Source organism: Hemicordylus capensis, chromosome 2 (assembly GCF_027244095.1).
Source record: "Hemicordylus capensis ecotype Gifberg chromosome 2, rHemCap1.1.pri, whole genome shotgun sequence".
In the NCBI taxonomy this organism is placed as follows: Eukaryota; Metazoa; Chordata; class Lepidosauria; order Squamata; family Cordylidae; genus Hemicordylus; species Hemicordylus capensis.
Window position 1 is genome coordinate 190,400,648 of NC_069658.1, and position 248,163 is coordinate 190,648,810.

At 44.4% G+C, this 248,163-nt stretch overlaps 5 protein-coding genes and 1 pseudogene across 21 annotated transcripts; 2 read left to right on the plus strand and 4 right to left on the minus strand.

The window, feature by feature from the left end:
- Positions 1 to 5,596: 5,596 nt before the first annotated feature.
- SLC27A1 (solute carrier family 27 member 1) lies at positions 5,597 to 82,538 on the minus strand. Of its 10 annotated transcripts, none has more exons than XR_008316854.1 (15): positions 82,227 to 82,529; positions 50,976 to 51,124; positions 46,431 to 46,598; positions 37,332 to 37,726; positions 35,598 to 35,759; positions 35,126 to 35,195; positions 32,910 to 33,001; positions 32,657 to 32,766; positions 29,584 to 29,793; positions 23,643 to 23,769; positions 18,533 to 18,670; positions 16,665 to 16,829; positions 13,370 to 13,516; positions 7,282 to 7,532; positions 5,597 to 5,914 (listed from the first exon to the last, which is right to left on the minus strand). XR_008316854.1 is itself a non-coding variant. In XM_053299272.1 (15 exons), exons 4-15 carry the CDS (start codon positions 46,595 to 46,597, stop codon positions 7,375 to 7,377), a joined length of 1,941 nt encoding a protein of 646 aa, XP_053155247.1. In that variant the 5' UTR covers position 46,598; positions 51,009 to 51,124; positions 51,772 to 51,925; positions 52,012 to 52,119; the 3' UTR covers positions 5,597 to 7,374. The 10 variants fall into 10 exon arrangements, 9 of the variants coding, with proteins under 9 accessions (XP_053155247.1, XP_053155245.1, XP_053155246.1 ...); XM_053299272.1 differs by lacking the exon at positions 82,227 to 82,529 and adding exons at positions 51,772 to 51,925; positions 52,012 to 52,119 and having other exon boundaries at positions 5,597 to 7,532; positions 51,009 to 51,124; XM_053299270.1 differs by lacking the exon at positions 82,227 to 82,529 and adding exons at positions 51,772 to 51,925; positions 52,012 to 52,119 and having other exon boundaries at positions 5,597 to 7,532.
- Positions 59,638 to 64,781, minus strand: LOC128343751 (uncharacterized; annotated as a pseudogene).
- On the minus strand, positions 63,500 to 75,306 carry LOC128346231 (uncharacterized). The gene has a single exon (XM_053299265.1). It carries the CDS (start codon positions 72,050 to 72,052, stop codon positions 67,295 to 67,297), a length of 4,758 nt encoding a protein of 1,585 aa, XP_053155240.1. The 5' UTR covers positions 72,053 to 75,306; the 3' UTR covers positions 63,500 to 67,294.
- Positions 82,507 to 105,804, plus strand: NXNL1 (nucleoredoxin like 1). Of its 5 annotated transcripts, none has more exons than XM_053299283.1 (5): positions 82,507 to 82,650; positions 84,990 to 85,206; positions 96,909 to 97,185; positions 102,289 to 102,684; positions 104,996 to 105,804. In XM_053299283.1, exons 4-5 carry the CDS (start codon positions 102,359 to 102,361, stop codon positions 105,288 to 105,290), a joined length of 621 nt encoding a protein of 206 aa, XP_053155258.1. In that variant the 5' UTR covers positions 82,507 to 82,650; positions 84,990 to 85,206; positions 96,909 to 97,185; positions 102,289 to 102,358; the 3' UTR covers positions 105,291 to 105,804. The 5 variants fall into 5 exon arrangements, with proteins under 5 accessions (XP_053155258.1, XP_053155256.1, XP_053155257.1 ...); XM_053299281.1 differs by having other exon boundaries at positions 82,507 to 82,646; XM_053299282.1 differs by lacking the exon at positions 96,909 to 97,185 and having other exon boundaries at positions 82,507 to 82,646.
- A 4,166-nt stretch (positions 105,805 to 109,970) lies between these two features.
- Positions 109,971 to 234,324, plus strand: GMIP (GEM interacting protein). The gene is made up of 22 exons (XM_053293184.1): positions 109,971 to 110,220; positions 147,688 to 147,825; positions 179,287 to 179,380; positions 183,324 to 183,399; positions 185,219 to 185,282; positions 186,812 to 186,937; positions 187,159 to 187,223; positions 188,592 to 188,702; positions 191,303 to 191,383; positions 192,374 to 192,550; positions 195,230 to 195,367; positions 200,958 to 201,148; positions 207,610 to 207,704; positions 212,708 to 212,791; positions 214,744 to 214,836; positions 216,128 to 216,288; positions 218,275 to 218,463; positions 220,468 to 220,605; positions 221,288 to 221,484; positions 222,106 to 222,394; positions 228,405 to 228,507; positions 230,457 to 234,324. The coding sequence occupies exons 1-22, from the start codon at positions 109,971 to 109,973 to the stop codon at positions 230,876 to 230,878; spliced, it is 3,282 nt and encodes a 1,093-aa protein (XP_053149159.1). The 3' UTR covers positions 230,879 to 234,324.
- Positions 116,812 to 162,598, minus strand: LOC128344668 (phospholipase A and acyltransferase 3-like). Of its 4 annotated transcripts, none has more exons than XM_053295322.1 (5): positions 162,542 to 162,598; positions 125,448 to 125,598; positions 124,651 to 124,750; positions 120,146 to 120,364; positions 116,812 to 117,038 (listed from the first exon to the last, which is right to left on the minus strand). In XM_053295322.1, the coding sequence occupies exons 2-5, from the start codon at positions 125,463 to 125,465 to the stop codon at positions 116,845 to 116,847; spliced, it is 531 nt and encodes a 176-aa protein (XP_053151297.1). In that variant the 5' UTR covers positions 125,466 to 125,598; positions 162,542 to 162,598; the 3' UTR covers positions 116,812 to 116,844. The 4 variants fall into 4 exon arrangements, with proteins under 4 accessions (XP_053151297.1, XP_053151299.1, XP_053151298.1 ...); XM_053295324.1 differs by lacking the exon at positions 162,542 to 162,598 and adding an exon at positions 125,954 to 125,986; XM_053295325.1 differs by having other exon boundaries at positions 116,836 to 117,038; positions 120,096 to 120,364.
- Positions 234,325 to 248,163: the final 13,839 nt, after the last annotated feature.

A 248,163-nucleotide genomic window follows, 5' to 3' on the forward strand; every position in this document is an offset into this window, starting at 1 on the left:
AAGTTTCGTTAGAAAGAGGGACGGTGTAGTGATGGTTTCGCCTGCCTCCACATCTGATGTTTTCCTGCAGAACCTGGATTGCCGTTCTTCGATATTTTAGGCAGGAATGAAAATGTGAGGCGAGCTTTAGGCAGAAAACGAAAAGGAGCTTAATTTGACCAGACCATACTGAGCATGCTCCAATGCTTCAGCGGGTTCGTTGAGGAGTAGGAAAGAACACCGGAGCAAAAGAACCAAGAGTTACCGAAGGGGAGGAAATATATCCGCGGTGCTACCGGAAGTAAGTGAAGTGGGGTCAGGTGCTGTAGTTACTGGCGGAAAAGGGCCTTGAACAGAGATAAAAGGGGAAAAATCCATGAGGAACTTCAGGGTTTATTTTAGAAGCTTCCCCCGCTTTCCCGATAAGGAATTGAGTGCTCTTAGAAATGAATGGAAAAATCCATGATTCAGAGTGCTTGAGCACCAGCTTGTGTCTCTCCCCGCCCCCTCTCCTATTCTCTCAGGTTCATGCTTAATATATTTTATTTTGTGTGGGGGATTTTTTAATTTTTTTAAAAAATGCTGTGGGACGTGTGTTTGTTTTGTTAATGTCGTGTCAATGCGAATTCCAGTGGCGGTAGTTGACTATCTTCATACAGCAGAGGACTGTGCCCGAGAGTAGCCAACAGCCCTACAACATGTTAATAGTGCAGGCTAGAGATGAAGCCGAGGATGGTTTGGATTCCTAACCAAAAATCCGCTGTGCATTTGTCAGCATATTTAAATTGCCCCCTCAGAGTTTGACACCCAACCAGCTCAAATCCCGGGCTCAACTCTATACAGACGTTTCGTGCTCCATTGACTTGAATACAGACACGTCGCTTTGTGACCGTTTAGTTTTTAAACAAAAAGTATCTCGCACAAAAACAAGAGTTAGAAAGAGAATAAACTCCGGCCATTACCGCAGCCCGTTGTTTCTGGGGGGATATGCTGCTGTCCTATCATCAGAGCTGCGCTAAAGTTTTGAATTTCTCCATTATTTTCTATAGGCAGCTCTCCCTTTTGCTCCAAGGAGGGGGGGGGGAATCAAATGAAACTGGAACTTCGAGTCGCTAAGTTATTTATAGCTCTGTGCAATAGACACAGACCAGAACGAAATTAAAGGTCTTTTTAAAAATAAGTTGTTCTGGTAAGAACAAATCTGCCTACTTTCCTTTCATTACACTCTTAACTGGGGGGAAATAAGAGTATATTTGCATTGCTTCTGCAAATTCACGTCCAGCTGAGTTGTCTAGAGTTGTGAGGGGGCTAGTTCATGCCCTCTCTGCCTTGAATTTGAAACCATCTGTCACTTGCTGTGATGTGTTTAACAACTTTTTTGCAAATAAAATATCTGGTATTTGCTCTGAACTAGACTCCACAGTAACTGCAGAGTCTATCATAGAGGTGCCCAGCAACTCCTCCTGTAGGATTGAACAGGATCATTTTCAGTTTACTTATGATGTGAACAAACTGCTTCAGACTGTATGCCCTACCACCTGCTTTCTTGACCCTTGCCCAACTTGGCTTATTTCACCTGATAATCATATTATCAGAGAGGATCTGGTAAATATCATAAATGCTTCTCTGAGGGAGGGCAGTATGCCTCCTTGTCTTAGGGAGGCTATTATTAGACCGTATTTGAAGAAACCTGCTTTGGATCCCTCAGAGTTGGCTAATTACAGGTCTGTCTCTATCTTCTTTGCTTGGGCAAAGTGATTGAGCGAGTGGTTGCTTCTCAGCTACAGGCAGTTGTGGATGACACAGATTATTTAGATCCTTTCCAGACTGGCTTTCGGGTGGGCTATGGGGTTGAGACTGCCTTGGCTGGCCGGATGCATGATTTCCAATTGGCGATCGACAGAGGGAGTATGACTCTGCTGATTCTTTTGGATCTCTCTGAGGCTTTCAGTGCTATTGACCATGGTATCCTGCTGGGTCACTTGAAGGAGGTGGGATTGGTTGGTACTGTTTTACAGTGGTTCCACTCCTTCCTCTCTGGCAGATTCCAGATGGTGTCACTTGGAAACTATTGCTCTGAAAAGCGAGAGCTGAAGTATGGGGTTCCACAAGGCTTCATACTGTCTCCAGTGCTCTTTAACATCTACATGAAACCACTGGGAGAGATTGTCAGGAAGTTTGGTCTGGGACGTTATAAATATGCTGATGACACCCAGATCTATTTTTCCATACCAACTTCATCAGGAAATAGCATGACCCCCCTAAGTGCCTGCCTGGAGGTGATATTGGGCTGGATAAGGGATAACAGACTGAAGTTGAATCCAAACAAGGCGGAGGTACTGTCTGTAGGGCAATCTGAGAGAGGGTTTAGAACTGCCTGTTCTGGATGGGGTTACACTCCCCCTAAGAGATCAGGTTCGTAGTCTGGGAGTACTCCTGGATTCCAAACTCTCCCTGGTTTCTCAGGTTGAGGCTGTGGCCAGGAGTGCTTTTTATCAGCTTTGGCCAATACACCAGATACATCCATTCTTGGAGACTAGGGACCTTAGAACGGTGGTACATATGCTGGTAACCTCTAGGCTTGACTACTGTAATGCACTCTGCATGGGGCTGCATTTATATGTAGTTCAGAAACGACGATTGGTTCAGAATATAGCAGCCAGACTGGTCTCTGGGTTTACCCAAAGGGACCATATAACACCAGTTCTAAAAGAACTGCACTGGCTGCTGATAGGTTTCCGAACAAAATACAAAGTGCTAGTTATCATCTATAAGACCCTTAATGGCTTAGGTCCAGCATATTTAAGAGAGTGCCTTATGTCATGAACCCTGTCGTGTATTAAGATCATCTGAAGAGATCTGACTACGGATGCCACAAACTTGTTTGGTAGCAACTCAGGACCAAGCGTTTTCTGTGGCTGCCCCAGGGCTTTGGAACACAGTCCCTGTTGGAGTAAGAGCACCTCCTTCACAGTTTGCTTTTAGGAGGACCCTGAAGACGTGCCTGTTTTCCCAGACCTTCAACTGAGATCGATTTTTAAATTTTAATGTTAATGTGTTTATATTTTTTATCTATGAATTTTAAATGTGATATTTTATGTTTTAATTCTGTATACCACCTAGAGATGTGTCCATGATTGGAGAGAAGGTGGGATAGATAGGAAATAAAAACAAGATGCTAGTAAAAGCTTTCACCTGCTACAGCTGTATGTTTCAGTTTGCTGTTGTTTCAAAGGAACAACTCTGCTCACAGGAGCAGTTTTTTTTGTTTGTTTTTAAGCAAGTAGCCTGATTTACCATTAAGGAAATATTACTAGAGTCCTGCTGAGACTCCCAAGTGTGGGTACTATTGGTTGATTGAAATGCAACTGAAGCTTAAATACTGTGTGTATCTGTGAGGACTTTTTTTAGCCTACTTTCCTTAAGCAAAGTGAACTTATGAGATCACCTGGCGTTCTGTATTTGTGTGTCCCCCCCCTCCAATTAACTTCGCAGTGCCTGGACCAATATCAACAACCAAATTTGGTAGTTGTAGGGACACCTCAATGGGATACAGGTAAAACTCGGAAAATTAGAATATCGTGCAAAAGTCCATTAACTTCAGTAATGCAAATTAAAAGGTGAAACTGATATGAGACAGACGCATTACATGCAAAGCGAGATAAGTCAAGCCTTAATTTGTTATAATTGTGATGATCATGGCGTACAGCTCATGAGAACCCCAAATCCACAATCCCAGAAAATTAGAATATTACATGGAACCAAGAAGACAAGGATTGTAGAATAGAACAATATCGGACCTCTGAAAAGTATAAGCATGCATATGTATTCAGTACTTGGTTTGGGCCCCTTTTGCAGCAATTACTGCCTCAATGCAGCGTGGCATGGATGCTATCAGCCTGTGGCACTGATGAGGTGTTATGGAAGACCAGGATGCTTCATTAGTGGCCTCCAGCTCTTCTGCATTGTTTGGTCTCATGTCTCTCATCCTTCTCTTGGCAATGCCCCATAGATTCTCTATGGGGTCAGGTCAGGCGAGTTTGCTGGCCAATCAAGCACAGTACACTGTATACTTTTCAGAGGTCCGATATTGTTCTATTCTACAATCCTTGTCTTCTTGGTTCCATATAATATTCTAATTTTCTGGGATTGTGGATTTGGGGTTTTCATGAGCTGTACGCCATGATCATCACAATTATAACAAATTAAGGCTTGACTTATCTAGCTTTGCATGTAATGCGTCTGTCTCATATCAGTTTCACCTTTTAATTTGCATTACTGAAGTTAATGGACTTTTGCACGATATTCTAATTTTCCGAGTTTCACCTGTAAATGCCAGACTAAAATGTTGTTAACCTAGATCCTATGTGGTTTGGCCAACTCTTAAATTGGCTATTATACTCCTGATTATTTGCTGCTATTTGGTTCATTTGGCATTTTTACTTCACTGTATTACTATTAAGAAATTTAAGGTGGCCAATAGCAGCAAAAACTTACGGAATGGAGAGACAGATCACACTTATTTTAGTAAATCAATACTCAAAGAGAACTTCTGTGTTTTAACTTGTAATGTTTTTCTGTAATTCTGAGGATGCACAATGCCTCCACACAGCAATTGCATGGAAAGGTGTTACAGAATGGTTTCTTATCTTGCACTAGCCCAATGGGCTTTGAATCATAGGAGGCTGCCATATACAGAGTCAAATCATTGCTCTATCTAGCTCAGTAGTATCTTCACAGACTGGCAGCAGCTTCTCCAAGATTGCAGACAGGAATCTCTCTCAGCCCTATCTTGGAGAAGCTAGGGAGGGAACTTGAAACCTTCTGCTCTTCCCAGAGCAGCTCCATCCCCTGAGGGGAATATCTTACAGTGCTCACACTCCTAGTCTCCCATTCATATGCAACCAGGGTGGGCTCTGCTTAGCTAAGGGGACAAGTCATGCTTGCTACCACAAGACCAGCTCTCCTCTCTATTCCAGGAACAAGCTTTTACATGGAAAAGCTGTTGTGTTATTTGCTAGTTGTGTATCTCAAATGAATTACATGGGGGGGGGGGGTGTTATTTGCATTGAACTAAGCATTTGTATTTAAGAAGCATAAGCAGGGGGGTTACAAAATAATGCACACCGGGCTCTGTGAATGCATTTGTTGCCACAACAAAAAGTGCAAGAAAGCTTCCAGAATGAGAGGCATCTTGGAGCCAAGGTGTTGGTCTTAGAGGACATCCATTGTATGGGTTCTATTTCTAGAGCAAGATAATAAGATAATACCTGTTTAAAAGGAGGTAAAATGGCAACACATGCAGGTAACCCTAGTTATGCACACACACACTGACCTTTGCCACAGAGAACTGCTGCCAAGGTCTGTGCGGCTTACTGGGTAGGGATTAAATGACAGACTAGAAAAGCTGATCCCATCATGCGTAGTCTGCACCCACAAAGACCTTTTTGCTTGGCTGGTTCCATCTATCAGTTCAATAAAGCCCGACAGAACTGAACTGAAGGCTGACTAAGATTGAAGACTGGCCTCTGCACTTGGCTGAAATGACATGCAGTGGAATACAACAAAAAGGTACTGAGGAAGAAGCTGAAGAGAAAAAGCAGGAAAGAGACTCAGATGTTCTTTTATGAGATTTTTATTCTGAAATTTTCCCCCAAAACAAAGTCAGATTTTGACAGTAGTAACCCCACCTTAAAATGTAACTTTGTTTCAAACAACCAAGTTAGTAAGTGCATGATTTCATTTAAACCATGAATGAGCTTTAGTACATTAAAAAAATCTTATGAACTACTTTTCCCCCAACACAACTGGGCTCAGTTAGCTGTAGATGCCTCTGTTTTATCCAATGATTAATTACACAGCTACATTTATTACAAATGTTAACTTCTGCTTTGCCTGGTTCTGATGAGAAGTGATTAAAAGGCACGTTCTGGATCTAAGGAGAGAAGAGGGAAACACATTCCACTGGTTTCTGAAGCGTTGCTTAACAATAGCCCAGCTAGTACTGTGTGTGCTCAATACAATGCAACATTGTTCTGCAGACATCTTTGTAAAGTGGCTTTATGGTTAAGTTTCATCTCTGTCAAAAAGAAAAAGGTTCCTTAAAACTCAAATTCTCCCCCACCTACAAGAGCCTCAGGGTAAATATAGAAGAACATTCTAGTAGGTTTCAGTAAAAGACTGTATTCTGTAAAAGGTTCACTAGGATATCCTAGAAGTACCTACCTACACCAACAGTGATATATAGTTCTTCCATACAAACACATTCATAAGAATTACAGAATCTTTGAACAAGTGTTCACTATCCCTTTTGCCTTTAAAACAAACAAACAAAAAAAAACCCTTAGTGCCCACTCTAGAAGTTACACTGATGAAAAGCAGTACAGTTAGAAATGCCTACAGCCTTTGAGTTGCCACTTGTTTCCTATGGAGAGTAGGGTCAATCAACAAGACCAAACAAACGTCGCCAAACTGTGCTCCAGTGTTAGGGAAAATTTTCCCAAAATTTTGGATTGGCATAGAACAATTACTTCAAGTAATTGATCACAGCTCTGGTCCAGATCTGTCACTTATGCTGTTTCTTTAGGTAGATGTATTAAAACACACTGATGACTTTCTTCATACAGACACAAAAGTATAAAAGCAGATACAGTATTAACAAACCTCTTAAATGTGTGGAAGCTTTCAACATCGCAGTACTCTTCATCAAAAAGCAGAGGCATTTTCTTTGTGTTTTCTCCCTAATTTGTTTGTGCTTTACTAACAACTTTCTTATAATCCAACATAATTACTTCAAAATTATTTATGTGTTTTAAAGACCAAAGTCTCTGTAAATAAAATATTACATATGGACAGTCCTTTAAAGCCCTATGTAAACAGAGGGGCAGATCTCAGAGTGATCACAACTGAAGAACTATAGTATGTGAATTAGGAACGTGGAAACGCCAGAACAATTGGAGGCTTTATCCACAGCAATTATGCTACTGCTTCAAGGTCATGAAGCTTGGCTGAGATACACAGCAGAATCCAACTTGATCAGTAATACTGAAGGCTCAGTCTCACCCATCATGTCAAGGGCTTTAAAGGTAATAATGCAGACCATAAAAACCTTTTCACACATGAATTCCCCCAAAACAAAGGGTTACAAAGAAGAGGAGAAGGGGACATTCTAAACACTGAACAGTAGGAAAAGGTCATTCCTTGCCCAGGAAATGGTTAATGTGCTTTTTAAATATGGAGGACAACCTCACCCCCCACACCTTAGTAAGTTTTGTCCCTGTTGCAGCTGTCATGAATACAAACCTTGCTTCACTTGTTTCGGCAAGTCTGTTTCTCTATCCAAGCAAGGCCCTCCAGGATATAAAACTTGTTGGCATTGGGGCTTTGCTGATGAAATCACAGAGACACTTTTCCAGCTTGGATCCTCTCATACACACACTCATCCAGCTGTAGGTACTTGCCAAGTTTTACATCCAAAAAATGCAATCGATCAGATGTCTGGTGTGGGTCGTAGCCTTCCCTTTGCAAACGGGTCTTCTGGATTTTGAAAGTGCCTATTGGAGGTGGAAGGAAAGAGGCTGTGAAAACTAAAGTTGAGCATCAGTCAACACACGTTATGCTCAGAACCAGAATCCACAAAAAGCTCCCAGCTGGGCCTTTAAAACTTAGTTTAAGTTTTGAAACTGAACGGAGTTGTGAAATTTTAAAATCCAGATTCATTTTTATTCTACCTAAACCAATTAGCATCAAGTGGCTAATTAGCCACCAGAATCAGCTGCAGGAACTTTGGCTCTTTGTTGCCATTGGAATGCTGGGGGAACTAAAAAAAGGGTTCTTAACCAGCCATCCTAACACATATAGCTGGGAACCTGTTTGATCTAAGATTGTAAATAAACAACTAACTAACAGCTGGGAATAACATATGTTATGCCTGGTCTATGCATGAAGCAGAATGAAGTGCTGGAATGGACTATACAACTTCAGACTACAGGTGGGGAAAAGCCAACTATTTAAAAATGTTCTCCTGTCTTAAAGATGCCCTGCAAAGAGAAAGCCAGAACTGCAGGCCAAGGGCTGGGTGATATCTGCAAACAGAAAACGAGTACATTAGGGATGTGCCCAAACCATGGTTCAAAGCGCAGTTTGAGTACTTTCAGGAAAATTAGGAAGGGAACTTTAAGAAAAAGGGAGAGCCAATGCTTACCTGCTCTCTGCTGTCCCTTCCAGTATGCTGAGGGGACAGCGCATCACCCCAAAAGCCCCATGTGTCAGCAGCACACACATGGCATCTGCGCATGCGTGGGCACAATTTGCATGGTGTTACAACAGCTCTCCTTTTACTTAAAGTTCCCTTATATGAACAAGTTCTTATAAATGTAATGGTTTCAGATATCAAAATGTAAACTTATGACTTACAACAGTGTTGATGGTTTGTGATGCTTTATTTGTTTATTTATTGGTCACATTCATATACTGCCCTATATAAAATCTCAGGGCAGTTTACAAATCCAAACCACCACCACTGCTAAGAATCCTTCTCTGACTTTTTTTTTTTTTTTTTTTTTTTTTTTTAGGGTTAGGAGACTTGCTTGGTTATTTGTTTTTAGACCTGCCTCCCAGTTGAGGATTTCCCCAAGTCTTTCACTGAACAGAAAATGGGTTTTCCTTTTAGAGCACAGAACCTCCTCTGTTGCTCATTAAAACTCTCTCTTCTTCCTTTTCTTGCAGAAATCACTTCATTGTTCAGTTGTATTTTCTGCCCTCAAGACTCGCCCTCTGAGTTCCTTCCTAACTGACAACTAACTGCCTTCCCTCTCGGTCACAGCCAGTAGACTGGCATTCTCTTCCCCCAATATTCCAAACAGGGTCTCCCAGACAACACAGGGACTGCTGTACTTAAAAGCCCTGGTTGCACACCTTACACTCTGTTAACTCTTTAGTGACCACACTGTACTTATCATACACTAAAACTTTCACATAGCTCTAATACAGTACAGTTTAAAATACATATACACAACTGTTAAACACACACTACTGGAAAAAATGCAGACCACAGGGGGGAGCATTCAGAAATGGTTCCTCCCCAAACACCTGTTATCTAAAGTGGTACAGTCTATTTAGCATGTGCTGCAGAGTAAGTGGTAGCAGAATATACACAGTTTTCAACTATGGGTGAGGGGAACCAAACTGGCAGTTGCCTAAGAGTAAAATAAATTTACCTTATACATTTAAAACCTTCTATTATATACCTTATAAATATAATATAGACTTTCTAAACTAAAAAGGTTACTACATCCAAACATGACCACCACCATCACCACCTTTAGACTGCATAGCTGGCACTCTTCACAATTCTTCAAAATTCAGTAAGAAACAACAAGGTTTTGGTGAGCAATTGCAAAATGTTCATTTCTGAATACTGGAAAAATTCAGCTATCAATGAATGGAGCAGAAAGGTTTTGTATGCCATGATTATGATCAAAATTACTGCAATCTCCCAAGTGCAGGCTGGCAGAGAGAATACAATGAATTTGTCCAGGACCCAATGGGAGAAATTCACTAGCTGACATCCTAAGGCAACATGCCAAGAAGGCATATACATTCTGTGGAGACCTTTCTTAGCTCTGCAGCACAGAGTGTGCTGGATGGGGAGTGGGTTTTTTAAAAATATATAGGATTAAAGTTTTAAAAAATTAATCTTGAAGTCAACAGTTCTCTGGCCACATCTCAACCGGATATGAAGTACTGAAGCTGTGAATAGGGGTGTGCATGAACCAGTCAATGTGGAACTGATTTGCATTGATGAACTGGGCTGGTTCAGCAGCTTGATCGCAGACTGAACTGAGGCCCATTTGGTCTGTGATCGAACTGAACCAAGCCAAGTTTGACATCAAGTGGCAGCGGCGGGAAAGCAGTGAGAAAGGAAGTCTTAGGTTCTTACTGGCTTGACGTGACTGCCGGCACCGTGGCTTACCATTCCCCTCCCGCAAGTGCAGCCCAATTGCTGGTCTCTGTGACTCTGTAAGTGGGCTGCCCATTCCACAGCAGCAGCAGCACAGTTCCGGGCTCCGGGAAGGCTGGAATTGCGCTACTGCTGCACAGGCAGCCTGCTTACAGAGCGATCCAGACTGGCGATTGGGTTGCATTGGGCGGGTGCCAAGCCACAGCGCCGGCAGTCACATCAGGCCAGTAAGAACCTCAGACTTCCTTTCTCGCTGCTCCCCTTCGGTAGATCCCCCCACCCCTTTACTTGTAAAGGGGAATTCCCCTTCAGAAGTATTGCCTCTCGAACTACTGAACAAGCTTGGTCAAATGTACCAGACCATCTTGTCGGTTCAACACGATGCGGTTCGAATTCAAACCGCGATTTTGGGTTTGTGCACATCCCTAGCTGTGAAATCAACATCTAGGACAAGGCTCAGTTCTCAATGGATAGAGGCACAAAAGTCACCAGAGACCAGTGTTCACACTAACAGGGATTCCCAGATGTTGTTTACTACAACTCCCAGCATCTCCAACTGCAATAGCCTCTTCTAGGGGATTATGGGTGTTGTGGTCACCAACGTCTGGTAATCCTTGTTAGAGGGAACCCTGCCATAGACAGGGAGCAGATATAGCCTCTACCCCAGTGATGTCTACACAAACATCCCCTTTCTCCAGTTGAAGTGAATGGCAACCCATTCTCATCTATGAAGAAAGTTACAGTGCTGCACTTAGCAACATTGTTGCAGTAGGAGCTGACCCATACCGCCAACACTATGTTAGTACTAACTAGCAGCAATGTGTCAGAGCACACAGGCTCATACTGCACTCTCTCGAGCAGCCTTTGAAACATACAAGCCCTCCACGCTTGCCATTACAAAAGACATTTTGCCTAGGCCCACTCCCCTTTCTCTCACTATGGGGAGATCTTATGGGAGTTTTGGGTAAAGGTTAAAAATTAACCACTTGCCCATTTCTTGTGTGGGTTTGGTGAAAGGTAGCACTCATGCCCTACCACACAACCCACTCTGATGTCCCTAGGAGCTACCCTTGAGGAACAATAGGGTGTTTCAAGTTTCCCCAATGTTCTCTATGGCCAGAACAAGCTGCACTCAAAGTGTATGAACACAAGTTTTGCATTGCATTTTGCAACCCTACGTTGAAACACACTGGAGAAGCGCACAGTAAAAGGGAACCTGTCCCTCGCAACACCGAATATACATGATACTCTTCCACCTCCCCATCACACAGCACTGACCATGTGCTGAGAAGGGAGAGTATCCAGACCTATAGTCTGTTAGGCAGGGGCTCTGGGCCAATTTCCTCCTCATCTACAGGCATTAACTCTAAAGCAGGCCAGTACAGTTTGTGGCTCATAAGCAATCCATCAGCTATTGGGGCCTGCCAGCTACTTGACAACTGCTCTGTATTTGTAGTCCCAGGTGGGCAGCAAAAACAGGAGTGTTGCAAAGTCCTTGATGAGTTGCTACATATAGCTAGAATGCTATATTTAGCTTGGTGGGTCAGCTCCATTGTGTTTATTTTTTAGATTGTTGGCCTTTCTAGGACAAGGAACCATTTTATTACTTTTCCTATGTAAACTGCTTTGAGAACCTTTTTGTTGGAACATGGCACACACATATTACTACTAGTGACACGATGAGGGAAATTACTCCAAGTATTATTGAGCAATAATTTGTCCTTTTACCTTCCTAACTTGCTCTTTTAATTCAGAATAGTGGACTATGACCAGAGTTCATATCCCCATTCAGCCATGAAGCTCACTGGGTGACTCTGGGCCAGCCACTTAGCTCTCAGCCTAACCTACCTCACAGGGTTGTTGTGAGGATAAACATAACCATGTACTCTGGTGTACTTCCTTGGAGGAAGAGCGGGACATAAATGTAAACAAACAAACAGAACATTAAGGAACAAGAAGAAATTGAGAATGAACACTGCTCCATTCGTGCCTCAGTGTATTTCTAATTGCAGCAACTGAACAAGAGTTTGAGTTACTTTACGGTTTAATTTCTATTTTAATTTGTTTTATGTTGCTGAAAACCACCCAGAGACTGAAGTTTGGGGCAGTGTACAAATATAATAAGTTAATAATAAACCAAGAAGCAAAGAGATTTCAAGCCAATTGGAAGCCCGTGCTAGAAACCAATCAATAAGGTTAAAACAGGCCTCCAGAGTGGCAATTGAAATGTCTTGAATCGAAATGGGGTTGTTTTGTTCTGAGCTCGAAACAGGCCATTTATTAAAGGGTGTTTTGTTTCGAGCTCAAGAAATTCGAAACAGCCCATTTCAGTGTTGGAACATTTTGTACATCTCTAGTTTAGACAAAAGTGGTGGGCAAGAGCAAGTATATGTGTGGATTTTGGTGTCTATTAATTTTAATTAATTAGGTCAGTCTTAAGGTTTCAAAACAAAAAAATGCAACAAACCTTCCAGGCTGTTCTGGCAATCACAGCTGGATTCTCTTGGAGCATAAAGCAGTCACGTGCACCCAGCTACCAGTTGCTATTTTGCAATGAAAGATCAAGTAGCTCCTATTTCACTGCATTTAATTAAAGCTACCATCTGATACATTTAATTCTCCAACATGCAGTCTGCATCACACACTGCTTGGTCTTGTTCCTCTCTTTGAGATTTGGCTATAACTCATTTTGCTATGAAAGTCAAGGCTTCTCACTTTTTCAAGCAGAAGAAAGATATTTCCGAGTCTCTGCTCACCATGAAAAGGCTCTTAATTCCAACATGAGTGAGTGTAAGCAAGAATGCCAACATGGTGAAGCAAACAGGCAGTTTCTTTGTCGACAGGGACAATGGATTCTTTAGCAACAAACTTGAGCAACAGCCTACTTGGAATTCTGTGCCTTTTGAAGAAACCCATCCTATTTCTCGCTAGCCAAAAGGAGAACAGAGAAATCTGTAGAGCTAGTTCAGCAGCCTTATGAGCAGCAGGCATGGATGTGGAGAGAGAGAGAGGAGGTGGGGGTAGGGTGTAAATTCTCACAGCAAATCTCCGCTTCTTAGGATCTAGCAGCTACTTTTATTCTACTTGATGGGTAGGTGGTCAATCAAAAAAGGCGACTCAACCCACAAGACTGAGTCTTAAATCACTGAAAGCAATGGTGGGTGGCAGTACCAAGACTGAATGTCCATAATGGGATGCCTGTCACCAGAATATTCATACAGAAGTCAACCTGCTTCCAGAATTTCTAGAGGCAGGAACTCCCACATTCCCTCACTTTAACTTCATCCCACTCAGGGATAAAGCAAGAGTAAGGTAACTCTGGGGTATTAACTAGGATAGAATACTGAAGTTAACAAGTAGCTACTGGCACTTTTGACACATTTCTACGCTGTGCAGCAAAAGAGGATCTTGCTGGATATATGCTATTACCTGTAGTGTCAACCTGAGGCAAGAACCGGAGGAAGATGGGTCGTGCGTAAGGGGGTAACACTTTCTGCATCTCCAGGTACAGCACATTAGGGTTCAACTTGGCTTGTGGGTCAGCAATTGCTGCCATTCCAGCCTTGCCCTCCACTCCTGAAATTCAAAAACGAACACATAAGAGACCAGGAAAGCAACATGTTCCTATAAGCCAATTGTCTCATCCCAAATAGTGTAATTATCTTATCTACACTCTCAGCTGCCAGCCAGACCAGGTTGCAACATGTCCTTCCCAACAACAACTTCAAAGCAAGACAACCACCAGCCTGGCCCAACCCACAGAACAAGCAGCAGCAGGGTGCTTCCCTACTTCCTTGCCAGAAAGAATTCTGCTCCAGCAATCAGTTGTCTGATGCGAGAGAGGTGGTCACTTTCATCCTCTGGTTGGTACCAGGGACCAAAGACTGCTGGGTAGCTGCACCCCCTCCCTTGCACCAAGAATGTCAACAAGGGAGGACTGGTTCTGACCCCAGCTGGATATAAAGGCCTGCTAACCCATCACTGCTTCATCCTCGCATTTTCAAACTGATCTCCCACCTCTTCCTCTGTCCTCCACTCCCCTTCCTGGTGTCTTCTGATCTTTTAGTTTAGAAGCCTACAGATAGGACCTGTGCCTCATTTACATTTATACACATACAAGTGCCCTTCAGCAGCATTGTGTATTTAATTTTAATTGCTGCAAGCCATTTTGCAGATCATTTTTGGCTGAGAAGCAGGATAAATATATAATAGATGGATTGATAAATAAAACCCAGGGATCACACAGCAGTTGGCTGGGCACCTGCCTAGAATATGCTTTCTAGTCAAAAGACACTTGCTGTCCTCTTGCTCTCTTAACTCTTCACTCTGAGCATCTAGGTCAACCACTCACAGAAACTATTCAGCGATTCAGCATAAAGAATGCTTGTGTTCTGCTCCAACAATCCAATCCAGAAGCTCAGGTTGTGCCACTGAGAGCAACCAAGAGCAGTCCTTTGGCAGAGGGAAGAGACCCAGCTTGTATGAACTACAAACAAGGTTACACACATTCTACATCTGTATAGGATTGTCAAGTACAGAATTTGGCATCCTGGCTCCAGAATTCAGCATCCTGAAAATCTTCATTTTTCTTAAAAGATTTCTTAGGGATGCTGAGAAAAAGCTAGACAACTTATGGACATTATGAGGCATAGCAAAGAGAAAGTCAATGCCAGGCACAGCTCCTAGTTCCTCCTCCAAATCTCCTTTTAGGTCCTACCACTCTCCTCTTCCCTTTGTAAGAAGTTCCCTCTTTCTAGTCTCTCAGTCAATTGTATCTCAGGTGTAGGATGAAGTAGGTTTAAAAATCTTACACATATATTATATAAAAAAATCTCTTAGATGTACCCGTTGCTAATCCCATGTGTGGCAGCTCTCACAAGAGTTCATGAGCGAGGGGAGGAGGAGAGGAATGCTGGAAAGCGGTGGCGGCTGGCTGGCCAACCAAGAGAAAGCAGCAGCAGCACTGGCTGAAAAGATGGGGTGGGGACACGAACGAATGAACTGTCTGAAGAGATGGGGGGAGAACAGCTGAAGGGATGGAAATGAAATGAAGACAAGGCAGGGAGCCGGATCAGTTGCGGCGGGGACAGGGAGAACTAGGGGCACAGATGCTCTGCACCGGGTCAGCTAGTTTGCTTTAATTTTCAAAACGCTAACAATGCATTTCTGTATTTGTTCTCTTGGCGTTCTTGCAACATGGGAGTCTCTACAGGGTTCTATATGAAGTTACTTTCCACTAGTGTTTTCTGGACACTGGACAATCAGACACTTCTCTGCCCCCTTTTTTGGCGCATAACTTATGTATTCTCATTTTAAACAAGAACCACCAACATGCACAAACAGGAGTAAAGTGTGTTAAAATTACACATGAGCAGGCCAGCTATTTGAGAACACTGCATCTCTGGCTGCCAGTTTATCTGTTTCCTGTTGGTGTCTTTTCTCCTCTCATTCCAATTTGTCTGCAACAGCCACTTTCCATCAATCCCTCAGTATATCCCATAGAACCAGCTCAGGAAGCAGAAGCATCCCTTATTTTAATGGACAAGAAACCCATGCCCAGAGAAGCTGCAGCCTTACACTCTACAACACTTTTATATGCGGCTACAATTAGAACACCCCAGTTGCTGGAAGAGGTAATGAAAAGGAGCCACAGCATGGGCTCTTCCCACCTGGCCCAGGACTTCTGACTTTACCTTCATGGTGCAGAAAGGAGCCCCAGTGCAGCAGCAGCAAATGTTAAGTGGAAGCTCTCAGTCAAGCTGCCCCTTCTAAAGTCAGGAAGTCCTTTTGCAGCCCTTGGGGTGGTTTTTGTGAGGACTTCTGATACGTTTGCTGCTGCATTGTGGCTCCTCCCCGTGCCATTAATTACATCCTCTTACAGTCGACCCTGTGCTGGCCTGGTGATAAAAAGCACAGCACCTCTTTTTCAAACAGAGGAAGATGTTCTTTGTTATTCTTCATTCCTTTCTGTTAAAGAAAATTCAACATGTGTTGCCCTTTACTGCCTGTTTTATCTCTATCCTGGTAGACCTCTCTGCTTCCAGCTCCAGAAATTTGAACTGATGAAAGCTGGACCAACCAGTACAGAGGATAGAATGTAAACAAAAGGACAGCCCTTTAAAAACAAATCTTTGGAATATATCTACCTCATCAATACAACCAAGTAACGTCAACATTACTACAATATAGAAGACAGGGTGGTTTTCCTACTATGCAGCTTAATTTCTCAGGGCCTATCAATGAGTTGTCTATATTGAGTTTGAAAATCATTGGACTTGCAGTAACATTTCTGGAATCTTGAAGTTTTCTGCATTTTCTTATGAATCTATGAAGCTGCCATATACCAAGTCAGATCATTGGTCCATCTAGTCTAGTAAGGCCTACTCATACCAACAGAAGTTCTCCAAGCTTTCAGGCAGTGGTCTTTTCCTCATTAATTAGTGCTTATACAGGATGTTCTGATGTCACTTTTCTGTGATGCTATATTAAATACATACTGATGGTCTGTTTTTAATGGGTTGGTCTTCTGTTTTATATATACTGGTAGGTATGTCTCTGCTGGAAACAGCACATATAGATGCGGTACATTCTTCCCTCTCATTAATTTCTTTGCTGAACCACAATTCCAGAAGGGACAGTGGATTTTTAAATACCATGGGAAACTAGACACACATAGTTGCCTATCTAACTAGCCTTCATATTCGAGAAGCATGGTTCGAATTACCTGGAACCTCCACTCCATAAACTGCAACATCAGTCTTACTGAGGAGGTGGCTCAGGATCCCCTCGACCTCTGTGGATGAGACATTCTCCCCGCGCCACCGGAATGTGTCCCCACTCCGGTCCTTGAAGTACATGTAGCCAAGCTCATCCATCACCAACACATCTCCTGCAAGGAAAGGTCAAGCTGGCCTCAGTAGTCAACTGAACTTTTCATTCATATCAAAACCAGTTACAGTTTACTCTCTTTCAGTCAGAGTCTCTTTCTCCCAGCTTCTTCCTTGACAGTTACCTTCCAACTGCAGACACATCTATAGAACTCCTCCTATCAGTCTGAGTACCCGGCAACAGTTGCCATGCTTACCTTACTAAACCTTCAGACCAAGCATCATATAAAAACATAATTTTAAACAAAACATTTTGTTACAGGGAAGTCAATTCTTCACAAGTTCCATAAACACAACCACACAGATGAAGCAATATAACCGATGACTACATTTCCCCCATTTAGTTCTGTTTTATTGATACTATGCCTACTATGGTTTTATTGATTTAACATTATATTTTAATTTATGTTTTAATATTTAGACATTTGTTTGCTTGCTTATTTTGCTCTCAAGCCACCTTCTAGATGGAAAGATGAGGTAAAAATGTTCTATATTTAAACAAAGAACCAACATCTGATATGGCACATCCGCAACTGGAGGTGCTGCTTCTCAAGAAGTTCACGAGAGCAGTGTCCACATTTTCCAACTACTGCATCTGCACGAGTCACCAGCTGAAAATGGCACTTCTAACTGTGGAAATGCTGGGAAAGTCATCACCACCTCCACACAGCTGCATTCATGTGCCTGCTCCCATGGAAGATTTTTCCAAGATCTAAACCTGCCTTTAGTGGCTGAGAAACCTCAGTCAGAGTCTTATATGCAAGCAAGGTTATTCCTCCAGGCCAGGGTGGGAAGTAGGTAGATCAGCATCTACTAGTAGATCTCTAGGTGACTTGCAGTAATTAACAAGGGTTTCTGACTCCCAGTAGCTGAACAATAAGTTGTAAATTTTATTTTAAAAAGAAGAGTCGGCCATGGCTGGCTTTGGGCTGAGCATTTCCCTCTCAGCCTAAGGCCGCCTCACCTGTAATGTAGCAGTACAGGGAAACCTCATTATCTGCAGATCCAATATCCATGGTTTCACGTATTCATAGTCAGGTAATTGACACCCAACCTTGTCATATGTGGGAAACAGATGGTAAATTTTCGCTTATCTGCAGTTTGGAGGTCATTTCCGGCTGCCATTTTGTAAAAGGGAGCCATTTTGTGGCTCATTTAGTTTTTAAAAACACTTTTCTTTCCATAAAAAATTGTGGAATAATAGACAAATTTGGACTTCTGGGTGGTATTGCTCGATAGCTGGAGGACCAGAGCACAGTAGGGCACTTTGCCTCGCTTCCCCACCCCCACCGTTTTTACCGTGGTTTCCCAGCCTCCAGGAACTTAACCACGCCCCCATCCCCACTGACCCAATGCACCGTTATCCATAGTAATCTGTGGAAACAGAACCGTGCGGATAACAGGGTTCACCTGTATTAAATAGCTTTGAGCTGCAATGCTGGCCAGTTTTACAGCTGCACGTTAAAATCCCCGACAAAAATTGCATATTCAGCTTATTCCAGTCTATAACTTATGGGGTACACAAGTTGTTGCCCCCACCACCATTTTACGTACTCTCCCCATGCCATTATTTTGCATCTGTGCACAGCTGGACCTCAGGATTCTGAGAGTAGAATACAGAATAGATAGCTTAAGAGCTTATACTAGAGTACAAAATGGTAATGTCTAAACCCACCACAGCACAAAATATTTGCCTGAGAAGTACCTGAAAGGTAGGCCTGGTCTCCTTTCTGGAAGACATTGTAGGCAATCTTCTTGTTGGTAGCGTTTTCATTGACATATCCATCAAACCGACGCAATGGATCTTCCTGGTTTATTCGGCCCACAAGAAGCCCTGGTTCTCCTGATTAAAAAAGAAAGAAAAGCAGAGTAGACCAAGAATTTCTAAAAGAAAAAAAAAATGCTCATCCTATAGTCATTATTGGGGTGTGTGTGTGTTGCATTTCAACTGCTCATCAAGTCAGCCATAATATCCCCCCAAAAGGTCAAGTAACCATTCTTGTCACCTACAACTGTATACGGACTACAACTCCATCACATTTCATTTCAGGTTTTACCCTCATGTAATTTCATGCAGAAGGTTCCAAGTTCCCTCTCTGGCATCTTCAAGATAGGGCTGGGAAAGATTCCTGCCTGCAACCTTGGAGAAGCCGCTGCCAGTCTGTAAAGACAATACTGAGCTAGACAGACCAATGGTCTGACTCAGTATATGGCAGCTTCCTATGTTCCTAACACATTCGTCAAAAAAAGTTTGTATGTGCAGCATTAAACACAACATTAAAAACAAAAAAGGAAGAGGGGGCACAAGCAAGGATAACAACCGGCTCACTTGGATGTGTACATCAATTTTTTATACTAGCGAGGGTTGGCAGAGCAAGAAAAGGCATAAAGAGACAATTGGGTCTTCATATGCAGCAATCACATATGGCTAAGCTTTCTTATCTTCAGATATTGGTCTATACACACAGAATCGTATTATTAAATCAGTGAAGGAAAATCTAGGACAGCTTTTAAACTGGTAACACCACCATCTAGAGATGTACATATCAGGCAGTATAAAATATGATAAATAAATAAAACAAACAACTCCCATAAAGTGTGTTTTTTAAATTCACATTCTGCTGAGGCAAGCTGGTAGCACTTTGGAAGTAGAGAAAAACACCAAGGCCCAAATCATGCAAAATGCAATTCCTGCTACAGAAGAGTGGGCACGCTCCCTCCTTCCACAAAGTGGGAGGGGGATGTAATTGGTTTTTTTAATTGTATTTTGTATCCCCTCCCCCTTTTTGGGGCTTTTATAATTAAATGTGTGTTTTTATCTCATGTTTTAATGTTGGGGTTGTAAGCCGCCCAGAGGAAAATTTGTTATGGGGCAGCTAACAAATGAAGTTGTTTATTATTATTATTATCTCTTGTTTACACAGTCAGGCAGGTGTTATTGACTGGTTTGTTTTATCCAGACATCGAGTCCTTCCCAAGGACCTGGGATGGCTGAATTTTATTGTCAATTGTTATAGATATCGTCACAGAATATAGGCTGTTCCCAGTAAAGCTGCTTTTTGTAATTGGCTGGTGGTGATTTCTGTGGCCCCTATGGTGTTGAGGTGCTCTTCAAGGTCTTTTGGAACTGCACCCAGGGCACCAATTACCACTGGGATTATTTTGGTCTTTTTCTGCCACAGCCTTTCCATTTCAATTTGTAGATTTTGTATTTTGTGATTTTTTCTATTTCTTTTTCTTCTATTCTGCTATCCCCTGGTATTGCTATGTCGATTATTTTGACTTGTTTTTCTTTCTTCTCGACTACAGTTATATCTGGTGTATTGTGTGGCAGATGTTTGTCTGTTTGTAGTCGGAAGTCCCATAATATTTTTACATCTTCATTTTCTTCAACTTTTTCAATTTTATGGTCCCACCAATTTTTGGCTACAGGTAGCTTGTATTTTTTGCAGATGTCCCAGTGTATCATCCCTGCTACTTTGTCATGCCTTTGTTTGTAGTCAGTTTGTGAGATCTTTTTACAACAGCTGATTAGGTGGTCCACTGTTTCATCTGCTTCTTTACAAAGGCGGCACTTGCTATTTGTGGTTGATTTTTCGACTTTTGCTCTTATTGCATTTGTTCTTAGTGCCTGTTCTTGTGCAGCCAGTATTAAACCCTCAGTTTCTTTCTTCAAGTTGCCATTCTTAAGCCATTGCCAGGTCTTGGTGATGTCTGATTTTCCACTTATATTGTGCAAATATTGACCGTGCAGTGGCTTATTACTCCATTTTTCTGCTCGGTTCTTGACTTGTTCTTTCTTGTAGGCCTGCTTTGTTTCATTGGTGTTGAATAGTTTCGCGTTATTGACCATTTGAAGTGCATATACTTCACTGTCCTTGATATATTCTTCAAGGCCTTTTTTCTCCTCCTCTACTGTTTGATGGACTTGCAGCATTCCTCTTCCACCTGAGCTGCGAGGGAGGTATAGCCTAACGACATCACTGCGGGGGTGCAGAGCATGATTGATGGTCATGATTTTCCTGGTCTTACGATCCAGCGTCTCTAGCTCTGCCTGGGCCCAGTCTATTATTCCTGCAGTGTATCTGATAACAGCTATAGCCCAGGTGTTTATGGCTTGTATGGTGTTCCCCCCATTGAGTTTGGACTTGAGGATTTTTCTAACTCTCCTGATGTATTCACTTCCAATTTTTCTTTTAACTTCAGTGTGTGCGATGTTATCAGCCTGGAGAATGCCCAAGTATTTGTAATGTTCTTTCTCTTCCAGGTTCTTGATCTTGCTTCCATTGGGTAGTTCTATTCCTTCTGTTTTTCTTATTTTTCCTCTGTTCATTATTAATGCAGCACACTTGTCTAGTCCAAACTCCACTGCTATATCGCTACTGAATATACGGACAGTGTTTAGCAGTGATTCAATTTCTGACTGGGACTTTCCATACAACTTCAGATCGTCCATGTACAGCAGATGGTTGATTTGACTTGATGTTTTAGATGTTTGGTATCCGAGGCCTGTTTTGTTTAGTATTTGTGAAAGTGGGATAATGGCGATTACAAACAACAGAGGGGATAGTGTGTCCCCTTGGAAAATGCCTCTTCTAATGCTAACCTGTCCAAGTGTCTCACCATTGATTGTTAACTGTGTACTCCGCATGCTCATTGCTTTTTTTTATAAATATCTGAATGTTTTTGCGGACACCAGTTGTTTCTAAACATTTTAGTATCCATGTGTGAGGCAATGAATCGAAGGCTTTCTTGTAGTCAATCCATGCAACACAGATTGGTTTTTCTTCTCTTGCAATTTTCTAAAATCATTTTGTCAATCAGCAGCTGGTCTTTTGTGCCTCTGGTGTTCGGGAAATTTCCTTTCTGTTCAACTGGAAGCTGTTTGTTAGTTAATAAGTGTTGCATCACTTCATCTGGTATTATTCCAGTTAATAATTTGAACATGGTTGGCAGACAGGTGATCGGTCTATAATTACTTGGAACTGCACCTTTTTCTGGGTCTTTCATGATGAGATGAGTTTTCCCAGTTGTTAGCCATTGTTCAATATCACCTCCTTGCAAAATGTGATTGAACTGTTTTGATAGTTGTTTATGACTGTTTTGATAGTTGTTTATGAAGGCTTGTTAGGTGTTTAAGCCAAAAGCCATGCAGTTCATCGTCTCCTGGCGCAGTCCAATTTTTAATTTTCTTTGCTCTTTCACTTATTAATTCTTGTGTTGTTATTAGTTCTTGCATTTGTTGGTTACATTTTTTGACCTCTTTCATCCAGCCTGTTTTTTATTATAATCTATTGGATTGTCCCATAATTTCCCCCAGAATTGCACTGTTTCTTCTTTCTTTGGTGTTTCTAGGTTTCTCGCAGTTTTTCCTTCTATGCTTTGGTAGAAACGCCTCTGATTCGACTGGGAGATTCTGCCTGTGTTGTGTAGTTCTGGCTTCATATCTGCTAATCTTCTTTGACACTGCTGTTATTTGCTGCTTTATTATTTCCAGGACTTCTCTAATTTTCCTTGAATCTAGGTGGTATTTTTGGATCAGATACTGTTTGGTGTTTTCATTCTTCAGCTTCTTGTCTTTCATATCTTTCAATTTACTAGCATCTGATCTAAGCCTGGAGATTTTATTTTCTAATCTAATCTTCCATTTAGGTGATGTACTACTTTCTTTTTTTTACAGGTCCATTGATCTTATATCCGAGCTCTTGTGTTGTTATTGTTGCTGCACTGTACATTAGTTTGCTTGTTTCTTGCAAATTCTTGATTGTTATTTCTGCAAGTGCAGCATTGACATCTTTTAATACCTGAGCAAGTTGTTTTTTGGCGACTGTTTTTAGAGCTGGAAGTCGAACCCTGGTGGTTGTTTGGTTCATGTGCTCAGTTTTTTGCTTTAGTTCTTGTTGCTTTTCTGTTAAACGGCATTTGGGTTTTTGAGGTGAAGGCAAAGGGGAGGTTGCCTGGTTTTGATTTTGAAACAGTTCAGCAACAGTGGCATCCTCGATTTCCAACACCTCCTCCACCTGCGCCTGAGCAACTGCTTTAGTTGGTGGTAATTCGTCTTCCATGTCTTGAGCCTGTGTTGCTCTTTGCAGTTCTTCCAGCTCAACTCCTGTGAATACTTTATTTCTTATTATGAATCTTCTCTGGTCTGCTAGCCTTTGTTCTGTTATTTCTGTATCTGGATGCTTCTCTTTCCAAATTTGGTACATTCTTTTAAAATAACCTCTTCTAGTTGGACTAGACTTGTAATAGCAGATCATTATTTCCTTGTTGGCATTTTTCATATATTTTTTTCAGTTAAGCAACGTTTCTTCCAGTAACTTTGCTGTCTTCAGCCCTGGTTGCTCAACTGAAGATCCTGAGTCCTGTTGTCCACTTGCCACCAGATGTCCAGGGACTCCAGCACCTGGCACGGTCCTTGTTGACCTGGGCGACGACCGATCCGGTATAGATTTATTAAAGTTACATCTCATCATATTGTTGACGGGAGAGGCACTCTTTGTCTGGCTCCTCTGGTGAGACCTGTCCAGTATGGTTGGACCTCTGGCATAGCTCTCACCTTCCTCAGAGCACGCAAGCCCCACAACCACGCCAAGGTAGTGCCTCACTGGGGGATGATGATGATGATGATTAATGTAATATACATCTGAGCCCCTCCTCAGCAATGCTTCACATGGATCACCTCCCAATAAGCATATGGGCCCATGTCATCCAAAGATAAGCAGTCTGAGTTTCAGGACAGAATCCAAATTTTAAGTGCAATCTGTCCTCCATATCATTACCGTTAAGCACACAGCATTCCTTGCAATATTTACCTGGGCGGCAGGAAATACAAAGCCCGTTTGAACCCCGTATCAACTCCATAGTATCCTCATTTACTTTCACCAGACGGATAGGATACACGTTGGGCAAAATCCGACTGTTGAAGCCACAGGCGCCAACCTGCCAAGAGATGGAGCAAAGCTTAAACAGGAATCAAGGGGCTATTACCAATCATTTAGCACTGAATGACATTCAATTCATTCATTGAATGACATGTAATTCAGCATTAGAGACATTTCTGTGTGTTTTTTTAACATGAATTCTATGAAACAGATCTTCCTTTTTCCAAACGCAAGATTAACAATTGTGCTTAAAGAGAAAAAAACAAACATCACCACAACCTAAACAGTGAAACACGACAAAACACTTTTTGCATTAAAATATTAGCAAAGCAATTATGGCTGCAGATTGCGAAAGAAAAGGGTAGGAGAATTATAGAAACTGCTACAAGTTACAAATGTACAGATTTTTATTTAGAAAGCCCATGCTCAATTTGGGGAAGAGTTTCAAAGTAAGCTTCCTAGATGTGTCCCTAATGCTGTTATCAGACGGGAGGTGGGACTTGGCTCGATGGAAGTGGAGTATTGGAAGTGCATTTTTGCATTCTGGTTAAAACTGGTCTTTCTTCAACCTGGACTTGCCCATCTGGTATTAACCGACCCTTTTGATTCCACTTGGAAACGCCTTGTCAAAACAAAATCCCAATTCTACGGGTTCTCACTTGACGCCCTTATCAGTTTGAGGCATGAGACTGCGGGGAAAGTTATCAAGCAACCTATTTCCAACACTGATTTAGTCTGAAGTTGCTAAAATTTCCAAAAGGCTCGTACTTAGGAAATCAGATTTTCAGCAGTAAACCAGCTACTTATTTAATTAACATCACTCTTCCTAAGTTTAGGCAGGCCTTGTCTTTAGCGCGTTTAAATGTGCTACCCTCAGCGATACTTTTTGGGAGGTTTAGAGGAGTTCCATATACATCTCGCCTTTACCCTTGTGGACTGAGTGTTATTGAATCTATTGAGCATGTTATTCTACACTGTGCACTTTACATGGATGACAGTTTAAATCTTATTGCTCCTCTGCTTGAGAGGTTTCCAGGACATTCAGATGAATTTTATTTAGGCTTTTTATTAGCAAATTTTCATTATAAGTACACAATTGTAGTGGCCGAGTTTTGTCACATTTTATGTAAACTGTGACTGGCTATTGTGTAATGTAATGTTTTTGGTCAATGACTGGAAAAAAACAAACAAACCCACAAGTAAGATTTAAAGAGAACCAGGTTACCATTGTATTTGTATTCAAAGCTGGGTTTCTAGTTGGCCTAACTTGTCAAGTTAGGGCGTGCACAACCATATATCCCAAACCTTCTCCATCCACTGATTTGCTAGTGAGCTGTTTTCCATAACTAGCCATACAGATTTTGACAGCTGTTCAAGAGTATTGCAGCAATAATCTATAGAAGTAATCAGGGTCATTTTTCACACAAAAAATGTCAACACTAGGGGTGTACACAGACCGTTTGCCGTGGTTCAGTCCAAATTTGGGCCTGGTTGGTTCAATGAACCAGCTCAAACTGGTTCGAAGTAGTTTGCAATCAAACTGGCGCTCGGTTAGCAGCACACCAGTTCACAATCAAACCAGTTCTGCACATCCCTAGTCCACGCAAGGACACAGGATCAACAACAGGTCTTACGAGCAATATCTGCTGACCAGTCAGGCACTAGGTTCCAAAGCTATTGTGGTGTTTCCAGTTACTAAGTTCTGGTCATAGACCATAATAAAGATTGGTTTGACTTCACTAGGTTCCAAAGCTGCTGAACAGAAGAACATTCCCAAACATTTTAATCAGCCTTGTAATTTACCCACCTTCAAAACTTTTTACTGTTCTGCTTTGAAGACTAATAAAAAGCACTACTTAAGCCCCTGCTGTTCCCAAAGTGTGATGGAAAAACCTTTGCCACTCACCCTTACAAAATGGCAGACCACCCAATGGTGACCAGGCAAGGGCTTAAAGATAGGACTGTTCGTAATGCATATCTTAAACCATGAAGACAGGCTACCATGGGAGAGAATTAGCTCTCCAAAAGCACTCTATAGATAATAAAAACTGATAATTATAAGAAGATGTTTGCAAAATTTCAACATCACCCTCCTGACATGGGTGAAGTTCTTCGTCGACAGTCCAAAGATGTAATAGGAGATTTTCAGGGGTTGTATTTGCTGCAAACGTTTGCTAAATTAGATCAGTTTCTTCTAAATGGAACCATGAGTGATTATCCAGCCAGATATTCTCACTGGGTTGGCACCAAGCCATAACTGATTGATTATACTCACAGAATACAATTTCCTTCTTGCAAAAAAGTTTAATAGTTAGTTGTCCCTATAGTGACCACTTTCAAGGTACTTTATATTTTCATAAATTATTTTTGGATTTTAGCCCCATTTTTAATTTGGGTGATGAGCTATGTCCTGCTCATATTAAGTGGTAGTCTCAACAGGAAGAATTGGTTGTCGAAGTATTGTAATCAGAATCAGCCTCTCAGATTTATTCTGCAATTGTTGATGGTGTGTTAGATAATTCCATTCTAGAAAAGTTTACCAAACTTACTCAGTTGCTTCTACCAGGGTTAACCACATCTGAACCCTCTAAATCTAGGGGTAGTTTTTTTCTTCCCAGCCTTGGTTTGATTCCCATTGCCGAGAGACAAAGAGAGAGTTGGTTAGATACTCTAAACAGCATAAAGAAGATCCATCATTATACTCTACTTAGGATTTACAGTATTAGCACTGAAAAAGCAGTATATGCAGTTGCTACAAAATAAAAAAAGAGCAACTGTTAGAGCTTCCCAGAACCATTTGACAGCAGTGTCCCAATCAAAGAACTTAGCCTTATTTTTGGCATCTTATAGCCCCGCACTCAAGTGTTCTCCTTGCTTCCTCCCTCTATCCCAGGGGGCATATGGAAGCATCATTTCAGGTCTTTATATGCACAGGATAAGTTGCCCAATATTGATCTGGAGCTTGATGCTGGTCTGCTCCCTTGGTGGGCATCTGTAATGTGCACAGAAATTGAGTCCTTGGTCAAACAGTTCAAACCTGGCAAAGCTCCAGGCAATTATTATATTACAGCAGAAGTTATACGCAGTAAGTTGGAGTGGTGGATTCCAGCTTTAGCCTCCCTTTTCAACTTCATAGATCATACCACATTGGTCCCAAGGGACTGGGGATTAGCTATAGTAATCCCTATATAGTAATCCATATATTTTAAAAAGGCAAAAAGGAATATGCCTGCCAACTAGTGCCCCATCAGTCCCTTGAGTATAATCAGCAAGTATGCTAAACAGCTAAATGAAAATTTTTTCAATTCTCTTGAGCCTAAATATATTTTGACAGAAGAACAGGCCAGCTCAGAAGACAGAAGATTAGGCCCTTATTTTGCAATATCTGGTTGAAAAGTATACGGCTAATTCTGATTCTGCATTGTATGCTGCCTTTGACTTTAGGTTTGCGTTCGATCTAATTTCTAGGGCTAAGTTGTGGTGCATGCTACTTTTATTGTACACATGTTATGAAAATTCTTGTCTGAAAGTTTGTTGCAGCTTGCAAGACCATTTTACTAAAGAAATTCCGACATGAAGGGGCTTTGGGCAAGGTTGCATATTCGCGCCATTATTATTCATTTTTACAGAAATCCTTTGGTATCTCATTTGGATAATCTTGCCCATCCTCCCCCGAAGCTGGCAGATAAACACATTGCAATATTACTTTATGAAGATGATGTGGGCCTACTGTCCCAAACCCCGGTTGGCTTTAAACAAGCATTACACTCTCTTGCTTCATATTGCAATGAAGAAGACTTAGTGATTAGTTACACTAAGAATAAGATTCTTACCTTTGCTAAGTTCCCAAAAGTTCTTTCTTGGCAGTTGAATGGCCAGGAAATTGAACAAGTCAAGATCTTTAAATATTTAGGTACTAGTATTTTTAAGCCCGTTAAATAACGGGCGCTAGTAGGGACGGGACGGACCCGCTGTCGCCGCCTCTGGCCTTCGTGCGAGCCAGCCGGACCCACCGCCGCTGCCTCTGGCCTCCTGGCCGGGTGGAGAGTTCCGCCACCGCCGCCAAGAGTGCCGCCTGCCGCCGCCGCCTCTGGCCTCCCGGCCGGGCGGAGAATTCCGCCACCACCCAGAATGCCACCCGCCGCCGCCGTTTTTCCCCTCTGCTCTCCTCGGAGCCAGGCCCGACCCGCCACTGCCGCCTCTGCCCTCCCCGCGGCCGGCCTGGACCCGCCGCTGCCGCATCTGGCCTCTCAGCGGCTGGGCCGACCAACCGGCCAACATGGCCGCCTGGTGCCGACGGTCGTGTCTCCCTCGGCATGTTCTGGGCATGCGCTGCGCGCATGCCCAGAACAGCCAAGGGAGACATGGACGCACACCAAGCACTTTATTATATAGGATAGTTTTCCAAGCCTCTGGCAGATGGAATGCCCATTTGGATTAACATTACACAAAATGCCCAGAAATCAGCTTCAGCTATTCAATCATGTTACCACTCTGGAGAAATAGCAAAAAAGCTATTTCTAGTTAAAGCTCAAGCACAACTTTTATATGGCGCACAACTTTGGCTGAATAATTCTGCTTTATTGGAGGCTGTGCAATCTAAATTCCTAAGAAACATCTTTCAAGTAGCATGATGTGTACCAAATGTGGTCCTCTGCCAGGAAGCCAGTTTAACTAAGGTGGAGACTGGGTTATGGTTTAGCATCCTTGTTTAATGGCCAAGGATGTCTTTCTTTCCAGTAGGATTAGTCCCATTGACATTAGTTGACTATTTTGGCACACGGTGGAAAAGATTTCTTCAACAGAATCTTTATTACCTTGGTTTTTCCCAGGAAGCTCTTTTGATGTGGGGTTTTGAGCAAGCCACGTTAGCTCTTATACAACGGGTGACGGACATGAAAGTGCAATTAGATCAATCTAACCTTTCAAGAGATTTTTTTTTTGAGCAGTCAATCATCTATCTTCAGGCCAGCAGGATACTCAAATCAAGTTACAGTGCCTAGATTTAGGGCTTTCACTTTAACATGTTTTAATGTGTTGCACACAGCCATACTGGAAGGGAAATATAAGGAAATTCCATATGCCTGGCTTTTGTTCTTGTGGCATGGGCGCTATTGAATCAACAACTCATGTTCTTTTATATTGTCCTTTTTATAAGAACTCCTTTGTTTAGTTAACTTTCCAGGAAATTCAGATTTATTTTATCTCCAATTTTTATGGTCCAATCAGAATGACCTTAATCTCCTTTAATGATGCAAATTTTTGTTTTATTGTTTGTAGAATTCGCCAAGAGTTGACTACTTTGTACTAATTTTTTTTAACAGCGTTAATTATTGTTTTATTGTGTTTTCAGGTCACTAACTGTAATAAGAATCTATCTGATAATTATACACCAGTTAAGATCAGTATCAAAAGTATGAGGCTAATAAACTGACTGGTAGGCAGAGCAAAGCAGTCAATATGGTCCTTTCTGACTTCATACTACAGAATCCTGCCATATTTAGTAGTAACTCACACTGAAGCAATTTTCACACTAGTCCAAGAAGTGATTTCTGCTATTTCTTCAGTGACTCAGGCCATTTCACTCCACTCTCAATGCATGGTGGATTGGGTGGCATGTTCATCGTAACTTAGTATTACTTTTGGCATTCAGCCCAGTACTAAAACAGGGCACAGTTTCTTGCGGCAGATGGTTAGAATGACCACACACACACACGGGAGGGAGGGAAGGGGGGGGGACTTACTACCAGGCCACACATTTAAGAATTAAATACACAAATTTGTCCAATGAACAAATTGAGCAAGATGCATTTCAGAGTTTGCTTCCTGCTAACCTCCCCACATAAGTTGCCACTGTAGCCCCTTCACTGACCTTTCCATCCAGATTAGCAATGCTACAGTTGCACTCTGTAGCCCCATAAAATTCCCCTATCTGTTTAATTCGGAAGCGCTGAGTGAAGTCTTCCCATATGGTTGGCCTCAAACCGTTTCCTATGGCCAGCCGCACCTGGTGCTGCGTTTCTGCCTCCCGCACTGGTTGGTTCAGGAGATATCTGCAGATCTCTCCAATGTACTGTATAATCTAAGAAAGGGAGGAAAGGGAAAACAGGTTTGAGACAATAACCTGGTAAAACCTTTAGAGAATGGGGTTGAGTTGCAGCAGTTCCAGAATACTTGGAAGACATGGGGGATTTTCTGGTTTGCTTTTGTTCTTGGAGGAAAGAGTACAAATTATTAATATCAAAAATATTTTTACTGCTTTAAAAAAAATGTTATACAGGTCAATTAGCTCATAAAATGCTGCTTGGTATCATTATCTGCATTTGATTCAGACAATAATGGCTTTTTTCCTGTAGGGCCGCAATGTTTAGTCACTCAGTCAAAAAAATCTGCTACCCAAGGGTACCGGATTAGTGAGAAGATTTTCAGAAAATTGTACAGGTGAACACTGTTATTCATTGGGGTTTGGTTATTGCCTATAGCCGCAAATACGGAAGCCGTGAATAATGAAACCTTACTTCTATGGGAATCCAGGGGTTATGTTCCTACGCACACAAGATGGGCAACAAGTAGAGAGGAGGCAGAAATAAGAAAAGGAAAAAAAAGAAGTACTGTACCTTGCTATCCAGATCTCCAGCAATGCCCCCATCCAAACCCTCAATTCCTCTGATTTTTTGCAGAAAAATCACAGGACTCCCCCCCCTCCCCTTTTCCTTTTTTTTAAAAGAGCCACTAAATGGCTCTGCACTGTAAAATGATGGCTGGAAATGGCATTGTAAGTCATTTCCAGGCACTCAAAAATAACGTATTGGCAAATTTTATGTATTTATCAAAATTTGTATTCCGCCCCAAACTTCTGTCTTTGGGTGGCTCACAACAATATAAAAAGCTAAAACACAAAATTAAAAACCTTACAGCAGTTTAAAACCACAATTAGATTTAAAAGCGTGGGTGAAAATCTAGGTCTTTAAGGATTTGATAAAAGTTATTTGAGATGGGGAGGCTCATCTTGACAGGGAGTGCATGCCATAGTCTGGGGACAACAACAGAGAAGGCCTGCCCAGTGTAGCCCCCAGACACAGTGGTGGCAGGTCCAGACGGACCTCTCTAGATGAACTCAATGGGTGATGGGGCTCATGACGAAGATGTTCTCTTCTTATACCACTGATAAAGAAATCGGGTCTCTAAGACCCATCTGCAGTTATGCGAAACCACAGTTGTTGAAACCATGGGTAACAAGGGCTACCTGTATAACGTATTTACAAAGCCATAGGTGGTTGCTGCCATCTTAGAAGAGGCATTTCCACCTTTTCTCACCCAGGGAGTGTCTTTTTTAAAATGGTGCCCCCTGTGACACATGCATGCACAACAAAAATCTTCTTTTCTTCAGAACAATTATATTATTCATACAAAAGAGTACACAGATTTAATCAATTACAACTCATGTGACTGACTAAAATTTCTTCAAATGGAATGTCATCCGTAGTTTTGGGGGTTCTTGGGATACAGAAAAGATAAGGTGCTCTAAACAGGAAGCATTTACACAGCAGTTCATGCTTTCCACAATGGTGTTTTTCTCACTAAAAGGTTTGGAGTTAATATGAATAATCTCTTATGTATTTTTCCATCAGGGGTCTTTCAAATAAGGAATCCTTTTTCATGTGGACATTTTTCAAACAAATCTGAAACCACATGAAATCCACAATAGTACAATCACATGAGAAGACTGTAATTAAGGCATTTTGGAGTCATCTTATTTACAGCTCAATCCTATGCATGTTTACTTCAAAATCCCACTTTGTTTAATGGGTCTTATTTTCAAGTAAAGGTGCACAGGATTCAGCCACAGAGAAGTGAAGGCCAGCATGAACAAGTACTAAGAGTAGAGGTTAACCCGAGGACGTAGTTCTTGAAGCAAGGCTCCAAGTACAGTAAGGGAGAGAACTGAAACCAGTACTTTTCTCGACAAGTGTCACGTAAGACACTGACAAGCAGCAAGAGTGTAAAAGGTCCAATTTACTTTATCACTCCTTAAGCCTGTGTATGTTACCCAGAATAGCCCTGTCTGGAATGGGAAGGCAGAAAGCCAAGGGATTTCCTACTGAACCTTCCTTTGCAATAAAGAACTGTCCCTAGAAGGGCTCTGAACTAACTTATGCTATCGCAGCATGGGAGAGGCAAGCATGTCTGTATTTATCTGAACTCAGTGTCACACCTAAAACACAGAAGTAAAGGAACATGACAGACTCAGCTCATTTCTATTCAAGGGCAGCTATGCTGTAAGGCTGCCTTAGGAGGCAGATTCAGGGATTCCCGTAAGAGTGGCAGATAGACCTGGTCCATGTGTCAGGAGGGCACCATCTGATTCTTTCACCTAAGGCATCAACGTGCCAATTCTGGGTTAACTTTAAAGAACAATTACTTCAGTGTGTGCAGACACTACAGAAGTGAGGTTCCAATTACTGATACTTGATGATTCCTGCTTATCCTCAGTGTGGGCTTTTTGGCTAGAAAAACCAAGTGCAGCTAACTTGCTCCCCGCAAAAAAGTAAATGGAAGCTGCAATGTTTGCAAAGCAAGTTTACGCATCTGCTCAGGAGAATAAAGTTCCTGGCAGCCAAACATCTGCACAATTTAATGCTTCAGTGCTGTTTGCCCGTACAGCTTTTGGATCTTCTAAATCCAGCTCAAACACCAATTGGCAAGAAGCTAGTACAAAAGTTGCCTTTGGTACTCAGTAAAGTGTTGGTAACATTTCACACACAAACCTCCCCCAGGTAACTTTTGCTTTCATTTTTGTCACATTCCCCAGCCACCCATTAAACAATTGTCTTGATCCTTTTGGCCTCTAGCTGTCTTGCCAAGCAGGCCCGCCCCACAAATGCATTTGCTCCCACCTCCTACAAACTGTGGCGCCTACAAGCAGAGTTCGGGGTACCCCTTACTGTGCACTTGTATTTCACACAGTCATCCCAGAAGCGACTGGCAGAGAATTTCTTCCTAATCACTACAGTCAGACCATGGATCACACACTGGCCAGCGCCCATGATGTTTCCTATGAGAGAGAAAGAAAAGAGGTTGTCAGCATAGGAGGCTTCATGTGGCCCTGGAGGAAAGCATTGTCTTTTACAACATAATGCCACTGGCAATACCAGAGCAGCCTCCATCCTGAAATAAGCACCAACAACTCCTGCCTACCTGCTGAATGGTATAATGGTAGGCAGTTGTAGATTATGTCATGAGGTGTCATTCTGTAAGCATAATAACCAAAAGCTGCTATTCGGTAATATCTGCAAGGAAACAAGAAATGGATATGAATGTAGGTTATGCAGTTCCTCTAGTTGAAGGCTATGATTTGGTAAAAGCATTTCTGAAAGATGAACAAGGGCCACTGGATGGAGACCTAAAAACTGGATGGAGACCTAATTAGCCAAGGGAGCCACTATTCCATAAATGCCACGATAGGAAGTGGGGGAAGTTTCTGCACAAGCCTCCCATTGCGTGTTTACAATGTACAGTGGACCCAACATCATCAGAGGCTCAACAAACACAAAGGGACCAGGAGGAAGCAGATTCCAAGCTACCCAATGTAAATGTTCAAGCTTGTCTAGAGGCTTTGCTACACACAACAAGCCTCTTACAGCATCTGCCCCTTTTGACTTTCTTTTAACTCTGTCCATGTAAGTAGGCAAGGTAATAGGCTGCTCGTTTCCTCATAGGAAGGTGAAAACACAGTGCCATAGTTCTTTGAGATGAGAGAATATCTCCAAGATGAATAGGGGCTAAATTAGGAGGATAGTATATCCACCACTCTCCAGATCAAAGAGGAAGTCAGGCCAGAGGAAAGCAAGCAACTATCCACAAACAAAGAAGGGCCCTAGTCTGTGTGTCCCTCTAGTAACAGAGGACAGAGCGTCCTGTGAAGGGCAAAGGCCGAAACACACCTGGGATTTGAGTTATATAACACTATACTATACAAGATTAGAGTTTTAATTATCTAATAGTTTTCACTGTCTTACATAAAACATCTTCATACTACATAGTTGTTAGAAGGTATTTTGAAAGGGCAATAAGCAGGAAGAAATGTCAATATTTTTAAAACTTGCATGGTAAATTATTTCGTACATCATTCAATGAGAGAGAACATTTCAAAAGAGGATTCCCCCCCGCCAACCCAGTTTTTCCATTCCTTCACATCTCTAGTTGCTTTACACTATTCCTATCATATCTTAGTAATTCAGTCAGTTTATTTATTACAATCTTTGATTACAAACAGAATTACAAATTAACAAAACAATTGGCAACCCTCCTAGAAATATATCCAAATCAACATAGATTAACCTAATAAACATATATAATTATAAGACAAATCAAGCACACTGATTTAAAAATATCTATAAAAACTATAAACCAGAGTCTAACAGGGTGACCTAACACACCCTAATTGAATCTTAATCGCTACAGTGCAAACCTGATACAAGATGTTAACATGGTGATCACAAAGAAGGTAAGTAACACAGAACACATCTGTATTATTGGGAGCCAGCACAGTGTAGTGGTTAGAGTGCTGGACTAGGACCAGGGCGACCCAAGTTCAAATCCCCATTCAGTCATGATACTTGCTGGGTGACTCTGGGCCTGCCACTTCTCTCTCAGCCTAACCTACTTCACAGGGTTGTTGTGAGGAGAAACTTAACTATTTACACTCTATTAACTTAACTATTTACAAACTATTACACTTTAGGGCTCCTTGAAGGAATAGCAGAATATATAAATGTAAAAAAAATAAATCTGTTAATAAGGGGAATAATAAGTATAACATGCAAACCTTGGTAAAAGGAGCAGTATAAAATTGCATGACCAATTGATTCAGCATCCCCATTCCCACAAGGATGCTCCAAATATGATTTTTTCCCTGGAATTTACCCTCTAACACTGCCCAAGTCAACACATCCAGCTGTGTTAGTGCCCTTCTATATGTTGGTAGTATCAAATCATACAAATACTGTAATTGGCTGATTTATAAACAATCCTAGCATCTCCAATCCTTGCATATCTAGGTTCCAAACTTAAGTATTTTTGATGTTCCGTATCAAATACATGCTGCTTGATTATTGATTTAGCGATTAAATATTCCAGTGATAAACCATGTGTCTTAGCTTCTCAACAATAAAGTTAGTCCATCACTAAGTATTCATCACTAAGGATCAAGGGGGTGAGACCTACTGGAAAGAAGAAACCTCCTCCCGGAACTCAATTTTAAAGATGAGCTTTCCCCCGCCAGTCCAGTTAGTGCTTCTGTTCTGTAGCACTTTACTAATACTTGTGTACATGGTAAACATCTGCATAGATGAAATGCACAATACTGAATATTAGTAAGTGAAGACCAAGTGCCAAGGATGGGTGTGTCTCACCTACTGTGTACCACAATGGCAGCCTTTGGCATTCCAGTTGTGCCAGACGTATAGATGTAGAACAGTCGATCTAGGGAGGGAAACAGAAGTTAGGCATGAGTTAGAGACAAAGCTTCTGTTTGTGCCTTCTACCCAATTTGGCAATCTACCCAGCTCACAGGCAGCTGCTCTGAAATAATAGAACAGGCCAATAAGCAAAGAGGCCACCATGCCAACAAGCCCCACAGCCCAGGCTGGCAAAGGGAGCATTGCTCTTTGAACCAAATCCATTGCCCAGAGGGCACAACTTTCATACTGTATTTACTTATTCCTGGCACTAGGCCTGGTGCCTCGCTGAGACATGTGGCAACACAAGTAATGCACAATTTGTGCATGCAATGAGGAAGGAAATAGAATTGCTGACATCCTACTAGACCCTTCAGGGAAATCTGTGATCTATTGAGGAAAGGCATGTGTTTGTAAGGAAACATACCATCTAATCCCTTGGTTGTAACCTGAGCTGGAGGAGATTTTGATGCGATGGCTAGAAGAGGGTCCAGGTGTTTGGTATCTGAAGGAACAGACTCAGGGATGAAGTCTCCAGAACAGAACTTGACCATATTTTTCCCCAGCATGCCATTCACTTCAGATATTGCTAAAACACATAAGTTCAATTCAAATTTATTTGCCTAAAATATTGGTCATTATAAACAGAACAAAGCAGAATAGATGCACAACAACCATCTTTGTGGTTGATAAAATATTGTATATTCGAGGGAGAAGAAAACAGAACTACAGTTATAACAAGGCATTGATCAGATGATCTTCAATACAGAAGAGTGCATCAGATCATTTATGTTTTTGTTCCATTTTGAATGCTCAAAATCAGTGCCCATTATAAGAAGCTCAGAAATACAGTTTTTATCATGAGCACAGATAATGAACTTGCATTTTTCAAATCATTTGAAGAAAATGCCCCAAAGTTTCTTTTGTGTTTTCTAATTATTTCAGAATAACTTATCAAGAAAGGAGTGCACAACCTCTGTTAAAAAGAAATATTTCCCCAAGAACTGCTTCCTCCCAGATTAACCTACCCAGTAATTAATACCTACTTTGGAGGCCCTTCACTAGATCCCAACCTCACTGAAGTGAAGCAAGTGAGGACTTGTGAGAGGGCCCTTCTCTATCACGGCCCCCTCCCTGACTATGGAATGCTCTCCTCAGGAAAGCTTGCCTAGTGTCGTTTATTATCTTTTCAGCATCACTTAAATACTTTATCTGCCCATGCATTTTAGATCCATTCTACCCGGATTTTATTTGGTTTATTCTGCCATAATCCTTATCCTGTTTTTATTATTTTGTTATTTTGACTGTTTTTATTGTGTTCTGTAAGCTGCCCTGCCCTTAAAGTTTTTTAATATAAAGGGCAAGATATACATTCAAGAAATGATAAATAAGTGCAATACCATGCCCTGCAGCTAAACTACACATGCATGACTCACCCCCATTCATGACGTTTTGTTATGAATCTTTGTAACTCACCTTTTGTGTTAAAGGCCTTTCAAGGTGGCTAACAATACATGGTACTGCAAGTGCAGGACTGAAATTAAATATCCATGGAGGGTTGTTGCCTGGGAACATCTTAAGAACACATTTATGTGTAGTACACTATCGCTTAAATCCCCAAGCCACATAAATTCCCCTCTTGAACACAATCCACATGGATGAATGAGCAACAGAGAAGTATTCTGGCTTCTAGCACTGTGGTTATTATTATTATTACTATTACAGTACATTTATATCCCGCTCTTCCTCCAAGGAGCCCAGAGCGGTGTACTACATACTTTCTCTTTTACAACAACCCTGTGAAGTAGGTTAGACTGAAAGAGAAGTGACTGGCCCAGAGTCACCCAGTTAGTTTCATGGATGAATGGGGATTTGGTCTCCCCGGTCCTAGTCCAGCACTCTAACCACTACACCACGCCGGCTCTCTTATGTCAGCACTGCCTTGAGAAGAGGTATTTCATGACAGGCCACTTGATTCAAGATAGGGCAAATGTCGCTAAGAGACAGTTTTAGCCCAGTTCCATTATAGATCTCCTGTTGGGCACCTAAGGAAGCAAGCTGTTTTGGGGTATTTCCCCCAGGGAAATTACTTGTCCTCACAAAACTGCATTAACAGAAACAGTGCTTAAGGCATAACCACCCAAATCCATAGACATCCTACCTGCTGACAGCTCTCCACCAAAGATGATGGCTTTTGCCCCAGAAGTTTTCACACAGTAAGTCAGAGAATCAAGGCGCAGGTTGAAGTTAATGAGGGCTGCCTCAATGCCAACTTTGGCCATCCCTAGCCAGAAGCCCACAAACTCAGGACGACTCTCCATAAAGATTGCAATGACGTCACCCAGGCGAAAACCCTGCTGATAGAAGAAGTTGGCCACAGCATTGGAATATTCATCCAAACGCCGAAACGTCCATTTGTCATCAGTGGCTTCATAGATCAAGGCCACTTTATCTGGATGTTGACGGACCACATTCTGGAATATCTTGGGGACATTGCTTTTGGCTTTCCGGTGACGGTGCAATTCATATTTGACCTGTATAAGTACCGACAGCCCCCTGCAAGAAGGAAAGGATGGTCTCAGTTACTAAATCCCAAGATGCAATGCTCCTGACTCCAAGAAGAAAGGCTGCAATGTAATCCAACACCAGGATGACTGTCTCATCCAATCTCCAGCCTTCAAGAGGTAGAGACTTCACTACATGAACTGCTTATACTATAGCAGAACCTGAAAAAAAAAAAAGGACTGTGTATACCTCATGCTAAGATCAAACATTAAAATCTTGCATTAAGGCTATCTAAATTCTACACCAAGAAAAGCTGTCTGTATAGGTAGTATATTTGCATATTTCTCTCTTATTTTAAATAAGCCCCCAACCACACTGAAGATCTTGTTCAGCCACTCTGTTGGCTTCTGAGATTTCAGCAAGCATTGCCCACCCACACACTTTTAGGAAGCCCTTCACAGCCAGCTAGAAACTTTATTTAAATTTAAAAAGCAGCATTAGCAGCAAAGATTCTCAGGAAGGTGCATTTCACACCCGGGGCACATTCTGAGCTTGTTTCAAGCTCCTGCAAGATTGCAGCATAAACTCAGCAGGCTTTCTAGCCTGATATTTTGTGTTCTGACAACTGTTGGAAGCAGCAGCAAGTGAAGCTATTGGGAACTCGTGGCATGATTCCCCTTATTATAACTATTCCCAACTTCTGAAGCGATCAGGTTAAACAGGTGAACTGCTTAACCATGAAGTTACAGTTCCCAGCATCCTAACTTACAGGCACTGATGGCTCAGTCTTCTACAGCTAGGACCCAGTTTTCTATTTACCTTTTGTGAAAGCAGAGCATTTAGCTATTTAAACCAGAGATGGCCCTAACCAAAGATAAGGAGCCTCTATGACCTCGAACAGGCATATTAAATATTAATGATTTATTTCACAAATGCCAATAAGTAGCAGCTTTACATTTTCACTGGGTCACCATGAATCTTTTTTTATTAATAACTTTTCAGACAGGATGAACAATTTTAACAAACATACCTTAAGATAAATAAATTTTAGTAACTAATTACTACATGTTTAGCATAATACATTCACTTAAATTATTTGTTGGGAAGTTTTTGAGACCTAAAATAAAAATGTCTCCATAACATAGTGAGTTTGGCCACCTTGACGATTGTGAATGGGTCCATAGGCTTTTTGTCTAAACATGTCTCCCAACAGGGACCAGGGACTTAAACAAAAGAATATATTCCTTGATAACTACAAATCCCCCCTCCAAACTTGGTATGGAACAACCATCAGAATTTGGAAATATGATACCCTCTAGCTAGCAGCTAGCACATGGCTGGGGGGCAGGGGGAGCCAGTGCACAGTATTGGATTTAAGAGATACTACTACTGCTACAAATATTTATATACTGCTCTCCAACCAAAGTTCTCAAAGCAGTTTACATAGAAATACATAAATAAGATGGCCCCCTGTCCCCAAAGGGCTCACAGTCTAAAAAGAAATGTAAGGCGGACACCAGCAACTGCCACTGGAAATACAGGGAAAGAGCTAAGAGTTTTAGCTGAAAATGGAATGCAACCTTGAACCTGGCTGCAACAGTTGCTCTTTGGGGACAACCTGTACTATCTGCTAATAGGAATCCATTTGCCTCCACTACACTCTACTTGTTTATTTGTAAACAAAGCAAATATTAGAGGGACAGCGTAAGTCTCCCGTGCTCTCTCATCTAAAGGAAACTAAATCCTAAGCACGGGCCCCGGAACATCTCACCTTTTGGGGGAGCAGGGAATGCATAACAAAACATATGGACAGACAAGAATGAGCACCCAGATCTCTCTTTCTCTGTAGCTCTGAGCAGAACCAAAAATAAAACAGAGCAATTCATATCTCCAGATGACACGGCAGGGACCATCTAGTTCTTCACTCCCCTCTATCAACAATTCAGAGCCAATGGTATACAGCACCAAAAAAGGCAAGTTGTGAACCCAAATTCTGCATTGAGGATCATGCAATTATGCAAACTGGCTTAATTTGCCTAAAGTTCTATTTGCATACACTATTCTGAACCCAACGTTTTTAATTGATACAGTCTGAATTTTCCCCAACCAGCACTATGGTGGCAGAACACAAAAAATGTGTGTAATAAAGGAGCAAAAGTGTGTGTGGGAAAGCAAACATGACTAGAAACTCAAAGAGAAACGAGAAGGCACAAGACGCCAACCCCCAACACTGGGCCTGCAGATTTTCAGAAGCCACTCTACAGCCATAAAGTAATTTTTAAAATAAAATTGCAGCTCTTGCAAATCAAAAAGGCTTCCCCAGATCCCCTGTAAGTGCAGGTCGGAGTCAAGACAATCTGACTCCAGCTGCCCACTGGAAACAGCTGCCCACATCAGCTTCCTGCCCACAAGCAGCCAGTCATGTGCACCTGCCTTGCACAGAATCAAACACTGCATATACTACTACAAACTTCCATTAGCGTAAGCAAGATGGGAAAAAACAAAATAAAAGAATATACCAAATACTGTTGGCCTTGATCTCCCAGCTCCATTTCCTCCTCTTCTGATCAAGCCCATTTAGCAACATCCCCTCCCCGCTGTGGTCATTTTCCTACTTGTTTAAGAAACAGATGCAAAATAATATGCATTAAAGAAAAGAATTTATAAAATGCCCTTCACTCCCAGCTATGTAAGAGGAGGGGTCATCGCTTAGTGGAAAGGACACATACTTTGCATTCTGAAGGTCCCATGTTCAATCCCTTGGGAAGCAGGTGATGAGAAATATCTCAGACCAAGACCTTGAGAGAGTGGCTGAGCTGGCTGGACTAACCGTCTGTCTTGGTCTAATAAGCAGCTTCATTTATTCAAAAGGTATGGGAACATATCCAAGTCAGCCAGTGCCAGCTGTTCCAATGTAAAGCGAGAGAGCAGGGCTTCCTTTTCAGGGGACATGGCAGGGCTCTGTGCAGGCCTAAGTCCCAACACCTCTTAAGTCAAAGTACTACACCCAGAGGCGCTCTTATCCCTTGACTTCAGGGCCAAAGTCCAGGGCCTCCACACCCTCTTTAGTCTTATCCTGGGTGGTGTGGGTGCCGTGCTGCCGGTCCACCGGGTGCTTTAGAGACAGAGGAGGGAGTGGGGAAAGAAATATGAGGGATGGCAATATGTTAAGTTGCACGTTGAAATGCTTCTGCTGATGCAGATTTGCATCAATATACCCGTTTCATATTCTTACCTTCTTGTGAGTTCAGTTGCTGTTTGTGCCCTCAAGAACCCACGTGTTAAATATACTGCATGTATCACAGAGTGCGTGCGTGCGTGCATGCATGTGTAGGGCAATGGTGCTTAGCTTGCGGGGGCAGGGGGGATCCAAAGACTTTAGGTCCAGGCTCCAAAATTACCAAGGTGCACCTCTGACTACACCCACCTGCCTTGACTACGTTCTGAAAACAGAGGGAACATAGGAAGCTGCCTTATACCAAATCAAACCATCTAGTTCAGTATTGTCAGCACTGACTGGCAGCAGCTCTGCAAGGTTCCAGGCAGGAGTCTTTTCCAGTCCTATCTGGGAGATGCCAAGGACTGAACCAGGGACCTTCTGCATGCAAAGCAGATGCTCTGCCACTGAGCTATGGTCCTGGGCAAAGGCTTCTTTCTAAATTTAGAGAGCTTATTGAAGAACGCCTGTACTAAACCTAAACCTTATATCAGTAATCCATACCTACTCATTTTCATCACTGCAAATAATCACAAACTATCATTTCATGGCTTGTGTCAGTGTTCCCTGCAACAAGGATTCCCAGATGTTGTTGACAACAACTCCTATCATCCACAGTTGCAATGGCCTTTGGCTGGGGATGATGGAAGTTGTAGTTAACAATAACTGGGAATCCCTGTTACAGGGAGCACTGCTTGTGGGGCCGTACAAAAAGCTGTGGCTGCATGTAACTGCTTGGCTATGGTCTTGAAGACAACATGCAGCAATTTGAGGAGGTCGCCGTGTGCCTGAAGGTCATCACACAGATTATTTTACCTTTTTAAAACTCAAGCACACCAAGAGATTTTATATATCTATAGTCAAAGCAGTTCCCAACATGTCACTGAAAACATGACATATAAGTGCCCAAACTAAAAAAGAGTTAGAGCGAAACTGCCTGAAGATTGACAGTCCTCCTTACTAGCATTCAAATACTTTGAGGCAGAACAAGAGAAGGGTGTGGGCAGAAGCAGAGTGTCACAGAAAGATGTGCAATTATCATGTGACATACTACAGAAAACTTATTTTGAGCACATTCTGACAAATGTGGAAGGTGAGTCAGAAGGGGGACAAAGGGAAAGTAAAGGAAAGAGGCAGCACTCAACAATCCAGATGCTTTATTTTCTGTCTCAACTGCATTCAGAAGCAAGAAAAATTAACCCATTCATGGAGGAGTTCATGCCTTAGTTCTTCAGCATCTCTAAAGCCAATTCAGAACTAAAGGCCAGTTCTCACAATCAATTTAATATCAGTTCGACAAGAATCAGAGATTCTCGCCCATGGAGTGTGTAATGTGAACCCAGAATTTTCTGGCAACATGCCAACTCAACATGGACAAGCCATCTTCAGATCCTAGATTGCATACCTAAGATTCATGTTGGGCTGATGCGCTACCAAGCAAAGATTAAAAAAAAATAAAAATCCTGGGTTTACACAACACACTCTGTGGGAATGCACACATGGCAATAATCTCCAATTCTCGACTGACTGATATTGAATTAACTTATACAAGCAACACAATACGCATGATGGATCTGCTACTATGTTCCTCTCCAGACCTTCTTTAGTGTGCAAAAATAAGTTTCAAGTTTATTTTTGTGTAGTAAAGAAGGTCTGGAGAGGAATATGACTGATATTGTATTAGACTGATTGTGAGAACAACCCAAAATAAAACTGCAAATACTTCAGTCAGTTTCATGGCTAATATTAGGAACTAGCTGGGCCGGGCACAGAGCACCTGCACCTCTAGTTTGCCTCATCTGTTTTCCCTCCCCCCCCCGTGCCTGTCGGCGCTTATTTTCACTGGACAGTTGGCTGGCCGGCCTGCCACCCTCCCACTAGCTGCCTCAGACGGCCACTTCCTCCCACCCTGCCGTCCAGCCCAGCACCTCCCGCCAGTGGCTGCCTTTTCTCGCCAGCCAGCCACTTCCTCCGGCCTGCCACCACACTTCCTTGCTGTGGCCAGCCAGCCCGCTGCCTCCTCCGGCCCACCCCTGCGCTTCCTCCCAGTGGCCAGCCGGCCTGCCCATCACCGTTTCCTCCCCTGTCGCTATCCGAGCTTGCCTGGTGCCAATTCCCTCATATTTTTGGTACTAGGTCAAGACCTTCTCTGCCCAGGCCTTTTTAGTCTATTCTAAGTGTTGTCGGCACCAGGCACCAATATACTCCTGCTGCTCTGTTCATCTTTATTGTATCAATTTTGTTTTATTGCTTTACAGTCTTTTGTTAGTCACTCAGAAAGCCCTCAGACTGAAGAGAGGGATAAGCAAGGTCCCAATAAATAAGTAGAGAAGACTTGGCTAGGAGCATTACGGTTTCAAGAAAGAGGGCACATCAATACCAGACACATTGGCCCTTCAGCACAGAGTTGAATCTCAGGCACATACACTTAAGAGCAAAAAATTAAGGTTCAGTTGCATGGACTCCCAAGTAAATGTGCACAAGATTGCAAACAAACAGCACAATGTATGCTTGCCCAAAAATAAGTCTCACTGCGCTTTTTCACAGGTAAGGGTGCATAGGACTGAAGCCTAAGTAGGATTCACTGATTTATCTGTTTAACATCTGACTCTTCAGTCTATACCAGACAAAATGTATTCCAGCAACTCTACTGAGATCTACAATTTAAGATAAAAGCAGAGATATTGATCTCTCTGCTATTTAAAAGTATAAGTTAAAATTTAATTAAAACAGTTAAACACAATTGAAACTTTTTAAACATAATAATAATAAAATGCCTGAGAAAACAAGGTGTGTCTTGTTTTTTCTTTAAAGGCAGTCAGATGGACAAGCTCATATATTGACAGAGAGCGTGTTCCAAAGCCCTGGAACAGAGGCCGTGGAGAAGGCCCGGTCCTGTATCACCACCAGAGCAGGGGGCAACTGTAACCAGACCAAAGAGTAAATTTCTGTTTCCCTCCAAAACATCGTTGCACAAAAGGAAGGCTGGTGCAGCAAGCTCCTGTCTGGGTAAAATTGTTACATTTGTAATTGACAACCAGCAAGCACCCAGAGAAGATCTATTAGGAAACCTTCACACCCTATTGGTTAAATGTACAGTCCTCCTGACCTTGGAGTGCAAGAACAGAAACTCTCCGGGGTCTGTTTCCGATGCTGGAATTATGAAGAAAAGCTGTGTGAGTAAGCCTCTAGGCTAGGAGTACAGAACTGGGAGTTAGCTGTTAACAGTGTTATTTTTCATGCTTGTACTTTTCCTCTCAACAATTAACCCCCTGACTATCCCTTCTTTTTCAATAAAAATATTCTAATTATTAACTTGTAGAGACCTGCTGGTGACTGAGCAACCTAAGGAGTTATCGCTCTCCCATAGGTCAGGCACGTTATTCTCTGGGCCCCCAAAAGGTGGGAAAGTCTAGATGAGCTTGATTCCCAAGGTGACACAAGTTGTCCTAATTGTGTCCTGGAAAGGGGGAAGATTCAAGGAAGTGGTAGCAGCAGCATCCCAAGTTGGAAGAGGCAAATGAGAAAATAAGGTGAGGTGGCTTTAAGGAGCTGGGGTTTGCACCCACCCCGCACCCCCGTTTCTCCACAGAGATCAATGACCATTTAAAAAACCACACATCCCTCCTGGCTGTGGGTGTCCAAGGCTTCTGCCTTGGGGACTGGGGGAAGGGAGACCGGTTTAGTAATAAGCTGTTGGCATTTTGCCAAGTGAAGCTGGCCTGTCACAGTGACCCTACCCTAGGCTCTGCCAGGAAAGGAACAGAGGAGCCTTTTCAAGCATTAGCTGCACTTTCCACAGTCTTAAGGGGAGCTTTATTCTCCACTCTTATTTCTCACTTGCCACGCAATTAGGAGGAAGTGGAGATTCAGAGGGCAGTGACAGCCACTGTAAGAAGTGAAGCAGTCTTTGTGTGCACAGCGGCCCTAAATCCTTGGGCGTCAAAGGAACCTCAAGGATATATGAACCTGTAGAAAACAGATGCCAATATCAGTTGCAGAGCAGGACACACATAAAAGCCTTAGGTCCACAACACACATTTCCGATTTCCAACAAGGACAGCTAATCTGTGCAGAAAAGTGTGTCAAACACAAACATAGATCATCTACACACAGATTTCGTGTTACTTCCTACGTTTAAGGGATTGCCATGTAGGAAATGTGAAGCTACTCTTAAATCAGGCCTTAATGTTCTTTGGAAGTAGGAGCCAATAGACACTTGACAAAATTACCAGATTTAGTGATGGGCATTGTGAAGGGGAGAGTAAATGGGCTTCTCTTCATCTTCTTTGCATGGGGCTGCTTGGGACAAAGATTTTATTAAGTAGGTAACTCTGAATATCTTTGTCTAGTGTCATGGCTCCCTGGCACCTGGGATTTATCCAGCCACATCTTATGGAGTCTTTTTTCCTTTCTCATGTTCTCATTTGTATTCTGCAGCATACATGGTTGTAGGGTGGGTTTTTTCTTTCTTTTTATCGTCACAAAAATCCAACGAGGAAAGTTAGGCCAGGAGCTAATGACTGCCTGAAAAGTCTCCTAAAGTTTCATGACTAAACAAGAATTTGAACTTGGGTCTCCCCAGTGCTACCTGTAGTTGCAAGAGTTTTTTAATTCCTTTACAACATCTTTGTTTTTTCAAGGAAAAGCATTTGGAGGATGCTGGAATTTTTGGAGGCATGGGGGCTGCTTAACACTTCCCCTACAATTTAATCCATAAAAAAGAAAAATGTCTTGGGAGAAGAGTGATTTCGAGCAAACAGCCAAGTTGGCAGGGAAATGGTTAAAATGTGCCACCTTCTGCTCTAAAGATTTCAGCTTCCTATGGTATTATTAATTAATTTTAAAAGCCCATCAGGGAAAAGAAACCATGGAAATATACATAAAATGAAGTATGGTTCTGACACTCCCCACTATGCCACTCTGACTCTTAACTACCAAATTGTACCTACTGGAATATGTCAAAAGGGAAATGGGGTGTTAGGACACTTGGATTCTAGCCACATATTTCAAAAAGACAACCATGAGTCTTTTGGAGGGGCCATCTCTTAAGAGGTGTAGGAACATTACAGTACTCTAGTTTCAAAAGCAGTCTGGCAAACTCGTCACAGCCTGTTTGTTACATTCCACAATAACAGCATTTCCTTTAGCGAGGATGAGCCATCCAACTCAGCCGTGTCCCTGAATAAACTGAGCTCCTGAAGCCCTCATTCACATACCACAGTGTACACAAGACTTAATAAACAGAAAAAGATTTGGCACATTATATCTTGACCTCTTCTGAACTTAACAGCAACAAAGCTAAATTTACTACAAGCTTTCACTCCAAACTCCTTACAATTGACAAACTCTGGGATAGGAGAAGGGGGAGAAAGAGTGCAGTTATCTGTATTCTTGGACAGGGCAGAATTGACATCCCCAGCCCCATTTCAGTCCTAAAAACTGAGGAAGGTAGAGCGCTTTTATTTGTGGCAATAGCTTTTTGCTTATGGAAACGACAAACCAGTACATGACAACATGAAAGGAGGTTGTACTCACAGGAGATCTCTCAAGGCTGTCTTAAAGATGATCCGGAGAAACCTCCAGCCACCACTGCCAATGTAAACGCCCAGAGCAGCTGCAACACTCCATGACCAGGGCACTCCAAAAAACCGCATCAGGCCAAAAGAGCCCAGCGAAGCCGTGCAAACTCCAAGCATGTGCATTCTGGAGAAAGAAAGAGGCTTCAGCATGATGACTTAACTTGCAGAATGCTACAAAGGTCATCACAAAGGTCTTACAAATACAGAAGGTGAAGAGAGCACAAGATTACTGTAAGGGATGACAATGAGGCAGCAGAAATTTGCACCAATGCAGAGACAAATGCAGAAAGGCTTTCTGGGTGTTTTCCAGACTATGATATTTGCAATGGTTAATACGTTGCAAACTATGACGGAATAGTGTAACTGTTTCAAAACGAGAATAAAGGGTTTTTTTAATGCTTAGTTGTAAGCTGGTGGCCATTCATATTTTCCAATCCCTGAAATGTATTTTCCAGGCAAGACTGTCCATATCCTCCATGAAACACATTTATCTGCCCCTCCTCCTGCTCCACTTGGGCCAACAGACGAGTGGAGTGTGTGTGACATTATTTTTAAAAGAGATTTTATAAACGGGGGAGCAAAAGGAAGTCCTGTGGTGAGCCTGGAAGGGGGAAGAGAGGAACTGGCGCACCTGGGTGGGCATTCTCTTTCATGGCAGTGGTGGCAGCCAGCAGCCCCTCAGCTCTCCCCCTCCCGCCGAAGCCAAGATGGGCACGCGGGCAGCCTCACCGAGCACAGCAAGCTCCTCACTGCTCGCTAGCTGCCACTCCCCACCAGAGCCGAGGCGGGCATGCAGGCAGCCTCACTGAGGAGAGAAGGCTGCTTGCTGCTCGCTGGCCGCCGCCCACCCCCCAAGCTGAGGCGGGTGCGTGGGCAGCCTCGCCGAGCAGGCTGCTCACCACTTGCTGGCCGCCGCCACTCCCCCCTCCCCAAAGCCAAGGCGGGCATGTAGGCAGCCTCACTGTGCCAAGCAGGCCCTTCACCTCTCACTGGCCACCACTGCTCCCCTCTGCACACATGGCGGTGGCCATGCCAGCTGCTGTGCCGCTGGGAGCCGGGGCAGGCGAGCAGAGCAGGCTGCTCACCACTCGCTGCCCCCCCCCCCATGGCACGGCCAGTGGGAGGTTGGAGCCGAGCGATTGGTGAGGCAGGCTACTCGCCACTTGCTCCGCCACCATGGGGCCCCAACAAACGTGGGCCCACAATGATCACACCGGTTGCCTTGCCCTAAGGATGGGCCTGCCCCTGGCAGAGCCTCACTAGGGCCAGGGAGCCTTGCGGCTTTCTCCTCTCCGCCATTGCCCTTGCTGCTTCCCTCCTGCTGGGCCTTCTCCTGAAGAGTGAGGAATGATGGCGGAGGTGGTGTGCCTCCAAAGAAATAAACAAATAAATAGATGGAGAGGAGGGAAGAGGCAGAGGGGAGGCGAGTGCTCCTCCAGTGAGCGCTGTGGGATTGCACAGAAGTAAATGAATCATGATTCAGTTCAATGGGCTTCCTTTTAAGCAAGTGACTGTTCTCTCTCCATGCCCTTTGCCTTGTAGTATTTATTATTTATTTATGTTACTTATTTGTATACTGCCCAAAATGCAAGTCTCTGGGCAGTTTACAACAAAACAATAAAAACAAAAAATAAAAACATTAAAACATTGCAACAATTTAAAACTTAAAACAACGTTAAAACTATTAAAAACCAAACAATTAAAACAGTATCTAATTAAAAGCTTGGGTGAACAAATATGTCTTGACTGCCTTTTTTAAAGTTGTAAGAGACGGGGAAGCTCTTAAGTGGGATTGCACAGAAGTAAATGATTTAATTCAATGGGCTTCCTCTTTAGTAAGAAGTGCATGAGAAAGGGTTGGATTCAGAAATCTGCTCAGCTGCACTAGTATGAGTCTCTGGCCAAAGTAGCAAATTAAGAGGGGAATGCACAAAAGAACCCTGGTGGAAAAATAATAAAACCCCTCCGATCTCCTCCCTCTCCCTCCCCTTCTGTGTTGAGAAGCTCCAGTTATATTGGAAGCAATCGGAGGAGGAGAGAGGTGTGGGAGGGCCCAAGATTTCTCCCTGCCCGTTTCTCTCCCCCAGGCAAGGGGACGGAGGAAGTGTGTGTGTGGGGCGGGGGGGGGGACTGTCCACACTGCAAAATGCTACAATGAATAAAATGTGGGGCAAGGCTCCCTACAACGGAAAAATACAGCTACTTTCCTGCAGTGCATTTACAACTTTGTAGGGCAAACAACGTTGTAGGGCAAAAATGCATCATTAAAATTCGAATCAAGGCATGGGAAATGTGAACACACCTTGCTTACAATGCAGCAACACCAATGAGGTAACACGGGCAATATGGAGAGGCACTTAAGAGGATATGGTCTGAGTACGTTCCAGTGCGTAATCTGGAAAACACCCAGGAGAAGCGACACCTCAGTAATGCACTCTGAATGTAGCTACCAATGAAGATCTTCTAAAAGCTTCAGTTGATCAAGTAGAAGCTTTACCTGAAAGGTGAGAGCCACTGCAGGTGCACTACACCTGTGCCTTTCAGGCACAATTCAAGGTGCCTAGAAACCCTGAAGCCTCCCATGGCAAATTCCAAGATCAACCAAGAGCTCCCACTTGACAATATCACTGAAACACCCAAGTATCTAAGCCTTCCCCCAGCTAAGGCTAGGCCAGCTAAGGTGAGGATCTTAGCAGATATATTTTACATATCTTTAGTCTGTGTGACACATAGACAAATTTTTTTAACTCTTTAACCCATCCTGAGCATTCAAGTTTATATGGGTAGCAAATGTACATAATAAACGAGGAACTGGAAAGAGGAGAAGGAATTTGGTTCATGAATAAGACCAACTTCTTCCAGAAACAGAGAACATGGTAAAAGGCTCAAAGACAGGAGGGAAAAAGGGGGAAATCAGTGAAATCTTTACATTGAAAGCAATGTGTCCCTAACCCACTCAGAAGGCAGGTTTGCTTTTTGTTTTAATCTTGCTGACAACACAAAGGCCACATTCCCACATACATTTTCAACTGCTTTCCTACTTTAGATTTCACCACATACCTTCAAGCTAGTGCAGAGGAAGGCACTCCCCATCTGCCTACCCTAAAATACTGCCCTCTAACTCGACTCTGATGCTATCCCATCAAGACATTGGTGACTGTCAAGTCTGCATAGTTGGTGACTATTTCTGCCTTACCCACTCACCCAGTCTACAACCATATCCTTCACTATAGCAGCCAGTGAAACTGATCATCTATCATATTTTTATACTACCTGATATGTGTATAATGTCAGGTGAAACCCTTATCAAGTGAAACCCTCATCCTGAAGGGGAGATGGCAATGGTAAACCTCTCCTGTATTCTATGAAAAAAACCACATAGCTCCGTGGTCACCAGGAGTCGACACCGACTCGACGGCACAACCTTCCCTTCCTTTTCCTTTATATTCTATTTTGAAGGGGAAAACACACCCCAAGAAATGACAAAGTTGGGCCTTGTCAGTTTTGTCAGAGACGGGAGAGGGGCTTGGAAGAAGAGAAACGATAAAAAGGAAGTCATTGAGCAACCAGTGTTCTCTCTAATTTTTTTCATCTGAGAGCAGAATGAATTTTATTATGGGTGGCAGTCTCAAGGCAGTATGTGCGCACATGCATTCAGAATGGGGCCTTCCTGTTTCAACCTGAGTGGGAATCTACAATTAACTGAGTGGAAATCAAAAAACTTGTGAGTGTGCGCACATGCGCATGCCTTAGAGGAAACACTGCAAGCAACAGATGCGCAGCCATTTGAGTGAGTGAGAGAGAACACACAATTGGGGAAGGAAGCACACCTGTTAATAGTGACTAAAAAGATGGTTCATTACAAGAAGAAGAGGTTAAAATATGCTTAAAGCATTTTCCAAACAACCTTGGAACAGTACAATTCTGTTGGGGGCAAGGGGACATGAAGGATTACAAACACATTTCAGAGAGAATACATATGTTCATAAGAGACACAAAAAATGCAGGAAGATTGTAAATGCTCCTACCCACAAGACAATCATGTGACCTTTAATCTGGTATAAGTACATTTAAAGTAGCATTTGTGTGTTTCACACATGTGCACCGCCAGTGGAAGAAAGGCTCAAAAGTATTTGGCCCATGTGAACACTGTCCAAGATTTGTAAACAGAATGTAGCTGAAGGCTAAACTTCAGCCCAAAGGGGATCAATTTAAATAAAGGTATTTATATCAAGAAAACAAACTATTTTTTAGTTAACTTCATTTGTACTCCAGGTATTTTCTAGCGTACATACTAATTTCTTGATAGTTATGCTATTCAGTAGCAAATCAACATGCTATATTTAGGCTTTACATAATTGAACATAGCAAATTATTTTAGAAAATTATACATTGCTTATTTCATTGATAATTTACTATCTGCTCATTATTTAAGCTGCATTAGTGTGGTAAGAGAGTTAATTACACACACAAAACATGCTGAGCCAGATGCAGAGCTTACACAGTTTAGTAGGACATAAAAGTATAAGATCACCAAGGTGGACAGAGTGGATTATCTTGGGAAGATACAGGGTGGCATCTCCTAGAGCTAGGGGCTGGATTCCAATGCCTGTGATGACATCTGTCAGTCCTTGGTCCTCAGGATCAAGCCTATAACAAATATAGTATATCATCTCTCATGAAATATTTAAACTCTTAAATATATATTTATTCATATTTTCAGGAGTACAGTGAAACCATATCCTAAACAAACAACAGGATTCTTATACTGTGCAAGTGAACCAAAATTAGAGAAAATTTTATACAATTCATAGCTGTTGTATCTCCACCCCTAGAGAATTTGTGATCTCAAAAAAGATAGTTTTCCCCATTGCTCCCTACTTTACACAGAACAGCTCAATATGTTTTACACTGGACCACATGCTGGATGGGGTCAGGGATTCAATTGTAAGCGACTGTAGTTGCATGACTTGCTTTCACATGTTTTAATTAAACACATATATTCTTTACCAGGCTTTTTTCTAAGAGAAACTTATGACAACTTATGAAAAATTCAACACAACTGGTTTTAATAGCAAGAAATGCTATTTTGTCTTTTTACACACAGGCGAACGCACACACACACACCAATCATTATCAATCCTGCTTCAGCCTCAATATGGAACTCCCTAGCAAAGAGGGTAAACAGCTTTTAGAGAGCTGATTAACATATGAAGCCACCTTCTCTTTGAAAAAGCGGGACATTGGTAGCTAGATAACCAGCCCACTGCCACCATGAGGAATTTTTTAGCACTCACGCTGAACCCTCAAGAGAATCAGGGTAGCTGTATGTCTTGTTTCTGCTAGTCCATCCTACATTCAACACATGGGAACCAACTGACAGCAAGATGCCACACAGGATTTCCAACCACCCAGGATGTATGTTTAAAATAATGGTAACACTTCAAAACACTGCAAAGAACAAAGTACAAAGACATCTTCAGTAAGCTACTTACGAGCATCAAGACCACCTCCCCTGCCACATAACTGAACTTTACCTGTCACTTTCCTTCTCTACTTGCATATAGAATCCCCACTGCCCAAGCAGAACAGTGCTCCCATTGCCTTCACAACCTTCAACACAAGAACTCCAGTATAACTTTATATTTCTACTACAAACATCAATACATATACACAAGTATTTTCCTAATCAAAATTCCAAAATAAAACAAACCCCCCTTCTGTCACATGTGGTCCTTGAATGAATGCCTCATATCCCCAATAAGTTTCTTGGTGGGCTCTGAGAGCTTCCGTGATACATTTCTCCAAACGCCCATCTTCCAAGCTCAGGCAAGTGGCTATTCAGCAGAGGGACTCCTCAGGAGTGACTCTTTATGGAATATAAAACAGCCTGCCAAGCACATTTACTTGCCATTTTTGGCAGGCTAACAAAGACCTTTCCGTTTGGAAGGACTTTGTTTACTGTCAGTGCTATTTCTGACTCTACCTTGGCTGTTCCACTGCTGTTGCTGGTTTTAAAATTATTTGGCTGGTTTTTAATACTGTATTATAAGCCAATTCAAGAGACCTTGTTGGACTAGTAAAACAGAATATACGGCTATAAACAACTTAAATTTCATGGGCCATTTAGGAGGAGGGTGAGCTACATGACAAGAGTTACTGTAGATATATTTTGCTTAGTGGGTCTTCATAAGAGGGATGTTATGAAGCACCCCCAGCACAGTATCTCCAGTGACTTCTGCTGGTGTCTGCCTTATGTTTCTTTTTAGACTGTGAGCCCTTTGGGGACAGGGAGCCATCTTATTTATTTATTTATTATTTCTCTGTGTAAATCACCCTGAGCCATTTTTGGAAGGGTGGTATAGAAATTGAATTAATAATAATAATAATAATGTTATTTATTTACATTTCTAGCCCACCCTATACCAAAGGTCTCAGAGCGGGTTACAATAAAACCAATATAAAACATAATTAAATTCATCATCATAAAATCAAAAATACAGTAAAAAAAATACAGTGCCTGAGGGGAAGAACCACTACATCTCTAGTCAAAGGCCAAGGTAAAGAGGTGCGTCTTCACCATTCTCCTGAATGTACACAGAGTCGGAGCTTGGCGCACCTCAGAGGGGAAGGCATTCCACAACCTAGGGGCCACCACAGAGAAAGCCCTCTCATGTGTCCCTACCCCTTTAACTGCTGACAATGGCGGCACTACCAAGAGGGCCTCTCTTATAGACCTTAACGGATAGGCAGGTCTATATGGAAAAGGGCATCCCTTCAGGTATTTGGGGCCCAGGTTGTTCAGGGCTTTATAAGTCAATGTTACACCTTAAGTCAGGCCCAGTGGCAAATTGGCAATCAGTGCAGTTCCTTTAAGACCGGCATAATGTGCATCCAGCCAGAGTACCCATCAGCAGTCTTGCTGCTACATTCTGCACTAGTTGCAGCCTCCAAACCATCTTCAGGTGCAGCCCCACATAGAGCACATTGCAATAGTCCAGTCTGGAGGTTTCCAGAGCATGGATCACTGTGGCCAGGCTATCCGTCCAGAGAGGGCTGTAACTGGCAGACAATCCTGAATTGAAGATAGGTACTCCTGGTCACCCCTGTTGTCTGGGCCTCCAGCAACAGCGACGAATCCAGGAGTATCCCTAAGCTGTGCACCTATTCCTTCCAGGGTACTACCAACCCCCTAAAGAACAGGGTATCTTCCCACTTCATGGACTCGAGAGCCCCTGATAGTAGTGTGCATGGTCCGATTCGGCACACTATTACAGACCTCCGGACCGGTTCGGCAGTCCGGCGGTCCGGAGATTCAGATGGGCGGGGGCATGTCGCTTTAAGCGGGGTGGTGGTAGTACTTTCCCCCCCTCCGCCGCTATTCCCCCTCTGGCACTGGTCATTGTAAACATCTTCTTGGGGCGGCAGAGTTCCTCCCTGCCGCCCCTGCCCCCATCGTTATTCGTTAAGGCTTAAAAGAGACTAGCGCTAGCGGCGCGCATGCGCCCTGCGCGGCGCGCACGCTTGTCTTTGATGCTAGCACGCAGGGCGCATACATCACGTATGCAGCGCACGTTTGCCAGCATCAGAGATGAGCGCGCGCACCGCGCAGGGCGCATGCACGCCGCTAGCGCTCATCTCTTTTAAGCCTTAACTAACAAGGACAGGGGCAGGGGCGGCAGGGAGGAACTCTGCCGCCCCAAGAAGATGTTTATAACGACCAGCAGCAGAGGGAGAAGAGCTGAGGGGGGGGGAGTACTACCCCCCCCACTTAAAGCGACAGTCCCCCCCATGCCAGACCGGGGGGTACTCCGGACCATCCACACCCCTAGCCCCTGATACACAACACCTCCAACTTATCTGGAATCAGCTTCAATTTATTGGTCCACATGTTAAAGTTAGTGCTTCAGGGCTATGGTCATAAGGCAGGCCTGTTCAACTTTGCGCCCCCAGCTGCTTTTGGACTACAATTCCCATCATCCCCAGCCACAGTAGCCAATAGCCAAGGATTATGGCTACTGTTGTTAGCCGCCCCGAGCAGTAGTGTACTGTAGGGATCAGGTATAATTTTTTTAAATAAATAAATGGGCATTGTAGGCCAACATCTGCAGGAGGGTCAACTTTGATCAGCCCTGTCATAAGGATGTAAGAACAGCCCTGCTGGATCAGGCCCAAGGCCTATTTAGGTCTCTCTGGTCTTGTGGTAGCAAGCATGACTTGTCCCATTAGCTAAGCAGTGTCCACCCTGGTTGCATATGAATAGGAACATAGGAAGCTGCCATATACCAAGTCAGACCATTCAAATGCAACCAGGGGGGACCCTCAGACTTAGCTAATGGGACAAGTCATGCTTGTTGTCACAAGACCAGCTCTCCTTTCCATTCACCATGTAAAATGGGAGACTATATGTGTGAGCACTGCAAGATAGTCCCCTTAAGGGATGGAATTGTTCGTGGAAGAGCAGAAGGTTCCAGGTTCCCTCTCTGGCTTCTCCAAGATAGGGCTGAGAGAGATTCCTGCCTGCAACCTTGGAGAAGCCGCTGCCAGTCTGTGCAGACCATACTGAGCTAGATGGACCAATGGTCTGACTCAGTATATGGCAGCTCCCCATGTTCCTATCCTGTTTCACACAGTGGCCCACCAGGTGCATCTGGGAAGCCCACAGGCAAGAGGTGAGTACATATGCTACCCTGCAACTGGTATTTAGAGGCATCTTGCCTCTGAGGCTGGAGGTGGCCTATAGCCCTCAGACTAGAAGCCACTGATAGACCAGTCCTCCATGAGTTTATCCAAATACTTCTTAAAGCCAACCACATCTTGTGGCAGAGAATTCACATAGGTTAATTATGTATTGTATGAAGAAGTACTTCTGCTTGTCAGTCCTAAATTTCTTGGCAATCAGTTTCATAGGATCACCCCTGGTTCTAGTGTTCTGTGAAAAATTTCTCTCTATCCCTGATGCATAATTTTATAGACCTTTATCACGTGTCCCCTCAGTCATATTTTGTCTAAACTAAAAGTCCCAGGTGTTATAACCTTGCCTTGTAAGGAAGGTGCTCTAGGCCCCTGATCAACTTGGTTGCCCTCCTCTGCACCTTCTCCAGTTCTATAATGTCTTTTTTGAGGTATGGCATCCAGAACTGTACACAGTACTCCAAATGTGGCCACACCATAGATTTGTATAAGGGCATCATGATATTACCAGTTTTATTTTCAACCCCCTTCCTAATGATTTCAAGCATGGAATTGCCCTTTTTCATAGCTGCCACACACTGAATCAACACTTTCAATGAGCTGCCCACCACAACCCAAAGATCTCTCTCCTGGTCAGTCACCGACAGCTCAGACCCCATCACTGTATATACGAAACTGGGTGGAGGATTTTTGCCTCAATATACATCACTTTACACCTGCTTACACTAGAGATGTGCACGAAACTGGTGGGGAAGCGGCTTGAGGGTGGAGGGTGGATACCTTTAAGGGTGGGGGAGGGTGGTCTTACCCCTCCCACCATGTTTCCCCCGCAGGCGCTGCACTTTAAAAGGGTCCGGCAGGGCAGCAGTGTAGCTCCCTGCTGCCCCGTCGGACCAGAAGCGGTAACTTCCAGTCTGATGAGGCAACAGGGTGGCATAGAGGTACACAGCCGCCCTGCTGGACCTTTTAAAGTGCAGCGCAGGCACCCTCCCCCACCCTTAAAAAGGTATCCCCTCCGCCTTTGAACCAGCCGAACCACTGGTCTTTCGAACCTGTTCGGAGGCCTGTAAAAGGGCCTCCGATCAGGTTCGTGCACATCCCTGGCTTACATTGAACCACATCTGCCATTTTGTTGCCCACCCACCTAGTTTATGAGGAGCTCCAAAAGGATCTCTCCAATCTATTTTGGATTTCACTACCCTAAATAGTTTGGTGTCATCTGCAAATTTGATCACCTCGCTGCTTACCCCTACTTCTAGATCATTTCAGAATAAATTAAAAAGCATTGGTCCCAGTAAAGACCCCTGGGGGACCCCACTTCTTACTCCCCTCCATTTCGACCTGTCCATTTATACCTACCCTCCGTTTTCTATCCTTCAACCAGTTACCAATCCACATATGAACCTCTTATCCCATGACTACTTAGTTTTCTCAAAAGCCTTCGATGAGGAACTTTGTCAAAAACCTTTTGGAAGTCCAAGTATACTATGTCAACTGGATCACCTTTATCCACATGCCTGTTGACACTCTCAAAGAACTCCAGAAGGTTAGTGAGGCAAGATTTACATTTGCAGAAGCCATGCTGGTTCTCCTTTAGCAGGGCCTGTTCTTCTATATGGAGAGAACAATTTTGTCTTTGAGAATGCTTTCCATCAATTTGCCCAGCACAGACAATCTAACCAGCCTGTAATTTCTTGGACTGCTCCCCGCCGCCCACCCCCCGCCAGATCCCTTTTTGAAAATTGGAGTTGCATTGGCTACTTTCCAGTCCTCTGGCACAGAGCCTGATTATAGGGTAAGTTACATATTTTTTTGAGTTCTTTAAGGACTCTTGGGTGGATGCCACCTGGCCCAGGCGATTTGTTAATTATTTTATTCTTCTAGACAGTTTAGCACATCATCTCTCACCATCTCTATCTGACTAAGTTCTTTAGCCTCTGTCCCTGAGAAGCTCAGTTCAGGCACAGGTATATGCTCAGTATCCTCTGCCATGAAGACAGATACAAAGAACTTGTTTAGCTTCTCTGCAATCTCCATATCCTCCTTAATAATCCCTTTCATTCCCTCATCATCTAAATGGACCAACCACCTTCCTGGCAGTTTTTGTTATTCCCCTTGATGCTTTTAGCTAAATGTTCCTCAAACTCTTTTTTTCGCTTCTATTGTCTCCTTGCATTTCTTTTGCCAGAGTTTGTGTTCCTCTCAGTTCTCTTCATTTGGGCAGACCTTCCAATTTCTGAAGGAAGCCTTCTTCCCCTTTATAACTTCCTTGACTTTACTTGTTAGCCATGCCAGCATCCTTCTGGACTTGGTGATACCTTTCCTCATTTTTGGAATACATTCTAACTGGGCTTCTATTATTGTGGGTTTAAATAAACTCCATGCATTCCGGAGTGAAGTGACTCTTGATATTCCTTTTCAGTTTTATTTTCACCAAACTCCTCATTTTAGAGGTGTTTCCTCTTCTGAAGTTCAAAGTTTCTGTGCTAGACTTTCATGGAGATCCTCTCCTTGCATATCTTCTGAATTTGATCACTATGGTCACTGTTCCCTAAATGTTCCACGAAACCAACATCTCTCACAAGGTCCTGTGCACAACTCAGGATTAAGTCCAAGGTCGCCTTCTCATTGACTGGTTCTATGACTAACTGTTCTAGGACACAGTCATTCCACACATCTAGAATGCATCTTTGTCATTACTTGAATGTGAATTTACCCAGTCTACGTATGGGTAATTGAAGTCTCTCATTATTACAGTGCACGAGCTCTCGCTCTCTCTCGAACACCTGTCTGGTTTGCTTCTCCAACTCCAGGTCACTCTCAGCATTTTGATCCAAAGGGCAATAGCACATCCCTAGCAACACATTTCCTTTCAGTCCTTATATTGTCACCCATAATGATTCTGTGGAGGACTCTAGTCCTCCTAGGTTTTCTAGCTTGTTAGATTCTATCCCTTCTTTAATATACAGTGCTACTCTACCCCCAATCCATCCATCCCTGTCCTTTCCATAGAGTTTATATCCAGGAGTAAGAGTATCCCATTGTTCTACCATGATTCCGTTATGCCCACTATATGTATGTTTTCATTAGCAACCAAGCACACCAGCTTGCCCATCTTGGCTCAGAGGCTTCTGGCATTGGCATATTAGCACCTATACACTGAATCTCATCTCATCAATAGCAGACTATTGGGATAAGACCTTTCGAGAAGACCTTCTGCTGAAATATGTTTGCAGTGTTCTTTTACAAACCTCTGGCCAACGCAGTTCTCAGCACATGTTCTTGAATGTGCTCTCCAGGATGTTTGACATGCATTCACCCAAAAATAAATGCCCAAGGGTACATATTATTGCAAAGATACTTCTACCACCACCACAAAAAAGTTCATAAGTTGTTTTCTTTTTCTTTTTGGAAAAAGAAAAAAGGAACCAAAGTTGTTTTAGCACTGATATTTAAGTTTCATCTTTATTCATTTTACTTACTGTAAATTCAGGAAAAGAACATCCATTTTCAAGCTCGAGCCTAGCATATTCTGTAATAACCAGAGGTGTGTGTTATTTTAAATAGAACACTCATATTTTTGGGATAGTAGTATATGCTACTACCAAGGCAATGAAGGCCTTGGAAAGGATATTTAGATGCCGTGATGTGTCTACACCTACAGAGATTAGAATTGTTCGGACAATGTTTTTCCCCCCATGACACTATGGATGCGAAAGCTGGACTTTGAAGAAGCAAGATAAAAAAAGCATTGACGCTTTTGAACTTTGATGCTGGAGAAGACTTTTGAGGATACCATGGACAGCGGAAAACAAACAAATCAATCCAGACTCTTCACTCGAGGCACAAATGACCAGGCTCAAACTATCATACTTCAGACACATTATGCGAAGACCCAGCTCCCTTGAGACATCCATAATGCTGGGGGAAGTTGAAGGAAAGAGACGAGGACAACCAGCAGCAAGGAGGATGGACTCAGTTATGACAGCAATGAATGCACCACTGAGAGACCTTAAAGGCCAAGTTGAAGACAGACCATTCTGGAGAGAATCTATCTATGTGGTCGCTAAGAGTCGACACCGACTTGACAGCACTTAATCAATCAATCAATATATGCTGTCCTACTTATCAGCATATAATATCCCCAAAATCTCAGCTTCCATTTTATTATATTAAAATGATGTTTCTAGGCCTCACAGCTGGGGTGGGCTGAAATACTCAAAATGTTTTCACATATCAGTAAAGCCCTTAAAACCAGAGGGGCAGACTTCCAGTCAGGGTGGATTTGATTTAAATCAAACTGATTTAAATCACGATTTAAATCACTAGCAGGGTGGATAAAAATAAAAAAAATCCGATTTAAATCAAAAAAATCCGATTTAAATCAAAAAAATCTGATTTTTTTTATTTAAATAGGATTTTTGATTTAAATCGGATTTTTTTTATTTTTATCCACCCTGCTAGTGATTTAAATCAGCTTGATTTAAATCAAATCCACCCTGCAGTGGTCAGAAAACCAGGCTATTATGTCCTACATAGATACCTGTGACTTCTCACATAGCCACCATCTACTGCACCCCAAACTACTGATCATCAAATCTAAATTCCCCTCCATCTCTGGCACCCCAATCCTTTCCAAAAACTACCAAATCATTTAAAAACCTTGATGCTGGAAGCACAAGTTAATCACACATGCTTATTAGATTTATGTAATTCACTAGTAATTTTAAGCCCGTTAAAATAACGGGCGCTAGTACCTGTTGTTGTTGTTCACTTTATTCCTTTCCTCTCTTGTTTGCCCTCTTTTCCTTTTATTTTGTTCTATTTTTGTCTTTCCTTTGTCTTCCTTTTCTCTCTCTCTTCCTCTGTTTTCTTTTCTTCCTGTCTGCTTTCTCCCTCTCCTTCTCTTCCTTCCTTTCTTCCACCTCTTCTAATTCCCATCTTTCTGTTTTCTTGGTCTTATTGTTTTCTCCTACTCTCGCTCCCTGTATTTTGACCCATACTTTTGTATCTGTTTTTCTTTCTCCCATTCCACCCTCTTGTTTTCTACCCTTCCGTCTCCTGCACTCTCTTGTTTCCTTTCCCCTCTCCCTTGGCCCTCTGTCTCTGTTTTCCCCCTCTCCCCTCTGTCCCGCTTTCTTTTGCCCTTCCTTCTCCCTTATTTAGTTTTTTCTTACTTATGAGGCAACTTTTAGAGCATAGTTCTTGTTTATATATATATTTTTATTTTTTATACTCAGTATTGAACTTAACTTACTCATCTGAATCATGTTTTGGTTTCCCCCCCAACCCTCATAGTATTTCTTTATGCACCACAGTCTTTGTGAAAATTCTTTCTGAGTTTGGTAATAGTCTTCCTTGTTCTGGGCCTTCTAGCACCTTGACCATGACGTTTGTAAAACTTCTGACTCTTGATAATGCCACATATAACTGTCCGTGGCTGAATACTGTCTTGGGCAAATAGATCCAAACCTTTTCTTGGGTCTGACCCTGTGACTTACTTATTGTCATTGGAAAAGCCAATTTTATCGGGAACTGTCGCCTTCTCAAGGGAAATGGTAAGTCAGTACAGGATGGTGCCTAATCAATTTGGGGGATGAAGTCCATGTCTCCCTGTGTCGATCCTGTAATCACTTGAGCAATGATGAATTTTCCCCCCCAGGTTTTTTATGATGAGGCGGGTGCCATTGCATAATTCTTTCTTGGTGTCTAGATTTCTCAGGAGCATAATTATTGCACCTACTTTCAGGGTGAGTTAAAGCTTAGGCATTCCTGTTGGTGTTTGGTCATTGAGGAATTCAATAGGGTAGTTTTTTTAATCCTCCTTAGTGGAATCATCTATTGTGTCTGCGCTGAGATATGTGACTTCTTCTCCGTCCAAAATGTTGAACACCTGTTCATTTATGGTGTCAACATTGGCGTTCTTAGGTCAAAGGATGGATCTGTTTGCTATTCTGGGAACATTGTCAACAGGAATGTAGTCTTCGGAAATATCGATATCCCCTGTGCATATTATTCTGGCTGGGATTTCAATGATGTCCTCTGGAAGTCCTTCAATGCGTGGTGTTTCTCCATTGCCAACTTTGATTAGCCACTTGCTGAATTCCGCGTCGATGGATCGGATATTGTTTTGTAGCTTGAGGATTTTGAATGTGGGCCATAGCGTAATATATTTTATGCAGGCTTCAACGATATGTGTCTGGCTACCATGTGGCACCACTGGAAGTGTTTGCTGGAAATTTCCTGCCAGCAAAAATATTTTTCCTCCCATGGGTTTGTTGTTTTCCATAATCTAATTAGTTTGTCCACTACTGTGAGTGCTAGAGTGGGTGCCATTGTTGAATCGTCCCAAATGATTATCTTTGCTTTTTTTATATTTTTAGCATCTGCAGAATTGAGGCGCATGTTTGATATGAAGTTCTCAAGTATAGGTGCTGGTAGTTTGAACTGGGAGTGGTATGTTCTGCCTCCCTGTAGTAGATTGGATGCTATTTCTGTGGAGGCCACAGGGAGTGCGACTTCATCTTGGCCATGCACTGTACTGAGTAAGGTCTTGTATAAGTAAGTTTTTCCACTGCCTCCTGGCCCATCCAATAAAAAATAGCGGTGGCAAAGCTGATCATTCTGGCTTGCTGTTAATATTTGCTCCATGGCTGTTTTTTGCTCGTCGTTGAAGCTTCTTGCCATTTCTTCAGTTGTGTGTTTTTCATAGGCCTGGTTGTAGGCATCTGTAAGCTGGTCTGTATTTTGCATGGTTCATGTCAATCCAAAGTCTTTTTTTTTTTTTCCCATGGAGTGTCAGAATGTTGTATATTTCTTGAAGGGCGAGGTCACGGCATCTTGTGCAATATTCATTGTGTCATATATGTTTATGGACATAATCCTCAATGAGGTATTGTTCATATTTTTGAAACAGTTCATGCATGTTTTGCAGGGATGCGAATACGCAGATATAGGCAAGCAGTTCTCTGAGTTGTTTGGGCATGCTGTATTGGACAGCATCTTCTAGTGTACTCTACCACACTTGCTCATCATTAATGAGCCCTCTTGTTTTGGCAGCTTATTGGAAAGTGGGGTAGGCATTACCATTTACGCTCCTGAGAATTTCGAAGGATGTAGCACCTGGTACATGCAGCAGTAGGAGGCGTTGGCAGTAGCGCTCTGGATCCGATGGCAAATTTACAGAATACATTCGCCCGATCACTTTGTCTGCACCACGTTGTCGTAATTTCCAAGTGCAGTTTGCAGAGTGAAAGACATAATGAAAAGGAATGTCTGAGTATAATATGTTTCTTGCTTTCTCTTCTTGTTGATTTAATTTGAACCAAGCTGTCAAATGAGTTTCGCGAGTTGAAGCTCTATCGGCTGCAGCGCCAATGTCATCTAGGTTGAAAATTACTGCCTGTTCGTTTGGGAGATGATCTGCTAGCCTGTGGACTGCATGGGATTGGTAATGCATTTTAAATCCATTCAGACGCCATGCTGCTTCTGGTGCGCTGACATACCTTGAATCCATGAAGGTTTTTATTTCATCGTGGTTCAAAGTGTCTTGTTTCTGGATCACTACTTTTGCGCAATCGTGGCCCTTGTATACATATTAGAATAGGGTTTTTACGCTCTTAACTGAAGCGCAGACTTCAATGTTGATGTGATAGTTGTATTTCAGGGCTAGTTATGGATTATACGGTACAACCCAGCTGTTATCAATTGTCCTGTTATTTTCCATTGTGCTTTGGCCAGTGTTTCGTCTTCTGTATTTGGGGTAGCCGTTTCTAATTGCAGTAGTTTGTTGCTGGTATTCTTTTGGGAAGTCCTTTGTGCATTTCTCATTTGACATACAGGGTGAATTCCGATTGTGTGTTCTGCATGGTCCATGGATCATATGCTTTGTTATGATTGCATATAGTCGAGGAGTTTTCTCCACGTTCGGGATTTCTGTGGGTACTATTTTGTCTATGGACGCTTCGGTTTTTGGTTTATAGTTTTCTCTTAGGATGAGCAGTATGTGTGCGTGTGGTAAACCTCTCTTTTGGAATTCTATGACATACACAATGGCTTTGGGTGGCCCAAAAATATGCTTTTTGCAGATGTCATCAATTAGTGATCTTAGTTTTAGGTGGAAGACTCTAGCCAATAAATCAGGTCGTGCAGCAGCAGTTTGGCCATGTTGCAGGTTATCCACAATTTTTTTCCACTTGGGGTTGCATGTAATGGTAATAAAGAGATGTGGTTTTCCATACTTTCTGACAATTGCCATTGCGTCCTGATAGTTTTGGAGCATGTTTCTGAGGCGACCTGCAAATGAGGATGGCAAAGTAAATGTCTTTCCAGGAATTAGGCCTGTTGCATTGGCTTTTTCATTTTAGTGGTCCATTAATCCTGAGTATTTCTCCACTCTCAATTTGGGCTGATTTTTCCAGACAAAAGTGAGCCTGTTGGCTTCTGTTGTGACATATTCATCTACTATGTATTGTTGTGTTAGACGTCCAGCATTTTGGAAGGTGTTAATGTTGTCTCTGATGGAAACCCACAGTACTGCATATGGCTGACTCTTACTCTTGGTGCTCATGGCTGTTTTGCTAAAGCTTTATAGGCTTGTGGTCTGAGTTGTAAAGTTATGTCTATTCCCCAGCTTTGTTCTCCATAGGGGAATAGCAATGGGTACAGCAGTGGCTCGAGATTAGGATCTAGGACACTAATTCTTTCTGTTATTTTATGGTATGTTTTGCCTGCACTTGGTTTGCAGTGTATTAGTAGATCTCTTTCCAGTGGAGGTTCTCCATCCTTATTTTGGAAAATAAACGCTACCTCATTATGCTTTGGTGCATTATAACGTCTTGGGTCATTTTCATGATCTTGGACTATAGTCAAGGTAACTTCCTTAATAGCATCGTTGGCTTCCTCTTGACACTCTCTTTCTACCTGGTGTAGCATTTTGCAGGCTTCAGCAAATGAATTGTTTTCTGCCATAAGTGTACTTAGTTCTTGCATAAGGTGAGGTTTTATTTTTGTGTTGGATTGATTTTTCATTCTTTTTTATGTGGCCTCAGTGGGATTTAAGATGAACAATCAATGTTCAATCTCACATAGAGCATATTTGAAGTTTTTTAAATAATTTTGGTATTGTTTTCTTTTTTTATTGAATTTATGTATACACCACATTTCTTGTGAATATTATTTTTGAGTTTGCTAATAGTTTGCCTTGGTCTGGGTCTTCTAGTACCTTGTCCACAACGTTTGCAAAACTCCTGACTCTTGATAATGCCACATATAACTGTGTGTGGCTGAATACTGTCTCTTGCAAATTAATCTCTATTTTTTCTCGGGTTTGGCCCTGAGATTTATTTAATGTCATGGCATAGGCTAATTTAATTGGTAATTGTCGCCTTTGCAAGGTAAAGGGTACATCAGTGCAGGATGGTGCCAAATCAATACGGGGGATGAAGACCATGTCTCCCTCTGCTGATCCTGTTATCACTTGAGCAATGATGAGGGGGTTTTTCAGGTTCTTTACGATGTGGCGGGTACCATTGTATAATCCTTTCTTGGTGTTGAGATTTCTAAGGAGCATATTTATTGCTTGCAGTTTCATGGTGAGATAATGCTTAGGCATGCCTGTTGGTGTTAGCTCATTGAGGAACTTGATTGGATAGTTTTTTGTATCCTTTTCACTGGAGTCATCAATTGTGTCTGCGCTGAGCTATGTAACTTCTTCTCCTTCCAAAATGTTGAGTACCTGTTCATTTCTGGCATCAACATCGGAGTTCTTTGGGCGAAGGATAGATCTATTTGCTATTTCGGGCACATTGGCAACAGGAATGTTATCTCCAAAAATGTATTTGACAATATCCCCTGTGCATATAATTTTGGATGGGTTCTCAATGACGTTTTCTGGAAGACCATCAATGCGCGGTGTCTCACCATTGCCAGATTTGAGTAGCCAGTCGCTGTTTTCTTTGTTGATTGATTGGACAGTGATTTGAAGGTTGAGCACTTGGAATGTGGGCCTAGGCCTATTTTACTTTATGCAGGGTTCTTCCATTCATGTGTGTTTACCGTGTGGCACCACCAGAAGTGTTTACTGGAAATCTCCACCAATCAGGAAAATTTTTCTTCCACAGGTTTGTTGTTATCCATTATTTCTTTCATTAGTTGGTTGAATTTTGAAAGCGCTAATGTGGGGGCCATTGTAGACTCGTTTCAAATGAGTTTTTTTGTTTCTCTCTAATTATCTGCATCTGCAGAATTGAGGCGCATATTTGATATGGAGTTCTCAAGTCTAGGCACTGGTAATTTGAATTTGGAGTGGTATGTTCTGCCTCCCTTTAGTAGATTGGCTGCTATTTCTGTGGAGGCTACAGGGAGTGTGATTTGACCTTGTCCACGAACTGTGCTGAGTAGGGTCATGCGTCTCATGAGATTATTAAAGGATTCTGCACCTGGAACATAGCAATAGCAATAGCAATAGCACTTACATTTATATACCGCTTTATAGCCGGAGCTCTCTAAGCGGTTTACAATGATTTAGCATATTGCCCCCAACATTCTGGGTACTCATTTTACCGACCTCGGAAGGATGGAAGGCTGAGTCAACCTTGAGCCCCTGGTCAGGATCGAACTTGTAACCTTCTGGTTACAGGGCGGCAGTTTTACCACTGCACCACCAGGGGCTCATTGGTGGAGCAATAGGAGGTGTAGACAGTAGTGCTCTGGGTCCAATGGCAAATTTACAGAATACATTAGTCCGATCACTTTGTCTGAACCACGTTGTCATAATTTCCAAGTGCAATTTGCAGAGACAAAGTCATAGTGAACATTAGGTTTACCATACTTTCTCACAATCACCATTGTGGCTTGATAGTTGTACAGCATGTTTCTGGGGCTACCTGCAAATGAGGATGGCAAAATATAGATATTTTCCGGAATTAAGCCTGCTCCATTGGCTTCATCATGTAATTGGACCATTAATCCTGAGTATTTTTCTGTTCGCCATTTTAGCTGATTTTGGCGGACGTAATTGAGTGTGTTGGCCTTGGTTTTGACATATCCGTCTACTATATATTGCTGTGTAAGGTGTCCAGCATTTTAGAAGGCGTTATAGTTGTCTCTGATGGAAAGGCGGTAGCCATAATATTACATTTGGCTTACCCTCACTCTTGGTGCTTGGGACTGTTTTGTTAAGTCTAATAAGGCTTGTGGTTTGAGTTGTAAAGGTATGTAAATTCCCCAGCTTTGTGCCCCATAGGGAAATAGCAAGGGGTTCACCATTTGCTCTAGATTCGGATCAAGGACACTAACTCTCTGTATTCTTCTCTGGTCTGGATCGCCTGCACTTGGTTTGCAGTGTATTAGAAGATCTCTTTCAAGTGGTGGTTGTTTGTCATTTTTTAGAAAAATAAATGCAGCCACATTCTGTTTTGGTGCATGATACCACCTTGAGGCATTTTTGTGATCTTGGATTATTGTCATGGACAGTTCCTTAATAGCATTGTCTGTTCTGGCGGCATCTTCTCGATACTCTTTTTAAACCTGGTGCAACATTATGCAGGCTTCTGCAAATGGATTGTTCTCGGCCATAAGTGTGCTTAGTGTTTGTATAAGTTGAGGTTTTATTTTTGTGTTGGCTGAATTTTGCTTTATTCCCTTTCCTGCACTCTATTATTTCCTTTCCCCTCTCCCTGGTTCCTCTGTCTCTCCTTTTATTCTCTTCTCGTTGTCCCACTTTCTTTTGTTCTTCCATCTTTCTTATTTATTTTTTACATCGTTATCAGGTGTTTTCTGTTTAAATAATATGCTTGTTTGGTGTTCTTTTCAAACTCAGTTTCTTTGTTTTGTTTTCCGTCTCTCAACCCTCATAGTATTTCTTCATATCTTTCCCCATTTTTTTGTGTTTGTCTCCCCCTCTGTTTTACTCTTTGTCTCTTTCTCTGTGTCGTTGTTTTTGTCTCCTTTTTTATTCCGCTCTCCCCTCTCCCTTGTCCCTGTGTCTCTGCTTTTGTTCCCTTTTTGTGGTTGTTGTTGTTGTTTGTCCTTCTCTTTTATTATTTTCGTAATCAATTATGTGGCTATTTGTTGATTAAATATTATGTTTTGTTTATTATTTTCTTGGTTTCCCCCCCTCCCCCCTTACAGTATTTCTTTATATACCACATTTTTGGTGAATATTTGTTCTGAGCCTGCTATTAGTCTTCCTTGTTCTGGGCCTTCCAGTACCCTGACCACAACGTCGTTAAAACTTCTCACTCTGGATAATGCTACATATAATTGTCCATGGCTGAATACTGGGTCAGGCAAATAGATTCCGACCTTTTCCAGGGTTTGTCCTTGTGATTTGTTGATTGTCATAGCGAAAGCCAATTTGACTGGGTATTGTCGTCTTCTTAAAGTGAATGGCAAGTCAGTGCAAGATGGTGCTAAATCAATTCTTGGAATGAAGACCATGTCTCCCTGTGCTGATCCTGTAATTACTTGTGCTATGATGATATTCTTTTCAAGGTTTTCCACAATGAGGCGGGTGCCATTGCATAATCCTTTTTTTGTGTTTAGGTTTCTAAGAAGCATTATTATTGCGCCTACTTTCAGGGTGAGTGTATGTTTGGGCATTCCCATTGGTGTTTGGTCATTTAGGAATTCTGTTGGGTAGTTTTTGGAATCTTCTTCGGTGATGTCATCTATTGAGTCTGAACTGAGATAAATGATTTCTTGGCCCTCCAAAATGTTGAGCACCTGGTCATTGATGGTGTCAGCATCACTGTTTTTTGGGCAAAGGATGGATCTGTTTGCTATTTTTCGGACGTTTTGCACTTGAATATTGTCTCCAAAAATCTCTCTCACGATATTCTCTCTGCATATTATGCTTTCTGGGATCTCAATGATATCTTCTGGTAATCCCTCAATGCGTGGTGTCTCTCCATTGCCCACCTTGATTAGCCACTCGCTGAAATCTGGGTCATTGGATCTTATATTGTTTTTGAGTTTGAGGATTGTGAATGTGGGCCACAGAGTATTGAATTTTATGCAGGCCTCAACGATATGTGTTTGACTTCCGTGTGGCACCACTGGTAGTGTTTGTCGGAAATCTCCTCCCAGTAGAAATACTTTACCTCCCATGGGCTTGTTGTTCTCCATGATTTCTTTCATTAGTTTGTCTACAGTTGTTAGTGCTTGATTGGGTGCCATCGTTGACTCATCCCAAATGATTATTTTTGCTTTTTTTAGATTTTTAGCATCTTGAGAATTGAGGCGCATGTTAGACACAGAGTTTTCAAGTATGGGTACTGGCAATTTGAATTGTGAGTGATATGTTCTGCCTCCTTGTAGAAGGTTAGCTGCTATGCCTGTGGAGGCTACAGGGAGTGCGATTTCACCTTGGCCACGCACTGTGCTGAGTATGGTTTTATATAAGTATGTTTTTCCACTGCCTCCTGGCCCATCCAAGAAAAAGCAGCGGTGGTCTAGCTCATCATTTTGGCTTGCTGCTAAAATTTGTTCTATGGCTGATTTTTGGTCATCATTGAAGGTTCTGGACATCTCTTCTGCTGTTTGTCTTTCATAGGCTTGGTTGTATGTATCTGTCAGGTGCTTTGTATTCTGTATGGTGTATGTCAAGCCGTAGTCTGTGCATTTCTTTCCATGGAGTGTTAAAATATTGGCAATTTCTTGGAGGGCGAGGTCACGGCATACTGTGCACTCGGTATTGTGTTGTAAATGTTTATGGACGTAATCCTCAATGAGGTATTGTTCATATTTTGTAAATAGTTCCTGCATGTTTTGGAGGGATGCAAAGACACAGATATAGGCAAAGAGTTCTCTGATTTGTGTGGGCATGTTGTAATGTGCTGCATCCTCTAGTGTACTTTCCCACACTTGTTCATCATTTATGAGCCCTCTTGTTTTTGCTGCTTCTTGGAAAGTTGGGTATTCATTTCCATCCACGGTTCTGAGGTGTTCATAGGATGTTGCTCCTGGTATATGCAACAGTAAAAGGCGTAGGCAGTAGCGCTCTGGGTCTGATGGCAAGTTCACAGAATACATTCTACCAATCACTTTTTCTGCACCACGCTGGCGTATTTTCCATGTGCTGTTTACGGTGTCAAAGACATAATGTAATGGGATGTCTGCGTATAATATGTTTCTTGCTTTCTGGTCTTGTTGATTTAGTTTGAACCATGCTGTCAATTGTGTTTCACGATTTGTAGCTCTGTCGGTTGCTGTGCCAATGTCTTCGGGGTTGAAAATTACTGATTGCTCGTTTGGGAGATGAACTGCTAGTCTGTGTACTGAATGGGATTGGTAATGCATCTCAAATCCATTTAGACGCCATGCTGCTTCTGGTGCGCTGACATACCTGGAATCCATGTAGGTTTTGATTTCATCATGGTTCAAATTGTCTTGTTCCTGGATCACCACTTTTGCGCAATCGTGGCCCTTGTATATATATTTAAAGAGGTATTTTACACTCTTAACTGATGCGCAGACTTCGACGTTGATGTGGCAGTTGTATTTCAGGGCTAGGAATGGATTGTACGGTACAACCCACCTGTTATCAATTGGTTTTCCTTTTTGCATTGTTGTCTGGCCAGTGTTTCTTCTTCTGTATTTAGGGTAACTGTTTTTGTTTGCGATAGTATGTTCTTGGTATTCTTTTGGGAATTCTTTGATGCATTTTTGGTTGGACATACATGGCGAATATTGGTTGAGAGTTCCACATGGTCCATGTATCATATGCTTTGTAATGATTGCATGAAGTCGTGGGGTTTTTTCAATGTCTGGGATTTCTGCAGATACTATGTTGTCTATGGATGCTTCGGTTTTAGGTTTATAGTTTTCTGCTAGGATGAGTAATAGGTGTGCATGTGGCAAGCCTCTTTTTTTGAACTCTATGACATACACAATGGCTGTGGGTGTTCCAAATATATGCTTCTTGCAGATGTCTTCAATTAGTGATCTGAGTTTGAGGTGAAAGACTCTTGCCACTAAATCTGGTCGTGCTGCAGCTGTTTGGCCATATTCTAGGTTTTCTCTAATTTCATCCCACTTGGGGTTACATGTCATTGTAATGAAGAGATCTGGTTTTCCGTACTTTCTAACAATGGCCATTGCATCCTGATAGTTTTGGAGCATATTTCTTGGGCTTCCTGGAAATGAAGATGGCAAAATAAATGTCTTTCCGGGAATTTGGCCTGTTGCATTGGCTACTTCATTTAAGTGGTCCATCAACCCTGAGTATTTCTCCACTCTCAATTTTGGTTGATTTTGCCGGACAAAATTGAGTCTGTTGGCCTCAGTTTTAACGTAGGCATCTACCATGTATTGCTGCGTTAGGCGTCCAGCATTTAGGAAGGGGTTAAATTCGTCTCTGATGGATAGACGGTAGCCATAGTACTGCATCTGGGTGACTCGTACTCTTGGTGCATGTGGCTGTTTTGTTAAATTTTTTAAGACTTGTGGCCTAAGTTGTAAAGGTATGTCTATCCCCCAGCTTTGTTCTCCACAGGGGAATAGCAGTGGGTACACCATTGGCTCTAGATTTGGATCTAGGACACTAATCCTTTGTGTTTTTCTCTCATCAGGGTTGCCTGTACTTGGCTTGCAATGTATTAGTAGATCTCTTTCCAGTGGTGGTTCTCCTTCGTTATTTTGGAAAATGAACGCTACCTCATTGTGGTTTGGTGCATTATATCGTCTAGGGTCATTTTCACGATCGTGGACTATTGACATGGTCACTTCCTGAATAGCATTGCCAGTCTCATGGGCATTGTCTTGACACTCTTTTTCTACCTGGTGTAGCATTTTGCAGGCTTCAGCAAATGGATTGTTTTCAGCCATAAGTGTACTCAGCGCTTGCATGAGTTGAGGTTTTATTTTAGTGTTGGATTTGTTTAGCATTCTTTTCTCTGTGGCCTCAGTGGGATCCAAGATGTATAACTGTGCAAATTGTCTGTCTTGGCCCTGCTGTGGGTGCAGTGTCCCTGTTCTGTGGCAAATTGAGCCGTGTATCCGGAAGCAGTACGGCCCATGGCCAGGTGGTGGTACAATGTTTGCTCCCATGGAGGCAAATGCTAAGGCACTATTTATCGATCTGACATTCTCCGTAAAGTTTCTGCTGTGTTGATGTTGGCCTGTCATAAGCTGCTGGATGAATGGCATTGTTTTTATGGGGGGTAGATGTACTTTTCCCTTAGAGCAGCAATGTGTGAATTTTTGATCTGTGGGTCTTTCTTCCTTAAAATGCTTTGCAGCACAGAATTCGCATCTTTGGTCCAAACTGCCGCAGTTGTGTGGTTTGATGTTGTTCTGGTTGTGCTCTGTATTGTCATTTAGAATGGATGTTGTGGTGATTGCAGCCTGATATTCCAGATTTTGGGATCTTTTTTTATGGGTTACTTCTTGGCGATGCATTTTTTGTTGTTCAGCAGTCTGATCTCTTCTTCTTGTTCTCTCCTTCTCTGCATGTTGTTTTTGCTGTGTTTGTTGTTCTTCTGGAGTTTGATTTGATTTTTTTTTAATGCGTCTTATTTTTATTTTTTGCTGCTCAATTTGTCTCTGCTCAAATGTTCTCTGTGTTCGTCTTTGGTTTTCTTTTTCTGCTTTTTCCTGTTTTGTTTGTTTCTGGTGGCTAGTTAGCTCTTTCTCCATATGTTTTACTTCTGGTGTCTGCTTTGCTCTGTTTTCTCTATGTCGTTGTGTGTGTCTGTGCTGTTCATTTTCCTTCTGTTCATTTGTTCTTTTTGCGCGTCTGTGTTTCTCGCGTTCTGCTTTTTTCTTGTTCATTAGTATTTGGTAATTCTTTTTATCTTTCTCTATTTGCTGCTTCTCTATGTCTTGTTGGATTTCTCTGTTGGCTGTCATTTTTATGTTCTCTTCTTGTGCTATGGAGGCCATGTTTCTTAGTTTCAATTTTTGTTTTATTTTTCTCTTTGTAAATTGGCCTTTTTATTCTTTATTGATTTTGGCTGAATGTACTGTACAGACTTTTTGTTCTTATTGTTTTGTAACTGTGGTTTATTTCACACTGCTGGTATCAGCAGGAATATTGGTGATTTGATTATTATCTTGTTTCTTCTGCCTGGCTGTGACTTCCCTGTGTGTTAGTGGACCCTGGGCTGAGGATCTTGGCCAAGGCGAAGTCAGTGTTTCACATGTGTTTTTGTTCTTTATAAATTTTCTTGGATTTTGTTTTTTGCCCCCTTTCAGGACAGTGCCTAAGCCAAATATATGTGTATGAATTTGGGTGTGTGGTGAATTAGCTGTTTATTGTGTTGTGGTTCCAATTCCTTGAGCTGCTGTGAGAGGTGTTCTTCACTGGAACCTGGTATGTGGCAGAGCTTGGCCTAAGGCACTAACTTTTAATCCTGCTGGGGATGCAGGTCTGAAGTAAGAGCAGCAAGGATTTTCCTCACTTTTTTGCTTTCACACTCTCCTTATTTCCTGCCTTTTTTCTATCTCTCTCTCTTTTGCTCCTTTGTTTAGATTTTGTTTTTTGCCTCCTTTGAGGGCAGTGTCCAAGTCTAATAAATATGGACTCTCCTTCTTTCCTCTCTCTCTCTTTAATGCTCCTTTGTTTAGATTTTGTTTTTTGTCCCGTTTGAAGGTTTTGTAACTGTGGTTTGAGATGCAGGTCTGAAGTAAGAGCAGCTAGGATTTTCCTCACTTTTTTGCTTTCTCACTCTCCTTATTTCCTGCCTTTTTTCTATCTCTCTCTCTTTGGGTTTTTTTTTTAGATTTTTTATTTTTTTGCCTCCTTTGAGGGCAGTGTCCAAGTCTAATAAATGTGGGCTCTCCTTCTTTCCTGTCTTTCCTCTCTCTCTCTTATGCTCCTTTGTTTAGATTTTGGTTTTTGCCCACTTTGAAGGTTTTGTAACTGTGGTTTATTTCTCACTCCTGGTATCAGCAGGAATATTGGTGATTTGATTATTATCTTGTTTCTTCTGCCTGGCTGTGACTTCCCTGAGTGTTAGTGGGCTCTGGGTTGAGGATTCTGGTCAAGGCGAAGTCAGTGTTTCATGTGTCTTTTTGTTCTTTATAAATTTTATCAGATTTTGTTTTTTGCCCCCTTTGAGGGCAGTGTCTATAAGTCAAATATATGTGGACTCTCCTTCTTTCCTGTCTCTGTCTTATGCTCCTTTGTTTAGATTTTGGTTTTTGCCCCCTTTGAGGGCAGTGTCTATAAGTCAAATATATGTGGACTCTCCTTCTTTCCTGTCTTTCCTCTCTCTCTCTTATGCTCCTTTGTTTAGATTTTGTTTTTTGCCTCCTTTGAGGGCAGTGTCCAAGTCTAATAAATGTGGGCTCTCCTTCTTTCCTGTCTTTCCTCTCTCTCTCTTATGCTCCTTTGTTTAGATTTTGGTTTTTGCCCCCTTTGAAGTTTTTGTAACTGTGGTTTATTTCACACTGCTGGTATCAGCAGGAATATTGGTGATTTGATTATTATCTTGTTTCTTCTGCCTGGCTGTGACTTCCCTGTGTGTTAGTGGGTTCTGGGTTGAGGATCCTGGCCAAGGCGAAGTCAGTGTTTCACGTGTCTTTTTGTTCTTTTTAAATTTTATCAGATTTTGTTTTTTGCCCCCTTTGAGGGCAGTGTCTATAAGTCAAATATATGTGGACTCTCCTTCTTTCCTGTCTCTGTCTTATGCTCCTTTGTTTAGATTTTGGTTTTTGCCCCCTTTGAGGGCAGTGTCTATAAGTCAAATATATGTGGACTCTCCTTCTTTCCTGTCTTTCCTCTCTCTCTCTTATGCTCCTTTGTTTAGATTTTGTTTTTTGCGTCCTTTGAGGGCAGTGTCCAAGTCTAATAAATGTGGGCTCTCCTTCTTTCCTGTCTTTCCTCTCTCTCTCTTATGCTCCTTTGTTTAGATTTTGGTTTTTGCCCCCTTTGAAGGTTTTGTAACTGTGGTTTATTTCACACTGCTGGTATCAGCAGGAATATTGGTGATTTGATTATTATCTTGTTTCTTCTGCCTGGCTGTGACTTCCCTGTGCGTTAGTGGGTTCTGGGTTGAGGATCCTGGCCAAGGCGAAGTCAGTGTTTCACGTGTCTTTTTGTTCTTTTTAAATTTTATCAGATTTTGTTTTTTGCCCCCTTTGAGGGCAGTGTCTATAAGTCAAATATATGTGGACTCTCCTTCTTTCCTGTCTTTTCTCTCTGTTTCTTTTTTTCCCTTTTTCCCCGATTTTGATTTTTGCCTCCTTTGAGGGCAATATATGTGGACTCTCCTTCTTTCCTCTCTCTCTCTTTCACTCCTTTTTTTAGGTTCTATTTCGTGCCCCCTTTGAAGTTTATTTATGTATGACCCTCTGTGGTATTTTCTCCAATTCTCCACTATAGGCAAGGGATGGCACTGTCTCTGCTGTTGTGAGAAGAAAAGGGCTTCCCTGTTGGTTAGCCGGCTGACTCCCCTCAGGGAGTTTTGTGTCCTGCCTTTGTATTTATTTATTTATTTATTTATTTATTTAATCTAGTTAATTATATTTATTTTTTTTAGTCAATGTGGAGGCAATAATATACGACGTTTGCTACTCTCCTTACGCTCTGCTCTAGCGGTGACCGTTAGTCTGTTAGCCTGTCTCGCGCTCCCGTTATTTATGCACCCACTTTTCCCGCCCTTAGCTGGTAAGGGGGGGGGGGAGTTTTCCAGGTTTGTGATTGGTTGTCCGCGGAAAGGGAGAGGGAGAGGGAATGGCAGGGGACTTGGAAGTGCTTGTGTGACAGTGGTGGCCATGTTGGCCAAATGGAAGATAGTTTCTCAAATGTTTCCCGCGGCGCCAACTGTCCTCCCGCCCTCCCTGCTGGCCGATTTCTCCTTCGCCGTCCCATTCCCCGCACGAATAAAGGCCGCCGCCCACCGCCCTCCCAGCTGCCTGAATAAAGAATTCCCTATTCCCCCTCTCAAAAAAGCCCAGTCGCCGCCGCAGTCAATTGAAAGGAGAGAGGAACTCGCAAGCAGAGCTCCTCTCTCGGCCAAGCCTCTTCCCGAAGTGCTGCATTGGCTGCAAAGAACGCCTATTGCATTCTTTGTGTCCAAAGCGGCAGTCTGAGCAGTGGCTTTGCCGAGAGAGGAGCTCTTTTTGTGAGCTCCTCTATTTTGCTTGTAAAGGGTCCTTGCTTCGCCCTGGTTCGGGTAAGGAGGTCTCGGACAGCTGGGTGGGAGAGTGGGGGTTGGCGGCGACGGCCGCGGCCACAATATTTCGGGCCGTTTAGGCCTTTATTATTCATGTGGGGGGGAGCGGGGAAGGCGAGATCGGCCACCTGGGAGGGCGGGAGGACAGTTGGCCGCGGCGGCAATATTTCGGGCCATTTAGGCCTTTATTCGGGGGGGGTGCGAGGAAGGCGGTTGCAGCATTTGGGGCACTGAAAACATGGCCGCCGCCTCGGCCGCACTCTCCGGCTGCCGTTTCTCGGGCTGGCGGCCGCCGCCATCGGGGCCAGTCGCCCCGCCGTGGCCCCCGCCTCCTTGGCCCGCACTCCTTTGGCCTCGGCTCCGCCGCCGCCTCGGCCGCACTCTCCGGCTGCTGTTTCTCGTGGCGGCGACTGCCGCCATCGGGGCCAGTCGCCTCGCCGCGGTCCCCGCCTCCTTGGCCCGCACTCCTTTGGCCTCGGCCGCGGCGCCGCCGCCTCGGCCGCACTCTCCGGCTGCTGTTTCTCGTGGCGGCGACTGCCGCCATCGGGGCCAGTCGCCTCGCCGCGGTCCCCGCCTCCTTGGCCCGCACTCCTTTGGCCGAGGCCGCGGCTCCGCCGCCGCCTCGGCCGCACTCTCCGGCCGCCGCTCCGCGCATGCCCAGAACCGGCGAAAAAGACACGGGCGGCACGGACGCACGCCCAAGGCTTTTATGGGTAAGGATGCTAAGAACAGAATGTGATTTCCTTGGCAGAGAATTGAGATGTTTTGGTCACTGTACACATAGCCCTATATACAGCTAGTATTGTACCGCCTACTCTAGCCAACACTTCAAAGTACAGAGAAATCAACATAGTATAGTAGCTAGACCACTGGACTCAGGAAGACCCAAGTTCAAATTCTTGTTCAACTATGAAGCCCACTGGATGATCCTGGACCGGGCAGCATCTATCAGCTTAACTTACCACACCGGATTGATAGTCGTTATTTTATGTACACCACCCCAAGTTTCATGGAGAAAGGGCAGGATAAACATATAAAACTAGAACTAGTCCTAAATATAGAACAATAGGACTGAACAGGAGTTCCTCCTGTTCCATTTGTGATCTGGCCAATTGCAGTGTGTGAGTTTATCTCTTGATGGGGTTGCGCTTCCCTTGAGACGGTTTGTGATCTAGGGGTCCTTCTGGACTTGTGGCTCCTGCTTGAACAGCAGGTGGAGGCTATGGCCAGGAGTACCTTTACCCAGCTTCGGCTGGTTTGCCAGTTATGTCCTTTTCTCAACCGGCAGGCCCTGGCAACACTAACCCATCCCTTTGTTACCTCTCATTTGGATTACTGTAAAGCTCTCTACCTAGGGTTGCCTTTGAAAACAATTCAGAAGCTTCAACTAGTCCAGAATGCAGCAGCCCACCACCTTATGGGTGGCAGTAGATTTGATAGTGTCACATCTATTTACAGTTGCTGCATCGGTTGCCTGTTTGCTTTCAGGTCCAATTCAAAGTGCTGGTTCTCACCTACAAAACCCTTATGGGCTTAGCACCCGTATACCTCTGGGATCGCCTCTCTCAGCCGGTTGTATCCCATCCTGTGAGATCTTCTCAGATGGCCCTCCTTAGTGTCCTGGGCCCTGGTGTCATGTGCAATGCTTGGGCCCATAGGAGGGCCTTCTCTGTGGCCACCCCTCTTCTTTGGAACTCTTTCCCCTCAGATTCGTTCAGCCACCTTCCTTAGTTGCTTTTAAGGCCCTTTTTAAGACCTACCTTTTTGACCAGGATTTTACCTTTTAATTTTTTTTAAATTGTTATTGGTATTGTTGTTGTTCACCACCTAGAGTCTTTGGAGGAGGTGGTATACAAGAAGTTTTTAATAAATAAATGAATATTTAAAAACATGCTCACAGTCAATTCTCAGAGACATACATTCTCCATTACCCTATTTGGCTGCCCAGATACTCACTATTGTTCTTCAATTTGCCAGGCTATGCTTTATCATTATATTGGAGTCCAATTACCAGCTTTTATATTCAAAGTCAACAATTAGTAATCTACAGAAATTGGAAGAAAACATCTTGTTCTAAATGTGCCAGCACTGTATTTTTTTAAGTCCCAAGACACAAAGTTATTAATGGTGTGTGGAGATCAAATATAGAAACATTTTTACCTCTCTCACGATGCTGAAACTTAGTGTTGTCCAAATAAAATGAAGTTAACCATTCATTACAGGCAAAAACTAAGTACTACTTCACACAAACCATGATTAACATTTACTGCCACAAGATGTGGTGATAAGCTCAACTTGTTTAAAACGATAAGATCAACTCATTTAAAATGAATCAGACAAAATTCACCAAAGATAGATCTATCAATGGCTAATAAAAATGAAAAGTACATAGAGTCTCCATAATCAGTAGTTGTATGCCTATGGCTACCAGATTAGGGATGCACACAGGCTGAATGTGGCAGTTCGGACTGCATTCGGACTAAACCGCCACTCCGTGAACTGGTTCGCTGGACCAACCGGCTGGCCTGGCCAATCCAGCTCAAACTAGCTCACGATCAAACCACCCGGTTCGAGCACAAACCAATCTGTGCACACACCATACCAGACGCTGTGGACAGGGAAAGGCTGTTTTACCTTAATGCCTTGACGGTAAGCTTCCCAGAAACATCTAGCCAACTACTAGGAGAGCTGGTGTTGTGGTAGGAAGCATGAATTATCCCCTTTGCTAAGCAGGGTATGCCCTATTTGCATGGGAGACTACACATGAGCACTGTAAAATGGGGCTGCTCTGGGAAGAGCATCTGCATGCTACCATGCAGAAGGTTCCAAGCTCCCTCTCTGGCATCTCCAGATAGGGCTGAGAGAGACTCCTGCCTGCAAACTTACACTGGGTTATATCCCTGAAGAAAGAGCAGGTATGTAGTCTGGGCCCAAACCTCTCTCTAGTTTCTATTGGTTTCGACTGATATGCCAGCTATGTCCATTTCTGGAGATAAACGACCTTAAAACAGTGGTACATATGCTGGTAACATCCAGACGACTACTGCAATGTGCTCTGCATTGGGCTGCATTTGTATATAGTCTGGAAACTGCAGCTGGTACAGAATGCGGAAGCCAGGTTGGTCTCCTGAGTTATCCAAAGATATATTACACCAATTTTAAAAGAACAACATTGGTTGCCAATAAGTTTCTGGGTGAAGTACAAAGTGCTGATTATTACCTATAAAGCCCTGGATGGCTTTGGTCCATGGTATTTAAGAAAACACCTTCTTCTTCATGAACCCCACCACCTACTCAGATAATCAGGGGAGGTCCTGTTGCAGTTGCCACTGGTGGCAACTCAAATCTGGGCCTTTTCTAGGGTTGCCCGAGGACTTTGGAACATGCTTCCTAATGAAATTAGAGCCTCCCTTTCTTTGGATGTTTTTAAAAACGACCTGAAGCCAAACCTGTTTAGTTAGGCTTCTAGTTTATAGTTTTAAAGTTTAAAGCTTAAACTTTATCTGTATTTTAAACTGTTTTAATTGTGTTAATGGTTAAAGTGTTGTATTTTTAGATTGTGAACCACCCAGGGATTTGTGTATGGAGCAGTACAGAAATGTGTTAAATAAATAAAACAAACCTTGGAGAAGCCGCTGCCAGTCTGTGTAGACAATACTGAACTAAATGGACCAATGGTCTGACTTGGTATATGGCAGCTTCCTATGTACTCTAGGAAATATATTGCTGGACTAGACGGACCTTTAGTCTAATCCAGGAGGACTCTTCTTATCTTATGTTCTTTTAAAATTATTATTATTATTACATTTTATATCCCACTCTTCCTCCAAGGAACCCAGAGCGGTGTACTACATACTTAAGTTTCTCCTCACAACAACCCTGTGAAGTAGGTTAGGCTGAGAGAAAAGTGACTGGCCCAGAGTCACCCAGCTAGTATTATGGCTGAATGGGGATTTGAACCCGGGTCTCCCCGGTCCTAGTCCAGCACTCTAACCACTACATCATGCTGGCTCTTAGTCAATCTAGAATTTTTCCAGTTATGGTCATCAGTTACCAAGGATCAGATTGATGCCTGTAGGCATGCTGCTGGCCAACTCAGGTTGGCATACTGGTCAAATGACTGATCAGATATTGTCTGACTGCCTATTGATCACAGACACATATTGCCATATTCCATGAAGCCAAGATGCTGATGATTCTTAGCTGCTTAATTTAGCCCAGCCACCTTTAAAAGCTGGGTTTTGAGAGGGGTTTTTTCCAAAGTTGCTATCACTTTGTTTTATTTCTTTTCTTTTTAAGTTTTGTAGCTGTAGGCTGACCCAGGCAAATATAAACCAAGGGGAAGAACTATTGCAGATAAGTTGTAATACAGCATTCATTATCTCACAGTAACAATAAACTAATTTTTGTAATTAGCATAAATATCAAGTCTATTGATGATTGAAATGCTATGCCCAAATCTTTTTTGACTGGTCAAATGCCCAACACTATTAGCAGAGGCATCTGTAATGGAACCAAACCTAGTACTGATACACCTGAACTGTAACCATGTTCATTTTTGTCACCATATTTTAAGTAGGTGAGGGAGGGGGGAAACAGACTCAGAAGGTTACACATACAACAAAATACAGACAATGTGTTCAAAATCTATGACATAAGGAAAGATTGGAAGAACTGGGATTGTGTTGCTTAGAGAAAAGAAGACTGAAGTAGTACATGATATCAGCTTGCAAATATCTGAACTGCAATAAAGATAACAGAGAGCTGTTTACCCGAGTCACAAGGGAAAGACAAGAATCAAGTTGAGGCACAGCAGATTTAGACAAGATATTAGGAAATGCTTTCGGACAGTTAGGCAATGAAATAGGTCAAACTACTAGGTGAGGCCCATCACTGACCAGGCAAAGACACTTTGCATAGATTACAGTTCTAGGCAAGTTGAAGAAATTAAGTATGTATAACAGAATTTTTAATTAGTGTGCTTGCAAAAGTAGCAGTGTGTGATGTGTAGGATTTCAACTTCAAATATTATTCATTTTATCATATAATGATCATATATGGTAAATTTCAATCTGAGAAGGATCTTCTTTTCTTGGGCATGATGTCGTTTTAGAATTATTGATCTGATTATCAAGTTTTACAAATCTGCTGAGAACAATAACAGCTAAAATATGAGGATTAATTCAGAATTTCTGCTAAAAAAAATTTAACACATGTCCCCAATCATATTCCATTGTAAAAAATTGTGCAGTCAGCTATTTTCAGTGGCAGGAATGTTCATGCAAAATGTGGTATCTGTAGATCATTGCGAAGTGTGACTTTATTTCACACAAGTAAATACTTCAAAATATATAATAGGGGAGTTGTGGAGTCATTCAGCCTGGAGGTGTATGTGTGCACTTTTGTTTTTCAGGATATGGGCATATATCAGAGTCAGAGGAGTCCTTGCAGATACTAGGGACAGCCCCTGGAAATCACTTCACCCAAAAGGTACTAAGCAGAGGTACACTTACCCCTGGACTTCAAGGCAAAAGTCCAGGGCCTCCATAACCCTGGGTGCCCCCAAATCCTCTTTAATCTGTCCTGAGTGGTGTGGTCACCATGCTGCGCTGTGCCATGCAGCCAAGTGTAATTGTGACCTGCGTCAGGTGCTTTAGTGAGAGACAGAGGGGGGAGTGGGGAAAGAAATATGTTGTGTGTTGAAATGTTTGTGTGTGTGTGGAGAAAGAGGATGCTTAACTTGCAGTCAGGGGAGGAAGTGGGGGCTCCAAAGGCCCTTAGGTCCAGGCTCCAAAATACCTAGGTGCACCTCTGACTAGAATTCTAATCCCTAAAAGTAACCCAGTCCTAAACGAGCACCCTCCAGTTTGCCACCTCTAGCCACAAAAATACTTTCTGCAATACTTGTCACATGTATCTTGTCACACAGCATGCTACATCAATCAATATAGACGTGACCATCTGAGCTTCCAATCCTCTGTGCCATTAACCTGGCAAGCTATCCACTTTTCAAAATCTGACATTGATTGCCAGCTGCTAGCTAAGGCTCTACCTCAAGAATCTCGGTGTGCCAAGTTCTCCTGCCCCAAGGTTACTACTTCCTAGTTCCTCCACCCCCAACACTGTGCCAATCATTCTATTCCCCTGAAGCTCCATTCACGACACTGCACCACATCCAAGCAGGAGGCAGCTGCTCCAAAGCATATATTTCCTCCCCAAGCAGAAAAATGCCAAGCAAAGCCTCTCGATTTAAGGTCATCAAGCCCGCTTTCTAGAATTGCCAAAGGACCGGGGGTGGGGGGGGAGAGCAGCCCAGCCTGAGTAAGCATAATGGAAAAAATACACTTGATTTTTAATTGTCATATTGTTAACATCTTTCTAGAAATGAAGAAAAGGTTTGTGACGTCACTAGGGTGGCCAACTGATTAGGAAAGTACAAGTTCGGCCTGCTCTTGTGACTTTAACAGCAGCTTGATCCAGCAGGTGACGCTTTTCACGACAGGGAGATAAACAATATCACCTGCGCTGCGTATGAAGCTACTATTAAAAGGTACAGCGGCTTTCTGAAAAGCTGGCAACCTACTACAGACCTTCTGCCAAACCATCCGAGAGATTCCCGGACCAGGATACCACGACCAGCGTGGGGATATCCCCGGTGCTTCCCCGCTAAAGACCTCCCCCAATCAATCAATCTCCCTCCTTTTCTCGGTTATATCTAGGGCACCCAAATTCCACCAGTAACCCCGCTTCAAAGCTCCCCCTCGCACTCCCCGGTACTTTCTCAATATGTACCTTCCCACCCACTGTTAAGTTCTGTTACCAGGACAACGCCACTACGCTGCCCGCCCCGTTGCCAAGGCAATGCCATGCCACTTCTTCCCGCGGCGTAGCACCATTTACCCCACCCCCATCGCCAAGGTAACGCAATAGTTCCGTACCTCGCGCCTCCAACGCTCCCGTGCCCGTACCTTCTCCACCTTCAGCAAGCTTCTTCTACCGCCGCCGCTTCAGAATGCGCCGCCCTCAGTTCTCAGGGGCGGGGAGAGTACCATAGAGGACACAGAGCCAAGGAGGAAAGCCCCGCCTCGAAATATAGAGCAGCGGCAAAGGCTAGACCATAGGAACGCGAGGCCAAGCCATAGAGAGGATGAGGGATAGAGAGGCAAGAGGGTGGAACACAGACAGTGCGAAAGCTGTTTGTCTTGTGCCAGAGGGGAATGTGGAGGGTTGAGAGGTCTTGTGACCATGACAACACTACAACGCCACCGACCCCCACCCTAGAGTCATGTGACCATATAAGCGCTTGGTTGTGACGTCAGCCAGGGAGGGGAGCTGTTTTCAAGGAGCTGTCAACGTGTGTTAGTAAATTCAAGTTTTTAACCATATGAGGGACTTATCAGAGATCTTGGGTTCTTGGATGCCTACTAGTCCCGCTACCATCTCGTCATTTTTTTTAAAAAAAAGATTTTATAATATAATACATGGCAGCGGCTGGGCAGCACTTAAACCTAATCAGTAGACTCTCTGGAACCAAAAATTCTCCCTCTGTATTCTTCCTAACCCACAGATTTAGAAATGTCCCCATTTAGCACCTGCAGAACTGAATCATTACAACAAATCTGTGAAGTAGGCCAGGCTAGAGATAGCGACCTAATGAGTCTCAGGGCAGGGCAAGCATTTGAAGCTGACTATCCCTGGTCTAAATCTGTCACTCTCTCCTAGGTGTAGTGATCTTTTTCTCCTTTTTAATTTATTACGTTATTTAATCATTTTCTTTAAACTATGTTACTAGATAAAGGTAAAGTGTGCTGTCGAATCGATTTTGATTCCTGTCCTGGCACCCACAGAGCCCTGTGGTTGTCTTCGGTAGAATACAGGAGGGGTTTACCATTGCCATCTCCCAAGCAGTATGTGATGATGCCTTTCAGCATCTTCCTATATCGCTGCTGCCTGATATAGGTGTTTCCCATAGTCTGGGAAACACACCAGCGGGGATTCGGACCAGCAACCTTCTGCTTGTTAGTCAAGCATTTCCCCGCTGCACCACTTAAGGTGGTGTATGTTACTAGATAGCCATGATTATATAACAGTCATGGCCAACAGCACAACCAAGAGCATTGATCAGTCATTTTGCAGAGGTGGCTGGTGGTTTTACTGCAGGGAGGGCACCAGGAAGGGCAGGTGATGAGTGGAGCCACAGGTAGTGAGAGGTGGAGCCAATTGTGGGCAGCTGCAGAGGTGGAGCAAGGAATCGGCAGGTGCCTTAGCAGTACCTGGCTGGCAAAGTGTAGATTTGTAGCTGAGTGGGATCAAAATATAAACACACACGCGCAGAAATCTCAGTTGCTCATCAGCAGAGATACAGAGAAATATGGAAAATATCACTTGCTTCACAGTGCTTAACAAGACTACAGCAGTTTGTAGATTTGAATCTAACATGGCAGGATCAAAACACAAACACATGCACAGGAAAAGAAAAGTGCAAGCCACAAGTAAAGCACAGACCAGCTACAAAAGGACAGACACACTGCAAGTAAAGCACAGACCAGCTGCTTCTGTGGCAAGTAAATGCATTCTGAAGTCACCAGGGCAGCTGTCTGTCTGATTATTTCAAAAATGAGTACTAATAAGAACAACAAGGAGGAACTCTGCCAGAGTGGTAAGGTGGTTAGTAAACCGCTTTGGAAACTTTTGTTGAAAAGCAGTATATAAATATTTGTTGTTGTTAGTGTGCTGGACTAGACTGGGGAAAACCAAGTTGTTCAAATTACCATTCCACCATGAAACTCACAGGGTGACTCTGAGCCAGTCACTTATCTCTCAGCATTACCTTCCTCATAGGGCTGTTGGGAGGATAAATGTAACCATGTGCACCACTCTGGGCTTCTTGGGAAACTCAGGTTATACAAGTTACTGTACATGTAAAAGTAAAATCTATATAAGCCACAGATAAAGAAAAGACCAACTACAAGAGTGGAGAACAAATGCATTCTGAAGTTACAAGGGCAGCTCTGCCTGCCTATTTCAAAAATACATACACAAATAATAGATAAATCACAAGTTTTTCAATGATGCTTGTGTTGCTGCAGCTATGAACCATCTCCTGTACGGACATCATGGGAAGCAAAGATGTATGGGGACACCCTCTCGCTACTCCATGCCTGCTGAACAGCTGCGTGTCATTCTCTGCTGACCCAAGTGCCCACCACTTAGCCTTGGTGTCCATCATGGCAAGCAACAAATGTTTTTTAGCCTAGTTTTCTTAAGGAAAGTAAGCTTATGAGATCACCCAGCATTCTGTGTGTCTCCACCCACCCATCCCCATCATCAGCTTCGCAATTGCTGGACCAATATGAACCAAATTGGGTACAGTAGTACAGGCACCTCAACAGTGTAGTTTGTTATTATGTCATCCACCCCGATTCAAGATGACAGACATGTAAACATTTGAGGCACAAGAGGGCTAACTCATGGACTGTCTAACCGATTTGAACCAACTTTGGTACAGTTGTAGGGACACTTCAGTGGCATAGTTTGCGATGATGGCATCCAACATAGAGGAAGCATGAACATTTGAGGTGTAAGTGGGCTAACTTGTGCAGCGCCTAACCAATCTGGGCCAAGTTTAGCAAAATGGAGGTAGAAATAATATGGGTGTGTTGTGATCATTCAGGAACAGCTTTTCTTTTTTCCCTAAACAGTGAACTGGAAGGGAAGGAACCCTGTCCAGTCTGTCAGGCAGTGACCTCTAGGGATCAGCCACCAGCACACCGTGACCAGGACTTAGAGGGCCTGGCGGCAGGAAGTGATGAGGTTCTTTGTTCTGAGTTGGAGCCAGGCAAGGGAAACAACAGGTTGGCTGGCCAAGCTATGGCAACAGGAACTCTGCAGGGGCCTGAAGTCTTTACCATAGTTTTGGTGAGTTCAGGGAAGAAGCCAGGGCTTGGCTTTGGAGAAGGGTTTGTTTGTTTGTTTGTTTGTTTGTTTGTTTGTTTGTTTAAATTTGTACACCACCCCAAACTTTTGTCTCTGGGCAGTTAACAATAGCATATAACAAGTTAAAAACATATATAAAAACTTAAAATAATGTAACAATTTGAAAATAAACCAGGGATTAAAACCTTAAAAAAATTAAGAGAAAGCTTGGGTGAAGAGGGGGTCTTTCAAGTGCTTTTAAAAAATTGTCAGAGAAAAATTGTCAAACAATACAGTTGTTTAGCCAGGGAACCATGTGTTAGGTAGCTGGCGTCAGATTTCTTTATTTTAGTGCTTTGCAGATCCTTACGACTGGTCTATTGTGTTTTATCTGTAATGTAAGAACGCTGAAACTGTGCCCTTTTTAACCATCCAGGGCACTGCAAACATCTCTGTAACCTTTAAAGGTGCTTTTAAAGATTCCTTACAACTGGGGGTGCTTTTTGAATTAGCTTTGCAACTGAGTAACAAAGATTCTAAAGTGTACCACTCCAACTGTCAACTGCAGTGCTCTTTTTGAATTATTCTTGAAAGTACTGAGTGGTGTTTTTTTAATCTGTAACTGAAGCTGAGAGAGAGAGAGCCTCAGACTAAACTGTCTGTAGTATTTTGAATAAAGTTATTTTTCTTTTTGGTCCTTTACAATTTTAACCAGCCTCTTTGAGTGGATTTTTAACTCAGGAAAGAGGGAGCTGGAAAGGGGTCTTACTCTGGTGCAAACATGCCTCAAGTTTGATTGCTCAGCAGCACACTACCAAGTTTCCTCACCAGGTGTAGGCTGCACACAGGAGGTTTTTGTATTTTTCTGTTTGGTAAAGGAAAGAGGGTTTTTCTGGAATTTCACCCACATCAGTGAGGGATTAAACCCTGTTAAAAAGTGGGAATGGTGGCAGAGATACCAGAGGGACAGTCTTTGTTGAGTGAACATGGAGGGAATAAATCAGCAATTATCTTTCCTCCACGTGGACTTGCTCTGAGACAAAGGCTGGGCTTAAATCCGCCATTCGCCAGTCCTCATTCGTTACAGGCTGACTGATAAATTTAAGGTGAGCGCTGACCACTTTGCCCATAGGTAAGATCTGCCCCTGTCATTTTGCCCTGATGTGAATTGGTGGTCTCTCCATAATTTGCCAGACTAGAACATGGCAACCATAGTTTATAAACAAGTTTGCCACAGCACTGTTTGTGACTGCAGTTCTGCACACAAGCTACTTAATCTCTTTAAATCCCATTAAGTACTAATTGCTCATGTAGAATGTTACCCGAGGCAGACTCACTATGTCCTCTCCTTGTGATTTTTTGCCATTGATTTGTTTTTAATGGGGGGTAGGTGGACAAAGTACTTCAATAGGGAATTAATTATCCAAATTACTTACAATACAGATAATCAATTTTGATTTTTTATTTATTTATTTTTTGGCCAAATATTCCTTATTTTAAGTGAGCCCTATTTTCCTAAGCACTGAAACTCCCAACATGTATTTTTGTGTGAAGACTTTGATAAGGCAAACATAATCCCTTCTAGGGTTGCCAAGTTCTAACATTACAGCAACTCTTAATTGGTGATGTCTGAAATAACTTCCTTCCATTTTGATGAACAGAACTATGCAGTGTGTAAAAGAGGCATCTGATATGTTCTAATATATATATATATATATATATATATATATATATATATATATATACACACACACACATATATCCTGGGTGTGCCTTGGAATGTGCATCCCAACGCGCCTGATTGGCTGAGGTGCACCCAGGGGGATTGGTTGCCGCGGCGGCAGTGGGCCTGGCCGTAGAGGCCAGAGGTGGCGGTGGGCCAAGCCCAGATGCTGGGCCCGGAAGCAGAGACTGGGGCAGAAGGTGGGTGGGGGGAGAGTAACCGCCGGCCCTGTGCAGGGTCGGCTAGTTACGCTTATTCAAAATGGCTGCAGTGTACACGAGACAGTCCTTTAAAATCAAGGACTTTTGGCTAGCCTTGAAGAGACATATATTTTAAAGAGAATTGGTCTATATGCATGTTAAGTTGAGAGCAATATACTCTCTTTGAATTTAATCAGAACAACTTGTCAGCAACAAAACCTTGAGAGGAAAATTGTTTCCTTTCTATTCAAGATGCAATGTGTTCCATATGGGATGTTCCAATGTCCTTTCTTATACTTCCTAGTGTGCATTTTGGAATTTTCTTGTTTCGATTTGTATCTGAATCGAAACATCCCTGTTTTGTTTTGTACCCAAATTTTCTGAATCCGAATCAGCCCTGTTTTGTTTTGTAGCCAAATTTTCCAAATTGATTTGGATTTTTAAAAAGGGTCCCAGGGCAAAAAGGGTGGGTGGTGGTGGTAGTGTCCAATGGGTGGAAGCTACCACCCAAATTTCAAAGGAATTAGGCAAAGGGCTGATTTTTTTTGGTGAATTTTTTTTTAAGTTTACACATCTTTAAGAATTTTCCCATAGGGAATAATGGGGATTCCAGCAAATGTATCGCTTCAAATCAAGGGGAAAGGGATGACCCAGAGCAGAGTGTGGTGGGTGGTAGTGCCCAATGGGGGCAAGGAAACTTCCAGAATTATTTCAAAGGAATTGGGCAAAGGGCTGATCTTTTGTGATTTGTTGAAGTTTACGTGTCTTTAAGATTTCTCCCATGGGGAATAATGGAGGTTTCAGCAGCCCCATAATTCCACTTGGGGGGCACTGGGGTGCCCAGAGCGAGGGGTTGTGTAGTGCACATTAGGTGCCAACCACCTCCACACCCACAAGCCTGTGGGGTACTGGGTTTTGTTTTTTCTGAGGTGTTCATTGTAGATTCTCTGGTAGCATATGAGATTTTCAGTGAAAAACAAGAATCCACTCTCATATGCTACCAGAGAATCTACACTCAGAACACCACAGAAACAGCAGAACCCAGCACCCCATGGGTTAGCAACCCTTCCCCTGGCCAATGTGAGGTCAGTAAAGAGTGGGAAGAAGCAAAAGAGCCAATGGGGAACAAGGAGGGAATTGCCAGCAGGTCAGCCCATGATTTATGTCACTGATCAGAAGGCTGGAAGGGTGGGAAATTCAAAGAGATGTCAAACACAAAATGGAGACTGACTCAGAGATCACCACAAAATGGAGGTCTGAAACAACAAAACGTTTTGTAGCCGAACGTTTTGGGATGTTTTGTTTTGTATACAAAACTTTTGGATCTGGAAAATGGGTGTTTTGTTTTGTCTACAAAACACCCGAATCAGGCTGTTTTGGGTACGAAACGTTTTGTATCCGAAACGTTTCACACATCCCTAATACTTCCAGATCAGCAGTATTATTGTGGAATCCCTGTTAGCATGAATGTCCCATATGAGCCTAAGGAACAAATCAAATAGGAGAAAAATGCATCCAATCTAACCTGCACCTAATACTGTTCCCTGGCTCTGTGTCCTTACCAGGAGTCATCTTATAATCACCTCTAGTCAGCTTCTGCAGTGAGTCTGGCTTTCTCAGCCTCAGGTCTTGCTCTTTCTATCCAGTTCTTGTGGTTCAGTTCCAGACTGTTCTTTCAGCTACTTTGAGCATGATTCAGTTCTTTTGAGAGTTTCATCTCAACTCTCACAGTGATTTCTCAGCTCTAATTTCAGCAGCTCTTCTCAGCTCTTCTCTCCTGTCTCTCCAAGACTCCAGTTTCAACACCAACGGAAACTTTCACTAATTTCAACTCTTCAGCTCTCCAACGTTTCAACTCACTTCCACTCTGACTTCAACACTGACTCCAGCTTCAGCTGCAACTAACTCTCTGCTGCAGGCAAGCCTCCTTTTATTCCCCCCCCCCCACATTGTTCTAAACAACCCAATCAAAACAACTCCCCGCCATTATTTTAAAATATATCCAATCAAATCAAACCCTCTCTTCCCTCCCAAATTTAACTAGTACAACTCTTCTCCCTCCCAAACCAAACTGTAGAACAGGAGCTGTGAACTTTGGATTCCTGCACAGCTTCAATTAGGCAAATATATATGCAATACAAAAATCTGCAACACAAAGAGAGGAGGTTCAGGCATCATTCCTTCAGAATTCCAGTTCAGATTCATCAGCATTTTTTAGCTCTTTGGTTCAAATACTAACTTTGAAAAATGGGATGGTAACCTGTTCAGACATTTTGAATGGATTTAAATATATTTCATGCAGAATAAGATATATAAATAATATGATCGCATTCTTCTGATTGCAGTTATACATAAATCCAATGAGAACTATTTCACTTGAGAAAAATATTCAATATTTTTAACTATAATTTTTAAAACGGTTTTACAAACAAATTATATAAAGCAGGATTTAAAACACAGGAAATGCCCTGTTTAGGCTGAACGATAAAATGGCAGCAAGGAAGAGCTACAGATGTACCAAGGAAACACAAGACGCTTCTAAGGTAAAGGTAAAGAGGCGATTCTCATGATCAGTGGAAAGCGGACTAAAGGAGCTTAGCCCGCTTTCCACGGACTATTTCCCCAAAGCGGGTAACTCGCTTAAATACCCCTCCCCTTAACCCAGTTTAGTGGAGTGAGCACTCCGCTAACCTGGGCTTTCCGATCCTGTATTGCTGCAGCGCAGCTCTGCAAGCAGCCTCCCGGGCTCAGGGGTCTCTCCAGCATGCCCTGCACGGGGGCATCCTGGAACTTCTGGAGGCCATGCGCCCCCCGATCTCCACAGCCCCTGCCGGCTCCATGACAGAGCTGGCAGTTGTGTGGGCAGCCTATCCGGCCTCTCAGGGCTGCAGCCTTGATCATCTGCGGAGATAGCGGACTAAGCCTGCTCTCCCGGCAAACCCCCATACGGCAGGTCTCACCGATCATGAGACTCACCTCAAAGTGTGCTGTCAGGTCGATTTCGACTCCTGGCACCCACAGAGCCCTGTGGTTTTCTTACCATTGCCTCCTCCTGCACAGTATGAGATGATGCCTTTCAGCATCTTCCTATATTGTTGTTGCCCAATATCCCCAGCAGGGATTTGAACTGGCAACCTTCTGCTTGTTAGTCAAGCATTTCCCCACTGCTCCATTAGGTGGCTCAAGGTGTTTCTAGCCTCAGTTAAAAAATCCTCCACACTGAGACATTGTTGCTGAACAACAGCCTGTGGGTGGGCAAGCCTCTACTTTGACACTAGGGGGAATTACCAGTCCTAGGCTCTACATGCTCCTCCTTTTCAGATGACTCACCAGGAAATATAGTTTCTCCAAATACGGCTAGAGCACAGAGGGACTCCCAGTCTCCTGAATGTCTGGTTTTTCCAACTCAGTTTTGAACTGGGTGTCACTCTTAGGGTTTAGGGCTTCAGTTCTGGTTCAAGAGATTTTAGGGTCAGTACTGATTCACTGAATAAAACCCTCTCTGAACTGTTTTCATTTTCTTGCGGGGGTGGTGGTTTTTTGTTGGTTTTTTTTTTTTTTTTTGCTTGGGTTCAGTTTAAATCCCTGTCAGATTGGGCCCAAAGGAAGAGGGCAATTAAATGGGCAGAGAGGTGACAGTATCAAGAAGGAAGTGGGCCAACTCTGGCTTAGTGTTTGGTGCTGCCCAACTCTGGGGTGGGGGGGGGGGAAGAGTCCTGAAGACATATTTCCCAAGAGCTCCCAAAACCTGGAGTTTTAGAGGTTTCCAGGAGGCTCTACACACAGGGCTTCTACCCTGAATCTACTTCAGAAGAGAGTGTGTGCGTTCACACACCAGCCAAACTTACCCCGAAGCCCCTTCGAGATTTTTGGACCCACTCCACACACAAATAGGGCTTTGTGATGTGAATTCTAGCTTATCTCGGTGTATTTCCAGATTTTTAAAATGCTGGTTTTAAGCTACTACTTCTGAAAATTCCAGAACCAATAGGGAGAGGCACTGATATAGAATAATTAGCATGATAAGAGGGATGCTTTCTCTAGAAATGCAGATATTGCTCTTTAAGAAGCTCTCCCTCCCTCCCTCTCCCCACCCATTTACTAGAAGGAAAACACGGACACATGCCAAGTGAACTTGTTTCAAAACAAAACCCAAGAACAGAGGGGAGGGGCTGCTTCCCTCAAAGGTTAAGCCGCAAGTGTAGTTCGAAGTGGCTTCACTCAACATTTACCTCGAAGCATGAAGCCAGTGTGTGAATAACTCCCTGTAGGTTTACCCCACCCCACCCCGTAACCAGCCCCGCAAAAAAGGCAAAACAAACACCCTACCAGGCTACTCTCGTGGCCTTGACTCTACCCTCAGCCTAGGTATTTTTTAAAATTACTAAGTGGCAACCTTGAAGCCTGCTTCGTTCTCTTCTCCTCCTCCTCAGTGTCATGCTCTTCAGCACAGCAGAACAGGCTAGTGAATAAACTCTGCCCATCTTATTTAAATATAATTTCAGTAAGGTGATTACAATTATCATGTTGGTTTGCCCATCTTATTGTTTCCCCTTGGCCTGTATATTCATGCATTAGATTGTTGTGTCTTTGCGGGGAAGTGATTCATTGCAAATTAAACTGTTGCAACCCTCCCAGGGACAAGATAGGCCAGGCTACAACTATGATCAAAATACATATAAATAAAATTTATTTATTTGTTTTGCTTGAGTGTTTATTGGAGGTGAGGGTTGGCTTACACTATGCCAAAAGCCTCATTGCAAATATAACATTCTCATTTTGCCCACAGAGCAAACTTATTTATAATTTAAAAATAGACAGTTGCTTTCCCAAAGCCGTCCACAGGCACCCAGTAAGGTTAATGGCTGAGAAGGGATTTCAAATTTATAACATTGTTGCTTACAAAAGACAATGGCTTGAACAGAGCTCTTTTATCCTGGCTGGTATAACTATATTTTGTAATTCTCTACAGTCCATGTATTGATTTACAGACTAATTTGAACAAAAGGACATTGTGTTAATGAAACTACTCCGTGATTGGTGAACACCCCTAAATGTGTTTGGGCTTTGTGTGGGGAATTAGCGAGCTGGGGTGGAGCAGTTCCATATCAGAATAATATTTGTGCAAAGCTTTGGTTACTGGAAGATGACTGACAGAGAGGTTGAAGTTCAAAAACAAAGAAAGGTTTTATTTGGGGTTCAGGGGCACAGTGGAATAGGAAAGTTGACTTAAGCAATTTTACTACTAAAAAATATGTTACAGAACTAACCAGATAACTGCAAAAAGGAAATTTAGCTTAGTGTCCAAATTAAAATAACTTCCAGGTCGGTTAGAGAAAGGAGGCTTGAGAGAAACAGATTTTTGGATTTAAGAAAAGGAGCAGGGATAGAGAGAGTCCAGAAGGGCGCAGTGATCATACAACCTCATCCTTCCTTTAGTGGCAATTAGACCCTCATGGCGCTAGTGCAACAAAAGAACCTCTTTCCTCAAGGATGGAAGCAGGCAATGAAGCAACTTGGGGGTTAGGTAGCAGGGGTAAATCCAAAAGGTGCCTGGTCTCGTCGAGCCAGCTCCTTGTGACAGCAAGGTGAGCTGGATAGATCAGGCCAGCAAGGAAAGCCAGTTTGGAGGCTGGAAGCGTGACTGGCACGCAGAACAAGATACGGCCGGGTGTAATGGGTGTCAGGTCTAATGTCCAAATTGTGGGTGACTCCAAGGTGTAAAAACCAAATGAAGTACACTGGTTCAAGAAACCAGGGGCAACTGTAGCCCAAATTGTGTCCTGAGGCAACATTCCAGTTGCCCTTCTTTCCTGAATGGGGCAATAATAATTCCAGGGAATCTCAAAAGGTTCCATTGTCTGTGTTTGCTGTGTTGGAGTTACAACACAATGATTTGAATGGGTCAAGAGCAACTTGTAGGTAAAAGGAGTGAATGAACATGCAAACATGGTATCTGGTTGGAAGAACCTAGTAAATAGGGATGTACACGAATCAGTTTTTTCGATTTGATTTGTACCCCAACCGAATAACTCCCGATTTGGGTCCCAATCTGCCACCCCCCCAAATCACCCCAGATTCAATTTGTACCCAGATTTCCCAAATCAATTCGGAGCAAAAAACTGGGTTGTGGGGACAAAAGGGTGGCATGGGTTAGGGTTAGCATCATTTTGCACCAAAGAAGATTATGAGTGAACAAAGATGAGCAGTGATAGTGGATTCTTAGCTCATTCATCATTTTGCACCAAAGATGATGAATGAACATCTTTGTTCATTCATAATATTTGGTGCAAAATGATGAATGAACTTAGAATCCATTCTCATTTCCCACCAAAGAATCTACTCTCAGCTCAAACATTGAAAACAACAAAACCGTACCCCATAGGCACTACATCACAACCAGCTCTGGGCCACCCTGGTGCCCCCCAAGTGGAGTTATGGGGTTGCTGAAATCTCCATTATTCCCTATGGGGGGGAAGCTTAAAGATGCACCAACTTAAAAAAAAATTAAAAATCACCTCTTTCACCAATTTCTTTGAAATCTGGGTGGTAGCAGGCACACATTGGGGCATTACCACCCAATCCACTCTTCTGCCCCTGGAACCCCTTTTCTTCCCCAAATCTGCCACAAAGACCCGCCAACTTCAAAAAATAGTTAAAAATCACCCCTTTGCCCAATTTCTTTGAAATCTGGTTGGTAGCTTCCTTGCACCCATTGAGCACTACCACCCACCATAACCCACTCCGGGCCACCTTGATGCTCCACACTTAGTTATAACTAAGGCTGCTGAAATCCCCTTGATTGCCTATGGGGAAAAGCTTAAAGATGTGTGAACTTCAAAAAAATGTTTAAAATCACCTCTTTCACCAATTTCTTTGAAATTTTGGTGGTAGCTTCCACCCATTGGGCACCAGCACCCAACCCAACCCACTGTGGCCACAAAATGGAGGTCCGAATCCCCGAATTTTTCTGAGTTTGAATCTGGGTGATTTGTACCTGAATCTGGGCAACTGAGCACAGGGGTGATGTGTTCTGTCTACAAATAGCCCAAATCAGTTAGATTCGGGTACAAATCATTTTGTACCTGAATCGATTCATACATCCCTACTAGTAAGCCAATCAGTATTTTAATGAGTACACTTCTGAGTTTCTATCACCCACTTAGCTCTCTTTGATGGGAAGGGAGTTGCATCCCAGAGCCTTATCTGACTTTCCTGCTGAGGTGATTTAGCTTGTTGGAGGCAACTGCAGAGATGAAGTAAAGGAGTCAATTTTTGGACAGACAGACCTTGAGAGGAGACGAACCCAAAAGTTGACTCCAGAGTCTGCTTAGACATTCTCAGAATATAAGGAAAGGCATGAAGTCAATCCCCTTGCAATTCGCTTGACAGCTGTTGAATCTGGGGGCGACCATCCCACTGCCTGCTAAGTGAATGGTACCCAATATGCCAACAAATGGGGAGTCCACAATCCCATGAGGATCCTTAACATGTTAAGAGTGAGAGCCACACGCCTATGGTCTCAGACATAAGCAGAGAGGTTTCTGGGAGCCCACAGAAGAACAGTGCTAGCAACAATTGGTCAACAACCAAGCTAATGAAGCAGGTGCTGCTAACGTACATGTGCTTCAGAGGAGAGGAAGTTTTCATTGATCACCATGAAGCTAACGTTGACTTCCCAAAATGTGCCCTGAGGGCTCCGCAACTCTTGGGGACACATTTCCAGGAGTCACAGTTGGCTTCATAGGGAAAGGGAGATTGATGAAAATTGCCCTTCCTCTTTAGTACATATACAGCATCACCAGGGCCAGCTTGCCCACTAAGAGAACTAAGCATCTGTTCAGGGCGCAAAAGCAGGCAGGGCAGTGACAGTCTGGGTCATGTGCAAGCCAGGGTCAGCCGTCCTCCATCTCCTTCCCACAGTCTTCACCCCGGTCCATGTTTTTGCAGCTGTGGCACTGAGGAGGGAGGGAGTGCAGGTGGATGATGGAGAACACCTGCCTGCTTATACACCCTTCTTCCTGCCAGGGGGGCACACTGGTGGGTGACAGGTGACTGGTGGGCTTTGTCTGGAGTGCCCCTGAGCATTGGGCCTATCCTGAGCACCACTACAGCAGCTCTGTGTTAGTCTGGATGTCAGCCATTGAATTATTATCATGTAGTTCACTAGGTAGTCACCTTAAGTGGCACAGCGGGGAAATGCTTGACTAACAAGCAGAATATTGCCGGTTCAAATCCCTGCTGGTACTATATCAGGCAGCAGCAAGATAGGAAGATGCTGAAAGGCATCATCTCACACTGCATGGGAGGAGGCAATGGTAAACTCCTCCCATATTCTACTAAAGAAAACCACAGGGCTCTGTGGGCGGCAGGAGTCGAAATCGACTTGATGGCACACTTTACCTTAGTTCACTAGATGGCCTTGGCCCAGTTCCTCTCTCTCAGTCTAACAACTTCATACAGTTGTTGAGGCTAAAATGGGGAAATCCATGTATTGCATTCCAAGCTTCTTGGAAGAATGATGGGTTATAAATTAGATAGATAGATTCTATGATATTAAGTAATGGCTAGCATGAGTGAAGCTATCCTCCTTTTTCCAGCCCTCTTTTAGCTCCCATTCTCCTCCCCACCCACGCTAGATTCAGAATACTGTACTCCAAACATTGGGGGGGGGGGGTGTTGAGAGGGAAGCAATGAAGCTTGTGTGGTCTGGTGGCTAGAGAGCTGGATTTGGATGGGGGAGACCCACATTCACATCCCTACTTTGTATTAAGCTCATGGGGTGACTTTATACCAGTTGACTCTAATGTGTTGCCTAACACAGTGTTATGAGGTTAAATTGGGGGAAGGCATTGCTCCAACTTCATCACTCTCCAGCTCCAGTGTGGAAAAAGTAGTAAACTCTATATATTTCCAATTTTTTTTAAAAAAGAAAAGTTTCTTTAAAATAAAAGACATCTGGCAATTCTATATCCTGAGTCCTCCAAGCCTTATGTAAGTGTTACTTATCCAAACATCTGATTATCCAGATGTTTTGAATATTGCCCCAGGAAAAATATGTTTTTGGTAGTATATATGTTATATATGGTAGTATATTAAAAATATGTTTGCATTGAAGTTTTTTTTAAAAAAACTGGCATGCATTATGTCTACAGGGTAGCATGCTTATCTGTTTTGATCAAAACTAGTTTTGAATTTTTGACAAATGAGCTTATTCACTGGTAAATGGATACACACACACACACACACACACACACACTCACTCACTCACTCTCTCTCTCTCTCTTAAACAGTGTTAGCACACTTTTTAAAAAACATTGCCAGTATGTGCATGTGAGTCTTTAAAGATGCCATCCTATGCAGACTTTACTGGGGAATGCACCCCATTTAATACAATGAGGCATATTTCGGAGTAAGCATGCACAGGATCACACTATACAGAGCTGGGCTGGAAGCAACCAGTTTTATCTCAACTTATTCTTTTTCTACTATCTATATTGATATTTATATAAAGGCTCGAACCTGTGTGTATGAGGTGGTTGATAGCGTGGCCAGCCTTCCTGTGTGTATGATGTGGTTGATAGCGTGGCCAACCAATAATCCATTTAAGAATAAAAATGATAAAAGGTGGTGTAGAGAGAGCAAAGGTTCTCTCTCTTATCTCATTCCTCTTAATAAGGATCACCGCCTGTTCAGGAAGTTGTCAGCACAATAAACAGGACATATTATCTACAAAGGGTCACTAAGAAGATTAAAGTAGTGGCTATTTATTCTATTAATAGGCAGGAAGGTAAAACCCAGCAGGAAAGGTTATTCACACCAGTGATCCAAACTGTAACAGCAAAGACGATGCTTCCCACTGGATTGTGGAGGGGATTGCACACAGAATGACAGAAGGAGCCCTCAGATGTTACAGCAATGTGAGAACTCGAGCGTTCCCATTTTGAGCATGGAGATGTCTACAAGAAAAATCTGAGCTGGATCAGCACATGAACGCCTTGTTAATTTAGCAAGGAGACTAGAGACCCTATCCTTTGGAACTGGATAACACTTGGGCAGGTATAATAAATCTTATCTGTAGCACTAAGGTGTGTAGGCTAGATTGCATTTCAAGGACTTTTCTAGACTTTCAAGCTCTTAGAAATAATACATTATTCTTGTAATCATCACTGGTGACTTGCTGCAGTCCCAGCCTGAAGCTTTCTATTCAGAGTGATCTTTAAGGGAGGCCTTGATCCAAACTGGGGTCATTTCCTAGTGGCAGGCCTGTATAGCGCTATACACACCCCTCCCTGATCCCAATGCTGCCATGTAGGTACTGTCAGTAAAGGCAGTAGCTGCTAACTGCTCCGTACCTCACCAGAGCATTTCTCACACATGGCTTTTAGCCCGTATCTTCCTCCGGAATGGAGGGTGTGTGTTCACATATCGGCCAGATTTACCCTGAAGTTCCTGCAAGCTATTGGGAAGCACTTCACACACGATTCGGGTTTTTCATTTTGCGTTAGTGTAGCGCAATTTATATCCAAGGTTTTTAAAAAATCACTTTTTGCATCAATTTTGGGGGGCAATTTCAAACCTGCAGTAAAGCCTTGCAGTAAAATTGTGGTAAAGCCTGATGTGTGAAGAACACCCCCAGCTGTAATTGGAAGTAGATTAGCTGGGATAGGGATCCTACCTCCTGCCAAAGCATCTGAGGAGTATCCCCCCTCATTTCACTCAATTCCCCATCAAACCTAATAACCCATATATTCAGTCCCCAAAACATTTTTCTCTCCCCGCCACAAAAAATAAAATAAAATGTATCTTCTTCTGCCCCCCCCTCCAAATGAAGAGATGCTCCTCCAGCTTTCCTTCTGTCTACATCCTGTAAGCTAGGGTGAGAAAGGGAGACTGAGTTAATGTCACCCAGGTGACTCCACAGATGAGCAGAGACTTAAGCCTGGGTCTTTGTGGTCTCAGTCTAATGCTCTGTTTTCTATTCAGTCCTTTCTCTTTGTCCCAGTGGCCTGGTCTACCCATGCAGCAGCTACAGATGGCAGAAATCTAAGATGGTAGAATAGACTGTGCCATTTTGGACTGGTGGTAGGGGATCACATTTTAAAATGTTCCCTTGTGTTTAAAAAACAAAACAAAACCTCTGTGAGTGGAAAAGTAGTGCAGCATTTTGAGCTAGAACCTTTCTCTCTGATGTGCTAGTTTTTATGTGCAGATAATTGTTTTTATAAGAGAAATATTAAAACAAAACTGCATCCCCTACTTGAGGTTTGAAGTAGTCTAGTCCATTCTAACATCTCAGAAAGGATAGTACCACCTCATTCCTGCATGTGTAGCCCAGGCTAGGGTCAAGCCCTCAGATGGGATATGTTCTTAGCAGTGGTGTAGCTAAGCGGGGGGAGGGCATCTTTATTTTTGACCCAGGGCCCACTCCAACCTTGACATGCCCCTGGTATTACTTGTTTGAGTGTTCAAATGCATTTTATTGGTTTTTTCCAATACAATTTAAGAAGATGTTGACTGACTAATTTGTCCTATTAATTTTGATAGGATTAAATTACCTAAATTACTAGGTAATTTAGTAAGATCTTAATAAGAGGACTTATTACATGCGTGAGAACATCAACAGTAGTTTATTAGCATATACTAGGAATGTGCCCGAATTGTTTTGGACAGCTGCAGGGGGGTGGGGTTGAGAGTGGTAGCTTTAAGAATGAGACATGCAGGTCCTTACCACCTCTGCTGCCCTGCCACTGTTCTGGTCACAGAGCTCTCCTTCCACATGCAGCTGCATCACAGTGGCGGCAAGCAGAGGGCCGCCACGCATGCTGCTCTGGTCATGGTGATATCCTTCCCCAAAGGCCACAACACAGCTGCACGCAGCCTTTCAGGAAGGACAGTGCCACGACTGGAACAGTGGCAGGGTGGTGGAGGAGCTGTTAGGACCTGTGTGCCTTATTCTTAGCTACCATTCCTCCCCCCCCCACCCCGAAACATTTCGGATGTGGCCACCTAATTCTTTTTTATTTGAGCACATCCCTGGTATATACTGCAATGTATTAAAATTATTTAATACTATCTTAACCCACGCAGAGCATCGGCACACTAGTACTTGATTGCTCCCCTCACCTCTGCCACAGGCCCCCTCACCTCGGAGATCTCTCCACCACCCTCACCTGAGCCGCACTCCTGCTGCTCCTCCTCCATCCTGTTGCTTCCATCCCCCTCACCCCTCTTGGTTGTAGCTGCAGCATTGCTGGCACCTATTGGCCAAGCTGCAGCCCCCTAACCCCAGAGTCCTCCCCACCCGAGCCCTGCTCCTGCTCCTCCTCACAGGAGCAGCAGCAGCAGTTGACTGGGCCCTTCCTCACTGCCACCACCATCATGGCCGCTCGTTCCTCTCAGGCCACTGACAGGCCCGGGCCTGCTCCTTGCCTGCCTGCCTCCCTCTGCCAATGGCCCAAACAGCAATAGTGGTTGACTCGCTAGCCCCAAACAGCAGCATTGGTTGACTGGGCCCATCCTTGCTGCTGCAGCCATGGCCACTCATTCTACTCATTCCCCTCAGGCCACTGACAGGCTCAGGCCCATCCTCGCCCTTCTTTCTTTCTCTATTCCCCTCCCTTTCTCTCTCCTCCACTCGCTTTCCCCCTCTGTCTTCCCCTCCCTTCTCTCTCTTTCTTTCTCCCTCCCTGAGTTAACAGATCTTGTTCATCTTGTTTCCTCATCTAATTCACACAACAGCAGCCTCCTTCTCCTGAAGGGGTTCCTTCTTCCTGCATGACCCCTCTCTTCACAGACCCCTGCCCACTATCCTTTTATATATCTAGACTAGTATTTTTAAGCCCGTTATAACAACGGGTGCTAGCCTTTTTTTGTTCCCCTTTAAGTGTTATTCATCTCTGTGTGTGTGTGTGTGTGTGTGTGTTTACCTGTCTGTCTGTTTCTCTCTCTGTGTTTCTTTCTCTTTTTCTCTTTGTCTTTCTTTTCCTTTTTTCTTTCCTCTCTCCCTTGTTTTTTGTTGTTGTTGTTGTTGTTGTTTTGCTCTTCCTTTTCCCTTATTTCGTTCTTACAGTCGGGCGAACTATAAGCATATTTTGCGAAGAAGAGAGGAGCTCGCGAACAGAGCTCCTCTCTGTGCTAAGCCTCTTCCCAAACTGGTGCTTTGGGCGCAAAGGACGCCTATTGCGTCCTTTGCGTCCATAGCGGCAGTTTGGGCAGTGGCTTTGCACAGAGAGGAGCTCTGTTCGTGAGCTCCTCTCTTCTTCGCAAAATATGCTTTTAGTTTGCCTGACTGTCGCGGGCTGGATAGGGTAAGGAGGGCTCGGGTAGCTGGGAGGGCGGTCGGGTGGTCAGCAGCAGCCGCGGAGGCATTCTTATGGGCCATTTTGGCCCTTAATCTTTGGGGGGGTGAGGGGAAGGAGAAATCGGGCAGCTGGGAGGGCGGGAGAGCGGTTGGCGGCGGCAGCTGTGGCGGGAAACATTTGGGGCAAGGGCAAGGGCAATTTTGGGGCCAGGCAAAGGCCCCAAAGTCTCCGAGCCGCCCGTCCTTGGCGGCGCTGCCAGGCCTCGGCGGCGGCTCTGCCACCACCTCGGCCGGCTTCCCCTGTCGCCTCTTCCTCCCGCCCGGCTTTGGCGGCGTGGCCAGGCCTCGGCCATGGCTCCGCCGCCGCCTCGGGCGCACCGCGTCCAATGCCTGAGGTGGCAGCTCTGCCGCCGCCTCGGCCAGTTTCCCCCACCGCCTCTTTCCTGGCTTTGCGGCGCTTCATCGGCTTCTTCGGGGCGGCCACTTCTGGCCGCCCAACATGGCCGCCGGGTGCTGGCGGTCGTGTCTCCCTCGGTCTGTAATGAGCATGCGCTTCGCGCGTGCCCAGAACAGCCCAGGGAGGCACGGACACACGCTTGGTTGTCCACGGATGGACACCAAGGGTTTTATTATAGAGGATTCCTCTCCTCTACAATCAATAACATCTTCCAACCAGTAACAGTTGCATTCCAACTGTCCTTAAGCATCACAGGCTCCTCCTCCTCCTCCCTATCTGCATGTGGAATCCTTACTGCCTAATCATCATGACGTTTCTGCTTTCACAGGCTCCTCCCCCCTATCTGCATATGGAATCCCCACTGCCCCAATAGGTGCTTTTTCTCACAAACTCTTGCAAGAGCTGCCATGAATGGGATTAGCCACTGGTATGCCTTTGAGAATTAAATATATAGAAGATAATACTGCCTTTCTAAGCAAGTTGTTTCTAGAATTCAAGGGAATTTCTGCATTTGCCTGCCTTTTTTGCTGGTAGGAGGCTGAGTGGAGGAAGCTGCCAAGATGACAGAGGGTGGGGCGGAGTCTTGCTCTTTCCGAGAATGAGTCATGCCTTACAAGTCTGGCTGCTCTGTTCCACAAGGCTTAGCCTCCCTCCCCCCACCAGGCTGCAGGGCAAGGGGTGAGGTTTTGGCTCAGAAAAGAAGCTCCATGGAAGTTGTAGTTCCTACCACAGTGCAGTCTGCTATGTGGCCCACAGGACTGAAGAGACCGATTTTCTAAAGGACTGGCGTGCAATGTGAAGCCTCCCTCCTGTCACTGTGTGTGCTATCCACTGCAGGAAGTTGCCTGGCCAAGCCCCAAGACCAAAACAAACAAACAAAAACCTGTTCCTTTTAAACTTTATTATTATTATTAGTAGTAGTTTACATTTCTAGCCCACCCTATACCCAAAGGTCTCAGAGCGGGTTACAATAAAACCAATATAAAACATAATTAAATTCATCATCATAAAATCAAAAATACAGTAAAAAAAAATACAGTGCCTGATAGGGGAAGAACCACAACATCTCTAGTCAAAGGCCAGGGTAAAGAGATGCATTTTCACCATTCTCCTGAATGTACACAATGTCAGCTTGGTGCACCTCAGAGGGGAGGGCATTCCACAGCCTCAGGGCCACGACAAAGAAAGCCCTTGAAAAGTAAGACTACATTTGAATCCTAAAGGAATACCTGCTCCCTATTTTTTTAAATAGGGAGCAAGTAGCAAGCCTAGAAGCAATGCATCCCAAACTTTTGGGGAGAGGGCAGGCTACTGATTGAATAAAGAATTACATGAAAATTCAACAAATCAGTAGTGAAATAACCAATACATTCTAGTATGTCAAATTTTTGTTCTTTTTCAGTGCAAAAACAGTGTATGGTCCTTGTTGATCCTAAACATGATTCTTCTAGCTCATTAACCAGACTATAGCCATGGCCGCCCTTTTTACGGATAAGACCCTGATTGTGAATAACAAAGACAGTGATGAGTTAGAACTGGAACGTGAGCTGATCCGAGCTCTGGAGAACAAGGTCATGCTCCTCTATTTTGGCTCTGCTGACTGTCCTCGATGCCAGGAGTTTGCACCCATCCTAAAAGAGTTTTTTGTGAGACTCACAGATGAATTTTATGTGGAGAGAGCATCCCAGCTGGTTCTGGTCTACGTGTCACTAGATGAGACTGAAGAGAAGCAAGATACATTCCTGAAGACCATGCCCAAGCATTGGTTGTTTTTACCCTTTCAAGATGAGTTCAAGAGGTAAGAACTACACAGTTTGGGCAGGGAAACACTGATATTCAAAAAGAGTGACTATATGCACATTTACTTAATTTGCATAATTTTTGTGCACAGAAATTTTTTATTTTTCCTACAAAATACTAAAGCTGAGATAATAAGTAAATTTGTTAGATTAATTGATTAAAAACATTCTGATTGACAAAAAGTGCCCTGATTAAAAGTGCAAATAATTATTTGCTAGATCCTCTATTTTATTAGATTATGTTATTTTTGTGAAATCTTTGGTTTTAAGCACACAATTCTGTGTTGGATTGTGTCCGGTGTGCTTTCAGAATCTTTGGATTTGGTATAAAATGCTACACACCCATAGATAATGTATTAACCAGCAGGAAGTTATAGGTGATCGTGAAAACCAAGAAGCCAAGATCTATTGGAGATTTGTCTCTCTGGACCACCAGAAGTTGATCAAATGAACAAGAACACCATATCAATTTTCTATATCATGCTTTCAGTCACTCAAGAACAAGAATTGTTGAATGGAGACAGAGAATGATTTTGAACAGAGCTGAAGGTTGTATAATGGATCCGCTCATTTCTTTTCTCCCCCTATCATTTCTAATAAAAGAGGTACCCTGCAAAACCTATTTGACCAGAAGGTGGAACTATACATTTTACTCAACACAGGGATGATACAAAAAATGTCATATCTGTGTTGAACTCTCTCCCTCTTTCCTGTAATGTGCAAGATCATCTATGCCATGTCATTACATTATAATGTTGTGCATTTCCCCACTACAGGTTGAGTATCCCTTATCCGAACTGCTTGGGACCAGAAGTGTTCCAGATTTTGGACTTTTCCAGATTTTGGAATATTTGCATACTGTAATGAGATATCTTGGGCATGGGATCCTGTATTTTATTTTTTCAGGTTTTAAGAGCCAGTGTGGTGTAGTGGTTAGAGTGCTAGACTAAGACCGGGGAGACCCGAGTTCAAATCCCCATTCAGTCATGATACTTGCTGGGTGACTCTGGGCCAGTCACTTCTCTCTTAGCCTAACCTACTTCACAGGGTTATTGTGAGGAGAAACTTAAGTATGTAGTACACCGCTCTGGGTGCCTTGGAGGAAGAGCAAGATATAAAATGTAAAATAATAAAAAACAAATAAGCATTGAATTTACGATAACTACAAGTAGCTGTTAATGTAATGAAAACTAATTGCGAGAAAATTTTCAACTCAATAATGTTGCTGGTCATGTTAGACTCAAACATGGCATTTTAGGTGGAGATTAAATTCAGATTTCATGTGAAAATAATGTTATGTTGGTGCTGTGGCTGCATGCCGTTGTGGTTTCCAGATTTTAGAGCATTCCGAATTTCAGATGTCCGGATTAGGGATACTCAACCTGTACTGCTCTAAGTCATTAGCTGTTGCTGGGATTATGATGTCACAACAAAGGGTAAGTGATCTGACACTTTATGGGGGAGAGAAGAGAACTCAGTATGGGGATGCTATTTGCAGATGTTGCCCCATCTCAAGTGTTTGATGTATACATAATGCCCAGAGATGAATGATAGTTGGACAAAGGAAAATGAATGAAGACCAAACAGGTACTTATGGCTCTGTTGTGGCACTTTCAATTCTAGGCTCCTCCAGAGAGTAATTTATTCCAGTTTCAGTGCAAATTTCAATGGGAGATATAAGTCATCCAGATGACATTCAAGGACATTGTGTAAGTTCTTAGTGACATCTGCTTACAATTCATGAAAAAACAGTGTCTTCTCAGTGCAATTATTATTCTTATTCTAACAAAACTCAAAAAAGACACAACCTTTTCACGGATTGTCAGCAGATTGTGCTCTGATTTGACACAAGGGCACTTTCCAGATTAGACCCTGCAACGGGGTCATGTAGGATCTCAGAAGTGTGCTTTCACACAGCACGGTGCCATTCACATTGCCAATGCCTTGTCTCGAATTTAATCGCTGTGATATAGAGCGAGGACATCATATATCTGGCATAAGGAAGTTGCTGGGGGTTTTGGATTGTTAGTTACTGCAAGACTGTTCCCCCTGCTGTTTACGTTTCCAATGCGACTTGCCTGAATGGAGGCATTTTGCTGCTATTGAGCAGTTAGCCTAGAAAGCGCCAAGGTCCTTGATAATAATCTGGACATCTTGTTACATCTCTTGTTTGCATTTGCACTGACGTTGGAATAAATTACTGTCTTCAAGAGCCATCTTTGAAGAAAAGCTATCATCTCTCCCCAGCTGATATCAAGCTTCTTTTCAGAAACTTTGGAGTCTAATCTTTCTTCTTGTATCATTCCCTAGGGAACTGGAATTAAGATTTTCTGTGAAGGACCCACCAGTAGTGGTGGTGTTGAAACCAAATGGAGAGGTCATTGCTGCAAATGCCACAGAGGAAATCAAGCAGTGGGGCACAGCTTGCTTCCAGAACTGGTTTGAGGCAGCCGAACTGGTGGATAGGAACTTCCTCTTGGCACAGGAATTTGACAATGTGGCTCTGAAGAGTATCACTGATCCCATTCGCCGGTTCAAATACAAGCTGAAACAGAAGAAAAGAAGGAAAAGAAGCCAAGAAGAAGAGGATGATCTGTTCTCCTGATGGGACATTTCTTCCCTTTTGGAGTTCTTTGAAGGCAAACTTGATTCTTCCCAACACAAAGCCTATGAACAGGATGGTGTGTGCAATCTACAGCACTATGCAAGCACAGAAACTGTTCATTGGACATAACATTGAGACTTCTGAGAACTTCAGTTTTCTTTCTTCTTCTTCTTCTTGTGGGTAGCCTTCATGATTGCGAAAATACTCTTGCAAACCCTTATCCAGTATGTACCTCTGCACAGACTGTGATCTTCTAGCAAGAAGAGTTTGACGCCCTTCAACAGCCTAACTCAGATTGCCATTCACTAGAAACAGGACTTATTCTGTGGTGGCACCTTCCTTGTGCAACACCCTCCCATTAGAAACCCCCTCTCTTGATTCTTCTGATCAGAAGGTTTTTTAAAGCTGTGAAAGCATTTTATGGCATCAGGCATTTGTAGTTAATGCTGTCAGGCCATCTTCTGTTCTATGTGCTTATGATATTTATTCGTTTTGTATCTGATCATGGGTTTTAGACATAAACCATACTTTTTGTTTTATTATTGTTTTAAATTGTGAACTGCCTAAAGCAGGGGTTCTCAAACATGGGTTCTCAGACATTGCTGGACTTCAACTCCCATAATCCCCAGGCACAATAGTCAAACCATTGCGACTGAGAATTTTGGGAGTTGAAGTCCAACAACATCTGGGGACCGAACTTTGAGAACCCCTAGCCTAAAGCATCAGTATTTAGCTGATGATGAATCAGGAGGTGGGACTCAATACTGGGTGGTGTGTGTTGGGGGCGAGGGCCAACTTAATGTGGCACAACTTCCATTGTCCTTTTAACTATTTCTTTTTAAGAGAAGTGTTAAGAAAGGATAAAGCTGAACAGTGGAGGGGTGCCTGGAGAAAGGAAGTGAGAAGAAAGTAGGAAAAGCAAAAAGAAAGACATGTATTACAAAAAATTAAAAATGAGTCCCATATAGCAGCCTGGGATTAAAGGTGGGTCTTTTGTCAGGAGATGCCAGGCCTAGATTTCCCTGTGCACAGCTGCCCTGTGTGGAATGTCACCAGGCCTACAGATAGGTGAATCTTCCTGGGTAGTGAAAGCTTTTAGGTGCCAAAGTGGTTCCATCCTTCCTGGCTGGTGACTGACTCTTAAACTACAGAACTATAAAGACTTCCTGCTCCAGCTGGTCTTTTGCCTGAGCAATGACCATCTTTCCTGGCTTGTCTTGCTTAAGAGCATGCTTTACACCCTCATGTAGCTACTGACAGCCTTAACTCTGAAAAGGCTGAAACTGCAGGCTGTGAGGACTTTGAAGCTGAGTAGACTGTATATATATATTAAAAATAATAATGAATCACTCACAGGAAGAGAAAGTTTTCAGATATTGTCAACTGAAAAAAGAAGGGTGGCTGCCCAATAAAGGTGTGTGGGGGATCTCCCCTCCCTCCCTCGCAACAAAACAAACAGGATCCAGCGGATTATCAGACTTGCCAGCAGCCAGCAAACTTTCTCAAGCAGGGAGCTTTCTCCAGCCCCCCCCCCCCCTCCTCCTCCTGCCTACGTGGCTGGAATGGCTACTAATCAAGCTACTCCAGCTTCTGATCCCTAGTGGGCAGCCCTGGGCATTGCCTACTCTAGGAAGTAAAAACTGAGTTGAAAATAAAGCCCCTGGAGCCATAAGGAATTCCAGCTTTTCACCCATTTTTTCACTGCCATTTGGGGGCGGTGCCAGGCCGGTGTCCCCTAGGAATCAGACTCGCTGGAGCAACTTGATGAGTAGGCTGTTCCAGCCAGTATGAGCAAAACAGGAAGTTAGGGGAAGGAAGCTCTCTGTTTGGGAGAATTCACTGGCTGTTGTAAGTCTGATCTTCCTGTGTCTGTTGGGGCAAGGGGTGAGTTGGATAGCAACACTTGGCGAGAGAGAGAGAAGAGGCTGGGTGGGGTGGGGTGGGGTGGGGTGGGGGCTTGGTGTGGTGGGCTGGGTGACAGAGAGAGGGTTTGGGTGAGAGTGGGGCTTCAGAAAGAGAGAGAGATAAATGAGGTATGGCATGGGTTGATGAGAGAGAGGCTTGGTGAGGTGGGGGCATGGTTTGTGTGTGAGAGAGACAGACAGGCTTGGTGAGAGAGAGAGAGAGAGAGAGAGAGACCCACAATTGGTACCACCTCTCATTATCCCTGGCTCTGCCCATCACCTGCTCTGCCTAGTGCCTCCCCAGTCTCAGGAGCTACCAGCCACCACACCCACATCATGAGATGTGAGGGGGCCAGGTGCTTGCTGCTCAACTGCATTTCACCCCCTTCTCAGGAGTCCCTGGAAACATCTAGTGACCCATGCATCATTGTATTCCACATCAATCTCTCTCATAAACAAGCATGTTCTCTGTGAAGAGAGGCTAAATTGTATGATTTTTTTAGTTTAGTCAAAAGACAACTAATCAGGGGTATAGTAATTGGACAGAGTGGACTTTTCCTTACTATGTATTATGCACACCCAATTTTTTTGTTTTTAAGGAATGTCTAAAAAGGAGAAAATAGGGGCAGAAAAGGGATAGTAGGAGTACATGTTTGAAGGCACAAGGGCCCAGCCAGTCCTCGTATGGCCTAGAGTCACACAGAATAATTTTTGTAAATTTGGAGCACTGATGTGACAATACTAGCATGGAAATGACTGGGTCGATATTGTGTACTAGGGTTAACAACTGTTGAACTTGTAGCTTTCTCTTTTAGCAGCAGTTTAACAGCTGTAGCAATTAGCTGGTGATAACATTTAGCCCTGTACCAAGAAAAGTTTCACTGGCTGATTTCTGCACATCAGACCTCTGTTAAAGGAACAGGGGGCAGGACGGGCCAGTTGGTAATCTTTTAGTTTACTTCTTGGGTATAAATCTCTTGATGCCGAAATAGGGTTGGTAACCTTTTTTTTAATTGTTCCTGCTCTTGCACCTTGTAATAGCAGGCTGCCAGGAACAAATTAAAAACATGTAGCATAGTGCCTAGGAGATTGGCCCGTGAATCAGGAAGTTACTTGAATCTGGAAGTTCTTCTGCCATGAACAAACTAGGTGGCTTCAGCCAAACCTCTATTCTCTGAGCCTCCCAGCCTCCCATCTGCACTATGGTGTTCATTATTCTGACCCACATTACAGTGTAAGGATTACCAAACAATGCACTTTGAACACTAGAAACCATTGTATTAAGTGTTCTATATCCTTATTAGTGTAATTTTAAACATTATAAGTTAATAATAACTATATGGTGCTTTGGAATGTTCAAAGTGCTTTATATACATTTCCCCAGCAATACTTACAACAAATGGTGTGGGTCAGGGGTTCCCGACCTGTAGTCCTCCATAAATTGCTGAACTACAATTCCCACCATCCCGAGCAACAATTTATTGTGGCTGGTGATGCTGGGAGCTGTAGTTCAGCAACACCTGGAAGACCACAGGTTGGGGACCACTGGTGCAGGTCAAGTCTGCATTAGTCCCATAGTGCAGATGTGGGTGGGCTGAGGCTGAGAGATAGCAGTTTGCCCAAGGCCACATACTGAGTTAATGACAGACAAGATTTGAATGGGGGACTCCCTAGTTCAGAACTCAGTCTCTTGACACTACACTTTTTCTGTGGCAGAAAACGTTTTACCTGCTAAACATCTGTGTGTTGGGCTGCTATTAAAGGCACAGGGGCAAGGCATTAAAAATAAATGGGCAACCCTATTCTGAGTGATCCATTGCCCCATTGGGGAAACCTCTTGTTCCATCTGTGTGCTTTGGTTCTGAATCTCTGAAAACTTTATGGAGGTTTTCAGGTAGGAAACAGTTAATTAGAGAGAGTGAAGTAAGAGCATTGGTTTACTCCTATATTGGGTAGAGATGCTGTGGGAAGGGAAGCCTCCAATTTCATCACTCCTGCAAAAGGAATGTGGAAAATCCGCACTGCCTGAAACACTGTGTCTGTAACCTGAATGGCTCATCCATTTCCCACAGACAAGCAACATGTACTGACACTTCCGCGTCTAGTGTCCTCAGAAGGAACTTGGACAAAGGGACGGACAGACTTCAACGGAACACGTTCAGATCCCCCAGAAAACATTTTCACAAAGAGGGAGGTGAGGACGGATCTCCATGATCAACAGCTGAGACTTCTCTCCCAAGACCTGATTTCTCAATCAAGGGCACACCTTAGCTCCTTTAAGGGATTCTTATAGACGGGGAAAGAATATTCAGTTTTCTGTGTTGCCAAGAGAGGTGTATCTCTGTCTCTGGAAAATGTGGAGCCTTTCCTGGTACTGGATTTCTGCTTCATAGAACTGCTAGGCTGGACATTTCTTTAGGAGACATCTCATTCATTCATCCATCTGTCCTGGGGTCTGATTCATGACGCCTATTCTGAAATATGCCAATGGGACATCCTCCCAGTCAAGAAGGCTGAAGGCTCCCCAACCAACTTTGATGGAGTCTGATTCATCAGGAGAGTTGTTAGACTCTTGGAAAGCAGTGATATTTCTTCAGGACAACACACCAAGGAAAACCATGCTAAGACATGGCTATTTGGAAAATAATTAGGTGTGTGTCTTACATCAACTGCTGATGCCTAGAGAATGTCCAAGAAAGGCAAGTGGCAGGGAATTTTCTAGCATAGAAGAGGGGTGGTTAATATCTCACCCGTGGCCAGGGGCTGAAGGATAAACATGAGCAAGGCCAGAGGCCACACTGACTCCAACTGCCTTTGCAATGGCAGGCAGCCAACCCTGGGCAACGGGGTTGTAGCCTCTGATTCGGGGTTCTTGAGTGCTGTTTGGGCTTCTGTGCAGAAATCTGCCTATGGGGAAGGTGTGGGATGTGTTAAACACTGCCCTAACCAGCTACTTCAAGTCGCCGGCCATCTAAGAAACATTGATGAGAGGTTCCACAGTTTCCGGGAACTCTTCCAGCAAGACAGTAAGTACTGGGTGTCTTTAATTTACTCATTTCTCATCTCACACTTCCTCCAGGAGCTGAGAAAGGCATTGTTGCCTCACAACAACCCTGTGAGGTGGGTTAAGCTAAGAGGCAGAGGCTTGCCCAAGGCCACAAGGGACTTTAACCCAGTTCAAATCCCCACTCAGTCATAAAGTTCACTGGCTAACCTTAGGCCACTCATCTCTCTCTCTCTCTCTCTCTCTCTCTCTCTCTCTCTCTCTCTCTCTCTCTCTCTCTCTCTCTCAGAGCTCAACCCAACTCAGAGGATTGTTGTGAGGACAAAAGGGGAATAACCCATAAACACTACCCAGAGTTCTTTGGAGGGAGGGTAGGATATACATGCAACTAATAAATAAATAAATAAATACAATCATCTTCTTAAAAGTGAAGCACAATAACTATTTGTGTTCCTACCCATGGGTCAGAACTGAGAAAAGTTGCTGGATTTATAAATGACCTGCATATTTATAATATATTAAATGATTCCATTGTTTATTTAAATGGATGGCCCACTCCACTTTCAGAAGGATCGGGACCAGTAAACTTACATTAAACAGACTCGAATATTATCCCACTAAGACAAAATAAAGTCTGGTTAAACACCTAAAAATGTGACAGCCACAAACCCACACATAAGACATTAAATCGGTGGGCTTATGCACACTTAACTCTGCGTTAGATGGTGGACAACTGACATCCCAGTCCTTTGTATGTTGTCACCCGTTCATAGAAGTGCACGGTTCCTATATCAGGTACTCTGCCTATCCATAAAAAGTAGGAAATGTATCATGAACAAAGTTTGCTCATGTTTTTGTAAAGGCCCCATTCTGTGTCCCCACTCTGAAAATGGAAATTGGAATGGAATATAGTGTGTTGCTACAGCACCTATGAAGACTTAGTGGTTCGTTTTTGAATTTCATATTAAATAATGCAGACATGTAAAGTGATATAACCAGTCACCTATGACTATGCTTCAGTTGCAATAAGTTCCTTCTGGTTGGCTGGACTGCCATGATTTGCCAGATTTACAGTTGGCAGCACTAAATCCAACTCAAATGAGAAGACCTCAAAACACTTACAGAAGATGCTCAGCCATACTGTTAGCAAATCTCCAGAGGGAGACTGGCAGTTTTTCAAATGATCATCTAAAGCAGAACAAGCATCTTTCCAGGTGGTGGTTTATTCCAACATGAACACTGGCTGACATCCAGACTCTTACTCCTGAGGAGTTCCTTTGAAATTCATGGCACTACTCATGAGCAACTTAGTCTAGATATCAGCCAGTGACTTACATGTCCCATAGCAATATGCAAGCATTGCAGTACCACCCATGCTGCTGTGGGGCTCTAACATGAGGCAGTGACACCGCACAAGAGGGCAGGACCCGAACTACTGACCTCATGTGCAATCTCACATCATGTGCTACTTCCATTGGGAATAATGGAAGTAGGGTGCAATATATGATTGCACAAGAGGTCATTAGTTCCAGTATTGCTCTCTTGTGCAGCACCACTGCCACGTGTTAAAGCCCCACAGAAGCATCACTGCTGCATTAAAACCCCACAGAAGCTCGGGTAGTTCTGCAATGCCAGTGCTACACTGCAGTACGTCTAAGCCAGTGGTTCTTATAGGCCATTGTGTGGGAGATTCAGTCGATGTTCTTCACATCTTTTAACTTAAATAGCCAATCCCCGCACAGAGCATCTGTGCACTCTTTGGGGCCGGCTACCTCTCCCCCACACCTTCTGCCCCAGTCTCCGGCCGGCCAAGTGCCGGGCCCAGGCTGCTGGGCCGAGTGCTGCCGCCGCGCCTCTGCGGCCGGGCCGAGTGCCACCTCCGTGGCGGGGCACGCCGCTTTCTCGCCTCCGCGGCCGCCTGGCTAGCCAATCCTCCTGGGTGCGCCTCAGCCAATCAGGTGCCTCCACCGCCCAGCCAATCAGCTGGGCACCGGGACTCACATTCTAAGGCATACCCAGGAGAATTAATACTATAGATTGCACAATCTGCATGACAGTCGCTGAAACATCAGTGTCTTTTTCAAACTTCTGGACCCAATGCTGTCCCTGGAGGCACAGGTGGGGTGGCAGTGTGCAGGAGTGCCTTTTATGAACTACTACTGGCACGCCAGATGTGACCTTACTTGGAGAAGTTGGACCTGACCTCAGTCACTCATGCACTGGTAACATCCAGATTGGATTACTGCAATGCCCTCTACGTGGGGCTGCCCTTTAAGATGGCTTGGAAGCTTCAGCTGGTTCAGAATGCTGCTGCACGGATGCTCATGGGTGCTAGTCGCTTCTCAAGCATCAAACCCACGCTGTGGAAGCTTCACTGGCTGGCAGTTTGTTTCTGGGCCAGATTCAAAGTGCTAGTTTTGACTTTTAAGGCCCTACATACACAGCTTGGGGCTGGGGTATCTGTTAGTTTGCATTCACCCACATGACTCTGCCCTTTGCTCATCATCTCGAGCCCTGCTCATGGCCCCACTATGGACTGAAATTCAATTGGTGAAATCCTGGAAGAAACAGATTTCCTGGATCCTTGCCAGTCAGGTTTTAGGCTGCAGCACAGCACTGAAACAGCATTGGTCACCCAGTGAGATGATCTCTATAGTAACCTTGATGTGGGAAGCGCACCTCTCTTGGTTCATCTTGATCTCTCAGCAACCTTCAATATCATTGACCATGCTATCTTTCTGGAGCGCTTAAGTGGGCTGGGCCTTGGGGGCACTGTTCTTCAGTGGTTCCGCTCCTATCTCACTGGGCTATTCCAGTCGGTGTCGATTGGTGGTGAGTGTTCGGCACCCTGGCCCCTTTCTTGTGGGGTTCCACAGAGCTCGGTGCTTGCTCCCATTCTCTTTAACATCCACATGAAGCCTCTGGGCTTGGTCATCCATCGGTTTGGGGTAGGTTTTCATCAATATGCTGATGATACTCAGCTTTTTATCTCTATCCCTAGCCAAACAGGTGCTGCCGTTCATGTGCTGGCTCAATGCTTAGAGACTGTCAGGACCTGGATGGGCCAAAACAAGCTCAGGCTCAGTTCCTGCAAGACCAAGTTGCTCTTGTTCAGTCTGCAATCTGGCCAATTGCCGCGTGTGAGTTTATCTCTTGACAGGGTTGTGCTGCTTCTCTTGAGAGAGATGATTCGTGATCTGGGGGTCCTTCTGGACTCGCTGCTCCTGCTTTAACAGTAGGTGGAGGCCGTGGCCAGAGGTGCCTTTGCCCAGCTTCGACTGGTTCACCAGTTACAGCCTTTTCTTGACCAGCAGGCCCTGGCAACAGTAACTCATGCCTTTGTTACCCCTTGTTTGGATTACTGTAATGCGTTCTACCTAGGGTTGCCTTTGAAAATGATTCGGAAGCTTCAACTAGTCCAGAATGTAGTGGCCCGCCTCCTCATGGGTGGCCATAGATTTGATAGCATTACACCTCTTTTACGGTCGCTGCAATGGTTGCCTGTTTGCTTCCGGGTCCAGTTCAAAGTGCTGGTTCTCACCTATAAAACCCTTATGAGCTTAGCACTTGTATATCTCCAGGATCACCTCCCTCGGCGAGTTGTATCCTGACCTGTGAGGTCTTCTCAGCTGGCCCTCCTTAGTGTCCCAGGCCCTGGTGTAGTGCATGGTGCCTGGGCCCATAGGAGGGCCCTCTCTATGGGCGCCCCTCTTCTTTGGAACACTCTTCCCCCCAGATTCATTCAGCCCTCTCTCTGGCTGCTTTCAAGGCCCTTCTCAAGACCCAACTGTTTTGCCAGGGTTTGCCTTTTAATTATTATTTTATTATTAATTGTTATTGGTATTGTTGTTCACCACCTAGAGTCTTTGGAGGAGGCGGTATATAAGAAAAGTTTAACTAATAAATAAATAATTTGGTGGGGTCAAAAGACAAGGCCTTTTTCAGTTATGACCTCTCAGCTATGAAATGCCCTCCCAGAAGAACTTCACCATGCTGCCTCAGAGTTTTTTGATTGTTTGTTTTTAAACCTTAAAAACCACCTGTTTAGAGAGGCTTTTTGGAGCCTTTTACTGTAACTGGTGGGTTTTTGATTGGGTTTTTATCTTTAATTGGATTTGTTTTAATTGATTTTATCCTATGCTCTGTTTTATTTTATATTACTTTTACTGTTGTGAGCAGTCACAAGCACTGTTGTTCTGGAGGGGCAGGATATATTATTTATTATTATTATTACTATTATTACTATTATTATTATTATTTGAAATAAATAAATTCATACTACCTTTATTCTAACTTGATTACCAAAAGAGGAAAATTTTGTGTGAGGAGGAAAAAGACCATAGCACAACCTGTGGAGGAGTGGTTATCTGAATAGGTGGTAATATATTAGAAGGTTGTCTCCCAGGGGTACTCCCTGAATGCCTCCTCACTTAAGCATATTTTTGTTCTGTTCCACATATTTTAACCAAGGCCACTTCAACCAATATTATGAACTTTCAGCACCCTTTTTTGTTTTTTATTGGCTGACATGTCCCACAGCATTGCTCGGATAGTGCAGACCTGCCTGCACTCCTGCAGGGCTCCAAATCACCCAGCAGTGCTGCTGCACTAGAGGGCAGTACTTACTGCTGATTCTTGTGTGATTGTGCATTGCATGCTACTTCCATTATTCCCGGTGGAAGAAGTGCATGATGCGGTTGTACAAATCAGCAGTACCAGTACTGCCTCTTGCACAGCAACATCATTGGGTGATTTAGAGCCTGCAGAGGCTCTAAATCCACAGTGTAACACTGCCTGTGTTGTGGGACATGTCAGTCACTGGTGTTCTTGCACAATTTTGTTCTTATGGTGTCAGCTCTCTCTCTTTTAGTTCAGCCTTTAGGGAAAGAAGCCCCCCCACCTTTATGCGTGTCCAAATGATTGTTGCTTCTCCTTCTTCAGTGTTTCAGAGAGCCAGGGGCCATTCTAAAGCACAGTAAAGGAGTATTCGGATCATCTGACTACTCGGATTATAGCAATTTAAATGGCAAAGAATCAAACCTAAAAATTGTGTGTGGACAGAAACCCTTACACCTATCTGCCTGAAATGGGGGTGATACAGTGGTCTCACAAGGCTCTACCATGGAAGAAATTGGCAGCCTGTTCTGACAAGACACAAATAACTTACAAGAGTTTTAGCGATTTTCCCTTTATAGTATATGGCCAAAACATCAAGGAAGAGCAAAGACGAGTATAGCAGCAGCAGCAGCAGCCTCCATACATTCCCCCTCAGGCTGCAGCACAATGATCCTCCTCCTGCTCCGCTCCTCTGTTGTGCCCCCCCCCAATACAGTATTTCAGCTACAACACTTATTCTGCCCTCTGGAATTAAAAAAACCAGCAATTTATTTGTTTGGTTTTTTAATGAGGAAATTGTGGTCACAACAGTGGAAGAAATGCATATTTACTCAGAAGTAAATTCAGCTGATTTCAATGGGACTTACTACCAGGAAAATGTGCATAGGATTTTGGCCAAGTCAATAAACGGGGGGGTGGGGGGTGATCTGGCAGGAGGAAAGGGAACAATTCAACACGAGGTCAGGAAACGACATAAGTAGAATTTTCAGGAAGTGATTTATTAAGTGATCAACAATGAAGTCAAGAGAATCAGGAGACACTGGCCCACATTCTGCACAGCAGTAGGTGGGCGGAGGAAGGGAGGCATGATTGCAAATAGCCTTCAAACATCCTTGCAGTGAAGGTTTCTCTTGAAGTGAAGGCAGGTATGGAGAGGAGGGAGGAGTGATTTTCATGTCTCTCCCCTCGCTGCAAAAGACCTTTCTGTTTGCATAAATATCCATGAGGGCTGCACAAGCCCACAGATGCACAGGTAAAAAAGGCCGATGGCCTCAGGTGGTGCCTGCGCCCTGGAGTGGAAAGTTCAGGCATCCCATTGCAGCCCCCGCCTTTGAGGCCAGCACCTCACCTGGCCTGCTGCCGCCACCATCACCACCTCTCCCTAGTTCCTCACTGCCCTCTGTCTCTCTCCTCAGTATGTATGGCCCTCCAATGCCAGTGGGTGGGGCCAGCCCCACCTCCCTGCCCACATGACCCATCCTTATCTTCCCACTGCCCAGAAGATAAGGGATTGGAGTTTTTAAAGTAGGAGTCTGGGGGAGACAGCAGAGAGAGGAGGAGCATCAAGCAGGGAGAGGCAGTTTTTGTGGCCACCGTTTCCCTAGCTTTCTCTCTCTTCTCCCCAACTCACCTTCTCCCAACAGGCTTCTGTGTTACACTTTGCTCCTGTCCCAAAATGGAGCAGACAAAGCACACAGGTCTGTTGGGGGAAGACATGGTGGGGGCAGGGACAGGAGAGAGGGAGAAAGTAATTGTCGAGGCAGGCTATTGTTGAGGCTGGAACTAGCTACCTCTTCATTAGCCCCCACCTCCACCCCTGACGCCCAATGGATGGTAGAGAGCAAGAGAAGTAGAAACGGGCAGGAAAGCAGAAGCTGGCCAGACAAAGAACAGGGAAGGCTGCAGAGAGGTTCTCTCTGAGTTGCCTGAAGTTTCCAGTATCAAGCAAATTAAACACATGCAGAAGGAACACCCAAGTCTTGATAGATTTATTTGACATTTTTCTTCATTTATTCAACAATTTAATCACTTAAAACAAAAAAGGAATAGAGAATAGAAATACAGATTCCTTTGAATTCTTATGGCTGTTCCACATTTCAGACTGGGTCACGGAAACCTGTGCTGAAAGGCTATTGTGGGTGGAGTTTATCATTGACGAACCAAGGCCATCAAAACTGAAACTACAGCACCCAGGATCAGGCCAATGGAAAGGCCGTCTGTGACCTGCAAATGCAAAGAGGTTTGGTCGTGTTTATAGGCAGTGGTTACTGCTCTTTCATATCTCACAACAGAATTGAAATATTCACTTTGCTTAAGTGAATATTTGAGGGGGGATGTCACTCAGACTTGAAATTGTCAGACTCAAAAGGTGATAAACTCAACCTTTTCCAAACCTTTTGGTCCAGAAGCCTGAATTCTGTGACTGAAGTTGGAATGTTGTCTTTGTCAAAGAGACCTGCAATTTTGCATCTCAGTTCAAGTCTGTCATGAATTTTGACATCTGGAATTTGGACTTTTGATTCTTCTAATTTATCTCTTCAGATATTTTGATTTTCTCTTGCAGGGATATGATTTTCCCTCCAAGCATTTGAGGAGCTCCCACCTCATTTTACTGAACTCCGCCCTCCAAAGTGTTACGTTTTCACCTCCCCAAAGTGCTTTTCCTCTCCCCAAGTGTTAAAGTGTTTTTCTGCCCCCCCAAACACATTTTCTCACACCCAAAAAGTGTCTTGCTACTCCCCCCTGTAGGATTGTTGGTGAGGCTGGAACTCAGGCCTTACCAGCAAAAGATACCCCACCAACCTCAAACTCCAACAACACCCCACCCCAATTTAAGTGAGGAGTTGCTCCTCAAGCTTCCCCTCTGCACCCCTCAACTATGTAACGGGCAAATTATTTTTAATTTCATGATATCTATTTTTTTCTGCTCAACTTTCTCCATACTGTTCCCAGTCCCAGTCCCCCATGTTAGCTGTGAGGGTTAGAAAAACACACATTTGGCATGTAAAGTGGAAACCACAGTTTCCAAGTCATGAGAAGTAATAGTCCCATTCTATTCTGCTCTGATCAGAATAGATCACTTGGAATCCTGTATCCAATTCTGGGCACTACATTGTAAGTGTTGGGGATTCTCTCTGGTAGAGAAACCTTTTTTCAATTATAGCAGAGTGCACAGAGGCACAACACAGCGGATTTAGTTAGGCATGCGTGTATGCTGAGAGTGAAGTAACTTGGAGCCAATTCATAGTTTCAAATCAATATATAAGGCATTTATTAGAGAACTCCATTCTAGATAGGAAAGTGAGGAGTTAGGATCTCTAATCTAGCTAGCTAGCTGGATGCAGATGGATTCTGCATCTTCTCTGCACACATGGTGCAGGGAGAAGAGCTTGCTTGCATGTTGCAAGGTAGAAGGGAGCAGGAAGAGAAGGGAGGAAGGAAGTTAGTCCCTAAGAGTAGCAATCTACATTCCAAAGGGATAGTGTCAGAGCAGTAGAGAAGGGATGACCAATGTCTTGACCCTCTAGCCCTCTGACTCACTAGTCTGTCCTCCACTGTCTTTGAGACAAGAGACAGCGCAAAGTCCTTAACATCCAACAGTAAGAAGGTTGTTGATATTTAAACTGGGATGGGTTAAAAGGCCAAGAAAGATGGCGAGGGGACTGAATACTAAAACCTTTGAGGACATGTTGAAGATGCTGGGTATATTTAGCCTGGAGGAAAGAGGACGAAGGGGAGATATGAAAGCTGCCTTCAAATATCTGAAGGGCTGTCACACAGGAGGAGGGACAGATTCATTATAGATCCAAGTCTAAAGTAACATGGGCAGATTGTGAGTGAGTGTTAGGAGGAATTTCTTAAGTGTAAGAGTAGTTAAACAATGAAACCACTGGTGTACTTGCACAGGGATATCTGCATGGAAGATCAATCAAACCCATCTATAGTCACTGAGCGCAGCAATTAATCCAAACAACTTTCATACTCTCACAGATGGGTTCTTAGGGTGGTTCTCATGCAAAGTTCTCAGGGTTTCTGCAACAACAACAAAATTTCCCAGGAAACAAGTGTGCCCAGTTAGGAATTGAGAGTGGTGGAAGGCAGAGCTGACACTCCCCAAAGTCATTTTCAGCCAGGTAAACCCTCCTCAACCTCTCGCTTTATCCATGCGGTCTCTCCATGCGGCTCTACAAAAATGCCAAAGTATACCACACAAACCATTTCCAACACCTCAGCAAAGTGCAACATTAAGACACTAACGTTATGCATTAAGGGCCAATCATAATGAAAAAAAGCCAAATAATGCCACTGATCACATAAACAGCACCAAACTGAAAGCGCTGTAAATTAGGGATGTGCACGAATCTGTTCGGAGGCCCTTTTATTGGCCTATGAACAGATTCAAAAACAGGGGGAGGGTTTGAAGTTCGAAGCCAGGGGGTGTCACTTTAAGGGCAGGGGAGGGTGCACTTACCCCTCCCCCCACTTTCCCTCCACCGGCGCTCGGTGTCCGTAAAAGCCTTTGGGGCAGCAGTGTACCTCCTTGACACCCCTTCCCCCTCTTTGGCTGGAAGTGGCTGGAAGTACCAAGCACACGTCGCGTGTGCATGTGTGCACGACATGCACACATGCGCCCGGTACTTCCAGCCTAAGAGGGAGAAGGGGCAGCAGGGCGGTTCACTGCCACCCCGAAGGCTTTTATGGACACCAAGCGCCAGTGGGGGGAGGGGTAAGTGCACCCTCCCCTGCCCTTAAAGTGACACCCCCTTGAGCCACCCCCACCTGGTTCCATGTACATCCCTACTGTAAATATCTCCCTCATATGAACTCACCCCTAATCTAAGTGTTGTGAAGCAGAAGTAAATTACAATTTGGGGCATCTTTAGGCTCTCTTTTTTAGAAGAAGAGTTTTTATTTTGACGAGTTGCCTTTTGAGGGAAAGACACAGATATTCCTGTTGATGTGAGGCATTATCCCCTCTGAAGAAGGGCATCTTACCCCTGAAATGCATCAGGCAATATTGAATAAACTATTAATAATCTATCAGCACCTGTGGGAGGGTTCCTCCAAAAACTCTCCAACTCCATGAACTCTAGAATCCGGACTAAGTTGCCTGGAAATTAATTTATTTCAGTGGTGCTTAGTCATGAGAAACCTAGTCCAGAGCCTGCCCTAAGAAATCATCCTCTCATTTGGGACCAGGAATCTAGACCCAGTTGCAGTCAGTATCCTTGTACAGACTGTCACTGCAGGCACCCATGAAGAAGGTCTATAGCTATGTACCTGTTCACTTTCGGGGATGCCATAACGAAGATATTTAGCAAAATGCTCACAGTTGCTCATAATTAAGTTGTAGCTGATCTCCCTCCCTAAATAGTTCTTTGCATCACGGAGGATTTCTTCCACAGCTCTGGGGTTGGATTTTGTGTCATTCACATTGTTGACCCAAGCCCTGTTTGGCCCCACCACATCCTTAAGAAGTTCTTTCTTCACCACAGCTTTTTGGGCAGGGACAGATGGAGAACAAGAAGAGCAAACTCCTGCGATCCCATCTGAAGAAGAGAAAACACAGAGCATAACGGTTAGGCCTGGCTGTCCTGCATTGCCTCAATAAATGAAGAGAAATGACTGCGTCTGTTCCATCTTGCCTGTTGATGCCAAAGTAGCCCCCTCTCCACAGGGCTCAGTCACAGAGCCCCTCAGTCAGGATTCAGCCTTAAGTCTCCGCTCTGCAACAGCTGGTCTCCCCAGGGAGATTTCCAAGCGGCTCCCTGGAAAAGCTTCAACCTGAGCTCCCTCCCTTCATCTTTCTAGCGCTAGAGGGAGTGAGGGTCCATCTCTGGTAAAATCCAATCCCACCCCACCAAGAAAACCCCTTAAATGCAAAAGCCAAGACTATGCAAGCTGTGGCTGCAAGAATGTCCCTGGCACCAGAGGCGTAGCTATAGGGGGGCGGGGGGGGCACGTGCCCCGGGCGCCATCTTTTCGGGTCACGTGGGGGGCGCCGCCATGACCAAAAAATTTTTTTAAAAAATTGTTAATACAAATTTATCCTGCTCAGTGCAGCAGCACTGCAGCAGTCAAGGTAGCATGTCGGCGCCCCCTCCCCCACGAGCGGTCCCTTCCATGCCGCCCCCCCATTGCTTTGCTGGCGGCCAGTCAGTGGCCTGGCTTGGCGTCGGCAGGCACTGCGGCGGGCGCCTTTCATGCTGCTCACTGCACCTACCCTTGGCTGAGGCTCGCTTGCTCCGTCGCTCGCTTAGTCTGGAACAGCCAGAAAGAGGCCCTCTAGTGGCTTGCCAGCCAGAGGGTCTCTAGTCAGTGACACACGCACGCGCAACTCGGCTGGCGTGCCGTGCGTCCGTCCTCCTCTGTTCGCCTGCACGTGGTGGCGCAGTCGCCGTCGCGGAGGAAAGCGTGGTTGCTGGGGCTGGGGCTGTACTGCAGCAGGCGCAGGCAGGATGATGAGGACACACACAGACACCCGCACGGAAGAAAGGATTCGGCGGTGGGCGGATGGAAGCAGCAGACCAAGTGTCAGGGTGAGAAATTGAATGAGTTGCAAAAACTACAGAAGCCACATGTGGGGGGGGGGGACATATTAAAGAATCAGGCTTTTATTTAGCTGCCCAACTATGGTCTCAGGTGCCTAACAGGTGTTAATGTTTGCATTATACGCTCCTCTCTCCGCCCCAAAAGAAAGAAAAACAATCATAAAGATTCTTTGGCACTCAATCTTAAATGCATGCATGTATATGGAACTGAGAGTCAATTCCCACAGCCTGGGTAGTACAGCAGTGTGAGTTGACTCAAGCAGTGTAACATAGCTGCCTGTGCATTGTTACAAGGTGTTTCAAGAGAGTTTTACCATGAGTTCTGCTTGCTGGCATGCTCATTTTTGCACTGTGAAAGCTTGCCTTGTGATCTCAGTTTACGCTGAAGTGCTCCTATAACAGCTCCATCTCAGAAAAACCTGCAGTGTTAGCTTTAACAAGTGCCTGTGGTATCCTGCTAAAGACACAAAGTTTGGCAAGAAAAATGGGGGAGGGGGTTATATGCCAGGACCTTTGGAGATTGTCTCTTGCTTGTGAGGAAAAACCTAAGTATAATGTGGTGTGTATCAGCAATCATTGCATCACAGTTCTGTTGTTTGAGATACAAGCCAACTTCACAGGGTTGTTGCTTGTGAGGAAAAAACAAAGTATAATGTAGTGTGTATCATCATTGCATCATAATTCTGTTGTTTGAGATACAGGCCAACTCCACAGGGTTGTTGCTTGTGAGGAAAAACCAAAGTATAATGTGGTGTGTATCATCATTGCATCATAATTCTGTTGTTTGAGATACAAGCCAACTTCACAGGGTTGTTGTGAGGAAAAAACACGTGTGTGTCAGTCAGATGTATGCTGGGGGGGCGGCGGGGGGGGGGGGCGGCGCAATTTCAGTGTTTGCCCTGGGCACCGTTTTCCCTAGTTACGCCTCTGCCTGGCACCCATCTGAGAGGTCTGGTCAAAATGACCCCATCACTGAGATGAGAAGAGGAAAGCCCTCTCCTCATGCTCCTCCTTGTTTCCAATCAACATGTGCAGTACATGTCTACCAGCCCCACCTTCTGCCCCATGGGTTGGGTGGGACTTAAGCACTGTACATGGATCCAACTGTACCAACTGCCTCAACTCATGACCGAGAGCCATAGTTGCAGCAACCTGACCACAGGTATGCAGAGGACTGTAAGAAGAGAACTCGGGATCCTCCACATGACATCTGCCAGATTTTTATTTCTTTCAAAAGGCCCTATTGGTGACTGTACACTCCCTCCCTGCAAGGTCGGAATATCTCAAGATACCTTTGGAAACAAAGCTGTAAATGGGCTCTCCTTTGCCCGACCACAAAGCAGAGAGGAGAGGAGAGCTGGTCCTGTGGTAGTGTCAAGGTCTGGCCAGCTGCTAGGGAAGTTCACGAAGCAAGCGGAGCTGCTGAAATCAGATATGGCTTGGCTGAACGCTGTCGACAAGGAATGTTGATGTACGTTGATTCTCAGCAATGAGTAGGAGGCTGGAGATGTGATTTATAGAGCAAGCCGAGAGCTCCCAGCTGGTAAGAATTCAAGGCTTGTCAGCCCTCAGCAAAAGGCGTTTGCTCCTCCTAACAGCCTCTAATTGCGTTCTACGTCTCGTGAGCCTGTGCTGTTGTGGAGTCAGTGGTGTTTCATCACATAGCTCTTTTTCGCATTGGTCACCCACGCCTTCCGCTGACTCAGGTTGCCGTGCCTGCTCTAAATCATTAGTTGGCTCTACCACAGCCGTTTCATGAACGCTGACAGCCGGGCTCTGCCCCTCAGACACTCCTGAATCAGCTGGAAAGTTGACAGCTTCCCCTTCCTCCTCACTGTCGGAGCTCGAGGGCATGACAGGTAGCAAGCATGACTTGACCCCTTAGCTAAGCAGGGTCCACCCTGGTTGCATACGAATGGGAGACTAGGAGTGTGAGCACTGTAAGATATTCCCCTTAGGGGATGGAGTCGCTTTGGGAAGAGCACCTGAATGCAGAAGGTTCCAAGTTTCCTTCCAGATTGGACTGAGAGAGATTCCTGCCTTCAACCTTGGAGAAGCTGCTGCCAGTCTGTGAAGACAATGCTGAACTAGATAGGCTAATGGTCTGACTCAGTATATGGCAGCTTCCTATGTTCCTATATACCCAGTAGCATAATTATGGTGGGGTAGTCACGCCAGAAACCCCTTAGGGAAGGTAGCAGATCAGGCTGAGTGGCAGCTCACAGCCTCTTTGCTCTCTGTCTGCAATCTAACTCAGCAGAGCATGTTCAGTCACTAAATAATATTAGTGGTTGTGGAAGAGAGAATCAGAATCATGTGACTGTGGCTGTTCATTGGACAGCAACGGAATTGAGCTACTGTTCCTCCTCCTCATACAGCAACATGAGGTCTTTTTCATTTGCCTCAGATTTTATGCATCACTCCCGTAGCTGGTGATCCATATGTCAGCCCTCTTTTGGACTTTTAACTTCCTCCTCCTTATATGCCCTGAGGCATAGAAATACAGGCATCCCTTGCCAACCACGGTTTTACCAGCTGCAGTTTTGCATATATGTGAATAGAAATTGTGACAGGTCTTGCCAACTGTGACCCAAGTATCTGCAGTTGGCGAGGATTTTTTAGTGATGGGGGTGGTTCCGCGATTTTGGGAGGTTTGGATTCGATCTGCTCATTCCTCTTGCTGTTCCTTGCCAATTTAAAATGCCTTTGAGTGATTGGGTGCGGGGTGTCAAAACATTTCCAGAGGTTTGATCTGCTCATTCTTCTTGGTGACTCTTGGCGATATTACAGGATTTTTTTGTGTGGGTTTTTTAGCAATTTATTTTGTATTTTTTCCTTTATTTTTAGGTCTTTTTGTGGTCGTGGTTCCCCTAACCCTGTTTCCCATAGACTTTAATGCCTCACCAACTGCGAACTTGCCAATGGCAAGGTTTTGCCAGAACAGAACCCTAGCGGTTAGTGATGGATGACTGTAATCTCATTGCAGAAAGGATGGCCTCATTGAATTTGTATGGTGCTAGGGCCAAGAACATGAATGTGGAGGGAGGGGATATTTGGGACCCTACTCTTAAAGTCTAAATCACAGCACTGAGGCTTTCTTCATGTATTTATTATGTGGGGAAATATAGCCCCACTGATGCAGTGAAGCATCACTAGTAAAGCAGTACTATAGATCCGGGGCTACTATAAAATCTACCTTTGGGGTGTCCAAAAAGGATCTTGGACATTTTGTCCCTCTCATAAAGTCCTCCTTCCTTCACTCTTCCTAGGAGAGAAACTCTTACCTGCTGAAGTCACATGCACCACAAATCCGCCACCTATATAGATAGCCCAGTGCTTGTACAGGCCCCGGAAAATCTCAATCAGGTCTCCTGGTTTGGGGTTCTGCAAATATGGAATGAGGCAATTTAGGTGTTGTGCTAATTCAGCCCTTCGGGATATCTGGGAGGATGTTTCTTGAACCAGGGCTCCCAACGGTCAAGCTCTGGCAACTTCTTCCCATTATCACCAGTATTGTGTTTCCGCTATAAACCTGGCAAATCGAACTGGGTGCCTCAAAGGCACGACCTCCTGGGCTGCAGCTCTACCCAGTGTGCAGTCTGTTCCTCAAGGGCCAATCCCTGCCCACCAGGCCTTATAAAGACCTCAGTACTGCTCCCTAGTCTGGGCAACTTGTCTTGTGTAAGAAGAGGTGCCAGTGAGGCAAAAGCCAGTGCTCCAGTAAACCCTGCTGTCCCAGGGGGCCCCCAAATGCTGCAGCCTTTGTCTGCTAGCCATTGCCTTGTTGCCACCCACCTGGTAAGAAACTCCTGTCATGCCTAGGCTGCAGGATTTGGGGGGCCTCCAGAAATCACAGAGCATGGCTACTAGAACACGGAAATTTGCCTCGAGGTCCGTTAAGAATGGTTCCTCTGGTAAGCACTTGCTTCCTTGCATCTTGGCCTGGTTCCAGCTACATACCTACTTGTGGCTCACTTAGACTGCCTGCAAGCCCCTTACCTACCCATGGACATGATGAAAACAATGTTTAGAATCCAGACACTCATCAAGAATTAAATTTCTAGAGGACACTTGTCATTACCTTTCCTTCCAGACCCATGACTTAGACTCAGTTGTTTTGTCGTCCTCCGGAATCTGCTCTCTTCCTGTTGTTCCAGAGCGGCCGTTTAAGTTTAAGTTTTGCATTCAATAAGGTCTGTGTCAACACCAAGACTCCGGAGGGAGTCAGTCTCCTAGGTGAGATAGAAAGGACAGAGTTCATGCATACTGTGGAGAAAATTAGTCTGAACCCTTATTACAGACACACAAGGAAGTTCACCAGAGCTGTAGGCACTGGAGGGGAGCGATGGAGGCCTATTCTCCTCAAGAATCATCTTATCTTCCAGGCCCTCTCTCTGGCTTTTCAGCTTTCATTAAAAAAACAAAAAAAAACAAAGCCAATCTCTAGTCATTGTCCCCCCGCCCCATTTTTTAAACCGAGATAGTTACGGCAAGATCCACTGTATTTACCAGACATTTAAAATACCAGCCAAATGCTTTCCATACCCATTATGCCACCAATCATATTAAATCTCTTATTATAAACACCTCTATAACCCATGGTTGGTCCTTCTTTGGATGTGCAACCAGGGCTCATGATGTAATGCCACCTCCTCAAAGGCCCACTGTATGAGTTGGATGACGGATGGGCAAGAGCCCCCAGGTTGGCACTCTCTAGCAGGGTCTCTGTCTGGATGCACCAATAGACTTCGCATTGCTCCGTTCCTCCTTGACACAGAAGAGCCATCCCATTAAAAAGGAGCAGTTTTGTTCTCTGTTGCTCCTGAGGATAGGATTAGAACCCGCCGGTTTGAGTAACAAGAAAGCAGATTCCGGCTAGACATTAGGAAGAATTTCCTAGCTGCAGGAGCTCAACAGTGGAACAGTCTGCCTTGTGTAGTGGTGAGCTCTTCTTTGCTGAAAGCTTACAGACAAAGGCTGCTACTCAGCAACTTTGCTTGCATGGCTGCTGGTCCCTTTTCTGCATTCAAACTGCAAAAAGCTGATCCTCAAGGCACAGGCTCTGGTCTATGTGGCATTTTTGCTGACAAAATGGAAACCAAAATCCAAGCAGGGTGGTTTTGGTCTAGTGTTGTTGTTGTTTAAAATATTTTTTATTGTTTTATCAGAAATACAAACAAGAGACATAAAATAAAATAAAAACCAAAGGGGGAAAATAATAACCAAGCAAAGCAAATACAATAATTCTCATTACAATCTGTATATATCAGCCTGAATTCCTTCATCCAACATCTCTCTCCCATCTCTCCCCTAGTAGTGGTTAGAGTGCTGGACTAGGACCAGGAAGACCCGAATTCAAATCCCATTCACCCATGATACTAGCTGGGTGACTCTGGGCCAGTCACTTCTCTCTCAACCTAACCTACTTAACAGGGTTGTTGTGAGGAGAAACTTAAATATGTAGTACACTGCTCTGAGCTCCTTGGAGGAAGAGCGGGATATAAAATGTAAATAATAATAATAATAATAAACAGAGGGGATAGTGAGTCCCCTCGGAAAATACCTCTTCTAACACTTGGACAGGTTAGCATTAGAAGAGGCATTTTCCAAGGGGACTCGCTATCCCCTCTGTTGTTGTAATCGCCATGACTCCACTTTCACAAATACTAAACAAAACAGGCCTCGGATATCAAACATCTAAAACATCAAGTAAAATAAACCATCTGCTGTACATGGACGATCTGAAGTTGTATGGAAAGTCCCAGTCAGAAATTGAATCACTGCTAAACACTGTCCGTATATTCAGTAGCGATATAGCAATGGAGTTTGGACTAGACAAGTGTGCTGCATTAATAATGAACAGAGGAAAAATAAGAAAAACAGAAGGAATAGAACTACCCAATGGAAGCAACAGCAAGAACCTGGAAGAGAAAGAACATTACAAATACTTGGGCATTCTCCAGGCTGATAACATTGCACACACTGAAGTTAAAAGAAAAATTGGAAGTGAATACATCAGGTTAGAAAAATCCTCAAGTCCAAACTCAATGGCAGGAACACCATACAGGCCATAAACTCCTGGGCTATACCTGTTATCAGATACACTGCAGGAATAATAGATTGGACCCAGGCAGAGCTAGAGACGCTAAATCGTAAGTCCAGGAAAATCATGACCATCAATCATGCTCTGCACCCCTGCAGTGATGTAGATAGGCTATACCTCCCTCACAGCTCAGGTGGAAGAGGAATGCTGCAAGTCCATCAAACAGTAGAGGAGGAGAAAAAAGGTCTTGAAGAATATATCAAGGACAGTGAAGAAAATGCACTTAAAATGGTCAATAACAAGAAACTATTCAACACCAATGAAACAAAGCAGGCCTACAAGAAAGAACAAGTCTGTAACCAAGCAGAAAAATGGAAAAATAAGCCACTGCATGGTCAATATTTGCACAATATAAGTGGAAAATCAAACATCACCAAGACCTCTTAGTGGCTTAAGAATGGCAACTTGAAGAAAGAAACAGAGGGTTTAATACTGGCTGCACAAGAATAGGCACTAAGAACAAATGCAATAAGAGCAAAAGTGGAAAAATCCACAACAAAGAGCAAGTGCCGCCTTTGTAAAGAAGCAGATGAAACTGTGGACCACCTAATCAGCTGTTGTAAAAAGATCTCACAAACTGACTACAAACAAAGGCATGTGGTGAATCTAATTTATGAATTGGCTCCAAGTTACTTTACTCTCAGCACACACGCATGCCTAACTAAACTACCGCTGTGTTGTGCCTCTGTGCACTCTGCTATAATGAGAAAGGGATTCTCTCACCACAGAGAATTTCCTATATATATATACACACACACACACACACACACACACACACACACACACAAACACACACACTAACAAGTAATCAACACTGAAATACAGAGACCAGGAATGCAGTTACAGGGGTTTCCACGTCAACAATTCCTGTACACTTTCACTTTCCGAGAAGTCACAGGACTTCTCTCTACCCAGTCAAAGAAGTTTGTGAGAAGAACAGCAGAGTTGCAGAAGCAGGTGGCTTCTGAAGACGGACCTTGCTGTAAGTACTGCTGCTTAAAACACATTTTAAATAGCTGCCAAGTTGCTCCATCTTTTTTGTAAAGTTGCAGAGCTACAGTTAAGTCAGGGGGGCTGGTTTAAATCAGGAAAATTTTAGTCATCAAGAAGGAAGGCTGACTTAGATCCAGTTTCCTGTCGAAGTGTAAAAAGATGCTCGCAGTACTTCATTTTAATGGGCTTGTGGCTGTGATAGACCTTCAAACTGAACGCTGGTATATGCTCTTCCTGACTGGATGGTGGTGGTGCAACTGAGAGCCAGGTACAGCAACCTTGTAGTGTAGTGCAATCCTGCACTGAACCGGGTGTTATTGTTTTTATTTTTCATGGAAATGCATTATTGGGTATGGGCAGGGGGAGGCTGCACACTTGATAGCAGTGGTGCAGGAGAGGAGGCAATAAACCCTTTCCCTGCAATCTCTTAATTATCAAAATCACACACACACACACACACACACACCCCTCCCCCATTACTAGAGCAATACCTTAAAAAGCCCAAAATTTTTGGAAAACAATACATTTGAAGATGAAGCAAATCCTGCAAATAAATTTTCCTTTTCTTCCTGAAATGCTTATGTTAAATTTTACTAAACCGCATATTCCTGCAAAACACACTGAACTTTCTTTATATGTGATAACAGCGGAAAGAATCCTTTATGCTTCCTGTTGGAAAACAAATCTGATTCTGACTTTAGATGATTTGCAACTCAAACTTTGGGAAATGCATCTTCTGGCTAAAATTACTGCATATACTATGAATAAATCTGAAAACTTTTTCTTTCAAACATGGGAACCATTTACTTAATATAATATATTGCCGGGTTTAGTACCTCATCCGAGATTTGGTTTTTCTTTGAAGAGAGATTTAAGGCAAACTGTTGTGTATAGATAGTAGGACCATCCATTTTGATATTGTTATTAATTTTTACTTTTGCAGTTATATCTTTTTAGAGTATTATAATTATTTATTATTATTATTAACACAGTCAGACAGGTGTTATTGACTGGTTTGTTTTATCCAGACATCGAGTCCTTCCCAAGGACCTAGGATGGCTGAATTTTATTGTCAGTGTTGTTGCTGTTATTATAGATATCGTTGCAGAATATAGGCTGTTCCCAGTAAAGCTGCTTTTTGTAATTGGCTGATGGTGATTTCTGTGGCCCCTATGGTGTTGAGGTGTTCTTCAAGGTCTTTTGGAACTGCACCCAGGGCGTCAATTACCACTGGGATTATTTTGGTCTTTTTCTGCCACAGCCTTTCAATTTCAATTTGTAGATCTTTGTATTTGGTGATTTTTTCTATTTCTTTTTCTTCTATACTGCTATTCCTTGGTATTGCTATGTCGATAAAATAATTTTTTCTTTCTTCTCGACTACAGTTATATCTGGTGTATTGTGTGGCAGATGTTTGTCTGTTTGTAGTCGGAAGTCCCATAATATTTTTGCATCTTTGTATTCTACAACTTTTTCAATTTTATGGTACCACCAATTTTTGGCTATAGGTAGCTTGTATTTTTTGCAGATGTTCCAATGTATTATCCCTGCTACCTTGTCATGCCTTTGTTTGTAATGCAAAGAACGAGGAGGACACGGAAAAGCCAACAAGAAACAGAGGCTATGAAGCCAAAAACCGTGTGGTGAATCTAATTTAAATACGTATTATATACATAGTCTAAACAGACAATAACAACGAATGGGTCAAACAATGGAAGAATCCACTACAGTCCCTATATGAGCAAGGGTGCATACATCAATCCAAAGCACTAGTCAATAGGAGTCATAATTCCGGGATGAATAGTAGAAAAACTGGAGCCCAGAAAATAAATTGGAGCATATAATCCAAAAATGATATCCAAGGGAATGTCCCATGAGAGATGAAAAGCAGTGCTGGATATATTTGCTCTTATTTTCAATCCTTTTGTATTAATACATGTTGAATTGTATTTATTTCTTCAGTATGCATTTCTATTCATGTTCTTTCAATGTGCATTCCTGTTCATATTCCCGACAGGTGTCCTAGGCTGTAAACCTGTTTCCCCCCGCAGTGGCAGGGCTTCGTCAGGAGAAGAGAAGCTAAATATTTAAAAAGTTTTTTTGTTAACATACAATATTTGTCATTGGTATATGTCAACCCAGGCAATAACAGAAATCAAAGCACATTTACTTACATTTGTATTTTTCAGTAGTGTCCCTGCACTAAAAGGTGGCTTTTGGATTCAAAAGATCCTACCAAATACCAACTCGTATAATCCCTGTGGTGTCGACAAAGTCTTTTTATATCATATGGTTACAACAGGTGTTGTGGCTCATTAGTCACAAAACAGCAGTTAATCACAAAGGGAGTAGTGCTATACATTAACTCATTGCCTTTTAATTGGCCATTGACAGAGTCTTTTTGTCTGACAATACATCAATACTTAGTAGTGGGGGTGGAGTCAGCTAGCGCTGGGAGGGGCCCCACATTCCTTCCTTTGACTCCCATCCTGTGTGACAGTTGGAAGGCAACTCTACATATGAGGTGTAGGCCTGAGAGCATAGCGAACAGAGCATAGCGGACAGGACATAGGAGTTTTGCAGGAGTTTGTCGGGAAGTGTGCGGGGGAGCCTGGAACAAGCCCCCGCGATCACAAGGATCACAAGGAGCCTGGTGGAGAAGAGAACGTAAGTACATATCCCTCCCTCGTATCCCTCATATTCTTGGGAAAGGCTGTTTGGACAGTTAAATAGCTGACCATTACTGCTGAGACCTATCCTAATAAACTATCTAATAAACGGACAATAAGCTCCCTAAATACTGTAAAGAGCCAACTAAAACAGTATGAAGATAGAAGGTCAGCAGGGGAAGGGGCACTTCCCAGTGTATTGCACAGAGTGCCACATGTACGACTATTTGCCCCATGGGCAGAAGTCATGGGTGTGTGCTCGGTGCAAGGAGCTCCTGGCTCTCAGGGAACAAATCTGTTCCCTTGAGACCAAGGTGGCAGATCTGGAGAAGCTCAGGGAGACAGAGAGGGATGTGGATGAGACCTTCAGGGATGTGATAGAGGCATCCCACTCCAGGGCTGGTAGCTCCTCTGCTGTCAGGGAGAATGAAGGTCTTGGGCGAGGAGGACATCGGTCTGAGGAAGAGGGAAATGCTCCTTTAGAAGGGACCCCTTCCGTGGATGATGAGCCCATATCCTCTCGCACAGGGGATACTCCTCTGGGGGGTGGGTGCCTCCTTGTAGTTGGTGATTCGATCATTAGGGGGATAGAGAGATGGGTTTGTGACCCGCATGTTGACTGCACGGTGACTTGCCTGCCTGGTGCGAAGGTTGCGGACATTACGCAGCGTCTAGACAGGCTCCTAGGCAGTGCTGGGGAGGAGACAGCTGTCGTGGTGCACGTCGGCACCAACAATGTGGGGAAATGCAGTCGGGAGGTCCTGGAAGCCAAATTTAGGCTGATAGGTAGCATTTTGAAGTCCAGGACCCCCAAGGTAGCATTCTCAGAAATGCTACCTGTTCCACGCGCAAGTACAGTGAGACAGGCAGAGCTGAGGGGTTTCAATGCATGGATGAGACGTTGGTGCCGGGAGGAGGGCTTTAGATTTGTTAGGCACTGGGACACATTTTGGGGCAAGCAAGGCCTGTACAAAAGGGACGGGCTGCACTTGAACCAAGATGGAACCAGACTGCTGGCGCTTAAAATAAAAAAGGTTGCAGAGCAGCTTTTAAAATGACACCTGGGGAACAGCCGATGGGAGCTGGGCAGTATCCCGTTTGGCAAAAGCCATCCTTTAAAGTGTGAGGCTGCAAAGAATTCAAATAAAACAGATGGGGACGGAGCAGAACTGCATAAAGAGCAGGCGGGAGGCTGTGCCAGCAGGTCAAAGAGTCAAAGGAATAGCATACATCAGGGGAAAGATTCAGTGTATAGGTGCTTGTATGCCAATGCCAGAAGCCTCCGAGCCAAGATGGGTGAGCTGGAGTGCTTGGTTGCTAATGCAGAAATAGACATAGTGGGCATAATAGAAACATGGTGGAACAGTGAGAACCGGTGGGACACTGTTATCCCTGGGTATAAACTCTATAGAAAGAACAGGGAGGGGCCCCTTGGAGGTACAGTAGCACTGTATGTTAAAGAAGGGATAGAATCTAACAAGCTAGAAAACCTAGGTGGACTGGAGTCCTCCACAGAAACCCTGTGGGTGACTATACAGGGCCGGAAAGGAATCATGCTACTGGGGACATGCTATCGCCCTCCGGATCAGAATGCCGACAGTGACTAGGAGTTGCAGGAGGAAATCAGGGAGGCATCAAGGAGAGGCAGGGCTGTAATTATGGGTGATTTCAACTACCCACACATAGACTGGGTAAATTCACATTCAAGTCAGGACAAAGAGGTCAAATTTCTAGATACGCTAAATGACTGTGCCTTAGAACAGTTGGTCATGGAACCGACCAGAGAGAAGGCGACCTTGGACCTAATTCTGAGTGACACCCAGGACCTGGTGCGTGATGTCAGTGTCACCGACCCTTTAGGGAACAGTGACCACAGTGCCATCAAATTCAGCATACATGTGGGGAGAGAATCACCAAGGATGTCAAACACAGACATTTTAAATTTCAAAAGAGGAAACTTCTCCAAAATGAGGAGTATGGTGAAAAGAAAGCTGAGGGGGAAAATCAGGAGAGTCACTTCGCTCCAGAGTGCATGGCGTTTACTCAAAACCACAATACTAGAAGCCCAGTTAGATTGTATACCCAAAAGGAGGAAAGGTACCACTAAGTCCAGGAGGATGCCAGCATGGCTAACGGGTACCATCAAGGAAGCCATAAAAGGGAAGAAGACTTCCTTCCGAAATTGGAAGGCCTCTCCAAACGAAAAGAACAGAAAGGAACACAAACTCTGGCAAAAGAAATGCAAGGTGACAATAAGGGAGGCAAAAAGAGAGTTTGAGGAACATTTAGCCAAAAGTATCAAGGGGAATAACAAAAACTTCTTTAAGTACATCAGAAGCAGGAAACCTGCCAGGGAGGCAGTTGGGCCATTAGACAATGAGGGAGTGAAAGGGATTATTAAGGAGGATATGGAGGTTGCAGAGAAACTGAATGAGTTCTTTGCGTCTATCTTCACGGCAGAGGATACTGAGTATATACCTGTTCCTGAACCAGGCTTTTTAGGGATGGAGGCTAGAGAGCTGAGTCTGATAGAAGTGACAAGGGATGATGTTCTAAACTGTCTGGAAAAACTGAAAGCTAACAAATCACCAGGGCCGGATGGCATCCATCCAAGAGTCCTCAAGGAACTCAAATGTGAAATTGCCGACCTCCTTGCTAAAATATTTAACTTATCCCTGAAATCGGGCTCTGTACCAGAGGACTGGAGAATAGCAAATGTAACACCGATTTTCAAAAAGGGATCCAGGGGCAATCCGGGAAATTACAGGCCAGTTAGCCTAACGTCCGTTCCAGGCAAATTGATGGAAAGCATCATCAAGGATAAAATTGTAAAGCACCTAGAAGAACAGGCCCTGCTGGGAGTGAGCCAGCATGGCTTCCGCAAAGGTAAATCTTGCCTCACCAACCTTTTGGTGTTCTTTGAGAGTGTCAACAAGTATGTGGATAATGGTGATCCAGTTGACATAGTCTACCTGGACTTCCAAAAAGCTTTTGACAAAGTTCCTCATCAAAGACTCCTGAGGAAACTTAGCTGTCATGGAATAAAGGGACAAGTACATGTGTGGATTGCTAACTGGTTGAAAGACAGAAAACAGAGGGTAGGTATAAATGGAGAGTTTTCACAATGGAGGGAAGTAAGAAGTGGGGTCCCCCAGGTATCTGTACTGGGACCGGTGCTTTTTAATTTATTCATAAATGATCTAGAAGCAGGGGTAAGCAGCGATGTGGCCAAATTTGCAGATGATACCAAACTCTTCCGGGTAGTGAAATCCCAAACGGATTGTGAGCAGCTCCAAAAGGATCTCTCCAAACTGGGGGAGTGGGCGACAAAATGGCAAATGCGGTTCAATGTTAGCAAGTGTAAAGTGATGCACATTGGGACGAAAAACCCCAACTTCAAGTATATGCTGATGGGATCCGAGCTGTCGGTGACGGACCAGGAAAGGGATCTTGGGGTTGTGGTTGACAGCTCGTTGAAAGTGTCTATTCAATGTGCGGCAGCTGTGAAAAAGGCAAATTCCATGCTAGGGATCATTAGGAAGGGGATTGAAAATAAAATGGCTAACATTATAATGCCCTTACACAAAACTATGGTGCGACCACACTTGGAGTACTGCATACAATTCTGGTCACCACATCTTAAAAAGGACATTGTTGAACTGGAGAAGGTACAGAAGAGGGCAACCAAGATGATCAGGGGCCTAGAGCACCTTTCTTACAAGGCAAGACTGCAACACCTGGGGCTTTTTAGTTTAGAAAAAAGACGACTGCGGGGAGACATGATAGAGGTCTATAAAATCATGCATGGCGTGGAGAAAGTGGAGAGAGAGATATTCTTTTCCCTCTCACACAACACTAGAACCAGGGGTCACTCCATGAAATTGATTGCCAGGAGGTGTAGGACCAAGAAACGGAAGTACTTTTTCACACAACGTGTGATCCACTTGTGGAACTCTCTGCCACAGGGTGTGGTGACAGCCAACAACCTGGATGGCTTTAAGAGGGGTTTGGATGACTTCATGGAGGAGAGGTCTATCAATGGCTACTAGTCAGAGAGCTGTGGGCCACCTCCAGCCTCAAGGGTGTGCCTCTGAGTACCAGTTGCAGGGGAGCAATGGCAGGAGGGCACGCCCTCAACTCCTGCTGTGGCTTCCAGCGGCATCTGGTGGGCCACTGTGCGAAACAGGATGCTGGACTAGATGGGCCTTGAGCCTGATCCAGCAGGGCTGTTCTTATGTTCTTATGTAATACACATCAATTACCCCCCTAACGTTGATAGGGTGTTTTTATCTGATAACACACCACAGGTGATTATCATTCTTAAGTCAGAAAGGGAGTAGTGTTGCCTTTAACCCATTCCATTGAGCCAATTATTCATATAAGCAAAATCTATATTGTAGGACCATAAGAATGAGACCGTGAGTATATTTATACATTTAAAAACAGAGAGAAGACAAAAGGGCCAACACTTTAACTTCCAATACTCATATCAACCGTTCTCTATTTAAATACATATTTGTATAATTAGGAGGAAAAACTCCCAATGAAATTACTGTAAAGGAGTAAGATTACACATAAGTACCTTTATAAATAACAAGAAAGATCATTCAACTGATTTAGACCCCAAGGTTCCAATGTACGAAGATGGTGTATGTAGAAAGCCTCCTTTTGTAAAAGAGTGGTTTTAATATTGTCATAAGTACATTTCTTTTGTAAATGTTTGTAAATTACAAAAAATTGAAAGTCATTGGGTGAATGACCTGCCTGTAGAAAATGTTCTACCAAAGGACATTCTAGATTCTGATTTTTTATGCGGGAACGATGTTCCAGAATTCGGGCTCGGATTGTTCTTGTGGACATGCCAACATGCCGGGGGGTAATTGATGTGTATTGATGTATTGTCAGACAAAAAGACTCTGTCAATGGCCAATTAAAAGGCAATGAGTTAATGTATAGCACTACTCCCTTTGTGATTAACTGCTGTTTTGTGACTAATGAGCCACACAGAGGCGTAACTATAGGGGGGGCAGGGGGGCACGTGCCCCGGGCGCCATCTTTTCTGGCCACGTGGGGGGCGCCGCCATGACCAAATTTTTGTAAAAAAAATTTAAAATTTTTTGTTAATACAAATGTTTCCTGCTCAGTGCAGCAGCGCTGCAGCAGTCAAGGGAGCGCGTCAGTGCCCCCTTCCCCACGAGCGGTCCCTTCCGCACTGCCTGCGCCTCCCCCCCCCATTGCTTTGCTGGCGCCTGGCGGCCAGTCAGTGGCCTGGCTTGGCAGCGGCGGCAGGCGCTTGTGAGGAAAAACCTAAGTATAATGTAGTATGTTGGGGGGGCGATGGGGGGGCACGGGAGGCGCCATTTCAGTGCTTGCCCCGGGCGCCGTTTTCCCTAGTTACGCCTCTGGAGCCACAACACCTGTTGTAACCATATGATATAAAAAGACTTTGTCGACACCACAGGGATTATACGAGTTGGTATTTGGTAGGATCTTTTGAATCCAAAAGCCACCTTTTAGTGCAGGGACACTACTGAAAAATACAAATGTAAGTAAATGTGCTTTGATTTCTGTTATTGCCTGGGTTGACATATACCAATGACAAATATTGTATGTTAACAAAAAAACTTTTTAAATATTTAGCTTCTCTTCTCCTGACGAAGCCCTGCCACTGCGGGAGGAAACAGGTTTACAGCCTAGGACACCTGTCGGGAATATGAACAGGAATGCACATTGAAAGAACATGAATAGAAATGCATACTGAAGAAATAAATACAATTCAACATGTATTAATACAAAAGGATTGAAAATAAGCGCAAATATATCCAGCACTGCTTTTCATCTCTCATGGGACATTCCCTTGGATATCATTTTTGGATTATATGCTCCAATTTATTTTCTGGGCTCCAGTTTTTCTACTATTCATCCCAGAATTATGACTCCTATTGACTAGTGCTTTGGATTGATGTATGCACCCTTGCTCATATAGGGACTGTAGTGGATTCTTCCATTGTTTGACCCATTCGTTGTTATTGTCTGTTTAGACTATGTATATAATACGTATTTAAATTAGATTCACCACACGGTTTTTGGCTTCATAGCCTCTGTTTCTTGTTGGCTTTTCCGTGTCCTCCTCGTTTTTTGCATTACTAACAAAGGCATGACAAGGTAGCAGGGATAATACATTGGAACATCTGCAAAAAATACAAGCTACCTATAGCCAAAAATTGGTGGTACCATAAAATTGAAAAAGTTGTAGAATACGAAGATGCAAAAATATTATGGGACTTCCGACTACAAACAGACAAACATCTGCCACACAATACACCAGATATAACTGTAGTCGAGAAGAAAGAAAAACAAGTTAAAATAATCGACATAGCAATACCAAGGAATAGCAGTATAGAAGAAAAAGAAATAGAAAAAATCACCAAATACAAAGATCTACAAATTGAAATTGAAAGGCTGTGGCAGAAAAAGACCAAAATAATCCCAGTGGTAATTGACGCCCTGGGTGCAGTTCCAAAAGACCTTGAAGAACACCTCAACACCATAGGGGCCACAGAAATCACCATCAGCCAATTACAAAAAGCAGCTTTACTGGGAACAGCCTATATTCTGCAACGATATCTATAATAACAGCAACAACACTGACAATAAAATTCAGCCATCCTAGGTCCTTGGGAAGGACTCGATGTCTGGATAAAACAAACCAGTCAATAACACCTGTCTGACTGTGTTAATAATAATAATAAATAATTATAATACTCTAAAAAGATATAACTGCAAAAGTAAAAATTAATAACAATATCAAAATGGATGGTCCTACTATCTATACACAACAGTTTGCCTTAAATCTCTCTTCAAAGAAAAACCAAATCTCGGATGAGGTACTAAACCCGGCAATATATTATATTAAGTAAATGGTTCCCATGTTTGAAAGAAAAAGTTTTCAGATTTATTCATAGTATATGCAGTAATTTTAGCCAGAAGATGCATTTCCCAAAGTTTGAGTTGCAAATCATCTAAAGTCAGAATCAGATTTGTTTTCCAACAGGAAGCATAAAGGATTCTTTCCGCTGTTATCACATATAAAGAAAGTTCAGTGTGTTTTGCAGGAATATGCGGTTTAGTAAAATTTAACATAAGCATTTCAGGAAGAAAAGGAAAATTTATTTGCAGGATTTGCTTCATCTTCAAATGTATTGTTTTCCAAAAATTTTGGGCTTTTTAAGGTATTGCTCTAGTAATGGGGGAGGGGTGTGTGTGTGTGTTTGTGTGTGTGATTTTGATAATTAAGAGATTGCAGGGAAAGGGTTTATTGCCTCCTCTCCTGCACCACTGCTATCAAGTGTGCAGCCTCCCCCTGCCCATACCCAATAATGCATTTCCATGAAAAATAAAAACAATAACACCCGGTTCAGTGCAGGATTGCACTACACTACAAGGTTGCTGTACCTGGCTCTCAGTTGCACCACCACCATCCAGTCAGGAAGAGCATATACCAGCATTCAGTTTGAAGGTCTATCACAGCCACAAGCCCATTAAAATGAAGTACTGCGAGCATCTTTTTACACTTCGACAGGAAACTGGATCTAAGTCAGCCTTCCTTCTTGATGACTAAAATTTTCCTGATTTAAACCAGCCCCCCTGACTTAACTGTAGTTCTGCAACTTTACAAAAAAGATGGAGCAACTTGGCAGCTATTTAAAATGTGTTTTAAGCAGCAGTACTTACAGCAAGGTCCGTCTTCAGAAGCCACCTGCTTCTGCAACTCTGCTGTTCTTCTCACAAACTTCTTTGACTGGGTAGAGAGAAGTCCTGTGACTTCTCGGAAAGTGAAAGTGTACAGGAATTGTTGACGTGGAAACCCCTGTAACTGCATTCCTGGTCTCTGTATTTCAGTGTTGATTACTTGTTAGTGTGTGTGTTTGTGTGTGTGTGTGTGTGTGTGTGTGTATATATATATATATATATATATATATGAAATTCTCTGTGGTGAGAGAATCCCTTTCTCATTATAGCAGAGTGCACAGAGGCACAACACAGTGGTAGTTTAGTTAGGCATGCGTGTGTGCTGAGAGTAAAGTAACTTGGAGCCAATTCATAGTTTCAAATCAATATAAAAGGCATTTATTAAGGAACTCCATTCTAGATAGGAAAGTGAGGAGTTAGGATCTCTAATCTATCTATCTAGCTGGATGCAGATGGATTCTGCATCCTCTCTGCACATTTGGTGCAGGGAGAGGAACTTGCCATGTTGCAAGGTAGGCGGGCAGGTAGCAAGAGAGAGAGAGGAGGAAGGAAGTTAAATCCCCTAAGATTAGCAATCTACATTTCAAAGGGATAGCATCAGAGCAGTGGAGAAGTGATGACAAATGTCTTGACCCTCTAGCCCTCTGATTTACTAGTCTGTCCTCCACGGTCTGAGGCAAGAGACAGCACAAAGTCCTTTAACTTTCCAACAATGTGTGTGTGTGTGTGTGTGTGTATAAGCTGGAAATGAACCATTAATTTTAAGTACAAAAACATTTACTCTCTACAGTGAATTAATTCCTTAGCTAAACAAATGCATTGCTTCAAAAGGACAGATTGGGCGAGGTTTAGGCAGTCATGCTGCAGATTCCGCAAAAACAGATCACACTGTTTGGTGGGTGATCAATGCTGTGATCTGGGTACAGATTGAGCAGTGAGTGTTTGATACTCAGGATGGAGGGTGGTGATCTATGCCTCTGGGCCAAAACTCTCTGCAAGTCCCATTTGGTGGCACAACTGGGCCCAGACCTTGGGGCCGAAACCCAGGGAGCCCCACTCTCATGGGAGGCTCCACCAGCAGCACCAAGATTTTTCTCCCGGAGTGGGTGCCAACTTGGAGGTCACTCCTGTGCGCTTCCGGCTCTCCCGGACTCACACGCAGGCAGACTGCTGCTCTTTCCTCCACCTGACAATCAGTTATTCAGCAGGTGGGTGGGGCTGGCCGAGGCAGAGCGCTGTGCTAGCGCAGCGGCTGCCTCTGTGCTGGTCTGCCTGCCAGCCTGCCCATCCAGAATTCTCCCACATTTGCAGCCAGGCTGCTCTTCCTGTTGGAGAGCTCAGGAGGGGAGATTTCTTTCTCTGCCCCAAGTGCACGGGTAAGAGAGCACTGCTAATTAATATGGTCCGGAGACCTGGAGTTGAACTTCCAAATGAAATAGTTTATTTAGGAAATCCATCCGGGAGATAGCTTAAGACCTACATGCCTAGTTGCTAGCTACATACAGGCAGTGAGAAGGGAGAAGAAGGAAGTCTCTCCAGGTGAGAGAATGAAACTGGAGACTATCAGTCTAACAAAGGGGAATCAGAGCAGAGAAAGCATGGTCAGAGGAGGGGGAATGCCCTTGCTGGCTGTCTCTACCCCCTAATGCCCCTAGTGGCCAATAGGGTTGCTGGTGCTAAGAGTCGATGCCCTCAGGAGCTGCATCTCCAACACTTCCTGCTGGGAGAGCTTCAAAGGGCAGAGTGGCCAGCATGGCACAGAGTGTGCTGTGCAACATATGCCTGTGCTTGCTGCCTGTGCCTGTCTGCCTGCCTCCTCGAGAGTCATCCTCTTTGCCCTCTTGCTTCTGCCTACTCTGTTCTGCTACTGCTACTGCTTTCTCCAGCCAAGTCTGTAAGTGGTCTAGATCAGGGATTCTCAACGTTGGGTCCCCAGATGTTATTGGACTTCAACTCCCATAATCCCCAGCCCCACTGGCCTTTGGTTGGGGATTATGGGAGTTGAAGTCCAATAACATCTGAGGACCCAACGTTGAGAATCCCTGGTCTAGATGGTCTCTGAATCGAGGGTGAGTGGGTAATACTTTCTTTTCTCCAATGTTCCACCTTGATCTGTGAGTGGCCCAGAAGCTCTCTGAATGCATGGCATGGGGGTTGTGTAATTTTTTTCTGCCGTGCATTGATCTGTTAAATTATCTCCTGTAAGGTGCTTTAAAGACTAGGTTGCTGGCGGAAAAGCAGGAAACTGTTGCAGGTTTTCAATTGGCAGAGTTGCATGTTATTTTTGATAGCTGTTAAAATAATTGCTAGAAGTTGTTTATTGATCCATGTTGCATTTGATTCATTGGCATGATGCGAGCAAGAATTTGGCCTAAGTTTAGGAATCCATCAGCAGGTGAGCACACTGTGTGTGTACGGGAAAAGAAGCAAACTTATTTTCTTTTGCTCCTGAGGGCCAAATTAGAACTAATGGGTTTGGTTCACAAGTGGGGTTTGGCTAGAACAAGGTGGAGGGGTGTAAGGCGATTAGGTTCAGGGTCTAAAACAGGCCTGCTCAACATTGGTCCTCCTGCAGATTTTGGCCTACAACTCCCATAATCCCTAGCTATTGGCCACTGTGGCTGGGGATTATAGGAACTGCAGTCCAAAAACAACTGGTGGGGGGAGCAACGTTGAGCAAGCCTGGTCTAAAATTACCTAGCTGCACCCCTGGCCCCAGTTAGCTTTGTGCCTCAGCTAGTTGCCTCACTTACCCCTCATGCTCCACCCAAATCACCACCATCCCATCATGCCCAAAACTCACACAGACTCACCAGGGCACTGGAGGCAGTGGTCTCAGGCAGAGAGCATAGCAATCCTAGGGAGGCAGGAGGCAGTTCTTAACTAAACTCTTTTTCCTGTGAGTCAGTGCTTCAGAATGAGCCGGGTCGCACGATCGGTGAGACCTGGTTTAGCAGGGTGCACAGGGAGAGCGGGCTAAGCCCGCTCTCCCCACACATGAGCAGAGAGAGAGCCCTGGGTGGCCGGATCAGCCCCCACATGATTGCCGGCTCCGTGACAGAGCTGGCAGGGGCTGGGGAGCTCGTTGGCCGTATGGCCCCGGAAGCTCCAGTATGCCCTGCGCAAGCGAGCAGGGCATACTGGGGAGACCACCAGAGCCGGGAGGTGGCTTTTCACCTCCCCTCCGGGGTCTACTAGTGAGTAGCCACGGCGCAGAGCTGCACCGTGGCTACTCACGATCAGGCAGCCCAGGTTTGCGGAGTGCTTGCTCCGCAAACCTGACCTAAGAGGAGGGCTACTAAAGCGTGCTAGCCGCTCGTAAACCACCGGGCTCGCCTGTGAGCCTGGTGGTTTACACGACCAGGCAAAATCGGGCTAGGCTCCCCTAGCCTGATTTTGCCTAATCGTGAGAATAGCCCCAATAACTATTATGGGAGATAACTAAACTGTTTATATCTGGTTTGTTTCTTGTCCAGATGGGATACAAAGTGCATGCATGGTAGACCCTTGTGAGGCCATTATACCATCCAAATTCCAGGCACATGGGTGTATGGGGAGTTCTGCGCACATGAGTTTTGGTGCTTGGCTATTTAAATCACTGCAGTTCTGAGAAGTGAGAGGGAAACATTAAGGCAGTTCACACAACCATTAACTGATTTTGACTTCAGGAGCTGAAAGTATTCCCGATATCTGATCATGTGCTAGGAACAACTAGGTAGGAGGAGCAGGGAGTGATAGTCTGTGAGACAGGCGCTGGGGAGGATGGCACCATCCTACCCAGCACTTGTACCCAGTATTTTAATGAGGTAGGAGGAAAAGCCATCCTAACAAGCTCCTCTCTCACAGATGATGGCTCCCCCACTTCTACATAGGTTTTTGCTGTTACATGATCAAAAATCAGGAGTGTGTGCAGCTCCCAAATCTGGGTAGGATGCTTGCCCTGTTCCAGTAATGATTGTGTGTTATGTTTTTATTTGGCCATTGCTTATGGTTTATCCTGGGAGGTGTTGGGGGTTCTTGTAAATGTCTTATTTGCTGACATAATTTCCTATTTTACAAGAAAAGTAGCCAGCTTTTTAGCTGCTGCCACCAGTGTACATGGCAAGCTGATAAATCTGTCTGATTCTGAATTATTCTGAGTGAATGTTTGAATTTTGGAGTGTTCTGTGATTTTCTCACATTTTAAACACCTAATTTCTGAATGAAATAGTTTTGTTATGGTTTTGGCTAAACAAATAAACGAATTGATTGATTCATGATAGTATGAACTACTTAATATTTCCAGTGCCTCTTTGATGTGGTTTTGGTCCAACATTGGTTGCAATATTTAATCAAGAACAGTAGCAACAAGCATTTGGAGGGAGGGAGGGGAGGTTGAGGAGGGAGAGTGGGAGAAGACTTCTTTCCCTAAAGGCTAAAGAGCACAATTGCACCACCACCATGCCAAAAAAAGTCTATAAAATAAATAATTAAAAAGGCAATTTAAAGATCACAATATTGTTCAACTGACCTTGGTTAAAAAACAAAAAACAAAAAAAGATCACACAAGGTGAGAACCGGAAGTGCAGAACTGAGATGTGTGGGAAGCCAAACCTCCCATATGTCACTATCTATGCAGGTAAACACTTCTCCACAGGTTGCACTATGAACTGTCTACATCTTTTTTTCCTCATACAAAATTTACCCCTTCAGTGATCAATGTAATAATGTAATAATGTAAATAATAAACAATGTAATAATGAAAAGATACTGGTGTTTCATGGTTTGGGAGGCAACTCATGCAAAGAAGTTATGAGATGTGAAAAATGTCTCCTGGACTGCCCACAAAGTCACCTGTAAGGATCAACAATTAGAGATGTGCACAAAATGAATTTTTCAATTTGTTTCAAATTTGAATCTCAAAAAATTGTTTTGAATTAGAATCAGATTTTAATTTTGTCCGAAAATTCGATTCAAATAAAATTCAAATTGATTCGACCCTGTTTTCCTGCCTGTTTTTAACCAATTAGGGGGCCTGAATGGTTTTTAAAAGGTGCCAAACAGCTCTTGAATAAAATTCAAATTGAATTTTGAAAATTTGTTTTGAATTCAAATCAAATCAAATTTAAGACCCTCAAAACAGTGGTACAAATGTTGGTAACCTCCAGACTTGACTTCTGCAATGTGCTCTATGTGGGGCTGCCTTTGTATGTAGTCTAGAAACTCTACTTGGTACAGAATGCAGCAGCCAGGTTAGTCTCTGGGTCATCTCGGAGAGACCACATTACCCCTTTGTTGAGAGAACTATACTGGCTGCCAGTAGGTTTCCGGGCGAAATACACAGTGCTGGTTATAACCTATAAAGCCCTAAATGGCTTAGGCCCTGGGCATTTAAGAGAACGCCTTCTTCATTATGAGCCCCACCGCCCATTGAGCTTGGCTGGTGGCCACATGGGGACGGGCCTTCTCAGTTGCTGCCCCAAGACTGTGGAATGCGGAGTGCATATACAATCCTCCCTATCTCTGGCAATTTTTAAAAAGCTTGAAAATCCACCTCTTCACCCAAGCTTTTTCAGCTTTTTAATTTTTTAAGTTTTAATCTGTTTTTGACTTTTAGCTTGTCTAAATTGTTTTAAGAACTTTGTGTATGTTTTAACTGGTTTATGTTGTTAACCGCCCAGAGACGAATGTTTGGGGCAGTGTACACATTTGACAAATAAATAAATTGCCTTTTAAAGGGGTGATTCAATTCGAATTTGAATCATTTGAATTACCCAGAGTCGGGTTGAATCGATTCGAGTTCAAATGGATTTGCACATCTCTATCAGCAATCATGTTGAAAAGAACAATCTCAAAACAGTAGTGCAGCAGCTGGTAACCTCCAGGCTTGACTATTGATATGTGCTCTACATGGGGCTGCCTTCATATGTAGTTCGGAAACTTCTGTTAGTTCAAAATGTGGCAGCCAGACTGGTCTCTAAGGTAACCCGGAGACACCATATTATGCCTGTTTTAAAACAATTGTACTGGCTACCAATATGTTTCCAGGCAAAATACAAAGTGCTGGTTATTACCTTTAAAGCCCTGAACGGCTTGGGTCCAGGCTACCTTAGAGAGCAGAGCTCTCTGTATGATTCCCATTGTATGTTGAGGTCATCTGGAGAGATCCATCTCCAGTTACCACCGGTACATCTGGTGGTGACTCGGAACCGGGCCTTCTCTGTAGCTGCTCCTGGCCTATGGAATGCACTCCCGGCAGATACCTGTAATTTAGGCTCGTCGTTGGCCTTTAAGAGAGCCCTAAAGATTTACTTCTTTGGCCTGGCCTTCCAAAGTTTTTAAATTGTTTTAAAGTATTTTCATTGGTTTTAAATGGTTCTGAACTGTTTTAAAATTGTTTTTATATTGTTTTAAGCAGTGTCTTTTAAATGGTGTTTGTTTTTATGTTTTTTAAACTTGTTGTGCACCTTCCAGAGCCTTTGGATGGGGCCGTCTAGAAATGTAATAAATAAATGTTGCTATTTCTTTTGATCAGGAGAATGTGACTTTATGCCTGTATAAAGAATATGAGAAATAGTCACCAGATGGCGCTCAAAAATAGTTGTGATTCTGTTTCTCTCAGAAGCAACCAAGCTTGCATTGTGTTGCATCAAGAGTCCTGTTGCATAGCATTTTCCACTTCCAAAACTGACGGGCTAGAGCTTGATTGTTTAGAAGCCTGCTTAGACCCAGTTCATTGCTAGAACACGTGCTCAATATGTCCAAGATCCCATGCAATCAATTTTGATGCCTGGCATCTCCAGTGAAAATGACTGCAATGGATAGCAAACTAGGTTCAAATCCTGTCCTCCACTTCCTACCACTGAACTTAGGTAGTATATGATCTTTTGCCTAACTCACTCTTGCTAGCTGCGGACAGTAGTTGTACCCATTAAATAAAAGCACAATGCCTACATAGTTATGTTCTGAAACCACATACAGCTGTGAAACACCACCTAGTACATTACTGGGAGGATATGGCAGCAGGAGGAAGTGGTTGTGGGGATCAAACACTGGTTTACATGAATATCCATGGGCAGTGCCTATCTTACATGGGATTTGAATCTGCCTTAGGTTTGCCAATCTCACAGTGTTCTGGTAGTGATATGTCTAAGACTTCTTTGTTGTGGATTTTTTTCTTTTGTTATTGATCTTTGAAACAGGTAAGAGCAGAAATGAAATTCAACAATCTTCTGAAGTTTGCCCAGAATTTGAACTTCTGTGAAATTTCCATTTTAAAATTACTTATGTAATTGATTATATTTGTAGAACACCCCCAACTTCCATCTCTGGGCAGTTTACAACATCATAAAATGAATTAAAACAGATTTAAATTATGAATGTTGACAGCTCTTGAGAGTTTGGCTTTGGCTTTTGGCAGTTGTCAATTATGAAATTTCATAAGCAACTATCAGATACTTTCTACCATTTTATGTCAGCTACCAATTCTGTCAAACAGGGCATTGCATGCCAACAATCTAATTCTAGTTACAGAATCCAAAAAGACCTGAAATTATAATGCAAATTAATACAAATACAGAAAAACTTATTAATACAAGTGAGCATTATGTTAGAAAGTGAGAATATGCATAATGTACTGAAAGAGAGTGCCAAATGGCCACAAATAATGCTATTGACCCATTGTAAAAAATGTGTTCATTCAGATCTTTTAAATGATAATAATATTAAGATCATTCCGGGGTAGAAGCTCAAGTTCACGCATTGTGTAGACTCATTTCATCCAGGTTTGTAACCTGCTGCTGCGTATGGGTAGAACTACACATTGTGAGAAAAACTCAAGGTCCACAGCCCCATACTTCTTTTGTGGCAAATGTCAAGGGAAGGGAGGCTGCTTGTGAGGAAGGATTAGCAAAGTGTGGGTGTAAGTGTGTGGGAGGGAGCCCTTTTTCTGCCTCCCAAATGATTATGCCTTCCAAATGCCCTCAGGCCATTTAAAAAAATACACACACACACACACACCCCTTGAGCTTCAAATCTGGAAACAAGCTCAGCTAGAAGGAAAACAGCCTGAACTGAGGTTCTGAAATCCATGGAACTCCTTCCACCAATCAAATCCAAACATGCCCCCTAGAGACCTTAACTAAGGTCCAATACCTGACAGGGGGAAATTTGTGGGTATGGAGGGGGTTCCACATATCTCTCTCAATGAATAACCCCTGCATACCTCTCCACCCCCACATTTTCTTTATTAGGCCCTGTTTTAGGCCTTCTATTCCAGAAGTGTAGACCCTCTATTCGTGCCCTTTTCTCCCCTTATAACCTTAATCCAGCCTTGCAAAGGAGCCCATGTCCCATTGTTTACTGTCCTGCTAGCTGTGGGCAAAAAATTCCGTTTGGCCTGAGAAGCGAGAATCTATAGACATCATCTGTGCAGGCATAATGGCTAACATGCAGAAACCAGTGTTCCTCACAAAGAGCTGATGCTACTGAGTTCCTCATTAATGTACGCCACTGTTCATGCAGAGGGGTGAAATTTGCCAATCCCTCCTGCCCCCAGAAGCGCTCCCTGAGACCTGGAAGTAGGTCCCCGAGAGCTGCATGACTTTCAGGGACCTACTTCCAGGTTACATGGAGTGTTTCCAGCGCAAGGGTGAAAATTGCCCACCCCATAAAGCACACCGCATTAGTGAAAATGCATCACCATCAGCACCCGCACAGCACCAGCACTTTATTGGAAAAACTGTTGCTCTCTTCATCTGCATATCAACCAATGCCTTTCTGTCAAATATCAGATACAAATTTATCTCCTCTGATTTCACTTCTAGGTGGTGTGCTTTCAGGTCCTGTTGAAGCTAGACTGGCTGACTCGCTCCAGGCAATCTCTTATTTTCTGGACAAGTACCCTTCCTTAAACTGCCAGGCCATTCAGCCAGCGACTACCTCTTTCCTCACCTCTGTGAATGGTAAGTTTCTAACCTGCAATACTGGCAAGCCATCGTGAACAATATCTTCAAATAAATGGAGTTCATATACAGTATGTAGTGAAAGGCAGGGCTCCTGGACCTCTAATAGCTATGTAGAAACGGGAATTTTGGCAAGACTCAGTGTGCAGCTTCTCATGTCCCAGCAGTGATAGAAGCAGTGCCTGCCACAATTCTCTCTGCTGCTTAAGGTACAGAATCCTTGTCCTCTTTTGCATCTTGTCGCCCTAACTAAACATTCTAGCAGAGAAAAACTGGCTGATGCTAATTTAACAATGCTAACTTGTAAAATGCCACACATTAGTCAATATGGGCATTTAAAGCCTCATGGAACCTGCTCTCTGGCCTGCCACTGTCTCAAACTTGGTTGATAATGATCAAGGAATGATGGCCTCTTTTTTTTTTTTTTTTTTTTGCAGTGGTGTGTGTCTCTGGAATGCCCTCCTCATAGAGGTATGCCAGATGCCTTTCTTGGCAAGTTTTAAAAGATCTGTGAGAACCTCTCTGTTTCGCCAAGCTTATGGCAAAGAGTGTTAGTGGTCGGTGCTGTTAGGAAGCAAGAATGTGGGAAAGGAAGAGAGGCCAACGCTTGGACTGCGGGGAGGAAGGAGCTTGGAGTGGGCAGAACAAGCATGAAGGCAGCTGGTGACAAGCTGCTTGAAATGGGGACATGCTGCCACCTTAGGCTGCAAGAGGGTGTTTGGCCTGGTTGAATGTTCTCCTTCATAGGGGGTGGAATTCCGAGCAGATACTAACCTAGCATATCAGGAACAAGGCTAGATCAGAACTTGTCTTCTCCGCCTTCAGGTTTTTTCCATGTATATGCATACATACAAATGTGTCCAGATAGGGGGTGCAAGAGGGGGCAGTCCCCCTGCCCAGGATTGAGCCAGTTCCCATTGAATTCAATGGGACATGTTCCCAGGGAAGGGGGTATAGGGTTGCTGGCTTTGTCCCCCCCACCCCAAGAATAGCCCTGTGGATGCCCTTGTACACACACACACACACACACACACGAAAGAGAAATACTGAATCAATCAATTTTCCCAACCTGCAGTTCAAACCGGTATAGCCCAAGAACAGTTTTCCATAATGGAAATCCAGGAACATTTTTATTACTTCTTCTCTGGTGAATTAGACCAAAGTCCGTACACTGAAGGGGTAGGAAGGGAGGGAACAGACCCTTGCATAAGATGCTCCAGAAAATTTCCTAATTGCTGAGTCTGCATAGCACTTACTATGTTCTGATTCCCAATTTGGTAGGAAATCTGTTTTGTGCATTTCGGTTCTGCATGGATTTCTCTGATGTCTTTCCTACCATATTCATGTATGTACCAAAAAGTACAGGAGTCAGATGATATGCAGATACCGACAAGCTGGCAAATACATTTTGGAAAGCTGTTACTGAGATGTCTTTTGTGGCTTAGAAAATGCAGAAGTGGAGATACAAACTCTGCTTCCTCTTTCTGACTCAGTCTGTTGTCACATCAGTTTGCAGTTCTTCGCGTCTATGGAACAGTTCATATTTAGGGTCCAGTACTGTGATGGTGCAGTATAGATTAGTTTGCTGTGGCAATTTTCAAACCAAAACCCTTTACTTTAATCCTAAGAGCCATTTTTATTGTTGTACAGTGGGTTCCTCAGGCAGTGGGTTCCTGAGATGCTTGTAGAGTCTGTTAAGAAACACCCTGTGCTGGTGTTCATGTTTCAAACAAATGCTGAAAGTTCAGGTTGGGAAAAAGAGAGAGTTCATGTTCTGGGCAGCATTGCAATTCTGCAGTTGCATCACAGAAGCACAAAAGCTGGCATTAGAGAGAGCAGTCCACATTTAAAAAAAAAGAAAGACATTTTTACCCATCATGAGGGAATGCACAAAACCATTTGTGTAGATGTGAAATCTCACATGTTCCTGTTCATCAGGGACAGACCCTCTTTCCCCGTACCTGTCCCTGATAAACCATTGCCCTGTTTTGTCTTTCGGGGAGATTTGGGTGCTCCCTTAAAATGGACCCAGTATGTCTCCTAGGGACAGATCCCCGTCCCCGCTGAAGGCACATTAAAGGACAGGTCACTTTTCATGGTGTATACGCACATTGCTTGTTTGTCTTTGAGTAAGCAGGCTCGCTTGGGAGGCTTCAAAAACCTATAAAACCTTTTTGTTCAGAAGCTTTGGAGCAAAATGAACTGCCTAGGGACTTGCATATGAGGTGGTATAAAAATGTGTTAAATATAAAAATAATATAAACTAGCCAACCCTCACAGAGCATCTGTGCGCTCTTTGGGGGCCTGCTGTTCCCCTCTCCAGCCCCACTCTCTTTTGTACCCCTCCCCTCTCCCCCCATCCTCCAGCCCCACTCTTTGTCCCCCTCCCCCACCCTCCTGCCCCACTCTCTCTTGTCTCCCTCCGGCAGTCTTCCTCCCATCCCAGCCTCTGATGCCTCTGGCAGCCAGGCCCAGCTGGGCCACCGCCTCTTCCATATCTGGGACAGCCTGGCCAGGCCAGGCAACCCCACCACCTCTTGCCAGGTCAGGGGGCCGCTGCCACCTCTTCCATACCTGGACGGCCTGGACAGCACAGGCCGTCCCTCCACCTCCAAGCAACCAGCCGCCACCTCTGGCCGTTTTGTGGCCCGCCCCCACTGCCGCCATTTTTTCTTTCCACTCAACTCTCACTGGGCCCAGGAACTCTCGTAATGTGTCACGAGAGTTCCGCCGCCAAATCCAGGAGGACACACACCGGCTAAGAGAATTAAATACAGTGGGTATAGGAAAGAATCACCCCCTTTGATAGACCTTAAATTCTGGTTCCCTTACATCCTGAAATGAAAACACAAAGAAAATTCCCTTCACCAGCTGTACTTATCCAATGCAACCTATAACATCCAACTGAAAAACATCACAATTACAGTCCAGAAAAAGTGTCAGAAATAAAAAACAAGAATTACTGAGATTGAAAAAGGATCACACACACCCCCCACCCAATGTCAATATTTTGTTGAACCACCTTTTGCTTTAATAACAGCCTTGAGTCTGTTGGGATACTTCTCTATCAACCTTGCACATCTAGACGGAGCAATATTTGCCCACTCCTCCATACAGAACTGTTCAAGTTCAGTCACATTGGATGGTAGGTGTTGGTGGACTGCTATCCTCCCTGGATCCGGTCGACCCTCCAAACTGGATGGAAGAGCAAGGAGGAAACTGGTAAGAGAGGTTACCAAGAGGCCAATGGCCACTCTGAAGGAGTTAAAGGACTTCATGGCAAAGAGTGGTTGTTCTGTGCATGTGACAACAATTTCACGAGCGCTCCACAGATGTGGCTTGTTCGGGAGGGTCGCAAGGAGAAAGCCACTTCTCAAGAAAGGCCACATTAAAGCTCGTTTGAGCTTTGCCAGAAGGCACCTTGAAGATTCTGATGCCAAATGGAAAAAGGTCTTATGGTCAGATGAGACCAAGATTGAACTATTTGGCCTCAACACCAAACAGTACACCTGGCGTAAATCCAAAGCAGCTCACCATCCACAACACACCATACCTACAGTGAAGCATGAAGGTGGCAGCATCCTGTTGTGGGGGTGTTTCTCTGCCTCAGGGACTGGGGCTCTTGTTGGGGTAGAAGGAAAAATGGATGGGGCAAAATACCGTCAGATTCTGGAAGAAAACCTGCTACCCTCTGCCAGACAGTTGAGGATGGGCAGAAGATTCACCTTTCAACATGACAACGATCCGAAGCACACAGCAAAATTGACCACACAGTGGCTGAAGGAGAAAAAAGTGAACGTCCTCATGTGGCCCAGTCAGAGCCCAGACCTAAATCCCAAAAAAATCTGTGGAGAGATTTGAAGATAGCAGTCCACCAACACCTACCATCCAATGTGACCGAACTTGAACAGTTCTGTATGGAGGAGTGGGCAAATATTGCTCCGTCTAGATGTGCAAGGTTGATAGAGAAGTATCCCAACAGACTCAAGGCTGTTATTAAAGCAAAAGATGGTTCAACAAAATATTGACATGGGGGAGGGTGATCCTTTTTCAATCTCAGTAATTCTTGTTTTTTGTTTCTGACACTTTTTCTGGACTGTAATTGTGATGTTTTTCAGTTGGATGTTATAGGTTGCATTGGATAAGTACAGCTGGTGAAGGGAATTTTCTTTGTGTTTTCATTTCAGGATGTAAGGGAACCAGAATTTAAGGTCTATCAAAGGGGGTGATTCTTTCCTATACCCACTGTATATAGATAAATGTGGGAGTAGACTAGGGTGGCCGGAAAGCAAACAGCAGTCCACTGGTGGACTACTTAATGCCTATCTGGGATGTGCAGAATGTTCTGCACTTGGAATGTTCTGCCTCAAAACAGGCCGTTTCGAGTGTTCTGAGCTCGAAACTAAATGCCCTTCAAATGAAGGGCCTGTTCCAAGCTCGGAACTGAACAGCCCATTTTGAGTCAGAAAGTTCTGAGCATTCTGAGAACCATTTTGGATTCCAAAATGCCACTCTTCTGGCCTCTACACATGTGCAGAAGCCATTTGCACAGGCCTGCTCAACTTCGGCCCTCCTGCAGATGTTGGCCCACAACTCCCATAATCCCTGGCTATTGGCCAGTGTGGCTGGGGATTCTGGGAATTGTAGTCCAAAAACAGCTGGAGTGCCTCAGTTGAGCAGGCCTGCATTTGCGTGATCAGCACTGCCATGCAAATGGCAGAATTTAGTGTTCCATTCTGAGCTCAGAACGGAGCGTTAAATCTATTTCATGCACATCCCTAATGCCTATAACTTCCTGGAAACCATTCTAGCAAACAACGTTGGACTAAGTGGCCTGGGTCTGATCCAGCAAGTATCTTCTTATATACTTAAGCAAGAGTAGATAAACAAGATCATTTAACATAATTTAGTTAAGAGTTTGCACTTTTGAGTTGTACTTTAAAAATGTTTCAATGGACCATTGCGATTTTAGCACAAACAAGGTACATTCTCTTTTAAATCTTACCTCAAAAACCTTTTGGACTTCTTTGAGAGTGTCAACAAGTGTGTGGATCAAGGTGATCCAGTTGACATAGTATACCTGGACTTCCAAATAGCTTTCAACAAAGTTCCTCATCAAAGACTCCTGAGGAAACTTAGCGGTCATGGGATAAGGGGACAAGTACATGTGTGGATTGCTAACTGGTTGGAAGACAGGAAACAGAGGGTAGGTATAAATGGAGAGTTTTCACAATGGAGGGAAGTAAGAAGTGGGGTCCCCCAGGGATCTGTACTGGGACCAGTGCTTTTTAATCTATATATATATATATATCTCCTGGGTGTGCCCAGGAAAAATGCGTACCGGCAGCCCAGCTGATTGGCTGGGCTGCGGGGGCGCCTGATTGGTCCTGGCGCACCCAGGAGAATTGCCTGGCTGGGCGGCTGCGGAGGCAAGGCGGCGGGCCCGGCCACGGTGGGCCAGGCAGCAGCGGGCCCAGCCGCGGCGGTGGGCCAGCTAGAGGCACAGATTTGCAGATGATACCAAACTCTTTCAGGTAGTAAAATCCAAAACAGATTGTGAGCAGCTCCAAAAGGATCTCGCCAAACTGGGTGAGTGGGTGACAAAGGGGCAAATGCGGTTCAGTATTGGAAAGTGTAAAGTGATGCACATTGGGACAAAAAACCCCAACTTCAAGTATACGCTGATGGGATCTGAGCTGTCGGTGACTGACCAGGAGAGGGATCTTGGGGTCGTGTGGATAGCTCATCGAAAGTGTCAACTCAATGTGTGGCAGCTGTGAAAAAGGCCAGTTCCATGCTAGGGATCATTAGGAAGGGGATTGAAAATAAAACGGCTAATATTATAATGCCCTTATAAAAAACTATGGTGTGGCCACACCTGGAGCACTGCATACAATTCTGGTCACCACATCTGAAAAGATGATCATGGGGCCTAGAGCACCATTCTTATGAGGCAAGGCTACAACACCTGGGGCTATTTAGTTTAGGAAAAAGATGACTGCGGGGAGACATGATAGAGGTCTACAAAATCATGCATGGTGTGGAGAAAGTGGATAGAGAGAAATTCTTCTCCCTCTCACATAACACTAGAACCAGGGGTCATCCCATGAAATTGATTGGCAGGAAATCTAGGACCAACAAACAGAAGTACTTTTTCAGACAATGCATAATCAACTTGTGGAATTCTCTGCCACAAGATATGGTGACAGCCAACAACCTGGATGGCTTTAAGAGGGGTTTGGATAACTTCATGGAGAAGTCTATCATCAGCTACTAGTTGGAGGGCTAAAAGCCACTTCCAGCCTCAAAGGCAGGATGCCTCTGAATACCCGTTGCAGGGGAGTAACAACAGGAGAGAGGGCATGCCCTTAACTCCTGCCTCTAGGCTCCCAGTGGCATCTAGTGGGCCACTGTGCAAAACAGGATGCTGGACTAGATGGGCCTTGGGCCTGATCCAGCAGGGCTGTTCTTATGTTCTTATGTTTTTATGTTGTTTTCTGCCTTCAAACCTATTTGAGCATCAAATTTTATACACCAAGAGCGTGTGCAGCATAGTGGCCAAGAGTGTAAGCTCGAAAGCCCCTGATTCAAACCTCACCTTACCGTCAAACTTATTATCTGAGCTAAGCAAACCCCAATTCTCTTAGCTTTGGCCCCTATCTGTAACATAGGGATAATAATACTGGCCTACCTTGCAAGACTGTGGTAAGAATTACTGTGATTATAATTTGGAACCCTGATCATGAACTATCTGAATGGTGTTGGCCTGCAGTGCTCAGGACCCAGGGATGTCTATGGTCCTAGGTATCATTATGGTTATATACAATGTATCTATATAGATATTTCCTGAGTTGAAAGTGAGGTTTCTTCCTTAAACCAGTGCAACCTCATGCAGCTGCAGATGACAAAGCCAGCGGAATTGCCACAGGGCCCACTTTCTTGCAAACCGAAAAGTATGCAAATCAAAGGGACAAACAAGTTTCCTCACACGGAAATGCTTGTCAGCAGGAAACAGAAAAGTTTGAGTGACTGCGAGCTCACAGACTAAGGCTCTGTGAAGTATGCAACTTTCATGGGGCTACCAAGCCGTGCTGGTGGCTTCTGAGTCGTCCAAATATTTGGGCTGGGATTCACACCTGGAAATCTGCTCACCAGCCCAGTGAGGACTTGACCATGGCAGAACCTCAACCAGCTGGTAGGTGAAACAACCTTTTGATCTCTTTAGAACAAGGCGTATGAAGCTCATCATTTAGCACACTGCAAGTCACTGCAGGAGGCAGCCCCTTGAGCTCAGCCGTGGCTGTGTTTAAGCTTTTGTGACTTTTTGTGTTCTGGAGAACAGCTCTTCGGACCCAGACTTCTGATTGTAATGAACGGGTGGGTTAGAATGACAGTTTATTCAAGGCTAGAGACAGATGGTAATCCCGCCCCCCCCCCGTGAGTTGGAAGAGGTACATACGAAACAAGTGTTACTTGTGTTGTGTCATCCCATTGTTGTTTATGATAAACAGACTTCTCAGGCTTTATAGTCCTTCAGCAGCCTACTAAACCTGCTTGAGCAGAAGCAACTGCAGGACAAAAGAAACAAACATGTACACCATTGGCAATGATACCTCTGTCATACCTTGTCTGTTTCCAGCCCAAGTCAGCAAGCATACCACCCTGTCTGTGACTGGTGCAGGGAAAATACTGAATAGAATTTTGCAGATGAAGGATTACAGAGTTTATTCCAGTGTACTCAGAACCTGAAGTACTTATTAATCACTTCAGAAATCATCACTGTATCCTTATTCATCAGCTGGAAGAAAGGCACCAGAAAGCCTGGGAATACTGGACATTAAAGGAAAGGGCTGTTTTATCTTTGAGGTTCAACAATTACTATTTAAGGTTGCAGCTTAAATTATCTGTCCAATATTTGAGCACCAGTGCACACACACACACATAAATACCCACCAAGCAAGAATTCACCCTAAGACTTGGAAAAATCATTATTTAAAACACGTTTGAAAGCACAAAATCTTAATAATGTAGACTGAGAAATGGGGATTTCCACATACACATTTTAAATTTTAGAAAACGCTCCTCAGATTTCTTTCAGCTCTCTCACTGGTTATTTCAAACCCAGTAACCTGTTTAGAGAACTCATGCAAGGCTTGCAGCCCTGTGATCCATCCTGACACCATGCTGAGGTTAAGACCTGCGATTACGTGAATTTCCATTTCCTGGACACTTTTGCTTAATTGAATGCCCGTTTGCACATGCCTGTGCATTGTACATAAAGTATAGTATCACAAGGCTAAAAACAGAGATTGAGTGGTCCAGCTTCGACTCTTCTTATACCACACCATGTCCATACTACAACAGCCCTTCCATGAACTATGCATATCGAATAGGACACTCTATTGTGCCACAATTAGAACACAGTTAACAACGAGCCAGCATAGCGTAGCGATTAGAGTGTTGGACTAGGAACGGGAAGACCCAAGTTCAAATCCCCATTCAGTCATGAAACTCTTTGGATGACTCTGGGCCAGTTGTGTATCTCTCAGCCTAACCTACCTCACAGGGTTGTTGTGAGGATAGAAATAACCATGTACTTTGAGCTCCTTGGAGGAAGAGTGGGATATAAAGGTAATAAATAAATAAATAAATAAATAAAGTGCCTAATGTAAAAGGTGTTTGCACTAGACAATTCAGATGGCTCAGACAACTGAGCCAAGCCATGTGCAAGAAGGGTGCATGTGCAACACACACACACACACTCCACACACCCTTTAGCCCATCATTGCTAGCACATCAAACCCCTGAGAATAGGAAACATCGGAAACTGCCATATACTGAGTCAGACCATAGGTCTATCTAGCTCAGTATTGTCTTCACAGACTGGCAGCAGCTTCTCCAAGGTTGCAGGCAGGAATCTCTCTCAGCCCTATCTTGGAGATGCTGCCAGGGAGGGAACTTGAAACCTTCTGCTCTTCCCAGAGCGGCTCCATCCCCTGAGGGGAATATCTTGCAGTGCTCACACATCAAGTCTCCCATTCATATGCAACCAAGGCAGACTCTACTTAGCTATGGGGACAAGTCATGCTTGCTACCACAAGAGTAAGCCCCACCATACCTCCTTGTTCTCACAGTCCTTTGCCTTATCTATGTGAAGATCCAAACTATGACAATCTCTAAAAGCAGAAACATCTCCCAGGTTATTACAGGGGAATTTAAACCTTAGCCCTAATCCAACTATGCCCTGGTAATCAGGGTTCTGATTGTCCACCTATAAAGCTCATAGTGAAAAGGGTCTCATGGAAGGGGAAAGGAGGGGGAAAGAGAAGGTGGGCTGGTGTAGCCAAAAGGTTCATGACAATTGGAAATGGATGGTGGTTGAGGGGATAGCTTCTTGATAACAAGTGGATGGGGTGAGAGGGTGTGCATTATAACAGGCAAATATATTTGCAAGAGAATATTGTAAACACTATATAATAGCTTTTAATTCTGACAGAGTGTGATGATTCATATAATCACTAAACTCGACACTAACATTTTTAAAAAATACTTCAGCAAGGTACCCTAGTTCTACACCAGAGAATGCTGTATTTGGTGCTCTGTGTAAGAGAAGCAAATGAAAAGTATTCTGCACATACTTGCTTCCTGAGATATCTTGGGGCCAGGACACTTGGGATTAAACATAGACCCAGATGGACTGTGCCCAAGATGTTTTAAAAAACCAGATATTATAGCAAAGTGGTGGATATGAACCAGTGTGTTTCTGTTCTAGGAGGTTAGATGGGGACTATGCAGGCCTCCCAGCTTGGCCTCAGTTCCTCCTCTGTGAAACAAGAGTACTGCACCATAAGGCTATTGCAGGAATGAATGAAGTGAAAAACAGGAGGTACTTTTATGTATTTATGTACTTACTTCATATATACTCCACTCTTCCTCCAAGAAGATATGTACATGGTTATGTTTATCTTCACAACAACCCTGTGAGTTAGGTTAGACTGAGAGCTGACTCAGAGTAACCCACTGAGTTTAACAACTGAATGAGAATTTGAACTTGGATCTCCCTGGTCATAGTCCAGCACTTTAACCACTATGCCACACTGGCTTTTCATTGTTCCATGGGTGAGGTTTTCCAGAATACTCCTATGACAGCACATCTGGAAGCTCCATCCATTCACTTGTTCACTAGACAGGAATTCAGCCAAATTGTGTGACATAAATTAAAAATAAATCTTGATTCCATGTCAGACCCCTTTTTTACCACACTGGGCACACAAGGCAAGTGAAGCAGGCGTTGGCTGTCTTACTTCATGATGGATGTTTTTTTCAGTTCATTTGTGCTTGGCAAGAAGGCAGAAGTTCCACTTCCCTTTGAGTTTCTCTTACCTCATTTCACAGAAAGCATCAAATACTCAAAAACTCAGCATCTTTTCCTACCTCAGAACAGTATTTCCGGTTCGGGGCCTTAGTATATTAAGAATAGCTGTTGAATCTAATTCACAGGCAGAATTTGGAGTGTTGTTTCACCTTTTACAAAATCCCTGTTCAGAAGACATTCATGTGTACAAATTCACATGCAGTTCATGCAGGGATTATCATGTATGAAAAAGCTGTATGTGTAATCATCACACACATCAATCAACAAGCAGTTTGCACATTAGTTTCTATACAGAATTCAGAGGCTCCATTTAAGGAAGACAGAGGGGGTCATCCCTCTCCCATATTTCAGGAACACCTGCATTTCTAACCAACTCACTGGTTTTATACACTGAGGGCCAAGCTAGATGTGAGGTGGGATTTCTCAGCATTTGTTGCAAAGAAAATAATAATAATTTACCAGGCTGAGGGAGGACAAAAGCAATGGCTTTTTAAAAAAACCCAAAATAAATGTAATGCAATCCCAACAAAATTGCCAGGCTTTTTTGGTCTTTGTCTGAGATTCAATAATACTGTGTTTTTGGCTTGTGGGGCAGGGATCTAGTCAAAGTCGATCTACGGGGTGACTTTATGGGCTGTGACTTTAAGGGGCATGCTAAGGTTTGGGGAGGACAGAACATGAGTAGGAGCTGAGCATTTTTGTACATTTAAATGGACAGGAAAGAAAGAGGGATTCCATGAACGGAGTGCGGGTGGGGGGAAGGTGGGGAATGACAGGATGTGGAAGAGATTTGATTATTTCAATAGTCAATAGATTAGGTATGGTTGGTGTGTGTGTGTGTGTGTGTGTGTGTGTGTGTGCGCATGTGTGCTCGCTATCTGCACGAATGGGAAGCAGCTTCCGAATGTGATCCCCTTAGCCGATGGAATTGGGTGAGGTATATACAGTATTTAAATGTGGTGGGGGACATTTCAGTGAAACATTTAAAAAAAGCTCTCTGGTTGCAGAACTGAGAGCTCCACTACTGTCAGGGACATATTTTCAGGAGACACAGTGGCCTTCAGAGGGAAGGGAAGGTCGGCACAAATCCCACGTGTGGCATGTTTTTCAGTGCACACAGTGTTAGTCGTGTTAGTCAGCCACTGTTGCCATTCCACTCGCTGTTGCTCAGTGTTCGAGGATTCCCAGCATTTAGGATGCAAACTGATGGTGGTGACAGTGCATACAGGACCCCCGTTGGATATTGCCTTTGGCATCACTTCTAGGTATCTCCATCACCAGTCCCTCCCCTGTTCTGGGTAGCTCCATTCCTTACTGTCTGATGTTTGGCGAGTGATTACTCGATCCAAGGCTTTTCAGTAATGGCATCCTCCCTACAGAATTCTGTCCGTTGAGGCTCACTTGGAAAGCAGACTGATGGCAAAGACCTTCCCACATTGGAAGGTAATAACTGCACTGAGAGAGAGCTGAGGGCTGGTTTTAGCAGAACATCACTGTGGGCATGTTCAGATGTAACGGGACCTCAGATTGCCACTGCTCAGGGAGTTCATGCTCCACCACATCCCCACGTGAGATTAACTTCCAGTCTTGCTAACAATGTGCCAAGATTGGTCATGTCATACAAACCCACCACTCTCAGAATATTCTACCCTACTTGCAGCAGGGAACCTGGCATCTGTCCCTCACTTCCAATCTAAGCCACAGGTGTCGGTTCCCTGCCAGAAGTAGGGTAGGATATGCTGAGACTGGGTGGGTGGGTGGGTTGTATGACACAACCTATCCCAGCACATCATTACTGAGACTGGAAGTAGAGGCTCACATGGGGATGGGAGGAGATATTTTCATATCAGTGGAAATGATTGGAAGTAGATTCAGGACAAACAAATAGTATTTTCACAGTGCACAGTTAATTGACAGAATTTGCTCGTACAGGATGTGGTGATGGCCACTAGCTTAAATGGTTTTCAAAGGGGATTAGACACATTCATGAAAGGCGTGTACCAATGGTTATCAGTCTACCAATGGATATGAGTCATTATGGGTATATGGAACCTCCATATTTAGATGCAGTATGTCTCTGAATATCAGTTGCTGTGGGAGAGGACTAATGCCTCCATTCCTTACTGCCCTGCTTGTGGGCTTCCTTGATTGGCCACTTCCTTGACTGGCCACTGTGGGAAGCAGGATGCTGGACTGGATAGATCGTTGGTTTGATCCAGTGGTGCTCTTCCTATGTTCTTAACTGCGTTTCCCAGGATTGTTTTCGTTTATGTACCCCTGCCTGTTGGTTTATTGTTTTGTTTGGGTGCTTAATTGTCTTGGGTTTGGTTCTCACAATCCACTTTAAGTCAGAGGAGTGGCCAAGATTCTAGAACAGTGCATGCTCCCAAAAATGCATCATGTGGGCAGGGAAAAGCCCGTTGAAGGACTGGGAAGTGATCATGTGTGAGAAGGAATCCCGATCGGGTGGATCTGGGTGATGTATTGGTGATCTGGGGTTTAATGTATTGTGGAGGAGGTCCACTGCTCTCATTCTCTAACCAGGATTCCTTCTCACACACAATCACTTCTTGATCCTCTGACTGGCTTTCCCCCCTGGGAGCATGCACAGCTCCAGGATCCTAGCTAGCCATTCCTCCTCTTCAGGCTGGATTGTGAGAACCAGCCTTTGCTCTTCTTTTTCCCTTCCTTTTTATGCCTGTTTTATATTTATGTGATTTTTTAATATGAACATTTAAAATATATGAACTGATCTTTTAAAGAAACTTGGCTGTAAGCTGTTTGGACTGTGGACTTATTGGGCCTCCTCATTGGTCTAAGAATGCAGAGTGTGAATTTTAGAAACAGATATCTAAATAGTTTGCCTCTGCCAAGCCATGCCATTTTGCCCACAGTCTGCAAAAACCATTTCCTCTGGGCTGCTTGAGTGGGGAGGAGGTTGTGCATTCTTCTGCTTCTTCTTCAGAGACTGAGCAGGTGTCTCCAGAAATTCAGAATAAAACATTATTTCTCAGACCTAGGCTAGACCCACTCCTCCAGATTTTGTGGAGACGGGGTTCTTGCTGCACATATACGCAGTCTGCAATCTAGAGCATTACAGCCATTGTGCACAAGTTCTGTAGGTATGTCTAAGACAGTAAGGCTATACACATGAGCAGCCTTACCCAGGTTAGGGAAGCCCTACCTGGGTTGGGCTGCTTGTGTGCAGTGCTGGGATCGAGGTTTTGTACCTGGGCTCTTACCTGGGTTAAAGGGCGCAAGCTCACCCTTAACTCCGGCACCGCAGCCCGAACAGACACAGCAGCCTGTCACGCAGCCCGGATGTAGACAGAGTGAGGCACCTGGAGCACCTAACTCTCAGGGGCATCCCCCAGGGCACTGTGCTTGTTGTTGAGATTCCTGGAGGCTGGGACAGAGAGTCTTGGCCTCCAGAGATCCATGCTGCTCCACGCGGTGTGGATTGTGTGGGCGTGTGCCAGCACGCTGAAGAGAAAGTCAATGGTTGTCTGTGGGGAGGGTAGGTGAAACCCTGCCTGCCCACCCGGTCATGAGTATAGCTTTCATGTTTTTCAACTTTTTTTTTTTTTTAAGAGAACCTCTTTCAGCAAGTTTTGTCTTTTGAGTATCACCAAGCATGCAACCAGTATTTGTTGCCTCCAAAAACCTGAGATTTCTGAGATGGGGCCAAGTGATGTCACAAGATCACCAACTCTTTTTTAAAACAAAACAAAACCCAGATACAGGACCAAGGACCTGGAGAAGGAAGAGGAAGGAGGAGGGGGGGGGATTTTTTCCTAACTTTTTGGAGGATTTTTAAAATAGAAATATTTTTCAGCATGATGAGTGAAATACCTTTTTAAAGTAATGTTTTAAAATAATATTGTTATAGCCAGTGACACTGCTGCAAGATGGGACCCAAGATTAAAAACTAGTAGTGTTTTAAATCTCTGACAACTTTTAAAAAGTCCTTAAAGACTTTTTTTCCCCACCCAAGCTTTTTAACTTGATTGTAGTTTTAATTGTTTTAAACTTTTTATTTTTGACTTGATTTGTTTTTTTATTGTTGTGAACTGTCCAGAGATGGAAGTTTGGGGTAGTCTATAAATTTGACCAATCAATAAATAAAATACATAAATAACGTTAGTGAGTCTGGAGGTGAGGCTAGACTGGGAACAGTTCCAGTGCAGTTAAACTTGGGCAACTTGCCATGTTTCATACTCTGCAATAGGTTCTAAAGATGCTGTCCTGGAGCCTTTCCAGACAGGGCTTTCAGCTCTCAGTGTCTCCGACGAGCAAAGCCACTTCAGATGGGACTCACAGCATTAGGAAAGCAGCTCCTACCTTCTCTTATCCAAGTTTTCTTTTCTGTATGTCCACACACTTGCTTCCGGGTTTTGCTTGTGGCCAATGGCTTCCTAGAGGAGGTGGAACGCCACGCCTCCCTTTCTCCCCAAGAGTTTAGTAATTAAAACACCCTCTGTGATCTGGCGCGCGCACACACACACACTCTTCTGCTTAATTGGTTTGTGGATTGGTGCCTGATAGCCATCAGCTTTCCATTCCACCACCACCACCACCCCCTCCACCATGACCCCAGCACACACAGACACACACACTGCTTTTGCAGCCCCCTTCCCAGTTTGGATTACATGCTCATTTTCTGCAAAGAAAGCCCTCTGCAAAAAACTTTCAAAAAAGCAAAAATGTAGCTATGCAGCCTGAAAACTGGATTTTTGACTCTTTGCCTCTGAGTAGAAAGCAAAGCAGTTCTCTATTTGCATTTGACTTGCTCTTATCATGTTAATGTCAGCACCTCACTGCAGCCCCTCCGGTTTATCCAGAAAAGTCTGCTAGAATAAGAGATTTTTAAAACTCGGACATAAATCGGGATGAGGTGAAATCTGGAAGTGAAAGCCCGAATTCTGTGTGAAGTGCTCTGAAGATGTCACATGGACTTTGGGGTATATCTGCCCAATGTGCAAGCACACACACACCCTTCCGGTGGAGATTTGCAGTTAAAGTTTTGTCTGGAAAAGCTCCTGGAGCATTTTCAGACAAGCTTTACCACGAGTTTACTGCAAGGCTTTACGAGTTCAAAGTTGCCCCCCCAAAGACACAAAAAGTGGATTTGTTTAACCCCAGATACAAATCAGGCTGCATTCTAACACACAATGAAAAACCCAAAATTGTGTGTGAAGTGCCCCCCAATAGCTCTCAGGGACTTTGGGGTGAATCTGGCCAATTCGTGAACACATATGTGAACCCTCCATTCCGGAGGAGATGTAAACTAAAAGTCCTGGTGAGATTCCCAGGTAAAGTGATGCTAATGATGTCACACTTAGATTGCATATACATCTTAATTGCAACACCTCCCTCCTTTTTTATTATTAAATTAAAAGGATTGCCATAAATAGCTATGCAAAAACATTCCACAATAGTCATTTTAGATTGTAAACATCATAGTGGTTTGTGCATGGTGTACTGGAAGTCCTACAGCACAGCCATCATTCTTTATGATCTTTCATTGTAATAACTTCTAGGGAGTAGCTGTATAAGTCTATTGCAGCAAAACACAACAAAGCATCTGTGGCACCTTACTGTTTGTGGACCAATAATAAAGTCTTTAAGGTGCCACAAGATTCTTTGCTGTGCTTGCATTGTGATGATGATGATGATGATGATGATGATGATGATGAGTTGTTGTTGTTGCATTGTTTTTGCATTACATAACATTAAGTAATTAATGTTAAGTAATGGTTGTGGTTCAGGAAGGAGAAAGAAAAATGAGAGGACTGGGAGAAGGAAAGGATAGAGGCTGGGATTTAAAAAGGAAAAAGGAAGATTATTGTTTTCTTCCTATTTTTAAAGTTAGAATACTTCCAAAACTTTTCTTTGAAGCCCGGAAGCTGGCTGTTTGAAAAATCTTTAAGTGGCTAAAATACAGTATTGTTCTTTTATTGTGTTACTTAACATGGCAGCAAAAGTGCATGTGCACATGTAAACCAGCCTCAAGATTCAAAGAATAAGTATTTGAGGGGAAATGAAAAGATTCCTTCCTTCCTTTTTCCTTCCTTCCTAAATCTTTCTAAACCTCAGCTTCCTCAGCTATCTTTCTCCTTTCTCCCTAAATGCTAATCCTCCCCAGTCCCCACTTCCTTCATTCCCTGGGCTGGCCCCAGGGATTCCGGCATCCTGGGTGAAGTATGACTTTGGCGCCCTGGCCCACATTCTACTAAAATTACGTTCTGAACTGTATGTAATATAGTTTTAATTGAATGTGTGGGTGGGTGGGTGTGTGCCAAAGATATACTTGGTGGGGGGGTGGGGGTGTTGAGGACACAAATTATACCTTTAAAATTTTATAAAAACGTCCCTGCTGCTGCTGCCCTGCTCACCACACCGCTGCTCTGTTCCGCACGGTCTGCCCCTGCTGCTGCGTCAGCTGGGGCACATGAGTGGCGGCCACTTGAGTGGTCAGTGTGGCAAAGGTGTTTACTGAGCTTGGCCCTCAAATGGCGACCGTTCATGCACACAAGCCAGCTTAGCAGTAGGGGCAGTGCACACAGCAAGGGCAAGCTCCATGTGATCTTATGCATATTTAAAGGTATAATCTGCTTCCTCACTGCCCCCTCTATCCCAGCCACTACTGGGAGCTGCCACTGCGAATCACTGCGGGGGGGGGGGCAGCAGGGCACCCCGCCCGCCCCAAGATTTGGTGCCCTAAACAACCACCTAGATCTGGCTAGTGGAAAGGCCGGCCCTGTTCATTCCTTTCTTTCTTACAAGACAATCCTAAGCATCTCTACTCAGAAGCAAGGTTTACGGAGTTCAGTGGAGCTTGCTCTTCAGTGTAGATGTCTTTAGGAATTCAGCCTTAATCTTTCTCCCCTGCACGCACACACACACACACATTCCCCCTACTGATGTGATTCTGCTGCCGTGCTGAGTTGTTGCCCATCAAAACCACCCATCAAAAGAAGTGTGTGCTGAATGAGCAGGCAATGGGGACAGCTCTTGCTGTGGCTGGCTGTGAGGGTAATGAGTGGCTTGGCTCTTGCTGCTGCCAGCTGCCTTGGCCGTGGGCACGTTGACTCCTCCTGCACCTGGCTGAGGCAGCAGGAGGTGCTTTGGGGCTTGGCAGCAGCCTGCCACAGCGGCAACAGTCGCGTTAGCTTCTCCTGAAGCAGCAACAGCAGGGCACGGGGTGGGGGTGGGGAGTGTCCTTGTGCCCGGCCACCAGAGCCACACCCTGTGGACAGGGAGAGAGTGCCCCTGCGCCTGACCACAGCAGTGGGGGTCAGTGGTGGCAGTCACCGTAGCGACTGCTCTTGTTGCACCACACACCCTCCTCTACACTTGTGCATGCGCACCCTTTTCTTAGCCTCCTGCATGCGCAAGAGGCTAAGCATGAAGGCCTCCAATGCGGCCTTTTCTGCTGGGGATTTCCGCTACTGTGGGATTTCCGCAGGACTGGCCTGAGGGGTGAGTGAGCTGCGTGGTTGCCCAGGGTGCCAACCTGCAGGGGTTGCTGTGCTGAGCGGGATGGCTTGCTGTTGCTTGAGTGTATCCTCTGCAGTGAGCGGGGGTGGGTGGGGAGCAGAACTAGGGAAAAGCTTTCTCTGCCTAATTTCTCTTACAGTCAGGGGCATTACTACAATCGGACAGAGGGGGTGGTGGGGGGAGCCCCTGAAGGAGAGGGGCCCCTGAAGGAGAAGGGCCCACTGACTGGGTTACGGCATGCCTTTTGCTCTCCCCTTCCTGCCAATCTGAAAAAGGTGGGAGGGGCAGGGGGCCATCTTCACCTTTTATCCTAGAACCCTCTCCAACCTTGCTGTGCCTCTGCTTATGGTAAGAGAAAGAGAGAGCTCGACTGGGGAAAGGATGGAGGGGAAGATTTGGAGAGAGGGAAGAAGGAGTTGCAGAAGACTTGCGAGACTTCAGTGGGATCCTGGAACTGGAGCAGGAGACTACCGTCGGCAGAGCAGCAAATTACTGCGAGGGAGCTCTAGGCCCTATTCAAGGGCATTGCTGGGAATGCCCAGGAACAGTAGAGGCTTTTACACTCCTGAGTTTTGCAGTTCTGCACAACTTGGCCTCTCATCCCTCAACTTGGATTGAGGGATGAGAAGCCATTTATTTGCCCAGGGCGAGTTATCCTAGGGCCAGCCCTAGACTTCCTGATAAGCCATTTCTTCTTCTGGTCTATGTACTGCCCAACAGCTGAAGAACTAATGAACCTAATGGTAAATGTACCACTGGTTGCAAAGCACCACTGTTGCAACTCCTCACAGGATCAGATCTGATGAGCTTAAGTTAACAGGAAGATAGATTTCAGTTGAGCATCACGAGCAACTTCTAAATGGTAAGAGCAGTTTGGCAATGGGCCAGTGATCCTCATCTGTTGCGGATGCTCTTGCTCTGAATTTCCTGCATCAAGCAGAAGAGTTGGCATTCAAGGACCCGTCCAACTCTTTGGGGCTATTCACAGGACTGCACGGGTGGGGATGGGGAGGCAGGGTTCAACCTACTTTACCCCAGATGACCGCTGACAGCTTGGGAGGTGCACAAGCCATGCACCCACATGACCAGCACAGCCAAGAGCAGCGTGGCTGATTCTCCATGCTGCTCCTGGCAGCACTTGTAAACAGAGGCTGAGAGTCGTTGTCCCGGCCTCCATGAATCCCACAGTGCACCTCATGACATATGCAATGCGTTGGAGGATTCCCCCAAGAGACTTGCGCTCTAGGCACCTGTCTCTGTGTGCAGCCAGGCTAGTAGTCGCCTGGCTCGCACACAAGCCCGTAGCCCGGGTAAAGGGAGCACTCACTCCCTTAACCTCACCCAACAGCTGGACTAAGAAGCAGGGGGTTTGTGATATCCTGATTATTGAGAATTCTTAAATGCAGAGATGATAGATGCATTCTGCCTATACACAAGAAGAGCCACCTAATGGTGCATCAGGGAAATGACTTGACTACCAAGCCAGAGGTTGCTGGTTTGAATCCCTGCTGCTATGTTTCCCAAACTATGGGAAACACCTCTATCAGGCAGCAGCGATATAGGAAGATGCTGAAAGGCATCATCTCAGACTGTGAGGGAGAAGGCAACGGTAAACCCCTCCTTTTTCAAGTTTTTATGCTTCGAAATCTCCAACCCAAGATTATTTCTGTAATCACTCAAGGTGTGTCAGGCAGTCCTGCACGGATGAAACTAAACCCAAGCCTTGATATTTTGCCTCCCAATTAAAATTCAACTCAGCAATCTGCATAGCTCAATAGTGAGGCCTTTAACTACTACTACTACTACTACTACTACTACTACTACTACAAATTTTTAATATACCGTTCTTCAACCAAAGTTCTCAAAGCGATTTACATAGAAAAATAAACAATACAGTGTACATAAATAAGATGGTCCCCTGTCCCCAAAGGGCTCACAATCTAAAAAGAAACATAAGGTTGACACCAGAAATAGCCACTAGAAGGATGTTGTGCTGGGGTTGGATAGGGCAAATTGCTTCCCCCCTGCTAAATATAAGAGAATCACCACTTTAAAACGATGCCTCTTTGCTCAGTTAGCAGTTGAAAGAGGAGAGATACAGCTGGCTCAGAATGAGTTGAGACACGCTAGCTTTTTTTCCTATCCAGTCAACGAGTCCTTCCGCCCTTTAGTGAAGCAACCCCTTGATTCAAGGCAACCACATCCTGTTTCAAGGGGAGTGGGAAGGCGAGTGTGGAGCTCTTGTTCTGTTTATATCATACAGCACATGCCTAGTTTGGGCATAGCTTAAGAGGGGAACATTGTGGAATTAGGTGAGAATGAGAGAATAGAGTTCTAAAGTAGCAGAATGAACAGTATCACTGCAGGTGGAGGGTTACAGTTTTAAATGTTACTCTGTGCAAAAAGCTCACTGCATACAGTATACTAGCATGTCAAGTGGTATATAAATAGTTCTTGTATAGTATCTCCCTGATGTGCTAGTTTTTTAGATGCACAGAATTCTGTATTATATGAAGGAGCAATCTAAAATCGTCTCTCTCTCCCAGCCTCAGTCTGAAGTGATACTGTCCAGAATTCTACTCCCTCATTCTGCTGCATGTGCAGACCAGACAAAGCAAGTGTGTGAACTGCAAACTGAGAAAGGCCTAATAATTCTCCTGCGGAGCTCTTCAGGACCAAAGAATCTAGCCCAATCTACATGACAACAAACATATTACCACTTTAATAGTTGCAGTTCCCCCCCACCCCAGGAATCCTGGAAATCATCATGTTCAGAGATGCTGCAAATTCTCTTTTAGAAGCCTACACTCAGTTTTAACAGAGAGTCCAGATGCCATTGTTTTCAAATTGTTGCAGTCTAGTGTTTCCTGTGTGGTCTTCTTCCTTTTTTTGTTCCCCAAGACCTGATTTGTTGCTCTTCCTTAAAAACAAAAATGTAGCAATTGCCTTATATAAGAAAGAGAAAGGTGAAAAAAATGAGATGAAACCAGAAATTAAAGCTCTCCCTCATATTGGAGCAGGAACTGACATCAAGGGACAATTAACAGATTAATCAATTAATCTCCCCAGCCACACTGAATAGGATTAGACCATGACACACTTCAGTCAACCTCCTATATTACCCTCCTTTAAAAAATTACTCTCTGTGTAGCCAGACTTTGCCTTCATGTTTCACATCCACATTGGCCTGACCAGAAATAGCTGTAACCAAATGTTTCACTGATTCATGCTCCATAATCAACTTATAATGATCAGGATGGTGGTGGTGGTGTGTATGTGTGTGTGTGTGTGTGTGTGTGTGTGTGTGTGTGCACATCTTCCCTGCTAACAGAGCAAAGAGGCACCTTTTAAAAGTGGTTATTCTCTTTATTTAGCGGGGAGAGCAATTGGCCTTATCCATCCCCAGCACAGCATCCCTCCAGTGGCTGTTGCTGATGTCTATCTTATATTTCTTTTTTAGATTGTGAGCACTTTGAGGGACAGGCAGCCATTTTATTTACTTACTTACTTACTTATATCTATGTAAACTGCTTTGGGAACATTTGTTGAAAAGCAGTATATAAACATTTGTCATATTCGTATATGAGGGAGAACTGAAGGGGAAGACATTCTGAGGCGCTTCACACGAATGCTGTGAAGCACCTCAATGAGGTCTGTGGGGAGAGCGGGCTTAGCCCGTTTCCCCCGCAGACGATCAGCGGCGGAACCATGAGCAGCGAGATCGACTGCCTGCATGACTGCCGGCTCCATCATGGAGCTGGCGGGGTCTGTGGGGATCGCATGGCCCCTGGAAGTCCCAGGATGCCCTGCACAAGTGCACGGGGCATCCTGGAGAGACCCCCAAGCCCAAGAGGCTGCTTGCAGCCTCCTGGCAGGCGGTCTACTCATGTGTCGCCACACGCCGCGACAACACATGAGCAACGAAATGAGGTTAACAGAGCGCTCACTCTGTTAACCTTATTTAAAGGGAGGGTGTTTTAGTCAGGCTAGCCGCCTTGCGAGCACCGGCCTCGCCTGCAAGCCCAGTGGTTCCCATGATCCACGTAAAGCGAGCTAAGCTCCCTTGGCCCATTTTCCGTTGATCGTGGGAATAGCCTCTGTGTCTGATTGTCTTGTTTGTGCTTTTTGGAGTATGAGGGAAAGTGAGACTAACTTTAATTATCATGTTAAACCAAAGGTTTTTATATTTTCAAATTTCCCCGTTGTTTTTTTTTAAATGTATCTGTAGTAATTATATTCAGTTGTTTTTGTTTGTGGGAAAATATACTGCCCAAGTATATATTTTTATTACAAGTGAGAGTCTGCTAAGCACACCTCTCTGTGGGCTGAGCAGCCAGACTGCAGCAGCAGGGACTTGGGGGCTGGAATGACTGGTAGCAGAATGTAGACATTCCTCTGTATGGCAAGACAGATGGACCATATTCCTTTCAAGGGAGGTGTCTGAGTGGCAGCAGTACTGGTGAATGAGTGAGGCCTGAGCTCTTGTCCTCACTAAGCTGGCATGCTTGTTTTACTGTCTCCCACTTGCGAGCATGGCACTGGCTGCTAGGGATGGGCCCAGACCAGTCCGGAGGCCATTGAAAAGGCCTCCGGACCGGTCCGGACCGGTCCGGACCTGGGTGGTTCGGATTGGGGGTGGGGGGTAGCTTTAAGAGCGGTGGGAGGGTTTACTTACTCCTCCCGCCGCTTTCCGCTGTGGCGCCGTAATCTGCAGAGTAATTGGGGCGGCAGGATACCTCCATCTCTGCCTGCCTGTCGTTCACTCCGAATTACAAGGAAGACAAGGCAGCAGTGCCACCATTGTTCAGTATATTCAGCTGGGCAGAATATCAGACACTATGTTTGTTGTGGGCAAAATACAAAGACTAGCAGCAGGTCCAGTTGTTGATATTTGCCATGCACTGTGATGTTTGTGCCCAAATTTGAGCACAGAACTATAATGGGGATTTCAGATGGGGATTTCAAAGTCTACAAATAGTGAATGTGTTATTTTTTAGAAGACCAAAGCATATAGTCCTCTGTGGATTTTCATTTTTTGGTATAAAGAAGAGGATTAGAATATAAGGACATGTAATTCAAGATAATTTTAGGTTGCTTACATAGGGAGAAATTCTAAAATTCTGTATTTCTGGTATTTTGGGGCCAGCTTTCCCCAAATTTGGATACAAGATAGTGCATATTGCCTATTGCCTCCAAGCAAATTGGAGGACCAGTTTAAATATGATGGCCAATATGCTGTAAATATTTACATTGGAAAATAATCTTTGTCTCCTCACCTTAGGTATCGAAGCATATTCATGCCTCTACAACAGGCCTGCACAACATATGGCCTGGGGGCTGGATTCGGCCCACAGTGACTATTTTGCTGGCCCCCAGCTATCCTGAAGCAACACAGGAGCTGGAAACTGCTTTATAGCACCATCCTGTGCATGCTTTCTCAGAAATAAGCCCCATGGTGTGCCCAGTGAGGCTTACTCCCATGTAAGCATGCATAGCATTGCAGCCTGAAAGCAACAATTTAGGGAGAGGAGAGGACTTGGCATTTGTTTGGGGCTGGCATGCACTCTAGGGGGCCCACTGATTGAGCAGGGACAGGACCTATTCTCTGGTCACTATCCTTGGTTGAAACTATGGGTCCATTGACAAAGGGGAACAGAACCACAAGTAACTAATGGTCTTTTTCATTTTAATGTAATAATGTGCTAAAAATTGACCTCGACCCCTGCACGCCAAGTTATGGATGGTTCTGGCCCACCAGGGCATTTGAGTTGTGCAGCCCTGCCAAACTCTAAGCCAAGGGACATTTGGTTTATGTCCATAAACTCTTAAGGAGACTTATATACTGCCTTTCTGCCAATGCACCTAAGCAGGCACGGGCCGTGAACACACCTCCGGGGGCAGGGGGCAGTGGGCGGCTTCTTTAAGGTAAACAGAGCCGGTGCGCCATGCTGCCCAGCAGCCCCCACGGCGTGGAATCGCCTCTACCACTCACCTGGCCACTGGCGGGGGCTCACCTCCATGGGAGCCAAGTAAGTGGCAGAAGCGATTCCCCACCGTGGGGGCTGCTGGGCTACACTTAAAGAAGCCGCCCACTGCCCCCCCCCCCGGAGGCACGTTCACGGCCCGTGCCTGCATCTAAGGTGATCCACAATAAATGGTTTACAACTTAACTGCCCCATTATAAAAAGGAGAAAGGGGGCACAGGCAAATCAGTAAATTCAGATACTGGGGATACGGCATGAGACAGTTCTGGGAGCCGAATGGGAATTGGCCTTATCCAGGCCACGGGAGGGGGCCTCACCTGTACCTCTGATGCAGCCAGGTGGAATGGCTGCTGGTAGAACTGATGCCACAGAAGAGGTTGGAGACTGGAGAAGTGGCTGCAGCAACTCTGGGGATTTTTGGGTGGTTGGTGGAGCTGACTTCAAAGCCTCTTACAACGATTGGCTGGACAGCAGTGATGTTGCATTGAGGCTGAACTGCATTGAGGATGTCACAGACAGGATCAGTGCAGGCAAAAGACTGAAAAACAGGACCCCGAGGAAAGGGTAAGGGGTGAAAGAGCAGGCCTGGGTTAAAGAAGCATTTAGGCAAGGGTGGGAAGAGGAAGCAATGAGTTCACGTGTGCACACCAGATACAGGGGAACCATTTTGAGACAGCAGGAGCCAGTCTTCCCCACTCCATCTTTCAGACCACATGTGGTTATGGTTGTTATACATAAGTACTCTTCGTATTGGGGTTTGTGATTTAGCAAAGCACCAAGGAAAGCACCAAATTTAGCAAAGCACCAAGGAAGCTACCACTCCAGTTACAGAGTGCAGAGTTTCGTTATTGCAGCTATTTAAGTAACATTCATGGAGATCACTATAGAGTCTAAGCTAAATAGGTTTATTAGTGAATTACATTTGGGATAGGAAAGACCGATCCTATCTATCAGCTGCATAATGGGGAGGGAAGGAGGGAGGGAGAGATGTTTCCATCTTCTCTCTAGGAGGAAAGGAAGAGGACTGACTCTCTACAGGAAGTACCAGAGGAGTCAAGGCAGGGGTCATAGAGCAGAGCAAAGCAGGGACAGGTAAGGAGACCTCCACTAGCTACCTCTGCTCCCAATGCCCCTAGTGGTCATTTGGATAGTTGGTGCCAAAGGTCAATGCACTTCAGCTCCATCTCCAACACTTAGTACTGCTTTTCAACCAAAAAAAATTTATCAAAGCAGTTTATATAGATAAGGAATGAGAAGATGGTATCTGTCTCAAAGGGGCTCACAGTCTAAGAAGAAGCACAACTGAGGCACCGGCAACAGCCAGCCACTGGAGGGATGCTATGCAGGATTCAGTAGGGACTGTTGCTCTCCCCTTCCCAAATACAAGAGAACCACCACTTTGAAAGATGCCTCTTTGCCCATTTAGTAAGGGCAAATTATTCCTAAGGATCATATATCTCTGGTTATTATGAAATACCCACATCAAATGCTCTGATAAATGCACTGCTCTTTGCAATTTAATCTTGAATAGATCCAAGAGCAGACCTTTGAAATTTGAGGTGAATTTTATCCTCCCTGTAGAAATCTTCTTGCCCCTCTCTACAGAAAGCTAAAATGACACCCCTGACCACGAATGGAGAAGGCAGCCAGCCAAGAGAAGTGGGCAGGAGGGAAGCTGGGAAAATAATCTAAGCAAGCATTCTCCATGTGAATAAGTGGGAGATGTGAGGACTAGGAGGAGGAATATGAGAGCATAGCTACTCTATAAACCTGTATCGTGTTTGTACTGCTATAATGGCTTCACTCAGTTAATTCTTGGAAATGCAGCCAGGTTTGCTGCTGAGATTGAGAATTACCTGTTATTGCTCTTTAGCCGCCTCTCACAGCATTCTCTGGGAAGTGAGAATGACTCTTAAACCAATTTAAGTCCCTGGCATGGACATGCTCAGGACTTTGTGTGTGATTGGAGCCTTCACTGTCTAGTATCATTATTGTGTTGCATTTGTGATTCTGTGGCAAACCATGAACCAGATGCTTGCATATGCACATATAGGCTGCAACCTGATTAAGAAATTGTAATTGATTCATCATGTGAATTTTAGTTGATTAATCTATTGATTAAATTTGCACATGTGTAAAACCAATATTTCTGAAGCAGAGATTTGTGCCACATTCTGCTCCAGGGTACAAATAACCAATGATTTGACTGGCAGTGATTAGGATTGTCAAATCTTGACATCAGAAGTTCTCATACTTTGGCAGAGCCAGAAGGTAGTGGAATTCAGAGCAGGTCCATCGATGGAGTCGGGCAGGGATGAAGGCTGAGCCCAGCAGTTTTTGCCAAATCTCCAGATGGAGCTCAGTATTTGGGGGGTGGTGCTAGAGACAGAATGTAAAATTACCAAGGTGGGCTCCAGGGCTGTTCCCAGATGGCTATTTTACTCTGTTTCACCACAGGAAGGGCAGGTGTGCTTTCACACATCAGACAGATTTATGTTGCAGTCCGTGCAAAATATCATCAAGCACTCCATACACAATTCTGGATTTTCCCTGCTCATTGGAGCTTAGCCCACATTATCTCCATCTAAAAAATTCCACTTTTTACAGCGGCTTTTTGGGATACTTCGATATATCCAATATACACCAATGTTTCTTCTGAGATGTATGGAGGAGCCATGCTGATAGAGCACCTTTTCTTAAAGACTCGCTTTAAAAAAACCAAAAAAGCCTTTTGCTTGATGATCTTGTGGAACATTGTTCTATGCATCTGCATGGTGCATTTTTGTTTTACATTTTAATAACATTTATCTTTATTTTTCCTTTTGAAAAGCCTCCTGACTCTCTTTGACTCCCAATGCTACTTTATGGTGAACATAAGAATATAAGTAGGCTTTTCTTAAAGCCTCACTTTTTTCTTTCCTTTCCTTTTCAAAACATTTGCTTGGTGACCTTGCACAACACCCTATGCACCTGCATGTGGCAGGTGCATAGGATGTTCCACATGTTCACCAAGCAAATGTTTTTTTAAAAGAAAATAGCAAAAAGCAAGGCTGTAAGAAAAGCTGACTTATGTTCTTACGTTCACCATAAAGTACCACTGGGAATGGTACACCCTGCTACACAGATGAACAGTACAAAGTATGAATGGTGCACAGAAAAGAATTGGAAGGAACCAACAGGAATCCTATTAAAGCAGCCCTATGTGAATGGCCCCAGGTTTCTTCATATTATCTTTATTGAGCTTACAAGTGGCTAATATATTACCTCATCACTTGCTCTGCTTTACCACACCCAATTCCATGGTTAAGCCCGCCATCTGGGAAAGGTCCAGGTTTCAAACTGCCCTCCATGGGCCCCCTTCTTCCAGGGTGGACCCCAAGAGAGTCATTCCTCCTCCTCCACCACCACCAAAGACTATGAGCACTGAGGTGGTCTCAGAAATCAGCAATGCCAGTCCCTAACATTGCCCCCTGAACAGCATAAAACCCATCTTCCTAAATAAAAATAATAATGACGATGATGATTAAAGCCTTGCCCTCTTGAGGAGTAATAATAATTAATTATTGAATAACAATTATTATTCAAGAACTGTGCCTTGCCCTTTGCTTTTCTGGCAACTGCCACAAAAGCAAAGAGCACGGCTTGGATGTTTTCTTTTTGTCTTGTCAGATGATAGCCCTCTCAGTGGCGCAGGACCTCTGTAATCCTAGCTTTGGGCTGGATTCAGCCCCACACAAAGCAAGCATTTTCTCTTCACCCAACCCCTTCAGAGCTCTTCCCGCTGCTGTGTCTGTCGTAATGTCCTGAATGAGAACTTTGGCCCAGAATGTAGGTGACCAGTGGAAAAGCACTTTGCGGTATATTTGAAAAAGAGAGGGTGAAGGACAGTTGAACTGTTCTCTTCAAGGGAGAGTTGAGAAACAGAGAGTAAGTTGGGGTTGCCAGTCACTGGTCCTTGGCCTGCCCAGCTGGGTTTTGTTCTGCTTTTGCCCATTTTTTTCAGACAAGTTATTTTCCTCTGCAATTTCCCCCCTCTGTCCAGATAATTTATTTGTAGGGGGGTTTCCCCTCCTTTGCATGTGTGCTGCTGGGCTTGTAGGAGGAAGGCTAGGCCTAGAGGTAGAAAGTTGTTTTGTGTGTGAGTAATGAAATTTAAAATGGCCACTGCAAGGCATCTTTCAGTTGCTGCTGAGGAGTATACTGGAGGTGGCTGGGCTCACTCGTTTTTCCATGGAGCCCACTCCTTCGCCCACTAGGCCTCTCCCAGGTATTAGAAGGGTGGGCAGCTCTGGGCTAAGAAGACAAGGTACTGCCAGCTCTAGGACTAAAAATAAGTTTGTTGGTCAGCTTACCCCACTAGAAATGAGTGAAAGGCCCACACTTGAGATAAATGACCTCAGAACAATAATACGTCTGCTGGTCACTTCCAGACTTGACTACTGCAATGCGCTCTATGTGGGGCTGCCTTTGTACATTATCTGGAAATTGCAGTTGGTCCAGAATGCGGCAGCCAGGTTGTTCTCTGGGTCATCTCGGAGAGACCATATCACACCTATCTTAAAAGATATACACTGGTTGCCGATAAGTTTCCAGGCAAAATACATGGTCTTGTTTATAACCTATAAAGCCCTAAACAGCTTGGGCCCTGGGTATTTAAGAGAATGTCTTCTTTGCAATGAGCCCCATCGCCCACTGAGATCATCTGAAGAGGTTTGTCTTCAGTTGACACTGGCTTGTCTGGTGGCTACTCAGGGATGGACCTTCTCTGTTGTTGCCCGAGTCTTTGGAATGCACTCCCTGCTGAAATAAGAGCCTCCCCATCTCTGACAACTTTTTAAAAGTCTCTAAAGACTCATTTGTTCATCCAGGCTTTTAATTAGATACTGTTTTAATAGTCTGGTGATGTTTAATAGTTTTAACATTGTTTTAAGTTTTAAATGGTTATAATGTTTAACCTTTTTACTTGTTTTTACTGTTTTGTTCTAAACTGCCCAGAGACTTGTGTTTTGGGCGGTATATAAATGTGGTAAATAAATAAATATCCCACTCTGTTCCATGGCCTCAGAGCGGTTTATAGCATTTTTTCTAAAATGTTGATAGATCTGTCCCCAAAGGGCTTACAGCCTTGAGGAGGGAAAATAGGATAACCTTTCCTTCAAGAAAGCTTAGTTACACCTAAAGAGGTCTGTTGCTCCTTGCCATATCAGCAGATCAGAGTGTTGCACCTTTGTTGCTGCAAGTGTATGAGCAACATTATGTACAGGAAACATATACCTGTACTATGACTGTGCTTGTGCCCGATTTTTGATGATTCACTGGCAACATAATCACAAATGACTTATTTATAGGTTAATAATGGGCCAGGTGACCTTTGGGCCAGATAGACTGGTGGAAAGGGCAGCGTGCTCTCTGCCTCCTTTATGCCTCAGATTGGTCATTACACAGCCCATCCTATGGTTATTCAGCTTTAAATCCCATTTAATTCAGTGGAACTTAAAGGTGAAGTGTGCCATCAAGTCGATTTCGACTCCTGGTGCCCACAGAGCCCTGTGGTTTTCTTTGGTAGAATACAGGAAGGGTTTACCATTGCCTCCTCCCGCGCAGAATGAGATTATGCCTTTCAGCATCTTCCTATATCGCTGCTGCCCGAGATAGTACCAGTGGGGATTTGAACTGGCAACCTTCTGCTTGTTAGTCAAGCATTTCCCCACTGCGCCACTTAAGGTGACTTACTCCTAAGTAAATATGAACATAGGATTGTAGCCTTACAGCCTCGTAAGTCCCAGTGGATTCAACAGGACTTACTGCTAAGTAGGTAAAGTATGCAGAGGATTGCAGCCTTAGTTTCCTAATATCAGCCCCAAACCAGAGAAAGTTGCTCTTACATTGGAAGTGCAACTGATGCTGAAATCCTTTCCAGTTACAGGGGACTATGCCAGTTTGAACTCTGCGGGAATTATGAATTGTTATGAGTTAACATACATCCATGATAGGACTGAGCTGCAATCATATCTGTGGGTACTTGGACATAAGTCCATAAGCTTCAGTAGGACATACTTAGTAAGCTGATGAAACACAATGAGTCTTGCTTCTGTGTAAAGATGCAAAGGATGGGATGGAAGCTTCCCTCATAGGAACATAGGAAGCTGCCATATACTGAGTCAGACCATTGGTCTATCTAGCTCAGCATTGTCTACACAGACTGGCAGTGGCTTCTCCAAGGTTGCAGGCAGGAATCTCTCTCAGCCCTATCTTGGAGAAGCCAGGGAGGCTGGAACCTTCTTGGAACCTTCTGCTCTTCCCAGAGCAGCTCCATCCCCCGAGGGGAATATCTTACAGTGCTCATACATCAAGTCTCCCATTCAGATGCAACCAGGGCAGACCCTGCTTAGCTATGGGGACAAGTCATGCTTGCTACCACAAGACCAGGTCTCCCCCGGGGAGACCAGCACTCCTCTTAGGGCTAATGGCAACATCGGGGGCATCGTTTTCATGGAGTGATGGGAAAGGGCTAAATACTCCTCTCTGTATGCCATGGTCCTGATCCTGACCACCACCTCACATAGCTATTATTTGAGTTTTTAAAAATATAAATAAATGGAGGATCAAACTAGGCATTTAGTTTGGTCATTTTTCAGTGCGAAGACAGACATCCTATTTAGAGAAGCCATGGAGTGTTCTTGACCTGTAGTGTGAGCCTGTCTTCTCCCTGGCTTTTCACTTTTTCCTGAGAGCCACATTTTTTCTGCAGCAGAACACTGGATCAGTTGTCACACATGCCCCTGCCCTCTGTTTCAGGCTGCCTCTTTGAAAATAATAACTTCAGTGCCCCATGCATGTTTGTTATCTGTTTATCCATTCATTTTTCATCTTCTTAATTCTTTTAAATGAAAACATTTTTAAAAGAGTTGCAGAACTGCTCCTAGGAGTAAGCAGGAGGTGTGTAGGTGACATCTTGTGCACCAGCTAATTGGTGCTGTCTAAAGTAAAAATATGCCATCGAGTTGGTGTTGACTCCTGGCGCCCACAGAGCCCTGTGGTTGTCTTTGGTAGAATACAGGAGGGGTTTACCATTGCCTCCACCTGCTCAGTATGAGATGATACCTTTCAGCATCTTCCTGTATCACTGCTGCCTGATATAGGTGTTTCCCATAGTCTGGGGGGAAATACCAGCAGGGATTAGAACCAGCAACCTCTGGCTTGCTAATCAAGTCATTTCCCCACTGCGCCATTAGGTGGCTTTAGTGCTTTCTACAGCCTGTTTTTTCTGGAAACTCGCAGTACACCCTAGAGCGTGAAAGATGAATTTGTATTGAATGTGTGAGAATAATTCTAAATCCGCCCTGCTGCTCTACAAATCTGATATCTGCGTCATCATCCTTGATTTGAGTATTCACTTGGCCCCAATGAAGTTGGAGCATGTCCACATTGTTAATTATTCAGCAGTTTCCAGTACATTTCAGTCTGGTAATGAAGGCAAGGCCCTGTGTAATTTTATATGACAATAAGGGCCAGAATGTAGAATGCATGGTTAGATTCAGTATTTTATTGTTTGAACAAGCCTCACTGAAATTGCTTTTTAATCCCATTTTTCCTTTCCAGATATCAACAGCCAAGTGAGAGGGACTGAAAACAAGAAACGCTACAGTGAGATTTTCCGGAGTCTGGATGCCCTCGAAATTTCAATTGGAAATGCGTATGTATCTAGGAATGATTTCAGGGTGTTCCTTGCAACACAGTTCACACCACTCGTTTTCTCCATGCCGTTGTGTACATGTGTTCGTTCACGACTGCGTAAAGATAGGTGAATGTGAACTACGTGGTACATTCCATGGGCTGATAGCTGTCACCGTGGATTGTGACTGCTGGTGCAGTGCAGCTGCAGTCACTGAAATGCCTTAGAGTTGCCACCCATTCAAAATTGTACTGACATGTCCAAAATACTGTCCTGTTGGCCAGAACTAGAGGACGCAAAGTCAAAAGAAATTTGAACTGAACTGTTGTTGACATCAGGGCGATCTGTACTAAGGTGTTGTAGCTTCATTCCTAAATGTAATGCGTATGTGTGCACTTTGCATGTTGTAAATGCAAAGGCCCTGTGCTGCCATATACAGCTCTGCCCTTAATAAGAGGTTTAGGGAAGGGGCTGGTACTGTTCTGTATGGTGAGAGTGAAGGAATGTGTCAGGGCGAACTGGCCCTTGTATTTATTATTATTATTATTATTATTATTATTACATTTATATCCCGCTCTTCCTCCAAGGAGCCCAGAGCGGTGTACTACATCCTTGAGTTTCTCTTTCACAACAATCCTGTGAAGTAGGTTAGGCTGAGAGAGAAGTGACTGGCCCAGAGTCACCCAGCTAGTTTCATGGCTGAATGGGGATTTGAACCCGGGTCTCCCCGGTCCTAGTCTAGCACTCTAACCACTACACCACGCTGGCTCTCTTATTTGTTAATTAGCAAAGTCTTTAATGTATGTAGTTGCTCTTTCCCTTAACATGTATTGCTCTTTTGAATGCTTTTTGACCTGGCCAGCTAAACTGAATACAAATGTTTGCCATTAAGTATTAAAATTTGTGATGTGTAGGGGGTATAGTGTAGAGAGGAGCACCTTAACACCAGTTTGCTACTGGAACACCCATCTGCAAAAAGAAAACAGAAAACTCCATTCTGTCATGTCCCTGACTTTTACTAGTGGTGCATCAGGAATTGTGCACATCCCAAGAGACAGTGTCTGTTTACTGGAAGAGCAGATCACAGATTCACTGGTGAAAGATCTGCCGATGGACCCTGTTTTTGACCTCAGGAATGCTTACTCATTAAGTGAAAAGCTTGAGCCCTATGGGGAATTCATGCAGCAGCTGCCCAGCACACCATACTCCCCCATAATTCTTTACTTCAGGCTCTAAGAGACCCACCTGGAGGCTCCCAAGTGCCATAGGAGTGCAAGGCTCTCAAACAGGCCTGCTCAACTTTGGCCCCCGCAGCTGTTTTTGGACTACAACTCCTGTAATCTGTTTGGCCTGGCCTTCCAAGGTTTTTAAATAGTTGCAAATGGTTTTAATATTGTAACCTGGTTTTTCAGGGTTTTTAAATTGTTCTGATTGTTTAATTGTTGTTTTATGATGTTTTAATTGTTAATTGTTGTTGTTTTACGCTGTTTCATAATTTCTGTTTTAATTGTTAACTGATTTTAATGGTTTTGTTTTCTAATTGTAAACTGCCCTGAGCCATTCTGGAAGGCTGATATAAAAATTGAATAAATAACTAAATAAATGGCCAATAGCCAAGGATTATGGGAGTTGTAGGCCAACATCTGCAGGAGGGCCAACGTTGAACTGCCCTGCTCTAAAACAAAGCTGTAGCCCCTTTAAGCCCTGCCCTCTGTCTCTGCTGAAGGGCAGGGACTGAGGGATCTCAGACATGAGGCATCAGTTAGGCTCTTTAGCTTGTCAGAATAAGTCGTGTGCTGCTCCTTGGAACTGTCCATGGTCTGTTGTAATGATCTTCACTATTTTTCAAGTTGGGCAAAAAGCAAACAACAAAAAACCACCTTCCAAGTGAGAGCCATTTCCCACAGTGCTGACTTCCACGCAGTACTGCAATTTCCCCAGTGCCCCCATGGGGGAGGGGGGCTGCTATAAGAGAAATGAAGCCCTATCAAGCTCCTGTGCTATCTTGGAAGGCCCATACAAAGTACACTTCCCAGGGCTCCATGCACACACGATGGTGTTGGGGCTCAAAAAGGTTCTGTTTCCCTCAAAGGAGTTCCACCAGTGCTGAGCAAAGTGTGGCACCATATGGTGGGAACTGTTGCTCCCGTGCAGTGCCCGGAGGGCTATGTGGAGTATTCATTCTTGTCCGAAGCATCACACAGGCCTAATAATCCATTAGTCAAGGGACTGCATTTAGGGTCAAAGTGAACCACCACTGGCTCCCCGGCCTTGCAGTGAAGAACACAGGTCTAGTGTAGGGGTTCCCAACCTGTGGTACTCCAGATATTTTCTGAACTACAACTTTCACCATCCCCGGTCACAATAAATTGTAGCTGGGGGTGATTGGAGTTGTAGTTCAGCAACATCTGGTGTACCACAGGTTGGGAACCCCTGATCTAGTGCTTTGGTTCCTGTATCTAACTAGAGAGTCTGGGCCCAACTACAAGTAATGTTTAATGCATCAGCCCTGGTGGACTTATTTTTTTCTGTAGTCAACAGCAACTGCAGGGGCTCTAATCTGGATTGAGATCATAACAAGGGAGGAGAGGGCTTTAACTCCCCCCCTGGCTATGATCTCCATCCAGATTAGAGCCTCTGTTAACCCTTTGCCTCTATCACAATGCCAATTCAAATCCACACACTCCAAAGCTGCTATTTGCTGCAGGAGGAAAACACTCTCCAAGCAATCTGCTTTTTAGCTGTCAACTACAAGCTTCTGCTCTTCATACTGGTGCTCTGCCCATAGGCCTAAACGAGCTTTAGTGAGTGTGCCCAGTACCCTCAGAGCCCAAGCAGCCTATCAAAGCAGCATGCACAGGAGTCCCTGGCCATCTCACATCCAGGAACTGGTCAAGCTGAGACCTGCTTAGTGTTAAGAATCATGTGTTCAAAGAACTGGGGATGTGCTTGAGTAAGTGGAGAGTAATAATGTCAGGATTAACTACAGTATATGGGCAAATCAAAGGAAATAGTTGTTATGTATCCTTTTGTGGAGACAGTATCAGCTAAAATCATCGTGGGGGAAATCACAAACACAATCCTAAATACTGCTGTCGCTTGTTGGATTTGCTTGAAGCTGCTGAGCAAATTAGGAAGAATTTGCTTCAGGAAATAATAACAAGACTTCGGGAACAGTGTTCCCTCTAACAGGTATTCCCAAATATTGTGGATGACAACTCCCATAATCCCCAACCAAAAGCCATTGCGGCTGTGGATTCTGGGAGTTGTAGTCAACAACATCTGGGAATCCCTGTTAGAGAGAATACTGTTCTGGAGTTTTATGCAGCTTCTTAGTTACTAAACCAGACCTTCTCTGGCAGGCCTACATTGGAGACTTGGTCTTAGCTTGCGGAAACCTTTGTTCTTCTTGGTGTTCTGCCACTGAAGATCTCTATATCCAAGACATTCAGGGCTTGAGTTGGAAGAATCCAAATGGTGTCCTTTTTCAGTGATGGAAAAAAGTAGTAAGAAATTAAATAACTGAACACCTATTGGTTTTTAACAGCACCCCAAATCCACTGCCTTGGGCAGCTGCCTCCCTGCATAATGGTGGGGCCTTCTTGGCACTGTTCAGCCATGACAGACAAACATCTGTTCTATTCCAATCATCCGTCTTCGGGTGCCACCATCTGGTGGCGACCTGGGATAGGGCCTTCTCTGTTGTCGCCCCAGGGTGGTGGAATGCGCTCCCCATGGATATAAGAGGACTGGCTTCCCTGGAGGCCTTCCGGAGAGCCTTAAAGACTTATCTTTTTAGCCTGGCTTTTAATGATATTTAGTATTAATTGTAATTTTATTCTGCTTTTAATTGGTTCCTGATTTTGTTATCTATTTTTGGTTTTAGTGTAAACCACCCTGGGCCACTCTGGGAGGGGCGGCATATAAATCAAATAAATAAATATTGATTCTTTCTAATTTGCAGGGCAATTGATATGTTCACTGATGATGCTGATGATAATGATACCGAAGTCCCGGACTCACAGCCCGAAAACCTACAGGTGTGATGAAAATTATATATTAATTTTAGATGTATTACTTATTATGTGAAATAAATAGAACGTATTTTTAAAAGGGGGGGGACATTTCTAATTTTTGAAAGGTGTGATGAAAAGCAATCTTGACTCAGGAGTGAAAAATTATGCTGTGCTTACTGAGGTCTTATTGGTACAATCTGATAAAAAAAAAATAACAGCATCTATACCTTTGCATAATAAACTTCCACAAGAGCTAATCCAGGAACAATAATAAAATATTCTCTCTACATATAATCATTCGGGAAAGTAGATGGGAAAGTAGTTTTGCAGCCAACTGTGCCACTGCTTGCTCCCAAACCTTAAATCTGGCTGGGTATACAATCTAGCACAGGTAAGCAAGGATGTGCAGTGTTCACAGAATTAGAAAGCATAAACAAACAAAATAAAGCTGCCATTAAGTATGGGATAGTGAGAGGAGGGAGTTTGTTCTGCTGCCCTCTACGTCATAAAACAAATCCTGTATGAATGCTAGCATTGCATTGTGGAGGAGAGCACAACTACCAAATAATTCAAAAAAGACCAATTGAATAAACCACTAAGTTCACAAAATGGTGCAGTCAGTGGGAGAGCTGTATTGCTCATGATGTAATTGCATCACACTGACTACCCGGTAGGTGCTGATGACACATAACCACATCCCATATGCTAATCATTGTTATATGAGGAAATAATTGCATTTTCCCAATATACAAAAATATTATTTGAGTGCAAAGAAGATGCCGTATCCCTGAAACAGACGCTTAATCTGCAGGGAAGATGTAATCAGTGTGAGTGTATTACAGTGTGCATGCCTTGCCTTTGATGTGGCACCTTCATGGCAGTCTTCCTGGTTAGAACCGGTTCAGGTTAACACATCAGATAATCTGCTTCCAAGGAGGAAGAAATCATTCTTCATTTGGTTTTTTGTTTTGCAGCTTTTCTGCACACTATGGGGTTTGGCTTTACCTGGATGATCTCATTTAAAGGTTTCCTTGTCTTGACTTAGCCTGGGGTGGGTGTGTCACATGTAAGGTTTAAATTGGTTTATGCTTAAATCACGCTATAGAGTGAATTTAAAATACACTTTGGTTACAATATGGAGTCTGTTGTGGGCAGCATTTCCTTATGATTCTTCATGTACTCTGGTCAAGATACTCTAGTACAGCACTCATGCACATAACCACAATAGTGAGTGGTTAAATCATCATTTTGCCAGCAACATACACAAAAGTGACAATTTGAGAAAAAATGGGCGCCTGCTTCTGTGTGTTTTGCCAAAAAAGAGGCAATGTAAGCGCTTGTGAGCACTTCATAACTGAAGTGAGGCATGTGTTTTGTACTTGGTGCCTGTATATAAAAGTTGTCCTAATACATGGCCCTCAAATATGTCTCTTCTCTGCTTTCTGTCCAGCAGGAGTACCCTTTACTCATGGCACAAATAACAAGAGATTAGTTTAAAAGCACTTTTTAGTATATGAACGTTATCTGAGACTACACTATAACAGGATATCCCAGCTTGAACTGCATCCCCATCAGGCACTGGCTTTCTATCATATGCTCCTTCCTACTCTACTGTATCAGAAGCATATTGCCCTTTCTGTGTGTTTGGAGATGTGTGGGTGGCATTTGTCTTGCCTGCTGTTTTAGTAGACAAAGCTGTGTATAGCACTCTTGGGCAATATTTTTTAAAAATGTGGATGTGCTGAATAGATTGAACACTGCTTTAAAAGGGGGGAACTGGGTATGCTCAAAACCTTTGCCTTTCTAATTCCCGCCCTCCACTTTTTCCCACTTTGTTTCGTAGACTGATGAACGTTGCTGTAAGTCTGAAAGAAATGTGGACACTGGAGAATCAACAAACCTGTCAGGTAAATTATAAGAGAGGTTAAAGAAAATGACAAATTAGAATTTTGATTTGAAATCTTTCAGACTATTACATGAGCAAGGAAGCTGCCAATGATCCAGCAGCCTTTCGTAATAAAACTGCTATAGGTATAGGCTACCTCCAGGTTCAGAGGCAGGATCCCTCCCAATACCAAATGCAAGGGAACAAGAGTAGGAGAGAGGGCCTGCCTTCATCGCTCAGCTGTCGGCTTCCCAGGGACATCTGGTGGGCCACTGTGGGAAACAGGATGCCGGACTAGATAGGCCTTGGGCCTGATCCAGCAAAGTACTTCTTATGTTAGCTTTTTGCTAAACCCCTACCTCTGCTGCTGCTGCCACCACCACTACTGTTTAATACTGCAGCTACCGCTTAGCAGTGTGACTACCCTGGAACCTGTTCTTGCTGAGAATCCGTAAGATTCATGCTGTGGTTTCTCAACAATTGCAGACATGTGTCTCTGCTGCTTCCCCATAGTGCTTTTCTTCCTTCCTCCCCAACTTCAATAACTGTTTTATGGCTAGATATTGGAATGATGGTAGGAATAAATGACCCTTTGGGGAGGTCTGGGAGGCTATTGAGCCATTGGGATGTCCAGAGATACTCTGTTGTTAGAGCCAATTACTTGTGGAAGAACTCTCCCAGGCTTTCTGAATTTCCACCATAATTGACAGCTTCCTTCCCACTACTCTGAATGTTATTACAGATCACATTTGAGTTTAATAGAATTGAAAACAAACAAAAAGGACAGTAAATCAGAATGCTATGGGACTCATTATTATCCGTCACCGTTGTACTGAAAAGACAGAATTGTTATACAAACCTCTGACTCTAGAAGTCAACTCCATGTCAGGTCTCTCACAGGAGGGCTCTCATGCCCCTTTTTCAGGATCAAGGCCTCTCAGAGGGAGAGGAGGGGAACCTGGATATTCAAAGGGCTGACCTTTCCTTTCCTAGCCAGGCTGAAGGACCTGCTGATAAGGGAGCAAGACAAAATCCTAAGTCAGAGAGGCAAGCTGAGGTCAGTTCCAGAAAGGTAATTCGGATATATGAGATATGTTCAGGGAGAGGAACAAGTAGCAGGAGTGAGGGCCCAGGGAAGGGCCTACTAGACTAGGGAGCAAAGCAGGAACAGGCAGGAGCAAGGCATGGAGCAGAGACGGATCTTTACACAGGAGGTACTTTGTTAAACTGTTAGCATCAGAGGAAGGGGAATCTCATATAGGGATTGGAAAGGGCAATCACTAGTCACAGTGGGGTTTGGAGGTACAGCACAGGAAAAAACTGATAAACCTATTTGGGCCACAGGAGACCTATGATTTTCAGCAGTTATTCAGAGGACAAGCTTCTCAAAGGCTTGTGGTTCAAATGTATCTTTTACTGATGACCCTGACAGGGCAATTTGTCTACTCACCTATTATGAGATTCTAATGCTGATACCCCCACCCCCAGTTATGTGGCAATGCTTACTTCTTCACCAGCTGTTTACTAAAACCATTCCATTAATTTTTGCAGTGGAAGAGGCTGATGAGAGGCTGATCAAATGTGATGGTGGTGTGGAAACAGCCCTGAGTTATGCCAAGATGTGGTGCAAATATGTCAAGGAGCTGTTGAACTGGGCAGAAAAACGTGTTAATTATGGTGAGGTTCATTCATCCATTGGACAGGCCAACTGATCCCTCAAACTCTTCTTCTTGCCCATAATTATACTCTTTAAAAACCTAAGGTGACTTGTTCAAGTGATATGTTCTCACATTTATGCATCTGCAATAATTTGTCCAAAGCCATCCTGGGTTCCCAGTTCCTACCATGCATTTTCTTTGGAAATTCTGTCCAGTAACCTGTTGTTTGGTTGTTCACAGAGACTGAGTTTGCAAAGAATATCCTGAAGATCGCAGAGGCTGGCAGACATGCCATTCATCCACAGGTAATGTTTCCTGGATGTTTCCTTTATTGACTTCATTTTGCAGTTTTTATGGAATCATTCTGATGTGAGTTACCTTTTGCTCTACAATGTCTGGTCTATAGGGCCTTTGTTAAGTCTGTTTAAAACTGAGCCTAGTAAAGTATGCTGGCTTCAGATATATATTAGGGGTGTGCATGAACCAGTTGGTGCTGTTTGGTACAAATTCGGACTGAGCTGCAGGGATGTGGACCGGTTTGGTCAAATCGATTGGCTGGGCCAGCTGGTTCGAGGAATCGGCCCAAACCGGTTTGTAGTGGTTTGTACTTGAACCAGCCTGATTCACAGCAGTCCAGTTCAATTGTGAACTGGTTCTGCTCATCCCTAATCTATATGCATTACCACATTTACAGGCAGTTTTTCCAATATATATGAGGAGGAATTCACCTCCGCTGTATTCCAGTGTGTTGTTTCCAATAATATACTACCCAAAAGCAGCTGCTATTTTCTGGTGTCAGGTTCTCTTATGGTTGTCATTAACAAAATGTGGTGATCCACAAAGAATAACAAAACCAGAATAGTGGTCCTTGATTCAGTAACATCTAAGAACCACTGTACTAAAGGAATCTTTACCCATATTCCTTTACAAAAGTTTGATGTGCATTCACTTTATGTCAGTTTAATTCCTGAAATGCTGACTCGATCAAGGGATCCAACCATCAGTATTCTATAAATAGCATCACTGTGCCATGGGACATCTTCCAGCATACTAGCTCTGGTATGTGATCAGGACTGTGAAGCTTAATCCGCTAAAGCCTCCTTCATAACTTTATATAGACACTGTGGCAGTGTTCCCTCTAACAGAGATTCCCAAATGTTGTTGACTACAACTCCCAGAATCCCCAGCTGCAATAGCTTTTGCTTGGGGATTACTGGAGTTGTAGTCCACAACATCTGGGAATTTCTATTAGAGGGAACACTGCACTGTAGTTGCTGCCCAAAACCGCTTCCATGCAGCAGGAGCTCCTTGTGGTTCCTGTAACATACCTACATTGTTTTTTTCCATGGACTGGTCCAGCTGCATGGAAAATCTTCAACTCCAGTAGCCCCTGGGAAGGTATGCCGGCATTGGCATGGACAATTTATAAGTGATGTGACTGGTCCACATGGTGAGCTCTTTACTCATGCTATAGCAACTGCATGGAGTCCCTGCCAAATAATAACAGTTTTATGGCAGCAGTCCCACCATACACTTGAGATATGAAGTGTGCCTGTATTGCTCTGTCTGAGAGAAAGCATGAGTATGTCCATCTGTGAACCCAGATTTCTGTGTTCCAGTTCCAACACTCTAACCACTAGACTATGTTGGATCTGTGCCTTTTGTCTTTCCAGATCTGCATGCCTCTCCAATCTCTGTACACCATGGTCATGGAGCACGACATAAGGTCGGGAAACGTAGCCCTCGAGACAGCTTCAGCTCTGCAAGTGAAAGAATACCATGCGGTACAGCATTTTCTGGTTGACATCCATTGCAAAGGCAGCAACTAACATGCTTATGGATCCCAACTACTCATGGGTCCAGGAGCTGATCACAATCTTAAGCTGAAAAGATGAGCATTATTCGCCCTGACCCCTTGGACACATGCCCCGAATGTTTTGCTGGGTGCCCCAGATCTCTGGCACCCCACCCTCCACCTCTTCGATCTTGTTTTATATATGAATGAGGTGGCTAAGGATGCATACACAAGGATGCACACAAGTCTAGGCACACCATTATGGAAAGGGGCAGGGATGCCCCTTTCCATTAGTCAGGGTAGGGCTGGGACAGGGGTTGGAGGAGTTGGAGCCTGAGCCAGGATCGATGAGTCCCAGACCTTTCCAGTACCCAGCGATGTCCCTGGCCTAAAAAGACTGCTGTTGGACCTTCTCATTCCATTTGGGTGCCTCCATTTGTAGGGTTGGGGGGGGGATGGTGGAGAGAGAGAAATCCGAAGACATAATTTAACAGCTGGGAAAGCAGCAAGTAGTTTAAGGAAGTCTGCCTGTCTTACCTTTGGCTCTTCCAGGCAGAGATGTCCAAGGACCAGGCAGCACTCTGACACACCACCTGACAGCAGCAGGCCCAACAGAAATTGTGCCATACTAATTGCTGCTAATCTATAAAGCAGGAGCAGCAGGAGCAGCTCAAGTAGCACAGTCCAAAGCAAGGGCTGTAGTGTATAGCTTTAACACTGTAAAATCTGTAGCATTAAAATCAACACTAGTTGACACCCCTTCCTTGGGATACCTTTCCCGCAATTTGATTTAGTGCAGCAGTGTTAGAGGAAGATGCTACTGTATGGATGCAGCTGTAATGAAAAGACACAGAGGCTATTCACATGAGCAGCCCAACCCAGGCTAAGGCAGCCCAGCCTAGATTGGGCTGCTCATGTGGAGTGTCAGGGTTGCTCCCTATCTCGGCGATTCAGCCCCCCTCCTAACCCAGCCTTTTAACCTAGCCTTTAACCGGGGTTGGAGGATGCAAGGATGCTTCTTAACTCCAGATCCAAGGTTGTGGGTGTGCTCCAGCTGCATGCAGTCCGAGCACACACAGAGTCAGGTGCCTAGAAGCTGACTGTCAAGCCAGTGGACTGAATACTCCCCATATGGCTGAATACTGAAGAGCAGGAGGCAGTCATGTGCTACTCTTGGCCAATAGGAAACTATGAAGTACAATATTTCTGCATAATTCTTTACTTCCTTCCATCAGCTAGCCCCATGTGGAAAGAATTTAGCATGTACCACTTCTTGTGCAAAGACTTCACAAGGGCTCCCACTTGTCTCTTAAATGAATATATGAAGCTGCCATTGAGCCATCAGTATTGTCAATTCTGACTGGCAGGAGCTCTCCAGACAGGGGTCTTTTCCCACCCTACCTAGAGATGCAAGGGGGTGTGCATTGGTGTGGTTCCAGTCCTTTCTTGGGGAGAGGTTCCAGAAGGTGGTGCTGAGGGACTCCTGCTCGACTCCTTGGCCTTTGGCCTATGGGGTCCTGCAAGGCTCAGTATTGTTCCACATGCAGTTTAACATACGTGAAACTGCTGGGAGAGGTCATCAGGGGGTTTGGACTGAAGTGTCATCAGTATGCAGATGACACTCAGCTCTACCTTTCTCTGACATCAGATCCTAGGGAAACAGTGGATGTACTGAACTAGGGACTGGAGCAGTGTTCCCTGTACGACGGAATCCCAGATGTTGTTGACTACAGCTCCCAGAATCCCTAGCTGCAGTGGGCTTTGGCTGAGGATGCTGGGACTTGTAGTGAAGAACATCTGGGATTTTCTGTTAGAGGAAACATTGCACTGGAGGCAGTGATGGGCTGGATGCGGGCCAGAAAACTGAGGTTAGATCCAGGCAAGACAGAGGTGCTGCTGATCAGTAGAAAAGCTAATCAGGACCGGTTGATTCAACCAGCTCTGGATGGGGCTGTACTTTCCTTGAAAGAGCAAGTGCACAGCTTGGGGATGTTGCCGGTTCTGCTTTTGGATGCTCAGTTGGAGGTGGTGGCCAGGGGTGCCTTTGCACATCCTCGGCTAGTGCTCCAGTTGTGTCCCTTTCTTGAGAAGACAGATCTGGTCACAGTTACCCATGGCTTAGTCACGTTGCAGCTGGATTAAGTGGGGCTGCCCTTGGTGCAGAATGCAGCTGCCGGGCTTCTCTCTGGAACTGCTCACTTGAAGCATATTACACCTATTTTGAAAGAGCTGCCCTGGCTGTCAGTTTGTTTCCAGATCCAGTTCAAGGTGCTGCCTATTACCTTGAAGCCCTTAACTGTTTGGGCCCTGGATACCTGAAGGACCGCCTGCTCCCAAGGGTTTCTGCCTGCCCAACAAGGTCATCAGGGGTGCCTTTGCTCCATGTGCCAAAGTTGAGAGAAGCAAAATTGTCATTCATGTGGGACAGGGTCTTCTCTGTCGTTGCCCCCAGGCTCTGGACACATTCTGTTGATGTACTACATGCACATTCTATTGATGTGTTCCACCCACTCAACCACTTCTGGCTTGATAAATGCTGGATGCTACTGCTTGAGAACTTCACTTCCTGACCCTCTTCTCTCCCTGCAGCCTCTTTGGTCCAAGAGGAATGAAATTGAGAAGTGGCGAAAGGAATTCAAAGATCAGTGGCAGAAGGAGCAGAAAAGGATGGTAAGAGCTGACTTAGGAGGAGAGGGGGGGAAAGGGCTCTTGTCAGCTACTGATGGACTATTCTATAAGTGCCAGATCCTTAGCAAATTCCTAGGCATTGCTTAATAAAACTGATGTTTATTAGGAAGGAGGGGGTCAGGAGAGGGCCTGGAGCTTGACACAAGACTTACATGCAAGTACATATACAGTATAATTTCTTTGACACCTATGAGCAGACTTGCCAACCTTCAATCTTTGGGACCTTAGAGTTCTAACCATAGTGAAGCCTGGTACCCTGAACATCAGGGATATCCCAGGCTTTTCCCCTGAATAGTAAGCTTTTTTTAAAAAAAACCTAAATGTCTAGCCCTTTTCTTGTAGAAATACAAGGAGAAAAATGTACAGGCAATATACCAAATTGCTTCTGCCCTCTAATGCTCTGGTCAGTGAGTACTAAGACACTAGAATGATTGACATGATTTTTTTTTAAAAAACTTGCTACTTTTAGAAGAATATTAAATGTATGTGATCAATGGATGACTTTAGGCAAGTTAAACTAACTGTATTTAGGACTTCACTGTTGTTTTGTACTGACTTCAGTGCCCCTCCCCACACAATGTATGGTTAGGCCTTCCCACCACATAATTTTGGGACGTAGTCCAGCCCTCTTCCCCCTACCCCACCCCATCCCCACCACCAAGTATATGTATATGGCACTTCTGTACTGAGACCCTACTTTCTTGCACAGGAAAACAGGTGTGTAATCCCAGTATTAGAGGGATTACATGCAAGATACAAACTCTAAACTCACAAAAGTACTTTTTCAAATTACCCAGAATTTCTTACCATTTTGGTTTAGCATCTAAGCACTTTAATCAGGAACACAGGAAGCTGCTGCTTGTGTGCATCCTAATGCAGGACAAGCTTCCAAAAATAAAGACCAGGACAAACAAAGCTATTCGGAGCCACAAGTGTGCAGGTATGCTGTTGTAACTCCCATTCCAATTGCAGAATGATTCCTTGTCCTCCATGCGCAAGTCCCGCCTCCATTACCTCCAGCGCTGCGAGGATCTAGAGAAAGCCAAAGTCTTAAGTGCCAAGGCAGAAGAGGAGTTCCAGAGTACAGCAGGCAGTGGCAACAAGCAACTGGAGAAACGGCGTCGCTATCGAGATGAGCTGCAGGTCAAGGTATTGTGTTTGGAAATTAGGACAAAACTCTGGTTGAGGAGTTTTTGAGAAAATCCCCAGTAGGAGAAATGAAAATATTCATTGTTGGGGGTGTTGGCTGGGAACCCCAGCTTGAGATGTCCATTATACCTTAAAAGAAGCACCACAAAACTCTTGCTGAGGTTTGGAGGGGATATGACAATGAATATGACAATAAATATTTATATACCACTTTTCAACAAAAGTTTCCAAAGTAGTTTACCTAGAGAAATAAAAACAAAGATGGCTCCCTGTCCCCAAAGGGCTCACAATCTAAAAAAGAAACATAAGATAGACACCAGCAACAGCCACTGGAAGGATGCTGTGATGGGGATGGATAGGGCCAGTTGCTCTCCCCCTGCTAAATAAAGAGAATTACCACTTTTAAAAGGTGCCTCTTTTCTCAGTTAGCAGGGAGTTTGGACTATGCTGATTTGGTGGGGTGAGGTTCGTAGTTAACAGAGCTATGTTAGGATCCCAGTCGTTAGGCTGTTCAGCCCTCTGCCATCGGAGATCTGGTCTCTAGTCCCTTAGATTTGGGGATTCAAATCCTCTTGGTGGTGGAATTCAGAAGAGCTGGGAAATGTGTGGAGAAAGCTAGGAAAGCAGAAGTGGGCTGAGCAGTTTTGCCTAAGAAGACTGCATAACTTTCCCAGTGTGGTGGTGGATGCAGACCTGAGGAAGCAGAGAGCAGCAGGGCAAGGGAACTTTGCATCATCACAGGAGATTCTGGAAAGCAACTCATATGGGACTCGACAGGGTTAGAAACAGAACACACGGCTTCTGACCAGGCCAGACCCTACGTCAAGTGAGAATCGAGATGGTGGCAGCATTGGTGGATGGACCCCTGAAGTGGTTTGGGCCCTGACAAGTGCCTGGTCTTTGGTACCAGCTATGCTTTCAGCAGCTTGTGGGCTCACATTGTTCTGCACAACTTTGTGGGTCATAGTTATTGCTGCCCCCATGACTCTGTGCTGGCCCCCAGCTGTCACAGCATCTCATCTCAGAGACAGGCAGAATCAATTTGCTAGGATACCAACAGAGCTACCCAGCTTCGCAGACTAGCCCTGTCTGAGGAAAATCATGTATTCACTTTGATTTTCATCTGAAAATTCTCCTTCTGACAAGGTTTTTCATTAATTTTAAAAAAAACACAACATAGACAACTTTTTCAAAAAGAAAAAAAAGCAAAACGTTCGAGCCTGTTTCAGTGTGAACCATTTCCAAGACAAATCTTTAAGGGACCCGCTAGACAGGGCCATCCTTAGTGGGGGGCAACCAGGGCAGTTGCCCCCCCCAAGCTCTGTGCTGGCACGGGCCCTGCTCGGGGCACACTACAGTGCAGCCTGCCCTCCTCTCTCCCCCAGTCCCAGCCACTTCTCTTTCCCCGCACAACCCAGCCAGAGCCGATCTTTTGTGTCTGTGTGCAGCTTGAAAGGCTCCAGGCAAGCTGCTAGAGTTTGTCTCTCCCACCTCTCAGCTGTTCGGAAGGTGGGCAGGGCTTCCAGAGAGGCCTCCATGCAGGCCTCCTTGAAACCTGAAGCTGAGGAAGGAACGATGCAAGGCAGCAGGCAGGCAGGCAGGCAGGCAGAGCATGTCCAGCACCAGAGCTCTCTGCCGACTCTGCCCAGCCCAGCCTTAATAATGGAGGTATGATGTGATGTCCTTTTTGTGGTTATTCCCCCACTTGCCATAGGGCTTTGGTATTGAACAGAGATGAAAGGCAGGGTGGGAGGAATATGTATATTTAAATTGAAGTGGATTGGACAAATTGTTGTTTTTTAGTTAGTTTGTTTTTAATTTAATAAACCTCATCCAAAAAGTCATATAAGTGGCTTGCTTCATGGCAAAAAATTACAAAAATGTCTGGAAATGAACCTCCCCACCCCCCTTAGACCATCATTCCACCCCCATATGGAAGAATCTGCCCTTTGCCTTCATAAAAAAGGGTAAAACGCCTCCCTTTCTGCCCCAGGCTTTAGATCACCTGGAATGACTTGGCATAGGGTTTCAGTATTGAGCAGAGGTATAGGGCAGGATGCGAAGAATATGTATATTTAAACTGATGTGGATTGAACAAATTGTTGGGTGTGGTTTTTTTTAAATTGAATTTTAAAAACCCATCCAAAAAGTCCTATAAGTGGCTTGTTTCATGGCAGAAAATTACAAAAACTTCTGAAACAAACAATATATAATATTTATTTATTTATGAATGCGTTATGCTCAAGTTGATTTGCAACCCACAAGGTCTGAGAACTGTGAAGCATGTGTTGTGCTTTTTCTTTTTATTTCTTTAGAAATCTATTAAATGTCCAAGCTGGTTGGACATGTCCAAAACCCCCACTCACGCTACTTACACTGTATGTCATCAGTCAGTATGATTCTGTAATGATATGAAATGTTAAGGAGGCCCCACACATGCTGATTTGCCCCCAGCCCCGCACCCCGCTAGGGACGGCCCTGACACTACAAGTAGCTACTGAACCTTTGAAGGTGAGCTGTGCAGGCTTGCACAGGGGTGCACAGTTATTTGAGCCAGAGAAATATTTGGCATAACATGGAAGGCCCTGTCCACAAGCATCTTCACAACATCTAAGTTCCCCACATCTTTCACTTTCAAGCCAACATTGTTCCAACAGTTTTGTGCTGCACTTCACACAGGTTCAGGAATCAGAAATCATATACAGAACTTGCGTCTTTGATGCCAACAGCCACCGGCAGGAGCTGGAGAAAGTCAGGGAGAGGATAGTCTCCCACATCCGCAAACTAGTCTTTCAAGGAGATGAGGTGCTGACACGGGTGAGTAGTGTTAATAATGTCCCTGCGCTTCTCCAGCTTCAGGGAAGTAAGTTGCCTGTCCACATAATGTGAGCCTTTTTACTTAGTGGATGGCACAGAGAACAGGGGTGCACCGGTGCAGCGAGGGAGCAGCCAAACTGATGCAGTGAAGAAGCAGCCATTTTGCCACCTTCCCCTTCCCCAGGAAGCCCTCTGTGCCACCCAAAAATATGTCTTTGAGGGCTGCACAACCCTCAAGGACATATTTTCGGGTGGAACAGAGGGCTTCCTGGGGAAGTGGGGAAGGTCCTTCCCCACCACTGTTCCCGCTAACAGGGATTCCCAGATGTTGACTACAACTCCCAGCATCCCAGCTGCAGTGACCTTTGGCTGGGGATTATGGGAGTTGTAGTCAACAACATCTGAGAATCCCTGTTAGAGGGAACACTGTTCCCCGCTGCACTAGTGCAGTTAGTTCAGAAGTTCTCTTAGGCTGTTATCTCGCTGCATTGGGTGCATCCTTGTTCTGTATGTCTGCTAACGTATTGTTATGGATGCAGCTTCTGAGTTTCTACCCTAAAAATAGCTTCCAAGTCCTTGATACAGAAATCTTACATTGCACAGCAATCAGAATGTCTCTTTGCACTGATGCTCTCAAACAGCAGTAGTTTACTTCAGCATTAATTTCCTGCCGTGCCTCTATTGCCAACTCAATGAGGTACTTTATTGCTGAAATTACTGATGAAGTAAACTACTGCTGTTGGAAACACTGGGTGTGAGTGCGCCCAGAATAAATGTATGCACTTTAAAAGCTGCCTTCCCCCCATTTTGTTCCAGTAGTAACTTCTTGGCTTTATGCAATCTGGTTTGTCTTGTGTGGGTGTGGCAGGGACTCAAGTGAAGTGGACACTAGTTGGATTTGACAATGCATGTATGAGAGGTGTGGGAAAGGGGAGAGGACCCTTTGCTGAGAAACATGGCTCCCTTTTGATTTCTCAGAGAGTAGAATATACACTCTTAACATATTTTCAGTCATGAGAGTCCAAGATATTTCTCTTAAAAACAGGATGTGGAAGGGCTGACATGTTTAACAGTGCCAATGCTTTTTTTAAAAAAAAATTAAGAAAGCACAGTCACTTCGAGAGAAGGAAGTTTTAAGCAGAAAAGCAATGGGGAAGGGAGAGGAAATGTAATCTTTTCCCTGCTTCAAATTGCTTATCCCTGTCAGAGGGGGAAACACCTGGAATAGCAATTTGGACTAGAGAAATAATCAGTGGGGAAGGGGTTAATACCTATCTCCACCATTTCTCTGCTGTAAATTCCTCTCTCCCCAAATGACTCTGCTTTAAAAAAGAAAGAAAGAAAAAGGTCTTAGTTACATGCTATAGCTAACTCTTGGGGTTCTCAGAATTATGTATTTGGTACCTGTGAAGAATTGGTATGTAGTGAAAATTTCCTTTCCCGCTGACTCAGCCAGTTCTCAGCACAAAGGAGACTTTAGTGTTGAGTCATCCCTTTCCTGTGTCCTGAGAAGCAGACTGGTGTTAAATCTTTAACTTTCCAAGCCCAGAAAGCTAAGAAAAAGATTCTGGTAAACCCAGAAGTTCTGTTAGGTAACTGCTGCCACCAGATCTCTCCAAAAATGCTACTCTGAATGGGAATTTGATCAAAGATCCACATTTCCCTTTTCTCCCTCCCGCTCTTAGGCAAAAATAAAATCAGTTGTTCTCCCAGGCGTCTGCCTACACATGGAGTAAATGTTAATTGGCCAAGCTCTCTTTGAGACACATTTTGAACCAGAGAAATTCCCCTTCTGGCCCCTCTTTCTCCTCCTGGGTTAATAACCAACCCTTGGAGGCTTATAAAAAGTAAAGAACAGAGAAAAAAGACTTTTTATTAAAATTACTGCAGACTAGTTTCGTCTGAGGCTTTTGGCTTCTTAGATACACTTAGAAATACTCAATTGCTTACAATAATATTTCATGTTTCAAAGAAGATTGGAAACCATTTTTGTTGTATTTAAAGAACTATTTTCCTACCATGGACTTTACAGCAGGGTTTGAAATTTAGTAAAAAATTGCAAGTTGGGCAGACTAACTGTGTTTGTAAGGTTTAAATTTATGTTTTGAATTATTATTATAGCAAGGGTAAATTTTATAGCTGATGATTCACGAAGAGATGTGTGCAGGAAGTCCACTTTTGTTTATTTGTTAATGATAATATTACTATTGTTAAAATCAATAAAAATTGAATGTGGGGGGACACAATAATATTTCAAGAGCGCCCAGATGGCTCTGGGGTGGCACACATTGAAATCTTAGTTACTCCGTTGCAAGAACAGATATTTAGGAAAATGCAAAGCACACACACAAAGAAATGTAAATTCCTGACGTGAAGTGTGACCAAACACTCTTTTCCTAGACTAAATTGCCAAAGCCCTGGCTTCTGTTCCCTTGAACTCACCAAACAACTAAAGAGAATCAAGTAGTGGTGTGCCCGGACTGGTCTGGAGCCATGCAAAAGGCCTCCGGACCGGGCCAGAATTTGGGCGGTCCAGTGGGGGGGGAGTGTCGCTTTAAGGGTGGGGGGTAGTACTTACCCCTCCTGGTGCTCTTCCCCCGCGCTGGCAGTGCCGACGGGCGCGCGCACGCCGCGACAAGCGCATGCGTGGCGCCAGCTTCTACTTGCTCTGGAGCTTTGCAGCCAATGATGGGGGCAGGGGCGGCAGGGAGGAACCCTGCCGCCCCAAAAACGCTACCTTAAAAGTCAAGCGCCGGAGGGGGAAGAGCGGCGGGAGGGGTAAGTACTACCCCCCCGCCCTTAAAGCGACACTCCCCCCAGTGCCGGACCACGCCTCCGTGGTTCCGTGCACATCCCTAGAATCAAGCCTCCTACAATCCTGTCTTACAAGGATCTACAGTCATCCTGCTGCAGCAAGCTCCATTGCTGCATGCCCTCCATGCTCCCAGCACAGACTTCCTTTCTTCTTCCCAGAATTCCCCCCTGCAGCTCTCAGGTCCCATCCACCAGGTGGACTGATTGGTTGAGCCCTGGAGCTCACCAGCCTGTTGGTCAAGACAAGGGTTCACTTCCTGTTAACTCTTTAGAGAGTGGGAAGACTGGTCACTACAGTACCTGAGTCAGTTAGAGACAAATTAGACATGCCAAAGGATGTGTGGCTCTTGCAGAAAGCAGCCCTGTTTCTGCCCAATAACTTCTAACAGGAGATGACATTTGATTTGTTCCCATCCCTATCTCCACTTAATTGGTTGCCCTTTGTGGGAATGGGAAACACACATCATGTGCCTTTGTTTTATTGTTATTGTATATTGCTTTTTCACAGCACTGCTCAGTGCAGGATACAGTCAATTAAAAATGGTTAAAGTACAATTTAAAATTAGTAAGGTTAAAGAAACATGCATCAGACTCTGTACACACACTCACAGCCCAAGGAAGAGTGAGGCTACTGCTCTTGGAAGCAGCCACATGTCCCTTGTAGTATCTTGTTTGGCTCCCAGAAGCTAGATTCTGGCCAGGATATGGAATGTAATATCTTGATAAGATGGACTCTTTACCTGGGCCAATGAGAGGCCAAGCTGGAAGGGGAGGAAATAGAACTTTGGGATGATTTTTTTTTTAAAGGAGTTAGAAAAGGGCAGTTGAAGAAGGGAAAGGAAATAAAGAGAAGAAAAGCAGAAATGACTGATACAAATAACAAGTCAGGTCTCCACCTCTTGTCACAAACTGAAATACTATCTGAGAGGATTTGGCGACAGTCATAGTGCAGAAGGCTTAAAAGAGACAATAGTTTGGGAGAGAATTAATGATGGTATGATAATTACTTTTACATAGCGCTTTCCATACATTATCTCAGCAATTTTTAAGAAGAGCCCTGTAAGATGGATAATCTTAGACTGAAAGAGCGGGTGGCAGTTGAAAGATAATGGCTCGTCTAAGGCCATTTAGTAAGCTCATGACTGAGGTGAGATTTGGACTTTCTAGCTCACATTATTTCTGGATTCCACCCACTGGGTGCTGGTCATGGCAGCTTGGGGCCAGTGAAGTCCCACTAGAAGCTGGGTAGGGAACAGGGCAGGGAGCAAGAAGGGCTTGAAATAGCCAGGAGATTCTGGTAGGATAAGGATACAGCTCTGAGACCCCAGTCTGAAAGGACTGTTGCACGAGCAATGGATGACTGCAACTGTGGTGCTTAAGCAGGAATTGGGAAGGCCTCCGCTGTTTTCCAGGTAGTCTTGGCCCCTCCTGAATCAGGCTGCCAGTTGCGCACTTTGCCATTGTTGCTGCATCTGGGCCCAGGTGTGATGGCAACACTATTTCTGAGGATCTGGTGAGGATACTAGTGATTTCCCAGTGGGAGGCTGAGCCTAAGGTCTCTGGAATGAGGTTCTCCCCAGGAGCCTTTCCAGACTGCCAGCTTTAGTGTAGAAGGATATGTTGTTAGGTCTCAGTACAAGAGGTGGAGACCTAACTTGTTAGGTCTAACATCAGGTGACTTATGACAAGTCAACAATTGATTGATTTTTAATAAAAAATTTAGACAGGGAGAGTTTTTCACTTTAAAAAAAAATTCTCTGTTGATCTTGTGCAAGACTGCAAGTAGCCACCAGGTGGCAGACCTGCACAAGATCGGGGAAATTGGAAAACAAAAAAAGTGAAGCACCCTCCTGTCTAAAGATTTTATTAAAAATCAATTGATTGGCCCATCAACTTCAAATTTAATACACAGAGTCCCACTATCCTGTGCTACAGCTGTGTCTGGTTTCAGAGGTCCATAGCCAGTCCTTCCCAATTTATGGATTCCCCCCCCCCCAATGTTCTCCATATTTTAAAAAACCTTGTAGCTAGCTATAGAGACGTGTGGCAGCTTTGCACACAAGACCCACAGAAAATTATTTTTCAAAAAAAAATTAGTTGGGCTTTTCAAGGAGGAAGAATTTTTAAAATTAAAGGGGAGGAAATAGAAATGAATGAACAGAAATTGATCTGGGCACAGGAAACAAGTCTGCCCAGAGTGTTATCATGTCAGCAGACACTTGGCAAAGCCACACCTCCATCTCATCTTTATCCTTGGGGGTCTCTCCACACATCAGAATCACACTCTGCAAAATGATAGATTATCCCAGGAAAATGTTTCAGAAAGTGCAATTATTTTAGGATGCAGAATACTCAAGTTAAGCTCCGTTCATAAAGATAAAACCTGAATAATTCTGCTTGCTATATGAACAGTACCTTGCTGTCTCACTACTGAATTCGGGCTAATTCCCGCCCTCATATGAACGCACCCCAAGCCTCAGCATAAAAGCCCCATGTGGAAAAGAAGAGCTGAAAAGCCCCATGAGGAAAAGCTCCAGGTGTAATCTTGTCCATGTGTTCGCTACAGCCATGAGGGTTAGGGTTGCATAGTTGAGAGACCTCTGGCTTTGAATCGGGGTTCTGCTAGTCAAGGGGTCCTCCTCGGAGGACTCCCCAGGGCCCCAGATGATGGGGTTCCTCACACACTGTTAGATGCTGGTGACAAATTGTTTTGAGTTTTGCAAATTGCAGAAATGCATTCATTTTTCTTCATGTTTCCTGGTGATGTTTCCCAAAGGTTACCTTGAGGATGTTTAAGCTCCAGCGTGCCCAAGCAGAGCTAATCCCCGCAGGATACGATACCCTGACTGAATCCTGTAAACCCTACAAGATCGGCGAGAAATACGTGGAGTTCATTCAGAACCTGCAGAAAAAAGAGCTTCCAATGGAAGTATACAAATTTGAGGAATTTATACCCTCAGGACAGAGGTAAACCAGCACAGTCCACATTTCTGTCCCTCTCCCCAACCCCAACACCTTTACCTGTCTTTCTGATCCACAGTCCTTTGCTGTCACAGCCTTGACTTTCACAAACTCTGTTAACCTACATTTTTAGGATGTAAAACCTCCACTTGTGCAATCAATAGGACTCAATTGCAGCAAAAATCTACCAGTGAAAGCACAGGGTACTGAATGTTGAAATCATCTAGCAGGCTGAACTATATTATTTCAGCGGACAGGAAATAGAAATCTTTTTACCTCTCCTCTCAGTGAGGTCTTTCTCCCTTTAGTGTACACTCAGGCCCTTTTTGATACATGCAAAATTGCAGTTTAGGAACCAGCTGAAATTTAAATTGCAGTCAGATACTTCCTAAACTGGAAGGTACATGGTTGCTCTCAATCATCTTTCTCACCATGGCCTAACTACTCTGGCATTCAACCTCGGTCGCTGCCCCGAGATTGTGGAATGCGCTCCCTGCTGATATACAATCCTCCCCATCTCTGGCAATTTTCAAAAAAACACCTGAAAACCCATCTTTTCGCCCAAGCTTTCTCAGCTTCCTAATATTTTTGAGTTTTAATTTCTGGTTATTTTTAAATTGTTAAATTGTTTTTAAGTTTTTGTATATGTTTTTAACTGGTTTTATGTTATTGTAAACCTCCCAGAGATGAAAGTTTGGGGCGGTGTACAAATTTGATAGATAAATAAACAAACAAACTAGTAAATAAATAAATAATTCAGGACAGCCCAAATACTCATTGGGTTGCAGGACAGATGGATATGTTAGACCCTTTCACAAATATGCCAAATGTGCTTGATCAGTTATCTTTATTATTGAGTCAAGGTCAATAGTATGTCAGATACTATAGTGTCAAAAGCCTTACTGAAATCAAGATATATCTACTGCATTTCTTTTTATCTTCCACATAATGTCCAAATTGGCTGGATTGGCATTATAAACATTTTTAATTTTTTTTAAAAAATCATCCTGGCAAATAAATTAAGTTGCTTCAGCATGGATTTTCTATTAACCTTTCAAAGAAATAAAAGACAGAACTATGTATTACAAGGAAAACGTGGCGTTTCCAACTCCCATATTGTTCTTATAAGACAAGGGTTGGGAAAAGAGGGTGGGGGTCATGTGTGAGATAAGCAGTGAGTGGGAGGGAATACTTAACTTTTGTCCTACCTATAGATTTTCCCCAGCAAAAATTCCCTCTAGGCTATTTTAAATGCTTTTTCCTTTTGCTTGAATCTGAAACCACAAGCAAGCCCAGGTAAAAGAAAATTTGGGAGGGTGGGGGATACAACAATCCTAGGAACAAATTTGTGGATGTTTTGTGGATTTGTTAGATGTTCCTCCTTCCTTCCAACCCATTCTCCCCTACAAATGCTCACTCTCTCTGCCCCTGCATTTATTACCTTGGCAGAACTCCTAGTATTTATCAAGTTATTGAGTAGTTTCACCCTTAGTAGCTCTTTGAGAGATTTGAGGAGCACTTCCAGAGACAGCTTTCCTAGCTACAAACCCAGAAGCAAAAATGGAAGGAACCTCATAGAAGAGTTACCCTCCAAACTACCGTGGTTTGAAATCTTATAAATAAGATCCTACTTGAAGGAATTAAGGAATCAAAACTTCTCCTGATGAGAATTAAGGGAAAGACTGACAATAGACAGTAATAAGAGACACATGGAATCAAAAACACTTAAGATATTACTGCATAATTAGTGTGACATGAAAGAAACAACAGACGACTTGAAAAAGTGGGCACATGACATACATAAGCCAAATTGATTTAATGAATGGAAATATATATGTAAATACAGTAATAACTTTTGCTTATGTTTAATCTAAGAGAAAATTGTATAAAGGTTATGTAATGTAAAGTAAAGTTGCACTGTCAAGTCGGTGTCGAATCCTGGCACCCACAGAGCCCGGTGGTTTTCTTTGGTAGAATACAGGAGGGGTTTACCATTGCCATCTCCTGCACAGTATGAGATGATGCCTTTCAGCATCTTCCTATATTGCTGCTGCCCCATATAACTGTTACCCATAGTCTGGGAAACCGACCAGCGTGGATTCATAATTGACTACTGTACTATAGAACATTACCTCAAACCAGATTTTTAAAACTTGCTGGAAGTACAGGAAACAAATAACAGCTGTCATTTTTCTTTCGTGGTAGTCATCAGTGTTTTCTCTAATTTCCACTATCAGTGAGTGCAAAGATTTCTGTTCTGGGCGGCAGTATCAATTCAGTGTGCGCACATCACAGCAACACACACAGATACAGAAATTGAATTTTTTTAATTCCCGCCCCCCAATATTTGTGCTGTGGGAGCTGCTGCCACCTCTCGTCCGCCTCCTCCTCCATCAGGGCTGTCCCTAGCGGGGTGCAGGGCTAGGGACAAATCAGCATTGCAGGGGGCCCTTAATATTTCAAATAAATAAATAAAATTTATTTTTAAAATAATATTTATGATTTTATGTAAAACCAAGTCACAAACCTGCACAGTTTAACACAGCAGAGATGCACCTAGGTAAATATACTAAACTCCCTCTGATACAGTACTTTTGTTCCCACCCCACCCCACATACCTCCCTCTATACATGTGTATGTATATACATACACACACACACACACCCCTCTGATGCACACATCTCCCTCTACAGGCTACAAGCACACACCTACAGTCTTTCCCCCTCTCCTCCTCAGTACTCCCGTGACCTCCACATCTGTATGTCTCCTTTAAAGTTTTAAACACAATGCAGAAACAATTTGCACACACTCAATCATCCATTCCCCACTGAATTTAGGTTTGAATTTACCAGAGCAACATATGAAAATGCTCCCAAGCATTTTGCTCTTGCCTGCCAGGTTTGTGCAGTGCACACAAAAAACTAGCCACATTTTACTAGCCACATCTAGACCCATTTCAAACTGACTTTAGAGCTGGCTATGGAGTTGAGACAGCCTTGATCAGCCTGATGGATTACCTCTACTGGAGAATCGACGGAGGGAGTGTGACTCTGTTGGTTATTTTGGATTTCTCGGCAGTGTTCAATACCATCGACCATGGTATCCTTCTGGATCACCTGGGGGAGTTGGTGATAGGGGGCACTGCTTTGCAGTGGTTCTGCTCCTATCTCTCGGGTAGATTCCAGATGGTGGAGCTTGGTGACAGGGGCTCCTCAAAACAGGAGCTGTTATATGGAGTCACTCAGGGCTTCATTCTGTCACCAGTGCTTCTTAATATCTACATGAAATGGCTGGGTGAGGTCATCAGGAGGTTTGGTGCTGGGTGTTATCAGTATGCTGATGACACCCAAATCTACTTCTCCTTTTCATCTGCATCATCAGGAAATGGTGTTCGTTCCCTAAATGCCTGCCTACAGGCAGTAATGGGCTGGATGAGGGATAACAGATTGAGACTGAATCCAAGCAAGATGGAGGTGCTCATTGTAGGGGCTCAGAATTTGAGGGATGAGTTAGATCTCCCTGTGCTGGATGGGGTTACACTCCCCCAGAAGGAGCAGGTGTGCAGCCTAGGAGTACTCCAGGACCCAGGCCTCACCCTGGTATCTCAAGTGGGGGCTATGGCCAGGAGTGCTTTCTATCAACTTTGGTTGATTCAACAGCTGTGTCCATTCCTTGAAGAGGACGACCTCAAAACAGTGGTGCACCAGCTGGTAACCTCCAGGCTTGACTATTGCAATGCGCTCTGCGTGGGGCTGCCTTTGTATGTAGTCCGGAAACTTTGGTTAGTTCAGAATGCGGCAACCAGATTGGTCTCTGGGGCAACCAGAGACCGTATTATGCCTGTTTTGAAACAGCAACACTGGCTGCTGATATGTTTCCGGGCAAAATACAAAGTCCAGGTTATTACCTTTAAAGCTCTGAATAGCTTAGGCCCAGGTTACCTCAGAGAGCACCGCCTTCTGCGTGATCCCCACCGCACGTTAAAGTCATCTGAAAAGATCCGTCACCAGTTATCACTGGTGCGTCTGGTGGCGACACAGAGGCGGGGCTTCTTTGTAGCTGCTCCTGGACTGTGGAATGCACTCCTTGCAGAAATCCGCAATTTGAATTCTTTATTGGCCTTCAGGAGAGCCCTTAAAAGGCCCTGTTTGGCCTGGCCTTCAGGGTTTTTTAATAGTTGTAACTGGTTTTAATGTTATAACCTGGTTTTCAGGGTTTTTAAATTGTTCTGATTGTTTAATTGCTGTTTTATGCTGTTTTATAATTTCTGTTTTAATTGTTAATTGATTTTAATGGTTTTATTTTAATTGTAAACTGCCCTGAGACATCTTGGAAGGGTGGTATAAAAATTGAACAAATAAATAATAAATAAATTTTGCTGCAGAGAACACAGAGATCAACTGAATACCTTTGCAGAGTGATAATGAGTAACTTAAACTTTGCCGTGCACAGGACTATGGGCCAGAGACAATCAGGAAGTAATCAACTGCCTGCTCCCTGCTGGAGGATCACAAAGTTGAAACTTAGCATTAGCATTCCTGAAAGCTGTAAATGATCTGCAAGGGCCAGAAAGCAGCATTTCTTGCTCTCTAAGAATAGAAAATGTAAAAAGCAGCACTGTGGAAGAAAATTATCAGCTAAAACTGAAATGGTCAGCCAGGGAGCTGGGGAAGACAGAGATCGGCTGTGGAGGGCAGAGAGCTCCTGGCAGAAGTCCCTCCCTGGTCCTGGCTTCCCATCCTCCTCACTCCCTTCCTCCATCTTCCTTCTCCTGTCTCCGCCTTCCTTCCTTCCGTCCTCCTCTGGCTACAGTGTGCACCATCTCCCTCCCTCCCTCCCAGCCAGAACTGGAGAAGGTGAAGGCCTGGTCGGGGAGGAAGGGAGGGGCGGTGGAGGCGGAGCATGGCAGCGACCTGGCCAGGGAGAGGGGGAAATGGGGCAGTGCTCCCTGGCTGGGGAGAGGGGTTGGGCGGTGGCAGAAAACTGCTGCATGGGGGTCTGGGAGAAGGTGAGCATGCACGTGTACGCTTTAGAGGGAACAGTTGTGGTCATGCCCCAGAGTAATTTGTTACTCTGGGGCATCTGTTTAATGAATTAAACCATTAAAGATTTAAAATTCAACTTGAACATTTATTATTTGTTCTTACATAAGCAAGCATAAACATTAGGAGCAAAGAAATAATATACAAAAATACTGATCTGATGGTCAAAAAACCTGCTGATTTAAGACTGGAATTAAGGCTACCTCATTTTGGATCAAGCTTCACAAAGCGGGAAATTAGCAGGCCTGCCGCATGATCAGTAATGAGTTTGTGCAATGTCACAAATTCTGCTCACTTACAACTTGCCCTCCATGCACCCACACTTTTCCTTAGCCTTTGAAGCCCAAATCAAGATGGAGAGGATGGAGTGTCTGCCTAGTACCAGCAAAGCATATTAATAAGCCGCGATAGAAACCATTTTTTTGCTGTTTGCCTTAACTAAAGAGACACTCCAATGCTCCTTTAATACACAAATGTTGGAGAATAAATAAGTTCCTCAACATCAAAGAGTGAGAATAATAAGGCCTTTGAACATGTTGTTTTGGCAAAACTAACTATACAAAAGTAGGAAATCAAAAAGTAAATACTTTACTATTCAGTGATAATTTTATTAACTATTGGAACAGCAAAATCCTATCACAGTAGATCCAGGTCAATATAACATTATGAAATAATTATATGTATAAAATTTATAATATAATATAATATAATATAATATAATATAATATAATATAATATAATATAATATAATATAATATAGTGCTTTTATGGATGAATACCGTGCTAACATGCTGGATGACCACAAAGCAGATTTAACTGTGCTGCTCATCTAAACATATTAACAAGACTGCCATAAAGACACAAAACACTGCACAAAATGTGCAGTGGTAGTGCCAATTCCGTTGAGTTTTTAAAAGTGTGTGTGTCTGTGTGTGTGTGTGTGTGTGTGTGTGTAAAGCACGGCAATTGGTGAGGCAATATCAGAAAGTGTGCTAGCTTTCTCACAATGTCCCTCTCGAAGTCTGAACAGATATTGGAAGGATATTATCTCCTTCCAGCTTGCCGCTTAATTGGGCCTGCTGGAGCATTTTCTCATGAGAAAAGTTACTTGTAAATGTATTTGCCTGCTCCCTGCAATAGCAAGCAGCTGCACAAACTCATGAGTAAGTTGCTTTCACTTGTCCCATAATGCTGCTCTTAGCACAAATATACTGCTGAGAGAAGCCTAGGGTGAAATGAGAGGAAGCAAGGAGCAAATGAAAACGAAACAAAACAGGAATCTGTACAGAACAGAACTCTGATACAGGAGTTCCCTTTTACACAAATCCACTGTACATTTGCTTGAATGAGTTACTTCCCAGCTAATTCAATTTTCATTTCTTTTGAAGGAAACTGAAACATATAACCAGTGCATTGCTTTCTCAGGTCCCCACCCAGTGCTCGAAGAAAGAATGTTGCACAATATACCCGCATTTCATCATCAGCTGCTGACCTCAGCAACTTCTCAGAAGATGCCTCTGGTAAGCAATCTTTCTTAAGCAGTGAGAAAAGTAAATTACATTAAAATCTAAGTTAATTTTCTGTCATATCTTCTGGATCTGGTTCAATACTGCATAATTTTTGCCATGTCCTGGCTAGATCAATTAATAGTTTTTTTCCTCCATCACCACTTTCACAAAGGAGCTCAGAAAGCACAAGGCAAGTTCAGCTCACATTCCCACACTTTCCCCTCAAAGACTAGTGTCGAGGGTATCACCTTTCCCTTAGATCTCTAACTCAGGGATTGCCAGCCTAATTGTTATCAGGCTCTAGTTTATTCACCAGACACTGATCTTGGAACTTGCCACACATCCTAAATTCCTCATCAGGCTTCATAATCAACTTTGCACTGTGACCTCACAGCCCAGCCACCTTGCCTCTAACAGCACTTTTATGGTGACGTGACAGAGGGTCACAGCAACCATTTACCTGGCTACTTATTTTGCCTTGTCAGAGACCACAGGTAAGGCTCTATGGTGTTCATTTCCTCATTCCTTAAATCTCTGCTACCACTGCAAACTGCACCTCCAAGTCTGTAGTCTTACTGTGAGAACTTTATTCCAAATTTCTCCTATCATTTGATGCGGGGCTTTGTTAGGCTTAGGACATGAACAAGATCCTGAATCAGTATTTGGATGCAGAAATGGACTGGATGAGGGTGAATAAGCTGAGACTCAATCTAGACAAGACTGAAGTACTGTTGGTTGGTGGTTCCTCTGCAGGGGTGAATAATGTTCAGCCTGTTCCAGATGGGGTTGCACTCCTCCTGAAGGACCAGGTTCACAGTCTGTTCTAATCGATCCAGCATTGTAACTAGAGGTTCAAGTGGCCTCTGTGCCTCAGAGCACCTTTTATCAGCTTTGGCTGATATGCTACCTTACCTGGACAGAGATAGCTTGGCCACAGTTACGCTCTGGTAACCTCTCGCTTAGATTACTGCAATGAGTTGTACGTGGGGCTGCCTTTGAAAATGGTCCAAAAACGGCAGCTGGTACAAAATAGAGCTGCAAGATTATTAACTGGGACTGACGTTTTGACCATATTATAAGAACATAACAACAGCCCTGCTGGATCAGGCCCAACGCCCATCTAGTCCAGCATCCTGTTTCACACAGTGGCCTACCAGATGCCACTGGAAGCCTACAGGCAGGAATTGAGGGCATGCCCTCTCTCCTGCTGTTACTCCCCTTCAACTGGTATTCAGAGGCATCCTGCCTCTGAGGCTGGAGGTGGCCTATAGCCCTCCAACTAGTAGCCATTGATAGACCTCTCCTCCATGAAGTTATCTAAACCCCTCTTAAAGCCATCCAGGTTGTTGGCTGTCACCACATCTTGTGGCAGAGAATTCCACAAGTTGATTATGCGTTGTGTGAAAAAGTAACTCCATTTGTTGGTCCTAAATTTGGTGGCAATCAATTTCATGGGATGACCACTGGTTCTAGTGTTATGGGAGAGGGAGAAGAATTTATCTCTATCCACTTTCTCCACAGCATGCATAATTTTATAGACCTCTATCATGTCTCCCTGCAGTTGTCTCTTTTCTAAACTAAATAGCCCCAGGTGTTGTAGCCTTGCCTCATAAGGAAGGTGCTCTAGGCCCCTGATCATCTTGGTTGCCCTCTTCTGCACCTTTTCCAGTTCTACAATGTCCTTTTTAAGATGTGGTGACCAGAACTGTATGCAGTATTCCAGGTGTGGCCACACCATAGTTTTGTATAAGAGCATTATAATATTAGCCGTTTTATTTTCAATCTCCTTCCTAATGATCCCTAGCATGGAATTGGTCTTTTTCACAGCTGCCACACATTGAGTCGACACTTTCAATGAGCTGTCCACCACGACCCCAAAAACCCTCTCCTGGTCAGTCACCGACACCTCCGATCCTATCAGCGTATAGTTGAAGTTGGGTTTTTTTTGTCCTAATGTGCATCACTCTACACTTGCCAACATTGAACCACATTTGCCATTTTGTTGCCCAGTCACCCAATTTTGAGAGATCCTTTTGGAGTTCCTCACAATCCGTTTTGGATTTCACTGCCTGAAAGAGTTTGGTATCATCTGCAAATTTGGCCACCCCGAGTTTAGTGAAATTATGCCAGTGCTTTGTCAGCTGCACTGACTCCCAGTCCATTTCCAGGCCCAATTTAAAGTGCTGGTTTTAACCTTTAAAGCCCTAAATAGCTTGGAACCGGGTTACCTGAGAGAGCGTCTTGCCCCATTTGTTCCCACTCGTACCCTAAGATCTTCTTCAGAGGCTCTCCTCCGGGTGCTCCTACCAGGGAGAAGGCCTTTTTGGTGGTTGCACCCTGTTTATGGAATAGCCTCCCCAGTGAGGTTCACCTGGCTTCATCACTTTGTTCTTTTAGATGCCAGGTAAAGACCTTTTTGTTCACACAGGCCGGAATGCAGGGGCCATTTAATTCCCATGCAGTCCCCGTTATGGGAGCTAAACCAGCACCCTCGCATCTGACGTCAGATGCGGGGGGGGGGTGTCGGGGCCACAAGGTGTGGCCCCTGATTGGGCATGGCCCGGGTTCTTTGAACCTGTTGGCCTAGTGGTGGCTCTGCCCCTGGTACAGGGTTTTGTTTATCTTCACAACAACCCTGTGAGGCGGGGGGTAACTTTGTCCAATGCCGGGGTTGTGGGGGACTGGGAAATCAGCAGTGGGGGGTGGAGGAGATTGGTGCACGAAGTGAGAGTTTGGGTGAAGGCAGAATCTTGCCATACTGCCTTGGCTGCTGGTGAGGGCGGGGCTTGGGCCAGGCCTGCATTGGATCGATCAGTCATGGCCAGAGGTTTCACCACCATTACCAAATCCTTTAGTATACTGTAGATGCATTTATTTTGAGTTCATAAGTGATTGAGAGTGTTGCGTTTGGGGCTGTATGCAAATGTGTTAAATAATAAATTAAAAAAGATTGCCCTACCATTCCATTATGAAAGCCCCAGAGGCATATCTAGGGAAAATAGCACCTAGGGCAAGCACTGAAATTGCACCCCCTGTCCAAACATCTGACGCCCACCTTTCAGATAACTTTAAAATAATATCAGCTCAAAAATACAAGTCAACCACATTAATCTTTTAATATTTCAAAAACTATTTAGCAGTGGACGTAGTCAGACCAAAAAATGCTGGGAATCTACAAATTTCAGTATGTTGGGGCTCATGAAACACCCAAATACTATGTGGAGGTGTACTTGAAAAACTAAACAGAAGTGCCTGTCTAATTCCCTACTATGCATTGTAGCATAACTATTGCATAAGTTTTAAAAATAAATGGAGAATTTGACTTTTCCCAGATACTCTGAAAATAATTAAAGGATATACAGAGTAAACTGTATCACTGCTTGGAATATATTCTAGTCTTTCAGAAAGACAGTTAAAATGAGAGAAAGAGAGCAAGAACCTCCCCGTGGGCCTTAATACTAAGGATTTAACACTGATTCAGAGACAAACTCACCATTAATAGTCATATTATTAAGACAACACATTTAACTCACTTATCACAAGAAGCAAAGTAAGAGCAAATGAATACAATCCTAGCTCATAAAGTTCAGCTCAGTATTCACAAGCCCTGATTCTCTGTACATAGTGCCAAACTGAATATGTGTACAGTGACTTATATTATATTAAATTAAAAAAATTACCTGTAGCCCCTTCAGGGGGCTTCCTAAAGGCCATGGGGGGGGGTCTGCAAAGGTTTCCCCTCCTCCTGATGGCCTCTTAATTCACCACTGCAGCCGGTCCCGGGCTGAGGGCCTCGCAGGGACCATTTGAGCATGTGCGGTGGCCATTTTTAAAAATGATTTTAAAAAAAATTAAAAAATGGCCACCAAAAACAAAATGGCCACTGCTCATGCTCAATTGGCCTCTGTGAGGCCTGGCATGGCCTAGGGCCTCACAGAGGCCATTTGAGCATGCACGGTGGCCATTTTGTTTTGGGAAGCAATTTTTTATTTTTAAAAATATCATTTTAAGAAATGGCGCCCCCCTTCATGTGGCGCCCGGGGCACATGCCCTGCCTGCCCTACCCTAGATACGCCCCTGGAAAGCCCTTAAGGTGGCCTATGCTAATTTTATGTTATAATATTATAGACAGATTCTGTAGAAACCAAGGAAGAGTCTTAATTCTAAGATGGAGTCAGAAAGAAGGCTGATTAATTATTTGAGTATGCTTCCTAATGGATAGAATATTTACTTAATCACACCTCCTGAATAAGATACTGCAGTTTTGCACACTTAAATTACCTTGATCTATGAGGAGTCTGTGGAAATTCCCTGGGGTAGTATAGGCACAGACCAAACTGAATGACTTTAGTAATATCCCCTGACTTGTAAACTATTTAACAGGTGTAGGAGTTCCCCAATGACTCTTCCTCTCCCATCTTTTCTTTGGCTGTGTAAAACAATAATATTTTCAGAGTTATTTTCTTCTTGCTGCTTCAGTGCTGCTAACTCCAATCCTACTTCATTGGCTGGATAACTATGCAAACATACTAAAAGAGGGGAGAGCCTAGCTTGGAAGTGTGGGCATTACTAAGAGGACTGGGACTAGTATCCTTCTATCCCCCCCACCCCTGCTGAGCCATATATGGATTCATTTGCATATGTTTGTCTTTTGTCTTATTTGTTTATTTAAAAATTGCAAAACCGACCGGAAATGATGATAGTTGGGTAGGGAAAATTTTGTTCCTTTGCTCTGGTGATGTAATGGATGCTAGCCAATAAGTACCCACAATAGGAATACACACATCTTTGGAATCAGTAGTTGTCTCCTTCTTGGGATGATATTTTCAAAGGTTCAGCTTGAAAAATGATGAAAACCTGAAATTTTAATTTGACTGGAGTCTGCAGCAGGACAAAAACAAAAAAAAAGTACATATGAACAGCAACTATGGATAATGATAGTGTTCTCACACTACCTCCATCGATTTGAATATATTAAAGTTGTACACGTCTTTTGTTTTGTCCACATTGTCCAGGTGCCAACAAGTCCTACAGTGACACAGAGAGCCTGGGAGGGAGTACCGAGTACCATTCCTTGGATTCCCCTACATCCAGCCCAGGTGAGAGGACTGCATCCTTTTTCATTCAAAGCTAGAGAGTGTCTTTCATAAATTGGAAAATTAATAATGGGAGGGAAGAGAATTGAAATAGCCCAGCTACAGACCTCATTCAAGAAGGAGATTACAATTCCATCTCCTGTCATATATTGTGACTGGAGAGAGAGAGAGAGAGAGAGAGAGAGAGAGAGAGAGAGAGAGAGAGAGATTTTCTCTCTCATATATGGCCCTTGTTTGTCCATACCCCCTTATTTTTCTAAATTTTGACATTCTTTCAATAAATATTATATTTACATAATATGAGTCCCTTTGCATCCCCACCACCCATGCGTTTTTCGGCATATAGAAATCTTGGTGTGTTTTACAATGTGCCTTTCCTATTTATTTTTATTATATTTTATTTTATTTTATTATTAATTTTTGTTTATTTATTTGTTACATTTTATATCCCGCTCTTCCTCCAAGGAGCCCAGAGTGGTGTACTACATACTTATGTTTCTCCTAACAACAACCCTGTGAAGTAGGTTAGACTGAGAGAATCAAAAGGATTGCTTTAAAAGTCTGGGTATGGATTTGGTTTCTAGAAGTTGGTTTTGAATTTTGAATCTTCAAATACGCATTTCAAAAAACTGAGAATGGCAATTTCACTGGTGTTCCCTTCGCAATTCCGAAGTGATCATGAAATCATTTTTAAATAAATAAATCTGAATTTTGAGCCCACTGAATGCTCTGGGAGCATCTGATGCCAGAGTATTTATTTATTCTGTTTTTTATTTTTACATTTATATTCTGCTCTTTCTTCAAGGAGCCCAGAGCGGTGTATATAGTTAAGTTTCTCCTCACAACAACCATGTGAGGTAGGTTAGGCTGAAAGAGAAGTGGCTGGCCCAGAGTCACACAGTATGTTTCATAATTACAAGGGGATTTGAACTCAGGTCTCCCTATTCCTAGTCCAACATACTAACCACTACGCCACACTGGCCTAGGCTTCGCTGTTGCTGCGGCTAAGTGAGTACAGACCTGGATGGGAGACTACCTCTTAGTGTGATATAAATATTATAAATAAAACAAAATTCAGAATTGAAACTATATTTCTGTTGCAAGAATATCAAGTGAAATGATTTCAGACAAACCACCACAGTTGTGTAGAAGTTGCTTGCAGAGACGTGGAAGCCTGCAGCAAATGGGTAGCAGTAACTTGTCTTTAGTCCTTAAAATAATTGGAGGCCGGAGAGTATCTGATACCTGATCAGCCTGTTAAGAGTTGCATGTATTCTCAGTTGTGAAATTCTGCAAAGCCAAAACCGTGGAATTCAGAAATTTCTATTTTTGTCATCACCATCCTTAATTAGGAAATGTATAGTAGTCCACTTTTCAATTAAAAACATTCTCAAATATGAATGCAATAACAATGATTAACAATAATAATCCAGCAGGAGAGATTAAAATATGCCATCACAAAACATCCTAGCGAATTTAAAAATTAAAGGTCTGCCTAAAAAAGGAAGTCTGAGAGCCAAATGGCACATGACATTAAATGTATAGTTTGTCCCTGCATCTTTGTGCTTTCTAATATAAATAGCAGCTGTGGAAGATCTGAAACATGAGTTTGCAGGGTTTTCACCATTTGTGCACACCACAGTCCTGATTTGGATCTCTCTCTCTCTCTCTCTCTCTCTCTCTCACACACACACACACACACACCATTGCATGCAATGCAGTTGTTTTTCTCAGGAGGCAAGCTCCTATTGGCCCCTTTCCCTCACATTAGAAAAGCAATTTTTATTATAAGTATCTCAGTGGAGCAATATTCTGTGAACTAAAACTTTAGGACACCTTTTCTTTTCACATAAGAAATATCCTTTGCAGAATTGAGTGTGGCTTTGAATCTACTGGCTTTGGGCTCTTAATATACTTCTATTTTTGTTTTTTAAAAATGTTTCACTCATATCTAGGGCACAAGAAGTTGCTGAAAGCTCCATCCACTGGCACCATGTCTTCCTCGGAGGATTGTGAAGACAAAGATTCGATTCAAGCCTATGAAAATGGTGAGAAGCAAACAAACCCACAGACTGATGAGACAAGGAAGGGACTGAAAGAGACCTGTAATTGTATGTTACAGTGCTACATGATACACACAGAGAGGTGTTGCTTGGGACATCTCTGCACTAGGCCCAGTCTAGACAGATAGTGGCTCATGTGGTTAATCTGTTCCTGAAATGCACCACTTCAGATGGAGATTGCACATTTGAATGTTTTATACATAGAAAACTAACATTTCAGGGAAAAGATAAGCTGTAACCCTTCTGAGACCTTTAGATATGAGTATAGGGAATTTGTTTTATATGTGTAAGGTGCCATCGTGTGATTCCTCCACCTGTATTCTGAATGCTAGAGCCCAGGAATAGTCTTACTAAGTAATCTGCTGCTATTGTAAATGGAATCCTAGATACAGTAGATGCCATGTTTGAATGAGATGTTTAGTACCTCACCAGTGATAAGATCTGCACTAGAACTTCTGGGGACACTCCATCCTAGAACATGCATTTGCCTCTTAGCATTCCTACTACTACAGCTATTACTACTACTACTACAAATATTTATAAACCCCTTGAAATCAGTGCAATATCAGACAATGGAATATTGTTGAGCAGAGTCAAATTTCTTTCTTCCTGCTTCACTTTTCCAGCTTCCCCACTTTGAGCCATTATCAATCCAATGTTTGTTGAGAGCAACTGAGCTTAGGTTTGGAGTGTCTTGGGACTTAGTCCTTTGCACGCTTTTCTGTCTATTCCCTCTGCATCTGTTCAGGGGTGTAGCAAGGTTGGAATGGGCCCAGAGACAAGATTGTAAAATGGGGCCCCCCTCACTGAAGCTCAGCTCAGCTCATGAAGTAAAGAAATCTTAAATAAGGCTGAATAGTGGTAACAAAAAGCATAGTAAAATTTTATGCACACACACACACACACACACCTATGTGCCACAACAGAACATCATCCTAAATTATTTTTTAAAAGGTTTTGTAAATTGTGGACGATGCAAGTCATTTAATGGTACTAGAGGAAAGACATGCTGTTCTGGTAGCTCCAGGTCTTAACATTCACATCAATTTCAGAGGATGAATACAACTGAAGGAAGCCTGGGCGGGTGTGCAGCTGGGGGAGTTAGTCATGTGACTTGCCTCGGGGGGGGCAAGGCAGGGCCCCCAGACAACTGTGTCTCCTTGCCCTATTATAGTTACGCCCCTGCATCTGTTGGAATCTGCTGGACTATTTATCAGTCTGTGGACAACATTGCTCCAATCTTATTGGTGCTAATGGTGTCTCATCCTCTTCTCAGATCTCACTGATGTTGCATCTGAAAATGGCTTGTTACATGGCCAGTTTAAGAACAGCACCCTGTCAAGTGCTGCTCAGACCCATCGCTTACGGAAGCTACGGGGCCCTTCAAAATGCAGAGAGTGTGAGAACTTCATGGTCAGTGGTACAGAGTGTGAAGAGGTAAGTGAGCCATGATGGAGCTGCCTTACTGCAGCAAGAAGAGCAGATCTCAAGCAGGCTCTCACCCTCAGTACAGCATCAGGACCAGCTCAATGAAGCTAGAAATTAAGAGCCACAAAAAATAGCCTGAACCTTACAATATAAGCAGTGAGACAGAACAGAGACACTTAGACTCAGAGAATTCTGCAAGGGACATCCATCTATATATTTAATTCTCTAATACGTACCCGGGGCTAATCCCATGCATGGCAGGTCTCGTGAGAGTTCGGAGAGCTGCCAGATAGCCATGGGTGGGAGGGAAGAAAATGGTGGCACTGGCTGGCTGGGGGGGAAATGGTGGCAGAAGCCGGCCAGCGGAGAAAACAGCAGCGGGCGGAAGGAGGCGGAGGCGGGGATGAATGGGCAGAAGGAGGCAGAGGGTGTGGGGAAGCAGCAGCAGGACGGCTGGCCGCAGAGGGAGAACGAGCTGGTGGGGGTGGGGAATGAACTGGGGCGAGGGTGGGGAATGAAATGGGGCTGAACGGGGGGAGACAGGGAGAACTAGGGGCGCAGATGCTCTGCACCAGGTCAGCTAGTATTTATTATTTACTCCAGGGTTTCTTAACCTTTGGCCCCCAGATGTTTGTTGTCCTACAACTCCCATCATCCCCAGACATGGCCTTTGTGGCTGGGGATTCTGGGAGTGGCAGTCCAACAACATCTGGAGGCCCAAGGTTAAGAAACCCTGATTTAGTCTGTTAATCTGATCCAGCCTCTTGCCGTCAATAGGATCTTCCCATGAGCACCTCAATATACCAATGTGATAGCAATTTTGTGCCACTTATATTGGTTTCTCCTTACTACTGCCACTTCTCCTGCACCAGCACACGCACTCTCTCTCCCCTCACCCTCAGCACAAAACGTCTCAATTTTGATGCTGGAAGTGGGGGAGAGTGGGGGTGCTGGAGCAGTTCTGGTCCAGGGGGCAGGGCCAGCAAGGGGAGGCAAGGCAGCTGGTTGCTGTTCACCTCAAGTGGCAAACGGCAATGAGCCAGCACTGTTCAGTACACGTTAATTCCTCTAGTAGCAGAATGTACTTCAAGGAGATTTGATGAGCGTACTTGTGAAAGATTCACATTTATCATATTTTTACATTGTTAGTTGTATACATAAATATCTTTGGTGAACACCTTAAAAATATAATGTGTAAAGCAGCCTTAATTAGCCATTTTAATGTGCCCTTTGCACGCATATTAAGATATCACTGTAATAATACCTCGGAGTGAGGTCTGATCAGCAACTACTGTAAAGAAAGGGAGACTCACAGCCTTGGGCTGAGAATCAACTGGAAGTCCCGAACCTGGAAGTGAGTAGGAAGGAGAGGTGCCAGTTTAGCTAAATATGTCAGGGAATTTATTCTTGTTTAAGTACTTGGCTCTGACTGCATGGTTCTTGAAGTTCCTGAGGAAGGGTTTTACCTGAATGGAAGCAGCGATCGTTGATGACTCTATAGTTTTCCTGATTACCCAATTAGTAATAAATCCTTGTTATTGTTATAGATGTTAATAAATCTTTGTTGTCACTCCTTATTGAGTCCTGCCCTAGTCACATGCTCCTGAAGGCCTAAGACTTCTCAAGCCTTTCTTGTAGGGAGGGGTTTTCTACTTTGACTCTCCCAGAATATTCCCTTGGAAGGGTGAATCATCGGCTCATATAAAAAAGTGAAAGGTGGCAGCCTACCCAGGACTCCTCACAGCTGGAGGAGGGATTTTGTATCCCCCCTCCCTTTGGTCGTTAAAATCATTGTGGCCATATCAAAATTATCTCTCCAATAAATGTTCTTCCCTGCCTCTAGCCTAAGGGAACAGGGTGGCCTATGTCACACATGGGAGAAAACAAAACAACATTTCCCCATGTTGCTAGTAGGTGAGAAATAAACATGGGGACAAGGGCTGGATTGGGAGAGCTGCCAGCCATATTAACTTAGCACCTCTGGGCCACTTGCAGTGCTTCCTGACTTGTCACAAGAAGTGCCTGGAGAGCCTCCTCATCAACTGTGGGCACCAGAAGCTGCCAGCACGGGTCTCGCTCTTTGGGATTGACTTCGCTCAAGTGCCGCGGGACTTCCCGGAAGAGGTGCCGTTCATTGTGGTGAAATGTACCTCTGAGATAGAAACACGCGCCCTGGGAGTGCAGGTAACTGCCTAACAGCTCCAGCTCTGCTCCTATCGGAATCTGAAACAAACAGCAGCCGGTTACCCACCCTCAATCCCAGGGCCCACAGCGAGAGGTTGGAGTAATTAGGCTAGGTGTGCAATGGATTCGTCCATTTGTATGAGTTCCTTCAACTCCATGCAAAGGCAGCACTGAGCATACTAGAAATCTCAGCTTTCATTTAAAAACAAACTAGTTTCTAGCCATTAAGGGCCAGACTACCTGTGCACACACATATGTGTTGTAGAGACGTGCTTCTAGGGGCATAGCAAGATTGTCGGCAATGCTGAGACAAGCTGCCACGTGTGCTGGCCTGCGCCAGCCACACCCCTTCTCCTAGCCCTCTCCAGCCAGCAAGCAAGGGAGAAAAAGGAAGCATCCAGCCAGCGAAGAAAGCACTCCGCTGGCTGGAAAGGGTGAGGGGTCGCCACGCTTTGTCCCCAGCGCCAGCCATGCCTCCTGCCTTGGTGTGCTGATGCTTCACCATGTCCCTTAGCTACGGCTGCCATATAGACAAGAGGACTGTTCTGGTCTCCTGTTCCTTTAAGAGATATACAGAAGAGGGAATTTCAGCAGGGGCAACTTTTCTTCCCTCTGCTTGACAAGCTATACCTGCTGAAATTCCTACCAATCAATCAGTCAGTCTTTATTACCATCATAAACCAGCATAAAGTATAACAGGTGGTTAAAAAGCCATCTTAAGTGGCGCAGTGGGGAAATGCTTGACTAACAAGCAGAAGGTTGCCGGTTCAAATCCCCGCTGGTTTGTTTCCCAGAAACACCTATATCGGGCAGCAGCTATATAGGAAGATGCTGAAAGGCATCATCTCATACTGCGTGGGAGGAGGCAGTGGTAAACCCCTCCTGTATTCTACCGAAGAAAACCACAGGGCTCTGTGGCCGCCAGGAGTCGAAATTGACTCGATGGCACAATTTACCTTTTACCTTTATATATTAAAAATAAAAGTACATATGATAATAGAAAATACACGAGGCATGAGAGCCTAAAAAGCCTGAAAAAGACACAAGAGTTTTAAAAAGAGCATAAAAGGTATGGGGGGGCATAAAATGGATTTTAAAAGATTAAAAGACAAAATACATTTAAAAAGCTAAGCAGTAAAAATGGATAATGACCAGACTACTGTTACTATTAAAAGTCAGTAGTCAATGAGCAGAGTGTGGAGCCCACCAGTGTACCCTATAACAGGGATTCCCAGATGTTGACTACAACTCCCAGAATCCCCAGCCAAAGGCCATTGCAGATGGGAATGCTGGGAGTTGTAGTCAACATCTGGGAATCCCTGTTAAGAGGGTACAGCGGAGCCCACCCTGAGTCACCAAGAATCAGACTAATGCTGATAGGACTTACCTGGCAGGGGAGACACTTTGATCATGAAGGAGCTTTTCCCAGGGTGAGGCTCATCCATTGCTTTGCGGGTGAGTTGGCCCCTGCAATTTTCCCAAATGCTAAAATTCCTCCTTCTGTGCATCTCTTAATGATACAGGATAGGGGTGTTCATGGACCAGTTCACAGTTGAACCAGTCCACCGCAAATCAGGTGATTTGAGCGGATTGATCACAAACCACTCTGAACCAGTTCAGGCTGGTTCGTCAGTTCGACCGGCCCGGCCAGTTACCTCAACAAACTGGTTCTTGGTCTGAATTTGGACCCAACCTCCGCACATGGTCCTCATACACCCTTTGTACAGGAGACCTGTCCTTTCCATATGGCAGCCCTATCCTCAGCCTAGTTGGATGTCAGGCAAAGATGTCTGCCATCTGACCTACAAAAGATGCTTCCAGGACAGAAAGAGGAGCAATACAGGCAAGTTGCCCAACTTGGCATCTCAGCATTCCAGTCTCCCATCCATTTGCATCTGTAAATGCTGGGCCAGGGAGTTGTTTAAGTTCTCCTTTTCCCATCTACACCATCCTGTTCCTTAGTCAGGTTTCCCTGGCTTCAGTCTCTCTGTGTTCTTGATGCAGGGGTTATACCGGATCAGTGGCGCCAAAGTGCGCATGGAGAGGCTGTTCCAGGCCTTTGAAAATGGGCAGAGACTGGTGGAGCTCTCGGATCATTCGCCGCATGACATCACTGGAGTCCTTAAACATTTCCTTAAGGAGGTAAGGAGTAGATATGGAGAGAGACATCTTTAGCATCCCATTTCCCTGAAAGTGGTTTCCAGTGGATTTATTTTTAACCAACAGCATGCAGATAGATAGATAGATAGATATGTTGAGTCATTCAAAATGCTCTTTGAAGGGAAGGAGCAACAACTGTTGGAATGTAATCTTAGACAGGACTGGGTGGCTGGGGGAACTGTAGAGCACCAGGACCACACTGGCAGCTTTTTGCCATCAAGACTGAGCCTCCTGGGGCCTGAGCACTACCCACTGACCACCTCAGTGAGCCCACCTCAGTGAGTCCTGATTCATACTGATTACACCACAGTGCAAAGGTCCCCTGCTGCTATAAACTTGGCCATACCACCTGCTGGAGAACCTATTACCTGGGGCCCACTCCATAGCAACAGAGAGAACAATTATGGGGGCCCATTGAGGTTCTTCTCTAAGAAGCACAAAATCCTGGAGATTGGGCTGAGCCGTACATGCCATGGGAGAACATTATGGCTGAACTGAGATAGGGGAAGGTGAGGGATGGGAGATCTGGACAGATGCTACTGGGGGCAGAGTTTCTGAAAATGGGGCAGCCCAATGAGCGCAGAATACATTGGTTAATCAATCTGAGCCCAAAGGGCCAGCACTGGGGAGGTGTTTTGACTCTTCTGCTCTACTCTTGATACAGCTTTCCAGTCCTGTGCTCCCATTCAAGCTCTATGATGATTTTATAGCCCTTTCAAAGACCTTGCAGAGATTTGAAGACAGATCACGGGATGATTCTGAGACACTGGCAGAGTCCATCAAGAGCACAAAGGATTTGTTGAGTAAACTGCCAGCAACGAATTACAACACTTTACGGCATCTCATTGCTCACTTGTACAGGTAATGGAAAGACTGGCATTGAATCTCTCACTTTCATTTGGTAGGGAAGATTTGGTCTTGTGGACCTGTCAGGTTACATCAGGAGATCAGTAATGGTGGACAATCTTCCCTGAAATGGGCAATTGCAGGAGAGTGCTGGATATGGTCTAGGGCGCTCAGTTAGTTCATGTGAGGCCCAGTAGGCCTTAGAACATTCTGCAGACACTCCTGCAATATGCAGAAGTCCTGTGGCAATCAAATCCATGCAGAAAAGGTTCCTTGAAGATAGGAAGACTGAAAAACTCATTTTTAGGGATAAGCACCCTTGGGAGGAGGCAGTTTGGAGTGGTCCTTTTTCCACATGCCACATTTCCCCTGCAACACCCTTCCCTACTGGACAGTGCCTGTGATGGTGACCGGTGATGACACTTCCCTCCCATGCCCTCACATCATGAGAATGCTTTTCAGGATTTAATGGATAAGCTTCTTGATCCCACAAAGCCAAAAGGTGAAAACTCCTATCAACTCCATAGGAAAAGCAGCATAAATACCCCAGCTCCATAGTACCTCTTCTTTCTGAAACATTCTTCAAGCCGTCTGCAAACCTACTAAATATTTGGTGTCTGTCTTTCTTCCTCCAAGGGTGGCTGAGAGATACGAGGAGAATAAGATGTCTCCCAACAACCTGGGGATCATCTTTGGCCCTACACTAATCCGCCCTCCCTCTGGCAATGATGTTTCTATGTCGTGCCTCATAGACTCAGGATATCAGTCCCAGCTGGTTGAATTTCTCATCCTCCACTACGAACGGATTTTTGGGATGGATGATCTGCCTTTGGCTGGGCTCTGTGAGCATGAAAACTCTTTGAGAAAAGCAAATGCTAATGAAGCACTTTCAAGCAAGGAAAGAGACCTTGATATCTCTTCTGAGGTAGGAAAGGAGAGTGGGATTCCAAAATATCTACCCTCCCAACCTTTGAAGGATTATTGCATTCCCCTTTGTCCGGACTACACACACACACACACACACACACACGCCTCCAGTACAACTCTGTGATTTCAAAACAGTGGTCTTTAGAAGGGTAAAAATTGGGAGATGAGGACAAAACACAGGTAACATTCAGTTGGAGCCATCCAGTGTAACTGGCAATACTGGATAATTGCGAGACAGCATGGCTGTTCTTGGGCCGTGAGGAAGAAGATGGCAATATTATTGTAAGTGTATCAGAGTTAACTCTCTTCTGAGCTTGTCAGCCAGTGCATGATGATCTTCACACAAAGATTTGGGAGGTGACAGTACTTTGCCACCATTTCAACATTTCCCTGTGTACGTCACAATTTTGACACATCAAGAATACATAAAATGAATCATTGGCACTTACCTGAAAGGTCATTCTCCTTAGAAGTATGGGTTGTATCTGCCAATAGGATGGGTTGTCTCGACCTCCTGCTCCAGACAGGGCCAATCACAGAGCTTTTCTCATAACCAGGAGGGAGGAACAATCCCCTCAGCCTCAGTATTTAGCCAGCGCTCTGACGCTCCGTAACCAGAAAAAAATTGTAGAGAAACTTACAAACAGACCAAGATACCAAACACAAAACACCCAAGGGGAGGAAAAAAACCCATGGAATAAACCCTATCACTAGCACAACACCCTCCGGGGAGAACAGTCCACCCAGAAAGGAACGCTGCCCACAGACTAAAGGACAGAAGAAAAGGAACCCAGATGAACCTGGGCGGGGGCGGATACAACCCATACCTCTGAGGAGAATGACCTTTCAGGTAAATGCCAACTATTCATTCTCCCTCAGAAGAGGGTTGTCTGTGCCAGTAGGATGGGACCTACTAGAGCCCCTTGCAACATATGGGGTGGGCCTTGGAGAGTCTGGTCCCTAGGACGGAACCACGTGCTGCAGAACCCTCCTACCGAAAGAGGCATCGGCTGAGGCCCAGTTCTGTATTTTATCATTTTTAACAAAGGCAGATAAACACAACCAGGTAGCAGCCTGACAAATATCCACCAATGGAGCCGAGGTGGATAGAGCAGATGAAGCTGCCGCACTCCTGGTAGAGTGGGTGGTAACACCTTCTGGAGAAGGCATCCCAGGTAGACTAGGTAGACTAGCTCTATACATTGCCAGGTAGACTAGCTCTATACATGGGCAGATCTACGTAGACAGGGTGGATTTAGATACCTTACCCAGTGTTTACCCAAAAAGAAACAAAAAGGGACTCCGAGACTCTGAAGGTCTTTATGCGCCTCAGGTAAACCCTCAATGCCTTACGCACATCCAAGGTATGCCACTCCTTTTCCTTAGGAGATGCAGGTCTGGGACAAAAAGAAGGTAACATCAATTCCTGGGACCTATGAAAAACAGAATTGACCTTTGGTAAATAGGTACTGTAGGAGCAGTTCAGGGGAGAACATAATCAGGGAAGACTACACGTAGTTCCTTCTGCGTGGAAAGGGCCCCCAAATCAGATACCCTCTATGCAGATGTTATAGCAACCAAAAATAAAACCTTAACGGAAAGAAGTTTAAGGGACTCTTAAACTTCTTAAGAGTTCTTAAGAGACTCGAACAGATGTTTGGTAAGAGCCTGTAACACCAACTTAAGGTCCCATGTAGGGGGCCGTAGGTGGTTTAAGGGCCGTTGCCCCTTTCAGGAACCCCTGGACATGAGGGTGACCAGATAAAGACCTTCCCTGCCCTTCCTAGACTGAGGATAGGGCAAAAACCTGCCTCCGAAGGGTATTTGGCCGAAGCCCCTCATCTAACCCTTTCTGCAAAAATCCCAGAACATGGCTTATTGAAGCAGACACAGGCAAGGCACCCTGTGTGCTACACCACTTGGTAAATGCCTTCCATGTTGACTGATATATTTTAACGGTGGAAGGATGGCAGGAGGCCAAGGTTGTATTCTGACTGCCCCCGAGTAACCACAAGCTACAAGAGACTCCCACTCAGTTTGTGCACTGAGGAAGTATAGCCACTGAAGAAAGGCATAAACCAGCCCCCCGCCCCGGCCAAGGTGCCGTCAGTGCATCTGTTCCCTCTGTCCCCAGGGAGAGGTACCTCAACAGGAACCGAGGCAGCTTGGTGTTGGCTGGAGAGGCGAACAAATCGATCACTAGGCAACCAGACCTCTCAACAATGCTTTTGAGTGACTGATCACTCAGAGCCCATTCTGCCTGGCTTTACTGTGACTGGCTTAGCCAGTCTGCCACCGTATTGAATATTCCTCTGACATGATCGGCTTCCAGAGATAACAGATGGAGTTCTGCCCAGGACAGTAACCTATCTGCCATCCTCATCAGAGCTTTGGACCTTGTGCCCCCCTGATGATTTATGTGGGCCTTTGCTGTTGCATTGTCTGTTCTGACCGGAACATGATGGCTCTGGAGAACCAGTAGGAATTCCTGAAGGGCATACCGTGTAGCCCAGAGTTCTAGCCAATTTATGGTATTTGCTTTTCCCACTTCTGACCAGAGCCCCTACGCTAGAAGGTGGTGACAATGACACACACACACACCCCCAATCCCAGTAGGCTGGCATTGGTTGTGACCTGGATGCGAGTGACCAGGAGGAACATGATGCCCTTGGTGGTGCAGTAGTAAAACTGCCGCCCTGTAACCAGAAGGTTACAAGTTCGATCCTGACCAGGGGCTCAAGGTTGACTCAGCCTTCCATCCTTCCGAGGTCGGTAAAATGAGTACCCAGAATGTTGGGGGCAATATGCTAAAATCATTGTAAACCGCTTAGAGAGCTCTGGCTATAGAGCGGTATATAAATGTAAGTGCTATTGCTATTGCTTTAGAGTGGCTGATGTCGTCCACCACCACAGTGATAGCAGTACCCGTCCTGGCAGGGTGACCTGGAGCCTGGAGCACTCCATGACCTGCTCCTGCCACAGTAGGAGGAACCACTGTACATGGAGTAGTAGGAGTTGCTGTACATGGAACTGTCCCCATGGAACTATTCCAATCATAGATATCATTACCCCCTGCAATTGGCTGAGGGAAAAGATGTCAGTCCTGGGCCTGCAGATCAGCGCTTGGCACTTGGCCACCAATTTTTTCCTGCGGTCAGGAGGAAGGGAAACCACTCCCCAAATAGTGTCTGTAACAACCCCCAGATGTAGAATACTTACTGGGCTGCAGGGAGCTCTTCTGAATGTTGGTAATGAAACCGTGGGACCTGAGAGGATGATCTGAATGTCCCCTAGGCTCTTCTGGACCGACTGAGACCTGATCAACAAATCGTTTAGATAAGGGTAAAGGTAAACCCTCTTGGTCCTCCAATGCACCACAAGTGCCACCATGATCTTGGTGAACACTCATGGTGCAATCAACAGACCAAAAGGGAGCGCCTGATATTGGTAATGGACATTGCAGTAGGAAAAGCGAAGAAACTGCCAGTCCTTGGAATGGATCGACACATGGAGATAAACCTCCTTGAGGTCCACCGATGCCAGGAAATCCCCCTCTTGAAGGGCCATCAGAATAGACCGGAGGGTCTCTATCCAGAACCCCTTTTTCCTCAGGAACCTATTCACAAATTTGAGGTCCAGGATGGCCCTCCATTCCCCATTCTTCTTGGGAACTAGGAAAAGGATTGAGTAAACCCCCATCCCTTTCCCCCCTATCAGAACTGGTTCAATGGCGTGAATCTGCAGCAAGTGGCGAACGGCACCCAGCATCAGGGAGTGTTTGACCCTCCTTTGCTACCTTGAAGAGGGGAGAAATCAGTCTGGAGGTTGGGAGGCAAGTTCCAAGGAGTATCCCTAGGAGATGGTCTGGAAGACCCAGGCTAGTGACCTAGCAGGCTAGTGATGTAGCAGACAGCTGGGTGGCATCCAGGGAAGAATCAGCCATAAAAGCCACTGCATTTCCCAGTTTATTTTACCTCTGGCATAATTTTGGTAGCTCACGCTGAATGAGTAGCAACAATTCCCTCACCCACAAAACAGACGCCCTTGCAAAAATGGTCATGGTGGCTCTCATTGACTGGGCTGTAGCCTCATGTGACCTGTGCAGGGCTGCGCCACATTTCTTATCCTCCTGATTTCTGAGAACCTCATCCCCATCCTTAGGTAGCATGGCCTTGTTACCAAGGCGGCCACCTCTGCATCTATGTGTGGCACCTTTAACTTCTCCATCACTGGTTTGGCTGAAGAATAACATCGCCTAGCGGTAGGGGGAGGCCCCTTACTTTCTGTGGGCCTGTCCCACGCAGCCTGAATAACGCTTGAAAGCAACTTTGGACAGGGAACAGACACTTCTGGTGCCTGTATAGAGGGCAGGATGTCAGGGTGCCCTTCAGGTTGCTCAAGCGCTGACTGAATAGTTCCCTCTAAGCGCAGACTCTTGCGAGCCTTATGGAGAAGCACAGGGAAATCAGCTAATTAAACAGCCGGAAAGATGGAGATTGTGAGGGGGCTGCCTCATCCCCTGACAGTTCCCCCTCCTCCTTGTCCTAATCAGGCTCAGCCGAAGAGTCAGAGTCAGGCTCAGCCAGCAGTGCGGTCACTGGGGGCAGCGCTGGGACTGGGGACCCGTGTGGAAAAAGGACAGGTGGTTTCCGGTATTCCCCACCTGAAGAGGTACTAGGTCCGTGCGGGACCAAAATCCTGCTGCCAGTCTTGTGCCCCCTATCCTCCTGGGCAGTCCCTGCACCAGAAGCAGGCACTACAGGAGAAATGGTAGGAATTGGAGAAAAGACAGGAACCTGAGGCCAGAGCAGCTTACCAAGCTCCTCTGCCATGACCTGGCGGACCAATGTGACAAACCCCGGGGGTATATCATCTCCCCCCTCCCTTCACCCTCTAGTATGGCCGCCTCTGATGGACGCGAGAGCTTGGCAGCCGGACCTGCTCCTGAACGTGCCTGCTCCCCCACCTCGCTGCTTCCTGGCTGGTCGCCTGCAAGCCCTACCCCTTGGCGATGGCCGAGGCACCCATCCCCTTATCTGCCGGTAAGGCTTCCTGGCCTGGGGTCTTACTTTTGTGGCTTGCCTTCTTCTTCGCCGCGTCCTTGTACTTCACGGCTTTCTTTTTATGAGTGATAGTGGCGGGAGAGGTTGCCGCCACCCATTCAGCCCAACATACACCCTGCAATGTTGAATCCTCCAAAAGGGAGAGAGAAGCCTCTCTTTCGCTGCACGGGGTACTTAGCGGCCATGTTAGAGGAGCCGTGAAGTGCCACAGTTGGTCACTCAGTCACACGGTTGGTCACTCAGTCACTGGCCGTGTGTTGGTCACTCAGTCACACGGCTGTCTCCCCAGTTCCCGGACCTCACTCACACTAGCCAACATAGGGAGAGGCACAGGGGAGGGAGACAAGAAAGCCAAATCTCCTCACACTAACAAAGAATTTCACGGAGCAAGGCTATTTTGCAACCTGTAGGAGCGAGACAGGGCAAAAAACAGAGGCTGAGGGGATTGCTCCTCCCTCCTGACTATGAGAAAAGCTCTTTGATTGGCCCTGTCTGGAGCAAGAGGTTGAGACAACCCATATTATTGGCAGAGACAACCCTCTTCTGAGGGAGAATTTGACAGCCCAGCATTGCAATGGATAATATCAAAAGTGATCATTTCCAGTTTTTGAAAGGAAAATATAATCAAAATGGATGTTTCCACAGGAAAGTTTGAGTTCAGTTTGGAGAATCTTCCTAAGGCAATGGAGAATAAAAGTATTTTCTAATATGGCATTTGGATTTAAAGTTCTGAAATGAAATTTTTGTAATTACATCCCCTTCCCCTCACCACAACCACACTTCACCGCCAGAATGCTAGGATTCTTTCCATCTGCTCTAGTTGTCATCTCCTGTGGATTCTGTTTGCTTTGCTAATGGTTTTCTTGCAGCAACCAAACATTGATGAAGTTGTAAAGACAATGAACGTAATACCTACAGGCTCACAAGCATGGCTTTTCCCAACAGAAATCTCCCTCCACTGAGGATGATGGTGTGGCTGAGGATTATTCTTCCCCTTCTGACAAATGTATGCAGCAAACCCACTGCCCTGCAAGCAGAGAAACCGTAGGTAAATTTTTATTATGTACAGGGCAAGCATTTCCGAAATAGCGATTCCTATTTTGGGGAGAAAATTTTGTAGTCGACCAGTTCAAAGTAGCTGCCTCATTCCCTTCAGACCATTAACATCCTAGCACAACCACACAGGTCTGCTTCACAATCTCCAAGCACCTTGTGCTATTTCTCTAGTCAAGATTAGCATGTCAACATTTTAAAAAATACTACACATGATTGAATAGCTTGGTCTGCTCTGTAATCAAAGTGGTAGGAAACAAGAGATACCTATTGTGTCCTGGGAGCATGTGATAAAGGCTGACGCTGGACATTTTGCTTTTCATAGCAGTAGCCACACCACACAGTCTGGAAGATGTGCCCCATTTCCCCTTGCAGCGATGCAGATGATGTCATGATGTCACAACTCTTAAGATCTCACATGGTTATGCAAAGTCTAAGATTTCCATCTCAGAATGCAAGGGATCTTGGGACACACCTGACATCCTAAAAACATGGCTGTCTCAAGCAACTGCTTAGATTGATGCTGGACTGGCCCTGTCTATGACATGCAAAAATAATTAATATTTAAATAAATCTATATTTAAAATAAAGACTATTTTGTGACATTATACTCAATGGCCCACATGGTGCACAAGGCAATACCAGTATTCCCAATTGGCCAGTACTGCTGTGCAAGTGGAAGCCAGCCCTGGCAGTGTAGCACAAGAGCACAATTGCACAACTACTTAAAGCAAGATGCCCGCAGTTGTGCAGTGCTAATTGCATTGGAAACCATGTAAGTAGTGCTGCACAATGTCACATGCACTATTTTAAGTCGTTGTGCAACTGCCCTCATGTGCAAAACTGCAAGGGCTGCCTGCAACGTGTGCAGCAGCACCAGCAGCAACCAGAAACAGCTGCATGCTCTGAATTTCACATGAGCCATTGTCATCGGTTCCACAGCTACCTCTTTACATTCTTCTCTCTGGGCGGTTGGGTCTAGGATTCCTATGCCCCACCTACCCAGAGAGAGCAAAGCAGATTATCTCTGCAGATTCTCTTACCATGAACACCATTGCTGCTTCCTTCTGTAAACATGAGTTTTGGTGCACTGCAAGCTCATCAATGCACAGTTCTCCACACAACTTTTTGAGCATACCTAAGGAGATATTATGGAGGGTGGGAGGTTCTCATCTGATCCGAGAGTTAGTGTAGCTTAGTGGCTGAGCTATGAATCAGGAAGTCCCCAGTTTAGATCTTTCCTCTGACATGAATTCACTAGGTGACCTTAGGCAAGCCTCCCTATCAGCCTCAGTCCCCCCATCTCCAGTATGGGGACAAAATACACCCTTACCTTACAGGTTTGCTGTAAGGATTACAACAACATACTATAGGGAGAGTGCTTTGAACACTGGAAAGGGCTCTATATAGGCTAGGTATTATTATCTGATGGTGGTTCTACTCTTTCTTAAGCTGGGCATCTTCTAAGTCAAGTGAGCTACTATTTAGACCACCACAACTATAAGTAAGGCAAATCGATAGTTTGCTGGGCAGAACATTTGTGGAATATGTGCCTAGCAGCAGCTTACTTGTGGAATTATCAGTCACAGTTCCCCAAACACTGTAAGGATTAGCATCCTGTTATCAGAAGACCCAGCAGTAATTTCAGATCCAAGCATCCTATAGGAAATATAGTAATAGCCACAGTTGCTCCCATCATGAGCAATCAATACCAGGATTAGTTGCACACATCATCAACTACTGCACTGTTTAGAAGAAATTGTTCCACTTCATGGTCTCTGTGCATTCACATTCGTTCTGAGTTCCCTAAGGTGGTCCAGCTCACCCTTTAAAAAGCATTTCTTTTAGGCCATAATCTTTCAGATCCAAAGGTATTGCTTCCTTTAGATGTTGCACTAAACAGGTCGTCGTGCTCTAATCCTGCCTAATGCTTCTTCTTCTCAGAGTTGAACAGCAAGGGTAGCACTGAACCAAAGGACTCTGCACTTGCCTCAGATGCCATGACCTGCCCACAGTCCAGGGTGCGCTTCAGCCGAATGCCTGTGAAGCATCCTCGCACTGTAACCCCCAAAGTTCCCAGCCTGCCCCTGCTGGCTGCTCACCTGGCTAGCTCAGATACAATAAGTGGCTTCCTGGAGCCGGGTTCAAACAGCCGGAGTGCCTCACCAGACACCCGTGGGAAGCGCAAGCACTTTGAGACTGCCAAGCATACCCCAGAGACTGCCAGGATAGTCTCCAAGCTCCAGCCTCCTGATGGAAACCAAGACAGCTGTCAGGTTGAGCTGGAGATACCACTGCAGGAAAAGCCTTTGGATGCACTAGGAGGAAGCAGCCCTGAGTCTTCAACCTCAAGATCTTCCTTTTGAGGAAGCAGGCTGGACAGAGGGAGAGTCCCAGTTTCTGGTGGCAACTGGAAGAGCTACCCTGCAAAAGCAGAATATGATGGCCCTCATCTCTCCGGGCCACTAATGGCACACTTGAAAACTGAAAAAGAAATAGCCCTGGGTGTGTCTTTCTCAAACATAAGACAGTGGGCCCCCCTCCAGACTCAACTGCTGCAACCCATCCGTTTTCAGTGTGTTCCTGTAGCTATGCCCAACAGAAAAGGAGAAGCCAAGCTGAGCTGCTGGGATACAGTGGCGCAGACTCTCAAGATGGGTTTGATGCTGGGAGTCTACCTCAAAGAGGCCTAGAGGAAGAGCTCAGTACTCCAGGAAGCTTGGTAGGATAAAGATTTGGGGACAGAACCTGCGGCAGAGCATGTCACTGCTCAGGATGCCAGGGGAAATGCCAATATGGTATGGCTGTTTTCAAGGGCCATATTTGGGATACAATATTGGGGTAGGGTGCGGCTGTGCACATAAGAGCCAGGGTGGTTGATGGGTGGGTTTCTACCTGTGCTGAATGCATTTGGAAAGGATGGTGAGATTATGCAGAGAGTACATTGTGGGGTGTGTAACCGCTCTGCTAGGTACAGTACCCTGTACTCTAAAAATATCAAAATTTCAGATACCATTGCTCATATACTTTCAAGCATGCATTTGTAACCATAAGGGCTAGAAACTTGCTTTTTAAACACAAAAATGAAAACTCATTCCCAGGAACTCAGGAAACTGAATTCTGTGCCCAGTATCATATTCTGTGTTTGTTTGTTTATTTAACATGAAATTGTGAGATATGCACAGTCCTGGGGATGTGACTGTGCTCTGCTTAGAGTTTGGGGAAAGTGTGCCTATGTTTAGGGTGTTAAGAGGAAAGCGTGACTCAGACTGTCAAAAGAAAGTAGCACATACATACAGGTGACCCTCGTTATCCATGGGGGTTCTTTTCTCACCTCCAACCAGAGATAACGAAACGGTGGATAACAGGGCCTTAAGTCAATGGGAATTAGGGGGTGGGGTTAAGTTCATGGAGGTCAAACAATGGGCAGGGGGCAGGAAAAAAGTGAAAGTACTGTGCCACACTCTCCAGCTCCAAGCAATGCCCCCCCCCAACCCTACATTACACAAAAAACATGTAAAAAGATTTTTTTTAACTAAGAGCCACAAAATGGCTACTTTCAGCAAAATGCTGGCGAGAAATGATCTCGAAGGTCATTTCCAGCCAGCCTGGAACCGCAGATAGGCAAATTTGAACTGTTTCTGTGTCTGCGAATAATGAGGCCGGGGTCTCCATTGCCTGATGGCGGATACACAAAACCATGGGTGCTGGGAAAGCAGATAACAAGAGCCACCCGTATACTTGGGAGAGCGCCTGGCTGCAAGGGTGCATGTGCAGATGAACTGGATCTGACAGTGGCAACCTGGCTGCACTATTTTTTGTAAAGGTTGGCTTTGCAGCCTTTGCTGCTTCACATATAATAACACTGCCGAGTAGGGAATTGCATGTATCTCATGTGTAAGCAACATGTGTGTTTTTCACTGTGTGTTAGATTTGTCACTTTGCAACCAGGATGCCAGGTATGGACTGTTACATCTTCTTCTGCCTCTTACAAGGCAGCCATGGCTCCTCCCATAGAGAGGAGAGCTAGTCTTGTGGTAGCAAGCATGACTTGTTCCTTTAGCTAAGCAGAGTCCACCCTGGTTGCATATGAATGGGAGACTTGATGTGTGAGCACTGTAAGAGATTCCCCTCAGGGGATGGAGCCACTCTGGGAAGAGCAGAAAGTCCCAAGTTCCCTCCCTGGCAGCATCTCCAAGATAGGGCTGAGAGAGATTCCTGCCTGTAACCTTGGAGAAGCCACTGCCAGTCTGTGAAGACAATACTGAGCCAGATGGACCAATGGTCTGACTGAGGATATGGCAGCTTCCTATGTTGCTATCTTTTCCTTCCCCAGTCCTGTAGGGGCCATGGCTGCCTTGTCTCCCACTTCATTTGAAAATTTAAACGTCTGTGCGGTCGTTCACACAACCTTTGAACGCCAAGGAGGGAAGGCAGGATAGCACCTACTCCCCACCACCACAGAGGATCAGGCGTGTTCCCGGGCTGTGCAGCTCGTGTTTCTCACACAACCGGTGCTTTTGCCAGCTGTGCAGTGTTCTGGTGCCTGGGAAAATGCGCCCTGGCCTCCAGATATCCCACACTGCTCATTGTGTGGCACACTGAGGGATTCTGCTGTGATTTGGGCACTCTCGGCACCTGGTTCTGTGTCTGTTCAGGCTACGTGCAGCTCAAGCATTTACATGGCCCTGTATCTGGGTGAAGGGGCATGCCCGTGCCCCTTTACCCAGTTAAACAGTTGGGTTAAGACTCTGGGCTGCCTGGGAGGGCAGAGCTGGGATTGGCCTCGATCTTGGCACTTCACATGAGCAGCCCTACCCAGTTAGGGCTGCCCAAGGCTGGGTAGGGCTGCTCGTGTGAACAGCCTCTGTGTCTGGTGTCTCCAGTGTGAAGTGGCAACCCTTTGTGTGTACACATGGTGGGAGTCTGCTGCCAGTCAGGGTCTCCCATCTTGGGTATGTGCACCTCTACTTTCATAACACGTAAAGTTGCACATGCCGTTTCCTACACAGATGTGCCCTTGATCTGAGTGAAGCAGCTCTCAACAGGATGCAGAACGAAGGGTTGTGAGGTGCTCTGCCTCTCAGATCCAGAATTATACCGCAGCACAGGCCACCTCAGCACTAACCCTGCCTGTAAAGTCCTGCAGATCTCAAAAGAGCGATTCCCACCCGTACCCACAGTGTGAGCCTTCAAGTCTGGATCCTCATGCTGCCAGTATGCCAGTGAGCCATATCAGTGTGCAACCAGTGTTAAATTGTTCTGTATTTTTGCACTAACGCCAATGCATCCCTGTGACTGCTGCGGAGATATGGAAGCCTATACATGTAAACAAGCAAGCAATGAATACTGGGGCACACGTTCTCTGCCCCCTCAGCATCTTGGCCAGCAATATAGATCTTTGTCAACTTTGCACATGACCATCTGGGCCACTACACACCACAGCAGGTAGGACTGGAGACTACAGAATCGGTTCATGTCTGACTTGATGAGCTGGAGCTGTTGCAGGCTCACGAGTTCTATGAAGCCAGGTCATAGGACAAGGTGTATAGGACTCTCTACTGCTTTACCAGAGAGTCTCTCTAGTCATCTCCATGTTTCATCCTCACTGGCTTCATGTCTGGCCAAGGGAATTGTGCAAATTCCTTCTTAGCAAGTAAATACATAAATAAATGCAAGGACATCCAGAAAGCAACTGGGAAGTATTGAGGGGAGTCCTGTGGCTGCTCAGCTTCCTTATCTCTCACATCTGTAATAAACCTGTATTTAATGTTAATAATACCTTGCTGCAGATTAAATTATGTTTTTGTCACCCTGGTTTCCTGTTGTACATAACTGGAAGTTCCCATCAGGCCTGGTCCACCAATCAAACAAATGGGGATTTATTTTTATTTTCTCTGAGTGCCTCCTAGTATTCTGGTTAGTTAGTTAGTTAATATCCCGCTCTTCCTCTAAGGAGCCCAGAGCGGTGTACTACATTCTTAGGTTTCTCCTCACAACAACCCTGTGAAGTAGGTTAGGCTGAGAGAGAAGTGACTGGCCCAGAGTCACCCAGCTAGTTTCATGGCTGAATGAGGATTTGAACCCGGGTCTCCCCAGTCCTAGTCCAGCACTCTAACCACTACACCACGCTGGCTCACATGTCGACTGTTAAGTGACTGACCTGATTATTTGACTTGGTTGCACACTTCTGTGGCTATTAGGAAAGAAATTTTGGTTGTCCTAAACAGTGTATCTACTTTTGAGCAGGGAGGCTACAACTCAAGGAGAAGCCCCACCACTGCCAGAACGGCCTATGGCCCTGCTTCTTTACCCTCGTGCCCAATCCAGCATTCTGGTCACGGTGTATGAGCTCCTGTGAACACATGAGAATCCTGTGAAATGAACATTCATTTCAATGGAAAGAGTCAAGTTGCATGTACAGTGGCTTCCTCCATTGAAACAAATGTTCACAGCACCAGCGGAAACAAATTAGCATGTGAGGGGGATTCCATTGTGGTTAGTCTTACATTCACCAAAGCAGCCACTCTGTCCTCTAGTGTATGTCTGCACAAGTGCACCCAGCAGGGGGAGTCTGTTGATTTCAAATGCCAGAGGTATTCTGTTTCTTAAGCTCCATCTGTTATGTGAAGAACTAGCAGAATCTCAGATAAGTAAGCTAACATATTTATTGCACTCTAAGCCTGAGGATCATGGGCTATTTCGCAGAATGCCTCCCTAATTTGTCAAGGAAGAAACAAATGCTGTTCAGGCCTTCACAGCCATAAGTAAAAACAAAGACCTTCAGCCCGCCTGGCAGTTCTCACTTTTGTGTAGCCTGGTGTCAAATAGCTCAGAGGTGTGGGCATGTATGGATCAGGACTACATTGGGTCCTCCTTGGCACTTTCCCGATTAGCTCCTCAAAAGCAGCAAAATGCTTCCTTTCAAGCAAATCACATTTGAAACATAAACAGCAGGGGGAGCAGTCTCAAAGAAACTAACCCGAAAAACAACCACCTTTTTGTGCCGGATACACAGTGTCATAGCACTATAGCATAGTGATTCAATTCAAAACACAGCACCAGAAATGTGAATGGCACCCTGCTGTCTGCGTAGGGACTGTGGTGTCACAACACAGGAAGTATGGAAGCACACTTCCGGGTTCTGCCAGGACTCCATTGCAGGGTGTAATCTGGAAAGCACCCTGGTGTGTTTTTCAGAAGCAAATGCCCATGGAGGAGATTTTACACTACCTATTTGCATGGAAGGAGGGGGTTTTACACTGGGGCTGTGCAGAACGTTTCAAGATCAAGACATTTCAACTCGAAACAGGCTGTTTCCAGTTTGAAGCAAAATGCCTTCTAGATAAAGGGCCTGTTTCGAGCTCGAAACAAAACAACCCCGTTTCAATCAAAACACTGACATTTCAAGCACCATTCTGGAGGCCTGTTTTCCCCTTGCTGTTTGGTTTGCTGGCATTGGCTTGCAATCGCCTTGCTTCTTGGTTGGCTTATTATACAAATCAACCATTGCTATGGGCAACTGTGCCCCAATTGGCTGGGGGGACAGAGGAGTGAACACAAAAGGAGGGAATTTCAAAATGTATTCAAAGAGAATGGGAGGCAAAGAACCCTTATGCTTCGCTCTCTCTCTCTCTTTTTAAAATTCTATTTTTATACCGCCCTTCCAAAATGGCTCAGTGTGGTTTACAATTAAAAACAGAAAACATTGATGGTGATACATCAGGAGAGGAGGAAGGAAGGTTTGGTTTTGTGGTTTTCTGAGTATAATACGCTGTGCTATTACTGCTATAACTATTGGTTTTGCTGGATCTCAGGTTGACAAAGGCAGAACTTGGGTGCCTTCCTTCCCTGAGTTGTGGTTTAGTTTATTTGTGAAATAGTGAGGTCATTAATACAAGCAAAAACTGTTCCCCCCACCCCAGGTTTGGGAGCTGTACGCACTCCTAATTTTCGGTTGCATGCATGCAAACAACTAGGTAGGAGGGAGAAGTGATTGTGTGGAAGCAAGATAGGAGGAAAAGCTATCCAGGTTTTCCTACCTTCCTTCCACACAAGCAAAAATTGGGAGGACACACAGCTTCCAAACCTGGGTAGAACAGAGCTTTTGCTTCTGTGAGTGACCTCCGTGTTGTGGCAAGAAATGGACAGTGACAGCTCTGTGTGTGTGTGTAATATTTCTTGGTGATTGCTGTGATAAGCTTCATGTCTGGCCTTGAGACTACTAACTTGAGCTTCACTCACTGGTCTGCTCTGCAATCTGCATCCATTGCAAAGTGTACTCAGTCAAAATGTGGCTGAAGTTGCTCTAGTTGAGCTTGCTGCTAAGGGTGCTGCTGTGGCAGCAGTTGCAATGCTAGGAAGTAAGGAGTCATAATGGTGTATAAGAGAGCAACTTGTGCCAATGATGTTACTGCAGCGCAGGCATTGTGGCTGGCAGTGGATTCTGGGTCAGTGATTCTTTTTGGGCCATTTTTAGACTGTGTTTGCAATGTGTGTTCTGTGTTGGGAGAGACAGATTCCCTTTTACTGTGTGCATCTAATGTGCAGTGTTTTTCAAAGCAGGATTGCAAAATGCATTGCAAAACTTGTGTGCACTCTGTGAGTGCAGCTTGTTCCAGCCATAGGGAACAATGGAGAAACTCAAAACACTCCATTGTTCCCCAAGGGTAGCTCCTAGGGACACCAAAGTGGGTTGTGGAAAACCATTTGCTTGTCCATTTCTTTTGTGGGTTGGGTGGTAGGTAGCATCAGTCATACCCTACCACACAACCCATTTTGGTGTCCCAAGGGGAACAATGGGGTGTTTCAAGTTCCCCCATTGTTACATATGGTCGAAACACTCAAAATGTTTTGAGTTATGTCAAAACATTTCAGCCTTTTTGCATTTTTTGAGCTCAAAACAAAATGCAAAATCTGTTTCATGCACATCTCTATTTTACACTGCCTATTCATTTTCCATTTAACAAGTGAGTGTGCTGCAGTCACTGATTTAAAATGGTTGAGTTAGCATTCTGCCTCCCCACCCGCCACTTCTCATAGCCAAGCCCCCATGAAGTTTTTGTGGGTAGGGGATTTATGTTTTCGTTTTTATGTCATATCAGTGCTGTGCACTCTTCTCCATCCTGGAGGCACACACATTTGCCTTTTATTTTAATTGCAACACTTACTCTGCCCCTTCTATGAAGCAAAGCAATACCCCAGCTCCCAGGTGGTACTCCCATAATGAAGAATGGGGCTGCTCCAGAGCCAAATTTCCAGCACCATTAAGACTGGCAGAGTAGGAATTACAGATGATCCATAAGGCACAATTTACCAAGACGGTCTCCCAAGCATATCTGAAATGAAAGGGAGATTTGCAAGAGCACTTTGGTACTTGAAAAACAAAACTAAAATGTCAGTGGTCTAAAGCACATCCAGCCGCCTTGCATTCAAAGGGAAATGTTCTCACTTTTGGCTGGTATTTCCACCCAGCTTTCTGTTGCAGTGACAGAGGTGTTGAGTTTACAGCTCCAGCACTGCCAGAGTCTCACACATATGGAAGAAGATGCCTTTTCGTATTTGAATTCATGTTTCAGGCAATCTGCCTCCTCCCGCCTTGCTGCGAGTTTCCAGGGAGCCGTTTCAAATAAATCTCCACTCATAATTCTCCCTGAATCAAAGTTGGCTGAGAGGGAAGAAAGGTCATCCAGCTTGATCCCTTGCTGCAGTGATGTGCAAAATGCCAATTCCAACTGTCTTTTAAAAAGATTGCAGTTACTGTGTAACTTTTAAAGAAACATACAGAAGCCGGCATGAGAGGGTACCTTGGAAATCTATCCATTACCTCATCAGTGTAAGTGGGGTCTATAGATGTAGGCAGCCATCCAAGCAAATTAAAGTTTATAAGATTATGATGCATGTAGCAATCCATGTTTTCTTAAGGTGTATTAGCACATACTTTTCTTTTCCAGGGGCAAAGACTCCAGTCTCTCCAGAACTTAATTTCTAAAATGTGTGGGGGTGGCAGAGAGCTCAAGTCCCTTTTGAAATCATGTTCTCTGCCTAGATTGCCAGATACACAGAGACTGGTTACACATTACAGAGAGATTCTGTCTGGCACTGAATCAGCTAGAATTCATCCTGCTTTCCAGGAGCCTTTCCAGACTGCCAGCTTTAGTGCAAGAGGAAGTGGTCTAACATCGGAGGACTTAGGACAAGAGTTGTCAAAGTGGAAATAACGTTTTCAGACAAAATTCAAATAAAGCCTGGGCCGGTCATATTCCTATATTTTATGAAGCTTGGATATGGTTCCTTTGGTTTTTTTCCAAGCAGGGATTTTTCATACTGCATGATCTCCCTGCCGTCGCTCCGATCCATTTTTGGCCAATGGGGTTGCAGAGGAGTGCGCAGGTAGATAAGGAGCTGGTATGTGCACATGTGTGGTGGAGACCCTGCATTCTTTTAAACCTTTGCTATTTTAAAAAAATCATAAAAATTTGACATTTTAAAAAATTAATTTGCCATGGGTCTTGCACAAGGTTGGAATATGTCTCTGGAGGCAGCTACAAGGGTGGGGTGTTTTTGTGTGTGTGTGTGTGTTTTGTTTTTGTTTTAACCAAAAACCACAATTTGGGAAGGCCTGGCCATGAAGCTCTGAAACCAGGCAATGTTGTAGCACAGTATAGCAGGACTCTGTATACTAAATTTGAAACTGATTTTTAATAAATTTCTTAGAAAGGTAGGATATTTTACTTTTTTAAAAAATTCTCCATTGATCTTGCACAAGACTGCAATCTGCCACCAGGTGGCAGGCTTGTGCAACATCAACAGGGAAACTGAAAAACAAAAAGAGTGAAGCGTCCTTCCCATGTCAGCCTTGGTCAATCTAAAAAATTCATGAAAAATCTGTCAACTGGCCCATCCGCTTCAAATTTAATACACAGAGTCCCACTATCGTGTGCTACAACTGTTTTGGCTTACTGTGTTTTGGTGAGAATAGGATCCTTTACTCAACACCAGGAGCTTTCCCAGGCTTTACCACAGGTTTACTGTGAGTTCAAAGTTGCCCCAAAAAACTGACACAAAAAGTGGATTTTTTAACCCCGGATATAAATTGGGCTACACTCTAACATGCAATGAAAAGCCTGAATAGTGTGTAAAGTGCTCTGATAGCTTGCAGGGTCTTTGGGGTACATTTGGCCAATATGTGAATGCACACTAGGGGTGAGTCCGAACCGGTCCGGCGGCCATTCTAAGGGAAAAGAATGGCCGCCGGCGATCGGCGTCCTTTGCGGCGTGCGCATGCGCGCGCGCGCAAAGCGCCTTCAGTCTGCTGGAGGCCTTCCTAACAAGAGGAGCTCTGTTCAGTAGCTCCTCTCGTTTTCTCCTAAACCATTGGGTAAGGACTCGGGCGGGTGGGCAGCTGGGAGGGAGGGAGGGAGGGCTGGCTGGCTGGCGGGCGGGCGGCGGCAGGGGTATGGGTACCTTTGAATGTAAATCTGCTGGGGGGGCGGCGGGGGCGGCTGGTTTCCAGCGCCCCATTATTCAGTTAAATACGGGCACTGGAGGGGGTGAAGAGGCGGGAGGGGTAAGAAAGCCCTCCCGCCCTAAAAGAAAGGGCCCCCCTTCGGTGCCGGTCCGGACTGGTCCGGACCGTGCACATCTCTAATGCACACCTCCATTCCAGAGGAGATGCGAACTAAAAGCCAATGTGTGAAAAACTTCCAGGGGCATTTCATGAGACAAGTCACTTCAAGTGGAGGATGATTGTACCGTGGAGGATGATTGGCAAGCCACCTCTTTCTGCCATTTCTTAGGCTGTCATTGGAGTAGCTCTTTGCTGAGTGGTGGCCACCCTTCTGCAAAAACTGTTCTGAAACTGTGCTCGTTCTCTCTTCATTTTCATTCTTTGCAGCAGTGGCACCCTTCTGACTTAGTGCAGTGTGTGCCCCGTCTCCTCCATTTTCTCCCTCACACATCAGTGAGATGCTTATGAAAGGAGGGTGGAAGCAGAAGAGGAAACGTGTAAAGGACAGTAGAGCACTGGAGGTGGAGAAGGGCACACACGCCACATCAGGCAGTGGCTATCATCAGCACGGAGGAGGAAGAGGAGGAGATTATTATGATATGGGCACACATGCTTGCAGGCACACCAAGTCACCAGGGGTGGTGGAAAAGAAATAAAGAGGGGGAAGCGATGCACATGCAAAGGAGGGGTGGTATTTTGCTCACCACCTCAGGTGCCCTGAGGTCTTCGGATGCCACTGAGGAAACTAAAAGGCCACAGAATGGAAGCACTCCAGGTATGCATGCATACTTACTACTATTACTTAGATACTGCTTTTTTAAACAAAATAAATAAATCTCAAAGCAGTTTACATAGAAACAACAACAAGAAGGTGGTGGTTCCCTTTCCCCAAAGGGGCTCACAGTCTAAAAAGAAACAAGATACACACCGGGAATACATGCATAGAATACATGTGAGAACCATGATGACATTTCCAAAGCTGAGCCATTTTTGGAAGGGCGGTATAGAAATCGAATGAATGAATGAATGAATGAATGAATGAATGAATGAAAGCTTCCACTCTTTATAGTTGGAATGTACAGATTCTTCCTTTCCTCCTTGTACTCCAATGGTTCCTCTCTGTATCAGCTTTGGTACACCAGCCTTGATCAAGCTAACAACACTTAGTCATTTTTACAACTGCATCCAAACAAATGCTTCTGGCAACAAGGCCTTTGCCATGGTTCAAGGTTCAGGGCTCAGCAGTGAACTGCAAGCATCTGTCTGGAGTAAGGCTTCTGATTATGACATTTGTATCCAGCCTGTGTTACCAGGAGCTCAGAGTCAGTTTATACAGTCAGAAGAATCTAGTAGTAAAGCTTTTCCTGGTCTCTACCACTTCAGGTTGCAGGTGTGTTTGGTTGCAATGTTCCCCCATGGGGGGAAACCCCTCCTTCATATAGAAAGCTAGCATGCCAGAAGACTTCAATACAATAAATATGAATACGACAAATATGTATATACTGCTTTTCAACAAAAGTTCCCAAAGCAGTTTACAAGGATATACATAAATTAATAAAATGTATCCAAGCATGAAATCCCATTCCACCTTCAGAGTGGTGGTACTGTCAAGGAAAAGTTTTAACTGATTCCTCTGATTGTGTAAACTTCATAATTTTCAAAAGCTTTTTTACTGCCTTCCCCACCATGGGACCCAAAGCAGCTTACAAAAGCTCAAAAAACCACACAGATCCAAAGGAATGTTTTTTAAAAATAATATTAATATTTGTGTGTGCCAGCATCTAGTACTCACGGGTATCTCTGAAAACGGGGATTCTATTTAGGGTGATAGCCATTGAGGGATTTGGATTATTCTTTACTAAAGCCATCGGATATGCTTGTGGTCATCAAAAGGACATCTTGTGACAGCGAATTCCACACGTTAACAAAGCAGTGTGTGAAGAAATATTTTCTCCTGAACTGATTGCCAGTCACTTTCTCTGGGTTACCTTCCAGGTTCTAGAATTATGATGAAAGAGGGAGAAAACTTTTTTTCTAAAGAATTCCTACCCCACTGAGACCCTAAGGGCTCATACTTCTTTCTACTAACATTCAACCTTATTTACAGGGCAGGGGTGGAGCAAGGTTCGGCCGCCCCCAGCTGCTTTCCTCTTCAGAGAGGTATAAAGGGGAGAGTATCCAGCAAGCTGTCATTTAGTCAGTTGTGGAGGGGCTCCATCAGGGACCTAAGGAAATTTAACCACCCCCACCCCCCGGCGCTTTGTTCAGTTGTAGCTATGCCCCGTTACAGAGCTAGACATAACAAGAAACCAGCTGATGGAGGTGTGGACACCTCTCCTATTCCTTCCACATGAGGTGGGATAATGCTGCAGTGAAGCCAATAAGCTCCCTTAGGCACACCCACCTCCTGTAGGGCAGGGGTGTTTTTGTCTGGGTCCCAAAGATGGCTCAGCAGAATATGGCTCATACATCTGTTAATCCAGTGCCGGGCGGCTCAAATGAGGGAGAGATGATCCATGGCCTTGTGAGATATCCTGGAGTCAGCAGTCACCTTGAGGTGAAATGTGGAGTTTGTGAAATGGTGACACGGCCCAATTCTTTTCAACTGAGAGAGCTAATTTTCTCTGGCACCATTTCCTATTGTCAATGAAAACAAACATTGGGGGGAAATTGCCCTCCCCAAGCAGGCCCACATTGACCCACATCGTTTTAAACCACTCAGGACTTGGCTAAGGCCCAGTGGGGTGGAGGCTTCCCATTTCATTAGGAGAGAAAGGAAACAATCCTAGGCATCAGACTCCACATGCTTTTTCACTTTTGCAAGAATTATGTCTGCAGAAAGCAGCTCTCTCTCCATCTCTCTGTCAGGTTTAATGTTGGATGCCTGCAGTGCCCCCAAAAGTCATTTAATGTGCCTTTCTGCTTAATGTCTGGAAAGGAAAAACAAAGGCAGTGTGTGGAGGTCTACAGCCAAAGGGCAAAAGCATAAATACCTCTTTCCTTGACAAAATACATGGGGGATGCTGAGAGGCTTGTGGCTCTGTTCAGCTGGGGACGCTCACTCACTGGCTTCAAAGTTGTCTCTTGCAGAACAGCCCTTTGGGCAAAAAAACTGTTGCTCCTCCCCGCCCCGCCCCCGTGGAAAGAACCAAAGCACCTCCTTAGTGCAGGTCCTTAGCCAAAAATAGTGTGTCCAGTAGGAGGCAGGGGAGCCTCAGTGTACACTGGAAAGGCCATCATAAATCAACATGCAATCTCAAAAACCAAAGGGTTGAACTGCATATTTGCCGGCAGAATTGTCTCTTCGAATCACCAATAACGGCAGTAAAATAGCAGGGAGGTGATTTCAAGCAGAGAAGCTTGGAATGGGCAGGGTGCTGCTGAACCCTTCCCCCATCTGCTGCTTCCCCCGCACCACAACTCCCTCTCCATATCCACTCCTCTCCTAGCTGGGTCCTGAAACTAGAAATCAGCCAGCTGAGGGGGAAACAGCCTGGGGAAGGGGTTGGGTGAAGCCAAGTAGTGAGTGGAGGAAGGGTTGAGCAGCCTCCCTCCCGCTGAATCTCTTCTTGAAATGCTCCCCCACACCTCCAATGGCTGCAAACCTTGTTCCAAGGCACCAGCCTGTCATTCCAATGTCTAGTTTCACCTAGCTTACAAGCAGTCTAATATGTTTACATCAAATGAAGTTACTGACTGTAAAATAAAATAAATATGCTTTAAATAATTAAATGCTTAAAAAAGTTTTAAATGCCATGTGTCCAAGGGCTTGTCAGTTAGCAACAGACACAAACATACCGCCCACCCCCCGCAAAGCTCAATGGGGGATCTAAGTTAAGAAGCCAAGATTTGTCTTGCTGGACCATTGCCTTTGCATTCATTGGCCAGAACAGGCCTATTTCTTTATAAGAAGTAGATTAAGGAGGGGTAGAAGGCTGTCTGTAAGTTATCTCTATAATTAGAAGATATTATAATTAGAAAATAGAAGGTGCAGCTAAGGCTACACCTCCTATCGACATTTATCATGGGAGCAAGCTCTAATGAAAGCAGTAAATATGCTTAGAATCAGAGACGAGGTGAGGCAGTCTCTTCAGGCAGCAGATCAATCCGGCAAGCAAGGACTGTTCCAGCAAGACAACCTCCTGCTCCTGCTTTAAAAGGGAAAGATGGAAAGGAAAATACACATGAGGCATTTGGTGCTCTGCCCCAGGAGCAAGAGATCTTGAACCGCCACTGCTTATAATCTACTACTTTTATTCTCCCTCTCTTTTTAAATGAAAGCTGGAAATTCAAGTGAAGGAGCCTAGAATATGCCGGGGGGGGGGGGTGCAAACACCACCCCTCTGCCCATGTGGCAATGGCCTTTGCCTTAATGTGTTTATCTAGCCATTGCCTGAGAAATGGGCCAGGAAGATTATCCATATTGCAGAAATGACGTTAGGAAAGTCTGTAGGATTGTTCACACACTGCCACTGCAGTAGAGATTACCATTACTTGCTTCAGAGAAATCCTGCCATTTCTCCATTAGAATCACTTGTTCCCATTTGTGGTAACCTTTAAAGTTCAAACCCTCTGCAGTCTTTTTGGGTGGATTTTGGTTACAAACCATTCAGCAAAGTGAAATGTGCCAACTTTAAGGCTGTACTGAACTTTTGTTGGGTTCAGATACAAATTTTGGAGAACAAAAACAATTTGGATGCAAACCTTATTCAGGTTCTCAGAATGCCACTATCACCCTGAGCTTGGTTTTTTGCCATTTCAATATTCACCACCAAACTTGAAGTTCCCACCATATCTGCTGTCAGTTCTCCCTCACATTTTGGTCTGCTTTTCCTTAAGAGACTGCACTGTAAGAGCCTGGACTAACGTGTTCCTGGTGCTGTTTTAATTTCTGCATGTTCAAGGGTACAGTTTCAACCAATCACATTCCTTTTACATGGTGATATCATGTTCTTCAGTGATGCTGCAGTCTACAGCAAGCCCATCATGTGTAATGAAGGTGCATCACTTGAAGACTGCTAAATTTTTCTCAAAGAGGAATTGTCCACTTTGCTAGAGTTTCTGTTAGGTAAAGTGTGCCGTTGAGTCAGTGTCGACTCCTGGCAGACACAGAGCCCTGAGGTTGTCATTGGTAGAATACAGGAGGGGTTTACCATTGCCATCTCACATGCAGTATGAGATGATGCCTTTCAGCATCTTCCTATATCACTGCTGCCCACTATAGGTGTTTCCCATAGTCTGGGAAACATACTAGCAGGGATTCAAACCAGCAACCTTTGGCTTGCTAATCAAGTCATTTCCCCACTACGCCATTAAGTAGCCCTGAGTTTCTGTTAGGTATTGAAAAATAATGAAATTACTAGCCGACCCCGCACAGAGCATCTGTGCAGCCTTTGGGGCCAGCGGTTACCTCTCCCCGCCCCCTTCTGCCCCAGTCTCTGCTTCTGGGCCCAGCCACCTCTCCTCCCCACTGCCACTTCTGCCCCTCCCACTTTCTTTCCCCCCCTCCTGGGCCTTGCCTCCGCGGCCAGGCTGGGCCCGCCACCTCTGGCCTCCACGGCCAGGCCGCTGCCACGGCAACCAATCCTCCTGGGTACACCTCAGCCAATCAGGCGCGTCCGCCGCCCAGCCAATCAGCTGGGCTCTGGGGCGCACATTCCAAGGCACACCCGGGAGAATCCTCTCTAATAAAACGCTTGGTGTCCGTCCGTGCCTGGCCTGTTCTGGGCATGCGCGAAGCGCATGGCCAGAACAGAGCAAGGGAGGCACGAAAGGCAGGACCCGGCGGCCATCTTGGGTGGCCAGAAGCGGCCGCCCCGAAGAAGCCGGAAAAGCGGCGGTGGGGGAAACTGACCGAGGCCGGGGGCGGAGCGGAGGCCATGCAACTTTTAAAAAAATTGCTCCCGCGGCTGACACCGCCGACCGCCCACCCTCCCTCCCAGCCGCCAAGTCCCCCTTACCCTGGCCGACTGCTGTCGGCCGAAGACAGCCCTTAATTTAAGAGGCAGAGAGGAGCTCGCAAGCAGAGCTCCTCTCTGTGCAAAGCCTCTTGCCGAACTGCTGCTTTGGGGGCTTGCGTCCCTTGCACCCAAAGCGGCAGTTTGGCAAGAGGCTTTGCACAGAGAGGAGCTCTGCTTGCGAGCTCCTCTCTGCCTCTTAAATTAAGGACTTCCTTCGGCTGACAGCAGCTGGCCAGGGTAAGGGGGACTCAGCAGCTGGGAGGGAAGGTCGGCGGCGTAAGCAATTTTTAAAAAAGTTACATGGCTTCCGCTCCGCCCCCGGTCCCGGCCTCCGTCTCCCCAGCCTGGCGGGGGCAAGTCCCTGGGCCGATTTGGCCCTTAAAGGTAGGGGGGGGACACACAAAGGAGCTGGGAGGGCGGCTGGACGGCGGAGGGAGGGGGAATGGCGGCGGGGGGCCAGGAGCACCGTTACTAGCGCCCATTATTCAACGGGCCCAAATTCACTTGTTAATATAATAGATTGAGAGCACATTGGAAGAAAGATCAATAGAAAAAGACTTCACATACACCCATATGAGGCTTTCCTCAGGGACTAAATCCACTCTTTCTCTGAATCAGATAGAATTTGGTCTAGGTCTAGAAGCTTCCTGGCCTCTATCACTGGTGTGGTGACCCAGTCAAGGCTGCCGAGCACAAAGTAAATTGGGCAGTGCTGTCCCTCAACCCATCGTGACTCCATTTCCTCCAGCAGCCACTTGATTCCTCCTGACTTGGTTTGGTTACCATTGTTTTCGGGTCAAGCCTGGCTTTTAGGCAAAAGCCAGACTTCAGTTCAGTTTGTTTAGCTAATACTCTTGTTCCAAGTGTCAGCCTGTCCCTTCTTGATTTCCCTTCACATCTGCTCCTCTCCAAGGTGCAGTCTTCTATACCTGGCTGCTTACAGCTTAGTTCCAGCCTGCCTTTGGAGGAGATTCTTAGCTTGCTTTCTGGCATGCAATGGGCTCTGCCAGGGGCGTAGCAAGGTTGGAGTGGGCCCAGAGACGAGATTTTAAAATGCCCCCCCACTCAAAGTCCAGGGCCTCCGCACACCCCAGGCCCCCAAGGATTTAAGTCTGATATTCCAAAATAAGTATGCTGCCTGCAAATACATTTCACTGAATACACACACACACACACACACACACACACACACACACATATCACAATATATAGTGATATACATTGAGTACTATACATTTGTATTACTTTTAATGCCTAGAACACACTAGAAAGATGAATTATTAAAATGGGCCCCTCGCTGCAGATTAGCAAAGGAGACTTTCAACCATGCAGGGTGAGCCTATGTTTGTTTTCTCAGAATTCTGAACCAATTCAGTCAAGTTCGATTCCAGGAGGTTTTTCACACGAGGCTTTTAAAGCCCTTTAACACAATCTCCTCTGGAATAGAGGTGCTGCATTCACATGTTGGCCAGATTTACCCTGAAGTCCCTGCAAGTTATTGGGGAGCAGTTCACACACAAGAAAAATAAAATAAAATAAAAGCACAAGACATGCTTCACAGTTCTCACTCAGACCTTCTGGGTTGCAAAACAACTTGAACATAAGTGCATTTATGAATGAATGAATGAATGAATAAAATAAATATAATACTGTTTCTTCCAGAAGTTTTTGTAATTTTCTGCCCTGAAACAAGCCACTTATAGGACTTTTTAGATAGTTTTTTTTTAAAGCCAGCAAATTTTCCAAGCTATTTTAAAATAAATATTCAGACACTTCTCAGTCCCTCCCCCCCATATCAAAGCCCTATGGCAAGCAGATCCCTATATATCCGTGGGGGGGGGGCAGGTAACCACAAAAAGGAGTTTATATTCTACCTGGCAAATGCTGGGCTGGGTTGGGCAGGGCAGCAAAGGGTCTGCTGAAGTGGTGGCCACTCCGGCTGCCTCCTCCTTCCTGGCTTGCTTGGTGAACTCGAGTTCAGGCTTCACAGAGGCCTACACGAGGCCTCAGTGGAAGCCCCGCCCACCCACCAATCAGCTGAGAGGCAGGAGAAAAGGAGCTCTTTGCAGCCTGTCTGCTGCTTTCATTTCGGGACAGGAGAACAAGCAGGAGAGACGGCGAATAGGGCAAGTGGCTGAGGGTAGGGGTGTGCACTGGGGTGGGGGGTTCCAATTTAAAAAGA

What these genes read in the sequence shown, in the direction of transcription:
- SLC27A1 (XM_053299274.1), bottom strand. Translation starts at nt 46,597, where the DNA reads ATGCACATGCTTGGAGTTTGCACGGCTTCGCTGGGCTCTTTTGGCCTG. An exon ending in TACAACCAAGGGATTAGATG is followed by an intron (nt 35,196 to 35,597) that starts GTATGTTTCCTT and finishes TTCCCTCCCTAG; the next exon opens with ATCGACTGTTCTACATCTAT. An exon ending in GCCATTGTGGTACACAGTAG is followed by an intron (nt 33,002 to 35,125) that starts GTGAGACACACC and finishes GTTTCCTTGCAG; the next exon opens with ATATTACCGAATAGCAGCTT.
- LOC128346231 (XM_053299265.1), bottom strand. Translation starts at nt 72,052, where the DNA reads ATGGCCTCCATAGCACAAGAAGAGAACATAAAAATGACAGCCAACAGA.
- NXNL1 (XM_053299283.1), top strand. Translation starts at nt 102,359, where the DNA reads ATGGCCGCCCTTTTTACGGATAAGACCCTGATTGTGAATAACAAAGAC. An exon ending in TTTCAAGATGAGTTCAAGAG is followed by an intron (nt 102,685 to 104,995) that starts GTAAGAACTACA and finishes ATCATTCCCTAG; the next exon opens with GGAACTGGAATTAAGATTTT.
- GMIP (XM_053293184.1), top strand. Translation starts at nt 109,971, where the DNA reads ATGAGCAAGGCCAGAGGCCACACTGACTCCAACTGCCTTTGCAATGGC. An exon ending in AGAAGGAGCAGAAAAGGATG is followed by an intron (nt 191,384 to 192,373) that starts GTAAGAGCTGAC and finishes TTCCAATTGCAG; the next exon opens with AATGATTCCTTGTCCTCCAT. An exon ending in CTCATTGCTCACTTGTACAG is followed by an intron (nt 221,485 to 222,105) that starts GTAATGGAAAGA and finishes TCTTCCTCCAAG; the next exon opens with GGTGGCTGAGAGATACGAGG.
- LOC128344668 (XM_053295322.1), bottom strand. An exon ending in GGTGCATGTGACTTCAGCAG is followed by an intron (nt 120,365 to 124,650) that starts GTAAGAGTTTCT and finishes TCTCTTCTTCAG; the next exon opens with ATGGGATCGCAGGAGTTTGC. An exon ending in CAACTTAATTATGAGCAACT is followed by an intron (nt 117,039 to 120,145) that starts GTGAGCATTTTG and finishes TTGCATTTGCAG; the next exon opens with GTCACAGACGGCCTTTCCAT.